The sequence below is a fragment of the Bos mutus genome, chromosome 10 (genome assembly GCF_027580195.1).
Source record: "Bos mutus isolate GX-2022 chromosome 10, NWIPB_WYAK_1.1, whole genome shotgun sequence".
Classification (NCBI taxonomy): Eukaryota; Metazoa; Chordata; class Mammalia; order Artiodactyla; family Bovidae; genus Bos; species Bos mutus.
The window spans coordinates 14,572,384-14,859,463 of record NC_091626.1 but is presented as its reverse complement, the minus strand read 5'-3'; the positions used below and the strand labels follow the sequence as shown (position 1 = coordinate 14,859,463).

The following is a 287,080-nucleotide window of genomic DNA, read 5'->3' as shown; positions in this document are numbered from 1 at the left end:
CAAGGACTCTTGTCCACTAGGCTCCTCAGTCCCTGAAATTCTCCAGGCAAGAATACTGGAGTGGGTTGCCATTCCCTTCTCCAACTATCAGTTCAGTTCAGTCACACAGTCGTTTCTGACCCTGTGGACTGAAGCACACCAGGCTTCCCTGTCCATCACCAACTCTACTCCAATAAAATTTATTTTTTAAAAATTTTCATCTGTTTCTAAGATCTTTGAAGCCATGTAGCTTTCTCTTCCCAGTCTTGGAATCTGAGGCATCTCGGTGTGAGTGATGCTGGGTCAGGGGTCATGAAGGTTCAAGAGGTTAAGATATGGCAGAAGCAGACAGTCCCTGTCACCATGGAGCAAGTCTTGGGTCGCATAAATGAGTCAGGAGCTGGGGAGAGAGCTTGAATCCAAACTTAGTCTTTTTGGATGCTTTCTTGAGTGTGAGCTTGTTTTGCAGATGCTTTCATGAGCCTGAGCTTGTGTTTTGAATGCTTTCTGCTGCCAGCTACATTATAGCCCCTCCTAGTGTGACGAAGTGTTTCTATCAAAGGGCTGCAGAAGAAGGGGTGCTTGTTGCTATTGTGAGCAAACACGGCATAAACAATCAGCTCACATGTGTGTGTGTCCCAGAGCATGTGACCAATGGCCTGGAGGTGGCTCAGGCTATGAGGTGGAGGGAAAGGCATTTTGAGGTCAATGGAAACTTCACTTGAAGGGCACCTCCATAGGTGGGAATAGGGGAGAGAATCATTGTCAAGGCCACATACCCAAGCTGAGGGTCACTAGTGCTGGAGGGACCAGGGAACAGGAGGGTCTTCACACCCCAAAGAGTCCCCGTCTCAGCTTGACTCACATTTGGAGCCTCTCCTGGATCATACATTCCCCTCTAGCTGAAAGGCCAAACTGTTCCAAGGCCAACTGGTGAGTTCAGACAGCTGCCCAGGGATATCTTTGGCCACTCAAGGGTGTGACTTGAAAGTGGTCAGTTAGGGGTGAAGGAAGGACCTCAGCCTGGGGTCAGGACTCTTGGTTCAAATCCCGGCCTCACCATCAGCCACCTGGGTGACCCAAGGCTCCGTCACCCCTCTCTGGTCACCTTGTTTGCTGGACACTGAAGGTGCTCTCTGAGCTCTGAAGGGCCTCACACAGAGGTCTCTCCAGCTCAGCGTCAGGGCTGGCTGCTCTGGCACTGGCAAGGAGCTCGATCGCCTCCTTCTGTCAGGCACTCAGTCCCTGGGCAGGGGCCACAGGAAACCTCCGTGCTCCCCAGTATCCCCCATTGGTCATTTTAGTATTCAGTGTAGGAAGAGAAGACCATTCACCTGGAATCACAGCAGCAAAAAAAGACTTGCAGTTCTACCGTTAGTGCTAAATGCCCCCAGGCAAAGTCACTCCTGCACTGTTACCAGTTAAGTACCCTCTCACTGGAACTGATGATAGACCCTTCCCAAGAGCCAGCTGGCAGGGGACAGATTTGGGTAAAAAGGAGGAAGAGAGTTGAGTATATAGAGGATGGGAACAGATTTGTGTTCCCATGATGTTCCCAGATGAATAATAGCAAACACTTATACATCAAGCGTTATGTGCCAGGCACTGTTCTAAGCAGTTGATATGGATGTGAATTTACTCATTTAATTCTGACAATAGTCCTATAGTGTAGGTGTTATCACCACAGTTCTGCAGATGAAGGGGCAGAGGCACAGAAAGGTCATGCATGCTGGCCTTTGTCCCTTCAGGTCCACCCTTCACCTTGCTCCAACTGCTCTGTGCCCTGAGGGGCTGATCTACAGTCAGCTTCATCTGCTCCCTTGTCCCCTGAGACAGGGAAGTTATTTGCCTGGCTCCCTCCCTACCAGCCTGTTCAGTCCTAGAGGCAGAACGACCCTCTCTGGGGGAGGCCCTGGCATTGCCCCATCTTTGTGAGTTCCCCTTCCCCTGTGAACACGTCCGTAAACATCCTCTTCTTCAAGCTCTGTGAGTGGCTATTTCCTGTGGGACCTCGCTCAAGATCTCTCATCTAGTAAGAGGCAGAGCCAGGTTCAGACCCTGGCCATCCAGCTGCAGGCTACAAGCAACTTCTTATCAAAAAGGCCAGCGGCCCATGGCCCTGCTGCACACTGGGATCTGTAGAATGGAATCTCCCAGGGTCTCACCAGGTGAGCTTCATAGCCGTGAGACTGACCAAGGGTCCAGAACAGTCCTGCCACTTCACTTGAGTGAAATGGCAGCCGCAATCTCCCTGCACTACTTAAATTCTCTCCCACCGCCAGTCGTCCAAGCATGTGTACTGTAATCCTTGAAAGCACAAAACCTGTGCTTTATGGAGAAAGGGAGTATGCAGGTGTAGCCAGATGGTGCAGACCCAGATGCGAGAGGAGGTTACTACTAAACTTGCCTTGAAGTCATGGATAGATCAGGGAGTTCTATAGAACTCCATTCCCATCTGGTCAATCCCCCTGCAATCTGGGTGCCCTTTCCCGAACCAGCCTGAGCAGCTGGATATCCGTCTGATTCTCCAAGCTTGAAACCACCTCAAGAAGCCTCCCTTGTTGCCCAGCCAAGCCCATAGACAGCCTTCTCTCCCTCCTCCCAAACTCATAGGTTGGATAGATTTCCCCAACACTTCCATCCAGTCTTCTGAATGGGAGCCTCTGCCAGGGTTCAGCATGCTCTCTATTGTCTATTGACAGTAATAGTCTAAATAATAATAATCTAAGTGCCAGGGTCATCGCCATGGCCACTCTACTGCTCCTCCCAAAGCACAGCAGCCAGGGTAGAAGCCACCTGGTGGGGCCTTGATGTCATTCAGTCCGGCTGCTCACTTTGAGGAGGGAAAACTGAGACCCAGAGAGGGGCATGATACCCCAGTTCTGGCTTCCAGAGCACTGGTCTTATCCTGGCACCCAGCTGCCTGCAGGGCCATTGGCTCTGGGCAGGATGGGTGAGGTCCCCCATTGGAAAGAGGCAAACGTGAGGTTGCCCGGAGGGCCAGAGCCCTGCAGCCTCACCATCACGACATTCCAAGGCTCCTCCAAAGATGCTTTCTTTGGAGCCTGAAAGCTGGTAATTGGGAGAAGTTGGTGTGACTCATATACCAAACACTGTTTTTGTTTTTCCTCTTTCTTAAAAATCTCAACTATTGGCTGTTTTTATTTCAGGGCCAGATTCGATTTCATCATTTTCTTTCTCCTTTCCTGGGATTCTTTGTCCCGTTGCCGTGGGAACCCCGGGCCCCCTCCCTAGCTGTCATGAAGGTGCCTGCGTGTCGGTCAGGGAGCTCACAGAGGGGCTCACAGGCCACCGCAGCAGCCAGGACTGAGCTTCCACGCTCCAGCCTCATCTGAGGCCAGCCCAGGATGCTTGCCTTGCCTGCCCCATGGCATTCCTGTCCTCAGCTGACCCCTAGGTCCCCCAACACTTGAATCATCCAGGGGCCCAGACCAGCAGCTCCTCACTCAGGCCCTATCTTCCCCAGAAAGCTTCCTCCACAGGGCCTGTCCTGTGACCCTCCCCCCACCTCCCTCCCTCCAGCCTTATCACCTGCATCCATCCTCCACAAAGCTACCAGAGTCATCTTTCATGTTTTAATTTTTATTTTATCAAAGTACTGTACAGAAGTTTCTTTAAACTGTTGCAAAAATTGATGAGAAACTGTGGCCCTCTGCCCCCTACCCTAATTTCCTCTCCCTAGTGGCACCAACTTTCAATTCTTTCAGCTCTTTCTTGGTTGTGACTTTAGATTTTTAAAAAGAAACACACACACACACACACACACACACACACACACATATAATTATATATTAACATGATAGTGAAACTGTTAGTCTCTCAGTCGTGTCTGACCTGCGACCCCATGGACTGTAGCCTGCTCCGCTGTCCATGGAATTCTCCGGGCAAGAATACTAGAGTGGGTTGCCATTCCCTTCTCCAGGGAATCTTCTGGATACAGGGATTGAACCTGGGTCTCCTGCAATGCTGGTGGATTCTTTACCATCTGAGCCACCAGAGAAGTCTGACCCAATGCTGGGGGGGGCATTCAATTCAGGGTGAGTGGGCCCTGTGCCCCTTGAATCATGTCCTGGAGACAACCACCTACTGCAAAAAGCACCAGGTGCCCCTGGCTGGCTGGCACCCATCTCTCTATCCATTCCTCCATTGGCTCACTCATCACACACTTGGGAAGCACCAGAGTGTGCAGGTTCTTGTCGGGTGTTTGGACCAACACCCATGTTGAGGGTCAATAAAGAGACGAGGCACATGCCACAGAAGAGGTGCAGGTCAAGTGTTATGGGAGCTCAAAGGTGGGAGAAATCTCCAGCTGAAAGGTTCAGGAAAAGCTCATTGAAGGCTGGTGGCACTTGGGGAATCAGAAGGAGCCCAGTTGGGGTCCACAATCAGTTGGGGCCAAGGCTCTGGCTGGAAAGACATGAGGAATAGCTCACTTTGGCCAGAGCTTGGTCGGGTGGAGGTGGGCAGAGCAGTAGCAAAATACACACACACCCCTACAGCTGTCCTGGACTCAGGCCCATCTGGACCACACCAGCTCATATGGGCATCTGTGTCACCTTGGGCCCGTTTCCAGCATTTTCCACAATGTGTGCATCATGTCCTATCAACTCTAGGGTGAGCACCCCAAGGGCATCATTGTTTCTTCTTTTGTGGTACAAGTAATTGCATAAAGGGAACAGTAAAGGCGAAATTAAAAGACGCTTACTCCTTGGAAGAAAAGCTATGACCAACTTAGACAGCATATTAAAAAGCAGAGACATTACTTTACCAACAAAGGTCCATCTAGTCAAAGCTATGGTTTTTCCAGTAGTCATGTATGGATGTGAGAGTTGGACTATAAAGAGAGCTGAGCGCCAAAGAACTGATGCTTTGAACTGTGGTGTTGGAGAAGACTCTTGAGAGTCCCTTGGACTGCAAGGAGATCCAACCAGTTCATCCTAAAGGAAATCAGTCCTGAATATTCATTGGAAGGACTGATGCTGAAGCTGAAACTCCAATCCTTTGGCCACCTGATGCAAAGAACTGACTCATTTGAAAAGACCCTGATGCAGGGAAAAATTGAAAGTGGGAGGAGAAGGGGATGACAGAGGATGAGATGGTTGGATGGCATCACCGACTCAATGAACATGAGTTTGAGTGGACTCCGGGAGTTGGTGATGGACAGGGAAGTCTGGCGTGCTGTAGTCCACGGAGTCGAAAAGAATTGGACACAACTGAGCTACTGAACTGAACTGAACTGAACTGAAAGTCTTGCTTGCTTCAACTAATTCATTCAGTGAATACTTATTGAGGCCCTCCACGTCCTGTTCCAGGCTCTGGGATTTAGAAATAAATGAAGAGATGATGTCCTGCCCTCATGATCTGACACTTGAGTGAAAAGCAGCAAGTACAGGCTCTCGCATGGCTGGCTAGAAAGTTGGTCCCCCACTTTCCTGAAGATTGGGAAACACAAAGGCGGGACACCAGGTGGGCCTGGGCTCTCATCTCAGCTTCCTGCTTAGCTGTGAGACTTAGGGAAAGCTAGTCACCTCCCCAAGACTGTATCCTCACTGATAAAGAAGATGCTCACAATTCTACCCAAAGGTGCCACTGTGGAGCTGAAAGGAAACGGTCTAGAAAGTGACCCTGGCCCAGCAGTGGCTGCTGCACGGGTATTCGTTCCTTTCTCTTCCCCAGTTTGAAGTCTCAGTTTTCTCATCCTTGTAATGACCAGTTCAGGCCAAGTGATTGACTTGCCCTCCTCACAGATGTAATGGTTTCTGATCTTTAAAATATTCAAAAATAGGGGCAGTGGGAGGGCTTGTGTGTTGTTCTTTGTGGTAAATCAGCCCCTGTATGAAGTCACTCCGCCTCCCTGGCGTCGGTCAGGTTTTCTCTTTGTCTGCCGAGAGGGCTGGGACCTGCCAATCCCCTCTAAGCCACACTGGCTGCTTCTCCATGTGTAAATGGCTTTACCATCCCTGTGCAGCTTAGCCATCCCTCTGCAGTCCCGTAGGGAGGGAAACAGCCCTTCTTATGCAACCCTGTCTGGAGAGACAGACAGCAAATTTGCACAGCTAAAAATATTTCATTTTCATGTGTGCGGTGGGGGGAGGAGAAGGAGGGGGCTGTGGGAAGGTGGGTCAAATTCCCAAATGCTCTGGATTTTTATCTGTGCTCTGCTGGGAATACAAGAAATAACAGGAGAGTCGCAACTCCGGCCACATGGAATCCATCCCATGGTGCTTTCAGTCCAGGATTATGACTCTTCCCCCTCCTTCCTACATCATGCACCCAGCCTCCAGGTGCTACCCCAGACCTCAGTCATGGACACTGATACTGTCCCGTCCAGATTCTCAAAGCTCTCACCCTCCAGCTTCTTGGAGCTTTTGCTAACAGCTAGCACCTGTGGCCTTCAGCAGGTTACTCTTGGCGCTGGAACACAAGTGTCCAGGGAAAGCTGCACGGGGTAGGAGTTGATCCTTATCCATCTACGGTATAGCCAATGACTGACCAGAGAGGGAGTACCGCGGTGTCAGCCACACTTGAGAGCTCCCCTGGGATCAGGCTGAATGTGGAACTTCCCCTGCAAGCCCCCCTGCCTGGCTTCTTCACCTCAAGCCCCCCTGCCTGGCTTCTTCCCCTGCACATCCTGCTCCACCCCTCTCTTACAAATTTCCACCAGAAGCATACATTTAACCAGTCCGTTGCTCCTGACACCTCAGCTCTGAGTCTGCTTTGGGGACAACCCCTTCCTCTGGGAGCCCATCCTGACTCCAGACCAGCTGTCTTTTCTGCATCTTCTTAATGAATGCTTCTCTGATTGTCAGCAGCAAGCATGTAAGAGCTGTTCCTTTCCACAAGCTCTCTTCCTTTTCTTTAGTCACTAATTCAGATTTGAGGGTGACTCCTGGATGACCTTGGTGTCTATAAGAAGGAAGAGATCTGGATTTTGGTCAGTCTGCCCTATTCCTCATGTGTGTGTGTGTGTGTGTGTGTGTGTGTGTTTTGCTGCCCTGGGTCTGCATTCCTGCATACAGGCTTTCCCTAGTTCCTGGGAGCAGGGGTTACTCTCTAGTTGCAGTGTGAGGGCTTCTCTGCTTGTGGAGCACAGGCTCTACATACGCAGGTGTCAGCAGCTGTGACTCTCAGGCCCTAGAGCACAGGCTCAGTAGTTGTGGTACACAGGCTTAGTTGCCCCCCGACATGTGGAATCTTCCCCAACTAGGGATCGAACCCGTGTCCCCTGCACTGGTAGGCAGATTCTTAGCCACTGGAGCATCAGGGAAGTCCTCACGTTGTTCTTATACATGCTGTATTTTAAGAACCTCTATCTAGAGGATTCTTGGAAAATTTCTTATCTCTATTGCTAGACCACAAGCTCCTTGTAAGATAATAACTATTTTCTTATGTTTTGTGCAAAACGCACTGAGATGCACCAAGCCATTTGATCCTCCCAACCACACCACGTGCTTAAAAAAAGTGGTCATTATCCTCAAGTAAACAAGCAAGATTTAAGAATATTAAGTGGGAAGGTAAAAAAGACTCAAGTGTTGGATTGCTAGTCTAGATGACTGTTAAGGCCCTTCCAGCTATGACCTTTAGGAACAAAGATGTATGTGCATGATCTATTTAAGTATGACAATCCAATGAGACTGTTACTATTTTTATATTTACGTGTAATAGCTAAATAGCATGCTTATATAAATAGATAATAAAACAGGCTCAAAATAGCTAAATGAAATAACAATCATGGTACTTTTTAAAGGGCCAGTGACAGAAATCTCACTCAAATTAGCATAAATAGAAAAGAGTATTTTTTTAAGTAGCTGCCTTAAGGCCTGGCTGGATCTCAGAATGCTAACAATATCATTATTGCTTCTTCCATGTGTTTGAGAAGATTCCAAGCAGTTCCCATATCATTCTTGAGTCACAGTTCCAGAGGAAAAGAGAGGGCCCTTTCTGATAGCTCTTGGGGGGAAAAAAAAGGTGTAAGGAAAATTCTAATTGACCTGGCCTTGATCACAGCCTGACACCAGAACAAATCATTTTGGCTAGGTCGATGAGTCCTTGATGCTCAGACCTCAGCATTGTGCCCACACCTGGCCGGGAAGACCAGGTCAGCCTCATATGAATCAAGGAGAACAGAAGAGAGAATCAGGGCAGACCAAGGGACTGAGCCACAAATGACTTGCCAAAAGTCAAGGGCTTAGTAAGCAGTAGTTAAGATTTGAACCCAGGTCTTTTGTCTCGACATAGAGAGTTGGTTGCTTTATTCCACAGCTGTGATCCACAGTACCTCGGGGTCAGCCTTAGCATCCATGGCAGCTGTTACATTAGGAGAGGGTGCTGTGCTGGGTCTTTGTTGTGGGGTCGGGTCGGGGGGTGTCTCTAGTTATGACACCCATGCTTCTCTAGTGGTGGAGCAGTGCTCTGTTTCGTACAGGCTCAGTAGTTGTGATGCGTGGGCTCGTTGCTCCATGGCATATGGGATCTTGGTTCCCCGACTAGGGATTGAACCCACGTCCCCTGCACTGGAAGGCAATTCTCAACTACTGCACCACCAGGGAAGACCCAGCTCTTTATATCTTTAAATTTAACATAAAGGGCACCTTTAGCTTTTCAAATTACTTTGGCCAACACTCTTTTTCCTCATCCTCAGAAAACTGAGATGTAGATTAACCAATGTAGTGAAATCCATGACTCTTGCCCCCAGTTTCCTCCATGGTAACATCTGGTAAAACTATAGCCCCATATCACAGTGCGGATGTTGATTGACACTGACACAGTCGAGAAGACACAGATCATTTCCAGCCACAGGATCCCACATGATGCCCTTTTGCAGCCTCGTACACTTCTTTCCTGTTCCCATCTCCTTAATTCCTGGCAACCACTGGAGAGCCACATGTTCTCTATTTCTATAATTTTGTCCTTTAAAGACTGCAGTTTAAATGAAATCATACAGGGTGTAACCTTTTGAGATTGGCTTTCTTCACTCGGCATGACTTTCTGGAGATGCGGCACAGACAATGCATCTATCAATAGCTTATTCCTTTTTATTGCCGAATAGCATTCCATGGTATGGATGTCCCACCAGCTTGTTTAACCATTCACTGTTCAAGGACACCCAAATTGGTTCCAGTTTGGGACTATTGCAAATAAGACCATTCTTAACATTCATGTACATGTTTTTATGTGAACATATGACTTCATTTCTTTGGAATAAGTGCCCAGGGGTGCAATTGCTGGATCATATGGTAGTTACATGTTTAGGTTTTTAAGAAACTGTCAAACTGTTTTTCACAGTAGCTGTACCACCTTACCTTCTCCCCAGCAATGTATAAGCGATCTCGCTAGTCTCTACTGTCATTATTTTTATTTAGCCTATCCTCACAGTAGTGCTGTCTCACCGTAGTTTTAATTTGCATGACCTTAGTGGCCAACAATGACGAACGTCTCTTGATGTGCTCATTTGCCATCTGAATGTCCTCTCTGGTGAAATGCCTGTGCCCATCTTCTGCCCTTTTCCTAATTGGATTGTTTGGGGATTTTACTGTTGAGTTTTGAGAATGTTTTAGATATTCTGAATACTAGTTCTTATTAGTTACATGGCTTGCAAGTATTTTTTCCTTAATCTGTAGCTTGTTTTTCACCCACAAGCTGAAACAAAATATTTTTTAGAGAAAAATTTTTTAATTTTGACGAGGTCCAGTTCATAATTTTTTCCTGTTATGGACCATGCTTTCAGTGTCAAGTCTGGGACTCTTTGTTTAGCCCTCGATCACGAAGATTTTTCCCTAAAAGTTTTATAGTTTTATGCTTTATATTAAAGTCTGAATTCACTTTGGATTAATTTTTGCGCAAGGTGTGAGGTTTGGATCAAGCTTTATTTTTCTGCCCGTGGACGTTCAATCACCCCAGCGCCATTTGTGGGAAAGGCTGTCGTTTCCCTATTGAATTGCTTTTGCAGCTTTGTCAAAAAACCAGTTGGGTGTATTTGTGTGGGTTGATTTTGGAGCTCTCTATTCTGTTCTGTCGATCCGTGTGTCTGTCCTGCCACCAATACCATGCAATCTTGATTGCTGTAGCTATTCAGTACGTCTTGAAATTGGGTTGACTGATTTGTCCCAATTTGTTTCTCTTTCTCAAAATTATACTAGCTATTCTAGGTCATCTTTCTACATAAATTCTAGAATAAGCTTACCTATGTCTACACAGTATCTTTCTGGGACTTTGATAGAAATTTCTTTAAAGCTATGTATTGACATCTTTGCTATTTTGAGTCTTCAATCCATGAGCACAAACATAAATACACAAACAGCACAATACCACTTTTTACAAGATTTAAAACAATAACACACTAAAACTAAACACACATATTTGGTTAACACATTTTAAAAGCAAGGGAAGGATGCATACAAGATTCAGGATGGTGGCTGTCTTAGCAGGTGCGACAAGAAGATGGGGTGGGAGAAATATATATGCTGCCAGTGTTTCATGTCTTGGTATTGGGTGGCAGGTTCATGGGTGCTCAGTCGCTTCAGCTGTGGTCAAGTCTTTGCGATGCTATGGACTGTAGCCTGCCAGGTTCCCCTGTCCATAGGATGTTCCAGGCAAGAATACTAGAGCAAGTTGCCATTTCCTACTCCAGGGGATCTTCCCGACCTAGGGATCAAATTCGCATCTCTTATGTCTCCTGCATTGGCAGGTGGATTCTTTACAAGTGCCACCTGGTTCAAGGGTGTTTATTAAAATGCCTACATAGGGGACTTTCCTGGTGGTGCAGTGACTAAGACTTTGTGCTCCCAATGCAGGGGGCCTGGGCTTGATCTTTGGTCAGGAAACTAGATCCCACATGCCACAACTAAGAGTTTGCATGCTGAAACCTGGCACAGCTAAAAAAATAATTTTTTAAAAATGTTTACATAGAAAAATTGATAATGACTACAGCAATGATGAGGATGTGTTGTGAACCATACTGACATATCCATATTGTGTAGATCCTGAAATTTATACAATTTGGAAGAGAGATGCTCTTAGAAAAAAGTATACAAAATATAAAATCAGATATAAAAGTATTTAGAACTAGAAATCACAAATTGCACATTTTAATACATGTGACAACACAAACATCACAGAATCTGAAAGAATACCATGATATTTTCATTAATAATAATTGCACTCTAACATGGCTCAAGGATACTGATACTTCCCCTATATTTTAACATTTCTGACTGCATCCTGTTTGATCACTTCTTTATATAATAAGGATTTTATAAAATCTTTTATTAAAGAGAGAAAAGAAATAGAATTCCATTTTCCCTTTGGTTGGTATGTGTTACCAAAATATATTTTGTGTTGTTGATAATCTGGAAATTTTGCCTTCAGGGCTTGTTACTAGTAATATCACGCATGAAACTTCCCCTGAAATTTCCTGCTTAGCTGGTGCTTTGTGCCCAGAAATCATTCCCCAGGCATCTGGCCCAGCTCAGTCCAGTCATCACCATCACCCCCACCTGCCAGACAGGTACCCACAGAGCAGGGTCACAGTAAAACATGGATCTTGGTGCCATCTCCTTTAACACCTTCCCCATGGTCTTTAAAAGCAGGGCCCGATTGCTTAATAATGTCTCCCAGAGGCAGGTATAGGGAAGCTTTATATAATACACGGGGTCATGTTGACACCACCAGGGCATAATGATAAGACTTCCTGCACTCCCAGCAGGGAACTCCCAGCCTTGGAAGAGCCTGGGCAAGAGAGAGGTCCTGAAGCTTTAGCTTCGTTAGCTCCACTGCCCATCATCTCTAGAACCAAGGCTCTTCAAACATCACTAGTAGTGAGATCCTCCACACTGAACCAGTGTGGTTACTGCACCTCTCTGGAGTTCCCTCTGGAGAGGAAACTATAACTTGGTCACATAACCTAGGGCACAAGAGAGCTGCCAGACTGAAGGCTGTATTGACTGACTGTGTTTAGTCACTTAACAAACAAATAATAAGCATCCACTATATACATCACTTTGCCAACAAAGGTCCATATAATCAAAGCTATGGCTTTCCCAGTAATCATGTATGGATGTGAGAGCTGGACCACATCCATAAAGGAGGCTGAGTGCCAAAGAATTGATGCTTTCGAACTGTGGTGTTGGAGAAGACTCTTGAGAGTCCCTTGGACTGCAAAGAGATCAAACCAGTCAATCCTAAAGGAAATCAACCTTGAATATTCATTGGAAGGACTGATGCTGAAATTCCAACACTTTGGCCACCTGATGTGAATAGTCAACTCATTGGAAAAGACCCTGATGCTGGGAAAGATTGAAGGCGGGAGGAGAAGGGGCGACAGGATGAGGCGGTTGGACGGCATCATTGACTCGATGGACATGAGTTTGCGTGAACTGCAGGAATAATGAAGAACAGGGAAGCCTGGAGTGCTGCAGTCCATGGGGTTGCAAAGAGTTGGACATGACTGAGCTACTGAGCAGCAACAACACTATGCTCCAGGCTCTGTGCTAGGCCCTGGGGTACCACGATGGACCTGCCCTGGCAGACCTTACTTAGAGAGAAGATGGCATCACTCTAAGTCTGGGCACATCTCCCACTCGGAGTTAAGTGTTCCTGACCCTAGGCCTGCTCAGGTGCCCTCTCTTACGCCACCAAAACTTCAGGTGCCCATGCCCAAAACACTGGGCACATGCTTCGTGTTTCTGTGTTCCTGTGCCCAGCATGCTTGCTCAGCATGCCGCAGGAGTTGCTATTGTATAGAGCAGGGTGGCCAGAAAAGCCCCGTGCAGGCGGACCTAGAGGCCACGTTCTGAAGGAGCCTGGGGAAGGTGGTAAAGCTAGACTGTAGCACTGACCTTGGACGCACACCCAGACCCACGTGACTTTGGCCTCTGAGGCTCCACAAGAACCTGGCCTCAACCAAAGCAGATCTCTGTCCTCTCCATTCCATCCCCAGCACGATGCGGAATCACAGTGGGGAAGCAGAGAGAACTGTCCTGAGGAATGATGGGGGGTGAAGGAAGCAGCATCCTCTGGTCTTTGGGCACAGATAACCCTGAACTCAGGCTACTCCCCTCACCACTCAGCAGCCCCGGGGCCTCCCTGCACTCCGGGAGACAGTAAAGGACAGCAAAGCCTTAAGACCTTCTTCTCTGCAAGTAGTGATGGGTGGCAGCCCAGCCGTGTCCCCTGGTAGGGTAGAGGGAAGCTCCACATCCAGAAAGACCCCAGTGGTCTTGGTATGGACTCCCAGCCCTCTGGTTCCCACCCAGCTGCTCTGCTCCACAGGCCTGATCTCACACTAGAGCAAAATTTCCAGAAAGGTCGAGGATGGTCCTTCTCCCCACCAAACATCTAGGACAGGGCCTCAAACATGGAGTGAGACAAATATTTATTGAAGGATGGAAGGAAAGGTTATATGACAGAACTTAATGAACGTGAAACTGTGCTGTCAAAATGACACATCACTAGGCTAGCTGCTTTGGTTAAAATGACTTCCCAGCTATAAAACATTTGACCTCAAAAATGTGTTTTCCACTCTTGAGGAGGACAAACGCCAATTTGGGGCTATCTGAAGCGTTTTCTCCTTTATTGATGCTGTTATTACTCACTCATGGTGAAAAAGCTCGGTTGCAGACGGGAAGCTGAGTGGTGCCCTGAACGAGATGGCCCTAGATCTTCAGCACAGATGTCACAAAGCAGCAAATACTCTTCCCTCCTGTCTCCTCCACACTTCACATGCCCCAGCCAACCCCACCAGCAGCTCTGTAGCCCTAATCCCTGCTCCATACCTAACAAGCTCAGTGTAACAAAAGGAGGGTGACTGTGCGTGCTTGTGTGTGTGAGATGTCTCTTTTCCCTGCCACGTATCCTGAACACATGTTTCAGTTGTGCTCTGGTGAGCCTTGGAGTCAGGCCCTCCACTCTGTCTCATCCCATTTTTCAGGGCAGGAGCCGGTACACCATGTTTAATAGATATGAAACCACAGAAGAATGAGCCAAACCTGTAGATAATCTGCTCGGAGGTTCCCCAGCCTGTCCAAGTTGCCTGGATCCACACTGAAACCTTATCTTCCTGTATACCCGGCTTTATAGCTCATGTTCCTACGTATCATGAGGCTTACATCTCCTCACCCTGACATTCACTTCTTTCTCTGTCTTCCTACGGCTGCTGCTGCTGCTAAGTCACTTCAGTCGCGTCCGACTCTGTGCAACCCCATGGACAGCAGCCCACCAGGCTCCTCTGTCCACAGGATTCTCCAGGCAAGAATACTGGAGTGGGTTGCTCCCCCCCCCGCTGTACCTGCGGCCTATCAGCTGCCAGTCTACTGCACGTGTTTTGGTCCCTGTAGCGTGACAGTGTCCTTGGCACAGTCCCAGTCTCCTCCAAAGCCCCCCACTTCTGCCATCCCTCGTATCCTTGGAAAACCCCTTTATTTCCAAGGACAGCTGGTATCACTCACCAGCTACTGTTGTCTCCTTTCTTCTCTGTCCTTTGGTCTTATTTATTTTCCACTAGAAACTGAGCTCTATGAGGGCAGGATGTGTCTACATTTTCACCAAAGAATCCCCAGGGCCAAGCACAAGGTAGGCACTCAATAAATATTATCAAACACAAAAATGGATAGCTTGGTTGAGCAACTGGCCAGTGGGTTTGGAACTAGCTCAATACATCAGCTTCTGGGGCATTTTTAGAAATGCTAGTAACTCCAGAAATGATGTTACTAAAGCCCAAGAAAGGAACATTCTCTTACATGATAAACAACCTCTGCTCATAAAAGAAAAAGAAAAAAAAAAAAAGGCACTTCTCTTCTCCCCACCACCAACCCCATCACGAATTCCATCCTTTCAAAGATAAATCCACTTGGGGAATAAGTGCAATAGAATGTGAGAGGGGTCTCAGTTTTATTAGGTGCATCTCCGGTGGCCTTAGAACTGTGGTTTACACTTTTAACTGTGCATCGTCAGTCCTGGGGAATTTGTTTAAAACACTATCCCTGGGCCCTATCCCCAGAGGCTTCGTTTTAGTAGGTCTGGGATAAAGCCCAGAATCTGTGTTTTTAATTATCCCTGTAGACAATTTAGAAGCCAGTTGCTCTCATATCTGATTTTGACAGACTGCATCTTAGAGTTATGAAAATTCAGCCAGTATGGTCAGATGTGACCTGACGCAGAGGAGGTTAAGGGGAGCTAATTTATGCCAATATAGTGGCATCAGACACTCTATGAACCACGACTGGAAAAGGATGTATATGAAAACTAAAAGGACAAACGGACAAACACACAGCCAAGGACAAATACAAACGTGTCATGTGAAAAGTTTGACAAGGCTGAAAGGGAATTGATGTATTTGGAGACTTGTCCTGCAAGGGAGAGTATGAACACTGGGGAAGATGGGCCAGGGAGCTGCAGCTACAAGGAGACAGATCTCAGCTCAGCATAAGAACGCTTTATCACAGACTCACCCTGCAGTGGAGTGGGCTTCATGATTTGCTTAAAAATTAGAGACATTTTATTTACCACAATTACCTTTTAGAGAAAGCATGCCATAAGACTAAAAAGAAGAGTAATGACCAGCAGCTGGGCTTAAGAGTAGGGTAAACTTCAAGGGGAAAACCTTCACAACCAAATGTGATCACTGGTGTTAAAGCACTGCTGGGGAAGTCAGACCTGGGAAACTGTGCGCTTTTATTTTCCTTCACGGTAAATGCAAGCTTGGGCTGGAGCTGAACTGCTAGGCATAGTAGTGAAGAGCTGCATGGAGGAACGGTGGAGGAAAAGTAGCTCTGTAGCATGGTGGGTGGAGAACAGGCCTGACGAGAAGGACGTCTGGGAACTCTTATTGTTCTGATGTGAAGTAGAACATCCGAGAAGGCAATGGCACCCCACTCCAGCACTCTTGCCTGGAAAATCCCATGGACAGAGGAGCCCGGTAGGCTGCAGTCCATAGGGTCGCTGAGTCAGACACGACTGAGCGACTTCACTTTCACTTTTCACTTTCATGCGCTGGAGAAGGCAATGGCAACCCACTCCAGTGTTCTTGCCTGGAGAATCTCAGGGACGGGGGAGCCTGGTGGGCTGCCATCTATGGGGTTGCATAGAGTCAGACACGACTGAAGCGACTTAGCAGCAGCAGCAGAACATACAACCCTGCTTTGAGCTCTCCTCAAAATCTTCCCTTAGCTTAATGGTCTTAACTTATATTTTGGGCAGTGAATTTACTTTTGAGGAACATGGTAACTCTTGATTCCTGAACACAATTGATGTGGCACCACATCAAAGTTTGCTCACAAATATGGGTTTTAGTGACGCTGATAGCATAAATGATTAGGCTCCTCCTGTGTGCCCAGCGTGCGTTAACTACATCAAACGCAGTATCGCATTTAATTTTTACCATAATCCCATAAGATAGAAGTCATCATTCTGCTTTTCAAGGAAGGAAACTGATACTCCCAAACTCTAAATGGCTTAATCAGTGATGGAACCTGGGATTCCAACCCAGACCTGTCTGACCTCAAGGCCTATGTTTTTAATTCTGCTTTTCCCTGTAACTGGAATGTTCAGTCTAAGGCTGGTGACCCTCTGTCAGGTACATACCTGACAGATAAAGGAACTTCTGCACCAATAGTAGTTTGGGCCATGAGCTTATGCCTACATAACTGCATACTCTGAGGATGCACATATGTGTCTTTTCATGGTTTTCATGTTTACAAAAGGAATAAATTATCCACAGCCCTCGACTCTGCCATGTCATTTTTCTGAGCCCCTGTGGCCTCCATCAGAATCTCCTGGAACATGGGTGCTTGGCACCAGGGAGATAGAGCATTTGCTTCCCTCCCTCTATAAACATTGACTGGATACTTTCCCTGTGCTGAGCCAGACACTAGGCACTGGGGACACTGGAGTGAGCCAAAGCAGATATGCTCCCTGCACTCATCAAAGAGACAGACATTAACCCAGTAATCACAATGACAAACACACAATTACATCATGATTCTACTGTCGTGGAGGGGGGGTGGTTCTGTGATGCTATGAGGGGATCCCATGAAGGAGGTGGGCTTCCCTCATAGTTTAGCCGGTAAAGAATCTGCCTGCAATGCAGGAGACCTGGGTTCAATTCCTGGGTTGGGAAGATCCCCTGGAGAAGGAAATGGCAACCCACTCCACTATTCTTGGCTGGAGAATCCCATGGACAGAGAAGCCTGGCGGGCTACAGTCTATGGGGTCATGAGGGTAGGACACAACTTAGTGACTAAACCACCATGAAGGAGCAGGGCTTGAGGACACAGGGACTGAGGTCTGAGGATAAACGGGTGTTGTCAGGTCCCATATGAAGAAGAGCACTCTAGGCAGAAGCAACAGCATGTGCAAGGGTCCCGTGGCTAGAGGGAGCGTAGACTTGGGGAACCACAGACAGGCTGATGTGAGATGGGCAGTAATGGAGGTGGAATGAGGCCGGAGAGAAGCTGGAGTGTAAGAGGGCTGACCAGGTCAGGCCTTGGAGATGTGATAGTGACAAATCTCCCCAGTGCAATAAGGAGCCATGGATGGGCTTTAAAGAAGGAGCACAGAGAAGTGTAAGATATTCACATTTCAGAAAGGGGCCCTGGCTTCCTCATAGGAAAGACATGGAGAAGAACCAGAAGCGATGCAGTTAGCCCTTCTGGGAGGTGACTGTACGATCCAGAGCTTTCTCCACCAGAGATGAAGGTGACAGATGCCAAGGTATTTAAGGAATGATTACCAGGCCTTCACTGGCCCAAGTCCCCAGCCTCTTCTGCAGTGGTTTGGGGTCCAGGATGGGATGCTCAGCTTGTTGGCCCACCTGAGAACAAAACGAACTCCTGGAGGTATTAGGAAGTCTCTGCTTTGTCCTCCTAAGAATCAGCTCCTCTTTGGCTAAGCTTAGGCATTTTGCTAAATGGTACGGAAGTTGGGGGTGGTGAAGAAGGAAAGAAAGTTCTCTAATTTCTGGGCCATTTTCCCATTTTTTTTGTGGGAAAATGCCCTACAGTTATCTGCACAGATTGTCAGATTGTCTGGCAGGAACCCCAACTGAGGCCCTTCGGGGATTCAGCCAGTGAGATGGAGCCAGGAAGGTTTGTAACTGATGGAGGAGGCTAGAGGGATGCTGGGGGTGAGGGGCAAAGAGTGAGGGGCATGGATTCCTCCAGGCAAGAGAGCACTGGAGAGCAGGGCAGAGACAGTGAGGAGGCCAGGATGCAGCTGGCCAGTACCCAACACATGCCAAGCAGAAGGCAAACTCCTGTGTGCTACTTCCCGGAGGCGAAGCTGCTTGGCCAAGAAGCCAAGAAATAATAAGATAGGACCGATCGAGTGACTGATTCAGCAGCGGGGTTGCTTTTGGACCAGGCCCAGTCTGGAAATTACAGGCCTGGGTTGCAGCTTCCGGGACAGCTACTGGAATCAGGGGCCTGCTAGTGGCTGCGGTTGACAGCCGCATGAGCCTGCCTCGCCTTCCCAGGCCACGGTCATCGACTGGAGGAGGAGGGTCTCGTTCCTGGTCCAAGCTGGAGAGCTGCTCCCAGGAAGGCCCTGCCAGGGGTGCCCCAGCAGCACAGACGGCAGAGAACACTGCATCCATGGCCCATTGCTAAGGTTATCTGGCCTCACCTGGGTCCACAGGATAAGGTGAATTCCAAGTCTCCTTCACAGTAATCATGAAAATGCAGGTTGTGTAGGTGCCATCATGGTCCAAAGGAGACAGGAAGTGGCTCTCTAATCCTAGCTCGGTCCTTGCTGTGCGGCTTTGGAAAATTCACTCCCCCTTTCTGAACCTGTTTTCCAACCTGAAAACAGAAGCAACAGCATCTGTTTAGGCTCACAAGACTGTTATGATGCCTACAGTTCAACACACGGAAGAAAAACAAGAATGTAATGGCCATGATGACATCCCAACTACCCTTCACTTCGTGAGAAAAGGACCCTTAACCATATGTTACAGAAAGCCGAGGCTCACTGAGATTAAGTATCTGACTAAGATAAAGTAGACAGTGAGCAGCTGAGCCAGCGTTCCAGCCACATCCACCGACCCCAAGACCAAGATCTCCTCCATCTCCCACCCCCGCAGCTGCCTGTGGGTTAGTCTGGAGCCAATTTGCATTTAAAGAGGCTTTTAAAAAAATATTAGTCCTGAAATTCAGAAGCAGAGACAACAGTTGCCTTGTTAATTTTCAGACTTAAAAGTAAGGGAGACTGCTAGCGTCGGCTCATAGCAAGCAACCTCTCGTTGAACTCTAGCTAAATAATATATCTGAAGATCTGTACCCCCAAATCTGTGAAACAAGAGGAGCATGGGTAGCAGTGAGTTTTCTGTTGTTGTTGTTGTTGTTTTAGAGATCATCAAGTAGCAGGAACTTTTGAGAGCAGGTATTTCCCCTACCCCCATCTTACAGATAAGGAAACACGGCTGGGATGAGAAGTTGAGTCTTCTTTATTCTCCAGGGATGCTCTTTCCAGAATGGCAGCTGCCTCACAAATCCACTGCATGTGACTGGGTGGTCTCAGGAAGGGACAGGGGACACTTTCTAGAGCGCTTCAGCAGATCACAGGGGCCCTTGCCTCTGCTAAGGTGCGGAGGGCTCTGTAGATGGAGGTTCAGGGCCCAGGCTCAACTCCTCCAGGTCCCATCAACTATCCTTCAACCCTCAAGACTCCCCAGCTCTGTCTTTGTGCCCTGTCCTGTCCACCAGCTACCAGCTTCATTTGCTGCTCCCTGTGCCCTGCCTCAGTTTCCCCCACTGATGCCATCCTTCCCGTGTATCCAGTTCTTACTGCTTATCTCAGGTTCTCTAGCCCTCTCACTCTTCTCTGAACCAGGATAGTATTAACAATAGTTATAATTATACTAACAATAATACTAATAATATATATTTAACAATTATATAGTAACTAACTATAAGTAACTAACATTGATTGAGGTTTTGTACATGTCAAATGCCCTGCTCTGAGATCATTTCATGTAAACCCTAGGTGCATGATCACTGCCCAGCGGGTACCATTCTTTATCCCCATTTTGAAGGGGAATACAGGGGAACTAGAGAGTTTTAGTAACTAGCCCAAGGTTACACGGCTTGTCAGGGGCAGGGCTGGTGTGCAAGCCCAGGGCTGGTTGTGTGAGCCAGTGGCCTTGTTCTAGCCATTTGGCTACACTGTCTATGGGGGTGGGACCTGCAGCTCCTTCAGTCTCTACTACCCATCCTGGCAGCTTTTCACACCCTTTCCCATTGGTGTCCATGTCCTTGTCTGACTCTCTAGACTGTGACCTCTCAACTGAAGAATATGCAAATACCTGCTCTTTTCAGTCTCCCTGGTTCCTAGAGATTTAGGCAGAATTAACTCTCAGTAAAAACCATCTTCACCTTGCCTTCCAGAGAAGGACTCTGCTTCTGGAAAACTGGCAGACTAAGTCAGCCCTGCCCTTCTACTAGTTGGCTTCTCATTCCCAGAAGACCAAGGTCTCTTTTTTGCAGTAACAGAGCAAGCGGGCTCCTTCCATTCTGTGTTGTAAGTCTCTCTAGTTGGGTTCCTATAGAATTCCCTCCTTTCTTCTCCTACTTGACTCTCAGGAGTGCCCTTCCACTCTCCTATCACCACTTCCAAGGACCTCGCTCCGTCTATCTTTGTAGACTGACAGCTCCTTGCTGCCCTGAAGTCCCAATCCCCTCTTGGCCTGGCAAGTCTGGACAACCTCAGGAATAGGCTCATGCCTGCTATGTAGAAGAAGTGACATCTCCCAGTTCTCTGAGCATTTCCCCTGGATGAGAGGTAATCAGCATCTCACCTTCATACTGCTTTAACGACCACCCAAGGCTGCTCTCTGATAGCCAAGTAAGTGCTGTCTGTGCTGGCATCGAGGACCTGCTCCCCAAGAACTTAGATCCGGGCAATAGTAAGTAAAGCCCCCTTCAGAGACAGACTGCTCTCATGTTAGCAAGTCTGAGCTGCATCCTGATGGAAAGGTCTAAAGAGAGCATGTGTAGGTCACAAAGGGAGGGGCTGGCCAATCACAGAAGAGACTAGTGATGAGCCTGGATCAACTCTGGTGGTGCCGGGAAGTACAGGCAGAGAGAGCCCTGGGCCGTGGACTGGAAACATTTCTAGTCACATAAAAAATTCATTTCTTTTAATCTCTAGTCATTCATTTATTCTAAATGGCAACCACTCCAGTATGCTTGCCTGGAGAATCCCAGGGAGGGGAGCCTGGTGGGCCACCGTCTTGGGGTCGCACAGAGTCGGACACGACTGACATGACTTAGCACATTTGTACCAGACACTCCTCTAGGATCTGGGATTCGTTGGTGAGCAGAACAGATGCGTTTCCATTGTATTTATCTCAATTTTTAACTTTATTCTTGGCTGTGTGGTTATTAGAAAATATGTTCCACCTCCACTGTTAGACTGTAAGTTCTCTTCTGCTCCATGCTCTAGTCTCAGCTTACCGTGGGACCTGCGTCAGAGTAGCACTTGATGAATATTCATTGATAGTATAGGACAGGTCATCCCTGTTGAGATTAGAGAAGTAGGAGATTGCATCAATAGATTGCGAGGATTCCAGCCGCACTGGTAAGACCATCCAGGTATGAGAGAGATGGTCCCCCTGTCCCTGCTGTGAGTATCCTGAGCCACTTACTGGGGAAATAAGGGCCGTCATTTAGCCCCCTTTCAGGAAGGGAATGTGGACACACCAACATGAGTACTAAATTCTACTTGCAAATTAACAATGCGGTATTTAGGTTTATCCATGAGATTCCTGTGCTTTGTTCGTGAGGACCTGCCCCTCCCCCACCCCTCTGGGTGGAGGATGGGGCTGCCAGCTGCCGGTGTGTCTGATGAGCCTGGCTGAGAGTCAGTGTAATGAGCGCCCCCTTGAGGCCTTCTGGGAGATGGCCAACCTGGGATCCCCGGAGACCACACTGCGGGCCCGCCGGGGAGACCTCATCTCCACTTGGGTGTGCACACCAAGGACAGCTCATGACAGCTCCCCAGTTCTGGAGCACCATCACGTCTGTGTCTAAGAGATCCTCTGTCACATCCTCAGAGCTGGAGGCCATCTGGGCAAAGAGGACCCTCAGAGATCATCTAATCCAACTCCCTCACTTTGTTTTTTTATTTATTGTATCATGTATCACATATACAGAACTGCACAAGAGATGTGTGAATAGTTTACAGAATCATAAAAGGGAACAGCATGTACACATCATCCACATTAAGAAATGAAACATTACATTAGAACTGCCCACCCCATTCCATGTAGCAATAACTCCCTTTCCCCTAAAACACAGACTAGAGACAATCATGTCTTGATTTGGGGTTAATCAGCCTTTAATTTTGAAAACAATTTAACTACCTAATATGTATTATTATTATTGAGATATAATTCACACATCATAAATTTTGCCCTTTCAACATTAACAATTCAGTGGGTTTTAGTATATTTACACAGTTGTACAACCATTATCTAATCGCAGAACATTTTTGTCAGCCATAAAGGAAACCCTGTACCCATTAATGATCACTCCCTACACCTCTCTCCCCATAATCCCTGGAACCATTAATCTACTTTCCATCTGTATAGATTTGACTCTTCTGGACATTTTATATAAACAGATGATACGATATGTGATATTTTATGATTGGTTTACTTCACTGAGCGTAATGTATTATTCAAGGCTCAGCCACACTGTAGCACATATCAGTTCTTCATTTCTTTTCAGGGCCCAATAATATTCATTGTGTAGATGTCCCACATTTGGTTTATCTGTCTATCAGGAAGTAACAGGTATCTGTGTTGTTTCCACTCTATAGCTATTATAATAATGTTGCCATGAATATTCATGTGTAAGGTTTTTAATTTACTTTCGAGGTAACATTGGTTTATAGCACTGTATAAGTTTCACAAGGTCAAAATTATATTTCTACTTCTGCATACACTATAGCATGCTCACAAAAATTAATTTCCATCATCACCATACAGTTTTAAAATGTACAAATTTTTGTGTGAACATGTTTTCAATTCTCTTGGGTATATTTTGGGTCATAGGTAACTTTACGTTTAATCATTTGGAAACTGCCAGATACTTTCTCACAATGTCTTCACCATTTTACCACAAACAGTATGTATGCTCTGATTTCTCTACATCCTCTCTGACAGTTGTTACAGTCTGTCCTTCTGATCACAGCCATGCTAGTGGGTATGAAGGAGTATCTCATTGTGCTTTTGATTTACATCTCCCTAATGACTAATGACGCGGAGCATTTTTTCATGTACTTAATGGCCATTTGCATATTTTCTTTGGAAAAATGTCTATTCAAATCCTGCACTTATTTTTTAAGTTGAGCAATACATATTTTTAAAGAATAAATTTCCACATTCAAAAGAATGAATTTGGTCTCCTGCATCACACCATATGCAAAAATTAACTCGAAATGCATCAAAGACCTAAATGTAAGAGCTAAAGCTATAAAACTCTCAGAAGAAAATATGTGTATAGATCTCCATAACCTTGGATTAAAAATGGTTTCTTATATATGACACCAAAAGTACAAATGATGAAAGAAAAACAGATAAACTGAACGTAATCAAAGTTAAACTTTGTGCTTCATAGGATGCCATTGAGAATGCAGAAGAAAATTGTTGCTAATCGTATAGTTGACAAAGAATTCGTATCTAGAATATATAAGAACTATCACAATTCAGTAATTAAAAAACAAATAACCTAATTTTAAATAGGCAAATAAACTAAACCTTCTATTATTGATAGACACTTCTGCTGTTTCAAATTTGGGGCTATTACAAACAGTTCTGATATGAACTTGGAGAAGGAAATGGCAACCCACTCCAGTATTCTTGCCTGGAGAATCCCATGGACGGAGGAGCCTGGTGGGCTACAGTCTGCGGGGTTGCAAAGACTTGGACACAACTGAGCGACTTCACTTTCTTTCTTTCTTTCTGTTATGAACAGTCTTTAAAGTGTTCCCTTGTGCACATATGAAGTGTCTTTATCGGACTTCCCTGCTGGTACAGTGGATAAGAATCCACCTGCCAATGCAGGGGACCTGGGTTCGGTCCCTGGTCCTGGAGGATCCCACATGCTGTGGAGCAACTAAGCCCTTGAGCCACAGCTACTGAGCACGTGTGCTGCAACTCCTGAAGCTGGCGTGCCTAGAGCCTGTGCTCCATTACAAGAGAAGCTACCGCAAAGAGAAGCCCATGCACGACAAAGACGAGTAGCTCCCGACAAAGGCAGCTAGAAAAAGCCTGGACAGCAAGGAAGACCCAGCACAGCCAAAAATAAATGCACTTTAAAAAAAGTGTCTTTATCTAAGAGTGAAATTGGAGTTACGGGATTTGTGTGTGCTCGACTCGACGAGGCAATGCTAAACTGTTTTCCAAATCATTTTGTCAATTCATAGCCACCCTCCAGCAGGGAAAGAGAGTTTCATGGCTCCATAACCTTACCAATACTTGATGTTGTCCCACTTTGACTTTTTGTCCATCTCATGAATATGCAATTGTATCTCATTCTAACTTCCATTTCCCTGATGACTTATGAGATTGAGCCTCTTTTCCTACACTTTACAAGCCATTTATTTTCCTTTGTCTATGAAATCTTTTTTTTTTTTTACAATTTTTTGTTTTCTGGTTACGTTTTTGCCATTTCATCATTTTCTTATTGATTCTAATTACATATTCTGGATGCTATTTAATCCTGTGTTAGTTTTATGTGTTGTAGTTATTCTCCCAGTTTGTGGTCTATGTTTTCACTCTCTTTTGGTGTCTTTTAATAATACCAAAATTGTTAATTTTAATGTAGCTAAGTTTATCAATCTTTGTCTTTATGATCTGTACTTATTTTATCTTATTTAAGAAACTTTTTCCTTACTTTGAGGTCAAAAAGATATTTTCCGATATTATCTTTCTAATCTTTTTATAGTTTACCCTTTTATATTTCAGCCTTTATTCCATCTGGAGTTGATTTTTTTTGTACTGTGTAAGGTAGGAAACTAATTTCATTTTTTTCCATATGGATAACCAATTGTCCTAGTGCTGCGGCTCTGCACGTCTGGTCTGCCATAAATCAAGCTTGTGCATATGTGAGAGCTGGTTTCTGTGCTCTCTGTTCTATTTCATCTCTATGCTAATATCACACTGTCTTTATCATATTGTTATGATAAATCCTGATATCTGGCATGGTGAGTCCACCATCTGGTTTGTTGGGGTTTCTAAAATCAGAGTGTCTTGGTTATTCTTGATTTTTTTTTTTTTTTGCTTTTCCATATTAATTTGAGAATCAGCTTATTAAAATTTTTAAAAATTCTTTCCAAAAATACTCTGGTGGTTTTCATTGGAATTATATTGAATTTACATACCTACTTCAGGAGAACTGACATCATGATGATATTTGTCTTCCTATCCAAGAACATGGTCTATCTTTCCATTTGTTTAAGTCTTCATTAATATTTTTCAGTTAAGTTTTATGATCTATCCATAAAAGGCTAACCCATCTCTCTTAAATTTATTACTAAATTCTTTACATTTTTTGTTGTTTTTGTATTAGGTATTTTTATAACTTTTTTATTGATGTATTGGGCTTCCCTAGTAGCTCAGACAGTAAAGCATCCACTTGCAATGCAGGAGACCCGGATGTGATCCCTGGGTCAGGAAGATCCCCTGGAGATGGAAATGGTAACCCGCTCCAGTGTTCTTGCCTGGAGAAACCCGTGGACAGAGGAGCCTGGTGGGCTACAGTCCATGGGGTCGCCAAGAGTCAGACACGATTGAGCTGCTGACACACACATACATTAGAAAAGTATTAATATATCACAAGTTAATAGCCCACTGGATTGTCACATACTGAACACGCTCATCTAATCAATACCCAGATCGAGAAACAGAACATTAATAACATCCTCAAATCCCCTTGCGCCCTCTGCCAGTCACTGTCCTTAGGGATAAGCAGTGTCCCAACTCTTTCATCTAGACACCAATCTGTGTGACCGGTTTTTGAACTTCTTTTAAATGAAACCACATAGGGTTTACTCTTTGAGGCCTAGCTTCTTCACTCAGCATTATACTTGTGAGATGTATTCACACTGGTAGGTGTGAACTCACTCTCATTGCACTATTGTGAGACCATACCACAATTCATTTATCCGTTCCTCCGTTCATGAGCATACCGTAGTTTCTAGCTTGAGCCTACTGTGAATGGTGTGGTTAAAAACATTCTGGTACACGTCTTTTGGAAATGTATTCTGGAGTGGAATTGCCAAATCACAGAGTAACTGTGTGTTAAACTTTAGGAGATTCTGCCTAACAATTTTTCAATGTGATTATACCAACCTACATTCCCACCAGCAATGTGAGAGGGTTCTGGGTGGTCCCCGCCCTTGCCACTAATTGATATTTTGTCTTTTCTCATTCTAAAATTCTGGTAAGAGTGAATTTGTATCTCATGGTGTGTTTGTTTTGAATGACTTTATTGAGACATAATTTACATACAATAAAGTTCATCTAGAGGCCGCTCTCCCCTTCTGCCTATGGAATGTGTGTCTCTCTAAATAAACTTGCATTCACTCAAAAAACTAAAGGTCCTCTATTTCAAGCGTACAATTCAATGGTTTTAGCTTATTTTTTAGAATTTTGCAACTATCACCATAATCTCATTTCAGAACATTTTCATCATCCCCCAAAGAAATTTTGTGCCCTTTAATAATCACTCTCTAATCTCCCTCCACTTCCTGTCCCTCCTACCTCAATCCTAGGCGGTAACAATCTACTTTTTTCCCTAAAAAAAATCTGCTTATTCTGAACATTCCATGTGAGTGGAATCATAAAGTATGTAGTCGTTTATGATTATCTTATTTTATTTTATTTTGACTGCACCACACACTTTGCAGGCTCTTATTTCCCTAACCAGGGATTGAACCTGGGCTCAGGCAGTCAAAGCACTGAGCCCTAACCATTGAACTGCCAGGGAATTTCCCCTGTGACTAGCTTCTTTCACTTACATTATGTGTTCAGTGTTCATCCATGTCATAGCATATTCCTTTTTGTTGCCAAATAATAGCTCATTGTATGGACACTAAGCTTAACTTATCCATTTATCAACTGAGTAACGTGAGATTTTCCCCTGCTTTTTGGCTGCTATAAATAACTCTGCTATAAACATGCATGTACAAGTTCTGTGTGGATATATGTTTTCATTTCTCTTGGATAGATATCTAGGAGTAAAATAGCTGAATCAATATGGTAACTGCGTGGAGAACTGCCAAGTTTTTGCATGGTTGGTATGTCATTTTCATTTACACTCCCACCAGCACTGCTGGGGAATCCCAATACTTTTTATCGTCTGCTTTTACTTTTATTCTTTGATTTTTAAAATTATTTTGTCTATTATTATTATTGTGATTTCAATGTTCATTTCTCTAATGACTAATGATGTCGAGCATCTTTTCCTGTGCTTTTTGCCCATTTACATATTTTCTTTGGAAAAATGTCTGTTTAAATCATTTGCTCACTTTTAATTGGGCTGCCTTAATTATTATGGAGTTGTCAGTTCTTTATATATTCTAGATACGAGTCCTTTATCACGTCTGTGATTTGCAGAAATTTCCCCCCATTCTGAGAATTACCCTTTACCTTCTTGATGGTGTCCTTTGAAACACAGTTTTTCATCTTGGTAAAGGACAACTTGGTCTCTTTCTATCAATCTGCTGCTGCTAAGTCACTTCAGTCGTGTCCGACTCTGTGCGACTCCATAGACGTCAGCCCACCAGGCTCCCCCTTCCCTGGGATTCTCCAGGCAAGAACACTGGAGTCGGTTGCCATTTCCTTCTCCAATGCATGAAAGTAAAAAAGTGAAAGTGAAGTCGCTCAGTCGTGTCCGACTCTATGCGACCCCATGGACTGCAGCCTACCAGGCTCCTCCATCCATGGGATTTTCCAGGCAAGAGTACTGGAGTGGGGTGCCATTGTCTTCTCTGTTCTATCAATCTAAGAAATCATTTTTTGTCATGAAGATTTACACCTGTATTTTCTTCTAAGAGTTGTATAGTTTTAACTTACACCTAGACCTATGATCTATCTTGAGCTCATTTTTGTGTACATGTGAAGTAGGGGTCCAAATTTATTCTCACTGTGGTTTTAATTTGCATTTCTACAATGACGAATAAAGTTGAGCAGCTTTTCATGGATTTATTAGTGATATAGATATCCTCTTTTGAAATAGTCTGCTCATCAAGTATTTTGCCCATTTATTAACTGGATGTTTATCTTTCTCTAATGATTTTTAGAAGTTTTTTCTACATTCTGGGTATGAGTACTTTGTTGGGTAACTCATTTTGTGCATTTCATTTTCACTCTTCTGATGATATCTTTGGATGAGCAGAAATTTTACTCTTAACAGGGTTTGACTTAACATTTTTTCTTTTGTAGTTAACGCTGTCTGTGTCCTATGTAACAGAACATTGCTTACTCTGAGAAAATGAAAATGTTTTCTAATGTTTTCCTCTTCTTCTCTACTTTTTTGCTTTCACATTTAGATTTATAATCCCTTTGGGTTTTATATTTTTGTGTGTTAGTGGAGCAACTAAAGCCCGCGTGCCACAACCACTGAGCCCGCGCACTCCGGAGCCTGAGCACTACAAATGGAGAGTTTGCACACCACAACAGAAGACCCCACGTGACACAGGAAGACCACACGTGCCCCAGCTAAGACCCAACACGGCCAGATAATAAATAAATTACAGAACAGTATTAAAGAAAAACTAAGCTGGAAGATGGTCACTACTGGATAGCAAGACCTATCAAAAGGCCACAGTGGTATAAAAACAGTGTGGTGATGCTGTCTAACCATCTCATCCTCTGTCATCCCCTTCTCCTCCTGCCTGCAGTCTTTCTCACCACCAGGGTCTTTTCCAGTGACCCAGCTCTTCACATCAGGCAGCCAAAGTCTTGGAGCTTCAGTTTCAGCATCAGTCCTTCCAATGAATATTCAGGGTTAATTTCCTTTAGGATTGACTGGTTTGATATCCTTGCAGTCCCAGGGATTAAAAAAAATTTTTTTTAGAAATGTTTACTAGAAGAAATAGTTTTAAAATCTTTCACTACAAGGTCTATTTGTCTACTTTTTACTGTAGCTATGAATTTTTCCTTTATATGTTTTGAGGATATGTTGTGAGTGAGTGAAAGTTGCTCAGTCATGTCTGACTCTTCAACTCCGTAGAGTCCATGAGGATGTTATAGTATACAAATGAAGAATTTCCTGTTTACTTTGTAGACTTATCTATGTATTATTATATACTTTACCACTTTAACTCTAAAATACTTTTGATCTTAAAGTTCATTTTTGTCTTTTATTAACATAAATTCAGATTTAAGTTGTTAGTATTTGCCAGCATACCTTTTCCATGCTGAGACTTTTGATCTTTGCTTTTTGTTATAAACACACCTGTGGTAAACAGCATGTGATTGCCATTTTCTTTTTTTAACCTAGTCTGACCGTGTTTTTAACTTAAGTTTTTTCTACTTACATTTATTGTGCTTACTGAAATATTTAATTTACTCCTAATATCTTATTGTGTACTGTTTATTTTTCCTGCTTTTTTGTCTCTTTTCCCCACTGCTTTCTTGCCTGCTTTCACATTGATGGAGGGGTACTTTATTAGAAGTTGTATGTTCTTTGTCTATTTGTTTAGTGATTGTGGAAGTTATCTTTATATACATGTTGAACTTTAGCATTTGCTAAAGGTATTTAGCAGAGACATTACTTTGCCAACAAAGGTCCGTCTAGTCAGGGCTATGGTTTTTCCAGTAGTCATGTATGGATGTGAGAATTGGACTGTGAAGAAAGCTGAGTGCCGAAGAATTGATGCTTTTGAACTGTGGTCTTGGAGAAGACTCTTGGCAGTCCCTTGGACTGCAAGGAGATCCAACCAGTGCATTCTGAAGATCAGCCCTGGGATTTCTTTGGAAGGAATGATGCTAAAGCTGAAACTCCAGTACTTTGGCCACCTCATGCGAAGAGTTGACTCATTGGAAAAGACTCTGATGCTGGGAGGGATTGGGGGCAGGAGGAGAAGGGCACAACAGAGGATGAAATGGCTGGATGGCATCACCGACTTGATGGATGTGAGTTCGAGTGAACTCCAGGAGTTGGTGATGGACAGGGAGGCCTGGCATGCTGCAATTCATGGGGTCGCAAAGAGTTGGACATGACTGAGTGACTGAACTGAACTGAACTGAAAGGTATTTTCTGCCTTCCTACCAGGTAATATAAATATCTTAGAATTTTTTAACTCCAATGACCTCTTTCTAGTTCCTTTGCTATTATTGTTCAGTGTTCTATTTTTATCTTGATTCTTCTCCATATTATTGATATTTTGAGCAGATAGTTCTTTTCTCTTTGCCTACATATTTACTCATTTCTTCTCGAATCTTAAACCTTACATCTAAAACTATTTTTTCCCACCTGAAGTACACACTTTATAGTTTCCTTTAGCAAAGATTTTTGTTGGTAAAGTTAGTTTTTGTTTGTTAGCAAATGTCTTACTTTACCACAATTCTTGAAGGATAGTTTCACTTTCACTGTGCATAAAATTCTACTACTGTATAGCACAAGGAGCTCTACTCAGTGCTCTGTGGCAACCTAAATGGGAAGGAAATCCAAAAAAGCAGGGATATATATGTATACGTAGAGCTGATTCACTTTGCTGTACAGCAGACATTGTAAAGCAACTTTTATTTTCTTCTAAATAAAAATCAGAAGAAAAAATAATTCTATATTGGTAGTTATTTTCTCTCAATTTTTTTTTCTGTTAAGACATCAGCTGCCAAACTACCTGTCTTTTCTCTCTGGCTGCTTTTGCAATATTCATTACATGTCTAGGAGTAGGGGAGATATCAAGGGAACATTTCTTGCAAAGATGGGCATCATAATGGACAGAAATGGCAAGGACCTAACAGAAGCAGAAGAGATTAAGAAAGGTGGCAAGAATACACAGAAAAACTATACAAAAAAGTCTTAAGGACCCAGATAATCACAATAGTGTGGTAACTCACCTAGAACCAGACATCCTAGAGTCAAAGTCAAGTGGGCTTTACAAAGCATTTCTATGAACAAAGCTAGTGGAGGTGATTAAATTCCAGCTGAGCTATTTCAAATCCTTAAAGATGATGCTGGTAAAGTGCTACATTCAATATGTCAGCAAATTTGGAAAACTCAGCAGTGGCCACAGGACTGGAAAATTCAGTTTTCATTTCAATCCCAAAGAAGGACAATGCTAAAGAATATTCAAACTACCATACAATTGTGCTCATCTCACATGCTAGCAAGGTTATGCTAAAATTTCTTCAAGCTAGGCTTCAGCAGTTTATGAACTGAGAACTCATCCAGATGTACAAGGTGGATTTGGAAAAAGCAGAGAAACCAGAGATCAAATGCCAACATCTGCTGGATCATAGAAAAAGCAAGGGAATTAAAAAATAAACAACCATCTACTTCTGTATTATTGACTATGCTAAAGCCTTTGACTGTGTGGATCACAAGAAACTGTGGAAAATTCTTTAAGAGATGGCAATACCAGACCACTTTACCTGTCTCCTGAGAAACCTGCATGCAAGACAAGAAGCAACAGTTAGAACCAGAAGAACTGACTGGGAAAGGAGTTCAAAATTGGGAAAGGAGTATAACAAGGCTGTATACTGTCACCCTGCTTACTTAACTTATATGCAGAGAACATCATACAAAATGCTTGGCTGGATGAAACACAAGCAGGAATCAAGATTGCCAGGAGGAAATTTTAACAACCTCATGCAGATGATACCACTCTAAAGGCAGAAATGAAAAGGCACTAAAGAGCCTCTTGATGAAGTTGAAAGAGGAGAGTGAAAAAGCTGACTTGAAACTCAACATTAAAAAAACTAAAAGTATGGGATCCAGTCCCATCACTTCATGGCAAATAGAATGGGAAAAAGTGGAAGCAGCGACAGAGTTTATTTTCTTGGGCTTCAAAATCACTGCAGACAGTGACTGCAGCCACAAAATCAAAAGACACTTGCTTCTTGTAAGAAAAGCTATGATAAACTTAGCGTATTAAAAAGCAGAGACATCACTTTGCCGATGAAGTCCATATGGTCAAAGCTATTGTTTTTCTAGTAGTGATGTACGGATGTGAGAGTTGGACCATAAAAAAGGCTGAGCATTAAAGAATTCATGCTTTTAAATTGTGCTGCTGAAGACTCGAGAGTTCCTTGAACAGCAAGAAGATCAAGCCAGTCAATCAATCCTAAAGGAAATCAACTCTGAATATTCATTGGAAGGACTGATGCTGAGGTTCCAATACTTGGACCACCTGATGTGAAGAGTCAACCCATTGGAAAAGACTCTGATGCTGGGAAAAATGGAAGGCAAAAGGAGATGGGGAAGCAGAAGCTGAGATAGTTAGATAGCATCACCGACTCAATGGACGTGAATTTGAGCAAATTTAGAGAGAGAGTGCAGGACAGAGGAGCCTGGTGTACTGCAGTCCCCGGGGCTGCAAAGAGCCAGACAGGAACTAGTGACTGAACAGCAATGACAACTAGGCATAGAGATGTGTGTATATGTGTGTGTTTATTTTGGAATTCATTAGGTTTTCTGGATATAAAGAATAGAATCTTTCAACAATTCTGTAAAATTGGTATTTATCTCTTCAAAGATTATCTCTTCCCCATTTTCTCTTTTACCTTTGTCTGTAAGTCAATTCAAAATACATTAAAACTTCTCACTCTTTTCCATGTCTCTTGACCCTCTCTCTCTCTCATATCTTTTAGCTCTTTGTGTTGCTCAACTACATTTTTGCTGTTCTCTGAAACTATTTTCAAGTTTACAAATTCTCTCTTCAGGGTCTGATCTGCTCATTAATCAATTCACTTGGGCTTTTAGTTTCAGTTCTTAAAATTTTTTTCAGTTCTCAGTCTCCTTGATTCTGTTTCAGACCTGCTTGTTTCTTGTTCATATGTATAACATTTTAATATTATTTGTTTAATAAAACCGAATATTTATGTTTTTATTTAATAATATTAAATTTATTTATTTAATACTATTTAATAAAACATAATATTTTAAAATTTCTTTAAATGTGTTAAACCTAGTTTTTCTGTCTGCTAACTCCAGAATACAAAGTCTTTATAGGTCTGTCCCTATTGTGGGTTTTTCTTGTTGACCGGCCTTTTGGTACCTTATTTCTTGTGCATTTTATTTTATTTTGTCTTTATTGAGACAGAAGTTGCTCATTTTCCTTGGAAGTTTATTTGTAGGAATTCTTTGAGGGCTGAGTTTAAGTCTAGTTCCTCCAGAGATTATTTATATTTGCTCCTTCCAGTGTAGGACCATTTAAAATTAAATTCTCCATTTGGGGTTTTTGGACCAAACTGAGAATGAACTTGGGTGGCAAAGTCATGTAAGTATGAGCTTATAGTTTTGAATTTCAGAGTTCTTTCCTCTCCATCCACTATCAAGATTCTTTTCAAGGCTAGTTACCATGCTCAACCCTCTGCAGAGTTCATTTCTTATTTGTTTACACTGATGATAAAGTTTTTTAGGGATGTCCTTGCTTTATGCAAGGAGATCTTTCACTGTATTTTCCATCTTGGCTGACCCCTAGGCTTTCTGTTCTATTCCCTGCTTCTGTAGAACGATGAAACAGAAGATCAACATCCCCGTATTTTGACAGAAACCCACAATTCAAAAGAGAACTTTGGCACCAACTTACATCCAAGGATTTTTTATTTTATCTCATTTGGGATTCCTTACTTTTATGACAACATAGTGGTGCGATTAAAAGTATTTTTCTCGTCTTTATACAGCATTATCCATTATTTCACTTGGTAGTGTCATTCATTTCTCTAGTCTGCCATCATGCAGGAAAAAAATCTTATCACTTCACAAGAGAGGGCTCTATGGACTAGAGAGAGGAAGAAGCTTCCAGCCACACAGAGGCCAACATGCTCATGGCTTTAAATGAGCGCCCTGAGAGCACTGCTCATGGAAGGCTCTCTGGGGCCGGGCCTGACCTGGCAGGTTGTTTACCGTGGCCACTGGGGAGAGGGCTCTGATCTACAGTCAAGGAGGGGCAAGTGTCTCCAACACCCTTCTATCCTTTGAAGCCTGCTCTTCCCCTCCCAAACTTGTACCCCACTGTGCACACCATCACCATCTAGGTCTCAGGAGGACAGGCTGGGACACCCCAGGTGGACAAGGCAAGGCCAGTCTAATTAGAGGCAGAACCTGAGCTTCTTTCCAATTATGATCCCCTCCAGAATATGCTCTTTGCCCCTTCTCCTCACGTCCATCAGTACTGCTGCCTTTCAGCTGGCCTCTCCTGGCCCCTGGCCTCCCACTTAGCAGCAACCGCCTAATGTCTAGCCTCTGGCCCGCTGGTAGTCAGCCAAATATCAGCCTGGGTGCCTGGGAAGGAAATCCCAGCCTGGGGGAGTGAAGAGCCAGCCACTGCTGGCTCCTGCCCACTTCATTGCACTCACTTTTGGACCTCTGCCCAAGGAAGAACAATAGAAAGAAGTTGATCTGAATGCTCAGACTCATGACCTTCATTGTCTTGAGAGCTCATAACTTACTTTACTGAGTGTTCACTTTATAGTTGGCCCTGTGCCACACTCTTAACACGAAGTAGCTCATCGAATCCTCAGGCCAACCCTGAAGTTAAGGGAGGTTAACTCACTTACCCAAGGTCATCTATTGGTAAGTGGTACAAGGATTCAACCTGGATCTGATTGCAGAGACCATGATCATAACCCACTTATGGTACTTTATAACATGAAGTGATTATTCAAATAAATCCAATATATTAATTAATTGAATAATTAATAAGTTGTTAAGATAATATATCAATATAACAATAATAATATAATATAATCAATACTGATGTAATACTATTATATTGAGTAATTTAATTATTATTAAATTATTAAGAATAATTTAATTCTTGGAAGGAAGCAGACTCAGAGAGGTAAAGCAATTGGCCCAAGGTCACACAGCTTATCAGTGGCAGTGCCAGGCTTGCCTGGTTTTCCCCTTGATGTCCCAGGAGCAACAGGCAGGTGTGGAAGCCCTCCTGGTACCTTGCAAGGGTCTGGCTTGTGATGAACATTCTTTAGTCTGGACTGTTTGAAATCTTTTTCAGTTACTCCCTTCTAGGAACTTGAGTCCTTTCATTGATATAAAGAATCTATTTCTCCTTCAGAGAAAGGAGACAGCACAGACTGGGGGAGAATCCCACAACCTTGCCCCTATGAAGTCCTGATGCTGGCCAGGCTCTAGACGCACAGGATTAAGGGAGCCCAGCACCTGATCCCTCAACTCATTCCACCTTCCCCTTCCCCTACTGTGTCCACATGTCAGTCCTTTACATCTGTGTCTCTATTTCTGCCCTGCAAGTAAGTTCATCTGTACCGTTTTTCTAGATTCCACATATACATGTTAATGTAGGATATTTGTCTTTCTCTTTCTGACTTCCCTCCGTATGTCAGACCCTGGGTCAATCTACATGTCTACAAATGACCTCAGCTCAGTTCTCTGTGAGGACCTAGATGGGTGGGATGGGGGATAGGGGTGAGAAGGAGGTCCAAGAGGGAGGGGATATATGTATATATATAGCTGATTCACTTTGTTGTACAGTAGAAACTAACATGACATTGTAAAGCAATTATACTCCAATTAAAAATATATATATAAGAGAGCCCAGCACTGGGTGCTCTCCATCACATCTCCTACACAGCCAGTGAGAAGAGGAGCCGAATTTTCTGCCTCCTTCTCTAGATCCTTCCCCAGCTGCCAGCCCAGTTGCCTGCCTGCCGCCTGCCCACATGGCTGTGGTTGGGCCAGCCTAGGAAGTATCAGATGCTGCTAGGTTTCCATCTTCCCATCCAGCCTGGAAAGGCCCCCTCCCAGATTTTTGGGCAACAGCAAATTTGGAGAAAATTGCAAAATTGGCTCTCCTTTCTGAAATCTGTGGAGGACTAAGCACGGAGTAAAAAATAGAGCTGAGCTGCCAGGCCATGGCACAGTCTAATTTAAAGATGAGAGGCCCGTTGTGGGAAAAGTCAAGCTGTCCAAATGAATGAAGCCCGCCAGCCTCCAGAGACAAAGGGGCAAGCAACGGCCTCTTGTTTCCACTGGGTTTTGTTGGTGGTGTTGCTGTTGGGTCCTATTACTTTCCTCCTGGAAGCAATTGTCTGAAGAGCTTGGTCCCTGCCCAGAGGAGTGTGCAGTATAGACCAGAAGGATGAGTGTCATGTTTATAAGGGGTGAGGAAGGGCAAACGGACCAGTTCAGGAAATAGCAGTGGTTTCATGGAGGAGGGACCTCATGAGACATGGTGTTTAAAAATACATCTTCAGGTCGAGCTGGAGAGATCCTCCCAGACCACCTAGCCCAGTGCCCTTATTCTACAAGTAGAGAAACTGAGGCCAGTGAGGAGAGGGACCTGAGACCACATCACCAACGAGTGACGGCTACAGTGTAGGAGCCAGAAAGAGTCTCCTCCTGCTCAGGGAAAGTCTTGGCTTATTCACAGTCTGATACTTGTCAGCCAGGAACTCCAGTGGGAAACTCCTCTCCAGTGTGAACATAGGGATCATCAGCCACAGCTGTCGATGGGGAAGGAACTGGAGATATTTCAGAGGGCTGCTTTGAGCTTATTCCCAGGGTCTTACCTCTAGGGGTCCTTCCCTTGGTTCATCCCGGGCATTGAGCTCTCGTGGTACAGCTTCCATCGCATTGTATTGCACGCCATTCGGGTCTGTCTCCTCCATCAGACTGTCTGCTTCCAAAGGCCATCTTCCTGGTGCTGGCACCAGGTGACAGCGATAAATGTTTATTGCGATGTGATGACAGGTGATAAATGTTTATTGAATGAGTGAACAATAAGTGGATATATACGTGTGTGTTTAAGATGAATAAAGCAAACCAGTACTTTCTTAATTAACAAAATCTCAGGTCAGTCTTGTAGAAAGTCCCCAGAATCTGGAAACTAGATGTTGAAATCTGAGATCACTGCTTACCAGTCATAGGGCCTTATGCAGGTGTCTCAGCCCATGCCAGCACTTGGTGCTGCCCTCACGACGTGCCAGTCCCTATAATGAAATGTTTCACTCACACTGCCTCATTCAAAACTCACAGATAACCAAACCAATAAGTTAAGTGTCATTGTCCCTATTTTATATGTGAAAAAAAAAAAGGTGCAATGAGGTTAAGAAACAGTGACCTAAGCCCTAAAATTAAGATTCAATATTATGTGCTACCTTGATATCTAGTAGAACTAAGAGAGCTCCAGATGTCCGAACAGCAAGCTCTCCTCTCCACTCTGCTCTGGCGGATAATGTTCTATAGCCAAGCAATTCTTCTTATTAGATGTGCAGTTCTGGCTGCTCCCCAAAGAGCAGGTTTCAGTTGCCTGCCAGCCTGCAGAATTATTCGCATAAACCAATCACATCCTCCTATAGGAACCAAGGGAACCGCACTGTCTTGACACTACAAAGCCTGCCTCCCGTAGCCCCCAGCTATTCACCTTGCTCCTAAATAAAACCCCCATGTGGCTCGGGGTGGTGTGTTGTCCTCCCCAGGCTGTCAGTAAAGGTGACTAGTAAGTGACTGTTGATCTCATCTGTCCTGCGTTGGGTATTGTGGGTTTAGTTAACCCCATAACTCTAGGATGATAATCTCTCATTGATGAAAAGGAGGTGATTACAATAGAAACGTGCCCACAATCACACAGCTAGGGAGCCACAAAGCTGGCACTTGAACCCTAGCATCTGATGCCAGAAGCTACAGCCTTTACTTTTATGCCAAATTGCTCACAGTGGGCATTCAGTCATTACGATGCCACTAGTCTATAAGCATCACAGAGTCAGGGGACATGTCTCATTCAGAACAGTATCCTTAGAGTCCAGCATAGCACCAGGAGTATTAAAGGACTCAACAAAGTTTCGTTAAGTAACTGGATGAATGAATTTCACATTTCTGCACTTCATTTTCTTCACCTAAAACATCAGAATAATCACCTCCATTTACCTTGTGGGTTTCCCTGGTGGCTCAGTGGTAAAGAACCTGTGTGCCAATGGAGGAGACATGGATTCCATCCCTGGGTCAGGAAGATTCCCTGGAGAAGGAAATGGCAACCCATTCCAATATATTTGCCTGAGAAATCCCATGGACAGAGGAGCCTGGTGGGCTACAGTCCATGGGGATGGGTCTCAAAAGAGTCAGTCATGGCTTAGTGACTAAACAATAACATTTACCTTGCTAGAGACAGTTTTATCAAAGAGGGTAAAATCATTAGTTTGGGAACCAGACATCCTGGGTTTCAATCCAGGTTCCACCAGCCATATAACCTTGGATACGGTTCTGAACACTCTGTGACTCCATTGTGTCATTATAAGATAGGATCTACCTTCTGGGGCTGTCGTAAAGTCCAGATGAACTCTTACATAATATATGAACACTGAGTAATGTTAGCCATTGCTGTTGGTTTATGGGTTAGAACGCACTTATAAAAGACTCCAGTGGAACTGTGGAGTGAGTGGTTGGCCTTTGGTCATGTCCCCCTGCTACTACCAACCCCTCGTGGTGGACGCTGGCCATCTCTCCAGTGCCCATTCTGTTCCTTCTTTCTTCCTAACAGACCCCAGTTTTGTTGAACATCTCCCATGCATGCCGCAAGGAAGGTGGCCTCATTCCTAGTCAGGAACAAATTGTGACTAGTATGGTCCATTGTGGTAATTTCATTCCCTTTGCCAGTAGTTAGGTATATGAGAGGGCATGTGACCCAGTTTTGCCCAATGAAAGATGAGGAAAGGTGCTCAGGGGGTTCCTGTTTTTCTTCTGGATGATTTCATGGCTGGATGAAACAAGTGGCGCTCCAGCTGCCACCCTGTACCAGCCTGAGGACAACAAGGGAAGAGGTGGCGGAGCAGCTGAGTTGTCAAGACCTCTGTCTGATGTCCCCCCACTGCTAGGCTTAGCATTCTGTGATGGATGGTTCACTCAGTTATTATTTAAGCCCACTTGGGTCTGGTTTCCCGGCACTTGCAGACAAAAGCATCGCTACTGATATCATTCTTCTTCTACTTGGCACCCTCCTGTTCTTCCTATTTCGATCAATTGTTCTCAATTTTCTTCTCAATCTCTCATCACTTCTGAGAGCAACTGTTTTTTCTCTCCCTCTCTCTCCCTCCTCCTTTTCTCTCTTCCTCCCTCTCTTTTTCTAGACCTTTGGCTTTGGGAGAAGAGGGAAGGTGTCTGCTTTACTTACCATTACATCTCCAGGACCTAGATCAGTGTCCAGGAGAGACCACTCAATAGATACTTGTTGAATATATGAATGAACTAATCTCTTAGTCTTCAAGTTGCTATTAGATAACACTGGATAAAATCACTGTTCCACGGGAACTTGCCTTTGAATAGGAAATCATAGGAGGTTCGCCAGAAAGTTCTTGTTTTATGAGATATTATCAAAGGGCATCTTGGGGAAATGACATTGTCATATTTTGGATTGCATTTCCAATTTTGGCGGGTTGAACAACGTAGACAAATTTTCTCTCTGATGAAAATTCAAAAAACTGACAAAATATTTTCCAAAAATCAGATTAAAAGTATGGGAAAGCTATTAGAGTAGCTTAAAAAAAAAAAAAAGACTGGACTGAGGTGTGAAAGGGGAAGGAATCCCAGAAAGGAGAGCTTGGCATTTGGGGCATTTTCAAATCCCGAAGATGCAGCTGAGAGACTAGGAAACATTTTGACAATGTTTGTGGGTGGTGGAAAACGTTGTAGTTTAGGGTCTGCAAAAGTGGGGATCATAGTAAACCTCTTAACACATTTAGACTCTGAAGGAATATATGGGGGAACTGTCAGTAAACCAGCCCTCATATAGGCTGCAACCCAGCTCCTAGACATCAGGGTACTCTAGAAAGGCTCATAACTAAAACACCTCCATTACTAACAGTGTTCATGAGATCTGAATGGCCTTGGGAGCCTAGCAGAAGCATTTAATCCCTTTGGGAAGACAGAATTTAAGTTCTTGATTTATTTTTACAGTTTTCAAGTATAATGACCCATGCCCAATCAAAGACAACCAGTCCCATGAGCAGACAAGACATGTGAGGATCCAGAGAAACAATGTACAGTAGAAACAAACCGTGATGACTCTAGTTGAACAAACTGAGCCTTAATGTTTCTGGTGTTCGAGGAGATAAAAGACAAAGGGATGAACTGAGAAAGTAGCACTGACATATATACACTGCTGTTGCTGCTGCTGCTGCTGCTGCTGCTAAGTCGCTTCAGTCGTGTCCGACTCTGTGCGACCCCATAGACGGCAGCCCACCAGGCTCCCCCGTCCCTGGGATTCTCCAGGCAAGAACACTGGAGTGGGCTGTCATTTCCTTCTCCGATGCATGAAAGTGAAAAGTGAAAGTGAAATCTCTCAGTCGTGTCCGACTCTTCGCGACCCCATGGACTGCAGCCTACCAGGCTCCTCCGTCCATGGGATTTTGCAGGCAAGAGTACTGGAGTGAGGATATATACACTACCATGTGTAAAATAGATAGCTAGTGGGAAGCTACTATATAACACGGAAAGTCCAGTCCAGTGCTCTGTGATGACCTAGAGGAGTGGGTTGAGGGGGTGGGAGCGAAGCTCAAGAGGGAAAGGAGATATATTTACAGCTAATTCGTGTTTTTGTACAGAAGAAACCAACACAACATTGTAAAGTGATTATCCTCCAATTTAAAAAAATAGATTTAAAATTTTAGCAGAGAATTCTAAAGAACCAAATAGAAATTCTCAAAATAAAAAAATGAAATAAGCAAAAGTAAGAACTTAAAGAATAGATGTTGAGTCAGCTAGGGAAGGACAATAAATTGGAAGATAAGGCAAAAAAAAAAAGTCCAGAATGAACCACAGCAAGAAAAAATAACTGAAAAATGCAAAGAGGGGGTAAGAGATATGAATAGTACTTTCTTAGTCAATCAGGCTGCTTTAACAAAAATACCATAGATAGAGTGGCTTAATAAACTTTTATTTCTTGTAGTTCTGGAAGCTGGGAAGTTTGAGATCAAGGTACCAGCAGATTTGGTGTCTGGTGAGGGCCTGCTTCCTGCTTCATAGATGGTACATCCTTACCGTGCCCTTAAATGGCAGGGGTGAGAGAACTCTCTGAAGTCTGTTTTATAAAGGCACTATTCCCATTTATGAGGACTCCACAGTTGACCTTATCACCCCCAAAGGCCGCTCCTCCTAATACCATCACACTGGTGGTTAGGATCGCAAAAAAATTTGAGGGGACACAGTATTCAGTCTGTAAGAGATACAGTGATAAGTTCCAATGCATGTTTATTGGAGTTCCCGTTGTAAAGGAGAGAGAAAATGGGATGCACACAATATTTGAAGAGGTAATGTCTTATGTCCCCTCACACTGATAAATGGCTTAAATTCATAGATGAAAGAAGCCAAATTAATCTCAGGGGGATAAATAAAAATAAATCTATGCTGTGCTTAGTCACTCAGTTGCATCTGACTCTTTGTCACCCCATGAACTGTAACCCACCAGGCTCCTCTGTCCATGGAATTCTCCAGGCAAGAATACTGGAGTGGGTTGCCATGCCCTCCTGCAGGGGATCTTCCCAACCCAAGGACTGAACCCAGATTTCCTGCATTGTAGGCAGATTCTTTACTGTCTGAGCCACCAGGGAAGCCCAAGAACATTGGAATGGGAAGTTTATTCCTTCTCCAGGGGAACTTGCCAACCCAGGAATCTAATCAGGGCCTTCTGCATTACAGATGGGTTCTTTAACAGCTGAGCTACCAGGGAAGCCAATAGTTTTGCTGCATTAGAGCAAAACTTTTCAAAGCCAAACTAAAAAGAAAAAATCTTAAAGGCAGGCCACAGGAAAGTTAGACATTTTAACCTTCAAAAAAGCAATGATTAAACTGACAATTGACCTCTCATCAGAAACAACAAGAATCAGGGACTTCTCTGGCAATCTAGTGGTTAAGACTCCGCCCTTCAACTGAAGGGGCACGGGTTCAATTCCTGGTTGAGGAAATAAGATCCCACAGACAGCGAGGTGGGGCCAAAAAATAAATAAAATGGATTTTTAAAAAGAAACAAGAATCAGAAGAAAATAGCATCATAATTTCAATGTGATGGGATAAAAAATAATGCCCAGAGAAAACATCTTTTAGGAATAAAAATGGAATAATGTTATTTTTGTACAAACAAGAACGGAGAGAATTTGACACCAGAAAGTCCATTCCTAAAGGAAACACTGAATAGTATTTTTCTAGCAGAGGAAAATGATTCCATATGGAAAGACAAAGATGCAGGAAACGCAACAAAAATGGTAAATATGTGGATAAATCTAAATATTGAATGGCTGTAAGAAAATAATAGTCTCATGATGTTTAAAATATAAAGAGAATTAAAATAAACAAAATCAACTGTATATAAATCAGGAGAAGAGCAGCTGTCATGCAAATGCTCTGAGGACTTTGCATTATCTGAGAGGGGATAAAAGCACTTCTTAATGTTTTCATAAATCAAAGATTCATGACTCAGCACAGCCAAATAAGTAAATAAAAATAAATATTTTTTAAAAACTCACAAAAAACTGACTGTTGCAAAGAGGCATATGTAACTACAATATATGTGGGAGACTATTTTTGCTTTTATTTTTATAAAAGCAAATAACACTTACTATGTGCCACGGATTTTTCCAAACACTTTGCATGTGTTAACCCATTTAATCCTCACAGTAGCTACCTGAAGTAGGTGAGAACTCTGAAACATCACGAGTGTAGCTTACCCAAAGTCACCGAATTATTAAAATGTCAGGGCCAATCTGAAGCCCAGCATTCTAGCTCTCCTGGAGTCTTACTGAAATGTAGTGGGAGACAATATTGCTCTTTAGTAACTGATAAAACATGCAGGTGAAACCCAACAAGAGTAGGAGATTTGAGTGGAGTCACATGATTCTCCATAACTGTAGCTCTTCTTAGCCCAAGTTTCATGACATAGTTCTGAAGCTGGTGCTGTCTGCTGATGGCTTGTTGGGAGGTTGAAGTGAGATCACACATGTTTATAAACTGGAAAATGCTATGCAAATATTAGTTGCATTATTTGACTCTTGGTCTGCTATGTTTACTTTTTGGCAATTTTATGAGTTTGTTATATCTACCTTCACTGTAATCTCTTCAAATTCCTATTACCAAAAATGTAAAGTATATACAATTAATAATTTTTTTTAATTGGAAGATAATTGCTTTACAATAGTGTGTTGGTTTCTGCCATACCTCAACATCAGGTGGGATCTCAGCCAGGGTGGAATATACTTAAAACAATCCACTTTGAGACAGAAGCCATTCACAATAGGTGATATCAGTTCATTAAAGTGAAATGTCCGGATTAAGCAAATCTATAGAGACCAAAAGAAAGTAGATTAGTGGTTGCCTAAGGCTGGGGACTTGAGGGAAAATGGGAAGTGAATGCTAACAGGTTGAGGGTTTCTTTTGGGGATGATGGAAATATTCTAAAATTGACTGTGGTGATGGTTGCACAACTCTGCAGATATACTAAAAACTATTGAATTTTGTACTTTAAATGGGTGAATTGTATGGTAGGTGTATCACATCTCAATAAAGCTGTTGTACTTTTAAAAAATAAATGAAGTACATTATACTTTTGCAAAAACAAATTGTTGTTGCTGTATCACTGTTTATACAGTTTGGTATAAAAATGTTTGAGTAAATAGAATTTGAATTAAACTTACTAAAAGGTCATGTGCTGTTGCTTCTTTGGCATTTTTGGCTTTTTTTTTCAGTGCATACATATGTAATTCAGGCTCCAGGATACTACTTCAGGCTTGCTGAAGGATAGTACGACCAGAGAGCTAGTGTGGGACCTTAACAAGTCACTGACCTTCTTTGGACCTCTGTGTCCTCTTTCATCCAATAATCAAGCCATTCTGAATTGCCATACTGCCTTCACAGAGCATCGGGGACAAAGTTGGGAAAGCTCTTTGAGTTATATACAGGGCTAAACAAATGTCAGGCATTGTTAAGAATCTCAAATGGTGCGGATAGCTCAACTAGTCTGTTTTATGCTATCTCATATGTTGTTAATAATAAAAGCTAACATTTATTGAGAGCTGGCCATGTGGCAGGCACAGTGCCAAGCCCTTTATAGGCTGCATTCCATCTGCTCTTCATAACAACCCAAGAGACAGAGTGGTCCAGGGCACTGCAGCCAGATTGCCTGAGGCCATCTCCAAGCTCCACCACTTATCAGCTGAGTATCCTTGAGTACATTTATGACCCTCCGTTGTGCCTCAGTCTCCTCATCCGTAAAATAAGAGTAAAGAGAGCAACAACTTCATCAAGCTGTTGTGATGATTCAGTGAGTTAATAAATGTCAAGTACTTAGAAGCACATTTGGCACTTCATAAGTGGTCTGCAGGAGCTTGTTTTATCATCTGCATTTTATAGGCGGTGAGATGTTTGTATGTAGCAAGTCACCCAGCTGATGAAGGACCAGGCTGGGATTCTAACCCAGATCTCTCTGAGCCCTGAGTTCATGTGTTTAACCATAACACTCCCTGCTCCCTGCAGTCCCATGAACAACTGCAGGGTCAGCAGCCGTTTGCAAAGCCTGTTTTGAAGCTCTGCAAAGACCAAGAAATCTGCAGTCTCCATTTCCCTGGCAATCAGTTCAGTTCAGTTCAGTCGCTCAGTCGTATCCAACTCTTTGTGACCCCATAAACCGCAGCACGCCAGGCCTCCCTGTCCATCACCAACTCCCGGAGTCCACCCAGACCCATGTGCATTGAGTTGGTGATGCCATCCAACCATCTCATCCTCTGTCGTCCCCTTCTCCTCCTGCCCTCAATCTTTCCCAGCATCGGTCTTTTCCAATGAGTCAGCTGTTTGCATCAGGTGGCCAAAGTATTGGAGTTTCAGCTTCAACATCAGTCCTTCCAATGAACACCCAGGACTGATCTCCTTTAGGATGGACTGGTTGGATCTCCTTGCAGTCCAAGGGACTCTCAAGAGTCTTCTCCAACACCACCATTCAAAAGCATCAATTCTTTGGTGCTCAGCTTTCTTTATAGTCCAACTCTCACATCCATACAAGACTACTGGAAAAACCATAGCCTTGACTAGACGGACCTTTTTTGGCAAAGTAATGTCTCTGCTTTTTAATATGCTGTCTCAGTTTAGTTCAGTCGCTCAGTTGTGTCTGACTCTTTGCAGCTCCATGAACTGCAGCATGCTAGGCCTCCCTGTCTATCACCAACTCCCAGAGTCCACCCAAACCCATGTCCACTGAGTTGGTGATGCCATCCAACCATCTCATCCTCTGTCGTCCCCTTCTCCTCCTGCCCTCAATCCCTCCCAGCATCAGGATCTTTTCAAATGAGTCAGGTCTTCACATCTGGTGGCCAAAGTATTGGAGTTTCAGCTTCAACATCAGTCCTTCCAATGAACACCCAGGACTGATCTCCTTTAGGATGGACTGGTTGGATCTCTTTGCAGTCCAAGGGACTCTCAAGAGTATTCTCCAACACCACAGTTCAAAAGCATCAATTCTTCTGTGGTCAGCTTTCTTTATAATCCAACTCTCACATCCATACATGACCACTGGAAAAATCATAGCCTTGACTAGATGGACCTTTGTTGGCAAAGTAATGTCTCTGCTTTTTAATATACTGTCTAGGTTGATCATAACTTTCCTTCCAAGGAGTAAGCATCTTTTAATTTCATGGCTGCAATCACCTTCTGCAGTGATTTTGGAACCCAGAAAAATAAAGTCAGCCACTGTTTCCCCATCTATTTGTCATGAAGTGATGGGACCGGATGCCATGATCTTCGTTTTCTGAATGTTGAACTTTAAGCCAAAGTTTTCACTCTCCTCTTTCACTTTCATCAAGAGGCTCTTTAGTTCTTCTTCACTTTCTGCCATAAGGGTGGTGTCATCTGCATATCTGAGGTTATTGGTATTTCTCCCAGCAATCTTGATTCCAGCTTGTGCTTCGTCCAGCCCAGTGTTTCTCATGATGTACTCTGCATATGAGTTAAAGAAGCAGGGTGACAATATACAGCCTTGACATACTCCTTTTCCTATTTGGAACCAGTCTGTTGTTCCATGTCCAGTTCTAACTGTTGCTTCCTGACCTGCATATAGGTTTCTCAAGAGGCAGGTCAGGTGGTCTGGTATTCCCATCTCTTGAAGAATTTTCCACAGTTTATTGTGATCCACACAGTCAAAGGGTTTGGCATAGTCAATAAAGAATAAATAGATGTTTTTCTGGAACTCTCTTGCTTTTTTGATGATCCAGTGGATATTGGCAATTTGATCTCTGGTTCCTCTGCCTTTTCTAAAACCAGCTTGAACATCTGGAAGTTCACAGTTCATGTATTGCTGAAGCCTGGCTTGGAGAATTTTAAGCATCACTTTACTAGCATGTGAGATGAGTGCAGTTGTGTGGTAGTTTGACCATTCTTTGGCATTGTCTTTCTTTGGGACTTCCCTGGTGGCTCAGACGGTAAAGCGTCTGTCCACAATGTGAGAGACCTGGGTTCGATCCCTGGGTTGGGAAGATTCCCTGGAGAAGGAAATGGCAACCCACTCCAGTACTCTTGCCTTGAAAATCCCATGGACAGAGGAGCTTGGTGCAGGCTACTATCCATGGGGTCGCAAAGAGTCGGGCATGACTGAGCGACTTCACTTTCACTTTTACTTCTTTGGGATTGGAATGAAAACTGACCTTTTCCAGTTTTCCAAGTGACCACTGTGGCCACTGCTGAGTTTTCCAAATTTGCTGGCATATTGAATGCAGCACTTTCATAGCATCATCTTTCAGGATTTGAAATAGCTTAACTGGAATTCCATCACCTCCACTAGCTTTGTTCTTGAGGCTTCCTAAGGCCCACTTGACTTCACATTCCAGGATGTCTGGTGAGTGACCACACCATCATGATTATCTGGGTCGTGAAGATATTTTTTGTATACTTCTGTGTATTCTTGCCACCACTTCTTATTATCTTCTGTTTCTGTTAGGTCCCTATGATTTCTGTCCTTTATTGAACCCATCTTTGCATAAAATCTTCCCTTGGTATCTCTAATTTTCTTGAAGAGATCTCTAGTCTTTCCCATTCTATTGTTTTCCTCTATTTCTTTGCATTGATTGCTGAGGAAGGCTTTCTTATCTCTCCTTGCTATTCTTTGGAACTCTGCATTCAAATGGGTATATCTTTCCTTTTCTCCTTTGCTTTTGCTTCCCTTCTTTCCACAGCTATTTGTAAGGCCTCCTCAGACAGCCATTTTGCTTTTTTGCATTTCTTTTTCCTGGGGATGGTCTTGATTCCTGTCTCCTATACAATGTCACGAACCTCCATCCATAGTTCATCAGGCACTCTGTCTATCAGATCTAATCCCTTAAATCTATTTCTCACTTCCACTGTATAGTCATAAGGGATTTGATTTAGGTCATACCTTAATGGTCTAGCGGTTTTCTCCACTTTCTTCAATTTCAGTCTGAATTTGGCAATAAGGAGTTCATGATCTGAGCCACAGTCAGCTCCCAGTCTTGTTTTTGCTGACTGTATAGAACTTCTCCATCTTTGGCTGCAAAGAATATAATCAATATGATTTCGGTGTTGACCATCTGATGATGTCCATGTGTAGAGTCTTCTCTTCTGCTGTTGGAAGAGGGTGTTTGCTATGACCAGTGTGTTTTCTTGGCAGAACTCTATTAGCCTTTGCCCTGCTTCATTCTGCACTCCAAGGCCAAATTTGCCTGTTACTCCAGGTGTTTCTTGACTTCCTACTTTTGCATTCCAGTCCCCTATAATGAAAAGGACATCTTTTTTGGGTATTAATTCTAGAAGGTCCTGTAGGTCTTCATAGAACGGTTCAACTTCAGCTTCTTCAGCCTTACTGGTTGGGGCATAGGCTTGGATCACCATGACACTGAATGGTTTGCCTTGGAAATGAACAGAAATCATTCTGTCGTTTTTGAGATTGCATCCAAGTACTGCATTTCAGACTCTTTTGTTGACTATGATGGCTACTCCATTTCTTCTAAGGGATTCCTGCCCACAGTAATAGATATAATGGTCATCTGAGTTAAATTCACCCATTTCAGTCCATCTTAGTTCGCTGATTCCTATAATGTTGATGTTCACTCTTGTCATCTCCTGTTTGACCACTTCCAATTTGCCTTGATTCGTGGACCTGACATTCCAGGTTCCTATGCAATATTGCTCTTTGCAGCATCGGACCTTGCTTCTATCACCAGTCCCATCCACAAATGGGTTTTGTTTTTGCTTTGGCTCCATCCCTTCCTTCTTTCAGGAGTTATTTCTCCACTGATATCCAGTAGCATATTGGGCACCTACCGACCTGGGGAGTTCATCTTTCAGTGTCCTATATTTTTGCCTTTTCATACTGTTCATGGGGTTTTCAAGCTGTCTAGGTTTCCTTCCAAGGAGTAAGCATCTTTTAATTTCATGGCTGCAATCACCATCTGCAGTCATTTGGGAGCCCCCAAAAATAAAGTCAGCCACTCTTTCCACTGTTTCCCAATCTATTTGCCATAATCTTCTGTAAAAAGCTTAATTTTTGACCTTCCCTGAGCGGGAAGTTCTCAAGAGGTCTTAAGCCCAGTACTTGAATCCACATTTTTCTCACTAATGCTCAGCAGAGAAAGAAAATGCTCACAGAAGCATTTGTTACCCAAATATCAGTTAAAATATCCACACTCGTCATCCCCAGCCACCACTACTTGGCCTCTGCTCCCAGCTGCTGAATGCTTGGGAGACGTTTACTTGTGGTACATGCCTGAGGATAAGCAGCAGCAACAGCTGGAGCAGTCTGGGGAAAACTTCCTGTAGCAAGGCAAGAGGTCAGTTGTCTTTGCAGAAATAAGCAGAGACAAGCACCTGCTGGTGGCTGCCCCAGCCTGGCTGGCATTGGATCACAGGGACAAGAGCAGCTCCTCAGCCTGTGGCAGAAGAGGAGGTAGACAGAGGTAGCATCCTTTTAAAATTCTAGTCACTGGCTTGAGTGCGACCGGTTGGAGACAGAGACTAGGTAGTGGGTTTTGTCAGTGGTCACATTGTCACGAATGTTTTTTATGGTTTGTCTTGGGTTATGCTCTCCTATCTCTCCTAATCGACTTCCAAGATCTGTTATGCAACTTGTGAGGTTCAGAAATCCCTGCATGCTTCCCAGGCTACGGACGTCAGCCCAGAGGGCTAGAACTGGCTGTCCGCTGAACGGGGAAACAGGATGTGCTCATTTTTATGACCATCTCAGCCTCCTTTCTGAGGGTCTGCTTTCTCCTCCTGAGCCCTCCAGCAGCATGAAAGCTGGTGCTCCTTACCCACATTCCCTACAAAATAGTCCTTTCTCTTTCCTGTCAAAGTTCCTACCCTATTCAGGGACCTTAAGGAAGATAATGATATGGGAAGTTCATATTTTAGGTGAATGGCTATTAGCTAATAGGTTTATTTACTTCCCAAGGGGAATTTTCAACGAGTACACCCTGGAGCCAGAAACTCCAAGGACAGAATTTTCAGCACCCCCACAAGTTCCAGATACTTGTACAGATGTGAAAAGTCTGGAGGCAGTATAACTAGAGTGATTTGGAGGCATTATCTGTATTCCAGCCGTGTTCCCTGTGTTCAAATCCTAAGGCTGCCACGTTCTAGCTGTGACAGTAGGAGCAAATTGCTCCACCTTTCTAACCATCTGCTTTATGTTGGGAGCTGCTGGAAGTAGATTCTGATACAAGGATTAAAGAGCAGGTGTTCAGGGGGTGGGAGAAGGTTGGTGATCCCAGGAAGCGCTGTAAGGGAATGAGGAAGTAAGAGACGAGGGATGGGAAGGATGTCCATACCGGTGCAAGAGTGAGCAAGTGGCCATTGTGGGAAACAGGGGCTCAGTTCCACCGGGCTCCCCTCGGAGGCTGTAGAACATATCTCAGTGTTGTCTTTCAGGCTGAATGTCTTAGTTCATGCCAGCTGCTTTAACAGAAAATGTAATAGATTGGGTGGCTTTTTTTTTTTCCCCAAAAATTTAAAAATTCATTTTATTGAAGTATAGTTGGTTTACAATATTGTGTTAATTTCTGCTGTATGATAGAATGATTCAGATGTGTGTGTGTGTGCACACACTAAGTCGCTTCAGTCATGTCCAACTCTTTGTGACACTATGGACTCTAGCCCAACCGGCTCCTTTGTCCATGGGATTCTGCGGGCAAGAATACTGGAGTGGGTTGCCATGCCTTCCTCCATGGGATCTTCCTGACCCAGGGATCGAACCTATGTCTCTTATGTCTCCTGAATTGGCAGGCGGGTTATCACTGGTGCCACCTGGGAAGACTATATACGTATATTCTTTTTTATCTTCATTTCCATTACGGTTTATCACAAGGTACTGAATATAGTTCCCTGTACTGAGTGGCTTTTAAACAACAGAAATGTATTTCTCACAGTTCTGAAGGCTGGGGAGTCCAAGAACAAGGTGCAGGCTGATCCAAGGTGACAGCCTGCTTTCTGGCCCACCGATGCCAGCTTCAAGTCGTAACCTCCCACGGTGACTAAGGTCAAGGGAGCTCTCTGGGGTCACTTCCATAAGGACACCAATCCCATTCATGAGGGCTCTGCCCTCTTGACCTAATCACTTCCAAAAGGCTCTGTCTCCTAATCCTATTAGCTTGGGGGTTAGGATTCAGCATACGAATTTGAGGGGGGTGCAGACTTCAGTGCATAGCAAGAGGCATGGGAACCCAGGTATTCTCCCTCCAGCAAGCATGAGTCATAGGTTGGGCACGCCTCATGCTAATTCTCCAGCACGCCTAGCCTGCTGCAAGAGCTCTATGGGCCAGAGCGCACCTTTGGGCCCGCAGGTGGAAGCAGTCACAGGGATGGTGTGTGCTAAGCAAACACATTAAAGTACTGACAGCGACGGTAACAGCATCCATTCAGTGGGACTAGAAAACCCCACATGCTGAGGTATTGGATGAGATGATGTTGGCACTCTGCAGTGCCTGGTCCATGGTAGTGATGGCTTCTGGTCCTGTTGTGCGTGTGCTGGGCATGCTGAGTACCAGCCACCAGATGGGAGAGTCCCATTTGTCTGGGAGAGAGGCAGGCAATAAAGTAAGGAGAGCAGGAGGAAGGCTTTGAACGGCAGGCAGGGCACGGATTTGACGCAGTGGGCAGCAGGGCCAGGGTGGTGAGGGGCTCCTTGGTGAGCAGAAGGCCTGTTAACATCAAGGCGGGAAAAAAACAACATCATCATGGAAGCTCAAGGAACGCAAATGACACGACATCTTGGGGGAGAGTAAGGGAGTGTCTGAAGGAGGATCCATGAGGCAGTGGCACCTCCTCCACAGAACCTTCCTGAACTGGTCAAAGGACCACAGGCTAGTCCTCCTGACTAGTTTGGACATAGACCTGCCCTTCCCTTCACCCATCTCACTCAAAAATCTCTGAAGGCTCCTCATGACCTATCAAATGAAAACCAATTAAAAATCCCCCACAATGTGAACCCAAATTATTTTCCACCCTTGTCTCTTAACTACCCACCCACCCCCACCCCCCGGCAAAAACAAAACAAAACGAAACAAAAACCTAGGACTTACCCCCTTGGAATTTGACCAAAGAAAAGAAAGGATGAAAATGTAGAAGCTTTATCTGGGTCTTTTTCTAACCAAAGAGCGTCCTTCAGGGGCTCTGTAGCTAGCATTTAAGACATGGATACAATGACTTTTAACCCTGAAGCTTCACTTGAAAGTGGGAGAAAGAGCCGTAAGAACCAACACTGCCCTGAAAATTTAATGGAAAATGTTGTCTCTCAAATGCATTGGGCAATCTGTACATCCGAGGTTTGCTTAGAGATGCTTCTCTTCCTTAATGTGGATTTGGATTGTGCTGGATGGGAAGAGTGTTATTCATTGCTGGTGTGGATGTGCGTGCATCTACACAGCTGTGTGGGTGTCTGTGTACACGTATGTTTGACACAGTCACATCTGCTGGAAGCCTGAAGAGAGGGTGCATATCTGTACATCATTCCCCCTGCTGAAGGACAGACTTGAAGTTGACCAGACTCAGACCAAAGGAGTGGCTTCCACAGGCTGACTCAGGAGCAGAAGTGAGGCAAACTCCCTCTCCCGAAGTTCACCAGAGGGACCTGACCCTTGAAAGGACAGAAATTCCAAACTGGGGCTTCTTCTGTTCTTACACTTGTGCCAACTGCTCACCATTCCCTGGGCACCTTGAATTCCCACTCTCTTGCACAGACCTGGGTACCACTTCCTATACTTAGAATGAACTTCCTCACTTCCCTTATGAAAAATTCCTACTTCCAAGGCCAGCTCAGACATTACCCCCCTCTCTGACCCGCCTCTGTGCTCCCCTGTCCCTTGGCCACACTTCTGTAATAACACTGATCACACACAGCGCCGTCTACCATCTAGCGCTGAAAACCAATGAAGCCAAGGATTAGAAGCTCAGAACCTGGGATATGGTAAGATCGGGTTCCGATCCTAGGTCTGCTTTTTGTTCTGCCTTTTACAAATTCTGGGACTTCACCTCCCTGAGTCTCAAGTCTATCTCTGTAAAAGGCAGGTAGTATAATTATACCTCTTCGTAGGACTGTCATGAAGATCAAAGGAAGTGAGGTACCCCGTGCAGTGAGTGGTCACTTATTATTGTTGTACATATTTGCCTCTGCTCCTTGATTAGCAGCTTCGTGGAGAGGCAAGAACCACACCTGGTTTCTTATTTCATCTCCAGCGTGGTGCTCAGTAAAATACTTCTTGAAGAGCTCAGTGTCTGATCTCTTGTCCCTGGACCATGTGCTGTGGTGATTCCTCTCTCTGATGTCTGTCTTGGTTTAATGTCATGACTCTGCTTCCCAAGACCATCTTAATCCTTATGACATTCCATCTAGATCCTGATTTTCATGGCTTCTCCCTGACATCTCAGTTCAGCCAGGGCCAAGGTGAAAGTTCTGACTCAGGCTGTGCTGATGAAAGGAAATGATTGAGAAGTTGCGTTTAGCCCACATTAAGTGCTTAGTTGAAGGCAGTTATTCTTCATACTGTTGTTTCTGGGATGGTTGTTTCTGATGTGGCCCTTCCTGTCTGGTCCAATGTCAAGGGTTTAGCTCATCAGAAATAGTCTCTCAACTAGCATACTGTCTGCTACCTCTAGACTTTTAAGATGATTTGTATTTCCCCATGTTGTTGTTGTTCAATCACTAAGTCATGTCCAACTCTTTGAGATCTCATGAGCGGCAGCACACCAGGCCTCCCTGTCCTTCACTATCCCTCAGAGTTTGCTCAGACTCATGTCCATTGAGTCAGTGATGCCATCCAACCATCCCCTTCTCCTCCTGCCCTCAATCTTTACCAGCATTAGGGTCTTTCCCAAAGAGTCAGCTCTTTGCATCAGGTGGCCAAAGTAATGTAGATTTGGCATCAGTCCTTCCAATGAATATTCAGGGTTGAATTTCTTTAGGATTGAGTGGTTTGATCTCTTTGCAGTCCAAGGGATTCTCATGAGTCCACTCCAGCACCACAATCTTCCCACACACTTTGACATACTTTTTCTTCAAAAGGATGTTTCCTTATCCATTCTGCATGTCTGTTTGTGCTGGCGCCATACTTATTCCCTTTGATATCTTTACTGCAAATGCTGTACATACTTGTGGCTTGAGAAATGGAGCTCAGAAAATAACTTTCAGGATTTGGTATAGGGCAGATACAGGGCTTGATCCTAGTAGAAATCCCAGTCACGGTACTGCAGTTGGTGCTCAGGAGCAGCATTTGGGAGAAGGCGGCATCCACCCACTCCAACACTTTGGATCAGACTTTCTACTTCAAGTGGAAAGGGCCTGCAGCAAACATAAGCTATGGTGTAAACACATTTGTTCAAAGCTAACGTCCCTTGCTCTGTTGGCAGGGATGAGACCTGGCGTGACAAACAGAAACCAGGGGAAGACCTCTAAGCCTCTATGTACGTGACAAATGCTGTCACCTCCCCATCATCCACGCTATTGGCCCAGAACATTGACACGTGTCATTCAAACAGCAGATACCAAAAGCAATCTTGCAGCTTTCTTTTCTATATCTTTTTATTCTTTCTTTTTGGCTTTGGAATTTATTATATCATTTTTTGGCAGAAGATGTGTCTTCCCAGTACAGTAAGCTCACTTAAGTTTATCTTTAAAAAAAAAAAAAAGAGTTTGCATTTTCTAAGCACAAGCTGACAGACAAAGCATAGGGAGGAGACCAGATCTGTGTAGGGGACTACTGAGGGCAGAGAGGGGCTGGGGAGCCAGAGCGTGCCTCAGAGTAGACCCCCACACCTCCATGCTGACATGGAAACTGGCTGCTCTGGGGGCACCAGGCAGCAGAGATGGTGGGAAGAAATAACCGGAGAATGGGAGAGAGAGACACCCGAGGGGGATGTGGTGGAGATGGAAGGGCTGGAGAAAAAAAAATGGTAGAAAATGAGGCAGAGGTGCAAGATAGACAGAAACAGGGGGCCAATCTGTCTCGGTTGGCCAGGGATTGCCCTAGTTTTGATTCTGAAAGTCCGGCAACCCCATAAACCCCTCAGTCCCAGACAAACCAGGACAGATGATTACCTTAGATCACAAAGGCGAAAACACGAAGAAAGGGCAAAAAGAGAGAGGCGCCGTCCAAAATGAAAGCAGATCGGGCAGCCCCAAGTCCTTCCCTGGAAGAAGGGTGTGAGTCCGAGCTGAACCAGGCCTTTCATCAGTGTTCAGGAGCTGCTGGGTTTCTTGGGAGGGAAAGCCATCTCCCCACGTTTCCTTCCTGGAGAAGCCAGGGCACCCCCAGAGGAGGGTGCTCAGACTGAGAGTGTGGGAGTCAGAAGACCCGCCCACAGGACTCTCTGGGCTCACATTGCTCATGTGCTCCTGGCCTGAAATATCTGCTTGCCCCATCCAGCATGAAGCCATGATGAGTTCTGAAGAAGCTACCAGAATGTATTCCAATCCCAGTTCTGCCGTGTGGATGCTGTGGGATCCTGGGTGACTCCCTTGCTGCTTGGAGCTTAGATTTCTAAGCAGAGTTAGTAACTACGAATTTTGCCTGTCCAAGTACACTTTGTCATCCCCCCTTTTCTGTTTCCTTTGGGGGACTCCTCTCCTATAATATGTGGTCTTGGTGGGGCTGTCAGTCATAATACTCTTCTTTTCCCAGCTCCTCATGGTTGGGTGTGTGCCCCAGATGGGGCCAATTATAGTACCACAGTCTCCAGACACGGACTGGTTCAAGGATGGGCATGAACTAAAACCCTGAGCTTTTCTGTTGGCTCTAGTAAGGAAGGCTGTCTCCCTTTACAAACTGCAAAGTGTAAGCTTGGGTCTGCTGGCTACATCTTTCCTGTAGGCAGAGAAATCCTGGCAGAGTAAAGCAAAACTAAGAGAAGACAGAGAGGGAAAGACAAGAGTCTCATTTGAGACTTGATCCAGCCATACCTGCAGCAGTCACCTTTGTACTTCCCATTTACATGAGCAGCTTGTGTAGAGATTCTGTTACTTGCACCCGAATCCTCACCAATACAATTTCTTTATCTGTAAAAGTGAATATAATTCTTTGCAGGACCCTTGTGACATACTTTATTATTCTTATTGTTACTGTTATTATTAAATGAGATCGCAAGTGTGAAAGAGATTTCAAAATTAGTAAAATATCATGTACGCCCTAGTGCATTGCTGGTGGGAATGTAAAATAGCACAGCCACTGTGGAAACAGTCTGGCAGTTCCTCAAATGATTAAAAATAGAGTTTCCATATGATCCAGAAATTCTACTCCTAGGTATATATCCAAAAAAAAAAAAGAAAACATATGATCACAGAGAACTACACTCGATATCTTATAATAATCTATAAGGGGAAATAATCTGAAAAAGAATAGATTATATCTATATCAATACAGATGTAGCTGGATCATTTTGTTTTAAACCTGAAACTAACACAACATTGTAAACCAACTATACTTCAATTTTTAAAAAAGAAAATATATGTTGCACAAAAACCTGTACACAAATGTTCATAGCAGCATTGTTCATAATAGTCAAAAAGTGGAAACAACCAAATATCCCTCCGCCTGATAAATGGATAAACAGAATGTGATATAGCCATATAATGGAATGTTATTTGGCAATAAAAAGGAACAAAATGCCGATAATGCTACAGTACAGCTGAACCTTGGGAACATTATGCTAAGTCATAGAAGTCAGACACAGTCGGCCACAAATTGTATAATTCCATTTACATAGTGTCCAGAGTAGACAAATCCACACAGACAGAAAGTAGACAAGGGGTTGACAGGGACTGGGGTGAAGAAATTGAGAGTGGCTATTAATGCTTAGTTTCTTTTTAGGGTGATGAAAATGTCCTGAAATTAGTAGTAATAGCTGCACAACCTTGGGAATATGTTGGGTTGGCCAGAAAGTTTGGTCAGATTTTCCGTAATATGGAAAACTCCGAACTCAATACTAAAAAATGTTGAACTGAATAGCAAGTATTTGTAGTTGTGAATTACATCTCAACAAAAAGTAAATAAACATGCCAATGACATATAAAGGATGATTGGTATTATTTTATTTAATTCAAATCCCAGCTTCCATAAAGCCCTTCATCTGATTCTCTCACCTTCTCCAGACTGAATGTGGATCTTGCATGTGTGTGATTTAAATAATGTTCAGTAATCATTACAAAATAAATGATTTAAACAAATGATTAAGTAAATAATGATTATGTCAATAAATACAAGGTTATGTCTTTTTTGATTTATTATTATAGAAAAGTATCCATAGAAAATTAATTTCTTAAACATTTTTATTTTCTATTGAAGTATAGTTGATAAACAATGTTATATTAATTTCAGGTATACAGCAAAGTGATTCAGTTACACATGTATCTATTCTTTTTCAAGTTCTTTTCCCATTTAGGTTATTACAAAATGTTGAGCAGAGTTTCCTGTGCTGCACAGTAGGTCCTTGTTGGTTACCTATTTTAAATAAAGCAGTGTGTATATGTCAATCCCAAACTCCCAATCTAGCCCTCCTCCCACCCTTCCGCCCACCAGCCCACCCTCAGTAACCACAAATTCATTCTCCAAATCTGTGAATCTGTTTCTGTTTCGTAAATAAGTTCATTTGTATCATTTTTTTTTAAAGATTTCTCATATAAGTGATATTATATATTTGTCGACTAGGTTATGTTTTGTCTTCTCAGCTTCTCTTGTGTGACTTGCAGAGCACGAGGGCAGAGTAGACACTTAAGTCTGTGTTAAATGAGGACACATCCCCCTCCCCCGCCTCCCCGCATCATCCCAGATCAACACAAAGGCACTCAACGTGTATTCAGGACCTCCATGCCCCTGATGAAGACAGTGTGAGTTACTGAATGGCAGAATCATTATCCGAAGACCAGCAGCATCACACCCACTGCAGAGAGTTCCTTCAGCAAATCTGGGAGCAAGGTCCTCAGCCCACTTCCACAGCAGAGTGACTTATGCACTCTGATAAGCACCATGGTGCTTATCAGGACTCCCTGATCACAGGAAAATTTCTTTGCAAATGTTCCAGGCAATCCCCATGCTCTTGGAATTTGAGAACACTAAGGAAAGTGTGAATCTGTGGGAGATGGGGAAGTGGTTTACAGCCTGCCGGATAGCTGTTATCAGAATACTCTAGGTTCAAAGCATCCGGACTTAAACCTGCACTAAACAATAAAGAGGACTCATTGGTCAAACAACTGGAAAGTGCTCAGGGCTGTGGACTGAGAGGGTCCCCTGTGGATTCAGGGGACCAACAAGACCCTCCTGGACTTTGGTTTCTCCATCTTACCATCCAGCCTCATCCCAAGGCCAGATCTCCTTCCCCACCCAGACCCACCTGCATCCCCATCAACTTCCAGACCCTCCGGCTGGGAGGGGGAGGCAGTGGTAGGAGAAAAAATACTTACTTACTTACCTAGTTAATTCTAGAGGCTCTTTTAGAAGAGCAAGTATGCTTATTTCCCAGAAAAGCTTCTTCCTTTGATCATATTGCCCTTTCTTAAACTATGGCCGGAGATGGCAAAACACTGATTCATTTCAGCCTAAACCACATGCCTCCCCCAACACATGTGCAAACACACACACACACACACACACACACGAGAGAGAGAGAGAGAGAGAGAGAGAGAATGAGCTTCTTCCAAAGATTGGCTGAATGGGAGAAGTGAGGATGCCAGAATAAAAACCAGGGTAGCTAGCAAGAAGAGAGGGACATAACGGTGGCGGGCACAATGCCCACTACTATTCTTGTGTGAACCTGGACCTTCTCAAAACCCACTTCGTTCTCCGGAACCTAGCCTAAATGTCACCTCCTCTGGGAAACCTTCCTATCGCTCTCAGTCAGAATCCCCACTCTGTGTACCCACATACCATCCGCCCTCATCCACCCATCCATTTCTCCATCCATCCACCTACTTACTATGTTCCTGGGGTGCTGGGGGCTAAGTGGTCAGTGTGACCTAGAGATTTCCACCCCAAAGGTGTTTTCAGTCTGGGCAAGGAGAGAAGAGTTAATCAAATGATTGCACTAATTAATGTCAAGTTTTTCTACTAAGTACAATGAAAAAAATACTGAGGGGAGAATGAGCATGTATCTGGGGACCTGACCTGCTGAGGATGGGGGCTGGGAGGGGTTGAAGGAAGGTTTTCCTGAGAAAGTGAGGAGGGACTTCTACTCTAGTTTTCACCACACTGGCCATCCTACCCTCTGCCTCAGCGTCTCCCTTTCTAGAGAGGCCAGCTTCCACATCCACGGATTGTGGTCCAGGGCCTGATTTAAAGCTTGTGCAAAAAATGTGCATTGAATTTATCTGTCAGTGAGTGGTTAGAAGCACTGGGAAGGAAGGTAGCTGGGTTCCAAAGAAGATCCTCGCTGTTACGGTAACAGTGGGCAGAGGCTCCTCCTGGATGCTTTGGAATGTCTCAGGCTTGCAGGGAGGACACCGTGGAGGCAGAGGGGGGATCTGCATTTCTTCCAGGGTCAGGAGGAGAACCGTGGCTTTGCATTCCAAGCCCCAGGGTGCAGGAGAGCAGGGGGCTGTCTCAGAATGGACGTTGTAGGGACATCCACTCCTCTGAGCCAGGAGAGACCCAGTCGTGGCCCTAGGTCACCTGAGGTACTCTCTGAGCTTTCTGAAGCTCCTTCCTCTGGGACGTGGGACTGTAAGTCACTTTTCCTGAACAGACTCTGAATTCGGTGGCGGTGCTGTGGGAGGCAGGGCACTGACGAGGTGGTTCCCAGGAGCGGTGGTTCTCTGGAATTGTCTCCAACGGCAGGAGTGGGCTGGGGGCAGAAGGAGAAATCTAGAGACGCGTCGAGGCCGCAGCCGGCCGCCTGCCCAGGTGGCAGAGGGGCCGAGACTGGACCGCGGCCAGAGCCCCGCGGTGTCCCGGCGCCCCTCCCAGCCGCTCCAGCCCTCCCACTTCCTCTGAAGGAGCCGCGGCTGTCAGGGAACCGGGCGCCGCGCGCAGTGCAGGCTCGGGGCGCCGCGCAGAGTAGGCTGCCGCTCTGGCTCGCCGCCCCCCGCCGCCGCTCCGCACCGGGCCCCGCCGCCGCGCCGCGCGGGCCATGGACCTGCCCAGGGGCCTCCTGGTGGCCTGGACCCTCAGCCTGTGGCCAGGTACGTCCCCCTCTTAACCCCCAGCTCTGGCCTCCGGCAGCCCCTCCCTGACCCACCGAGGCCTGGGGTCCGGCGGCCAGGAGCCCCTCGCGGTGCGCACCCAGGGTCCGACCTCCGCGGCTTTTGGGGACGTGGGTCCCCCGGGAAGTGGCTGCAGTCAAGCGGCTCGCCAAGTTCTACACAAGGAGGGAGGCGCGCCGAGGCGGCCTGGACCCGGGACTTTGGTGTGTTTGGGATGAGTTGAAGAGGCTCGAGTTGAAAAGCGCCGAGGGCCGGTGGCCCCTCGGGGCACCCTGCTTTTCTCCAAGTGCTTCCCGCACCGCCACGGGGGGCACTCGGGGTCCCGCGAGCGCCGGGGCTCGCGGAGACAGCATCGCTAAGAGCCGGGAGCTGGGTGCGGCGGTCCGGGGGAAGGAGGGTACTGGGGGAGACCTGGAGCTGAAAGCCGCCCAGAGTCGCTCGGGCCCGGACGGAGCGAAGCCTTGGGGCGGTCGGCGCCCAGGCTGTGGCGAGCCGTCGAGGGCCAAGCCAAAGGCGGCCGGGCGCCGCTCGGCAGGCCAGGGCCCCCCGAAAACGTTACCTGACCCTCCAAGTAGGGACGGGCCATCGCCCGCCAAACCCGTGCTCAGAATTGTGCGCTCATTCAATAAAGCTGGGGACGCCGCGGTCGCCGAGACGTGCGCCGCAGCCTGATGAGCTCCAGGCGTCCGGGCGCGGCAGGGACCCCCGGCCGGTGGGGCGAGCGGCCCGGAGCAAGAGGCCACCCTGGGCTCTCCGCACCGGGGCACCCGGCCGGGGAGTCCCCACACCTGACGTCCTGGTGCGACCCGCCACTCCAGGGCGGCAGACAGAGGCGCTGTTCTACGAATCCGGAAAACTTGCAGGACTTCTCCTTGGAGTGGCCCAGTGCTCTGGCAGGGACCAGCGCCTCGGGGACTGGCCGCTGGGCCTATCCTCCTCTTCTGCGTTGGCTCCAGATCCGGGATGGGCCAGCAGTGGGAGTCAGATGCGATGGCAGGGGGAGAGGCGCCCTCAAAGAGCACAGGTGGAGAGCCCCCCAGCCCAAGGAACTTCACCCCAGTCCTGGGATACCACTGGAAACCCGAACACCCTGTTGCTGTCTGCAGTGGAGCTTCTGTAGTTGAAAGGGCCTCTGCTGGTGGGGTGCAGTTCAGATCCTAGAGTCACAGCTGAAAACATAGATGCTTTAAGCTGGGGAGGGGGGAGAGTTGGGGACAGCAGGGGAAGAGCTGGAACCAGGGGAGCATATATCTAGAAACCAGCTGATGGCAGCAGAGGTGAAGCCCTCTCTAGGTCATTTAGGCAAGAGGGCGAACTCTATGAACTGTCTTCAAGTCACTAGCAGATCCCACCACAGGAAAAGGGAATGCACTCCTGTGTGATCCCAGATATGTGGGCCCATCAGAGCTTGAGTTGAAGTAGATGCTTTACGGGGCTGTTCAGGTGCTGCAGTGGTGAAGAATCCACCTGCAATGCAGGAGATGGAGGAAAGGCGGTTTCAATCCCTGGGTTGGGAAGATCCCCTGGAGTATGAAGTGGTAACCCACTCCTGTATTTTTGCCTGGAGTATCCCATGGACAGAGGAGACTGGCAGGCTACAGTCCATGGGGTTCCAAAGAGTTGGACATGACTGAGCAGTTGAGCCCGAACACAGCTGCATTATAGGCTAGAATCTTAAGGAAACTAGAGGCAAAGGCTTTGAAATCAATCTTGGCTTCCCATCTGGTTCTGCTGCCCACCTTAGGCAGGTTATACAGTCTCTCCAACAGGTTTCCTCCTCTGTGAATGGAGATAGAAAGTCTGAGTGGTTGGCATGATTAAGTGAAAAGTTGTTAATATAGGACTTAGACAACAGTAGGGTTGAATCAATGGTTAATAATGATAATAGTAAAGTAAGGATGAAGGAGGGGGGCAGGTAGGGGGGTAGGGGGAAGGACAGGGACAGGATTTGTGACTCAGAACTCCCTTTATATGGAGAAAATCACTCCTGAGTTATGTCTGGTCAGTCTGGGTTCTTGAAATATGGGATTCATTAAACGCATCAATCAATGTTGGAACGACATCTGCTTGCAAGGAGCTGGGGGTGGGGCCCAAGCATGTACGCCATCTGGGCCCTGCCTGTAGCTGAAAACAAGGTGAGACCAGGGAAAGCTAAATAGATGCACTGGGCAGTGAATGGCACAGAGGAGCTGAGGGCTGCAGTTCAAACAGGGAAGTTGAGTTCTGCTTGAATAAGCAAGGGAGGCTTCCTGGAGGAGGAGATAGCATTTGGACTGGGCCTTGAAGGAATGTGTAGCGTGTGGATAGACCTTCGAGTGGGACTGTTTGTACATTACAGTGTCGTTTCCTGGACCTACGGTAGTTAAAGAAACAAAAGGTGAGTATTTGAAAACCACCAAGATTATTCTGATCCGTGGGGACTCTGAAGATTAGAAGGGTCACAGAGATCACTGGGCCCATCCTCCCAGCTCCAGAACAGGATTGATGTTGATCTCCCATCTGGGCATCACATGGATTCAATGTGAGGGTTACTAGGCAGCTTGCCTACTGGTGATGGCTCAGTGTAGCTGGGCAGGAGACTTGTCAAAGGCCAAGTTGGGGTGGGGGGTAGGGGGATGGAAGTCCTCACTGAAGCCATTATGAATTCAGAGCCTTGATCTTTCCAGAGCTTCTGCTGCAGGCTGGGCAGGGTGGTGACGTGGGCAAAACTATCAAGAAAGCCAGAAAAAAAGTGGACAAGTCCAAAGATGGCTACAGCTGACATTCTGAGAGAGCAGATCCACTGAGCAGAACTTCCCTATCGTGACCCATCTGATGATTATGAAAGAGCATATATGAATGAATCATTTCGCTGTACAAGAAATTAGACACAACATTGTAGATCCACTATACTTTGACAAAATTTTTAAAAATAAAATAAAAATTAATTCCTCCCAGTTTGGAAGCAGAAAAAAAATTAAGACCCTTAGCCATTACTGAGCACTTGTTACCTGACAGATGATACACAGGGAGACCAGACGCAGTGTGGGGCTGAAGGTCCTGGCTTTTCACTGCCTGGGATGGGTCTGACCTCTGATAATTGGGATTCTGTTTCCTTGGCAAGTTACTAACCAGCCCTGTGCCTCAGTTTTCTCATCTGCAAAATGGGGATGATATTATTAATAATAGAACTTAAAATGTATCCGAAGATGTATAATGTATATTAAGTAACTGAAAAGTTCCAGGCACATATTGAGCATCTAGGAGTTTGTTTTTCTTCTTCAGCATCATCCTCATCATTGCTCAAGGTACCAGCCATTGAATAAGGGATCTGAGGATGCAGAGATGCAACTTTCAAACTCAAATCCATAAGGGAAGTCTAGAGGAAGTGCTAGGATAGTGGAAGCTCAGTGGAAACATACATGCCAGGGCCCTAAGTAAACCTGAACTTCCCTAACCCCTTTCCCCAAAGGCCTGGCCCAAAGTCTTGATCATAATGGAAACTTGGGGGAGAGGGGTTGCCATTGAGGCTGTTTTGAAGTCAATGTGATCCTGGCAGGAAGGTTTTGTGTTGTTGGAGAGAAGAACCATCCCACACAGATGGCCCTTGTGGGAGGGGGTTTTATTCAGCAGAAAAATCTTGTATGGAAAATGCACAGTACTGGGCACCACGGGTGTGCAGAGGCTAAAAAGATCCAAGCCTTTGGGAAGAGGGAAAGGAGATAAGGTTTGTCCCTTTGCCTCTCCAATGCCCACCCTACTGGGAGCTTGCCAGCCAAGCCTCTCAGCTACCATCAGCCGAGGAGCTTCAGCAGCCTTCCACAGGCAGACCCTGGGGTCCCTAAGGAGATGAAAGTGGAATACGACCCTCTTTCTTCTTATTCACCCTGTAGTGCTCCCCGCACAGACGGGAAGCCTGTCTCCTCCCATTCTCATTGCTCCTAGCCCACCCACACACGGCAGTGGGCCCCTGAGGAGCTCAGACAGCAACTCACTTTTGTTTTGCCCTCTGTGACCCTCTTCCTCTCCCTCCTGTAGTTATCACTTCCTCCAGCAACAGGGAACTTCCCTTCCATCCTCTCCATTCACTGCTTAGGACAGAACTATGCTCTGGGCTGGGCTGGCCTGGCTCTTGATATAAAGAAGGGACTTTTGAAAACTCCAAAAGCCCTCTTTGCTCTTCTTAATGCCTGACTTTGGAGATCACTGTCTCACTCTAGCTTCCAGACCCTCCATACAGTGTTCTATCACAGCTACAAAGAGAAAGGATCCATCAGAGTCCTCCCCAGGCAGTGACAGCCTTTGGCTGACTCAGGGAGGGTCAGCTATGAAGCAAGCTTGAAACGTACGCCAACCCATCTCCAAAACGGTGTCTCTGCTGCCCTCATAGCTTAATGACGCTGCCCGACCACCACCAAACTGTGGGCTACCATCAGGAATCCACAGCCATTTGAAACTACTTTCCCTGAAATAATTGTGAGCTCCGAAGTCACCCACATGCCCTCAGTGTGAAGTGCTTGCTCTGCAGAGCTGTGGTCTAGGCAGGACTGTCCCCACCCCGCCAGGTGAAAGTCCAAAATGTTACCTGCAAGGGGAGAAGGGGAGGAGACTGCAGCTGGTCACCTTGTAAACCAAAAATAAATAAGCTCCCCGCAAAATTTCATGAAGCGTCTTCATAGTATGTACTTACAGCCTTCACAAGATGAATAAAATCCCACCTGGAGGAAAAAGCCCGTGTGGTCAAACATGCCCCCCTCCCACCCCACCCCCACCTCTGCCCCTCATTTCCTTTGTCACCTGCGCTGAGCAGGAGTGATGATTAGCATATGTGTGACCTGGGAACCCAACTGAGTTCAAATCCTTTCTGCTTGACCCTGGATAAGCCCCTCTGAGACTCAATCCTCATGTGTAAAATGGGTAGAATAACAACTTCACAGGCTGATGTGTCCTTTAGATGATCTACGGTTCATTCTTATCAAGTGTTTGGTACAGCATCTGGCACCCAGTACTGCCTCAGCAAACAGTAGCAGTTCGTGGATCACCCTTCCCATCGTTCACTTGATCGATACCAGGGACTGTGTCAAACACTTTCTCACATCTCAGCTAGACCTCGCTGTGGCCACAGCCACCAGGTTACACACGAGACATTAAATAGCTCATCTGGAGTCAGGCTGATTGAGTGAGAGATGGTGTTTGGTGTTTACCTTTAATCCATGCATAATGTCTCTTCCCTGGTGGCTTAGATGGTAAAGAATCCACCTGCAAGGCAGGAGACCTGGGTTCAGTCCCTGGGTTAGGAAAATCCCCTGGAGAAGGAAATGGCAACCTACTGCCAGTATTCTTGCCTGAAAAATTCCATGGGCTGAGGAACCTGGTGAGCTACAGTCCATGGGGTTGCAAAGAGTCAGACACGACTGAGCTACTAACACTAACTAATGTCTCTTCAGGAAGTAGGCCTGGAGAGCACAGAAAGATGAATAAGATGCTCTTCCTGGAAGATGCTGTCCTCAGGGAAACTGAGGTCTGTATACAGTGGCCACCCTCACAGGGCCACTGGCCCAGGGAGGCCGCTCCTTCCTTCAGACTCAGCTAGACAGTGATTTCTCAGTCAGGACGTTGGTTTGGTGAGGAGTGGTCCTCATGCCGTGTCTTGTAATATGAGAGCTTCTCTCCCTCACTTGCCTTCCTACTCAGGGCCAAGGCGGGCTCTCCCATCTGCCCCCAAGACCCAATACTCTGGGCCACTCTGACTCCCTCTCCAGCCCATCCTCAGGGTCCAGGCTGGGCATTCCTCTCCTCCCTTCCCTGCTTCTGCTTCCCCTAATCAAAACCTGCTCTGAGCTCCCGGCCCAGTGAGTTAATTCATGCTGAACAGCACTAATGAATGGTGACAACTTCATGGATCCTACCCAAAGGGATTTGCATTTTAACTGGTTTGTGTTTGAGCCAAAGGAACAAGGGGCTAATGATGGAATTTCAGGTACCAGGATCTGAAATAGGTGAGACCAAATGGTTGGGGCCAGGGACCTTCCTGGCACAGTCCAACCCCTTAGCTCACTTCTCAATCACTGGTCAGATGCCTCCTACCTAGACCCTTGTGTATGATGGTAGCCCTCATCCTGTAACACAGGAGAAGCCAGTCTGTGGTTTGGTAATGCAGCTCTAAAGCAGGCAGAGGTTTTTCCACGTGGCATGTGGGGCGAGTTAGGCAAGTTGCTATAGCAATGTGCTCTAGGATTCCAAACAGGATGACACAGAGAGAAGGGGCTCCTGCCTCCGCAGCTGGGGTTGACAGCTTTCTTCCCCAAGCCGCATCACCCAGCTGGGTCAGGCTACCAGGAATCCTGACCCTGCAGATTTCCAGAACTCGATTCTTTGTAGACTGGGCCTCAGAAAGGCCATGGAAAAATCATGAAATGAGCAAGTGGATGTAACTCCCAACAGTCTGCAAAGAGCACACCCGTATATTTTTTCTATCAGTCAGAATAGACTAGCTGAGGTCAGAGGTATGTCCATTAGATAGAGAGGGGAGAGAGAGGCTTTTCAAAGTTAAGTGATTTTCTGGGACTTCCCTGGTGGTGCAGTGGCTAAGACTCTGTGCTCCCAAATGCAACCCGGCCTGGGTTTGATCCCTGGTCCAGAAACTAGATCCCACATGTCTCAGCTAAGAGTTCACACAGCACACCTGAGTTCACACACTGCAACTAAAGATCCTTCATGCCGCAACTAAGACCCAGTGCTGATAAATAAATAAATATTTTCTTTAAATTAAGTGATTTCCCCAAGATCACATAGAAACTCCAGGGCAGATCTTCTGGTCAAAGATGAGATTAGGAACCTAATTTGCTACACTCATCAGAGAAACTTAAGGAGAAAGCATTGCTTCAGCCAAAGGAATGAAGTTCTAATAGTAGATTTTCTACATCTGTGGCAGGCAGGTCGGACAAGATCCTTGAAATCATTCTCCGTAGACTGCTGAGGGTGTCTCCAGTCTCCATCATTCTCCCTGTCTTGCCCATCCCCAAGCCCTCAGACTGCTGCTTTCTCCTGCTGCCAGGAAGAATACCACAAAGCCATGTCTATCTCCTCTCCATCCACTGGAACTGCTCTTTTCCTGGCTCCCTTAGTCCCTTATATTCAGTGGTTGCTGGCAATCATTAAGTCCCATAAATAGTATGTAGACAGAGCTCTTCTCTGAGTTTATTCCCACCACTCACCACATACACAGGACCAGCTACATAATCTGTGGGGCCTAGTGCAAAATGAAAATACAGGGCTCCTTGTTTAAAGACTATTAAGAATTTCAAGATGGCCACAGCAGAGCATCAGACCAAGAGGGCCCCTTCTGAGTGTGGGGCCTGAGCCACTTCTCACAGAGTTCTCTCCTCTCAGGCTTGTGATTTGGCAAGGAAGGCACAGGATCCCTCGTGACACATGAAGAAACTGATTGGTTTGTCCATTTGGCCAGTATGTACTGAGCACCCACGAAACCCCAGGCATCTCCAGGTTCTGGAAATTCCAAATCAGATAAGGCCCAGCCTTTGCCTCAGGGAACACAGTGAGGGCAGAAAGGTACAGATCACACACAGGCTGCTGGTGCAAAGTGCTGGTGTCTGTAGATGCAGAGGATCCCTGGAGCAGCTCTGTAAGCACATAGCCAGGACCGTGGGATGATTTTTAAGTCATGGAATTCAGAAGATGCTTCTGTTTCCAGTTACTAACCCAAGACCACTTTGAGAGCCTTTCTGGGGGACCTTCAAGCATCTGATGCTGGGCTCTGGAGTAGCCCCCTTGGTGAACACGTGAAACCAAAACTCGAAATACTGACCTTTCCACGTGCATGCATGCTAAGTCGCTTCAGTCATGTCTGACCCTATGGACTATAGCCTGCCAGGCTCCTCTGTCCATGGAATTCTCCAGGCAAGAATACTGGAGTGGGTTGCCATGCCCTCCTCCAGGGGATCATCCCAGCCCAGGGCTCAAACCCTTGTCTCTTATGTCTCCTGCACTGGGAGGTGGATCCTTTACCACTGGTGCCACCTAGCCTTCCCACCAGCCGAGGGTATGGGTACTGCTGTGGTCCTGCTGGGCTAACACTTGTAAATGAGGAGTTACTTCTTGGGTTTTTTTACCTGCCCACTTCAGACCCCACTCTTGGTCTGCAGACAATCAGCAAATCCAGTGGTCCTCGTTCCTGGGTGAAGAAGGGAATGATGGTGTAAAACAAAACCTTTGCCTGGGCCCCACCAGAACACACGATCACTCTCTATGGTAGAGCCCAGCATTGGCATTTTTTAAAGCTCCACAGGAGTTCTAACAGGCAGCTGAGCCTGAGAACCACCAGTGTCATCTAAACCCAATCCCCAGTCGAGCAGAAGAGAAAACACTGTCCAGGGAAGGGCAATGACTTGCTCAGGGCCACACGATAATCAGTGGTGCAGCCTAGATGTGACCAGATCTCCTGTCCCCCAATTTTCCAGCCCACCTCCCCCGCCTGCAGTTTCAGAGGATTCATGGCCAAGCTGGGCTGGAGACACAAGGTGGAAGCAGAGTGTTGGGGGGCTGAGGCACGAAGTGGAATTTGGGCTGGGGGTGGGTAGTTGGAGGGTTATCCGTTAGCGGCCCTGTCTGTGTCCCGCACAGGGCCATATGCTACCGATCACCGTGTGGTCCCACCTGGACCAAAGAAAAGCCCAGGAGGGGCCGTAGGGTCACCAATTCAGCCAAGGATCCTGGTCAGAACTGTCCCGTGCAGATGGACTGGCACAGTGGGAGGTGTCCAGCAGAGGGTTAGACAAAGCCCATTAGGGTCACCCCGACCCTGCGATTCTGGGCCCCACTGAAGCTGTTCTGAGCGTTCAGGTAAAGGAAGCACCTGACTCAGAATTGGAACTGGCGAAGAGAAGCCCAAGTGGGGTGGGGAAGGGATGCTCTATCAGGAAAAAGTGAGGAGGCTTGCCCAGAGGGCAGGGGAGGAAGCCCCTGGGACCAGCCTGAGGCCCCAGCACAAACTCAGGTGTCATCTTCCCTCCCGCCCCCATCCACCCAGACCTTCCTCAATAGCAGATGAAGTGAAGCGAAAACACAAACCGAGTGTGTAGTCACTTCCTCTGCTTAAGGCCCTCCACGGCTCCCTGTTGCTTTTACGTTGAGTCCAGCCTCTTTAATAGAACTCACCAGACCCTGAGTTGCCTGTACTCGGAACCCCTCACTCACAGCACCATGTGGCACCTCCACTAAACTGAGCTTCTTAGTTTCTCAAACACACCAGCTGTCTCTGTCCTTCACTCATATCGTTCCCTGTATCTGATCTGATCCCCTCTTTCTCTTGTCTCCCACTTAATCTTCAGGTCTTCCTCAGTCAGACCTTGGATCAGTCACTGGTGTGAATCTTGAGATGCTTGTTCTTCCCATGATGTTATACCCCCAGACACCACACAGTATTACAATAGCCTGGACAGTGTCCCCCACTGGACTAGAGCAGGAACCACATCTCTTATCAGTCTCTGTGTCCTCAGCTCTCCCATAATGCCAGACATAGAGGGTGCATGCTCAGCCGCTTCAGTTGTGTCTGACTCTTTGTGACCCTGTGGACTGAAGCCCACCAGTTCCTCTGTCCATGGAATTTCCCAGGCAAGAATACTGGAGTGGGTTGCCATTTCCTTCTCTGGGATCTTCCTGCCCGGGTATCGAACCCGAGTCTTCTGCATCTCCTTTGGCAGGCGAGTTCTTTACCACTGAGCCACCTGAGAAGACCACCAGACATTGTACTGCTCACAGAATGTGTGCTGAATGAAAGAACTGTCTATCCAAGTCAACAAAAAGATATTTAAGGGCAAGATAGACGTCTTACGTTTCTTTGTAGCTGCACCCACAAGAGGTCCTAACACAGTGGCTTGTATTAGGTTCTCTGCCAGGCTCTTTGGAGGATAAAAGATAAGAGATAAGTCCTGTCCTTCAAGCAGTTTATGGCCTAATAGGAGAGAGATCTTTGGAAAAATAACTAAGACAAAGGAGGAAGTAATAAAAGCTGTAAGAGAGCTACAAAGACTCTGGGATTTGAGAATTGAAAAAGACATGATTTGTAAATGTAGGAAGAGCAGAGAATGTATCTGAAAAATGGCCTGATGTTGGTCAGCAGGATGCTGGAGTGTGTGCTGTAGGGAACTGCAAGAATGGAACATGGGCTGAGGCCACTGAGAGAGGACTCAGTGCCAACTAAGATATTTGAATGTAGCATGGGAGCCATTGGAGGTTTTGGGGGAAGGTTAAAGGCATGTTCTGGGCTTTTTAGGGGTTCAGATGGTAAAGAATCTGCCTACAATGCAGGAGACCCAGGTTCAACTTCTGGATTGGGAAGATCCGCAGGGGAAGAAGGGAATGTCTACCCACTTTCAGTATTTTTGCCTGGAGAATTCCATGAACAGAGGAGGCTGGCGGGCTACAGTCCATGGGGTCATAGAGAATCAGACACAGCTGAGTGACTACCACACACACAGAGGCATGTTCTAATCTGTTTTGAGAGGCTCCTTTGTGGGGCGGATATGGGGTGGGGGCGGGGAATTTGATGAGACAGGACAACAACCAGGAGCAAGGAGGTTGCTAAGATGGCTCCAACCCAGGCAGGAGGACGCCAGAGCCTGATGTACGGGTGGTGAGAGGAGAAGGGAGAGGAGCCTGTGGGGGGTGGACTGAGCATCCTTGGTCCCCAGGGAAGGAAGAGGAGAGAATACGGGGCCGGGGCATTTAAGGAACAGGAAGTCGAGTGGATTCTGGATGTGTTGAACCTATGGGGCTTTGGGGCAGGTGGACATGTTGGCTGGGTGCTTGGAAGGGAGTCTGACTCAGCGTGTCTTGACTGGAAGCCTGTCACATATGTGTATGTGTGCCTTGGTGTCACTCGGGCCTGAGAGAGACAGAGAGCACTCCTGGTGTGGGGCCTCCTGTCCCTCCATCCCCTTTCCAGACCCAGAAGCAGTGATTCATGCCCCAAACTTAAAGAGAACCCAGACTCTGATTTTAAAAGCCTTTCAGAGCAGAAGAAACCAACCAGAAGGCCAGGCCAGACCACAAGCCAAACATCAGCTGTGGAATGTGCTTGCTGTTGATGGTGAGGCCAGCCAGGGGCAGACATGCTGGCAGGCTCGGCAAGAGGCCCCTCTGGTCGTCCCGAATGGGTCAGAGTGGTCACCGAGATGGTCCCTGCTCTTTCCTCTCTTTTCCCTGTGGATCTGCCTGCCTTTGAGCGCATCTTCAAACTTGCCCCCTCCCCCACCCCCGCCTGTAAGCTGGGCTGATTCCATCATCCTTGGTGTGAAAGCTCTGGTCTGCCATCCATCTTTCCACTTCTACTCAGCCCGGAGGACTAGGACTGGGGGACAGACAGAGGTCTGGGGGCTGCCGAAGGGGCACCCAGAAAGGCTCCCGTGGCTTGTGGCCGCAGCCAAGCCACTGGTCTCCCTGCCTCCACCCTGTCCCTTCAACTCTTGCTCCCAGTGGCCAGAGGGATGCTGCTGGGATATAGATCAGATCGCATCCTATCTCTTCGCCCCAAACCCTCTGGGGCTTTCCTTCTTCTCTGGGTGAGACACCTGTGAGATCCAGCTCCCCTGCCTTTCTGACCTCATCCTCTACTCCTCCCCCACTTGCTCCTTCTGCTCCACTCATGCAGTTTCTGGAATGTTCTTGAAACATACCTGGCGCCTTGGGCTTCACCATCTGCCTGGGGTGCTCACCACCAAAGAGCCTCTCTCACTTCCTTCAGGTCTTTTCTCTAACACCTCTCATAGAGGCCTTTCCTGCTCCCCTAACTAAAATGTCAGCCTCCCCTATGTGCACCCCCTTACATAAACCCCTGCCCCTGCTTTAGTCCCCCTGGGGTATTCCTCACTCTCGAGCATTAATACCAATTGTTTAAATTCACCTTGTGTATTGTCTGTCTCCTCCAACAGAGTGTAATCAGGAGAGCAAGAATTCTTTTCGTTGTTGTTGTTGGAATATAATTGCTTTGTGTGTGTGCTCATTCTCTCAATCATGTTCGGCTCTTTGTGACTCTATGGACTGTAGTCTGCCAGACTCCTCTGTCCATGGGGTTTCCCAGACAAGAATACTGGAGTGAGTTGCCATTTCCTCCTCCAGGGGATCTTCCCGACCCAGGGATTGAACCCTTGACTCTTAGGTCTTCTGCATTGGCAGGCGGGTTCTTTACCACTGAGCTACTGAGGAAGCTCATGATTGCTTTACACTCTTGCATTAGTTTATGCTGTACAACAAAGTGAATCAGCCATAAGTATGAATATGTCCCCTCCCTCTCGAAACTCCGTCCCCTCTAGGTCATCGCAGAGCTCCAGGCTGGGCTGCCTGTGCTGTGCGGCAGCTCCCCGCAGCTGCCTCTTTTACACGTCACAGTGTGTATACGGAGGTGCTGCTCTCCCGGTTTGTCCCGCCCTCCTTTCCCCCTTCTGTCAGGACAGCAATAGAAATGCAGATGTACAGAGCATGCACTCTTGAATGCTGTTTTACATGTGTACCCCAAGGTTCAGAGAAGTGCCCGGCCAAAGTAGTCTAGTGATAAGTGGTTGTGGAATGAATGAATTAATCAATGAAAACCTTCCCCCAGCCTGCAACAGACTGAAATCCTAGTAGTTACCCTTTCTACAAGTATCACCCAAGCTCCAGGCACCTTTCTTAGGACAACAGTCCCCTAGGTATTCACTCCTGACACTTCCAAGGCCATTTGTTATTAAAGACTTACTTTCCAGACAAGAAGAGGGTGGTGGTGGTTATAAGTGGGCAGGTCTTGCAGGAGGGATTCTTGATGGGAGAAGGGCCTTGAAAGGGGAAAATCATTCACAGCGTGCAGCCCAAGCCAGTCCAGCTGGCCCCATGCTGTTCAATGTTATTTACTGTGACTCAGAGAGGACACAGGGAGACATGGGATGGGACGTGTTTTTACGCAATGAAAACCTAGGTATGTGACAGGATTTCCCAGAGAACACGGGGGTGGAACAGAAGTTTAAAATGCCTCTTTTCCCACAAAAGTGTAGTGATTCAGACATCATCCATGGACCACAGAATGTGGACATGTCCTCTGGTACCACAGAAGGAGCTGGGAGCACCCAGAGAAGATGGCAGGGGCTGAACCGTAGACCCCAGTAGTAGACCAAGCTGTGGTCCAATTCCTGGGAACCAGCAGACCAGAATCTGCCTTGGTGACTGGGGAGATGATGTGAAACCCATTGAACAGGTGGGGAGACTGAGCCTGAGCCCAAGGTTCATATTAGGGGCATGTACCATTGACTTGGGGTTTGAATAATGGCCCTGGTACTTAAGAAGTGTGTGACTTTGGGTAGGTCATAACCTCTCTTTGGAATGTATGTGAAAGTGTTAGTCACTCAGTCATGTCTGACTCTCTGCGACCCCTAGACTGTAGGCCACCAGGCTCCTCTGTCCATGGAATTCTCCAGGCAAGAATACTGGATCGGGTTGCCATTTCCTTCTCCAGGGGATCTCCCGAGCCAGGGCTTGAACCTGGGTCTCCCACATGGCAGACAGATTCTTTACCATCTGAGCCACCAGGGAAGCCCCTTGGAATGTATAATAGAAATGATAATGCCTGCCTTGTAGAATTAATATAAACCATTGGAAATAATACGGATTACCAAATGACATGTCTGGCGAGGATGAGGTGCTCTACTAAATGTGTGCTACTTGCTGGCAGTCACTGACAGCTCGCATGAATCAGGCTTTGTCTGAGCACTCATGTTCTCGATAATCCCATAAGAGGGGTGCTGTTATCCCCCCCACTTCAGAGCTGAGGGAACTGAGGCATGTCATTAAGTAATTTACCCAAGATCACCAGGGTCATAAAGTCACAGCCTGGGATTTGAATCCAGGGAGGTCTGAGTCCAGAAACTGCAATTCCTAGAGGTCATGTGACTTGCCTGAGGTCTTGCAGCTGCCAATAAAGATGAGTTCCAGACTCCAAATCCAGGTTTGATCATCTCCAAAGGCCACCTTCTTTCCTGCTTTTCCTGTACCGCTCACATAACTCTGGCCGTATCTGTGTAACATCTGGAGTATTTTCACTTAATAATTTTCATTCAATTGACTTTAAATCAACTCAGTCTTTTTACATACCCTCATCCTCAGCAATAATTGCTATGAAATCTAAGTTTTGATTTGCTTGTAGTTTTTTAATATCCATTAAACGTGAGTTGTCAAGTTTTCCCAGATGGCTCAGTGGGTAAAGAATCTGCCTGTAATGCAGGAGACACAGGAGACAGACGGGGGTTTGATCCCTGGATTGGGAAGGTCCCCTGGAGAAGGAAATGGCAACCCACTCTAGTATTTCTTGCCTGAAAGATCCATGGACAGAGGAACCTAGTGGGCTACAGTCCATGGGGTGAGAAAGAGTCCGACACGACCAAGTGACCAAGTGCACCAGTGCGTTGTTTAATGCTCACCTTTGTCCCACCTGAAGTCTTTGCACCCACTGTGCCACAGGGGACCCTAGGTCCCCCTGTGCAGCCCTCGGGAAGGACAGCTGTCCCCTCGTCCTTATTCATCCAGAACTGAAGTGGCTGGGTCTTGGTTGCAGCATGCAGGATCTAGTTCCCTGACCAGGGATTGAACCCGGGCCCCCAGCCTTGGGAGTGCAAAGTTTTAACCACTGGACCACCAGGCAAGTCTTTCCTTGGAGGTTTGGTCAATGACCCTGCCAGGGCTAGCAACTCCTTGGCACATGCCAGGAAGGGTCCCAAGAAATTCAGCCTTGGCCATGTTCTCTCATGCTCAGCCCTCCCCAGGGTGAGGCCCAGGAGGGCACTTTCCCCCCACCTAGGAGCCAGGTCCCTCAGTGTTTCTGCAGCGCTGTTAGGCTTGGCAGTGGCTCCCCTGGACTGGTGCCCCCTGCTGATGGAGGCAGGCTGGGGAAGAAGGGTCTGCCCAGGGTGCCCCTCTCTCAAGGGCAGAGGGAGCTTTTATGCAGAACCAGAGGCCAAGAGCCCCAGATCAAAGCTTTGCTGAGCCTGGGGCTGGCCTGGAGTTGGGAAAGGGGTGGGGAAGCAGTAGGGGTGGTGTAGGAACCACTGGGGAGGGCAGTCTGAATAAGTCTGTTGTCTCCATGAAAGAAGAGGAAACCCCAATCCTCTCCATAACAAATGTCCTTAGAGGATGTAGGTTAAAGTGGAAAGGATATTGCTGCTTTCTCTAGGCCCTAACAGATCCAAAAAGGCCTCCTCTTCCAAGAAGCCTTCCCAGACTTCTGCCAAAGTGATTACCATAGTTCTGTGAACTTCTGTGTCACCGCGGCTGCGTCTCCTCACCTGTCATCTTATCAGCTGTACTCCACTGTCCACGAGGCTGCCTGTCCCTTGGGCAGTGGGCACTGTTTACCTCCTCCTCTCTTACTCTCTCCTCCTCTGTGTAGCGTCACACCATCTGCCCTTCCTGTAACTATTAGGGTCTTGACATTTCCCCAGGCAGGTCCCACCAGGCAACACTTCTCTCCTTTAAACCTTGACCCCTCACAGCCTGCTGGACAGTAAGACAACTGGAAACTAAGTCACACAGAGGCATTCACAGCTAACAGAATGTTAGCTCCGCCCTGCCTCGTCCTGATTTTATAGGAAAGGCTGTTTGAAACCAGCCAGGACTTACTCCAAATGGGTCAGTCTGGCCCAACCCTGAGTGTTACAGAAGTGGAAACCAAACCCTGGGACTGGATTGTATCTCTCACTAACTGGACCTTCCAAGCCCAGGGTCATGAAAAATCCCTGGACTGTGGATAACGACTTCTGGGTCAAGTTCAGGCTCCCATTCTAAACTTAAATTAGCAGCATGTCCTCTTAAGACTTCCATTCAATCACTTCTAAAATAAATGTTTGGCCTTCATGTTTATGAAAGCTCTTTGGGGGCTGTGCTTCCACGCTTCTGTGAACATTTCCTGAGCCAGAGTTTTCCCTCTGGTTGTAAAGCTACACGTTGCGTGAGAAAGAAGTTGACAACAGAAATTCTTTTTAATTTAATTTTATTTTAAACGTATTTTTATTGAAGTTGATTTACAATGTTAATTTCTGCTGTATCGCAGAGTGATTCAGCTATACATATACATTCTCTTTCATATTCTTTCCCATGATGGTTTGTAACAGGATATTGAAAATAGTTCCCTGTGCCACACAGTAGGACTTTGCGTATCCATGCTATATATTAGTCTGCGTCTGCTAATCCCAAATTCCCAGTCCACCACTCTCCCGCCCCTCTTCCCCCGACAAGCACAAGTCTGCTCTCTGTCTGTGAGTCTGTTTCTTTCTCATAGATAAGTTCATTTGTGTCGTATTTTCGATTCCACACATGAGAGGTAGCGTATGACCTTTGTCTCTCTGTGTCTTACTGACTTAGAATGGTAAGCTCTAGGCCCATCCGTGTCGCTGCACATGGCACCGTTGCATTCTTTTTCGTGGCTGAGCAGTCTCCCACTGTGTACGTGTGGCACGTCGTCTTTACCCATTCATCTGCTGATGGACATTTAGGTTGCTTCCGCATCTTGGCTATTGTGAAGAGTGCTGCTGTGAACATAGGCTGCGCGCATCTTCTTGAATTAGAGTTTCGTCTAGATATATACCCAGGAGTGGGATTGCTGGGTCATGTGGAAGCTCTGTTTTTTGAGAAAACTCCATACTGTTTTCCATAGTGCCTGCACCAGGTTACACTGGAATTTTATTTGAAAACAACTCCATCTAGAACATAGAGGGACCCACTGCATGACTGGCCCTTCCTCATCCACAGGTTCATGAGGAGTCCTGTGCTTCAGAGGTGTCCTGGGCTTCAGAGTCCTGGGTTTCCAAGAGGGAACTTGGAACCTGAACATCCCAGATAAGTGGCTATCCTTGGCTTGTATTCCTCCAGTGACAGGGGACTCACCACCTCACAAGACAGGCCTTTGTTTTCTAGCAAAGGCAGATGGAGTCATGAGCCCTTCATTCTCCTAAGGTCGCAAAAGTGGCATTAGACATTGAGATAGTTTTGGAATCATAAGTAACTGACATGTACCAAAAACCAAAGGGCTTCTGCATATCACTCGGAACCAAAGCCATTCCATTCCTCAGCGTCCTCTATGCCCACCAAGCCTAGCCAATAGCATCCAGCTTAGCTTGGGTTCTGGTGCGTTTATGTTGAGCTCTATGCAGACAGAGAACTTTTCAAATGGGTGGGGTGTATCCGTTGTAGGGCGGGCCCTGCAGGCTTGAAAGGGACGGGCCCCCACAATTCCTTTTTTTAGTTCGCATTCAAAGACCAGGGGCAGACAGGCCCACAGTTCTCTGGGTCCTCACTGCCCTACTTCCTCTCTTCCAAGGGAAAGCCTTGCCACAAATTGCATATCCTGAGCCTTGTCTTGTTCTTACTTTGTCCAAACACCCTCTGGACTGGCACTGACCTCAGATGCCCAGAGCTCTTGATCTGCACACTCCATAACAAGCAGGAGACAATCTTAGGAGTCGGAAAACCAAAACCAAACTGTCTGAGCTCTTTGAGCTGGTTAGTATGTTAGGAAAGGGAGGAACTCGCTGTCCAATTCGTCTCCCCTTGAAATGACCGGTGGCCAGGATCAAAAGTGGGCGGAGCCGCCACGTCCGGCTCTGCAGGTTGCGTACTGCATAACTCAGTCTGCTATTAGGTTGGCCAAAAAGTTTGTTCAGATTTTTCTTTAGCCTACAGAAAGTCCCCAAAACCAAAAAGCCAACTCCATACAATGTAAACAGCCCCCTCTGCAGTTGTGAAGTGTAGTGCAGTGACCCAGGGAGTGACAGATAAATTAGTAACAGTACATGAACGGGCTTCATTAAAGCTGACACAGGGACTTAGAGATGCAACATCTAGTCCAGCGTGTAGTTACAGATAAAGAAATTGAGGGCCGGGAAGAGGAAGAAATTGGTCCAGAGTCATAAAAACAAGTTAGAAGCTAGAACTAGGGCTTCTGAAGCCAAATTCAATGCTCTGACTTCCCTCCCTTCCCGAGGCTCTGACTGTCAAGTTCGCCTTCTACTCCTTGTTGGCAGGTTAGTGTGTGGGGTTAGTGAGGTTCTCAGAGGCCTGAATATTTCTAGGCTCTCTCTCTCCTTTTGGTCTCATATTGTCTGATAAGTCCACAGGCGCATATTGAGCCTCTGTTGTGTGCTAGACATTGTTCTAGATCCTGAGGAATAAGTGGGGAGAGAGACAGACACAGTCCCTTCAGTGGAGTGCTGGGAAATGTGTAATAACTGACTCTGGCTCTTGGGATGGCGTGGAGAGTCCTTCTTTGTAGCATTTGCCAATGACTGTGGTGTAATCACATCTTTAAATCAACTTTAAGCTACCAACAGTCATCACTGAGAGGGAAGATTGTACACAATTGTCTCTTGTGAGAAGAGTCCAGCACACCACTCGCCCCTCCTCTTGTGGAACTTAAACTTCAGTGGGAGAATAAACAAATAGCTCTCATAGCCAGCTATTACCTTTAACTACAAAAGAAATAAAGAATATGCTTTGAGGGAGAATAATGGATTCTCCATAGCATGGTCAGGGAAGATTTGTCCCAGGCTGTGACATTAAAACTGGAGGTTGAGGGACTTCCTTGGTAGCTCAGTGGTTAAGACTACACACTTCCAATGTAGGGGATACAGGTTCAATCTTCGGTCAGGGAACCAAGATCCCATATACTGCATGGAGCAGCCAAAAAAAAAAAAAAAAAAAAAGAAAATTGGAGATTGAGAAGGAGCTGCCTGAGCAAAGATTTGGGAAAGACCTTGAGATGGAAAGAGCTTGGTTTGAGGAGCAGGGAGGAAGGCAGTGTGTCTAGACGCTGCAAGTAATGAAGTTTATGGCACAGGAGCAGACAGATCCTGCAGGGCCTGGTGGGTCCTGGGAAAGGGTCTGGAATCCACCCTACATGCAATGGGAGGACCCTGGAGGGTTTGAAGCAGGAAAGTGCCAGGATCTGGTTGGCATTTTTAAAAGATCACCCTGGAATCAAGTCACCAGTTAGAAAACTGGTGTTTATTAAGTCCAGGCAGAAAAGGATGAGAATAACTCGGACCGGGTGATGTCAGAGAAAATCGAGAAGAATGGGCTTGAGAGGGCTGGAGCGGGTAGAATCTGCAGGGTTTGCTGATGGGAAGTGGAGGAAAATCCCGAGGAAGGACCTCCAAGTTTCTGACTGGAGCAGCGGGGTGGGTGGTAACGCCAAGTGCATTGATGGGGACACTCAGGGAAAAGCCACTTTGGAAGAGAAAACCTCAGGTACCTCTTCAGTCGTGTGAAGTGAGGGATGCTATAAGACAACCAAGTGAAAATGTTCTAGGGGCAGCTGGATGTTGGTCGTGGGACTCAGAAGGCAGGGCTGGGCTGGGCTGGGGTGTGGTCTGGGGTTCTCAGGAGCCCAGGCCACTTTGGGGTGACTGGAAGAAGGCAGCAGCCCAAGGCACACCACACTCAGCCAGATACTATTGTGGATATTTGGGGTCACATCTGATTCGTTTTCCACACAGCTTGGGGTATGTGTGTGTGTTTTAGTTAATCAAGACTTCATTGTACTTTTTTTTTTTTTGCATACTTCTAACTTTTTATTCAGTTTGCCATATACACACAAGACCTGTATCTATGCAATACTTTGTTTTTCTTTTGTTTTTTTTAATTTTTTGTTTTTTAGTTTTTACAATGTGGTGTTGGTCTCTGCTGTACAACAATGCAAATCAGCCATAATTATACATATATCCCCTCCATCTCGAACCTTCCTCCCATCCCACATCCCACCCCTCTAGGTCATCACAACAGGAATTCATCATGTCCCTGCTGGTGTGTTTTAAAATCCTTCCGGGCAGCTCTTGAAAGCTTAAAGAAAGAGCTCCATTTTGATCAATGTCTCTACCTAGAGAGAAAGATAAATGATGTAAGGCAGAAAACTCCACTGGCTTTCATAAAACTGTGAGTCTTATTCCTGACAAAGGTGATCCGTGTGTTCTCTGAAGGCATGGGATGGCTGTCCAAAGCTGGGAGTGAAAACAATGTTAATTACAGCAAATTTAAGCGTGGTGTTTCTGTTTCCAATTTTTAGGCCTGTTTTCCATGAGCTTGACATCTGCTTAACCAACACATTGGCAGACTCCTGGTTTAAAAAAAAAAAAAAAAAAAAAGGGCAGATTTTTGCTCTCACCAGCACTTGCTCCGATTTTCCATCTCCACCCTCTGGATGCTGATGCGAGGGTTTCTATTCAACCGCATCCACCTGCCCCCAGCAAGCATTTGGTCTCCTCTGCAGACCCTTAGTAACAGAGCTTCCACTGAAAAAGACTGCCCAGCCAATGTCTGTTGGTTTCTGATTTAGAAAATTCTTCCTTCTATAAGGCTGTGAATGCTTTGGAGAGTTGAGGGGATGTTTTGATAAGTCACACATTAGTGAGCATGTGTTTGTATAGCACAAAATATGACACTGGGGGAACAGAACCATTTAAAAAATTTTATTTATTTATTTCATTTTATTTTCTTGGCTATGCTGGGTTTTTGTTGCTGTATACAGGCTTTCTCGAATCTTCCCTGGTGGCTCAGAGGGTAATGCGTCTGCCTGCAATGCAGGAGACCCAGGTTCAATCCCTGGGTCAGGAAGATCCCCTGGAGAAGGAATGGCAACCCACTCCCGTACTCTTGCCTGGAAAATCCCATGGACGGAGGAGCCTGGTAGGCTGCAGTCCATGCGGTTGCAAAGAGTCGGACACAACTGAGTGGCTTCACTTCACTCACAGGCTTTCTCCAGCTGTGGCTAGCAGGGGCTACTTTTCGTTGTGGTGTGCAGGCTTCTCAGTGCAGTGGTTTCTCTTGTTGCAGAGCACAGGCTCTGGGTGCTCGGGCTTCCTAGCTGTGGCACACAGGCTTAGTTGCCCTGTGGTATGTGGGATCTTCCTGGACCAGGGCTCCATCCCGTGTCCCCTGCATTGGCTGGTGAATTCCTAACCAGCGGGCTACCAGGGAAGGCCCAGACCATTTTCTGATGAAAGAAGGGTACTGAAGTAGGGGAGAGAGGTCGGCGGGTCAGGCGCCCAACATATATCATGGGGACCTTCAGAGCCTGGCTGGAGAGCAGAGGCTGAGTGGACAGAGGCGCTGTGGGCAAAGGGAAGGCTGTATTGTGTCCCATCTGCTCACGTCCTTCTTAGATGTGCAGTGCATTCTCAGTTGCTCAGTTGTGTCTGACCCTGTGCGACCCCATGGACTATATAGCCCACCGGGTTCCTCTGTCCATGGAATTCTCCAGGCAAGAATACTGGAGTGGGTAGCCATTTCTGATGAGCTCATCCATAGCCATTCATTCACTTGTTCATTCTTTTTTTTTTTTTTCCCTGTTTTTTTAATTAATTTATTTTTTATTGAAGGATAACTGCTTTACAGGATAATTGTTTTCTGTCAACCCTCAACATGAATCAGCCATAGATATACATATATCCACTCCCTTTTAAACCTTCCTCCCGTCTCCCTCCCCATCCCACCCCTCTAGGTTGATACAGAGCCCCTGTTTGAGTTTCCTGAGCCATACAGCAAATTTCCGTTGGCTATGTATTTTACATATGGTAATGTAAGTTTCCATGTTACTCTTTCCATACATCTCACCGTCTCCTCCCCTCTCCCCATGTCCATTGGTCTATTCTCTATGTCTGTTTCTCCATTGCTGCCCTGTAAATAAATTCTTCGGTACCATTTTTCTAGATTCCATATATATGTGTTAGAATACAATATTTATTTTTCTCTTTCTGACTTACTTTACTCTGTATAATAGGTTCTAGGTTCATCCAGCTCATTAGAACCTTGACTCAAATGCATTCCTTATTATGGCTGAGTAATATTCCTTTGTGTGTATGTACCACAGCTTCTTTATCCATTCATCTGTTGATGGACATCTAGGTTGCTTCCATGTTCTAGCTATTGTAAATAGTGCTGCGATGAACAATGGGATACATGTGTCTTTTTCAGTTTTGGTTTCCTCAGGGTATATGCCTAGGAGTGGGATTGCTTGGTCATATGGTGGTTTTAGTCCTAGTTTTTTGAGGAATCTCCATACCTTCTTCCACAGTGGCTGTATCAATTTACATTCCCACCAACAGTGCAAGCGCATTTCCTTTTCTCCACACCCTCTCCAGCATTTATTGTTTGTAGACTTTTTGATGATGACCATTCTGACTGGTGTGAGGTGATATCTCATTGTAGTTTTGATTTGCATTTCTTTAATAATGAGCAAGGTTGAGCATCTTTTCATGTGTTTGTTAGCCATCTGTATGTCTTCTTTGGAGAAATGTCTGTTTAGGTCTTCCCCCACTTTTTGATTGGGTTGTTTGTTTTTCTGGTATTGAGTTGTATGAGCTGCTTGTATATTTTGGAAATTAATCCTTTGTCAGTTGTTTCATTTGCTATTATTTTCTCCCATTCTGAGGGTTGTCTTTTCACCTTGCCTATAGTTTCCTTTGCTGTGCAAAAGCTTTTAAGTTTAACCAGGTCCCACTTGTTTACTTTTGTTTTTATTCCTGTTACTGTAGGAGGTGGGTCATAGAGGATCTTGCTTTATGTCATTGAGTGTTCTGCCTACATTTTCCTCTAAAAGTTCTATAGTTTCTGGTCTTACATGTAGGTCTTTAATCCATTTTGAGTTTATCTTTGTGTATGGTGTTAAGAAGTGTTCTAATTTCATTCTTTTACATGTAGCTGTCCAGTTTTCCCAGCACCATTTATTGAAAAGACTGCCTTTGCCCCATTGTATATTTTTGCCTCCTTTGTCAAAATAAGGTACCCATAGGCCCATGGGTTTATTTCTGGGCTTTCTATCTTGTTCCATTGGTCTATATTTCTGTTTTTGTGCCAGTACCATACTGTCTTGGTGACTGTAGCTTTGTAGTATAGTCTAAAGTCAGGAAGGTTGATTCCTCCAGCTCCATTCTTCTTTCTCAAGACTGCTTTGGCTATTTGGGGTCTTTTGTATTTCCATATGAACTATGAAATTTTTTGTTCTAGTTCTGTGAAAAATGCCATTGGTAATTTGATAGGGATCACACTGAATCTGTAGATTGCGTTTGGTAGTGTAGTCATTTTCACAATACTGATTCTTTCTACCCAGGAACACAGAATATCTCTCCATCTGTTTATGTCGTCTTTGATTTCTTTCATTAGTGTCTTATAATTTTCTGTGTACAGTTCTTTTGTCTCCTTAGGTAAGTTTACTCCTAGATATTTAATTCTTTTTGTTGCAGTGGTGAAGGGGATTGATTCCTTAATTTCTCTTTCTGATTTTTCATTGTTAGTATTTAGAAATACAAGTGATTTCTGTGTATGGATTTTGTGTCCTCCAACCTTGCTAAATTCACTGGTTAGCTCTAGTAATTTTTTCTGATACTACCTTTAGGGCTTTCTATGTACACTATCATGTCATCTGCAAACAGTGAGAGCTTTACTTCTTCTTTTCCCATCTGGATTCCTTGTATTTCTTTTTCTTCTCTCATTGCTGTAGCTAGGACTTCCAGAACTATGTTGAATAATAGTGGTGAAAGTGGACACCCTTGTCTAGTTCCTGATCTTAGAGGGAATGCTTTCAGTGTTTCACCAATGAGAATAATGTTTGCTGTAGGCTCGTCATGTCACTTGTTCATTCTTCAGTCTGTTCTGTCCGCTTTGTTGTGAGCCTGTTGTGTCCCAGACACTGTGCAGGGCTCAGGGGTGAGGAGGGACAGAACCCTCTCAGTTCATTTAAAGTCACCTCCCTTATGGCACCAAAGGCAAGGTTATCATAGGATCTTCAAAGCTTCAACTCAAATGAAAGTTTTCCAAAGAAAGATATTGCTGGTCCAGCTGGAAGGGTGTCATTTTAGGGTGTGAGCAGAAGGTCTCACCTGACCCCACTAACAAGAGCTCTCCACTGCCCTGCCTGCCCTCTCAGAGACACAGCCAGCCTTGATGAAGTTGCTCAAAAGCAGTAAAGGATGTAGAGCCTTGGAAGCAGACAGGAAGCAGACCTCAGCACCAGCACATGGGCCCGGGGCAAGTCGGTCTCGGACCTTTAGTTTCCTCACCTGTTTAATGAGGATAAAAACCCCTAATCACTTGTTAGAATTAAATGAAATACTGTTCTAAGGCACCTGGCCCATCCTGGCACTTGGTGGGTGCTCTGAGTGTGACAGGAGATCTTCACCAGGAGATTCAGAGAAGGAATGGCACATGAGCCCTGCCCAGGTACTCCAGGCACATGTGGAGGGCTAGATCCCCCTCCACATGTGTCCCTCCAGCAGAAGACCTGGGTCCCCTCCCCAGCAGGTGACCTTCCTGAGCCTCCATTTCCCATTGGTGGAAGGAGCCCCTGATCTACCCTGTGTGTGTGGTGACTTAATATTTGTCGAGCAGCTCCTGTTTGTAACTCTAGGCCCCAGGGGGATGCAGGGACAGCCTATGGCATGGTTCCATCTCTTGGACTCTCTACCACAGTGGGGAAGGCTGGGTTGAGAGGACAGGGAGGGGAGGCGCAGGCTGGGCAGGTGGGAGGTGGGTAGGTGGGCAGGGTGAGTGGGACTTGCACTGGGTCCCTTGATGGGTGCAGGATGGGGCTGAGAGCATGAACAGGTGTGCAGGGGCAGGGAACTGAGGGCAGAGCCTTGGGGGGAGGGCAGCCAGAGTGCCTGCTGTGTAGACAGTGTCAAGGGCCGCCCACAGGGATCTGATGAGGTGTGAATATGTGAGTTCTCTCCCTGTGGCCATCTCTGCACACACGTGAGGGCTTCCTCCAGACTCGGCCCTAATGGGACCCTGAACTCTCCAGCCACAGTGGTCCACCCCCTCATCACACACAGGAGGAAGCTTTCTGACTCTGACATGTACTTTTTCACATGTTTAACATTCAGGAGACATCAAAGTACATATTGATTTGGGTTCTTCCTCCCGGGAAGGTGGACATGTGGCCACAGCCACCCACAGCAAAGCTGCTGGCAAGCTCAGAGCTGCTCACAGCCAGAAACAGCAGTGGGTGTGGATTGGGGATGCACTGGTTCCTGGATGAGATCACTTCCCTGAGATTCCTCTAAGAAACAAGCGCTCTGCTTATTCCACGGGGAGGGATGACGCCTTTCCACAGAAGTCTCTCTCATTCCCTCTTCCTGCCCTCCCCGTCCGCTCTGGGGATAGAGCTGGTCCTTCAGACAGAAGGCACCTCCCTCCTGTAAGCTCATCCCTCTCTCCGGACTCCAATGGGGAGAAACCATTGCCTCCTGTCATTACCACCCCCCAGTCAGCCCTCTCTGACTGATCCTTTGGCTACACGTGTGTGTGCACACAAACACACACCCTAGGTGTTCCTGGGGAGCTGTGTTCTGACCAGCACGGGGCCAGGGTAGCCAAGGATAGGAGACGCCATTCAGAGATAAGGGTCTCGCCTGCTTCTTCAACAGAGGGAAGAAGGAAGGACTGGCTGGTGATGTTAGTGGTTGGAAAAGTATGAAGCAGAATGGACTCCATAGTGTTTCCGTCTGAGATAAAGGCAAGTGTGATAATGACCAATTAGCAGAGAGCCATGAAGCCACATCCAGAAGGCAGTCATTTGTAAAGAAGTCAGATGCTGAAGAGCTGATTAGAGATGCTAGGAACCCGGAGGAGGGGTCTTTGCCAAGAGCAGAGAGGAGGTTATTTGTCACTTGGGGAGACCCAAGTGTGAGCAAGTTTGCTCTAAAGCAGGGGCCTCCAAACGTTTTGGCACCAGGGACTGTTTCGTGGAAGATCATTTTTTCACAGGGGTTGAGGGGGTAGGGAGGATGGTTTTAGGATGATTCAAACATATTATGTTTATTGAGCACTGTATTTCTATTGTTATTACATCAGCCCCACCTCAAATCATCAGGCATTAGATCCCGGAGGTTAGAGACCCCTTCTTTAAAGCACCAGGGGGTGCTCTAAAGCACCAGGGCCTGGTGTTAAAACTGGCTTGGTGTCACCAGACCTGCCCCACCTGATCACGACCTCCAGCCCTAGCAGCAGAGCAGTGCCAGTTCAGGGCTGAGCCACTAGGGGGCACAAGAGGGTGTCACAGCTCACTTTCATAAGTGGTTTGAAGCTGAGGGGCACTTGTACTGGACCCAAGTACTAGCGAGGAGGCAAGGCATGCCTTCCTGTTGACCCCAGTCCTGGCAGGCAACCTGATAGAGACCCACAGGGGTGATGGCCATCTGCTTGCCCCTTGAAGTGCCCCTGTATCATCTGCCTACTCCTCCCCGCCAGAAGGGAGATGACTTTGGAAATGAATCCAGAGGAGAAGGTCACACAGACTCAGAATATCCTGTCTGTAGAGGTTTTTAGACCACCTGGTCCAGCTTCCTCGTTTTCTATAATGGAGATCGGGGCCTGGGGAGAAGTAGCTTGTTCAATGTTCAGCCAGTCAGTGGCAGAACCCAGGAGGGGACCCAGGTCTTCTGGTGCCCAGCCGACTTCCGCTCACCACAGCAGCCCTGATTCTCAGGAGTTGGGTATTATATTCCCATACCCCCTTCTCTGAGTTCTAGAACCAGCTGTCCTAAACTCAGGAGTCCATCCTCTGGCCTTTGATCCTGACAGTGATGCTCCAGCCATGTCTCCCTTCTAAAGGATCATGGCTTCCGTGACTAGATGATCCGAGGGAGAGAAAAGTTTTGGTCCAAGGTCAAGTAACCAGGTAATCGAGGATATAATACATACCACTGGCATCCTCGAAAAAGCAAGAGAGTTCCAGAAAAACATCTATTTCTGCTTTATTGACTATGCCAAACCCTTTGACTGTGTGGATCACAATAAACTGTGGAAAATTCTTCAAGAGATGGGAGTACCAGACCACCTGACCTGCCTCTTGAGAAACCTATGAAGGTCAGGAAGCAACAGTTAGAACTGGACATGGAACAACAGACTGGTTCCAAATAGGAAAAGGAGTACGTCAAGAAGGTATATTGTCACCCTGCTTATTTAACTTATATGCAGAATACATCATGAGAAATGCTGGGCTGGAGGAAGCACAAGCTGGAATCAAGATTGCTAGGAGAAATATCAATAACCTCAGATGTGCAGATGACACCACCCTTATGGCAGAAAGTGAAGAGGAACTAAAAAGCCTCTTGATGAAGGTGAAAGAGGAGAGTGAAAAAGTTGGCTTAAAACTCAACATTCAGAAAATGAAGATCATGGCATCCGGTCCCATCACTTCATGGGAAATAAATGGGGAAACAGTGGAAACAGTGTCAGACTTTGTTTTTTGGGGCTCCAAAATCATTGCAGATGTTGACTGCAGCCATGAAATTAAAGATGCTTACTCCTTGGAAGGAAAGTTATGACCAACCTAGATAGCATATTCAAAAGCAGAGATATTACTTTGCCAACAAAGGTCCATCTAGTCAAAGCTATGGTTTTTCCAGTGGTCATGTATGGATGTGAGAATTGGACTGTGAAGAAAGCTGAGAACCAAAGAATTGATGCTTTTGAACTGTGGTGTTGGAAGACTCTTGAGAGTCCCTTGGACTGCAAGGAGATCCAACCAGTCCATTCTGAAGGAGATCAGCCCTGGGATTTCTTTGGAAGGAATGATGCTAAAGCTGAAACTCCAGTACTTTGGCCACCTCATGCAAAGAGTTGACTCATTGGAAAAGACTCTGATGCTGGGAGGGGTTGGGGGCAAGAGGAGAAGGGGACGACAGAGGATGAAATGGTTGGATGGCATCACTGACTTGATGGATGTGAGTCTGAGTGAACTCCAGGAGTTGGTGATGGACAGGCAGGCCTGGTGTGCTGCGATTCATGGGGTTGCAAAGAGTTGGGCACGACTGAGCAACTGAACTGAACTGAACTGGCATCCTCAAGTTTTGAAATAAGAGGAGTCTGAAGGGAACTATGTTCCCTACCCATTTGCCCTAAATTTCCTCACTGATGGCCTTCCCTGGTGGTCCAATGGCTAAGACTCCATGCTCACAATGTAGGGGGACTGGGTTCAAACCCCGGTCAGGGAACTGGATCCCACATGCTGCAACAAAGACCCAGAATAACCAAAAATAAATATTTTAATAAATAAATAAATTTTCTCACTGAGGTTTTAGAAACACGGTCCAACTCCAGGGCATAGCTGGGCTTTCTTGAAAAGAGGACCACATTGCCTGGACCCATACTAAGGCCTCCGTCCCTTTGATACCTGGGTGTGCCCAGAAACCTCAGCCAGGGAAGTAGGGCCCTGGGGCCAGGTCTCCATGGTTCAAGCAAGGAGAATGAGACGTGGGCCTGGATAATGTAGAGCGTTAGATGACAGTTTTATTCAGTTCTCCCCCTTTGGCTTGGGAATGCAAAATATAATCAGTTTTGCCTGGAGAGTTCCCTTCCTAAGTGTGTTTGGCTTCAGCCAACATTAAGATGAGCTTGCATTCCTCCACATAGCCTGGCCTCCAGTTCTGTTTGCAGAGACTCAAGACAGATGCTTGCGTGTCGACAACTGGAAGCTGGTTGTGTGTTTGCTCTAGAGAATCTCTCTGACGTGTGCCGAGGTTGGGCCTTAGGTAGAAGGTTGTAGGACCCTCTCATTTGACAGAGGGGGACACGGAGGCCCAGAAAGGCATAGTGACTCTCTGTGGCTACTAGGCAAATGTAGCAACCAAGCTGAGATTTGAATGCAGATCACCCTGTGCCCTGGTCCAACCTTTGCAGGGCTTCACTTTGGGCTCTGGTGACATGCAGGCATGGCTATTGGCTCCCCCACGTGGCTGCAGACTCTGAAGACCATAGGTCATGTCTTACTTGACTTGGTGTCCCCGATTCCCAGCATGAAACCTGGAGCTTCGTAGCCCCAAATAGACATTTGTGGAATTGAAAGATTGTAGAGGAGGGTTATATGGAGGGAATGGTGGTGAATAAAGATGGGCATGAAAAAGAAAAGCTCATGACCTTAGGTAGATCCCCACCCCTTTTCTAGCCTGAGTTCTCTCACTGGTATCAGCAAGGGTCTTAAATACAATTAGGTGGTTCTCAAACTATGTTCCAGGATACCCTAGGGTTCAAAGAACTGTCTTAGGACTGTTCCTGCAGGTGGGAGCTACTCCTTGTCCACTGTCCCTAAGTCCAGCCTCAGCTTCCTGTGTCTGCTTCTTATGTATAGATTTTGTTCTCAAAAGGTGGGATTCACTGCCAAAAAAAAAAAAAAAGTTTTGAGACCTCTAGGCTATTTGATCTTTAAGATCCCTGCTTGTTCTTAAGAATAAAATCTTAATAAGTGACCCTTCCCTGATAACACGTTTGTTGCACACCATTTTTGGCCCTGTGGTAAATTGTCTGAGTTGGGGGGTGGGTTTCATGTCCCATGGCCGTGAGACAGAGAGAAAACGAGGTACAGAAGGGCCCTGAGCCCTAGAATTCATGCTAGGGATCTATGTGTCTGCTGTTCCCCTGTTGGCCATTCCTGTGTCCCGATGAAGCAGGACAGCCCAGCTGCAAGGCTTGGCGCGTGACTCAGGAAGGAGACATCATGACCCACTTGCTAGGCCGCCCTGCTTCCTGACCGGCTCAGTCTAGGCCTCCCCGTGAGCTCTTGAGAAGGGAATGACTGAGTTACTACCCCAAACACCATGAGTCCCCAATAGGTAATTCATGTTCTGCCTCCTCCCTGACTGTCCACCATTTAAGAGCCAGACTGAGTCAGTTACCAGTTGCTACAATAATGCTATGTAACAAATAACCCCCCCACCCCACCCCCACCAAATCTGAGTGACACACATCATTATTTAGTTCACTTGTCTGGGTCAGCTGGACGTCCAGCTGACCTAAGCTAAGCTCAACTGGGAGCCCAGCTGGCCTCACAGGGCTTGCTCGTACGTATGAGTGGATAGCTGACTCCAGCCGGGTGTGCTTATGGAGTTCAGCTCCAAGTGTTTCTCCTCCTTTTGCTGGGATATGTGGGCCAGCCTGAGCGAATACTTCTCACATTGATGGCCGAAGTGCAAGTGAGCAAGCAGAAACAGACAAGATGTTGGCGTCCTAAGATTTCGGGTGGAAACTGGCAAGCTTTCATTTCTGCCTCATATGGCTCAGCCCAGAGTTAAGTGGGAGGTGTCACAGGCTTTGTTTATTGTTGTTAGGTGGAGCTGAACCTTCTACTTTAGTTCAACACATTTTACTGAGGATCTCTGTGTCCCAACCCCTGCAGTGGGAATAAAGAAGATGAACAAAACCCCATCCTTATCTTCACATGGCTTGGAGTCTTGGAATGGGGAGAAGCATGGAACTCATGACACTCGGTGTTTACTTTTATTTTTTTATGTACTTATTTATTGGCTTTACTGGGTCTTCATCGCTGTGCGAGGACTCTCTCTAGTCATGGTACACGGGCTTCCCATTGCGGTGGCTTCTGTTGTTGGAGAGCACAGGCGTGTAGGCTCAGTAGTCATGGCACCCAGGCTTTTGTTGCTCTGGAGCAGGTGGGATGCTCCCAAAGCAGGGATTAAACTATGTCCCTTGCATTGGCAGGCGGACTCTTAACCACTGAATTACCAGGGAAGTCCCATTGCTCAGCATTGAGTTTGTTTGTTTTTTTAATATAAATTTATTTATTTTAATTGGAGGCTAATTACTTTACAATATCGTATTGGTTTTGCCATACATCAACATGAATCTGCCACGGGTGTACACATGTTCCGCATCCTGAACCCCTCTCCCACCTCCCTCCCCATACCATCCCTCTGGGTCATCCCAGTGCACCAGCCCTGAGCTTCTTGTATCATGCATCGAACCTGGACTGGTGATTCATTTCACATATGATATTATATGTGTTTCAGTGCCATTCTCCCAAATCATCCCACCCTCTCCCTCTCCCACAGAGTCCGTAAGACTGTTCTATACATCTGTGTCTCTTTTGCTGTCTCGCATACAGGGTTATTGTTACCATCTTTCTAAATTCCATATATATGTGTTCAGTTCAGTTCAGTTCAGTTCAGTCACTCAGTCATGTCGGACTCTTTGCGACCCCATGAATCGCAGCACGCCAGGCCTCCCTGTCCATCACCAACTCCTGGAGTTCACTCAAGCTCACATCCATTGAGTCGGTGATGCCATCCAGCCATCTCATCCTCTGTCGTCCCCTTCTCCTCCTGCCCCCAATCCCTCCCAGCATCAGAGTCTTTTCCAATGAGTCAACTCTTCACATGAGGTGGCCAAAGTATTGGAGTTTCAGCTTTAGCATCATTCCTTCCAAAGAACACCCAGGACTGATCTCCTTCAGGATGGACTGGTTGGATCTCCTTGCAGTCCAAGGGACTCTCAAGAGTCTTCTCCAACACCACAATTCAAAAGCATCAATTCTTCGGCGCTCAGCTTTCTTCACAGTCCAACTCTCACATCCATACATGACCACAGGAAAAACCACAGCCTTGACAAGATGGACCTTTGTTGGCAAAGTAATGTCTCTGCTTTTGAATATGCTACCTAGGTTGGTCATAACTTTCCTTCCAAGGAGTAAGCATCTTTTAATTTCGTGGCTGCAATCACCATCTGCAGTGATTTTGCGTTAGTATACTGTATTGGTGTTTTTCTTTCTGGCTTACTTCACTCTATAATAGGCTCCAGTTTCATCCACCTCATTAGAACTGATTCAAATGTATTCTTTTTAATGGCTGAGTAATACTTCATTGTGTATATGTACCACTGCTTTCTTATCCATTCATCTGCTGATGGACATCTAGGTTGCTTCCATGTCCTGGCTATTATAAACAGTGCTGCGATGAACATTGGGATACACGTGTCTCTTTCAATTCTGGTTTCCTTGGTGTGTATGCCCAGCAGTGGGACTGCTGGGTCGTATGGCAGTTCTATTTCCAGTTTTTTAAGGAATCTCCACACTGTTCTCCATAGTGGCTGTACTAGTTTGCATTCCTACCAACAGTGTAAGAGGGTTCCCTTTTCTCCACACCCTCTCTGGCATTTATTGCTTGTAGACTTTTGGATAACAGCCATTCTGACTGGCGTGAAATGGTACCTCATTGTGGTTTTGATTTGCATTTCTCTGATAATGAGTGATGTTGAGCATCTTTTCATGTTTGTTAGCCATCTGTATGTCTTCTTTGGAGAAATGTCTGTTTAGTTCTTTGGCCCATTTTTTGATTCTGGAATTGAGCTGCAGGAGTTATTTGTATATTTTTGAGATTAATTCTTTGTCAGTTGCTTCATTTGCTATTATTTTCTCCCATTCTGAAGGCTGTCTTTTCACCTTGCTTATAGTTTCCTTTGTAGTGAAGAAGCTTTTAATTTTAATTAGGTCCCATTTGTTTATTTTTGCTTTTATTTCCAATATTCTGGGAGGTGGGTCATAGAGGATCTTGCTGTGATTTATGTCAGAGAGTGTTTTGCCTATGTTCTCCTCTAGGAGTCTTACATTTAGATCTTTAATCCATTTTGAGTTTATTTTTGTGTATGGTGTTAGAAAGTGTTCTAGTTTCATTCTTTTCCAAGTGGTTGACTAGTTTTCCCAGCACCACTTGTTAAAGAAATTATCTTTTCTCCATTGTATATTCTTGCCTCCTTTGTCAAAGATAAGGTGTCCATAAGTGTGTGGGTTTATCTCTGGGCTTTCTATTTTGTTCCATTGATCTATATTTCTATCTTTGTGCCAGTACCATACTGTCTTGATGACTGTGGCTTTGTAGTAGAGCCTGAAGTCAGGCAGGTTGATTCCTCCAGTTCCATTCTTCTTTCTCGAGATTTCAGCATTGAGTTTTAACTTCAGCATTTAACTATTCTCTAAACCCCTCCATGAATGGAGGTGTGGGCAGAAGGAGACTCACAGTCCAGCATCATTCCCCTGATGCCCCAGCAGTTCTCAAGGGCAGGGTCCAGATTTCCATCCACTGGAAGCTTCCAGAGGGAAGGCATAGTTACTAGGTCTCCTGTGACGGCTGCAGGCCCCCAAGGGCAGGATCCCCGGAGTCAGAGGGCTCCCTTACCTGCAGCCGCCTCCTCTCCAGTGGAGGCCTTTCTCCTCCTGGTCAGAAGCCTCTCTGATGAGGGGATCACATTCTCCCCACCCCCCATCTCTTCTCTCATATCTTGCCTGTGCCTTCTACAGAGGCCTAGAGATGGGGAGGTGACTCAGGCCTTGCCAGCAGTGCTCCCAAACCTAGCACTGCCTTCTTAGATTCCTGTCTTTGAAACAATGGCCCCAAAGAAGAAGGAAAAGACAGCTGGGATGATGACGGAGCCAGAACCATCACATTTTTGGTATTTGCTGCAGCAATGCAGAGGATGAAAATCAGTCAGGCATCTAGAGCTCATTCAACTCAGGCTGGAATGTGTGATTGTGTTTTCCATAGCAGAAGGAGGTCCACGTTACCATTTCTTCTTACTTGGCCAGAGTCAGGGTCTTTTCTCCTGCCGTGCTACACCCCCTCCATTCCCTATCTGGGATTTGCTTTTAGACCTGAAGATTCCTGGGCCCCATGTAGAACTGGGAAGGGCGTTCTGATAACATTTCATCCTCCGTCACCCCCATCCCAGCTCCCAGCATCCAAGGCAAACAAAAGCTCTTGCTTACACAGGTGTGTCTGCAACCCAGAGCAGGACCCAGAGAATGAGCAGAGGCTTGGCAGATGGATGGTGCCTGAGAGATGGTCACTCCCGGGTTCCCCAGGATAGCTTCCTCCTGCTGTCAGTTCTGGTGCTTCATCCAGACTTTCAAGGCTCTTGGGACTCTGGCTGCATCCATCTAGTGCACCTGGTCCTGTGTATTCCACCTACTGTGATCAGGGATGCACTGTCAGCTCTCTAGTGGGCAGAATCAGGGTGTGGGACCCAGGATGAGTGAGTTTTTAAGAAGGGGCAGGTGGGAGGAGGACCAACCTGGATGAGACCACCGCAGTGAGGAGCTCAAGTGACCACAGTGGGGAGGAAGGCTTGATGGCAGGTAGGGGGCAGGACTCATGAGGTCTCCAAGGGCATCCTTCCACTTCCTAGCTACCTGCCTTCTTTGTGCATCAGCTTCCTCACCTGTAAAGTGAGAATAATGATATACTTACTTCAAAAGGCTGCTGTGGGGCTTCCCTGGTGGTCCAGTGGGTAAGAATCTGCCTGCCAATGTAGGGGACATTGTTTCGATACCTGGTCCGGGAAGATCCCACATGCTGGTAGGCAACTAAGTCCGTGTGCCACAGCAACTGAAGCCTACGCACTCTAGATCTTGTGCTCCACAACAAAGAGAAGCCCCCGCAATGAGAAGCCATCACCACAACCAGAGAAAGCCCGCATGCAGCCACGAAGACCCAGCACAGCCAAAAATAAATACATAAATGTAAAAGTTGTTGTGAGGATTAAATACATTTAGCATAGTACCTGGTGCCTAGTGAATTCTTTGTGCATGTACACTGGGATTTTTCTTATTATTATCTAAATGGTAAGGAACTGTCTGTACCAGTCAGAGAGCTAGGAAGTAAACTAAGGAGAAAAAGACCAACAGGCCCTGATTCTGGGAACAGGTTCTCAGAAGGTGAGAAATCCATCAGACAAGTCTCTCTGCATATTCCTAGGATAGGGCCAGGGTAAAAAGATAAAAAGTCATTCCTGGATGTTGCCCTGAATAGTGTATAGCTGGAGAAGAGAGCAGGGAAGATGTGGAAACTCCTGTCATTCAAGATAGAAGGCGACAGGCTGTGAGCCACCCAGAGGGATGTTGCTCTGAATGTTGTAGAGAGGGGACATCAGAGCTGAGCCTCGATGCTTGAGAAGAAGGGAAGAAAGGCCTTCAGGCAGGGTGGACAGCGTGGGCAAAGGCACTGGGGCAGCTCAGACAGCAGGGAAACGATTCAGTTCCAAGGTCTGCTGAGTACCTTCCATGGACCAAGCACTGCCACGGGTTAGTTACTGCATTCAGTCTTGTCACCCACACAGTGAGGCTGGCATTATTATTCCCATTTTATAGATGACTAAATGGAGGACCAGAAAGGAGTAGCTCCTGGCCCAGGATCAGCCACTAATGAATGAATGCTGGAGCCAGGCTTCTAACAAGCCCCCCACCCCGAACTCAAGACCAGGCTTTCTCTAGGCCTGGCTTCACCCTCAGAGAGTCTGGCAGGAGGGCAGGAGGAACCAGGCCATTCCTGACACTTTGGGCCAGAAAGGCTGTTCTCTTCTCCTTTGATAGCCCCACATTCACACTATGAACTCCTGCCTCTGGGCCACCTCGCTGATTCCTGCACATCACCTTTCAAGGCCAGGTCATATCTCCAGAGGCTTCCTGACCCCCTGGTCCACAGCTGTCTCTCCCAACCTGTCACTCAGGCGGCCACCTTGTACTTTATCTCTTTGAGGTTTCCTCAGGTGGTTCAGCAGTGTTTAAGGCCAGCCCCCACCTCGGTGCTGGGTCCAGCAATCACTACACAGACCCCATCTTGCCTTCATGGCGCCACTGTCCTGGTGGTGAGATTGGACTAATTAAATGATCGTACCTGCTCTGTATAATTACTAACCAGGTAATTCTAAAGGAGGGGTCACGGGTCACCTGTTAGTGAATTCAAGGGGTGTTGAGATTATTAGACAAGATCTGATGTAATGGTGGAGTGAGGGTGGTCAGAGGAGCTCCCTGGGGAGGTGGAAGAATGGGACATGTGTGCTGAGATCTGAAGGAGAAGAGCAGATCAGATCAGAAGATCAGAACTTCTCTGAGGAGAGTTCATCAGAAAGGCTCCGGCAGAAGAAATAGCATGTGCGAAGGCCCCAAGACAGGAGGAAGCCAAATGGGAGCAGAAAGACAGCCCTAGGGCCTGGGCCACAGGCACCCGGAGGAAGACTTGACAAGAGGCCAGGGAGGCTCAGAGGGCGCTGGGGCCAGGTGGGGACTGTGGATTTTCTCCCAAGACCCTTGGGAAGCTAGTGGCAGCAGTGGGGGGTAGTCCTGGGATAGGGTGGAGTGGCCCAGCATTGCTGCTCAGCCAAGCCTCCCTAAGCTCTAGCGTGCACTCCCCAGGGAGCACAGGAGGTCTGGACATGTGTTGGCCGGCATGCCTCAGCAGCTGGGATGGGGCCACCCCGCCTGGGAACGGGTCAATGGCCTCCGCCTTGGCCTAGATAGTGGGTTTGAGACCCAGTGGTGCTCGCACGCCATGCTGAGGATTCAGTGCCCTCTTGAGACTGGCTAATGCTTCTTCAAAAGAAAGATAAGCTTCTGAGAAAGGGAGCAGCAGCTGATGTAATTTTGGCCACAGTCCGCAGGAGAGCAAGCCCAGGAATTGGGGCATTTTCCCCCCTCTGTCATCAATATCAAGGGCAGTGAAGTGGCCAGCTGCCCAGCCAGGCTCCCGGAGTCTCTGCAGTCGGCCTGCTGATTCCCATCAGAAACAATTTTGTTTTGTTTTGCTGGTGCTTGGGGTTCATAAGTCTCTGAGAAGAGTACATTCCCTGAGAATGAAAGCCATCCACCATCAGGGGAGCAGTCCCGAGATCTTGTCAGGAGACAAGGTCAGGGTGTCAGACTTGACATCACTTTTAGGAAATCCGTACTCTGGTTGGTTCGCTTGGTCAGAAGCAAATGCCAACTTGAGGAAGAAACCTGCACTTTGTAACTTAATGCCCTGGCCTTGAGAGTGTTTGCCCTCTCCCTGTGGCCAGATTTTGCTAATCTTGTCCCAGGGGGTTGGGGGTGTGGGTACTGGGGGAGATAGGACCTGTCCTCAACGGAGCCCCCTCAGAGTGAATGGAGGAGCACAGGGCCGCTGGCTCCTCTCCCATCTGCTGACCCCAACCAAACCCAAAGACATAGGAGGTGGGACCTGAGGGCAAGAAAGGAGACACCTTTCCCTGAAAAGAATGTTCCTGCACCCTCTCCCAGGGGTAACACAGAGCCTAGTGCCCCAAGCAATCTGATCGTGGAAGTGCTCTAACTTCCTCCCAGCCGAGCGATTCGGGGCAAATTAACCTCCCAGAGATATGATAATATCTATTTCACGGGGTTGGTGTGTGATTTAAATAAGTAATATAAAAATACTGGTTAGATACCTAGAATAGTGCCAGGAATATATTAGTGCTCAGTAAATATTTTCCCTCCTGTTCCTCATTGAGGGGAGACAGCATCCCAGACAAATGCAGGTCCTGGTCTCTAAGCGTTCCATCAGTATCTATTGACCACCGACCATGACCTAGATCTTGATTCAAGGCACTAAGTATATGACACTGGGCAGTGTCTCTCGGCACTTAGAGGACATATGAATATTATGAAATATCAGCTGTGTGACAATCAGATAACTCTGTAACATGTTAGGGATAAGTGCTATGAAGACGAAGAAGGGAGATGAGAGTGACAGGGTGTCCTAGTGATGGACAAGATGACATTGAAACAGGGACCCTAATGATGTGGGGGAGTGAGCCCTGCTGGTAACTCAGGGAGGAGCATCCAGGCAGAAGGAAAGGCAGCCAGGGCAAAGACGCTGAGCAGGGACAGGTCTGACACATTCTAGTAACAGGAAAGGGAACAGTGTGGTTTACAGCAGAAGGAAGGGGGGCAAGAGTAAATGAGGGGCTGAGGGAGCCAGCTGGGGTTCCTTTGGGGAATCACAGGGCCTGGCAGGTAAGGAGTTTGGCTTTGACTGTGGGTTGGTGGGAACCCAATGGAGGGTATGCAGCTGGAGTCACGGGATCCAGCAGGTCTTGGAAGGATCCTTCCGGCCATATTCACCCAAGATGCACTGATAGTAGAGAAGACCTTGAAGACACAATGTACACTCTTGACTTCACTGGTCCTCACCTCCCTGCCGAGAGTGGTGGGGTGGGTCTGGATTTCCTGACTGCCAGGCACAGCTGCGTCTTGCTCAGGGTCCCCTCACTCTGCTGGGCTTGGGTACAGGAATGGGAGGACCACGGACCACCAGGGGACATTTCCAGGGGGCCCCGGGGAGCCAGATAAAGTATTTCCCCTGCAGTCAGGGAATGTGTATGGCCTGTGCATGTATGTGTGTGGGCATGTGTGCGTGCACATATGTGCCTCTCTGAATGTGCACACATGCGTGTGCATGTACCTTCTGGGGCAGAGTTGGAGAGTTCCGCAGGTAACACCAGTGTCTCTCTCTGCTCTGTGACGTGCCCACATTGGCCAAGGACCAGTGATCCTTCATCCCCCTGTGCTCACCTGATCGGGCCCTCTTCCCCAGGGCTGCCTGCTGCTGACCAGGCTGATAAGTTCATTCATGGCTGGGCTTTGTAAATAAGGCAATAATGGTCAACACATGAGAGGAATGGCAATGATATTCTGTCTGCTGTGCTCTATTAATTGTTGTTGTTGTTCAGTCACTAAGTCGTGTCCAATTGCCCCAAGGCTTTCCACTAAGCAGAATCAGTTAATTGACCAACCAGGGGCCAAGGTGAAAGGGTTTTACGGGACTTTGCCTGCTGTGCCTTGGCTGCTGCAGCTGAGCAGTGGCCCCGGCTGAAGCCAGGTGGAGCTTTGCAGGTGGATTCAGAAGGAGAGGGTCAGCCAGCAGAACTGGAGCCATGGCCACTAGGACCCCAGGCCTGGCTGGGGCAAAGGGGATGGCAAGAGAGGTGGGAAGTCAGCTCCCTGACTACTTAGCAGTTGGAGGTGAAAGAAGGGAGAAAGAGTAGAGAGGGAGGAGGAGAGGGGAGGGAAAAGACAGGAAAAAAACAAAACAAAACAAAACCACGCAAGAGGAGACCAGCAGAAGTTAGAAGCAGAGTTAGAGAAAGGAGAGATGGAGGAGGACAGGCACTGTCCCTTCCTTGTGAGACCAGGGATTCTTTCGGGGAAGGACAAGGTCTTACCCTTCAGACGTGCCTGGTTTCTAAGAGGAGGCTTTAGACCTGTACCTCCCCTATCAGATTGGCTCCCCCCAGGGCAGGGGCTGGGCCTTTCCCATCAGATTGTTGGCTTCCCAAACAGGGGCTATGTTAACCAACACTGGGAGCTCCCCAAGGATAGGGGAGCTTACTCCATCCACAGCCAAGACCCTCCAAGGTAGGTGATCTGCTGGGGGTTGCCGGTCATGGCCCTGGGACCAGGATATCCGCCTACCTGACCTCTCTCCTCCCCTCTCAGGGTTCACAGCCACCTTCAACATGGACACCAAGAAGCCCCGAGTCATCCCTGGCTCCAGGGCCGCCTTCTTTGGCTACACGGTGCAGCAGCATGACATCAGCGGCAGGAAGTGGTGAGTGAGAGCTGCCACCCCTCCCCCACCCCCCCTTCACAGCCCTGCACCTCCCCCCACCCAGGCCCCCCATGGGCTGACAGCACAGGCCCTCGCATGCAAATGCCCCCCTTCCCAGGGCCTTGACTTCCTATCCTGGCAGGTCAGGAGCTGCCTAGGATCTGCCCTGTCTTTGAAACCATGAGCATCCCCTTCATAGGCCTCCATCTTCTCATCTGAGAAATGGGAATGAACACCCTCTTTCTTCTGGTTATGGGACAGCGCAGGCAGCAGGCACCAAGAACCAGTAATCACCCCCTCTCATCCCCTCTCAGGGCCCCAGGCTCTCATCAGCGGGGGCAGCGCTTTTGGTTGTGGCTATTGGGAGAGCTGTGGAAGGTGGGGTGTCTCTGCAAGGATGGATGTGTGTGCTCAAAGCTGAAACAGAGGCCGCAGTGGGGCAAAGGGAAGCGAGAGAAGGCTAAGTGTGGGGAGAGGACCTCCCTGGGGCGGGGGCAGTCAGGAGGCAGGAAGGGTCAGCCTCCTATGTCTAATATAACTGTTGGATTATATTGTACATGTTATATAATTTACTCATTTCAAGCGTCAGTTCAGTGATTTCTTCTGAAATTTACGAAGTTGTGTAGCCATCACTACAAATCAGTTGTAGGACATTGTCACACACACCCCATTTATTTATTTCAATATCAAACAACAAGGTTCAACAATGTAACAACCACAATTACTTTTGTACCAACCCAGTAGTATCTCATGGTGGGTTTAACTGGCATTTCTCTAATGACTAACAATGTTGAGTAACTTTTTGTGAATTTATTGGCCATTTGGGTATCCTATTTTATGATGTGTCTGATTCAGTCTTTTGCCCATTTTTAAAATTGTGTTGTGTGTGTTTTTCTTAATAATTTATAAAACTTTAAAAATATGTATATTCTATATACAAATTCTTTGTCAGAGAAAAGCATTGCGAAGAACTCCCCCTGTCTGTAGCTTGCATTTTCATTTCCTTAGAGGTGTCTTTTTATGAACAGAAGTTCTTTAATAAAGTCTAATTTATCACTCTTTTTATAGTGTGTCTTGTGTACCCCATTTAAGAAATGTTTGCTTCTCTCAAGATCATGAAGATACTTTCCTCTTTTTCCTTCCAGAAGTTTGATGTTTTTGTTTTCTCATTTAAGTCAGTGGTTCATCTCAAATAAATTTTTGTGTGAGATGCGAGATAAAAGTCAAAGGTGTTTTTTTTTAATTTAAAATATGGATATCCAGTTGATCTAGCACCATTTCTTAAAAGACTATTTTCCCACTGAATTGTAGTGTCGTCTTTGTTGAAAATCAGGTGACCCCTATACGTATGGGTCTATTTCTAGCCTCTATTTTAATCTATAAAATAGAAAGCTGCCTTGGTTACTGTAGCTTCAGAGAAAGTCTTGAAGTTAGGTAATGTGAATTCTTCACATTTGTTCCTCTTTGACAAGATTGTTTTGGTTATACTAGGTCTTCTGTGTTTTCCTATGAATTTTAGAATCAGCTTGTCAATTTCCCCTCATCAAACTTGCTGACATTTTGATTGGGATTATGTTGAATTTGTAGATCAATTTGTGGAGAAATGAAGTCTTACCAATACTGAGTCTTCCAATCTATGAACATGTATATACCTTCACTTACTTAGTTTTTAAAATTTCTCCTCTTAATAGGGCTTTGAAATTTTCAGTGTAAAATTCTTGCATATCTGTTATTACTTTGGTTCCTAGGTACTTGGTGTTTTATGTTAATTAAAAGTGACTGTTCTTTTTTAAAATTGGAATGCTTTTATTTCATTTTCCAATCTTTTGCTAGTACAGTAAAATATAACTGATTTTTGTGTATTTACATTATATCCAGCAATTTTACTAAACTCATTTATTTCTATCGTGTGTAGATTCTTACATATTTTTATGTATACAAGCAGATCATCTGAATTAATTGTAGTTTCATTTCTTCTTTTCTAATCTTCATAGCTTTTATTTCTGTTTCTTGCCTAATTGCAGTAGCTAGGATGTGCAGTTCTAGGTTGAATAGAAGTTGTGATACTGAACGTGCTTTTCTTATTTCCCTTCTTAAAGGGAAGACTATATTTCATAATTAAATAAGATGTTAACTATAGTTTATTCGTTTGTTTGTTGTGATATCATCAGATTAAGGAGGTTTTCTTCTATTCCTAGTTTTCTGAGGTTTATTTGTGTGTGTTATATAAATAGTTATGGAATTTTATCATTTTTTTCCTGCAAAGATTGAGATGTTATGTGGTTCCTCTTTATTCTGTTAATAATGTTAATTATATCTATAGATTGATTTTTTAAATATTAAGCCCAATTTTTATTCCTGGGATAAACTTTACTTGGACACCATGTATTCATGTGTGTGTGTGTGATTCTATTCATTGACATATTCTCAGGAACTTTGTTTCTATGTATATTATATACCTCATATATTCATGAGGTACATTGTGCAGCTAAATGCACCCAATGTATTCTTTTTAAAAAAATTTTTTTATATCCAATGTATTCTTAATTACATGTTTTATTTTGTAATTCCTGAATCCCTGTTTGATTTTTTATAGACTCTAATTCTATTAAAATAGTCTTTCTCCCATTTGTCCATCTTTTACTCTATTTTTTAAAACATATTAATAACAGTTATTTTGAAAACCCTGGCTAATTCCAATATCTGGATCATCTCTGGCTCTGTTTCTAGTGACTATTCTACGTTATGGTTACCAGTCACTTTTTCCTGATTCTTTGCCTGTTTAGTGTATATTTTTTAATTCTGTGCAGAATATTGCGACTAGTACACAGTAGAAGCTATAGATTGTTACCCTCCTTTAGATAATGCTACATTTTGCTCTGATAGGCAATTAGAACACTGTGAAACCACCTAGAATTCACCACAGCTTCGTTTGGGCCTTGGTTAGGGCAGGTATCATCTAGTTTTGCCCTTACTCCTAGGGTGCTTCCCTGATGGTTCAGACGGTAAACAGTCTGACAGCAAAGCAGGAAACCCAGGTTCAGCTTCTGGGTCAGGAAGATCCCCTGGAGAAGGGAATGGCTACCTACTCCAGAATTTTTGCCTGGAGAATTCTATGAACATAGGGGATTGGCAGGCTACAGTCCTTGGGGTCACAAAGAGCTGGACACGACTGAGCAATTAACACTTTCTTTCACTGACTCCTAAGGCGCAGTCTTTACTCCTAAGGCACGAATTTGGGGGGATATCAGCTGAAAGCCCACAGCATTCATTAAAATTTATTTTTGACTAGGCATGAACCCCAACATCTCCCAAGTACTGGGAAGCCTCTAAAATCTCTGCCCCACTTCTCTGATAAATTTTCCAGAATCTCACACCATACATGCACAGCTTAGGGGTCATCCAAGGACCCTGAGGGAAAATGTTAGCAGAGTTTGGGGGCCTTTTTCTTCTGTGATTGTCTCCTTTCTACCTGCTCACACCAAATCCTGGTCATTTTTTCAGTCCCCATTCCAACCCCTGTTTCCTCCACCCAGCGAGTCTGCTGTTCTCTGTCTGGACTCTTGTTCCCTGTGCTGCAGCAGGAAAAGTATCCTCATCGAGAAAGCTGAGTGGATGTGGGTTTAGAGCCTGTGCTTCCCTTTATTCAAGTACTGAGCTCTGTATTGACTGCTGGTTGGTACCTGAATATAATTGTTTCATATATTTTATCTAGCTTTCATAGTTGTTAATGGCTGGAATTCAAAGTCCTCTTTCACATTCTTTAATCAACTTAAATATCACTTTCCCTGAGATACCTTCTCTGACCATCCCTTCCCATCACTAGATTAGTTGTACCCATAGAAATATATATTTTCTTTTTATAACTTTTATCAGATGGATAGTAACTGTCTACTTTATTGTCTTACAGAAATCAGGGGTATGAAGTTCAAAAGAACATACTTTGAAAGATTGAATGAATGGTTTGAACCTCTCTCAGCCAGCCCAGACATAAAAGGCACATCATCTATATTCTTTTTTTGAAGTATAGTTGACTTACAATATACTGTTAATTTCTACTGTACAGGAAAGTACAACATCCATATCCTTTACATGGTATGAAGAGTTAAAGATTAATTGGAACTGGCTTTTCTAAGATGGAATTTGTTTTGATCAATATTTGTTTATTAAGCTTCTGTTAATATGTTTTACTAGACTCTGCAAAATATTGGTATGAGTAAGACTTAGTTTTACTCTTAAATAACTCACAGGCTAGTTGAAGAATTGACACTAAAATCCTTGAAAAAATTAAAAAACAGTGCAAGACAAAATACAGCCTGGTGTTAATTATGTTCATCTTTGTAAGACCACTTTCTCCATGAAGGCTTTCTGGATCCTTCTCCCAGCCTAAAATGGCCTTACCCTGCCCAAGCCCTCTCTCTCTGATGGCCCGAGTCCCTTTCTACCTTGTGTTGGAATCACTTAGGCCCAGGGCTCCCCTCACTTATCGAATACTAGTCTCATCTCCCTGTGGCTGCGAGCAGCTAGCCAGATGTCTTGCTCACAGCAGAAATTCAGCCAGAGTTTGCAAGGAGAAATCTCTGTGGCTGAAGTCTTTGGGAGGGCTTCATAGAAGAGGAACACTGAATGAGGTCTTGGAAGTTGGGCTCAGATGAGCAGAATGGCACAACAGAATTGACACGAGGTCGCTCTTGCTGGTCTGAGTGCAGCCGGAAGCATCCTGGGAGAGAGCTGCACTGCAGCCACTGGCCCTGAGCGTGCTTTCTGCCACAACTGAACTGAGAGATACAGAGAGGCCTTGGAGACCCAGGGAGCTGCACCTCCTGCACACAGGAGCACACAGGGAGCACACAGACCCTTTCAGGAATCCCTGTTCTCACTTGCATGGGCTCCACTGCATATCCTACTCGGGTGCTTCCCCTCTCTTGCTCCCCTGACCCCCATTTTTCTCATCCTATAGGCAGCATTCCAAGAGTTTTATCCAGATGTAAGGTCCTGTGGATGTTAATAATGGGAAAAGAGAGGTCAATGTTGGTGTCGTTTGTGGGACACTGGCTGGCAGATACGCACAGGGACGACTTCAGTGGTGCCTGTTGTTTGATGTTCATGCCAGGAGGCACCTCAAAGGAAGGACAGAAGCAGGGGTCTGAAGACCAAAGATTGCCACTTGGATGGAGACCTTGGGAGAAGCTCTCTCAGCCTCCTCCTCTCAGCAAACACCTCTGTTTGCTCTCACACAAAGTACATATGAAAGAACCTATCTCAGGGTGCTGCTGCTGCTGCTAAGTCACTTCAGTCGTGTCCGACTCTGTGCGACCCCATAGATGACAGCCTATCAGGCTCCCCAGTCCCTGGGATTTCCCCAGGCAAGAACACTGAAGTGGGTTGCCATTGCCTTCTCCCTCAGGGTGCTAGGAAAGATCAAAAAATACCAACCAAAGAATGCATTTTGTGATCAGCAAAGCAGGAAGTGGAGGATGGGGTTGCTTGCACCCAGAAAATAGCCAGATCTAAAATCTGGCCCCTGGTAACTTGGTCAAGAGACTCTCTCTGACCCAGGCGCTTCTGTCTCCTGGGTGTGGACCCAGCTTCTGGCCCTTGAGGTGGAGCTGGCAGACCTCAGTCTGCATCTCCTGAGCCTGCAGTGGGGCCGGAGAATCTGTGTTTTAAAGAACTCCCGGGAGACTGAAGATCACCATCTCCACTGAGCACAGGGAGATGCCACTGGGAAATGACATCACCCTCCAGCCCCTGCCCAGAAATCCAGGCCCTGCACTACCAGCCCCAGAGATGGACTCACTAGTTGCCTCTGACCACAGGTACCACTGAGGTCTGGCCCCATTTATCAGGCTGTGAGCCTCCTTGAAGGTCAAGGGCACCAGACCCTGATGTAAATGTTAAGAAGACAAAGGGACAGACCTAGTGGGCCGCCACTTTACCCTCTTAACCTTCCATTTCCTGCCCCTACATTCCCATCGCAAACCCAGACTCGGCAGAACCAACTGTAAACCAGCGCCTCACACATCTTGAACCATTTTCCACATGCCTCGGTTTTAGCAACAATAACAACACTCACAGGCACACAAAAAGAAAGAGAGAAAACAAATTCCTCTTGGGCTGAGTATTCTCTGCCCCTGCTCTTTAAGCCCTTGTGTATTTTCAGAGAAATTTAATCCACATGACTCTAATATATGTACATTGAAATCATTAAGCCAGTTGGTTTTCAAGACCATTTGATGTCCCAGAAACTCTGGTGTGGGGTTTGCAGAGGGCCTCTCCGAGCCTTTGGTCCACTGGAGTAGGAAGCCTCCTGGTGCTGAGAAGAAACAGAGCCAGGCCCCATGAATTTCCAGTTTGTCACTGAAGCTTTTACCCTGAAGAGCAAAGTCTCAGCTCTCATCGAGGCAGCGCATTTCACCTCCTCCCCTTGAGGGCATTAGGAAGCAGGAACCTGATAGCCTAGTAGGTTCTAAAAGGGGACCCCTTCTGAACTCAGTGGGCTTTAAGAACAAGAGGGCATGTGAGTTCCCTGGGCTACAGGTTCAGGGACATGAGCAGCTTGTAAGAGAAATGGGCTTGTTCCCATTTTACAGATGAGGCAACTGAGACTGCGAGAGAGATAGTACAATAAATGTGTGAGTTATATCTGAAACCTAGATCTCGTCAGGCCCAAAGCAGCACAGAGCAGCAGCAGCCCCAGCCCAGATACTGATGGGGAAGCTACAATCATCCGTAGTGGTGTCCTTTCCAACCAGCTACACTGCTGGCCCCTTAAGAGCCAAGACTGTGATGTCCCAAGACCCAGCACTGGCAGATTCACATAAAAATGCTGAGCCCAGTCAGAAAGAGAGGCTGTATGGTTGCAGAATGCCAATCCTGGATGATAAATCCCAAGAGAGGACACACGCAGAAAGGATCCCAGGAGTCCGTGGGAGGGAGAGTGAATGTCTAATTCAGCAGGACCAGGTGGGGGAGGGGATCGGGAGAGGGTTGTGGAGGAGGGTCCTTCCAGATGGGTAGGATTTCTGTGTATAGAATAGACAGGGATGAGCAGAGTGTAACAGATGGAGGGAACCACTGGAGTAAGAGGGCAGGGGTGAAAAAGAAGAGGTCATGTTTAGAGAAAGGACACTGCCCCTTGCGGCTGGAGGAGGAAGTGTGGACAGCACAGCAGTGGAGCAGAGGCTGGGAGAGCGAGGAGAGTACCACAGGGGTGCTTCGTTTTCTTCCATTTTTAAAAATTGCTTTACAACGTTGGGTTAGCCTCTGCTTTACAGCAACGTGAATCAGCTATACACCTGTGTATATCCCCTCTCTCTTGAGCCTCCCTCCTACCTCCCCCCCATCTCTCCCCTCTAGGTCGTTACAGAGCACAGAGTTGAGCTCCCCGTGCTGTATAGCAGCTTCCCACTAGCTATTTGACACATGGCAGTCAGTATATGTCAAGGCTAATTTCTCAATTTGCCCACCCACCTCTTCCTCCCCTTCTCTTTCTGTGTCTACATGCCAGTTCTCTACGTCTGCATCTCTATTCCTGCCCCGCAGATGGGTTCATCAGTACCATTTTTCTAGGTTCCACACACGTGCATTTTGTTGTTCTTCAGTCATGTTCAACTCTTTGCGACCCCATGAAATGCAGCACGCCAGGCTTCCCTGTCCTTCACTATCTCCTGGAGTTTGCTCAGACTCATGTCCATTGAGTGGGTGATGCCATCCAACCATCTCATCCTCTGTCACCCCCTTCTCCTCAACCCATCAGGCTTTCCCAGTACCAGGGTCCTTTCCAATGAGTCAGCTCTTCGAGTCAGGTGGTCAAAGTATTGGAGCTTTAGCTTCAGCATCAGCCCTTCCGATAAATATTCAGGATTGATTTCCTTTAGGATTGACTGTTAGAGGGGAGACTGAGAAGGAAGCCAGACACACTGAGTCTTGTTGAATGACACTGCAGCCTTGGATATCTCACCGTCACTCAGGTCTCCATCAGACCCTAGTTCTCAGAGGCAGAGGTGGGTTGGGAAGGACAGGGTGACTGGGAGCAGGCCCAGGAGGTGCAGGTGGACACTCAGTGAACATGGGGGTGGGGCTTGACCTTCAGGACTGCTCCCCTGGCTAGAAAAGTCTTAGAAAATATTTAGCCGCAATCCCTCATTGGGCTTCCCTGGTGGCTCAGAAAGTAAAGAATCCGCCTGCAATGCAGGAGTCCTGGGTTCAATCCCTGGGTTGGGAAGATCCCCTGGAGAAGGAAATAGCAACCCACTCCAGTATTCTTGCCTGGAAATTCCCATGGACAGAGGAGCCTGGCAGGCTACAGTCCATGGAGTCGCAAAGAGTCGGACACGACTGAGCGACTGAGCACAGCACAATCCCTTATTTTATAAGCAAGGAAACAGGCCCAGAGCTAGAAACGCCTCCACCAAGGTCACCCTTGGAACTCAGCTCTCCCAACACCCAGTCCACATTGCTTCTACTCCCTGTTGTAGTTCCACCTGGTGTGCAGGTGAAAAGTGCCAAAGTGGCAATGGACCCACCATCTTCATCCCCTGTCTCAAGCTCACGTGCGTGCGTGTTAAGTCACTTCAGTCGTGTCCAACTCTGTGAGACCCCATGGACTGCAGCTCGCCAGGCTCCTCTGTCCATGAGATTCTCCAGGCAAGAATACTGGAGTGGGTTGCCATACCCTCCTCCCAGGGATCTTCCCAACCCTGGGATCGAAATTTCATCTCTTATGCCTCCTGAGTTGGCAGGCAGATTCTTTAACACTAGTGCCTGGAAAGCCCCAGGTAACAGCTACATAAACCAAATTCTAATACGGGTAGGGCATTAATTCTTCTACCAAGCTGTATGTACTGACCTTCCCAGATAACACGTTTGCATTTTCACTAAGATCTTTCATGTCTCAAACCCATGGAATTTGGGCTTGACTGTAAAGGAAATCCATGAGGAATAAATCCACAAAATTGGGCAACGAGGTTTGGTGGAGAATGGATACATGTATATGTATGACTGAATCCCTTTGCTGCTCACTTGCAACTACCACTGCATTGTTAATCGGCTATACCCCAATACAGAATAAAAAGTTTAAAGTTAAAAAAAAGATTGACCGGCAAGCCTAGGCCTGACGGGGATGCCCTTGTATCATTCCCTCCTCTTCAACCCCCAGATTTCCCAACCTCTCATCTGTGGCCCTTTTCCACAGGGTTTATAGCAACATCCCAAAAGGGGCTGAGATCTTCTGCCTCCGCGGGTATGTGAATGCACATTAGAGTGTCCCCTGTTGTTTAGCACTAAGCTGTGTCCATCTCTTTTGAGACTCCATAGACTGTAGCCTGCCAGGCTCCTCTGTCCATGCGATTTCCCAAGTAAGAATACTGGAGTGAGTTGCCATTTCCTTCTCCAAGGGATCTTCCTGACGTAGGGATTGAGCCCGAGTCTCCTGAACCGGCAGGCAGATCCTTTACCACTGAGCCACCCGGGTAGCCCAAGGCGGTGCCTAACTGCAAGAAAAGTCTAGGCTTCAGAACTACACAAACCTGGGCTCATCCACTTTTCAATCTGTGGGAGCTTGAGGATGTTACATCCACCTACTGGACACAGTTTCTTCATCTGTAAAATGGACACGATGCTGCACACCCCTGAGATTTCTTTGAGGAAAACATAGGCGATGGTGTGTGACGTGTCTGCCATGGGCAGATGCTGGATAAGTTAGTTCCCTTTGCTAGCCTATTTCCCAAGAAAGAATATGGTGTCCAGAAGAGATTTCCAGGAAAAGGGCCCCCGAGGCTGCTCTTGGTGCAGAATGATAGATTTTATCCAAGTCGTCCCTCCTCCCTGACAAGGCCAATTGTCAGCCTGGGGCAGCCTCAGCCGTTGTTGCTGTGGAAATCTCACTAAGGAACATCCTAAGCTCTTTTCCTGGCTCAGGCCCCCAGAGCGGGTTCCCAACACCACAGCGCATACATGCCCTCTGCTATTTTCTCTTGGAACAAATAAAACCAGGCACCGTGACTCATGCTGGTTAACAATAAATCACTACAGAAACAAAGCCCAGGATACGATGAAACTACCTAACACACGAGAGAGAGGAGAAAGAGAGAGAGAGAAACTGTAGTCATTAGGGACATGTTGGCCAGGGGCCCAGGGCCAAGCCACCCAGCTGACCCTGGCAGTCGGGTGGCACATGGACAAGCAGCGAGTGAGCCACAGAGGGCTGGACGGTCATACAGACGTTTATCCTCACGGAGCTGTGGGCTCCTTCAAGTGCTCAGAAATACAAAGCAGCATTGAGAGCGGCCAAGGAAAACCTGTCAGCCCCAGAATGCAGCGAGCCTGTAAGATGCAGCCTGCGAGTGGTCCTGCATCTCCAGATTTTTCTCTTCTATGTTAGCTTCCTCTCTAACTCTCTCTTAAAAAAAAAAAAAATTACCAAAACAACACAGGAAAGTTACATACTTGAAGAGTATGTCAGCAAGAGCCTAGGTCACCTCTGACACACTCACAACCTGGTCAGCCAGAGACAGAGCCAAGGCCAGTCTTCAGGGCCATGGAATGACCACAGTGCTGATCCTGGCGAGGCAGGGAGCCAACTTCTACGTGCTCTGGGGGTAAGAGGCACAATCTCAATAGTCTCAAAAGTCTCCTGGTTTCTAACCTCTAAGAAAGAAAATAAATCTAATTTGGGCAGTTCAGGGAAGCCAGAGGGATTTGCCAGCTCAGCATCTTTTCCAGCCTCCACCCCCCCACCCCAGCCCCCACCAGCAGCCTGTGGGCTCCGGCACCTCCCTCCCTTCTCTGACGCCAATGCTGTCCGTTTTGTGATTCTAAAGTCCTTCCTAATACCAGCACAGGAAAGGAAAAGGGTGCCCCTCACTTGAGCTGAAGAAACACTAATGTTGAGATTCACTCCATCTTGAGAATGGCTTTGTATAATTTCATAAGCTTGAATTTTCGTGACTTGTATTCCATCACTCCTTGGCGCTGTATCTGCACTCACCATAGCCGACGCCAGGGGGAGCAAGGCCTCCTCGCCAATCGTCTGTTTCCCTTGGATGTCACCAAGGCCCGCATCTGCTTCCATTTGGCTAAGCTATAAAATGTGAGACACTAAATTCCTTACTGAAAACCACAAAGTGGAATAAACATGACTTAAAGTTATATGCAATTAGAAAAACAAATCAACATGCTCTGTGTGCTTTTCCCTCACTAATCTTAGCTGTGATCCGTCGCTAACCTAACCCTTGTTTTCTCCAGGCGTGGATAGAATACCTTCTTCTAACTTCCCCTGACTGTTTCACGGAGAATCAAGGGGTCTTCAGGATTTCAGCCTCTTGCAGGTGTTTATTCTTTTCTTTCAACAGCTTCCTGTCTACATAGCAGCAACACTCAGACTCACAGCCAATGGCAAAAGCTTCTTATTGATATAAGACCATCTTGACAAGGTTCCTGTCATTCTCTGTGGCATTCATAAATCCACCCCACTTTCTCTCTCGAAGTATTTCTTCCTAGTTTCGCTGTGAGGAATCATCCTGAGCCAATAATGCAGAGAGACAAAGAGAAAGAGAATGTATTGGGTTGGCCAGAAAGTTTTGTTTGGGTTTTTCCCCACTTGGACAAATCCACATCAACTTCTTGACCAATCCAATAGAAAAAGCCAGTTAAGAGAAATGGAAAATGAAATGGAGTATAGGGAAGAAGAGAGAAGATGGGATGGAGAGTGAGGAGCTAAGAGAGTAAGGAGAGAAAAGGGGGCTACAAGCCCCCAGGGGTAGGGTTTGCCTTTTATTTGTCTTTGCATCTCTGGTGCTTGGCACAGGCCAACAGGAGGAGAAGAGAGCGGTTCTAGAACTGGTTCCTAAATCTCAGGGAAGCCCAAAGCTGAATGTTCTTGTTATAAAGAATCTGGGGGAAATGGCCACCTCCATGGGAGAGGTTGGCATTTCCTGTGTTTTTCTTTCCCCTGCAAACCTTGGAGGGGCCCAGCAGAAGTGAAGTCAAGCAGAGGGCAGTGGGTAGTGGGTAGCAGATGGCAGCTTGCCCCTGCCCCCAGCCGCCTTCCCACTCCCCAGAATGGCTTTCCTGGGACAGCAGCCCCCACTCTGAGCTGTCCCCTGCCTCTCCCCAACAGCTGAGCCAAGGATTTTGTAACCCAAGGAGAATGACGTTTCCAAAAATGTCAAGACAGGCTTTGCCTTCCAGTGGCTCAAGTGAGTCCACGGCCTTTGTTCCTTCACGGCTTCTCAAAATAAGAGGAATACTGTCGGAGCAGACATTACTCACAGCGCGGAAGGAGGAGGAAGGAACTCAATCTGAGCTTTAACCAGATGGAAGAAAGCACTTCGAAGGATTTTGCAGAGCCAGTAATTCCCCCAGGCAGCCAGGAGCTCCCTAATGGAGCACAGGCTGGCTTCTGTGTCCTCTGCTGTCCGACACCCCATCCATCCCCCAGAGATGGGGAGAGGACCAGGTGAGAGAGGCCGAGGAGCTGCCCCTTAGCCAGCTGGGTGACCTAGGTGAGTGACCTAGCTTCTCTGGGCTGCAGTTTCCACGGCTTCAACATGGGGCTGCTTCTCTCTTTCACAGGGCTATGGCAAAGATTAACCAAATTAATGTCAGAGGAAGTGCCTAGCACAATTTCCGAGACAACCCTTCCCACAAACATTCGTTCTTGGGTGAATTCATTTATTTACTTGTTCATATAAAGTGCTTTGAAAGTAGATGAACACATGACCCAGTTTTGCCAAGTGTTTCCCACTGGGGCACGCCGTCCCCAGTTCCATTATTTCAAAGCCTGATAATCACCTGATAATATAATCTAGGGATTCCCAAGGCTGGCAGAACAGAACTGCCTGTGAAAGTTTAAAAAAGAATACAGATTCCTCAATCTAACCTAAGACTTAACAAAAGTCAGACTATCTAGAGGTAGGAATCCCCAGGCGAGGCTAATGCCCAAACAGGTTCTAAACCACTGAATCCTTTTTTAAGAGTCTGTGAGTTCTCATGGATTCTGAGGCTAGGTCCTTCCCAGGCTTGTGCGGAGAGTGACCCTCACTGCCTGAACCCAGTAGCGGGAATACAGAGACCAGAAAGCAGGTGGGGGTTACCTGATGCAAGGGATGAGGCAGTGCTCCCAAACATGTGGACATCGATCTGTCTACACTTCATGCCGCTTTAGATAGAGTTCTCTGGGTGAGTGAAGGGAGACGAGAGCAGACTCGGAATGTCAGGGAGGTGTGGGTGAGTGGTGAGAAAGATGAGGGATGAAAGATACGAGCCCGGGTTGAGGATGACTTCACAACCAGCTCTGTGAAGACGGGAACTTGTCTGACCCTCTGGGCCCCTCCCAGGCCCAGCCTTCACCACGGAAAGCACGTTAGATAACGCACCTAAGTGCTTTCATCATCAGGACCCAGCTGTCAGTTCTCTCTGAAGGAAGCCCCTGCCCCTTCTTCACCTGAGTGACTTCTCTCTGCCTGCAAGCCTCCATCCAAGAGTTGCCTGCTCCAGGAAGCCTTCCCAGATAGCCGAGCAAAGGCGCCTGCACTGGGCCTCATCCACCTGCCCCCAACGTGCAGTGCTGTCCTCCACCCCGAGGTTATCAGCTTTGGTCTCTCAGCCCCACCAGGCGAACGGTATGAACTCCACCTCAATCCACAGTGTCTGGCACACAGCCAGTTCTCAACTATTTCTTCAGATTAAACTTGTCCAAGCCTCTCCTTTTACAGATGAGGAAACTGAGGTCCTGAAGGAGCAGGTGGATCACCCCGGGTCACGTAGCCTATCTGGGAATAGATCAGAGCTCTCCCTAGACAGGTCAGCAGGCCCGTGACCAAAAATAGTATCTGTCCTTTCGCCTCTGGGCCCTCTCCTCTTTTCTACCTAGCTGAGTCCACGTGACTAGTGGAAAGAGCTGTGGACACAACCAGAATATTGTGTCCCAGTTGTGTCTGGACATTCTCTGGGCCTTGCTGCTTTCTCCAGTCCGATGGGACCACCTCTGCTTGTCCAGCCGCCTCCCCTAGCCGTGGGCAGGATGAAATGAGCTGTTCAGTCTGTACACTGGTCACATAGAAAGTATCACCGTCCTAATTATGAGCTAAAGGACGCATGCCACCCCCCAATTCCAAGGCCTCGTTCCTTGCTACCGCCAAGTACGACTGAGGAACCATCAGACCAGCGCATACCAAGAAATTAAATGTGCACATCCCACTGAGAAACATCTGCCCTCGCTATCACTGTGTTTATATTTCATTTTCAGAGGAAAGAGTTGTGATAAACCTGGGTGATGGGGGAGATGGAAAAGACTCAGCATGCCTTGGAAAATCAAGCAAGGGTTTATCAGACATTTTGAAAAGAGAAAGGGGGATTTTTACACTGTGGCTGCAGCCTTTCTTGCAGGGGATGGGGGGCAACATCAGACCACAGCCACTTTCCTGGGGAGCTGGGCCAAGGGCATCCCAACACTGTGGTCCATCTGCAGATGGTACCCAGAAGAGCTCAACACAGCTCTGCTCCCAGCTACATCCCAAGAAACAGAATGAAGATTCAGCTTGTCTTTGCAAAATGAGCAGCTGCCTGCGTCTGTCCATCTGTTATTCACTCAACAAGCAGTTACTGAGACTTGACTGTGTTCAAAGTACTTTGAGTAGCACTAAGGGGGACATTTAAAGTTGCCTCTGCTAACTAGGGGCAAATTATCTAAAGGAGAGAAAAAATAGCCAAGAAGGGTACAAAGCATCATGAGAACTGAGAGAGATCTTTCAGCTAAAAGATCAAGGAGGGCTTCCTGGAGGAAGAGGCACTGAAGAGTGGATAAAAGGGAGTCAGTTCAATGGTTTGTGATAAGGGGACTCCACGCACAGAGGCAGGAATGAGAATGCCAAGTGTGGTGATAAAAGGACCAGCAGCCCTGTGAGACTTGGCATCAGGACATGAGGAGGCAAGGGGCATCCAGCTAGACAGCACAAGCTGGCCACTCTCTTCTTCAGAGTCAGTGGGTCAGGCCCTCATTTTCCCTTCAAATGGGTTGAAAGTGTGCTTTGCAGTCACCTTCTCCCCTCCCCTTTGGTCTTCTGTTCAAAGTTCTTCTGCACATTAGGAAAAAATGCTGTTTGGCTGTAAGCTGAGGAGGACCCAAAAATTCCCAGGAACAAAGCAGAGCGTCCAGCTTGCGAGATCAACAGCTGTGAGGATGCCTGTCAGCGGGCTCTGTGCCCAGGATGACAGGGCGGCTCCAGGGCCAGCCTGCACAATGACAGGCAAGAGCTCTGTGCCCACTCCTGGCATTGCTGTACATCAGCACTGGGCACTGAGGGCTTTTTATTCATCAATATTGATAAAGACCGTGTGTGCTGGGAAAAGTTTTTTTTTTTTTAATTTTCATTTATTTATTTATTTTTTACAGGAAACTCATTTAATTAAAAATGTAGCAAAGGTTATTTTAAAAATAATTCTTATGCAATGCTGGGTCTTTTTTACTGCGCTGGGTCTTCGTTGCTGTGCATGGGCTTTTGCTAGTTGCAGTGAGCTGAGGCTACTCTTCGTTGCGGTGCATGGACTTCTCATTGGGGTGGCTTTTCTTGTTGCAGAGCATGGGCTCTGGGGCTCACAGGCTCAGTATTGCTGCACACAGGCTCTAGAGCACAGGCTCAGTATTTGTAGCACACAGGCTTAGTTGCCCCAAGGAATGTGGATCCAACCCATGTCCCCTGCATTGGCAGGCAGATTCTTAACCACTGGTTCACCAGGGAAGTCCCAGGGAAAAATGTTTAAACACCTTAACAGTTTCCAATAGGAAAAGGGATGAAACAATTTAAATATTCATCAATAGGAGAATGGTTAAAAAGAAAAAAACACCAGGCAACCCTCTGGTGATTCCAATGGTAAAGACTCTGCCTGTGATGCAGGAGACCCTGGTTCGATCCTGCATCAGGTAGATCACCTGGAGAAGGGGATGGCAACCCACTCCAGTATTTTTGCCTGGAGAATTCCATGGACATAGGAGCCTAGTGGACTACAGTCCTTGGAATCAAAAAGAGTCAGACATGACTGAATGACTAGCACTACCGCCATTACACTACTAACCAGTATAAAGGATGAGCAGAGTTATTCTATCCATCTTACCAGGGCCACCCGCTACAGTGAGGGTCCTGGGTTGAGAAAACAAATGGGGGCTCCGGCCCAGGGCCCATCATCTTTTCATCCCACCTATAGTTCCCTCTTGGTGTTAAAGGGATCTCACACGTGTGGACACCCCACCTATATATATCTCCAAGCTCTGTCCACACCCCTAGCAAGCAGTGGTGTGGTCCACCATCAGAAAGGCAGATCCAGGGAAGAAACCTGTCCTGAGCTGTTGGAGCTGGCAATTCTGGTGTCCCAGTGACCCAGAGTGGGGGGATGTGGGCTCTGGGTTCCTCTCCTCTTGACCCCTAGGACTCCTCACCCCATAGAAAGGGGCACAGCCAGAGAAGGGTCAGTGCAGGACCCAGGCAGGGGCCCTAGTGACCAGGTCTAAGTGTGGCATTGATATATACTGACATGAAAAGTATAAAATAATTAAGTGAAAACAGCACACTGCAGAACCATGTGTGTAGAGTGATTTCATTTTTTTAATTTCCTACATAAATGCCTGGAAGTTTTTCTGCATCCCTGCTGCTAACAGTAGTTTTATCTCTAGAGGGCTGGGTTGAGAAGGGAAGTGAAAGGTTTTGCACGTTTTACTTTCCACAGTTCTGTGCTGTGAATGTTATATAAGCATGTATTATTTTTATAATCTAAATTCTTAATAGTTTTTGCATCATACTTTTTTTGCATCAATTAAAGCAGATATTTCTATGTGTTTCCTTATGACCAAAAGAAACAAAATTTTTTTAAAAATCCAATCCTGAATCATTCCTGGATGGTCAAGGAGGTTGTTATGGTCGTGATCCCCATAATGTAGTAAAAATTCCTCAGACATATGTTTTTTCACTTGTCCAGAGGGCCTCCTCTCTGCTTCTTCAGCAGGTCTTTCATACAAGGACTTCCCATTCTGCCTGCACATCTGGGAACTTCTAAAATTAGATTTTCAGGCCCCAGCTGACTGAATTAGAGTCTTCTGAACATTGTGCCCAGGAATCTGCATTTGTACCTCCCCAGGTGATTCTGATGACCAGAAAGGCCTGGGTCCCCCAACCCTTGAAACCCTGGGTGATTAGTAACCCAGACAGTGGTTCAGTCCCATTCGGTAGATGAGAACACTGAGGCCCAAGGCAGTTAACAGCCTTGTCTTAGACCAGGATGTACAGTCTGTGGTTCCTCTTTTAGAGCTGGTTCTCCTCTCCCAGCTGAGTTAACAGGTGTTGGAAGCCAAAAGAAGGCCTGCTGTCAGTGGTCCCAGTTGCAAGCTATCAGATTACAATGCTCCCACTAAACCAGGCATTTAGCTAATTTGTTCAACAACTATATTTGAAGGACCTAATCTGTGTCAGGCACTGTCTGGGAGCTGGAGTGTTTAGAGCTGCCAACCTGACCGACAAGGTCCTAGCTCCCTAGCAGTTCAAATCCTACTGAGAGATAAAGATGATTAAAAGACAGCATCTGAGAGTGCAAAGTGCTATGAGAAATATAAGGCCAGGTGGGGAGGTGGGGAGTGACAGGTAATCAGGAAAAGCATCTTTGGGAAAGTGACATTGGAGCTGAATCCTAAGTGATCTGTGCACAGCATTCATAGCAGCCTTGGTAAAAGTGGGGACAGACTGGTGAGCAGCAATGAGAAAATATAGCGCCTCGGAAGACCTGGTGAAGAGGATGGTTTTACTAGAATGGATGTGGGGCTTGAGCCAACAAGGGTTGTGGTTGCCACGCCTCTGTTTCCCCTACATGGTGCTTCTCAAACATGAAGTACCGCATCCCCTGGAGGGCTTGTTAACACACAGATGCCGGAACCCATCTTTGGTTTCTATTCTCCTTCTTGTTGGTCTCAGGTAGGGCCCAAGATGATGCATTTCTAATAAGCTCCTGGGGAGGCAGACGCTGCTGGGATGGGAACCATCTTGAGAACCACTTCTGCGTTGTAACGGCCTGTTGGCTGCCCATCTCCTCCACTAGGCTGGAGGCCTCCTGAAGGCAGAGGCCGCATAGTGTTCGCCGTCCTGCCCGCAGTGCGTGGTGCATTCATAGGAGTTCAATAAGTGCGTAAGATTCGGTGAATGAGTGAGGGTGTGGGTCATCAGCCACATGAAATAGTATCTTTAAGGCCTTAGAACGTACACGCACTATGTAACTGTATTAGTCAGGGCTCCTCAGAGAAACAGAACAGATAGGTGGAGAAAGGGAGAAAGAGACTATAAGGAGTTGGCTCATAAGGTTATGGAGGCTGGCAGTTCCCCAGATCTGCAGTGTGAGTCAGCACTTTGAAGACCCAGGAGAGCTGACAGTGTAGTTCCAGTCTGAAAGCCAACAGGCTGGAGACCTAGGGACAGCCGACATTTGAGTCCAAGGCAAGAAAAAGTCAATGTCTCAGCTCAGAGGCAGTCAGGACGGAGTCTCTTATTCAGGGGAGGGTCAGCCTTTTTGTTCTATTCGGGCCTTCAACTGATTGGACAAGGCCCATCCATATTGGGGAGGACAATCTGCTTTACTCAATCTACAGATTTAAATAGTAACCTCACCAAAAACACCCTCACAGACACACCCAGAATACTGTTTGACCAAATATCTGGGTACCACCTTGGCCCAGTCAGGTTGACACATGAACTGAACCATCACAGTGTACATGGTTGTTTAAAATACACCCAGTGGATCCTCATGTCTGAGGAGGGCTTTATGGAGGAAGGAAGACTAAGAAATGTGCAGGAGACAGAGGGCTTCTCATTCTCCTGGCCTCCAGGAGTCCAGGCCTACCAGGCATCTCAGCCACAGTGAGCAGCAAGCCCCTCCAACCAGCCCAGGGAGCCCTGGAGGTGCCAATTGCCCTCGGCAGGTCCTGGGGGTGGGGAGAGCTCTCCCTTCACACCCCACCCCCAGCCAGGCCAGGGTTTGCTGTGCTTAGCACTTCCCTGGCCCCATCTTGAACACATTAGCCCCCATACTCAGCTGGCTGGAGGAGGTTGCATTTTCCATGGAGAGAGAGGGAGAGAAACAGCCTTGCTAGAGAAATAGTCTCTCTTTGTTCCTTTAAGCTCTCTGCTCCTCAAGTGGGAGCCCCTCCCTGATGCCTCGATCTGATTTCAGTGAAGGAAATGAAGCCAGAGAGAAATGGAACAGAGGGCCTGGAGTGAGTGTGAGTGGAGGAGGGTGCTGGAGAGAGGAACAGGCGAGGAAGAGAAGTCTCCCGGGGGCAGGCCCAGCTGGCTGGGTCGGGGAGGGCAGCCCTCTCCACATGCTAGCTGCTGCCCCGTGCCCAGAGCTGGGGTTTCTGAACTTGCCTGTCCTTCACGATGGTGGACAGAGCACCAGACTTGCAGTCCCAGCTCTGAAACTGACCAGCGTCTCCCCACAGGCCTGTCACATCCACCTTCTGAGCCTCAGATACAGTCTGTCCTTTCAGCTCCAAAACTGTTCTGGTGATCAAAATCAAATACAATTCAATTGCATCAATTATCCTTCAATTAAAAATAAATTTAAAAAATGATTAATTAAAGTAAATGGTTGATGATAATTGGATTTCCTGGGATGTGAGGTCCAGGTCTCACAGTGAGGGGCAAAGAAGCTGACCAGGGAGGGGATGAAGCCCACATCTTGCCCACTCTACAAGCCAGTCCAGGCTGGTCTCTGACTCAGGACCTCCTCCAGGAGCAAGCCCATCCTTTGAAGATGTCCTCTTTCCTTCCCCAACAGCTGGTGGCCTTTTTGTTCCCGTGGCTTCTGCTGGTTCCATCTACTGGGGAGCTAAACTGCTCACAACTCCCTCCCCAGACACAGCCAGTAAAGGCCAAGCTGAGCCTAGACACTCAGCCTCTTCCACCCTCCAAGGCTTCGAATGGGGGGCACTGCCCTGGGAGTCAGGATACCCTGCACCCGTCCTGCTCTGCCACCATCTCCTCTGAGTTGTCAGACACAATACTTCTGATGCCTCACTGGGATATGACAAACCTAGCCCAAGGAACCTCCACATTTCCTCCCAACTCTGATGGTCTTCAAGGCCAGTTACCAGGTAACCAGAAATATCTGGGGTACAGGGCTTCCTGTCCAAGGGGCTGTTGTAACTGAGATATACACAGAACAAAAGGATTTCTGTTTCCACAAGGCTGAACCTGAGGGAAGTTATGCATTCAGTTAAACAACCAGAGAGAAATAATATACATGGTGTCAGCAAGTCTGCCCACCACTCACACATTAAGTACATGCCCCAGATGGATCATGAGCTGGAGGATATGAATCTGCTCCTCTCTCATTGATCCTGGATGCTGTGTTCCTCTTTTAGCATGGTATTATATGGAATTTCTAAGGGTAATTTTAACTATGTGCTTTTGGGTTTTGGGGTTTAAGTTTGTTGTTTTGTGTGTGTGTGTGTGTGTGTTTTTGCCTTACACACTCTATTTAGGATATTTTCAGTTATAAATACCTAAAAACTTAATTTAGACTTATATAGTAAAAAGTAGTTATCGCTCACATATCTGAAAAGTCCAGCAGCAGCATGCTTCAGGTACAGTTTGATCCAGGGGTTCACAGTATGATTGGAATTTCAGCCCTTTCTCTTGATGCTTCTCTCAGTCCTTCCTGTCTCAGTACATCGGCTCATGCCCCTCATCAGTAAGATGGCTGCTAGCAGTTCCAGTTCTGTGTCTGTACACTGCGTCATCCAGAGAATAGGGACGACTTTGGTCCCTGAGGCCCAAGAGGAGGTACTGAGTGAGATTGGGTTGACTTACATCACTGCCCTGACTCAACCACTGCAGTCCAAGGATAACACTGGCCTGGCTGGCAGTATCTGCTCAGTCCCTACAGCTAGAAATGGAGCCAGCTTTCCTGGATCCACAAACAGAAATGAGGACTGTTGGGAAAATGGAAATGGAAAACTAGGGAAGCAAGCAATATTGACTTTAAATGGGACCTGGGTCACATGATTGAACCTCTGTGCACAGAAAACATTTAATTTCTCAGCAGCCTTTTTCCCAGGCACTGAATCCGGAGGCTCCTCTTAGGCATGTTGTTGTTTAGTCTGACACTGTTACAGCTCCATGGACTGTGACCGCCCCCAGGCTCCTCTGTCCTTGGGATTTCCCAGGCAAGAATACTGGGGGAGGTCGCCATTTCCTTCTCCAGGGGATCTTCCCAACCCAAGGATCAAACCCGCATCTTCTGTATTGGCAGGCAAATTGTTTATCTATGAGCCACCAGGGAAGTCCCCTCTTAGGCCTGAGGCAAAACCAAAAACTCCTGAAGTTGCTGCTGCTGTAGACTGTCAGAGAGAAGGTCAGATCAGTCCCTGGGGACCTTTTACCCTGGGCTTCAAGACCACCCTAGCAGGATGGTCTGCTAGGGCAGATGAGGGCATCTCAGCCCTCAAGGAATTGTGATGCTAAAACACTGGCCACAGCGGGCAGCAGGGATTTCATGCTGCTTTATGTGGGAAAGCCTGGGCTAACCAGCAAAGGTCTCCTGGAGCAGATGGTACTTTGTGCTGGGTCTTAAGGGGAGGTCTCCAGGGTGGGGTCTGCACCCCACAGGGGATGCACAGGACAGCATACTGGAGTCTACAAATAAAATGACTATTTTTATTTAGGTTTATCTTTTATCTGAAAAAAATAGGATTACTGATGTTCAGTACACAGATTGACAGCTGTGCACTGGTGTAATCAACATGTGAATTTACACACCCTGGGGATACGTGTTACCTTTTTCCCCTATCAGTTCAGTCAGTTCGGTTGCTCAGTTGTGTTCAACTCTTTGCCACCCCATGGACTGCAGCACACCAGGCCTCCCTGTCCATCACCAACTCCCGGAGTTTACTCAAACTCGTGTCCATTTAAAAGGTCCAGAGATTAAATTGCCTTGAAGGATGGAACCAGGGCTGAGGTCCCCATCAGGCGTTGTTGGAGGGTGTGAGGTAGGGATCCAGGGGCCCCTTCTCCTAGGCTGTGTCCTGCTGGGATCCCAGGGGCCTGGCATGCAGCGAGGCCGCATCTTGCCTTCCTCAGGTGGCCATCTCCATAGTAAGCCCCTCCCTTTGCAAGGCCCTGCTTAGAGAGCAACCACCAGGGACTTTCCTGGTGGCCCTGTAGTTAAGAATCTGCCTGCCAATGTAGGGGACACAGGTTCGATCCTAGTCTAAGAACTAAGGTCCTACATGCCATGGGGCAGCTAAGGCCAGGCACCACAACGACGGAACCTGCACGTTGCAACTCCTGAAGCCCTCGCACTCATGCTGTGCAACAAAAGAAGTCACCGCGAGGGGAAGCGGCGGTGGAGGCAGGGTGGCAGGCAGGACACAGCACCTAGAGGAAAGACCACGTGCAGCACCTCAAGGAAGACCAGTGCAACCAGAAGAGAATAATGAATAAAAAAATAAAAAGAAAGCAACCACCAGGGAGGGGCCCTTCCGGTCTGCTCCCATCGGAGCAGCCCGGCTCCCCGCCTCCATGGGAGGAAGGCTGGGAGCCCACAGCCAGTGAGTCACGCTACGTGGCCCATGGCAAGGGCCTGATGCTTGCCACGACCTTTGGGGTTTGCCATCTGGTGCCCACGCCAGAGGGTATAGGGTGTCCAGCCCCTGGGAAGCACAACAGGCCTTGAGGCTACAGATGGCTATATAAGGCTGAAGCTGCCCGAGTGGCAGGGGTGCCAGACCCCAGGAGCAATTTGGCTGGTCTTGGGGGTGACGCAAACATTTCCTCTGCACTTCGGCAGTTATCCCGCCAGTGAGACTGAATCATATTCTCAAAACCTCAAGCCTGACGGGCACACGTAATGTCGAGACTCAAGAATGGCAAAGAGGGCTGACCCAGCACCGCCCCCTCCTTCATGACAAAGAAATATTTGGGGCAACACAGAGAAAACTGCCCCGGAACTAGTCCCAGCTCTTCCACTAACAGACCATGGGCCCCTCGTCAGCTCACCTCTCTGGGCCTCAGTTTCTGCATCTGTACTATGGGGACAGTAAGCCCTGTCCTGCTGCTTCACGCAGTGCCAAGGACCCTAGAGGAATCATGTTTGGGAGAATGGGGCTGGGAGGTAGGGGGTGGCCCTTGTTCTTTGAAAAGAACACAGTCCATCTTCAGGCAAATTTAGGGTCACGACAGCTTGGTGCATTTACCAAGTTAGTTGCATGTTGGCCATTTCCAGGACAGATGACTTCTAGGAAGGCTCCAGTCTTCGTGTGGAAGTAACTAGTTATACCCACTCCTGGTCATTGATGCCATGTGGCATCTGTGAGTCCCCACGGTGATCCTGGGAGGTAAGCAGTGCTAGAGTTGTTAACACATTTCACAGCCAAGAAAACCAAGGTCAGTGAACTTCTTCCAGGCCGCACAGCAACCCCTAGACTCTCGGCCCAAAGATCTTGCCCTGTAGCGGGGGCCCACCAAGCTGTCCATGAGGCTTCAGCATTTCACTCTGTAAAATGGGGAGAGTTGTGGAGTCCACCTTCTCAGGCAGGACAGGGATCGCTTTTCTAGAAGATGGCCAGGATTTGTTTTTTCTAATCTAGAACCTGCTCTGCTTGATTGTGTTCCTCGAAGGCATGCTTTCCAGAAAAGCATGTTCCCAGAGGGAACATCCCTCTGGGACACTTGGTTACAGACCAGGTTGACCTTGAATATGGGAGCAGCCAGAAAAGCAAGCTTGGAGCCCAAACTTTCAAACTTTGTTTACTGACCTCTCTCTCTCTCTCTTTGGCTAGAAAAACATTCAGCAGCCTTGACCACACAGTCACGTGCAGAATTAAGTGGCCAAGTATCATGTCGTCTACACAAGTAGATTTTACGAGTCCAATTAAGTCCTGCCAATCAAAAATAGTCATGTTTAATAAGTGGATATATTTAGAATCTGTCATTATCTGGTCCTCAGGGGGAAACCTCAGCTCTTATTTCATAGACTTAATTTCAAACAGAGCTCTGTTAACTCCTACTTCGGACCTTAGTTCTCTTCTGATGGCTCAGAGCAGTGGGTGGGAAGCGGGCAGGAGAATAACTGACAATAAGAAGCCATGTAAGCCTTGTGTCGCCTAAACCTCCAGGTCCATCCCTCTCAACAATCTTAAGCCAGAAAATGAGCAGTTGCTTCTTCTTTGGCTCACGTTGCCAGGGGTGGGAAGCTGCTGGGAGAGCAGGGCTCCAGAAAGGTCTCTTCACTCCCAATGTGTCACGTGTCCCTGTGCCCCTCGGGGTCTGGAAGACACCAGGGATGTGTGAGCCATGGCACCTCCTGCCAGGACAGCACAGCTGTGCCTGGGAGCTTCTGGGTCACTGTCAGCACCAGGACCTGAGCCGAGCAGGCAGGTGGTGGCTGAATGAGGGGCTGGCACCCAAAGCCTAAAGGGGTCCAGACATGCCAGAGGCAGGTGGTGCTGAAGGGAAACAGTGCCTGCTTTAAGGATTTTGCTTCCTGTCTGCACTAAGGCTCTGGCTGTCTGCTGCTGGGGATAAGGGATAGAGGGGGCTTTGGGGCACTCTAAGGGGAGGGCTGGGGCCATCCAGACTGCAGTGGGATTCTCCCTGGACTCGAGGGATGATGGCACTGCTGGGGCTTGGCCAGGTCAGGAGGAAGTAGTTGCTCTTTCTCTAGAAATCCATGTGCATGTAAGCAACGTGCATTAATTCCCAGTGGGTGCATCACAAGTCAGCACAAAGTAGATGGCTTCCCAAAACAGAAGTTTACCCTCTCACGGTTCTGGAGGCCAGACCTCCAGAATCAGGGTGTCGGCGGGCTCTGCTCCATCTAAAGGATCCAGAAGAAATCGTCCTTACTTATTCCAGCTTCTGGCGGCCCCAGGCATTCTTTGGCTGGTGGCAGCTTCACTCCTAGCCCTGTCTCCATTTCACATGGCTTCTTCTTCTCCCAGGGTCTCTCCTCTGTGTGTCTCCTGTAAGGACACCTCACTGAATTGAGGGCCCACCTGGGTAATTCAAGATGGCCTCCTCTTGAGATCTTTAACTACAATTGCAAAAACCCTTTTCCCAAATAAGGTCACAAAGACAGAGGCTCAAGGGCCAGTTGGGTGGCCACCCCTGGCCACTCTTTAGCCCATCTGGCTGCCTCTCCCCCCCAACCCCCAAGCAAAGACTTGGAACCTCAGGGGACAGCCATGAACACTGTACAATGTGCCCCAGCCCCTGGGTCCCCAGCTGAAAGACTGTTACATGAGGTGAAGAATGAGGCCCGCCAGAGGTAATGGCAGATGGCCAAGACCCCAAATCATCCTTCCTCTGCCCAAATGATCCTTATTACCACCCTCCAACCATCTGGCAAGCTCATATTCATCCATTAAGATCCAGCTGAAGCACACCTCCTCCAGGATGTCTGCCCTGCCCTCTCCTTGCAGGGACAGCTTCCATCCCATTTGCTGCTGGACCCATGTGGTCTTCATCTCTGTGTCTCCTGGCCAGGCCTGGCCAGGCCACAGCGTCCCTCTCCCAGGGGAACGAAGATCTGAGTCTGAGGAACGTCTGCAGGGGCTACCCCTCCAGGATTCCCTCCACCCTCCCTACCCCAACCTCCCCTCAACACAGCCCTGCAGATTCCACCCTTTGCCAGGAAGGAGAACCTCCCCTCACATCTTCACTTGTCTTCTTTTCCTTCCCAGGTTGGTCGTCGGCGCCCCACTGGAAACCAACGGCCACCAGAAGACAGGAGACGTGTACAAGTGTCCAGTGACCCAAGGGAACTGCACCAAGCTCAACCTGGGTAATGCGGGCTGTCCACAAGGAGGCCAACCGTTGTCCAGAGCGAGGCAGGCCCTGAAGCACGTCCCTGCCCCCAGTCACACTGGTTTCTCGCAGCTGCCCTGGGAGCTGACTCAGCTGATATTGCTGCCCCCATTTTACAGATGAGGAAGCTGAGGCCAGAGAGAGAAAGCAACTTTCTCACAGTCACACAGCTTGTCAGGAGCTGACCAGGATTCACACCCAGGTCTTCAGTGTCCCGGGCCATGGCTCTTTCTGCCTCATCCATGGCCCCTCAACCTCCTATCTTTTTTTTTTTCCTGACTTTGAAATAACAATGGCCAACATGCATATGTCTTCCAAAAAGTTTGTTTGAATTTTTCTGTAACATCTTACGGAAAACCCCAAGCGAACTTTTTGGCCACCCCAATATGTGTTCACCTAATGCCAGGCACTGGTTTAAGCACTTCGGGGTATTTTTGACTCATTAAATCCCCACAACAACAATACGAGATTTAATCATCAACAACAGCTTGTGGAAGTGAGGGGACCTGCCTGGGGTCAGCTAACAAGCAGCAAGTCCAGGACTATGACCCAGGCAGTCTGCAGCCACCCTTTAACCTTTAACTGCGCAGCACTGCTTTTCTGAAATGATGACTCTGTTCCTCCCTGCAGAGCCCTGGGGCCCAGGGCAGAGGCTGTGCACAGCCTCAAGGGCTCCCAGTCTACACATCCACACCCCACGTGTGCACGCAGGTCACTAAGGCACACACGCCTCTTCTCCAAAGCATTTCTGCTTTGTCCTAAAGATCTGACAGTGGCCAGGCCTTGGGCTGAGGTCCCACGTGGGATAAGCCGTGATTCTAGGACTGACCTTCCCCAGGGTAGGGCTCTTTGCCTCCCGCTCTTCCAGGAGGGGAGCCTCCATCCTAGAGGACGAGGCTGGGGCCCTCTGGGGAGGCTGTGGGGGGAGCCAGGCCTGGCGGGGGAGATAGCAGAGCTTCAGGAGATAAGCAAATGGATGAAAAGGCTACATCAAAGAGAAAGCCCCAGAACCCAGATCCCTCGGGCAGCCAGCTGTCCCAGCACACAGCACTCAATGTCATGCTGGCCTCATCTATGACAGCGTGGTAGGTGGGAAGTTCAGACCCCAGCATAGCCGTGGCCCAGGCTTCATGAGGAAACGGTCCAGGGCGGGCAGGAGTCAGGCTGGCAGCTCATGGATCCCGGTCATCACCACCCTGAGAGCCCAGGCTCCCTAAGAGGCCAAGCTGGAGTCTCCTATAGCTGTACAGTTTCCTTGCTGTGTCTAGGGGGAGCCCACATGCTCTTTCTGAGCCGACGTTCACGCATTTGTAACCTAGGATCCACTTCTGGTCTAATATGTCCCCCAGCCTCTCATGAGCACCTAGTGTATGCCAACCATGATGCTAGTTAATGAGGATACAGCAGGAACAAGGGGCCAAGGGCTCTGCTGGAAAGGCATGGTGAGCGAGGAGACAAACTAGAAAGCAGGGCCATCCCAGGTGAGGAGAGATATTGTGTGATGAACCGGGGCTTGTGATAAAGAGAGGCTGGGTGGGGAGGAGATAGGAAGTAGGTTCTCCTTGGCAAGAGCACTGGGGTGGGGTGGTCGAAGAAGCCTTCCCTGAGAAGGTAAATTTTGAGCAGACGTCCGATGATGAGTCAATCCAGCGGGACCAGAGCATTCCAGGCAGAGGAGAGGCAAGTGCAAAGGTCCTGGGGAACAATTGAACTTGCTCTGTTGGAGAATGGAAAGAACTACTGTGTGGCTCAGGCAGAGGGAGCGTTGGGAGGCCTGTGCACAAGCCTGGGGTCTGGGCCACCAAGAAAACCCCCCTGGTCCAGGTGGGAACCAGACACATGAATCCATCATTTAATAGTTTCCTCTACTGCTGTGGTTTCCAACGTGGACCTGATTTCCCTCCAAAGAAGGAGGAGCCTAAACTGGCGAAGGCAGACATGAAGCCATCAGACCCTGGAACTGGGGCGTAACGCGGGAGGCAGAGGGCAGCGAACAGCGTGGAGGCCAAGGGAAAATACTAGTCCGGGAGCACCTCACTTGAGTTTTTTCCCTCCCAGTGAGGAGGCAGGAGGACCATCTGCCGGTTTGTCCTTATCCACACAGTGGAAAATGCAAAGCAAGGAAACCTGAGTTCTGGGTTTTCCTTTGGAAGCTCCAAGCTGCGATCCCCACTGAGCCAGGAATGTTCTTTCCTTTCTCTCCAGGGAAGTGAATGTCAGTCACTCACAACCTCAGTGTTGCAGAGTCTACTTACCTCCGGCACTTTCTTCCCAAAGCCTGGATGAAGTCAGGGTTTTCATGAGGGGCAGTTGCTCAGGGAGGGAATGTCATTCTGGAAGGCAGGCCCTGTCTGAGGAGGAACTTGTGCCCCAGACCCTCACACAGACCCACTGAGAAAGAGGTTAGTCTCCCTTGATCACAGAGAGGGAGTTAGTGACTGCGTCAAATCCATGATTAGCAGAAGCTGGGCTCCAATCCGAGGCTCTTACTCCAACACAAGGGTCTTTCCCACCATGGCATCTGCATCTGGGCCCACAGTTTCGTGAAGGACTTTAGTCATTGAGGCAAGGAAGGGAGAGAGGTGGCGGGGTCAGGACGGGGCACCCCTTAAATAAATGAAGAGCAGAATTCTCTAAGTCCCTGAGGGGAGAAAGTGGCCCAGCTGGGGCTTGGAGCTTCCTCTCCAGACTTCTCACTCCCTACCTCTGCCACCACGGCCCTGCAGGCAGATGGGGAGACTCAGGATGTGTAACATTGGCTATCCTGGATTCAAGTCCCTGCGTTATCGTTTACCGGTGATTGACATTATATTAGTGGAAGTCACCACCCCTTGCGTGGGCTTCTCAGGTGGCTCCGTGGTAAAGAATCCACCTGCCAATCCGGGATACACTCAGGGTTCGATTCCTGAGTTGCGAAGATGCCCTGGAGAAGGGAATGGCTACCCACTCCAGTATTCTCGCCTGAAAAGTTCCGTGGACAGTGGGGCCTGGTGGACTACAGTCCAAGGGGTCACAAAGAGTCAGATGCAACTCAGCGACTAAACAACAACAAAACTCCTCTGCACACCTTGACTTTCCCTCTATGAAATGGAAATGGTGGCCCCTGGAACACCCAGGATCAAGAGGGGGTCCTGGGAGGGTGGGGGCGGGCGGCACTTTGTAAGTGATAAAGCATCAGAGAAGCACCGGGGTTATTAGTATGATTTTCTCTCTAGTTTGTTTGGACAGAAAAAAGAGAAAACAATCCCAGGCACTGGTAGCACAGCCAAGAGGAGCTGGATTTCAAAAGGAACCTTACTACAAACTGCAGGAAACCAAGGGGAAAAACAACAAGCACAGTTGCCCTGTCCCCAGCCCCCCAGAGCCATCAGCCGTCTGAAGTTCTGGCCTCTTCCCGTGCCTGGGCCCAGATCCTGCTGGCCTGTGCCCCAGAGGGTTGGCCGACTCTTCACACTTTCAATCGCCAGCAGAGCTAAATGTTCTTAGAGATCACACCCCTCCCCTCAAGCACAGAAAACATCTAGGCTCTGTTCACAGCACATGAGGACTGCTTGCTGGGGCTTAGCAAAATGCCCAACTCACTTTCCCCTAAACTCTACCCACCTCCCAGGTCCCTCACACACACACACACACACACACACACAGGGAATTCAAACACATCTTTTCCTTCAGTGGCCTGAGATAATGATCTGGTAAAACCTTCCCCAGTGTAATTGACTCAGTAATTTTAATCTGCCACGACCCTCTCCCTCCACCCAGTCAGCTGATAATCCTTCACCTGAATATTCCTCTGGGGACCAGAAGGACATTCTTGGGCAAGACCTTGGACCTCTAGAAGGCTCTTGTTAAGTTGGCTATTTGTTCCCTGTGAGAAAGAATCGGTTATCTTGTGTCAGTTTATCAGCTGAGCAGAGGGCTGGACCCTGAGGTAGCTGGACAGGGGACTGGTCAGTGTTGATGGCAGGTTGGCTTGAAGAAAAATGTGGAAGAGACACTGCATAGAGGAGCCAGAGGAGCCAGCCTCGGTGGGGTGCCCGGGTATGTTTGGGGTGGGACACAGAGAAATGGCTGAAGGAGGGAACGCTCTGGATTAGGAGATGGAAAGCCCTGTCATGTTCTTCCTGTGTGACTCTGAGCAGCTTGCTTGGCCTCTCTGAGCTTCACATTCCTCATTTCACACTGAGTTGAGAGGAAGTAATCAGACGACCTTCGGGCAAGGCCTTGGTAAACCATGAAGGGCTCACTGATCTGCAGATGAACGAGGGGTTCAGAGGGGCAAGCAGAATGGGAGAGGACCCTGCTTGCCTCTGCCTTGGGCCCCTCTGGCGGCCAGCGGCAGCAGCAGACACTGGGCGGACGGCGGGCGGGAGGGACTGCAGGCTGAGCCTTTCCATTCCACCCCAGGAAGGGTCACCCTGTCCAACGTGTCCGAGAGGAAGGACAACATGCGTCTCGGCCTGAGCCTGGCCACCAACCCCAAGGACAACAGCTTCCTGGTAAGAGCCGCCCCCCGGCCCTCTTTCTAATCCCCAGCCCTTCCGGCCCACACAGGCCCTCTGCTCGGGGCCGCAAGGGACATGGGGTGGCTGAACATGCCTGCCCCCCAGACCACCTGTCCCTGCGCACCCCAGGAGCAGCCCCTCCTCCAGCTTCCTGCCTGTGCCATTCTGCCTTCTGCACCCTAAGCTTTTTTGGGGGACAATTCAGACAAGAAAAAGGATTGAGGCCTTTTGTGTACATTCCCTTTGGAGGTTGGGGGGAGGGGAACCATGGAGCAGACAGCCTAAAAAGGAACAGGGATAAAGATTATTAACAGTCCAATAGGGTGTGGGGGCCATCCTGTTCTTTGGGGAGCCCAAGGTCCAAGGCAGAGGCCGAATCTCCACTCCAGAATGGATGAGTTAGGACACACCACACACCCTGAGAGGACTTGGAGTGGAAGTCATAAATGAGTGAACGCAGAGTTTCTACAACAGAGGGAAGGATAAAGAGGGGCAGGCCACCTGAACTGCACGGGGGATCAGACGGGAAGGTTTCCTGGAGAATGTTTCTGTTTTGTTTTTAAAGAAGAAACTAGTCTTAGCAAGGCAGAAAAAGGAAGGAGTACCTGGGCTGAGGAGGTAGAGATATTCATTCATTTAAACTATTTTTTGAGTTCTTACAATGAACTGAGCCTGATGCTGGGCACTGGGGATTCAGCAGTCTGCAGAACTCCCTGCCCTCCTGAAGCTTCCATTCTGTTTGGGGGCGTGATGATAATAAATGAGTAATATGAGCATGCTGTTGGGACAGAAAGTCAGCAGCGCTAGGTGCTGGGAGGTCTCCGCACCCGCCCAGGCACACATATGCAAGCTTTGCACACGGTGGGCGGGTGCGGGTGGCCTGATTGATCGACACTGCCCGCCCCTTGCCCCCATGTTCGAGTAAACCACCATGAATGTGGGTGATGCTGGGACTGATGGCTCCTAGAAACAGCTGCAAGAGAAGATTTCAGAGAAGAATTACCCCGAAAAGCCCATAAAATGCACCACTTATTTTAAGATAGGAAAGCTAGTATCGCTCTCTGCTCTCACCCGTCAGTCCATTTCTGTTGACAAATGAGACACCAGGGCAGTGAGATTACTGGGGTGCTCAGAGATTTGACAGGAGCATAGTGGCTCTACCAGGGAAAGTCCCGAGGTGCCTCGGTATACGGTCAGCCCACAGCCCTCATCATCCCCAACCAAGGCCAACATGACCCCTGGTCCTGTCCACACATACTTGTCAGGGGCTTTGGTCTGACACCCTTCTCCGTCTGAGACTCCTTGTCATACCCTATCAACTTGATTTCACTGACTTCACAAGATGGAATGAAGGTCCAAGAGGGGAGGTGTGACACAACCCCTGGGGCCTCTGTGGGGAGGTTAAGACCCGAGTTTGTAAATACCAACCTTTGTTAACTCATTCACTCATCCATTCATCCATTTACTCATCAGCCCATCCCCCAACCAAATGTCTGTCCCTCTAGTCATCTATCCATCCATCCATTCATTCAGCCACCCATCTGTCTGCACATCCGTCTACCCCCTCATCCTCCCATCTAATCATCCATCCCTTCCAACATCCATCCACCATCCATCCATGCACCCATCCATCCATCCTCCACTCACTTATCCGTCATCTATCCCTCCAGCCATTATCCATTACCTAGTCTCCCATTATTCATTCTCCTCCACTTCCAGAAATAACTTGCAGAAGCTTCAACAAAAGACGCAGATAAAACAAAACCTTTAAAATCTGAGTTAAAAAAGAAAGCTAATTAAATAAAGGGATTGGAAGTGGAACAATTATTCTTCCACACCAAAAGAAATAACAGCATAAAGTTTAGTCTTGAGTTCCCCAGCAGCAGGGCAAAATGAAAACAGAAGCTGAGCTTTCGTTTTCAATGACTCTGAGAGGGACTCATCATTCAGTCGTTAAACGAGGGGCTGACATCGATATTTTGGCAACAAATTTCAGAGAAAAAGCAGAAACACACTTTTTCCTTTCCCTAGCAAGGAGCCATGGGCATGTTGTTGGGACCCTGTCCTGGAAGTTTGCCCAGTAATGACCTTCAGGTGACCTCTTCAGGAAGACTTTTGAAAGGTTCCCTCCCATGGATGACAAGGTTTTCCTGCCTCCTGTGTGGTGGGAGGGGTGGACAAGCAGGGGAAAGAGAGTCACACCCCGGATGATGGGGTGGAGAAGGGGATCCTTGAAAATACAACAACAGCGGACTCCAAGGTTAGTTAGTCTCCCTTCCGCCTGAAACCAAGGAAACTGGTACATGTTACCACAAGAGAAATTTAGGATACCAGCACTCAGATGGAGGATTCTGTCTTGTGTCTTGGAGGGTGGGGCTGGGCCAAAGGCTGTTGGGCTTGGACCCTGCGGCCCCCACTGACTGGGGGTCCGTTCTGTGCTCCACAGGCCTGCAGCCCCCTCTGGTCGCACGAGTGTGGGAGTTCCTACTACACCACAGGGATGTGTTCACGGGTCAACTCCAACTTCAGGTTCTCCAAGACCGTGGCCCCCGCTCTCCAAAGTAAGTGGCTTCCAATCTGTAGACTCGGGCTGAGCAACCGGCAGTCCCTGGGAGGCCCCGGGCTCTGACCTCCCCATCCCGAGGCTACAAAGCAGAACTTGGGCTCTAGCCCCGCCCAGCTCCGGCTCTCTGGGTAACGTCTGGGGTCACAATCCTGGCCCAGCCTCCCCTACAGAGTGATGGTGGGGGGGTTAAGGTTATGAAGACCACCCTGACAACCAGAGAGGCTCTTTGAAAACCCGAGTGAGGAAGAGATGGCCCGGTTGCCATGTACAGCAGGCAGGCTGTGCACAGCACAATCTGGGGACGTGGTTCACTACTGGGGACGTGTACTAACTGCAGTGTGAACGGTGCCCTCTGATGTTACGCAGTGCAGCTGCCCTGTAGGTGCAAGGCCAAGGAGAACAGAAGTGTTCCTGGTAATAGTCCCATCTAATCCGTGTTCCTGGACGTGAGGAAGTGCTGCCCAGCTTTCCCGGGGCCTCATGGAACACAAACCTCCCACTCTCTCCACACCTGCCAGGAAAATCTGGGACGTCAAGTGCAGACCTTGCCTCTGGCTTGGCTCCGAGCCTCACTATTTCCTGTGGGCTAAATACCATTGCCCAACAGCTGCGGCCTGCTTTATTGAGGGTGAGGGGATCAGCTCCTCTGGCTAAAGGCAGCCTCCCTCCGAACAACAGCGCCCAGTCAGAGACAGAAGGTGGTACGTGGAGGAGGGGGGAGGAAGGGTCAGTCCCACTGGGGCTGCGAAGTGGTCCTCTTGCGGGTGATGAGGTGGCTTCAATTCTGTTCTCACACAACATCAGCGGGAGAGCAGAGGCAGCGGCTGGGCTGGGAGGAGGGCTGCAGCAGATCACGTGAGGTGTGCCTCCCAGCCTGGAGCTACTTTTCCCTCTGGGTTCAGCCTCCCAGAACCTCCTCCTCCTCACCCCGCTGACCAGCAGATCAGATCCCAGGACATTACCCCTTGCCCCCGCCACCTCTGCCAACACCACGGAGGATCTAACTCAGCAGGTCTAGGTTGAGGTCCCAGGTACGTGTACACACGTGTGTGCACTTGTGTTCAGAAGCGTGTTCAGCCATGTTTAAAAACCACAGACCTAAAGCAAGGCTCTTCCCGAGGTGTCTTGAAAAAAATTTTGAAATCTTAAGAAAAAAAATCATTACTAATAAATGCATTCTAATAATAAAACTGGCTTTAAAAGAAACCTGGTCCCTACCAGTAGATTAGAAACCCCCCCAATCAAGGCGTTTCTGTCTCGCATCCTTGTGGCTGCCGGCACCACGCAGCACCCCAGCACATGCTGGATCCACAGGGGCCGCGGTGCACTGGAGAAGGACAAAGTTATCGGCACCATCAGCCTGGAGGCGTAGGGCCATCACATGCTACATGTAGCATGCAGACGAGCCGAGAGCCATCCACACAGCTTCTCCTAAAGCAGAGGCAACCCTGAGCATCCGAGCTACCCAGAGCCTCTAAAGTGCTCTCCCAGTCACAGAGCCTGAGACAGGCTCTTGGGCTCAAACCCACCACCTTGCCCTCCTGGAGCACTGCTGTCAACATGCTGAACCTCCACGATGCAGGAGTTACTGGAGTGGCTGACTCACAAAGCCCTCCCGCTGTATTGCTATGAAGTAGATTTATTTGAAAATAGTGTGAAAATCCTCCAGTGAAAATAAGCAGGTGCCCAGTATTTCAATGTGGTATAGTTTAGTATATATCATACCAGATTCATGATCTTATTTCAGGGTAACCCCAGCTGTTTCACAAACAGAAATCAATTCCTTAGATGTTAAAAGACGCTTTTTCCATTTGTTATGGTACCAAGGTTTCATTATTCATTCTGTTGCTATTATTCATTTTAATTTGGTATTCATATTACAAGAATATAGAGAAACTTTCAGACTCAAAGCAGAGATCAAGGCACAAGAACTTGACCTGATGATGTCATTACTACGTTAACAAACTGGTTTGGTTAAAAAAATAACACGAGGATCAGCTAAGATTCTTGAGTTCAGCCCGGGAAGCATCACCTTGTTAATTCCTCATAGCAATCCTCTGCTATCATTATGCCTCTTCTACAGAAGCGAAACCGATGCCAAGTTGTTAAGTACCTTGCCCAAGGTCAAAGCCAGAGGTCAAATAGTCTGATGCCAGGTTCCACATTTCTAGCCATTACACCATGCCTCCCTCCTAAGAAGTGAAGCCCATTCATTCAATCTGAAAGTGATAAATGCCAGCCTGCCCATTACTGTAAAATACACAATAATGAACTACTGATTTGGGCAGTGTCAGCTGCCTCCCAAACAAGGACCAGCCAATGGTGGTCAGTTCCTGATGAGGAGCAGAAGCATTCTGGCTTAACTGATGCTGTGTTTAGACAGCCAGCTCAGAGCCGTGGAACAGCATCAGGAATTCCTGGGCTCCTCTCTCACGTGGCCCAAATAAGTGTTCAGCCTGAAGACGGCTCCCAGACCAGGCTTCCTTGGACAATCATTCAGGGAACCCGAGATTTTCAGACACTGGCTCCTGGGGTAATAATGACCATGTCCTCACTTCCCAGGGTGCCAGACCTACATGGACATCGTCATTGTCCTGGACGGCTCCAACAGTATCTACCCCTGGGTGGAGGTTCAGCACTTCCTCATCAACATCCTAAAGAAGTTTTACATTGGCCCCGGGCAGATCCAGGTGAGCAGGGCTGGGACTCTTTCTTCCTCCAAACAGGGCCCTCCAAACCCATGGTAAATGCTGCCCTGAGGTGTGGGGGAGTGTCTTTGCATGCACTAGAAAGATGTAGGCGAAAGGGCCAGCCACAGGGCCCTGCAGCCCAAGACACCCATCTCCACTGGGCACATCAAGGGACAGTCTGGGACATCATTGGGTGGGTCAACCACTGTCCTCTGGGATGGACACCATCTATTAACAAAAACTTTGATCAGCCAGAGAGTGAGAAGGCAGCAGAATCCTGCTGGGTGAGGCAGGGGGAGAATTAGACACTTTGATCTTGGAGAAGAGACTGGGGAAGTAGTCAAAGCTGCCAGCACATATTTGAAATGCTGCCTAGCCAGTGAGGGGGGAGGTTTACTCAGTATTGTTTTGGCAGGCCAAATGAGGACCGGTGACTAGAAATGACAAGGTGGCAGATTTCAAGTCATCTAAGAAATTTTTTATTTAGTAATTTAATTTATTTGTTTTTGGCTGTGCTGGGTCTTCATTGCCATGCAGGCTTCTCTCTAGTTGCAGCAAGTGGGGGGCTACTCTAGTAGCAGTACACAGGCTCAGTAGTCATGGTTGCTCCGTGGCATGTGGATCTTCCCAGAGCAGGGATCAAATCCATGTCTTCTGCATTGACAGGCAGACTCTCTACAACTGAGCCATTAGGAAAGCCCTAAGAAATTGTTTTGTAACAATCAAAGCTGTTAAAAAGAGAGTGGGCTTTCTCATGAAGTGATGAGTTCCCTACCCCGGGAGATCATCTTGTAGGGTATGCCAGGTGAAAATTCAGCATTCAGAAATGCACCTTTACCAAATAAACTCTGTGGGCCCATCCAACGATAATATTTGTTCATTCTAGTCCTACTACAGGTAGGTTTTGTTTATTCTTTTAAGATTTTGTTTCTTTTAAGGGTATTAATATTTGAGGCTAATTAACATTTCAGACTTCTCTTCCAAAATATAAAGAATGTTAGTTCCAGATTTTGGTGAACAATGCCATAGCCCATCCTCCCATACTGTTTCTAAGATTTTAGATTTCAATTCTATGCTCAACTTTTGTCTTTTTAAGTAAGAAACTTAATCTGCTGGATCTTTTAGATCAGTTTCCTCTTTTGATAGGCACCTCCCGTTTGTCTCACCAAGCCAGCCATTCGTTCCCAGGACTTTGCAGAACCTGCTTCCCTTTGGCTTAATCCCTCTCCCTTCGGAAGGTCCCCAGGCCTCCTCACTCCTGAACAGTCCCAGAGAGATGACTCCAGGAGGCCTCATCACCGAAGGGCCAGCCTTCAGGGTCAAGACATTCTGCTGCCCCTCCTTTTCCTCGCAGGTTGGAGTGGTGCAGTACGGAGAAGATGTGGTACACGAATTTCACCTCAATGACTACAGGTCTGTGAAGGACGTGGTGGAAGCTGCCAGCCACATTGAGCAGAGAGGAGGAACGGAAACCCGGACAGCATTTGGAATTGAATTTGCTCGGTAAAAAAAAAAAAAAAAAAAAATTAATTTTTCTAGATCTTAGATACTGTTCTAGTTATCTATTGCTGCCCCACAAAATTTAGTGTCTGAAGAGACAATAATTAATCCCTCAAAGTACTGGGCATCGGTTGGGCTCAGCTGTCAGTTCTCCTTGGGTTCTCTCAAGTGGTTGAAGTCTGGTGTTAGCTGGGGCTGTTGTCATCTGAAGGTTCAACTGGACTGGTCATCCAGAATGGCACGCTCACGAGGCTGGCAGTGGAGGCTGGCCGTGGGCTGGGAGTTCAGCTGAGGCTGGCAATCTGAGCCCCTGTGCGTGGGCATGTGGCTTGACACTCTCACCTTATGGCAGTCAGCCTTTGAGAGGAAGCTTTCCAAGGGACCCAGGCAGGAACTCCAACACTGCCTGTGACCTAGCTGCAGAAGCCCCAGAATATAACTTCTGCCGTAGTTTTCTTATGGCTATACCACACAGAATATGCGATCTTAGTTCCTTGGCTGGGGATTGAACCCCTGCCTCCTGCAGTGGAAGTATGGAGTCCTAACCACTGGACTACCAGGAGAGTCCCTGCCATAGTCTACAACTGAGCAAGTCCCTAAGGCCAGCTCAGGTTCAAGGAGGAGAGAATTTAATTTCCCTCCTTGATGGAGGAACGGCAAGGTAACATCCCGTCACAGAAGAGCCTTTGGGGGACAGGGGATATTTTTGCAGCCAACTTCAGGAAATATCTTCTACCACTGAGACCCTATCAAAAGTGTGTGGGTCGCATGAGGACAGAATCTTCTTGTGGGGTGTTTTTCATCAGTGGAATGTGAGTAACAGAGTCAAATCTAACATCTGAGATTACAGAGCCATGAGGCTGGTTCTTTAAACGTGACACAAGAACTCACAGTGATAATGAATGTTGTTTATAGCCATCCAGAGAGCTACGTGCTTATTCCAGTGACCCTGGCATTGCTCAGAACACTGTACTCACCCGCACTGGAACCAGTGAATGATTTTAAAGTCAGTTTCCCCAGATCTTTCCAGCTGTAGCCTAAACTCCCAAGATTACTGTGTCCAAGGCATTGAGATTTAAATGTATAAATTTTACACCTATGATATGAGCTCGGCTGTGTTCATTGAGACCACAGTCCTATTACCTTATAATCCCCCCTCAAGCAGGGTTAGTCAATGTGTTTAGCAGAATTCCACAATGTGGGAGCTATTTAGTAGTGACATGATTTCATGTGGTCAAAGAGTAAGTTTTTTCCAACCTCACGACTCTTTATGATTATATGCTCCACCAGCGTATTTCTGTTTGCTGATAAAACTTGCTCACGCTTTTTCCCTAAATGAACATCTCTGTTTGTAAAGATGGCTCTTACTCACCCTCCTGAGAAATGGGCCCTTGTTGCTGTTTTGTCTTCATGGGGGTGAGCCCCTGAGACCCCCGAGTAGGCCCTTGTGAAGTGGCCAGTGGAGAACTGAGGAAGCCCACACCCCCTGAGCTATCAGTGAGAAGCAGACTGACTGCCAGTGGGGTGGAGCCCACTGTTTCCATCTTTGTGCAGCCCATCTCCCCCAGGTTAAGTGTAAGTGTGCGACTCACCTAGTGACTTGAACCATCGTGTCTCACAAGCACCGCTGGGGTCTGCAACCTGCACCTCAAGTGAACTTTCAAATCTGCTCTGCCTGGCCAAGTCTGCGGTCCCAATTACAGCTGGCTCCTTTTAAAGTCAAAGGTTTTCCTTCCTCACTCCGCTATTCATAGCGCATTTTTTTCTGTGCACCTACTAAACTAAGAGACCCAGGCCATGGACTTGAGGGCTTATAAAAATGGTAACTCGTGGGCCCGGGCTTGATAGGGAAGCCCTGACAAGTGTCAGCCTAACTCAGTGAGGGTCAGAGAGGGAAGGCTCCAAGGGAGGGTCTTGGGAGGACTGCCAGGATTGGGGGACATCTGACCTATCCTAGGAAGATGCCAGGATGCCAGCAGGGAGAGGCAGAGAAGACATTCTGCCCCAGTAAGAACAGAGGAGAGGGAAAGCCAAGGAACATTTATGTTCAGAGCTTTGCTCTGAGCAGTTTGTGTTGGGGGGATAGTAAGCCCTGAAGCTGCAAAGAAGGTTTGGAACTAGATTATGAGAGTGGTACTGTTGTAGCCAAAGCAAGTGTGAGTGGCCAGTGAAGGTTCTTAAGGACAAGAATGTCCCCATCAGGCGTGCGCATGAAGGTGACTCTGGCCACGTGTGGCTTTAGGGGAGGGGGCGGGACAGCACTGTGATGCCACCTTTATTCATGCAACACTTTTTATTGAGCATCTACTATATGCCTCATGCAGTTTTAGGTACTCAGGATGAATCAGTGAACAAAATAGATAAATGTCCTGCCTTCATGAAGCTGAGGGTGAGGCGGACAATAAGCAAAAAAAAAAATATAGTATGCTAGAAGACACAAGATATGGTGGACAAATGTTCTTGTTGTGTAGTTGCTAAGTTATGTTCAACCCTTTGCAACCCTATCAACTGTAGACCATCAGGCTCCTCTGTCCATGGGATTATCCCAGCAAGAATACTGGAGTGGGTTGCCATTTTCTTCTCCAGGGTATCTTCCTAACCCAGGGATCGAACCTATGTCTCCTGCATTGGCATGTGAATTCCTTATCACTGAGCCACTGGCAAGCCTGGGGTGGGGATGAGGGGTGGGAAATACAGCCTGGTGAAGGCAGCCAAGCAAGTTGGAGATGGCAGGTATTCAATCAGCATTAACGGGGAAGTCAGGGAAGGCTTCACTGAGAATTAACATTTGAGTGGAGACTTGAAGGAGGTGAGCAAGCTGGCCACCGGGGTGCCGAGTGGAGGAAGTTCCAAGAGGGAGAAGCTCCGATAAAGGCCGTAAGACAAGAATGTGCCTGGTGGTCCCAGGATCAGGGAAGATTCCAGCAGGAGGAGGGGTTAGAAGGGTCACTGAGGGTCTGGCGAGCCACTGTCAGGACCTGGGAGAAATGGGAGCCAGGACAGGATTTGAGCAGAAAGGAGACATGCTACGACCTGCTTTCTCCACCCGGTCACCCTGGCTTCCAGGTTCATGGAACCTATCATGAGCATAAAGCTCTCACTGCTGTCCAGGAAGTTACAGTCTAATTTACAAAGCAACGAACCCAAGTCTTTTACACAGCACAAACTCACAATTTTAAATCCGATGACTCATGCCAGTATTTACGCAATTACAGATTCATACAGATATTCACACCATTCCACTCTATGGAAATATAATCCTGAAATGTCCTTGGCTCTATATGTAATAGAACCTCTTTCCCCTGCCATATTTTTTTCTCCTGAAGTGTTGTTCCTGGACCTGGCCCTCCAAGAAGGTCTGGGAGCATATTGAGTCTGCTCTGAGGGGCTCGCAGACTCCCTCCACTGAGTTGGGCTTAAGCCCAAAATATTCTCTATATTTTGTCCTGTCAAGTGTGCCTCAGTCCACGCCTCATACTAAAATTAGAGGGTTTTTTTTTTTTTTTTTAAGCCAGCATATCCAGAATATCATAGCATTTCTCAGAGAGTGGCAGATGCTCCATTTCTCTTAACTGGTAGCTTGAAAATGCTCTGAACCAATTTATTCTAACTTTTGTGAATTTCTCAGCATCTAAATCATGCATGTCACCTCATCAGCTTGCCATGTAGCAAAAGATACCTCTGGTAACTAACACCTTGGAGCCTGGAGGTGGAGTTTAACCTGGCATCATGGTGCTTAAATCTATGGGTCAGAGCCATGAGGATTTACTGCAGTGCCTAAGGATAACATTTGTTTTTAGTTCCTTATTGGAAAATTCAGAACCTCACGGTCTGAAGGAGAGTTGGCCATACAGGCACCAAAAGCTAGTGATGGTTCAGGAGCCAATTTTTTCTGCTTCATAGATGGGTCGCCAGCTTCGAGAGTCGGTCCACAGCATGCCAGCCCCCAGGCCCCTGGCGGCACTGCCCGGTAGGCAGGCCAAGCACCTGCTGCGGCCACTGAAAACAAAATTAAAAGCAAGAAAGAAGAATATTTGTCATAGAATTTGATATTTAATAGTCCCCAAAATAGAATCAAAGTGGTTCTCCTGGGGAAAATCTTTGTCACGCTTCATCACACACTTTTGCTTGGGTGTTGAATTGCTCTGGCTCACCACCTTTTCAGATCTTAGGGAAGTGGTTCTCAAACTCCCGTGTTCATTAGAACTTTTGGAAAATTCCGGTACCCCGGCTACACTCCAGAGATTCTGATTCCATGAGTCCAGGTGGGGCCTGGCATCATTTTTATTTTAATTCCCCAGGTGATTCTAATGTGCGCTGGGGTTTTTGAACCATGAAATTAGGGCCTCTAAAGGTCTCCACCTGACCCTGAACTCCCCTCCCAGAACCACCCCCTCCCTTCTGCTTGCCCAAAGCAGCATGATCAGGACTTGAGAGGGGTTTTTTAAAGTCACTTTTTAAAGACAAGCAGATTTGAATGTTGCTCAATTTCATAGAAAGAAATGAAATCGTGCCATTATTTGCAGAGACATGGATGGACCTAGAGTCTGTTATACAGAGTGAAGTAAGTCAGAAAGAGAAAAACAAATACATATTAATGCATATATGTATGTGGAATCTAGGAAAAATGGTATAGATTAACTTATTTGCAAAGCAGAAATAGACACACAGACGTAGAGAACAAACGTATGGATAACGGGGGAAGAGGAGGCGGGATGGATTAGGAGATGAGGATTAATATATATACACTATTGATACTATGTCTAAAATAGGTAACTAATGAGAACCTACTGTATGGCACAAGGGATGTTCTGTGGTGACCTAAACGGGAAGGAAACCCAAAAGAGAGGGGATATATGTATACATGTGTGTATATGTACACATACATGTATACGTGTATATATATGTATACCAAGGGACCAAACCCTGATCTCTCACATTGCAGGCAAATTTTTTTTACCAGCTGAGCCACAAGGGAAGCCCACAGAATGTATTCATATAGCTGATTCAATTTGCTGTATAGCAGCAACACAACATTGTAAAGAAACTATACTCCAATAAAATTTAAAAAAAATTTTTAATAAATATAAAGACAAGCAGATTTAAGACCCATCTGAGCAGCCAGTGGACAAGTAGTCTGGGTGTCTCAATCCAGCTTCTTCTTTGATTTGAGGTTCCAACAGCTGTAGAGTTGCCCAGGGAGCTTAGCCCTGGCTCCTGTGGCCGTGCCTCTGCAGGAGTTTGGGGGGTTGCCCCATCCCCACTTCCCTCTGTGACCCTCCCCTGTGCTCGGGTTCCAGCTCAGAGGCTTTCCAGAAGGGCGGAAGGAAAGGGGCCAAGAAGGTGATGATTGTCATCACAGATGGGGAGTCCCACGACAGCCCAGACCTAGAGAAGGTGATCCAGCAAAGCGAGAGGGACAACGTGACCAGATACGCCGTGGCCGTGAGTCCTGTCCCACCCATCCCGCCCCTGCCTACCTTCTAGAGGCTTTGCCATCAACCCCCTGGGGACTCTGTTGGGTGGGGGAGTGAACTACACATCCGGGCCCTCAAATGGGCCTGTCCTTGTTACGTCTTCACAACAGCTGTGGGTTTTTTCTTCCCTCCATTGCCAGGCAGGCTCTGAAACCTCAGAAACTGGAAAACACCTCCAAGCCTCCCACCCCCAGCACCCTACCTTAGAGCAGTTGCTCCAGCCTGCCCTGGGTGTTGGGGGGAAGTCTGTGCCATGTCCTGTCTGTCGCCCCTGCCCCCATTCCCTGGCAGGTCCTGGGCTACTACAACCGCAGGGGGATCAACCCAGAAGCTTTTCTGAACGAAATCAAATACATCGCCAGTGACCCTGATGACAAACACTTCTTCAACGTCACAGATGAGGCAGCCCTGAAGGACATTGTTGACGCCCTGGGGGACAGGATCTTCAGCTTGGAAGGTGAGCACTGCTTCCTGAGTGGCGCTCATGTTCCTGGGCTCCTGGCAGGCAAAGCCCACGTGAGCAAAATCCAGCCCCACAGGGACTTCCCTGATGGTCCAGTGGTTAAAACTTCACCTTCCAATGCAGGGTTCCATCCCTGATCCGGGAGCTAAGTCCTGGCCAAAAAACCAGAATGTAAACAACAGAAGTAACAAATTCAATAAAGACTTTTTAAAATGGTCCACATTAAAAAAAAAAAAATCCAGCCCCACAGGATGAGAGGGTTTAGAAGTCCTCCCTTCCTGATAAACCCCAGTGCTCCCATGCTGGATGTGAGGCTCCGCACTTTCCAAACAGCCTTGAAGTCTGGTTTTGCTGATAAGCTCCTCCTCTTACCATGGAGGTAACTGCAGTTCGGAGGGACTAAATGACTTGCCAGAGCTCCCACCACTTGGGAAGGAATTGGGGTTTGAATGAGGGTTGCCAGATATAGCAAATATAAAATACAACATTTGTGGCAGACATACTAAAAAACCATTCACTGTTTGTCTGAAATTCAAACTTAACTGAGCATCCCGTATTTTATCTGGCAGCCCGAGTTGAGCCCAGCTGAGCCCAACTCCACAGCCTGAAACACTTACTCCCCAAGTCCTGCCGCCTCCCGCCGCACCATTTTGCAAGGTTTCCTCAGACTGTCTCGCTCCTTTTGATTCAAACTCCAGTTTTGATTTGTGCAGGGTTCCTTTGCACCATATATTGCTGTAGGGGGGACCTTGCCATACTGGGTTCTCTTCTACCATACGGGAGGAGCGTCAAAAGAAAGAGAAGGCAGCACAACATCCCAGAGCCCGAGCAGCCTGCTCTGCATGGGAAATGATGAGCTACAGACACGGGAAAAGAGAAAAACTAACCCTCAAAGATGATGATAAAGGAACAGAAAGTAGGGACCTGAGTTTGACCCTTACCCTAGAATTAAGCATAGATCAGTGAATTTATTCTCAAAATGGTTGCTTTGTGTGATGAGAACATTGTCTACACCGACACGTCGGAGCCCCTCTGCAGGGAGGAGCTTTTGACACACATGGGATTCCTTGTGCAAATCCGCAGTGGTGACAACTCTTCCTCCTAAGGGTCGATTTACAATTTGGGAACCACCCAGAGGCATCTGGAACCGAACCTGGCGAATAGTAAGAATGAACAAAGTGGGAAATTCCAGTTCTTGCCAACAATGTAGATGATTTCTTTCCATGCACTTTTTCTGGATCTTTCCCCTATGTTGACACTCTCATAGTGGGCGTGCCCTGTAATATAAGGTGTTCCAATCCCTTTTCAGCAGGGTTGCTAATAATAAACCCACATGGCCACCTGGAAGGGGCCTGCTGTTGGGGTGGATGAGCTGGACTCAGACCTGGGGCCCTGTCTCACCTCACTGAAAGTGCTTCCAGGTCACAGATGCTGGGGACTGAGCTGCAGACATGTCTGGCGCTAAGAAGTCATGCATGCAGCTGACATCTTTCGGTCCCTCTGTTTTAGGCACGAACAAGAACGAAACCTCCTTTGGGCTGGAGATGTCACAGACGGGCTTTTCCTCTCACGTGGTGGAGGTAAGGATGGGTTTAGAGCTGCCCTCCCACCCTCTTACTCCTCTTAGCTCCCTAGGCCATTATCCTGCCATTCCTGGGCTGTCTCTCATGCCCCTTGCTCTCTTTCTTGGGGTCTCTCTGCTTCTCGTCTCTGTGGCTAGAAGAGGGACATCAAGACCATCAATTTACAATTAGCTGTCTCAAGGCCTCTCTGTGCAGGGTGCTGGTGGGGACATGTCCCCCAGGACCAAAGGTCCAGTTCAGTCCACAGAGCCTTGTGCAAAAACTAGGCCAGAGTGGCAAAACCCATTGCCTGGGCTCTAACTGTGCCCCGCATGCCTGAGGCGGCCTGTGTGTGAGGGCCCAGCCCTGTGTCCATGTGGGCAGAAGTCCCAGATGTGCTCCAGCAGGTGGCCCACAGGGGCCTCTCCACATGCGGGCTCGGCGTCATGTTGCAGGGGTCCCAAGCAGACCCATGGTGTCACCAGCGTCGGGCTAGGTCTGGGGCACATGCTTCACCTGGTTCTGATTCTCAGGATGGGGCTGAAACCTCACAGGATTGCCAGAGGGACATATGCATGCGTGCTCAGTCGCCCAGTCGTGTCCTGCCAGGCTCCTCTGTCCGTGGAATTTTCCAGGCAAGGATACTGGAGTGGGTTGCAATTTCCTATGCTAGTGGATCTTCCCGGCCCAGGGACTGAACCCACGTCTCCTGAGTCTCCCACATTGGCAGGCGAATTCTTTGCCACTCAGCCATCTGGGAAGCCTGCCAGCGGGGCAGAGGAGTCCATAGCTGTGAGCATGCTTTACTTCTAAAGCTGTTTGGAGGCAGAGCCCTGCCTGAGAGTACCTGTGGGGAAAGCCTGTGCGGCTGGTATCAGCACACACCCCTGTGAGCACACTCCAGGCTGACAGGTGCCCTGGGTTTGTGCGTGTGCTCTGCCCAGCTGGGCCCATGGGAAGGGGCCACACCTCCCAATCTGCCAGAAAAGGTCCATCCGCCCATCCCACTTCCACATCACTTCCTCTGACCCCATGAATTCTCCCCACTCCTCTGTGAGGTGAACGTGCCAGGGTTCCTTATTCCCAGTTTCCAGGTACAGAAGCCACGTCCCGGGAAGGCCGAATGACCTGCTGCAGTGACACAAGTGAGAGAAACATTAGCCTCATGCTTTCCCCCCACACTGAGCAGCTGTTCCATGAGAGTGGGTGGGATCTGAGGGGGCACTGAGTCAGAGATCCCAGGTCGGAGGGGAGAGGGATGGATGCCCAGCACACAGCGGGCAGATGGACGGAAATGCGGCTCACGCTCAGCGTTTCCTGAGCTGCATCTGGACTATCTCGTGCCCATTGAATACAGCAAGATATAAATATTACTGCTCTATATTGACAGTAGTCATGCAAAATATGTGCCAAGCACTTTAATTTTTTTTTCAGAAAATTTCTGTGCCTCATTCATGCTCAAAAACAGCCCTGCAGAGTCGGCAGATGGTAATAGTTGTCCCATTTTAGGTGGTCACATTAGCAAATCTTTTCAATGCCTTTTCTGTGCTGGGCCCTGTGCTCTATCCCAGGAGGTACAGAGGCAAGAGCCCTGACCTCAGGAAGCTCCCAGTCTGAGGGTAAGGGGCTGCATATCAGGAGGGGCAAGGGCATCATTCATTCACACAGGTCAGGCATCAAGTTCTGTGTTCCAGCTGGACTAGCCCTGGACTCCTGACTCTGGGGTCAGGGCTAGTTAGAAAATGCAACAAAGAAAATCAATTTCATTAAATCCAACAAGCATTTGTCAAATGCAACTAAGATATCAAAGTGAAAGTGAAAGTGAAGTCACTCAGTCACGTCCGACTCTCTGCAACCCCATGGACTGTATGTAGCCTTGTAGCCTATCAGGCTCCTCCTTCCATGGGATTTTCCAGGCAAGAGTGCTAGAATGGATTGCCATTGCCTTCTCCAGGGGATCTTCCCAACCCAGGGATCGAACCCGGGTCTCCCGGATTGCAGGCAGACGCTTTACTGTCTGAGCCACCAGGGAAGCCCCAAGATATCAAAAGGAAGCAGAATTTATTCTTGCCAAATAGGAGTCAGCCTGAAAACAACGCAGAACAGCAGTCCTGAACTTAGAGAATAAGATGACAGAAACTAGAGACTTCTGAGTACAGGTGTATAACTTCAGGAGGCCCGCCCATCCATGGAGCCCCTGTAGAGACTCCCTGCTCAGTGGGGAACCACGTGGACCCATCTAACACTTATCAAGGCAGCATGAGGGACTTCCCTGGTGGTCCAGTGGCTAAGACTCTACACTGCCTCTACAGGGGGCACAAGTTTGATCCCTGATCAGGGAATTAAGATCTGCATGGTTTAGCAAAAACAAAAACAGTCCTTGCCAAGGCTGTGTGTGATCAGGGTTTTACAGAAGGAAAGGCCCAGGCTAAGGGAAAGGAGATTCAGGGGAGGATCAGGGGAGTCTGGGGCTTGGACAGGCCCCTGAGGACAAGGATTTCAGCAGCCATGGGTGGCAGCAGGCAAGAAAAGAGAGGAAGTTATACCCACAGGACTGGAGAAAGGCTGAGCACACACGGGGGCCCAGCCCTGATGGCGTGGACAGCAAGAGAGAGAGAATGTCCCATGTCTCCATCTTCCATTCCAAGGTCAGTTTTTGAGCATCTCCCCTTGGGCCTGGCTGTGAGGCACTGGGATATATAGAGATGAAGATACCATTTCAACTGACAGCAATTCACAGTCTAGTTGGGGAGAAAGACTCCTAAATGATAAGTGCAGTCTCCTGCTTCTCATACTGTGATCTGTGTGTGCCCAGGAATCAGGGAATCTAGAGAGAAGGACAGTTAAGACAAGCTTCAGGGATTCGGGGAAGTTTAGCTGAACCTTGACAATGGCCCAAGCAGCAGAGTATGTCAAACAAAATGAGTTCTTGCAGGATCAATAGAGTTCCCCTGCTGCAAAGGGGAGACCAGCAGCTCAGGACCTCAATTTGTTGTTGAGGTCAAGGTCATCAGCTGCCTCCTGTAGCTTCCTCCACATGCTCAACTCTTGTTCTCGTTCCCTAACTGGAGAAACCCAGGGGGCATCTCCCCACTCTGTAGGTGGAAACCCCAGTTCTTCTGTCACCTGTGTCTTGTTTTCAAATGACAGACATCTGGAAGCTTTCATCTGATGAGACTTAGAAAGAGACAATGATTACATTTGAACTTGAGACTCTTTAAGACTTTCTAAATAATTGTTTAAATAAATAAAGTCCTTCCAAATCCAAAGGATTGGTGAGAGTGATGGTGGCCTGTCTGGCACTTGACTGGCCATTAGGTTGCTATTTTAGGGTACAGAGGCTTTCCAGTGCTAGGCTGGTCATGCCATGATAATTGGCCACAGCCGTCCTGTCCTTGGGAGTCCAACCCCACAGCTCTCAGGATCAGTCAGACCTCTCTGAAGATTGGGGACAAGAAGGTCCAGCCTCTCAACTTTGCCCAGAACAGGTCCTGAGCCCAAGTGAGTACATCTCTTGGGTGAACTTTGGGGCTCCATCTCCTCTGGAAACGCCCCCTAGACAGCCTCAGGCAGCTGCTTCCTGCAAATGTGCTGAGTCTTCAGTTGCCCTGGGCCTGTTGAGCTCTGTCAGAAGACTCCCTAGTCCCAAGGGAAGGACCCATAGAATGTTCACAAAGGGCAGAGGAAAGGTCAGGTCTGATCACCTGGTCTGCTGCCATCTTACCTAGCAAGGAAAGCAGGCTTCAGGTTAGGAAGGGAAAAGCAACAAGAGATAGAAAGGACCAGAGTCCAGATTAGGAGAGGAGACCCCCATATATCCCCAAGCCCCTGGATGAACCGAAGCTCCAGGCCACAGTCATTATTACATTCTGGCATGATGGCCAGAAGTCAGAGCTGCTGGGAAAACCAGGGACCCAGAGCCCCAGGAAGCTCGAGTCCTGATTAGCCAAAGGAGAAAGAATATTCTGGAAATTACCATCAGCAAAATGAGCTATGGATGCCTGGCCAAATTTTAGAGTGGATTTGTAAGCCAATGGTTCCATTAGCATTTGGAAATGAACGTGAAGGTTGCTGAGAGCTGGAGTGGCTTCTATTAGTGCTGGCTGCTTGCTGAGGTGATGAACTCCCTGTCAAGCCGGGTAACCAAGAAAAAGCTGCATGAATCTGCCAGAAAGCTTGCAGAAGAGATCCACAGCTCTCAGCCTATAATCCCCATGGGCCACAAGGGGAAGGCGTGGTAGAAGGAAGAGGACCGTAAATAAATTGATGCCCGTGGTGATGGCTCTCCTGCATTGCACTCCGTAAATCTCCCCAACACCAAAAGTTTACAGAAGGAAGCAGTTTTATTAGGGTGGACCTTATCTACACGAAAGACTTGGCCACTCACCCAAGATAAGAACAGAGTGTTTTTTTTTAAATTACACATGATGGTCTAGGAGGACCAGCCTTAGTTACATTACAAACAGGCTGAGGCAGTGCAATTGGGGTGTGGGGTGGGGGGTTACCCCCCCAGACCAATAGCCCCAGCCACCTCCTGCCTCTTCAGCCTGTGCCCATTTCACCACCCTCCTGGGCTCATGGACAGGATAACTAAGGTTAGAGGTGATTATGTAAGGTTCTCAGCTGTTAAAGCCTTAAAGTTGTCTTCTTTCCTAAGGGTTTTGCATTTGAACTCATTTTGCATGTCTTGTTTAATCAAAAGTAGAAGAAACTCATCCATAATGATGAAATGAGGGGTTGACAGCTAAAGGCTGTCAACTCCTTTTGAGCCCCCTTAGCTCTAGATGGTGGATTCTTCCCCCGCCAGCTCTGGGGCAGGCAGCCAGGGCTGCCCCCTGAGGCCAAGGCCTGCTGCCATGCTGTTCTGGATTTTTTGCAAGTTGACCCCTGGTGGCAGGAAATATTTCTGGTTCTTTGCAGTCCTCAGAAGCCCAGCCCCATGTCCTAAGGCTATGCCCTGGTGCCCGACGCCCCACTCCTGGCCATTGTTCCAGGACCTCTGAGTAGAAATAACCATCTCTCTGATCTGGGATGAATAGTCAAGTAAGAGCATGCCCTTTGACCCCCGGCCCCTCCTCACTGCCCCAGCTCTCTGATCTGGGATGAATAGTCAAGTAAGAGCATGCCCTTTGACCCCCGGCCCCTCCTCACTGTCCCAGCCTACGGCTTTCAGCCCCACGAATGGTGCAGGGCCCCTCTCCACAGAAAGACTGCAGGCCAATTTCTGGGTCCTTCCTGCCCAACTCCATCTCAACCTCCAGGCACTGATCCCTTCCTCAGGCTCCACTAGGTTTGTTGAAAACATCTTCTACCAAGACAATCTGAGCAACTAGTTAAAGCATCATCCACCCTCTTAACTGTGTATTTGCCTTAGAAGGTGCTCTTGGGGACAGAGTCCTGACCTCCCTGTGGCCACTCTGGTAATGGACATGTGGGCGAGGAAGCCACAGGGGAGCCTGAGGGGGAGACCAGCACTCGTGCCCTCTAGGTGGTCTCCCTGTGAACAGACCCACCATGGGTCACCTCCATCCGCCCCCACAGCCCTGCCTCTCCAACACCAAGAACTGGTATTATCTGGTGTCATTCCATTGCTACCAGGCCAGAGGAGAGCTCTGTCTGGCTGTGTAGCCTCAGATAAATCGTTTTACCTCTCTGAACTTCAACCTTTGAGCAGATGTCTGAAAAACATATGTGGAATTGAATCTTGAGGCTTGGAACTAGAAGTGTGCATTTTGAGACTCCCTAATAAGTTAAGGAGGGCTTCTCAGGTGGCTCAGTGTTAAAGAATTCGCCTGCCAAAGCAGGAGACTTAGGTTCGATCCCTGGGTCCGGAAGATCCCCTGGAGAAGGAAATGGCAACCCACTCCAGAGGGAAATTCTATGGACAAAAGATCCTGGTGGGCGATAGTCTATTGGGTCACAAGAGTCTGGCACGACTTAGTGACTAACCAACCAAGAAGTCAAGGAAGGTTTTCTTAAAATCCTTCCCTAACTCTGCCATGTATCCACCCACCCCCTCAGCAGGCCACCCACTCCTGTGGGCCCTCCTGTCCTGGCCTCTATCAGATCACTCCTCACAGACTCATCTGTAGGTCCAACTTGACTGTGAGATCTGAGGACCCCTGCCTCCCTGGAAGTACTTTATGGACGAATTAATGAATGAGAGGAACTAATATGTATGCAGTCCTTATTGGCTGCCAAGCACCCTGATAAGGATTCAAAATGCTAGTTCTCACAACTATTTACAGAACTGCAGAATAGTCTCAGAACTATTTACAACTGAGGACCCTTAGGCTTGGTGAGAGAGAGGAACTTTCCCAAGGTCACACAGCTGGAGGCTTTGGAGATAGAAGTGGAACTCGAATGTCTAACACCAGAGATCACGGTCTAATCCCAGGCCTGGGATTACTCAGCCTACTGACCATCTGGGCTGGGTACTTCTTTGCTGCGAGGCTGTCCTGTGCATCGTAGGTAGTCAGCAGCATCCCAGGTCTCTACTCATCATAGCAACCCCAACACCACCCCGGGCTGTGACTACCAAAGCTGACTTCAGGCATTACTAAACATTGCCTGGGGGCTAAGCCACCCCAAGTGGGGAACCACCATTCCCACGGGAAGACTATGCGGCTTCCCGTGCTGGGCATGTGGCCCGACCCTGGCTGGGGACAGGGACGAGCAGGAACACAGAGTTTGGGGAGATCTGGTCACACACCAGGGAGCACTCAGCTGAGGTGGAAAGGTAATTCTGCTGCAGGACCGGTCAGAGGACAGCTGAGACCTGAGCTGGCGGGATCCGATGGTGAGGGCTCAGGCAAGTACAGGTACAGGTCCTCCTCAAGGAGGGCACACACTTGGCCTTAGATCTTCTGGGGGCCAAGCCCATGTCCTCATTTCTGCACTGAGAGCCAGGAAGGTCAGCTGCCACCCAGGCCCACCCTGGTCATACCTGGTGGAAGCCCCGGAAACCTCGCAGGGAAGGAGGCCATAAGTGAGGGAGCCAGTGCCAGGCCTGGAGCAGGGAACACGGAGCTTCCCGACGCAGCCCTTCTGTTTTCCAGCTGGGCTTGAACGCCTGGCTTCTTCTATCAAATCGTTGGCCCTTTCTTCAGCCCCATGCTTCCAGATTTTTTCCAAACTCAAAAGGTCTGGGTTTTCCTAACTGGGAAAAGATGGTGACCACCTGAGGTTTGCCTTGGTGGCCTGGGCTTGCCCTCTCAGCCAGCCCACAGGGCACCCTGTCCGCAGCAGGGCTCCAGGAGACCCTGCTCGGGAAAGGGCCGCCCACTGGGAGCGCAAGCCTGCCTGCAGCCACTGCCGGGGTGGACTGGCAGAAGGTGAGGGCCCAGAAGCCCTCAGCCCCCCAGTGCTGCCAAATGCAGAAATTCCGATGGAACTGCCAAGCCCCACTGTGGTGAGTCAGCATCAGGTCTCCCCCAGCTGAATCCCCCGCACCCAGTGAAGCCAGGCCTTCTCAGTACATCAGAGGTTTCCAATCATCTGCAAAGCCTAACAGTCATCTTCAAAGGCCTCCCCAGGAAGCAGACTGGCCTGCTGTCATATTGAAAGCAGAATCTAGGGGCTTCTGGGGAAGCCAATGAGCATTTTTTTCCTCTGACCAGCTCCATCCCAGCCCTGCCACTGACTTGCTGTGTGACCTCAGGCAACCCCCTTTCCCTCTCTGAATCTTGGGTGCTCATTAGTCTAGTGCAGATAATGACTGTCCTGCTGGCCTCCCACAAATGGGTGACTGGATGAGAAAGGATCTTGCCAAGAATGGAGCACACCCCAAGAGTGGGGAATGTTGGCAGGAGTCTCTGAGGCCCTGGCCTGGATCCTGGCCCCGACAGATTGTCAGACTCTCTCCCAGGCTGAAGTGCCCGGAGTAGGAGAGAGAAAGCTGATGAGAAAATGGGACATCAAACACAACCAGGCACATCAGACTCACCCAAGAGCGGCTAATTTATAGCCGTAAAAACATCCTCTGAACAGTCAGTTCAACCTTTAAAATATTAGGACTTTAATCCTTATATATGATCAACTTTACTCTTGAAAGTGGAACCTTGGGAATGAGAAAAGGACCCATAGCTTATTACAGTTCCCAATCTTGCCTCCTCCACCACCAGTAATGAAATTAGTGCTGAGGCCTCTGCCTGTATGTTTAGTTATGGCTCTGTTGTCCCCAGGCCAGAGTCACATTTTTCTATTGATCCCCCGTCTTTGGTGGTGGTGGTTTAGTCATTTGGTCATGTCTTTCTCTTTGCAACCCCATGGACTATAGCCCACCAGGCTCCTCTGTCCATGGGATTTTCCAGGCAAGAATACTGGAGTTGGTAGCCATTTCCTTCTCCAGGGGATCTTCCCCACCGAGGGACTGAACCTGGGTCTCCAGCCTTGCAGGCAGATTCTTTACCAACTGAGCCACCAGGAAAGGAGAAATTCAGTACTCTGGGCACCAATGGTGGGGAAACCTCAAATTCCACCCACCAGCTGGGTTGAAGGAGGGCTTAGTGGGAGAGAGATGACTTCACCAGCTTGTGCTTTAACATTCCAAAGCTGGGAGGCAAAACTAGGTTTTGCTCGTGATCACCAAGGTGACCCAGGAAGGTGGCCCCTCCTGCTTCCACCCACCCCCGCCCCAGCCCCTCATTGTCCCTAGTCACTGCTCTCCCTCTTCTGAGTGCTTGGTGTTCATCTTCCTGTGTCCACTAGTTATGTGGATGCTTGGGGGTGGAGATAGAGTTCAGGGGCAGCCCAGAGAGTGGATAGACCCAGTCCAGTCCCCCTCAAATGACCCTGGAAGCTTCCCTCAGGGAGCTAGAGCTCCCCATCTTCCTGCCCAGGCATCGGAGCATCTGCTTACCCTGTAATTAAAGACAACCTCCTGTCCTTGAGGTGCTGGCTGCCACAAATGTGGCCCTGGCTTACCTGGCTAGCCTCATGTTGAACCACCCTGCTCCTCTCACTCGGGGCTCCAGCCCAATTGAACAGCTTTCAGTTCGTTGAAGCCAAAGGCTCTGAACTGTCTCCAGCCTCAGGGCCTTTGCACAAATTATTTCATCTCTCCAGGTGTCTGGGTAAGTAAGCATCACTTGCTCAAAACGCTTTTCCTGAGCCCCATCTCAATCTAAATTCAGTCTCAGGCCAGGATTTATCACATCCCTCATTGTGTGGCAGTTATCACGGTTTGCAAGTATTATGTTTATCTGTGTATGTATTTTAATGCCTGTGAGCTCTGTTGGGGCAGGGATAGTATCCCCAGCGCTAAGCAAGTGTCTGACATAAGACAGACACACAGTGAATTTGTACTGAAGAAATGAAGAAGTAGCGTTTACACGCAGGAAAGCAACTCAGACGCTGCAAAGGAAGGGGGAAAAGCACAGGTTGTGCGAATGCTAAGTCACTTCAGTCGTGTCAGACTCTGTGCGCCGCCGTGGACTGTAGCATGCCAGGCTCCTCTAGCCATGGGATTCTCCAGGCAAGAATACTGGAGTGGACTTTCCATTTCTTCCTCCAGTGGATCTTCTCAACCCAGGGATCAAACCCACGTCTCTTACCATTTCCTGCATTGGCAGGAATATTGGCAGGTGTATCCTTTACCACCAGTGCCACCTGGGAAGCCCCAGAAAAGTATACGTGCAGCACTTGAAGGGGGTTTCCCTGGTGGCTCAGCTGGTAAAGAATCTGCCTGCAGTGTGGGAGATCTAGGTTCGATCCCTGGGTTGGGATGATCCCCTGGAGAAGGGAAAGGCTACCCACTGCAGTGTTCTGGCCTGGAGAATTCCATGGACTATATAGTCCACGGGGTCGCAAAGAGTTGGACACGACTGAGCGACTTTCATCACTTAAAGGAGTGTCAGAAAGAAGGGATGGAATGCAACTTTGGTCCTGGATTTGGAGCCTGTTTCTAGAACATTCCTTGTTTCCTAAGATCCCATCCTTGGGATCAGCTTGACCCACTTTATCCTAAGAATGGAGTGGGGCAAGAAAGCCCTCAGCTCCTGTTAAAGTCAAGAATCCTGGTTGGAAGTTGGGCTATTAACGAACTGGGCAGGAGGTGCCAGATGGGGGCAGGCGGATGCTTCATGGTGTGGATGTAGGGCAGATTCCTGGCCAGGGGCACCCCGGGGGACATGAGCTGATGTGCACCCCCTCCCCGATGTCAGGACGGGATTCTGCTGGGAGCTGTGGGCGCTTATGACTGGAATGGAGCTGTGCTAAAGGAGACCAGCAGCGGGAAGGTCATTCCTCTCCGTGAGTCTTACCTGAAGGAATTCCCTGAGGAGCTCAAGAACCACGGCGCCTACCTGGGTAAGAGGCAGGGCTGAGGGGTGGCTAGTGGGCGGTGGGCCAAAAGAGGACTTGGGGGTCCAGAACATGCTCAAACACAAGACGAGGGGCTTGTCCATGCATCGTCTGTGCTGATTCAAGCAGTCAGGAGTCATTGCCTCTCCAGGCTGGCATCCAGCATGCCCAGCACCATGCCTGGCTCATCACGGGCTCTCCATTAGTAGCTAGAATAAATCAGGGTCCCCAAGCCAGGCTGTGGACCAGGCCATGCAGCAGGAGGTGAGAAAGCGAGTGAAGCTTCATCTGCCATTCCCCGTCTCCCCCACCGCCCCCATCCGTGGAAAAATTGTCTTTCACAAAACTGGTGCCTGGTGCCAAAAAGATTGCAGACTGCCAGAATAAATGACAAGTAGTCTGACCTGAAATTGTTTCCACTGATGCCTCTAGAGTCTCCGGCAGCTGTTGGTATGCTTTCAGAATCGAGTGCAGAAAAAAAAAAAAAAAGAATCGAGTGCAGGAAGTCTGCCTCCCCAAGGAAAAAATGAGAGCTGAGGATGTGTTCAGTTCAGTTCAGTCACTCAGTCATGTCCAAATCTTTGTGTTATGATCAAGGCAGGAGTCATCTCCCATTAAGCACCTTAGTGTGAGTGAAAGTGGCTCAGTCATGTCCAACTCTTTGCGAGGCCAGAATACTGGAGTGGATAGCCTTTCCCTTCTCCAGGGGATCTTCCCAACCCAGGGATCAAACCCAGGTCTCCTGCATTGCAGGCAGATTCGTTACCAGCTGAGCCACAAGGGAAGCTCACCTTAAGCACCTTAAGGTGGTCGTAAAAAGAAAAGTGTGAGTCATTGACCTGGTGGTGACAGGTCCCAGCTGTGAGACCTTAACCATAACCCAGTCACCTCCAGTTTTGTAGTAGCGAGCCTCTGCCATTCATGCAGAAAGGGCTGAACCAGAGGAAAGGAGAAGCGCTCACGTTGTCTGTAAGTCTTCCTGAGTTCCTGAACTGAGTCTACCAGCTGTGACGTTATCACCAATGCAGCCTCAGACCCCACTTCTCCGTGAACTAAGTTGTCAGTGGGCCTCTCTGTGGTGGGAAGGTCGTTCCTCCTCCCAGAAGACCCTTCATGAGGCCCAACCATGGTCCCTCCTTGGGTGGGAGTCCGGAGGGAGCGCCTTTCTGCTCCTCCTCTCTCTGGGGGTTCATCCAGCGAGGGCACTGTGGGGGATCTCTGGAAGATTCCTCCCTCTGTGCCCCAAGGGAGATGGGGAGTTTGGGGAAGGAGACCGGGAGGCCAGGCTCTCCGCCTCCACACTGGGGAAGCTGATGGACTTCCGGCCCCGGGCCTTCAGGGAGGCTCTCTAGCTTTCAGGGTGGCCTTGCCTGCTGGTCAGAGCCACATGGGAACTGCAACCACAGCCAGCAGGGAAGCAGGAAGCTCTCAGCACTGCTTAGAGCTTTGAGAGTCGGCCCTCGCCTGCCCCCAGGACACTCAGCCCCCAGGACCCTCCCGTTACCACTGTCCCTCCTTCCGGGAACCCCAAACGCCTGGGGTCAATGAGAATACTCTCAGTAATGCCGCTGAGGGCTCAGCTTAGAAGAAACCCTTGCTCCACCGCACAACGCTAAGCCTGCTCTACCCTTGTGTTTTTGTGATTGCTCTGAATTCACAGCCATTAGCCACCCTCCATGCGATATCCTGCTTTCACCTATCCCACATCCCAGAACACCTTTCCAAGTGTCAAAGATGTTGTATCTAGAACCAGTTTCCCACCCTACTGCACCCACACTCCCGGCCACTGTGAGTTGGCTTCTGTGCATCCCGCAGCCACTCTGAAAGCAACTAGTGGAACCCGAGACACAGTTACCCACATATACACAGGCGTGCACACAGGCATGCACACACAGCAGAAGGAGCCGCTCATTCCCCAGAAAGCACCCAGGAATTGCCAGCAAGGCCTGGCACCCATCTAAAAACAGGGATCCACCCTCCAAATCAACTGGCAGGAAGTAGGACTCTCGGCTTTGCACACCTGCAAGGGTCCCACTTTCAGGAGGGTTGTCTGAGGACGCTGCACCCAGAGCTGGGTGCTCGACTGGAAATTCACAGGGACCGGGCACTGATCCCGAGAACATGGATTGGAGGCCTTTCCTAAAGAGCCCCTGGGTTTCCGTCTTGTTCTCTTCTGAGTGGCATACGTGTGTGGATGCAGAGAAGCCTGGGCACTCCCCGCTTTGGGGCTGCAGGAATCTCTGAGACCCCCTACCTGCATGCCCTGAGCAGAGCAGTTCCTTGCCTCTGCACAGCCAACCCTTCAGTTTTTGGTGGACCACTTAGCAGGGCATTCTGGTAATGAAGAGGACATTGCCTGGTCCCCAGAGAGACTACTGGTGGGGATCAGAAACAAAGCCAGCCCAATATAAAAAGAAGCATGGCTAGGGTTTGTTCTCTCGCCTCCCTGCTCCCCCACGTGCTCACCTGTGGGGAGAGTGAAGCAGGCGATGTGCATGTTCCAGGTCAGCGATGCCTTTTAGTGACCCCACCTGGCTTCTTTCGATGCCCTCCAGCAGAGGGTGGGCGCAGTGAGTTCCCTGCACCGTCCACCAGCCCCTTCCAAGCCCTGCCTCTTCCAGGCCTCCTCCTCAGCTGAGCCTGGGAACCACCGTCTAGAACTACCATCTGCTCAGCCTGCTCTGAATACTCTCCTTTCAGCAGCCCACCCATGCTGCCAGGCCCTGGCGAGGTCTGCCAGGCCGCGGGGTCAGAGACCAGCCTGTTTCCTCCCACGGCAGGGTACACAGTCACATCGGTCGTGTCCTCCAGGCAGGGGCGGGTGTACGTGGCCGGAGCCCCCCGGTTCAACCACACAGGCAAAGTCATCCTGTTCACCATGCACAGCAACCGGAGTCTCACCATCCACCAGGCCCTGCGGGGCGAGCAGGTAACGCAGAGGGGGCTGGGGGTGGGGCCGACAGGCGGGACAGCAGGGGTGGCGAGGCTGGGAGGGACTGCAACTCAGCTCGTCCCTCACAGGACTGCCCCCAGATCCAGAAACATCCTTCCTGGCTAGGGGGGTATGCCTTCTTTATACCCACCTTAGAGCTGATGCTCCCTCCCCAGACAGCCAGATCTCAGACCCTGCTGCTGCAACGAGAACCTGGGAGAACCCATGGAGCCCTTGTCTCTGGTGCACTAGCCAGACCTCTGCCCCCCACCACCAGCATCTCTCTGGTCGTGTCTAGAGTTCAGGGCTCTAGCAGAGGCAACCTCCAGGCTATGACTTCCCAGCTTGGGCTGACAAGGCCCCTAGGCATCTGAAGGGGCACTCATGTTCCTCATGCCACCTTGGTGCTACCAGAAGTGGGAGGAGTCATGCCTCTGCCCACAACAAGGCCCCAGGGGTGCACCAAGATGCCAACTTCTTTCCTTCCCTGGAACGGGCATGATGCAGAACGGTACAACTGCCAATATCACAGCACCCCCCAAGACGTGGTGGGCAGTCTCATGTTAGAAGGTCTGAATGCACGGGGGAAAGCTATGATTAAAGTCAGGGATAGTGAAAAGATCAGGAAACAGGGTTCTGATACAGGTTTTCAATAGCCCAGGAAAACTGTGGTCCTGAGAAGCAACACAGCTTTTCCAAGGTTATTGGGGAGATGCACTGGGTAAAGCTCAGAATCCTGGACTCTTGGTGGGGCTGCCTACTTTGTGCTACCTCCTGACCCCAACGACCCCCACACAAGGCCTTCGCCCCTCCTGCCTGGCAGCATCCAGTGTCCATGGCACCCTGCGCTGAGCTGAGCCCTGTCCAGCTCCTTCCTGTTATTCTTGGCTTGCCCCTGGTGCTCCAGAGCCTGGGAACAGCCCTGCTTCCTGCCTCTTCTACTGCCCTTGGCCATGAGGACACGCTCTCGGCCAGGTCTAACCTCAGTCCCTCTAGCTGCAGGGAGCCATCCTTTCACCATCCCTCTTCCCATCCCAAGGGCACCGGGGACCCGGGCGCTGCTCTGGTCCCAGCCTCCACACTGCCTGCCCATACCCCACCCAGGGCCGGCCCTCAGGAATCCAAGGTTAGACCTTGAGAGCCGGAGGGAATTCGCCGAAGAATATATGACATTTTTACTGCCTGGATCTGCCTCCAACATCCAAACAAGAAACCGCAGCACTGAAAGCAGCTAAGTTAAGTGGATTCCAAATCACCGTGACCCATATAGCTGAGGCCACATGTTTAGACAGTCTCTCTCCGCCTCCCTCTTTGCTCTCTGTCTGCCTCGTAATCATTCTGTGTAGGCACATCTCTCCCCTCCCCATACCGTGTTTATAATTTCCTTTTTCCCCTTTTCTGTATTTTTTTTTTCATTCTCCTCAGTTAAAAGTTTTTAATGCTTGAGGATAAATTTCTTCCGAAAACACCCCAAGCCGGGAAGGGAGAATCATGGGCTTGGGTGTCAGATGGATCAGAGTTCCAACCCAATTTGGCTGTAACCGGCCTTCTGACCTTGGGTTAGTGACTCAAATTCTCTGAGCTTCAGTTCCTTCCCTGTGAAGTAAGGACAATGATTTCTCCCAAGACAGCGTGAGGCTGTAAAGTGCCTCACGCAGGGCCTGTCCTTGGGAAGGGCTCCTTTTCTTTCCTGACCAACCCCTTGCTCCTATAAACATTTATAGAGTACCTCCTGTGTGCCAGGCACAGTGCCCAGGCCTGGACGGAATGAGACAGGAGCAGCACCCAGTGTTGGGGGGCGTCTGTGGAGGGAACCAGTGCTAGGGGGGAGGAGGACGGGGCTGGGGGAGAGCATGAAGAAAGGGACCCCACGGCAGGGGATGGAGTCGGGAAGGCCAGGGATGTCTTTGAACAGGAAGTGACCTGTAGGATGATAGACATGACCTGGAGAGAGGGGAGGAGAAAAGGGTAGAGGCTAAAGAGAAGTATGTGCAGGGGAAGCTGGGAAGCCTGCCAGAGCAGGGGGCTTTTGGAGAAGAGAAATCACTTCAGTGATTTCTGAAAAAAATCTGACAGTGAGAGAAAAAATTTCTGACAGTGAGAGAAATCACTGTCAGGGGGAATGTGGGAGCCAGAGGGTGGGAGCCAGAGGCTGGGGAGGCGGGGAGGCCAGTCCAGGAGGGTCACACTGCAGGTTGGACATTCCCTCCCAAAGCAAGGAAGGGGCATGGTCAGCTTCTGGAAGCCACTCGAGCTCCCCACAGGGGTGGGCTGGAGCGCCAGTCTGGAGATGGGCGGGGAGGGGGTCCTTCCTTTGGAAGGTGCCTCTCCTGAGGAAGAAGCATCAGAAGAGGAGGGAAGTAGATGGATTTGGGACATGTTTGGCATCCACCAAGTGGACTTGTGGGGAGACTGCAGGTGGGAGAGATGGGAGTGGAGCCAGGAGGACCCTTAGGTTTCTAGCTGAGTTGGAGGCATTGCACCCAAGGCGAGAGAGGAACACAGTAAGTGCTCAAATACTGAGAAGAAATCACAAGTCACCACCCAAGGTGCTAAGCCCAGTTATTTGGAAAATAAAATATTGAAAATGAGTTAAATGTCCAACAGAGGACTGATTAAACACGTTTGGCACATGCATAATTTGGAATGTTATACCATATAGTCAAACCTATGGCTTTTCCAGTAGTCATGTATGGATGTGACAGTTGGAGCATAAAGAAGACTGAGTGCCAAAGAATTGATGCTTTCGAACTATGGTGCCAGAGAAGACTCTTGAGTCCCTTGGACGGCAAGGAGATCAAACCTGAATATTCATTGGAAGGACTGATGCTGAAGCTCCAATACTTTGGCTACCTGATGCAAAGAGCTGACTCATTGAAAAAGATTCTGATGCTGGGAAAGATTGAGGGCAAGAGGAGAAAGGTGTGACAGAGGAAGAGGTGGTTGGATGGCATCCCTGACTCAGTGGACATGAGTTTGAGCAAACTCCAGGAGACAGTGAAGGATGGGGAAGCCTGGTGTGCTGCAGTCCATGGGGGTCACAAAGAGTCAGACAGGACTTAAAAACTGAACAACAAAAGTTAAATAATGGAAAGTCAAGTGGTGGTGGAATGGTTAAGGAGCAAAGGGTTGGCGGGGGTGGGGGCCCTCATTCTTTCAGCAGAGAGTCTGAGTCAAAGGCTGCCCACTGGTAAGGGGAGGCCTCTCAGCAACCCAGCCCCATGCCCCTCCCCCATCCCTGTGCCGCAGATAGGCTCTTACTACGGGAGCGAGATCACCTCGGTGGACGTGGACGAAGATGGTGTGACTGATGTCCTGCTGGTGGGCGCGCCCATGTACTTCAGCGAGGGCGGAGAGCGGGGCAGGGTGTACGTCTATAACCTGAGACAGGTACGGAGCGCGGATGCTGGCCAGCTTTCCAGGGGCACCTGACGCATGCCTTGATCAGGTGTCCATGAGGGAAGCTGGGAAGCGGAGGCCAGCGCATGCCTGCAGACTGGAGAGGAGAGGAACCGCCTCTGCCCTTGGGTTTATGTAGCGGGAAAGAAACAGAGAAACACAGAGGGGGATGGTGCAGGCCAGAGTGGGTCATGACCCTGAGAGCCCTTGCCAAGCCCCCTGAGCCTTTTCCTGCCCCTGATTTTGCAGGACCGGTTTGTTTACAATGGAACGTTGAAGGATTCCCACGGTTACCAGAACGCCCGATTCGGCTCCTCCATCGCCTCCGTTAGGGACCTCAATCAAGATTCCTACAACGATGTGGTGGTGGGGGCCCCTCTGGAAGACAACCACGGGGGCGTTCTCTACATCTACCACGGCTTCCAAGGCAGCATCCTGAAGACGCCGAAGCAGGTGCCGCCCCCCACCCTAACCCCCAGAATGAATGGAGCTAGAACTTGGAGTCCTAGTATCTCATTCCCTGTCCTCACCCAGGAAAGGATTGCCATCTGTCCTAGCTCTACCTGCCTCAAGTTGAAATTAGTCTCAAGACCTTCCCGTCACTCCTGTGGATACCCTCTCCCTGCTTAACTTCATCTCCCAACAACAGCAATAACAAAACCCCCCAAGGACCTGAATCCCGCTGGCCCTCACATGCTTTCATGCAACTGACTACATGTGGAGAAGACCTGGGGCTTCCCTAATGGCTCAGTGGTAGAGAATCTGCCTCCCAACACAGGAGACGCTGGTTCGTTCCCTGGTCCAGGAAGATCCCCTGGAGAAGGAAATGGCAACCCACTCCAGTATTCTTGCCTGGGAAGTCCCATGGACAGAGGAGCCTGGAGTGCTAAAGTCCGTGGGGTTGCAAACAGTCGGACACAGCTGAACAAATGAATGGAGAAGGCCTATTTGGGCTCCTCTTCTCTGGAAATGCCTCAGGATAGAAACAGTGCTATACCCAAAAGTGAGCCATCCCAAGCGCCTTCCCCTCAGGGTCATCACTTTTGCCTGTTTTATTAGTAAGCTAGCCTAATATACCACACTTAGAGATAGTGATGGGTTACCTGCCATGTAATGTGTGTTTACATCCCGTGGGGAATTCTTTTCTTAAATAATTGATGTACAATATTATATGTTGCAGATGTACATCAGAGTGGTTCACAATTTTTAAAGGTTATATTCCATGTATAGTTATTATAAAATATTGGCTATATCCCCTGTGTTGTATAATATATCTTCATAGCTTATTTACTTTATACATAATAGTTTGTATCTTTTATCTCCTACCCCATCTTTCCTCCTTTTCCCTCTTCAGTGGAGAACCCTTTTATGACACGTTATTTAATCCAAAAGAATGACTTAATGGTAGAAATTTCAGGTTCCAAAACAGACCAGGAGAGGAGATAGCTTTGGGCTGAGGAAGTTTCCTGATAATTTCAGACAGACTGTCTCCAGGGCTCCCAGTTGTGTTTTCTCCTTAGGGTGCCCACACCCAGCTCTTTCCTTCTGCTTCCTGCAGAGAATCCCCGCCTCAGAGCTGGCTCCTGGCCTCCAGTATTTTGGCTGCAGCATTCACGGGCAGCTGGACCTCGATGAAGACGGGCTCGTGGACTTGGCAGTGGGCGCGCTTGGCAATGCCGTGATTTTGTGGTTGGTTCCCCCATTTTTCACAATTCTTGGGCTCTCTTGAGGGTCCTGATGGATACAGGCTTTAAAAGACACACTTTAGACTCTTTGTCTCTTGTTTTTAATCATTGTCGGCCAAATTCACCCTGTTCTTATCCCGTTGTGACTATGAATTTCCTTTTTATGGATTCACTGTAAGTTATTTTGAAGTCCAAATCCCTCTTCTCAGTGGGGTTCAGAGATTTTAGAGCTATTTAGTGGCTAAAGGGAGAAGGCGATGGCACCTCACTCCAGTACTCTTGCCTGGAAAATCCCATGGATGGAGGAGCCTGGTAGGCTGCAGTCCATGGGGTAGCTAAGAGTCAGACACAACCGAGCAACTTCACTTTCACTTTTCACTTTCATGCATTGGAGAAGGAAATGGCAACCCACTCCAGTGTTCTTGCCTGGAGAATCCCAGGGACGGGGGAGCCTGGTGGGCTGCCGTCTATGGGGTCGCACAGAGTCGGACACAACTGAAGCGACTTAGCAGCAGCAGCAGCAGTGGCCAAAAACCCCCTTAGACTTTTTCCTACAAGTTCTGATTACTGGGGCATTTCTCCCACTTGGCTTCTCTTAAAGGGACAGGCTGAGGATATTCTCCTCAGCTTGGAGGATTTCCTTCTCCCCTAGTGTGAAAGATTTCTTTCCTCCAAATCCCTTCTGACTCCTGGTTTCCTTTCTCAGGATCTCATTTCTGTACCAGTCCATGGATATTTGCCATGCATTTGTACTTGGGGTCTGTGTTAAGCAATGGTCTGCAACTTTTAAAAAAAAAAGGTTTTCTAAAAGTCCATCTATTCTACTGAGTGATGTGTCAGCTACTTTTTTAGCCAAAAAGAAACTTTAATTTGAGCTAATTTTATATATGTTGATACTTTTATTATAAATACAATAACTTAAAGAAAATTTGTGAAATAAATCACTCATAGTTTCATCACCTTAACATTACCACTATTAATATTTTGGCATTTCCCTACCATTCTTTTACCATCTGCATATAATTTTATACAAGTGCAATCACATTTTCATACAACTTAAGAAAGATGTTAAACAGAGATAACTGATGACTTCACGGGGAGAATCTTTAGGTTCTTGGTCCTCAAGAATATTACATTCCACTCAGGAAATGTCTTAGTCCAGGTTCCCTGGAAAACAGAGCCTGAGGCGAAAGCTTGTGCGTCTGCGCTGCTGTGGGAGGGACTTCAGTCTCAGAAGCAGAAGTGAGGGTCCAGGGGAACTGAAGCAGGAGAGGAGGAGAGGGATTCGAGAGGAAAGTACCTAATGAGCTGCAGACTCACACTCTGGGCAGCTCCCTGCTCCAGCATCTCCAGAGAGGCAGAAAGAATACAGCCTCTGCTTTCTGCAACAGCCCCTTAGGGGAGCAACGGGGAGCAGTGTATCTGCGAGTTCCTAGTGTCCCCCCAGTGCCAGGGCCCAAGTGTCAGCTGCCCCACACCTCTGGGCAGCACCGAGGAAGCGGGGTCTCTGCAGGTCCCGCCCGGAAGTTGCACTGGCACCACAGCCTATCAGGTGGGGATCTTAGGTCTTTGGTAGAGACAGCAGCTTGGGCTAAATGTATTCACTGCTTTGGTTCTAGCCAGGAAGCAAGACAGGTGAACAAGGCCCAGGTTAGGGGGTAGATGTTGTCTCCCAAGTCTGTGGGGCAATACATAAACTACGTTCTTTACAGGAAACAAGATAAACATACAACCAGAAGAATCGGTCCCACAGAGTGGATTCAGTCAAGCCCTAGCTTGTGATGTCTAAACCTGAGTGCTACCTGAGTGCTGCTGAAACTGTGGGCTGAAGCCCTCTAGGGAAAATTTAGAGTCAAACTCCCTGGATCTCAAACATGACTGCCATTAGCATCACCTGGGAGCTTTTAAACCTCTCATTACCCAGGCTTTACCCTGACCACTTAAAGTAAAATTTCTAGGTCAAGAACTCAGGCATTTAAAGAATCTCCAGGTGTTCGCTTCCAGTAGGCACCTAAGTCTGAGAACCACTGATAAAAGCCATTATATTTACACAGCATTTTGCAATGTCAAAGGGCATTCTCACTTACGTACTTTGATTCGCACAATTCCCTGTCAGAGAGATCACGTGGTCTGTCCAGTAGGAGCCAAGACTCAAACTTACCCTTCTCACTCCACAGCACAGAGGCGGCGCCATCCCCCTTTCACTAAGAAGAGCAGGGTATTAGCACAGATAATCATGCTACAACTCTGAAGCATGTAAAACTCACTACACTTGTTTCTTTTTATATAAATGCATGGTTTGGAGAGGCAATAGTTTCCTTCCCTAACTCTATTTGACTTAGTCAATACGAGAGTAAATTCGTATTTCCTTGACTGCCTGGATGGGGCAGTGTTGGGATGGGTGGATGAGTGGGGAGTCTTAGAACTGTGAGTCATTTTCTCCTTTGGCTGCACACTGGAATCACCCGGGGTGCTTTAACACGCACGTTCTCCAAAGTGTGGTCCAGGTACCAAAGGCACTAACATCACCTGAGAGCTTGCTAGAATACCAGGCCTGCTTTTTAACAAGATCCCTAGGAAATGTGCAAATATACTGAAGTCTGAGAAGCATTGCTTTACAACATGTTGATGCTGATTCTGGTTTGATTTGACAAGGAGAGCAATTTGGGGATCAGGATTTTTTAATTTTTATTTTATAGTATAGTTGATTTACAATGTTGTGTTTCAGGTGTACAGCAAAGTGATTCAGTTATACATATGTCCATTTTTTTCAGAGATTTTTCCCATAGAGGTTATTACAGAATATTGAGTAGAGTTTCCTGTGCTATACAGTAGGGCCTTGTTGATTATTTTATATATAGTACTGCTGCTGCTGCTAAGTCGCTTCAGTCATGTCCGACTCTGTGCGACCCCACAGACAGCAGCCCACTAGGCTCCTCTGTCCCTGGGATTCTCCAGGCAAGAACACTGGAGTGGGTTGCCATTTCCTTCTCCAATGCATGAAAGTGAAAAGTGAAAGTGAAGTTACTCAGTCATGCCCAACTCTTAGCGACCCCATGGACTGCAGCCTACCAGGCTCCTGCATGTATGGGATTTTCCAAGCAAGAGTACTGGAGTGGGTTGCCATTGCCTTCTCCAATATATATAGTACTATATATATGTTAATCCCAAATATTTCCAGTTTATCTCTCCTCTCCATTTTTAACGTTTGGTAACTGTAAGTTTGTTTTTAAAGTCTGTGACTCTGTTTCTGTTCTGTAAATATGTTCATTTGTATCTTTTTTTAGATTCCACATATGAGTGATATCTTATGATATTTGTTTTTCTCTGACTTCACTTAATATGGTAATTTCTAGGTCCATCCATATTGCTGTAAATATCATTATTTCATTATTTTTTATGGATGAGTACTATTCCATTTTATATTCCATATGTATATGTATGTATGTACACCACATATTCCTTATCCGTTCCTCTGCTGATGGACACTTAGATTGTCTCCTTGTCTTGGCTGTTGTAAACAGTGCTGCAGGGAACACTGGGGTGCGTGTATCTTTTTGAATTATGGTTTTCTTTGGATATATGCCCAGGAGTGGGACTGCTGGATCATGTAGTAGTTCTATTTTTAGTTTTTTAAGGAACCTTCATACTGGTGTACCAATTTATATTACCACCAACAGTGAAGGAGGGTTCCATTTTCTCCCCACCCTCTCTGGCATTTACTGTCTGCAGATTTTTTTGATGATGCCATCCTGACCAGTGTGAGGTGAGCCCTCCTGGTAGTTTTGGTTTGCATTTCTCTGGTAATTAGGGATGTTAGACATCTCTTATTGTGCTTTTTGGCCATCTGTATGTCTTCCTTGAAGAAATGTCTATTTAGATCTTCTGTTCATTTCTTGATTGTGTTGTTTTCTTTTTTGATATTGAGCCGCATGAGCTATTTGTATATTTTGGAGATTAATCCTTTGTCAGTCACTTCATTTGCAAATATTTTCTCCCATTCTGTGGGTTGTCTTTTTGTGTTGTTTATGATTTCCTTTGCTAGGCAAAAGCTTTTAAGTTTAATTAGTCTCATTTGTTTGTTTTTGTGTTTATTTTCATTACTCTAGGAAGTGTATCCAAAAAGATATTACCGCAATTCATGTCAAAGAGTGTCTTGGCTATGTTGTCCTCCAACATAGGAAAACATCTTGAAATGTTTTCACAGGAAAACACAAATCTTAAATTTGCGTCTTTAATCCATTTTGAGTTTATTTTTCTATATGGTGTTAGAGAATATTCTAGTTTCATTTTGTTTGCATGTAGCTGTCCAGTTTTCCTGGCACCATTTATTGAAGAGACTGTCTTTTCTCCACTGTATATTCTTGCCTCTTTTGTAATAGATTAATTGACCATAGGGATTCCGTGGTAGCTCAGCTGGTAAAGAATTGACCATAGGTGTGTGGATTTATTTTTGGGCTTTTTTTTTCGTGTTCCATTGATCTATATTTCTGTTTTTGTGCTAGTACCATGCTGTTTTGATTACTGTAGCTTTGTATTGTAGTCTGAAGTGAGGGAGCCTGATTCCTCCAGCTGTTTTTCTTTCTCAGAATTGCTTTGGCTATTTGGAGTCTTTTGTATTTCCATACAAATGTTAAAATGTTTTTTTCTAGTTCAAACATCAGGAGTTTTTAAAGCTCTCCAGGTTACTGTAGTGGACATGCAGGGTTGATGTGATGAGGCAAAAGGATGTCAGTATGGTCTGTAGCAAGCATACCGCTAGGAAAATGACAAAGGGTTGCCTTGAGGGGCTATGAGATTACTTAGCCTGCCCTTCACTACTTGTGCACATTTTTGCCCAATCCTGTGACACCAGAGCCCCTCTCTGCAGGCCCCACCACCTCCTCACCCTCCAGTGGTGGTTTTAGAGACCCCATTCCATCTGGCTCTCCACCTTCCCCCAGGTCCCAGCAGGGCAGCCTTGCACCCTGCCCACCCCTGCTTCTCTCCCTCCTCCTGCAGGTCCCGCCCTGTGGTTCAGATCAATGCCAGCCTCCACTTTGAGCCATCCAAGATCAACATCTTTCACAGGGATTGCAAACGCAGCGGCAGAGATGCCACCTGCCTGGCTGCCTTCCTCTGCTTCACGCCCGTCTTCCTGGCACCCCATTACCAAACTGCAATAGTCGGTAAATCCGGCCCCTCCCCACTCCCCCAGCTCTAGTCTCTCCCCGGAGGACTTTGTGTTTCCTCTGTTTCTAAATCTGGGCTTTTGCTGAAATGGGTTTTGAGTGCCAGGGTCACACCTAGAGCCACGTTTGATGACTTCTAGATGTCCATTCAGTGCTCTCATTCCAAAGGGCAGAGAGGGGGTCTCATGCCAGGGAGACGATGGCAGTGAGCAGCAGTGACCAATGTGGGAGAGGCTGGGGAAGGTGGAAACAGTCAGAGATAGGGTTTGAATCAGAACAGGGGACGAGAAGCAGTCTAATAGCTTAGGGTGTAGAAGCTGTGAAGTCAGATTCCGAGAAAGAGTCAGACCCATGAGGGATCTGAAACAGGGTACCAGGTGGATAAAGACCCAAGTAGCAGTGGTTTCTGCTCAAAGTGAGCTTGAGTCCACAGCAGGACAGTTTCCTTCTGAGGGTCCTTCACTCTCTTCCAAGGCTGGGATCAGACACTGGCTTGTGACAGCCCTGGGCCCAGTCATCCCCAGAAAGTGGCAGCTGCAGGTTCCAGGACCAGACTAGGCCAGTGCAAGAAACTGGGACCACAGAGAGCTGCTCAGCCAAGGAGCAGGACCAATCAGATGACTTAAAAAGGGGTGTTCCAGAAGGAAGATGAGAACAAAGGCAAGCCTGGGTGGTGGTGTCCTTCTTTCAGCTTCTATGAAAGGAGAATAATACCAAGGACTTGGCACACCCAGAGTGCTGCTGTGGTACCAGAGAAGGGGCTGGGCTTTTCTTACATTTAGCAAAAGATCAACCCAGTTGAAAGGGAGGGGAATGCAGTCTTTAACCTCAGAACAGTCTTAGGTTTGAGAAGCTGGTGGGCAGGGCCTGGCCAGTCCTCCCTAGTGTGATGGGAACTGCCACCTGCAGACACTCAGATCCAGGCCCAACAGGATCCCAGAGCAGAGGGTGAGACCTGGGAAGGTGACAGGAGAGGGCAGAGCTGTGTTGACTCCAGAAGGGGCTCAAGTGGGGGCATCACCATGACACCCATACTGTCTCCTCGCCTCTTCCACTGCGTTCACTCTCCCCTCCATCTCCTCCTCTTTCTTTATCCCTTCACTGCCAATTCCATCTCCCTTTCTCCTTCTTCTGCCTCCCTCTTCTTTTTAGTTCCTTCCTTTGGCTTTTCTCACTGTACTGCTTGCTCTCCATGTGGGAGTTTCCTGCCTACATTGAGCCTTATGAGGGGAGAGGAGTAGCTCTTCCTTGGCCAGCCTGGAGGGCTTCCTGGAGGAGGCCGACTTTCCGAAGGCTATTTGTAAAGGGAAGTAAACAGTCTTTGGTGGAGATGTGGCTCCACCTCCATGGTCTTCCCCTCTCCTTCCTCCAGGCATCAGGTATAATGCCACCATGGATGAGAGGCGGTACACACCGCGGGCCCACCTGGACGAGGGTGGCGACCGGTACACCAACAGGGCCGCCCTGCTCTCCTCCGGCCAGGAGCACTGTGAGCGGATCAGCTTCCACGTGCTGGTGAGCCGGATGCCCTGCAGCCCCAGAAGCAGAGCCCAGGCTCCTCCAGGAAGAGAACAGAGCTGGAGGAGGTGCTGCCATGGAGAGGCAGAGAGCTCAGCTGCTGCCAGGCTGGTGCTGAGCCCCCAGCAGACCTCAGGAGGCCAGCAGGGAGCAGTGTCCTGGACCTTGGGCACCCACACTCATACCCCAGAGCAGAGGCTGCTGGGTCGCACTGCTTCTCCACCTCACTGGACCCTCCTCTGATATCCCCTTTGCCATCTCCCACATGCCCACCATTGCTTAAGCAGGGGGTGAAATCTAAGGAGGGAGGTGGGCTCAGTGATATCTTGCAGACAGAATGGGGGTCAGGGGCCATGGCTCAGAAGGAAGGGATAAGCAAAGCATCAGCTAAAAAGGAAGACCAAGGAAGGTGGACCAGTGGCATGAAGAGGCTGGGGGGAGGAACAGACGCCAGCCTGGCAGAGAGGGGAGCCACTGGGGGCCAATTCCTCCACCCAGAAACTCCAGACACCCAGGCACAGCTCCAGCCTTGGAGACACAGACAGGAAACACTGAGAGCCCACCTGGCCTCAGTATCCAACGGGCAAAGATCAGAAAAATAAGGAGTCCTAGTGTATGTTAATGTGTCGCCCCTATGACGTGTCTGTGTTCTCAAAGTGGGGGCCCCAAGACCAGCAGCATCGTCATCTGGGAACTTATTAGATATGCCTTAACACAAGGAAGCCACTCATGTCAAGATTTGCATTCCATGAGAGAGATTCAGGGATTCTTCATTCAGCTCTAAGCATCCCCTGAATGCCCCTATTCCTGTGTCTTCTTTCGTTGATTTGACACATTTATTAAGCCTTGTCACAGTGCTAGGACAGTGCTAAAAGGCTTCTGAGGGGCTAGGACTAACACAGAATCACATAGTTATGATGCAGTGCAAGAGTGTCAGTAACAGTCTGAACAGAGTGTGGGCACGTGTTGCTGGCTGGCTTCCTAGAGGCTGGGGGTTGAAAATACAGGTTCCCAGGCTTGAAGGATGATCTGGAGTTGGTGGAACGTGCAGGAGGTGGGGCTGGCATACACGGACCCAAGGGCCCTTTCCAGGAGCACACACGCCAGCTGCAGACCCATCTGGGAACCTCTGTCCACCCACAGATGCTAAGGCTCCACGGACTCATGCTCAGAGCTGACAAGTTGCTGCCCTCCCAGCTTAGGGAGATGACAGTTCTCTCTCAGCGGCCCTGGCCCAGACATGAATGTTCCCTCTGCCTTCACCCCATCCTCATCTCCTCCCACACAGGACACCGCTGACTACGTGAAGCCAGTGACCTTCTCAATCGAGTATTCCCTGGAGGACCCCGACTACGGCCCCATGCTGGATGACGGCTGGCCCACGACCCTCAGGGTCTCGGTATGTCCTGGCACCCGGGGAAGCAGCTCTGGCACATACCCCACCCCAGCCCTCACCTCCTCCCAGAAGCCCAGGCTTTGTGAGGGCACAAATGAGTTCTTCCCCCTATTGCACCTTCCCATCTCCTGCCCCACAGACCCCCAGCATGTCCTTCCCTCCTTCCTCGTGACCTGTGCTGAGCGGTTTCTTAAGGGTAAGACCAGCCTTCAAGGTTTCCTGTGTCCCCAGCTGAGTGAGCTTGGCATGGATCCTGAGAGTCACAGGATCAGAGGGACTTTAGTTCTTAATCACCACCTCCCTCATTTACAGATAAGGACACTGGAGGCCAGACAGAGTGATTCAACCACAGAGCCTGGTCTGCACTGGTTGAATGATCGACTTATTGACAGTCCTCCCAGCTCCAAGTATTCCAAAAATAAGTTGTTTTAGCCTCATCAATGGCTCTGCACACCCCTCAATCCACACTTCTCAATCCCTGGCTCTAGGAGTATTGGAATTGTCTGGTACCTAATATTCAGATGCTCCCTATGTCTGCAACTCCATATAAATCCCACACAAAGAAAACGTCAGACAGTTATCAGTTCTATCTAATCTGTTCTAGGAGAGCAGGCAAAATAAACCCTGAGGATCTAGGAAACAACTGTCAAATATTCCACAGTGGTCTAAGACCATGACCCGTGAGTTCCAGCCTCTATACTGTCTCTGAGAATTATATAGAACCCAGCCAGCAAACAACAGTCTCAGAATTACTCACATGCTTGCTTGTGTTTCTCTGACGTAAAAGCACTGTGTAGTCAACAGCAAGGTTTCTGAAGATCTCTGTTCTCATTCTCCCCCATCAGCCTCCCCCAGCTCCCTCCTCTTCCCAGAGCTGCCACATCTCACCACCTACCACCCACCTCACACCTTCCCTCTTCTCCTGATTCTGAGTCACAAATGTGTAAGTGAGAGTGTCTGAAAATGCAGTTCAGGAGAGGGGGGTGATACTGGCCTGGCAAGGCTGGAATCCTCCTTAGTGAGCAGGGGAAAGCTGGATACACTGAATCTTAGTATTTTCCCCATCACAGTCATTACAAAGCCACTACAGCTCATGAGTGGATACGAGTCACTCATTCTATAAGCTTGCTGAAGCCCGTGGCAGATGAATGGGAAAGGTATTCTCTGATGATGATACGGATGCAAGGTGGTGATCAAGGTCATAGGCCAAGTCAGAATAGGAATCAGCTCATAGGTAGTGTCATCATGCAATGAGATGATGGGGGGAGGGATTCCTGGAGGAGGTGGCCTTCCCATGGTCCTTTAATAGACATGAGATGGGGACAACAGGCTTTTATTCCAGGAAAGCTGACAGCATAGCCAAGGTGTGGATGTGGAAACAAGCAGGATGAAGGGATGTGTAAAGAAAAGATGAGAAATAGAGCTGAAACCGTCAGTCTGGGCATATTACCAAGGGCTTTGGATAGCAGCTAGATGTTTCAAAATCTTGTCAATATAGATTTCTAGCCTCCAGCAAATTAGAAGCATTCTTCCCATCTCTCTGCTATAAGTTCTTATTTAGTTTCTCCTCAACGCCCAGCACTGTTCTAGTACCATAAAATCTTGCCTCTGGGGAGAATGAGCCATTCCATACAATTGAGTATAACAGATGCTTATCGTGTTAAATTATCCCTTTTAATCAAGTGGATAGAAATTTTTCTGAGGGTTATTCTATAGTTTTCACACTTAAACAGTATGCTGGGCAGGGGTGGGGCGTATTTCATTGGAGACTTGAAATCACCAAGGTGAACTCGGAAGCTAGAATACAGTGAAGCTCCCAAGGGCTTCCAAAGTGTCTGGAGTTATGTCCTGTCATTTAAAGCCTTGCTTTGCCCTCCTTTGTATAGCTCTGCTTTGTATTCCTTGCTAGCTGCTTCAAGCTACAAATCCACCATGGATGGGGAAGCTAAGGAGCAGACTTAATAGAAACGTGTCTAAAGCAAGAAAACTTGGATCTGAGAAAGGGCTTCCCTGGTGGCTCAGACAGTAAAGAGTCTCCCTGCAATGCAGGAGACCTGGGTTCCATCCTGGATGGGGAAGATCCCCTAGAGAAGGGAATGGCAACTCACTCCGTTATTCTTGCCTTGAGAATCCCATGGACAGAGGAGCCTGGTGGGCTACAGTCCATGGGATCACAAACAGTCAGACATGACTGAGCGATTAACACTTTCAGGGAGCTCCCCTCTTCTCACTTCCAGAGAAGTCAGTGACCGTAAGATACACCTGGCCTCTGATACCAGCTTCCCCTCCCTTGATCTAGGCTGTGCTCCTGTTTCACCACTCAGCTCCAGACTTGAACACCCACCCACCCACTGAGCACTTCTCCCCGGATGGGTCACAGGCACTTTAAACTCAGTGTGCCCCAAACTGATCCCCTGCATATAACCCCTCCATTTATAAATAAATGGTGTAGGCATCCTTTCAGACACTTGAAACTTGGCCAACATCCGGGACCCTTTTCTCCCTTAGTCCTGATGAACTCCAGGTCCTGCCGCTCTGCCTCTGAGGTCCCTAACCTGTTTCCCACTCTGCACATCCACAACCACACCAACACCATCGTCATCTCTTATGTGAACATTGCAGCAGCCTCCTCAGTAGGGTCTTCAACATGCATGTCTAGGAGGACAGTCCCAGCCTAAAGCGGTCAGTGACTCCTATCAGTTGCAAGATACCACCGCCATGACGCTGTAGAACATGACTCCAGCCATCTCTCCATCTCCTGCACCCCTTACTACAGCAACACGAAATAACCATTATTCCCCAAACTTACCATGCTGCCTCATGCCTCAGGCCCTTTGCACAGACTCGTCCTTCTTCCCAGACTACCCTCTCCCTGATCCACCCAGTTAACTCAGTCCTCCTTTGGAACTCTGACCAACTGTCACTTCTGTGAAATCATCTCAACCATCATGGGCCAAGATTACCTTCTCCTCCCTCTGCCTCTTCTATTTCTCATACAAATTTTGCGTATTTCACACTGTAATTATTTGTTCACACACCCATCTTCCCCATGAGTTGAGAGCAGAGGCTGTATATTCCTCATCCTTTACCCCCAGTACCAGAGAGCTTCCTCCCCACAGTAAACACTCAATCAGTGTTGACTGGTGCCAGGTAAGTGGGTGTTCTGTGCTGGTACCTTGCTTAGAGGATTGAAAGGGACCCAGGATGAGTTGAGTTTTGAGCCATGTTCTAAAGAAAGGACTATCTATGCAAAGCCATGATCAAAAGCAGCATGGTATCTGTGAAAAGGGCAGAAAAAAAACAAAGCCCATGTCTAGTGCCACAGAGAGAGGAGCTGGTGTGCTGTGAGGGTAAGGGATGAGCCACAGGGAAGACCGGGACTGGAGGCTGTGGGTGCCCTTTCCAGCCGCCATACCTGCCTCTCCCTGGCCCAGGTGCCCTTCTGGAACGGCTGCAATGAGGATGAGCACTGCGTCCCTGACCTCCTGCTAGATGCCCGCAGTGACCTGCCCACAGCCATGTGAGTTGGTTTCTCCCCTCTCCACCCTGACTCCTTTCGCTCCCCTGCCAGTGGATCTGGGCTTCCAAGGCTCTGGATGACAATCTTGCATGCCCTTCTCCTAGGCAGCAAGGACCAAACACCGAACTTGGAGCATGGGCCTAGCTTAGGCTCTGCCTCTAACTCCTGTGTGACCTCAGGGAAATGCCTAGCCCTCTCTGGGCCTAAGTGACTGCCTCTCTAAAATGGATAGTTAGTCTAATCCAACCTTCTCAAGCTTTGTTTAGAAAAAGAATCCTTTCTATACTATAAAGCTAAGAAAAGGTGGAGACTGAGGACCTAGCGTTCTCAGTACTCATTGTGCAACTCCCAGACTAGATGACTTGTGAGGTCCTTGGACTGACCACTTGGGCTCAATGCTAAGGAGTTAGCGGGAGATGAGCAGGGTGATCACGATCCCCTGGAAGAAATAAACTAGCAGACAAGGAAAAATAATGATCCTATTTCAAATTTATGTAATGTGTTTTCAAAAAATTTATGCTTAACTTTTATTCAACTAGAGATGATTAGATAATAAACATATACCGTAAATGGAAATAGTATAACGTGATTGCTGCTGCTGCTAAGTCGCTTCAGTCATGTCCGACTCTGTGCAGCCTCATAGACAGCAGCGCAACTAGCTGCCCCGTCCCTGGGATTCTCCAGGCAAGAACACTGGAGTGGGTTGCCATTTCCTTCTCCAATGCGTGAAAGTGAAAAGTGAAAGTGAAGTTGCTCAGTCCTGTCCGACTCTTAGCGACCCCATGGACTGCAGCCTACCAGGCTCCTCCGTCCATGGGATTTTCCAGGCAAGAGTACTGAAGTGGGCTACCATTGCCTTCTCTGATAACATGATTTTATATGTATATATATAAATAAATAAACAATAAGTATCTACTGTATACCACAGGAAACTGTATTCTGTATCTTGTAATAAGGACTTGCCTGGCAGTCCAGTGGTTAAGACTCTGAGCTCCCAATGCAGGGGGTACCGGTATGATCCCTGGTCAGGGAACTAACATCCCACATGCTGCTTGGCACAGCCAAAAAAAAAGTGTGTGTGTGTGTGTGTGTGTGTGTGTGTGTGTGTATAAAGCTTATAAAGGAAAAGAATCTGAAAGAGAATAAATATATATAGATATATTAATATATATAACTGAATCATTTGACCATACACCTAAAACTAATACAACATTGTACATCAGCCATACTTCAGTTAAAAATACAAATAATAAACAAATAAATAATAGAAAAAGTACAACCAAACCTTGTGAAAAGGAGTAGAAGCAAAGATTCTAACCAGCTGGGCTAATAATCAGGATTGTCTCTGAATTGAGCTCTGAGCTGCCTGGCAGCCAAAGCCCAAAGGGAAGCGTGCTGACGGCGGGTTGATGCATGCACAGTGAGGCCTACCCGTGCCTTCCCCATCCCATGTGCCTGATCCCTGCCCGTCCCTTTGCCTCAGGGAGTACTGCCAGCGGGTGCTGAGGAAGCCTGTGCAGGACTGCTCTGCCTACACGCTGTCCTTTGACGCAGCGGTCTTCGTCATAGAGAGCATGCGGCGGCGGGTGGCAGTGGAGGCCCTGCTGGAGAACAAGGGTGAGAACGCCTACAGCACCGTCCTAAACATCTCCCAGTCCGCAAACCTGCAGTTTGCCAGCTTGATCCAGAAGGTAAGATCTTGGTGGCCTGCCTGAGGGGAAGCGCACAGGCAGGAGAGGAGGGCTCCAAGTAGGGGCCTACCTGCCCTTCAGAATCACCTGGCAGCTTAGAGATCCCTGTGTCCGTACTTGTGCCCGACGTTCTCACTGATGTGGTCTGGGCGGGGCCTGGGTCAGCCTGCTATTAAAGCTTCCGGGTGATGTCAGCGTGTAGCCAGGGCTGAGACCCACGGGGAAGGGCAGTCTGAGCCTTTCAGAACCAAGGAGAGGAATCTCCTTCAGCCTGCACCCTTGGCCCTTGTTAGGGACACACACACATTCACACACATATGTGTGCACAACAGCATGCACACACCCTCTGCCTACAGTTCCCCCTCCAGACTTTCTCAGAAAAGTCCTTCTAACAAGAATCAGAACTGACTTCTCCCCCACTTTAAAGCTTCCCATGGTTCCCAGCCGCTTTCACAACAAATCCCAAACTCCTGTTCCGGCATTCAAGCCCCTTCCTCCTTCCCCATCCACCCCTGCCACTTCCGCCCTCGCCTATGGCCCCACTGGCCCCCACTGTTGCCCAGTACACCTGCCCTTTCACACCAAGGCCCCCTCCCTCCTTTCCCAACAAGCTCCTGCTCCCTCTTGGTAACCCCTTACAAGGCCTGCTTACATTTCACCCTCTCAACAACCCCAGGAGGTGATGGTGGTGGTCGTGTCCCCCTGTACACAGGAGGAGATGGAGGCTCAGAGAGGGTTTAAGTGGACTGAACAGGGTTGGGCAGCCAGCAAGTGGAGGAGCAGGATTCCCACCCAGCAGCTGGCCCCTGCCCGCAATTCACGAGAGAGCATGGTCCCTGTGCCACACTCCCTGGGGTGGCTTCGTGAAGCCCCAGAAGGTCACACAGGGCCCCCCAGCCTGCACAGCTCCCTGGCACAGCCTTGTGCATACTCCATGGGCATCATCAGTGTCTGAGCGCTGCCCTGCTATAACCCTGAACTCCCAGAGGGCAAGTGCCCTTTCTCAATCACATCTGTCCCCAGGGCTGGGCATGCAGAAGGCCCTCAAGACAAGTCTGTTGAACAAGCCTAGGAGATTATTGTCACGTGTGGGTGCTCGGGGGTCCCAGGCTCCATCAGACACAGTCTCTGTCCTCACAGATCTCACAGTGTCCACATGGGGCCTGGGGGTTGCAGAATAGAACAGCCAGCCCTGTGTTCTCACCTCGACCACCCCTTCCATTGGCCTGGAGAGAGACAGGACGACCCCTCCCCAGCCATACACACACACACACACACACACACACACACACACGAGCACGCACTCTTCCTATAGAGCAGGAAGAGAAGCCCAGTGGAGTGAGGCCCACTAGAAAAGCGGGGGGCTTCCTGCCCTTGATGGGTCCCCAGTGTCCTCAAATAGACCCCAGGTCAGTGCATAGAATGCAAGGAGAAGTTGTTAATGCAAAATCACTTCCTCTGCCAGGCCCAGGTCCTGCCCCGAAGCCCAGAGTAAAAGCACCCGGCTCACCTGATAGTCTTTAGGCCTGTTCTTCCAGAGATTGTTTATCTCTATCTGGACTTAGGTTATTTAGGGGAAATAGAGCCCCAAACCTGCATCCATCTTTTCCTGCTGCCATAGCCCAGACTGTCCAAGACCAATCCCATGCCTGTTCATAACCCTCATGGGAAGGAATCATGGTGCTTTGTTTCTTCGACACAAAGGGACTTTGGAAATGTGTCCTGTCAAGGGCCATGTCCACAGGCACACATACACGCATACACACGTGTACACATACACATGGCATATAGTATGTGAGTAGGGCTGGCCTATAGTCTCGCTCCTTCACCAGCACCACCATCCATCCCCAGCCCAGGAGGTGCTCACAGCAGAAACAGCCCCTCCTTCCTCTCCCCAACCCCTACCACCCAACAAGGAGACCTCAAGTGGAAGAAACCACTTTCTGGTGGACTGAGCTGGTTACCTCCCATCTCTGGGCCTCACGGACCCCACCTGTAAGCTGGATGATAAGTCCTGCCTCCAGGCTTGATCCAAAGGGCGTGACACAGCACGTCCATGAGTCCTGCCCATTTTCTTCACAACCGGGCACTGCTGGAGCCAGGCCTACTGCCCTGCACCGGCTCCTGCCATGCTCTCTGCACCCAGAACCATGCCACGCCCGCGCCTCCAGGGGCTCTGTGCCTGCAGCCTCTGCTGCCTGTGCTGCAGCCTCAGCCTGGGCAGGTGGGGGCTGGGGGCAGGGGTGGCCCCCAGACCTGGGTCTGAGACCCCACCTAACTACTGCCCATGACGCCCCCACCTTCCCCCAGGATGACTCAGATGGCAGCATCGAGTGTGTGAACGAGGAGAGGAGGCTCCACAAGAAAGTCTGCAACGTCAGCTATCCTTTCTTCCGGGCCAAGGCCAAGGTGGCGGCTGGAGCGTGGTGTGCGGGGGGCCTGGGGCGGGTCAGGCTGGGGCGGTGTGCCCAGGACCGATCAGGGAGGCACGGGGGGGAGCAAGAGAAGTAAAAGCGAACAGAGGGGCAGACTGGGGAGGGACGGAGAGGCCTGAGGGTGGCTTTTAAATTAAGGTTGTTTTATTCTCCCAAGAACCAACATTTGAATGACCTAATCAGCCAGCTACCCCCAGGGCTGACAGCACACCCCCTGAGAGCGTGGGCCCTCACCTCAGGGAATCCTGCCACTTCCGCCCCCCACTCCCCCACCTCCTCTTGGCCAGTTAGCCCTCTGTACTGTACCCTAGCATGTTTTTACTTTTTAAAAAAAATTTTTGGCCTCACCATGAGGCATGTGGGATCTTAGTTCCCTGACCGGGGATTGAACCCATGGCCCCTGCATTGGAAGCATGGAGCCTCAACTGCTGAACCACCAGAGACATCCCCCTAACATGTTTTTAAAATGTCCAGCCTCTGTCTCCCCAGCTCTGCCTGGGGAGAGATGGGGAGGAAAATGAATGTTTTTTGAGCAGGTACCATGTGCTTAAAAGTACATGTGAAAAGAGTGTAGAGTTGGGAGAAGCAACTTCCTGGGAAAGGGAGGTAGACTTCAGATTGTGGGAGCATTTTCCCATCCCCTGGGCAGCAGGCAGCCACTGAGGGTTCCAGAGTAAGGGAACAGCTAACTGAGGCCAAGCTGCTTGTAAAGTGAGAATCAGACAGAGGGGAGCCTGAGGCAAGGCTAGCTGGAGAGCCGAGTGTGTTCCCAGCAGCAGAGTCTGCAAAGCTGGGGGATGGGGCGGGGGATTAGGGCTCCTTATAAAAGAACTTGTCAAGATTGCAGTGTTTGAGGTGAGACACTGACACACTCAGGAGCTCTTGGGTGAAGACCCAGGAGGGGCAGCACCCAGCCCAAGCTTCCCCACCCCACCCGTGGCCACTTGGGGAGAAAGATCCCCGCCACCAAGGTCTCCTTGAGAAAACCAATGAGGGTCAGACCTAGGAAGAGCACCAGCGTTCTGTGCAAAGCCCCAGTATAACCACCAGGCAGGACAGAAGGTAACGAGAGGGTCACAGGGCACCATCAGGGGCCCCAGGCCCTACTCCTGGGGGAAGGCCGAAGGCAGCACGGGGACCAGGGCCATCGGAGCGGCGGGAGGGCCTCTGAACAAGGAGACAGATGTGCGACTAGCCTGCTGAGTAGCCTGGGACAGCCTCCACGCTTCCCCACCTGTTCACACGCAAGAACAGGGAGTGCACGTGGGCAGTCTCACCACTCCCTTCTGGCCGCACCTCCCATGGTGCATGGTGAAGGCCGGCTCCCCTTCCTGCCATCAACTCACCCCCAGAAATTCCTGCAGGAAGAGTCTGAAGTTGGATTCGCGGCCAATGGCACCCCACTCCAGTACTTTTGTCTAGAGAATCCCATGGATGGAGGAGCCTGGTAGGCTGCAGTCCATGGGATCGCTAGAGTCGGACACGACGAGCGACTTCACTTTCAGTTTTCACTTTCATGCATTGGGGAAGGAAATGACAACCCACTCCAGTGTTCTTGCCTGGAGAATCCCAGGGACGGGAAGCCTGGTGGGCTGCCGTTTATGGGGTCGCACAGAGCTTTTTCTGTGCTGCAGCAGCAGCAGTGGCCGGTAGTTAAAAACAAAAAGGGAGGTGGTAAAGGGCTGGCTCCACAGCCAAGAAGCCCCATCTCAGGAGCTGTTGACCTTGGCTGCGTCCCCTCCACAGCCCCCAAGCGCAGCTCACATTACTCCAGCACTTGGTCCTCCCTCCCCCAGTCCATTCCCTGCCAGCAGGGTCCACTGAGAGGGCAGGAGCTGGGAGGGGGGGCCAGGGCTGCTGCGGGCAAGCAGTTGCCAGCCATCCCAGCTCCAGCAACTCTTTCTTTGCAGGTGGCTTTCCGTCTGGATTTCGAGTTCAGCAAATCCATCTTCCTGCACCACCTGGAGATCCAGCTCACAGCGGGCAGGTCAGGGCTGGCCCACTCCTTTTCCCTCCCCACTTGCAACTCCCAGGCCCTCTTCTGCTACTAGGAACCGCCCTCCCTACATCCCTCACTGCCCCAGCCTGGGAGGGCCCCAGGTTAGTCCCCAGGTGCTGGCGAGCTGCACTGCCACTGTTCTTCAGCTTGGATAGAAATAATAATACCCTTACCTTTATATAGCAGTTACTTAAAAGCTTACAGTTGTGAAGCACTGGGCACATATTATCTCAGTCAGTCTTTACAGCAGCCTCTTAAGACAAGCAAAGCAGGACTTATTCCCATCCCACCTCCCAGGTAAGAAAAAGCTCAGAGAGGTTGAGTGAATTTCCCATCAACACACAGCATGTAAATAGCACAACTCGAAGCTAAACACTAGATTTCCCACTCCTCCCATCCAAGCACTAACCAGGCTCAACCCTGCTTAGCTTCTGAGAAGGGGCGAGATGGGATGCATGCAGGGTGGTATGGCCATAGACAGATTTCTTCCTCCCTATCCAGTGCTAGATGAGATGGGGTGCATGCAGGGTGGTGTGGTTACCCTGCACAGATTTCCTCCTCCTTATCCAGTGCTCTTTCTGCGCTGGCCCCTTCTCTCCCCTTGGAAAGTTCCAGTTTTTAAAGACCTTCTCTTAACTCTCTGTGGATCTGTCTGTCTGTCTCGCAGGTTTCCCTGAGGCAGTTCACTTTAGGTTGACACCATGAATCACCCATGTCAGTAATAAACACACAAAGGCAGGAAGGGATTCTAGCTTTATAAGGCTTTATAAACCCTCCTGAGAACTTCTCCACACTGGAAATAAATCTGGCAGCACCAACCTTTGAGCGCGCACACCAGTCAGCAGTCACGAAGTGCTGGTGATCCACACACCAGTGCAGTTAGCCAGTCTGTGCACTTGGGTGGAATGCTCACCTGCCATGAGGTGAAGATGTGTTGATATCTTGAGGCCTCCCTCTAAGAAAAGAGCCCCTTCTCACAGGTAATGAACACCCTTGCCTGCAGAGTTCTTGGCAGCGTGGCTGCTGGCGGGCGCTTGTGAGTTGGGCGTGTGTGTGTGTCAGACTCCCTTTTCTAACTAAGCACCTCTCTGGGTTAACGCTTCCAAAGGAAATCCAGCTTCATGCACCTAATGAGCAGAAATTGTATCTCTTTATGTCTAAAATGATCTGCCCTGGTGGTGTGGTTCGTGGTGCTCAGAAGTAAAGGGAAGCGTATTTGACAAAACTCTAATGCCTCCCTGGTATTTTAAAGGCAGCACACAGCCCCTCAGCCACCCCATGGGAGCTGCCCGACCTGTACCTCAGAAAGGTCAATTCAAGAGTCAGTAAACGCTCTCAGTTCAGTTCAGTTACTCTGTCGTGTCCAACTCTTTGCAACCCCATGAACCACAGCACACCAGGCCTCCCTGTCCATCACCAACTCCCAGAGTCCACCCAAACCCATGTCCATTGAGTCGGTGATGCCATCCAACCATCTCATCCTCTGTCGTCCCCTTCTCTTCCTGCCCTCAATATTTCCCAGCATCAGGGTCTTTTCCAATGAGTCAGCTCTTCGCATCAGGTGGCCAAAGGATTGGAGTTTCAGTTTCAGTTTCAGCATCAGTCCTTCCAATGAACACCCAAGACTGATCTCCTTTAGGATGGACTGGTTGGATCTCCTTGCAGTCCAAGGGACTCTCAAGAGTCTTGAATCAATTCCTCATGCACCTCTCCTCCCCTGGGCAGAGCCTTGCCCTACAAGCATAATCCCCACCCCCGGGGCCCCCAGAGCAGGACTTGCCTGGCTAACAGATGAGAGGGGGCACAGGCTGCTGTGAGCAAGCTGGCACGGTCCTCCCAGCCTCCAGCCCAGATGTGCTGTGCCCAGAGAGAGGGCAGGGAAAGCTGAGGTCCAGGTCCCCCACCTCCCCGGCCTTTCCCCTCCTGGGAGACACCTCCAATGGCTGCCAGGCACCGCACCCCCAGCTGGCCTCTCTGGAGCCACAGCCCTAGACTAGCCGGGAGGCTCCTTCTCAGCCCGGCTTGGATCCCTCCAGCCGCCCTGAGCCAGTCGGGGTGTGGGGCTGAGTGGAGGGAGGGCTGCCCCTTCGTGACCGCAGGCGCGGCCGGCTCTCCTTGCAGTGACAGCGATGAGGAGGAGAGCACCAAGGAAGACAACACGGCCCTTCTGCGCTTCCACCTCAAGTACGAGGCCGACGTCCTCTTCACCAGGTGGGCCGGGGCCCCGGGGCCCTGTGCTGAGGTACTTGGAGATGCAGCCAAGTGTATCCCTAAGAGTGCAGTGCCCCGTCCATGAAAGGGAGGCAGTGTCCACTAGAGGAGGAGGAGGCACAGACCTGGTCACCAGGGAGCTCCCTGCAGGGGGCACCCCAAAGGCTGGGGGCACAGGCAGTATCCCCAGGAGAGGTTGCAAGTAGGGCCCTGCTCTGCAGAGAAGTCAAAACAATATCAGAACTTGCTAAAAAGTCCATCTGCATTTCATTACCACCTCACACTGGCAATTCTAAACAGTATCAGTGAGAAAATGCTCCTGCCCCCAGGGCAGACTGCTCCCACCACCCCCCTCCCTCAGTCTGCTCCTGGCCCCCAGTCTGCCCCCTCTACCTCCCAGAGCTCCCAGGTAGGTGGAGAAGTCAGGAAGTAACAGCAAACAGAAAGCTCTGGCCCTCCTTCAGCCAACACTAGAGGTGCACAGTGGGCAAGTTGGTGATCGAAAGAGGCCATGCGCCTGGGCAGGAGGCAAGGACTGGGATGGTAGAGAACTGGCCTCTGATTCATGCCCATCCCACACCCCAGCAGACATTGCTAATTGATCTCAGTGCTTATTCCTGCTGGGAAGAAGCCTTCCCAACACAGCCCTCCCAATGGACACAAGAGGAAACCTGTTTGCTGTGATCCAGGGAGATGGGAACATGCCCACACCTTCTTTCGTTCGTTTATCCATCCAGCCAACGCCGACTGAGCTCACAGCGTCCCTGTCCTCTGTCCCTGTAGGAGCAGCAGCCTGAGCCACTACGAGGTCAAGTCCAACAGCTCCCTGGAGAGATACCATGGCATTGGGCCTCCCTTCCACTGCATTTTCAAGGTTAGGCTGGAGGGCAGCCAGGCAGACAGTGAAAGACAGGAGCTGAGAACCCCCATTTGGGAGGGAAGGAATCTGAAAGCGTTGCCAGTGCCCAGATTCCAGCCTCAACCCTGCCACCCCTTCACTGTGTGACTTTAGGCAAGTCCCTCCCCTCTCTGAGCCTTTCAGTCCTCATCTGGAAAAGTATGAGGCTGGACCAGGAGGGTGTGTCAGTGAAGAATAGGTGTATCTGCTTATGACTTTTTAAATGTGAAAAAACAGTGATATATATAATGCTCTGGGGTTTATTCTCTCCCATAAAAAAGAAGTCCAGAGTTGACAACTTTACAAAGTCCCCTGGGACTGGGTCTCCTTGTGTCCGCTCCACCATCCTCAACATGTGATTATCAACCTCTCAAGTTCACCTCATAGTCCAAGGTGGCTGCAACTCCAGTCATCACATCCTCATTCCAGGAAGAAGGAAAAGGAGAAGAGTGTGCAAGACACCTCCCTGAGTAACCTCTTTGGCACTGCCTCACACGTCCAATTACCTCTCATTGTCCAGAACAGTGTGATTCAGCTATACGGGAGGCTAGGAAATGTGCCTTTTTGCCTTGGTTTCTGTCACTAAGGAAGAAGGAAGAAGGAAAATTAGGAGGCATTTAAGAGTCTCTGCCCCATAATCTCCCCAGCCCTGAATTGTTGGGCAAGAGTCGGGAGCAGGCAGACAGCTAGAAACACACAGATGCCTCGATGGCTCATCCAAGAGAGGTTTAATAATCTGCCCAAGGCCACACAGCTCAACTGTGGCAGCAGCCATGGGTTATGTGTTCAGCCTTTCTGATTCCAAAACCCTGTTTGTAATCACTGCGGCTCTGACATTGAATAGATGATGAGATGGTTGGATGGTATCACCGACTCAATGGACATGCTGCTGCTGCTGCTTAAGTCGCTTCAGTCCTCTCCGACTCTGTGCAACCCCATAGATGGCAGCCCACCAGGTTCTGCCGTCCCTGGGATTCTCCAGACAAGAACACTGGAGTGGGGTGCCATTGCCTTCTCCGTCAACGGACATGAGTTTGAGTAAACTCCGGGAATTGGTGATGGACAGGGAGGCCTGGCGTGCTACAGTCCATGGGGTAGCAAAAAGTCAGACACGACAAGTGACTGAACTGAACTGAACTGACGCTGAATGCATCGCAGCTAGAATGTGCACCAATGCACACTATTTACATCCTGCATCAGAATGTAATCATTACATCCGTTAATGATTCTCTCTCATAGTAAAGGAGTTGCTGTCACCATCTCCACCCAGACCTCTGTTCAGGGCGACACCCAAACGAGGGTGAAAAGGGGAAGTAACCCTTGCTCTCAGCCTCATGGCCCCCAGTGGCGGTCCTCAGCCTCCAGGAGCCCATCCCTTTCAGCTTCCATGCGGTTTCCTTCCTGCAGCCCCCAGCCAAGGTCTGGAAGAGCTTTAGAGCATCCACAGTGAAAGGGCCAGGGAGCTTGAAGGAACTTGTTTCTCAGGCCTGGCTGGGGTTGGGGGGCTCACCCCCGTGGATCTTGTCCCCCACCACCCAACCACTGCTGGATGTACTGACACCTCCCCTTCTCGGGCCACAGATCCAAAACTTGGGCTTGTTTCCCATCCATGGGGTGACAATGAAGATCACCATTCCCATCGCCACCAGGGGCGGCAACCGGCTACTGCTGCTGAGGGACTTCCTCACTGACCAGGTACCCACACCCCGGGGGGCCGGTGTGGGTAGGGGACAAGCAGACCACTAGGTGTGCTCCTTCCCTGGCCCAGGGCCGGCTGGGCCTTCCCTGGGCAGAAGGGAGAGAGGACTGTTCAGGCTGCCGAGTCTGCCAGGGCTGGTGTGAGGCTGGCTGCCTGTTTCCTCGTGCAGGTGAACACGTCCTGTAACATCTGGGGGAACAGCACCGAGTACCGGCGTGCCCCGACGGAGGAGGACTTGAGTCGCACCCCACAGCTGGTGAGCGTCCCCATGCCAGGAGCCCGGGACGAGGAGAGGGGCTGCCTGAGCTCCTCGACCAGTAGTTTGTCCACAGGAGCTTATCGAAGCCTCTCTATGTCCCAGCCTCAAACCAAGAGGAAACAGAAAAGATACTTCGTATCCTTAGTGGGCTCACATCTCAGGGGAGACACCGGGTTGAGTGTAAAGAAGCCAGGGGTGGAGGCTGGGAGTACCTGTTGAGTGAGGGGCAGAGAAGCAGACAACCTTGAATAAGAGGAGCAGGGGGCCTTCCCTGGTGGTGCAGTGGCTAAGACTCTGCATTCCGAATACAGGGGGCCCAGATTCGACCCCTGGTCAGGGAACTAGTTCGCACATGCCACAGCTGAAAAGCTCCTCCATGCTGCAACATTCCGTGTGCCGTAACTAAGGCTCAGTTTAACCAAATTAAAAAAAAAAAAGGAACAGAGATCATGGACTTGCCCTGTGCCTAAAAGGGTTAGTAGGATACGGACAAACAGAGGAAGGAGGAAGGAGCCGAGACGGAACAGCGTAACAGAGGCCAGACCCCATGGGGCTTGTACTGGAAGCACTGATCGTATCAGCCGGGGCCTCCCTGTCCCCAGAGATAGAAGGCTGTGCTTAGTAGCTCAGTCGTGTCCGACTTTGTGACCCCATGAACTGTAGCCTGCCAGGCTCCTCTGTCCACAGAATTTTCCTGACAAGGATACTAGAGGGGGTTGTCATTTCCTCCTGCAAGGGATCTTCCTGACCCAGGGATCAAACACTCGAGTCTTGACCCTTGTGCGTTGGCAGGCAGGTTCTTTACCTTTAGTGCCATCTGGGAAGCCTGAAACGGAAGCCAATGTCAACGCCCAGGGTCCTCCCAGGACACCTGCTAGGGTCCAGGTTTCTGTTCCCGGGGCTACCTCTGCCCCACGCACCAATTTCTGAGCATGCTTTCATGACTCCTTACCCAAATAAAAATCTTCTCTGTTTTCATTTGATTTCCCCAAACAAAGCGTCTTTGGAGTGTAGTGCACGGTACTGAAGACAGACGTGGGTGGGGTGAGGTGGCTGCAAGAGAGCCACACAAATGAGTTTAACCTAATAAATCCTAATTATTTGATGATTTGTTTGGGTTTTCTATTAGGATAGTGTCATCTGCAAGTAATAATAGTTTTAGTTTTACCATTCAATCCTTTTAAATTGTTTTTCTTATTCCTCTGTCTAGGAGCTCCAGGGCAATGCTAAACAGAAATGATGACCATCTTGTCTTAATTCTGCATTTAAAGGAATTATTTTTAGTTTTTCATTGTGAAATGTAATACTTGATGTAGTTTTTTTTTTTTTTTTAAATAAGCACCCTTATTCAGATTCAGGAAGTTCCCTGGTAGTTTTTTTTTTTTTTTTTTTTTTTATCACAAACAGAAGTTGGATTTCATAAAATGCTTAAAGTTAAAGCGTAAGTGCTTAAAGTTACTGCATCTGTTAAAGTAATGTATCACTTTCCCTTTAATGTGTTTGTAGGGGGATGACATTTATAGGCTCTCTAATGCTGACCTAAAGTTCTGTTCCTGGAATACATCCAATAATGCACAACTTCAAATGGAGCATCCGATATATTAATACTGTCCTTACCTTGTCCTCCAGCCAGCCTCGGCAGCCCCAGCCCCTGTGGCCTCCACCCCTCACCTCCTTCCTTGTCCCCTGTCCTCTGTCACCCTTCCCCAGGAGCAAAACCCCACTTGGTCAAGCTGAGCAGCTGAGCCATCTCTCTGGTGGCCAAGCCCCTGCTCACCCAGAGACCCTCCTCTTTCAGAATCACAGCAACTCTGATGTAGTCTCCATCAACTGCAACGTGAGGCTGGCCCCCAACCAGGAAATCAATTTCCATCTGCTGGGGAACCTGTGGTTGAGGTCCTTAAAAGCAGTAAGTAGAGCTCCAGGGCCAGGCTGGAGGAGACGGGTGCTAGGGAGTCTCTCCAAGGGAGGGGCCAGCTCCTGACAAGGCCTCTGATTACACAGCTCAAGTACAAGCTGATGAGAATCACGGTCCACGCCGCCTTGCAGAGGCAGTTCCACAGCCCATTCATCTTCCGCGAGGAGGATCCCAGCCGCCAGGTGAGCACTTGGAACCCTACAGACCTGGGCTCGTGCCAGGCCAGCTTGGGGAAGGGTCATCCCTTCGCTTAAAGTTTCCCTACTCCCCCTGCAGGAGAGAGACGGACAGGCCTGCCGCAGTTGGTGCAACATCAGAGGAGAGGGGAAATAGAGACAAACAGGCCGTTGGGACAAAAGTAGGAAGAGGGGACCAGAAATAGGCATTCATCACCCTGTACCTGGGGGGTGGGGGGCACCAAGCTCTATACCTCCACAGCTCCCCGGAGGCAGAGGAAGGAGGGACACCTGCGTGTTTTACACTGGAGGAAGCACAAGCGCGGTCCAGGCTGCCTGCCTCCTGCCTCAGGGCGGCAAGGCTGGGTCTTGGCAAACTGGCAGCCTAGAATGGCCAGCGAGTCCTCCCCTCCTCATCCATCCTCAGCTCAGATCTAATTAATGAAGGCGGTTGCAAACTGAAATTGTGAAGACCAAGGAATGGGAAGAGTCTCTGTATTGGGACTCTTTTTTAATTGAGAAAAGCCAGATTGTTATAGATCAGACTGGCTTGAATCAGGGTCCAGGAAAGGAGCGAAGATCCAGGCGGTGCTCCTGGGAAAATGAGAAATTGGGTCTTGAAATGAAGGTGGGTGTGTTCTTGCCTGGAGAATCCCAGGGATGGGGGAGCCTGGTGGGCTGCCGTCTATGGGGTCACACAGAGTCGGACACAACTGAAGTGACTTAGCAGTAGCAGCAGCAGCTCTAGGAGCTGGGCATCTCAGGCATGGGACTCTGCTGCCCTCCACTGGCCACGTCCCTGAACTGTGGTCTGGGCTCTGGGTGAGCCTTCTATCCCAGGTGTCCAGTGAATCCCCAGTCCCATCCCAGGAGATGCTGGAGAGCAAAATACGCTGGGTCAGGAAGCCAGACCTTAACAAGTCACCAACGTCGATCCCAAACAGTGTAGAGGTGTGCCAGGCCGAGAGGGAGCCCAGGCAGAAGCCCAGGAGCAGCAGTCAGGCAAACACCCCGGGAGCAGTTTTACTTGTTCCTTCTGCAGCGTTTTGTCGGGTTTTCCTGCTGTTTCTCAGCCTCCACCACAGATAAATGAGGCCAACAAAGTGTGGGTGCAGTCTGAGGGTGAGCCCAGGTCAGAGCAGGGCATGTCCAGGAGGGCTTTCTGGAGATAGTCCACTTGATCTGAATCTCAGGAGACATGCGGGAATTTCCCAGGCAATCAAGTGAGAAGTGTGGTGCGGACACCACACACGTAACGACCTCACTCTCCACACCAGTTCATTTGTCATTTACTAGTTTATGACTTCTCCTTCCACTCCCACCCCTCACCCTACGAAACCCCTCTTATACTCTGGATGCCTCGCTTCTCTTAGAAACCCAGTCACCCCCCACTTAAGCCCCTGGTGACTTGGCTCTGAGCAAGGTGCCAGCCTTCAAGAGTGGAAAAAGCTAGATGGGACCTGCTGTGGGTGGAGCCCTGACCATATGCCATGTTCCCTGATCACCCCTCATGGCTCTGAGGGACGTCCTCATGGCCACTTTCCAGATATGGAAATGGAGGCTGTGTAAGGTAGGGCAGAAGGGGAGTCAGGGGCCAAGCCGGGCTCTGCTGCCATGCTGTCGAGGGGTGCATTCATTCAGGCTTTCAGCGAGGTAACTGAGCTCCTGCTCTGGGCAGGCCCTGTTCCACACACTGAGGATAGAGCAGCAAGCAAAACAGACAAGCCCCTGCTCTCCCTGGAGCTGACCCTCTGGACTGGGGTGGGGGAAGAGGCAGTGAACATAAGTTCGATGTCAGTGGTGATAAGCTCTGCCCAGAAAAACGCAGACGCGTAACGGTGGAGAGGAGGTGGTGCTGTTTTATACAGTAAGCCCGGGGGAGCCACTGCATAAAGGGACAGAGACCGGGAGCAGCACAATGGTGTCTCATGGTGGAGCTCTGCCAGCAGAAGGAATGGAGGTGAGAGTCCCAGCAGCAGGCGCAGTGCCTGGCGTGCTGGCGGCCAGGTGGCAGAGTCGAGAGCAAGGGACGGAGCAGGAGATGAGGCTGCAGAGATTCAAAGGGCCAGAGGGCGCAGGGCCTTGCAGGCCAGGACGAGGATTCTAATTTTCTCTCTGAGTGAGATGGGAAGCCTGGGGAACCCAGCAGAAAAGAGAATACACCCCCTGCCTCTGGCTTCCAGAAACAGGCTGAGGAATGAGATCAGGAGTTTGTGTGAGGACCACGTGGACCGACGGATATGAGTCAGGAGCACAGTGGAAGGTCTTCCCTGCTGGCCCAGTAGTTAAGAACCCAAGCTCCTAATGCAGGGGACCCAGGTTTGATCCCTGATCAGGGAACTAAGATCCCATAGGCTGTGTGGTGGTGATGGTTTAGTCACTAAGTCATGTCCAACTCTTGCAATCCCTGGACTATAGCCTGTGTGGCATGGCCTAAAAACAAACACAAACAAAAATAGTTTAAAAAAAAAAAGAGTGCAGTGGAGAGTCCAGGTAGAAGGTAGAAACATGAATGCATCAGCTGGCGTGAAGATGGTTACGGCCTTCCCCAGAACTGTGTTAGGGCTTTCATGGCCCTGGGCACTTTTGCTTTCAGGGCTTTTCTCCAAAAACAGGGGGAAAAAAATGATTATTTTATGACTCGGTCTGTATAAAGACAAATAAAATCCAGGCAAGATTATAATCATCTTTTGATTCTAACTTTAAAGGAAATTAGAACATTTTTGTGGGCCCCTAAAAGCACTGTGAGTTAGTCACTCAGTCGTGTCCAACTCTTTGTGACCCCATGGACTGTAGCTCGCCAGGCTCCTCGGTCCATGGAATTCTCCAGGCAAGAATTCTGGAGTGGTTGCCATCCCCTTCTCCAGGGGATCTTCCTGACCCAGGGACTGAACTTTGGTCTCTTGCACCGCAGGCAGATTCTTTACTGTCTGAGGCTTCAGAAGCACTGTGGGCCCTCACCACTGTGCCCACTGCACCTACTTCATAAGGCAGCTCTGAGGGAGGGTCCCGGAGTGACTGGAGATAAAGAAGAGGTCCACGGAGAGGGAGATGGGATGAATCGGGAGATTGGAATTGACATATATATACGCTGATACTATGTATAAAATAGATAACTGACGAGAATCTGTGGTATAGCCCAAGAAGTTCTACTCAATGCTCTGTGCTGAAGGAAATCCAAAACAGAGGGGATATATGTACACCTAGAGCTGACTCACTCTGCTGTAGATCCGAAACTAACACAAGACTGTAAAGCAACTACACTCCAATAAAAATTAATTTTAAAAAGATGTCCAAGGGCAGAGCCATGGGACACACCAGCATTTAGGAAGCAGCAGCAAACAAAGCAAGAAACAGTAGCCCATGTAGAAGGAGGAGGATCCAGGCAGAGAGAAGTGGCCCAAAAGCAAAAGCAGAATGTGTCTCGGAGAGAAGGTGGGATCGCCTGGTCACTTAAGTCAGGGGTCCACCGTGCTGGGGCGGGGGGCTCTGAGGCCGCTCAGCAGGCTGTGTGCCGCCCACCCCTGCAGTGTCTTCCTGGGGAAGGGGACGCAGCTCTCCCACCAGCTGCCAGATGTCTCCTGCCCTCCTGCCCTGCCCCAGGCTGCCGCCCGCCTGGGGCCCCAGGACAGTAGTCTGTTGACACGGCCCCACCCCTCCCCTTGCAGATCACGTTTGAGATCTCCAAGCAAGAAGACTCGCAGGTCCCCATCTGGATCATCGTGGGCAGCACCCTGGGGGGCCTCCTGCTGCTGGCCCTGCTGGTCCTGGCGCTCTGGAAGGTGAGAGCCCTGCGGAAGGGTGGGGCAGCACCCTGGCTGTCCCGGCCTGGGGCCCCAGCCTCTGAGCTGTGTGGCCAGTGCCCACATGCTCCTCGACATGGGAGCTGGGGCCCGCCCAGCCTCCTCCCCAGAACTCTGCGGGCTCCTCACCACAGCAGGCAGATGGGCCACCAGAGGGCACTCAACCTGTGGCTCCAGCCCTTTTGTGGGTCCCCTTCTGGGTCCCTGATGAAAGCTAGCCTTCCTCTGATCAGAAAAAAAGCAAGCACACACAACCACAGAATTTCTCCAATTTAATGTCAGGCTGTTAAGAAATCCCTTAGAAGCCTTTCTTTGTCCCGAGTCTCGAGTTAAGAAGCCCCGGTCTCAACCTCCTCCTATTCGAGATAAGGTGAGAGGGGGCCCAGAGAGCGGTAGTGACTCGGGCAGCGTCAAACAGCAATGCTTGCCTCTGGACATAGGCTCCATCCGCTTGGTTCCAGCCTCCGTGTCACCAATGAAGAGGCCCCTTGGCCAGCCTGGCAGTTGGTGGGGGGTACTCAGTGTGAGCAGCGGAGGCATTCAGGGAACGCTTCTGAGGAAAGCAGCCTCAGGAGGGTAAGTGGAGGGAGGGGAGACAGGCCTTGCCCACCTGCCCACCCCTGACATTTCTTCGTCTCCCCACAGCTCGGCTTCTTTAAAAGTGCCAAGCGCAGGAGGGAGCCTGGCCTGGACCCCACACCCAAAGTGCTGGAGTGAGGCTCCTGAGGAGGCTGTGAGTGGATGGGGGCCAGCATGCGGGCCCAGGCAGTGTGCAGGCCCGGAGCCCACCGAGCTGGGGCGGAGAGGACACCGGCTCACTTTGCACTTGACCTCATCTCCTGAAAGACTGAGTCTGCTCCCTCTGAAAGGAACTCGAGTCAGTTTTCAGAGGGACTGTCCTACTGGGAGCCGCAGCACCTCCAACACAGGTCCCTAGGGACTTAGAGGGACCCCCCCCCCAAGGTACACCCCAAAGTCACCCCCAGGCTGTGCAGAGGCATTGCCACCCCCACCACTAAGGTGCTAGGAAGTCATCATCACCCCATCCTCAGAAGAAACCCGGAGAGGAGACTACAAATGCCAACGCACTCTGCCTTCTCCGGACCTGTAGTTGCAGGGGATCCCAGTGGGACAGCAGATCTGCATCCTGCGCTGTCCCCCCATCCCTGCACTGCCCACAGCTCCCGAGTCACCTCACCCCTTCCTAGCCGGAGATAGGTCCCTGGAGTGCCCCCTGAGTGAGGGCCCCAGTGGTGACAGCTGCTGGCCAGGATGAAGACAGACTCTGGAGGCAGAGACTGTGATGGACAGGCAGCTGGGACCTAGGAGAACCAAGAGGAGGGTGCGGGTGGGCTCTTCCCCAGCCCCCACCTGCGTTCACCTGACTGACACCCACACCCCGCCCCCCACGGTGCTCGCAGCAGCCCCGGGCCTGCAACTGCCGCCCCTCCCGCTGCTTTTGTTGTTCCTGGGTGCTTGGCGGAAGCCTGTGGATGATGCAGTCCCCAGGGCTCCACGTTCTCACTTCACCTTCCCCACAGCCTGTCCTGATGCAATGGCTGCAGGCTGGGGGCAGGGGTGGGGGGCCCTCCCTGCATCACCCCCTCCCTATACACATACACACACATACACAGCCTCCCACCCCTCCTTGTCTCTCACACACACACACTCTCTCTGCATCATGCCCTACCTACACACACACACACACACACACACACACACCCTCCCTGCATCACCCCCTTCCTCTACACACACACACACACCCTCCCGGCATCACCCTGTCCCTACACACACACACACACATACCCCGCCACCAACCCCACCTCCAATTCCTCCCTTCTGCTCACCCATCACCCATGCCCGGGAGAAGCGCTGGACCAGTGCTGAGGGGTTCTCCACGTAACGTACTGGATAAAGCCAGTGCGGGGACCTCTGGAGCCTGTGCAACCTTGGTGGCAAATATCTGATCGGCCAGCCCCTGGGACAAGTGGACCCACCAGTGATGGGGCCCCGAGGACAAGAGGCACGCCTGGTGCCCAGCCGAATAATTTATGCCTTGACCTGGTTTTGAGGTAGGAATGAAAGGGGATCCATCAAAGGCATCTGTCCCCTGACACACAGTACGACCTTTACTGTCGTAAATATTTTTAAGAAAATTTTAAAAATACAGTGTTTAAAAACAACCAAGAGGCTGCCATCCTTTTGTGGGCAGAACATGTCCTAGCGAGCTGCGCTCTGACAACGAGAGGCGGATGAGGGGCTCCTGTCAGGAAGGGGCATGTCCACCCCTCGCTCCCTACAGCATCCCCTGCCAGGGCCACCTGTCTGGGGTGGGCAGCTCAGTGATGGGGTCCTCCCTCCCTCCCACGCCCACTGTTCCTTCTTTAGCCAGTGTAGATGGTTGAAAGCACATATCCCTATAGCTTCTACCCCTTCGTTCCCTCTCTTTTCTCCCAGATTTCTCTAGGCTGACATCTCAGGGCCGATTTTCAGACCCTGACTTCCAGTTTCCTCACCTTGCTATTCTCATGCCGCTGGAATCCCAAGAAACCAGGAGAACCTCAGAAATTATTTGGTCCCTTTCCCCCATAGAGGAGGACACTCAGAACCAGAGAAATTAAGAGCGAGCCCCTGGTTCCACAGCAAATTCCAGACGAATTTCAGGACTGGTGTCCCTCAGGCCACACTGTCACTCTCACCCAGCCGTAGACGGGTTTGATCTGAAGAGGTAGAAGGAATTGATATGCAGTCACTTCTGATTTGTCATGGGAATATTTTTTCCTCAAATGGTGAAACCAAAATCAGAAGGTAGCATTTAAAAATCATACTTCATTTGAGTCATCACCCTCATAAGTGGAGTATGACCCCACACCCAAAAGTGCATTGTTTGGTAGCAAGTCTTCTGTAGAACACCATCGACTGAGAATGCTTTCATATGAAACCTTTTGGAAACTGGCATTCACATTTTAAAAATCTGCCTTGTGCTGTCACACCACAGGCCACACAATCTATCAATAGATCAGATGCAGCCCAGAAGTCACTGAAATGCAACCCCTGGACTCAGAGGCCATGTTTATCTCTGGGATGTCACAGTCCCTCCATGCCCCCCGCTACCTGAGGCAAAGAACAGCTAAAGGGTCAAAAGGTAGAAAAAGTGGGAGGCTTGTCTGAATCTTCAGGGCCTTCAGCCCTCACACTGTGCTGCTCTCGTCTTCTCTATCTTAGCAGTTCTCTCTTTCTGAAATCATTTGCTGTGGGGTGTAAGTATCTTAAGGCACGACTGCCCTTAAGAGTGCTGGTGGGACAAGCAGGGAAGATATACTTAACAGGGACAAAGCCTCATGCTAGAGCAGTGCTTCTCAAGCCCCACTGCACAGTAGAATCACCTGAGAGCTTTACATGCTGCCTGTGCAAAGGGCCCACCCATGGGGGTCAGATTTAGTCAGCTGGGAGAGGGGCCAGGGCATCGTTTGTCTGAGTTCCCCTAGCGACTCCAATGTGCCCGTGAATATATAGGCTAGAAAACATGAAATAAGGGGTTAACGGGCACACGTGACCTTCCATGCTGCATACAGGGAACTGTGCCATCATGGTAATGCTGTTCAACTTTACTTGGCTCCAGCCTGCAGTTTGAAAGACTTTCTCATTCCAGCAAGTCTCCAGAGTGTAATTTCCTACAGGAGATCACCAGGGGTCCTCAGAGACCCAAAGGGCCTCTTAGAGGAGTTGGGGGCACATTTGCCAATGTCTGGGGGTGGGGAGATGAATAGCAGTCTCTGAAGCATTTTTGGCATGGTGGCAAGCAGTCCAAAATGCAACTGCAAATCAACATGAAAATTCATATTATGGTTCATTTGGGGAGTTATTAGCAATGCTCTATCTGGTAGTCGAGAGTAATTATTTATGGTGAAACTAAGGCTTGAACTCAAGAGTGTGAACATGATGCATAACCAGCTTTAAAAGGGTTCAGTCTTTTAAAAGCATTATCGGCCCATCTGGCTTCGTGGTACTAAAGCCATTCTATAGCACGCAAGTGCGCAGGCGGAAAACACACCTGGGGCGAGGTCTGACTCTGCACACCCAATTACCAACTGCAGGTGGTTTTAGAATTCGCTCTTCACATTGTCAGGGCTTCTTCAATTCTAGACTCACCTCTAGTAGAAGGAAAGGACCTCCAACCAAGTTATGAACTTGAGATGTGCACGATGTCCTGGGGGGCCTCCCTGTTGGTTCTGACATGGTCAGACCCCATACAGGAGGGCAAGAAAATCCAGGAACTCAGGAGCAGCCCTTGGGTAGCTCTGAGAGCGGCCTCAGGCCCTCATGCCTTGACTGGTGTTCTGCGGGGACGTGGACCTCAAGTATGCTGTCCCTCAGTTTTGGCCAGCCAAGAGAGGAGAAATCCAGGTAAGAATGTGGCTTCTTTCTGGCATCAGATGGTATGGGCATGCAAGCTCGGAGGGCAAGATATGCCTCTTAAAGGTATCAATCCAGAGCTGAGCTTCTCCAAGTGGTGTCCCAGAGCCACCTACATCAGAACTACAGCCAACTACCCCAGATCTCAAGATCCAATTCTTGTAAGGTCATTTTAAGCACATTAAACTTATAGAACCATAAGATACTGGTCTTCTCCAGACTTTAATGTCAGTTTCTGGCATCAGGGCCTTTTTTACCTGCCCTTGAGCCTATCAAAGTGGCAGTAGTCATTGGTAAAAACCCTCAAGGAGCATCCTTCCAGTTAACCAGTGGAGTTTCTGGATTTTCCTTTTGTTAAGGAAGTTGGTATTTCTTAACAAGATGGGTATCAGGGTGAAGGGGGCAAGGTGCTAGCATAAACACAAAAGACAGGGAGAATTAACTTTTCTGGGAAATATGGGGGCACTTCCAGGAGACCTAAGGTCTTCAGGTCTTCAAAACACCAGCTGCTCTCTCCACCAACATTCAAGAGCTCTTAGCATCCGTATTCTCCCAAAATAAGACATTAGACTTTTGGCTTTAAACCCCAAGATGCCAGGCAGCCTGTAATTGACGCAGCTGGCTTAATCATGCTTCTTTTCTGGCAGAATGACTCGCTGCAACCACGCCTCACCCCAAACATGAAGTGGCCGGTTTCTCCACCACACGCGCCTTGGGTGGTTGACTTACTGCAGCCATTAGCAGTGAGTGGCCCTGTCTTCACCACACTGGCCTTTGTTTCATCTTCAACTAGTGTCACATTGCCCTTTATTCTGCACTACTTCTTACCATTAAAAAAAAACAAACCCAAGTTATCCTTATATTACTATTATTAACTAGATCCCTCTCAAAGGACAGTCAAGCTCAATTGACCACATTAAATCTGCAGAGTGCTTTTGTGTCACTGTCTCTTCCACTAGCTTTGACATCGCGCTAAAGTAGGGCAGCATGTTCCACACAGAAGCTGAAACCGGAACAGAGGAGCTTCGCCGGAGTAGGGAGGGTGAGAAGCCTGGCACTTGGCCTCTGAAACTGTTCAAGAAGATACAGGCTAAAATGTACCTAGCAAACACACGAGGCTCAAAGCAGGGTATGAGCAGAAAAATGTTTTTAAAGAAGCCAGGGGCACCATTGCTTAAGGACTCATCCTTTCTCGTCAGCTGTGCATGTTCTTCGTCCCTATCTCCCCGGCACTATACTAAAAATGATGATGGTAAAGTTTTCTGAAACATTTTCAGAAGGTGGCCCAAGCCAAAGTAACATCGTAAACTTTTAAAATTAAAATTTGTTGCCAGATAAAAATAAATTAAAATTTGAGGAAAAATAGAAAATCGGATTCAAATAGGGGCATCTAGCTGGACAAAAAGATGATCATGGGCAGAGACCATAGTCCTTATTGTCCATAAGGTCCACATGGCCCATTTAAGGACCATAGTCCTTGTACGTGGTATAGAACATCCCTATATGTCCTATGCCTATAACACCCCTAACACAGTGCTGACACACGTAGATGCTGGATAAGCCCCAATTCCTGAGTTTTTTCCGTTGGTTAGGGCCAGAGCAAACCCCAGTCCTGCTCTCCGGATGAACTGAGCACACCAGATTTACCAAGCACAGGCAAATTAGAACAAATAATTTTGTCTAAGCTTGCCAAAAAGCCAAGATTTTGTGAGCCACCTGAAGTTTTTATCTCATACTGAAGTTTTATAGATCAAGTACCTGACGAAATATATTCCTGCCAGCATTTTCTTTTATCCGGGCATCTGTTACTTTAATACAGCAGACATTACTTGAAACACAGAGGAAAAAAAAAAGAGAGATGCTTTAGAATTTGTCTGATTTCTGCAGTCCAGTCGATACTGCTGCCCAGCAAAGATCCGGCAGAAATTCTAAGGTGAGCTTCTCTGGCACTGGTGTGTCGGTCTTGCAGTGAAAGAGCACCGGTCAGTGGGTCAAGAAGCCCCAAGCCTGCCCCAGGCTCTGACACTTGGGCCTTGCGAGACCTCGGATGAACAACTCACTTCTTTGTGAGCCTGTCTTCAACTGTAAAGTGAGAGAGTTGCCCTAAATGATTTTTCAGACCGCTATAAAGGGACTCCCTAAATCAAAATGTGAAAGCAAACAGTTGCAGAAAATGTGCTCTCATGTCACCCTTTAATATTCTTCTGGTAATCCCAACGACTGTATTAGGTAAAACAAAGAAATATGAGGTATGAATACTGGAAATGAGAAGGCAAAATTATCATTACTTGTAAATTATGATTAGTATACCCAGGACATCCAAATGAAGCAAAATCCATTAAAATGCCTATATCGAAACATTAACATTTGGAAGTTTATAAATGGAAGAAAGGCTCCTATCTACATTATAAACAAAAAAACTAATAATAATATATTTTCAAGACCTTCTAAAAATAAACTTCTAAAAAAATTTCTGGCTTGGGGACTTCCCATCTTGCAGTGCAAGGGACATGGGTTCAGTCTCTGGTGGGTGATCTAGGATCCCATATGCCACAGAGCAACTAGGCTGGTGTGTGAAAACTAGCATTTGAGTGCCCTGACTTCTGAAGCCCACACGCTCTGGAGCACACACACAACTAGAGAATCCTTGTGCCACAGTGAAAAATCCCGCATGCCACAACAAAGATCGCTCATGGTGCAACTGAGAGCTGACACAGCCAAATTAATTTAAACAATCTTTTCTGGTTAGAGAAAAAAAAAGACAAATGAAGAAACATTAGCCTCACGAAGGTTAGTCCTTAACATTGACCAGGCACCTTGGTTTTAGGCACTACGTTAAGAATATTAATTCTCCCATTTGCTCACTACAACTTAGATATTATTGTCCCAATGTAGAGAAGCTGAGGCCAACATCGAAAGGCAACTTGCCCGAGGTCACAGAGCCCAGTCAATACTCCTCAGGGTCCCACCACACTGCCAGGTCAACAGAGTAGAACAGAGAAGCCAGAAACAGATCCAATTACTTTACGGGATTTGAACTTATGATTCAAATCAGTGGAAAATAAAAGAGTTCTTGGCTAGCTGGATACTTAATCAAAATAAATTCCAGGTAGATAAAAAGATTTAAACCGAAGAACAAGAGGAGAGGAGGAAGAGGAAGAGGGGGAAAAAAAGAGGACCGAAGAGAGACGTGGGAGGGAAAAGCCATAAAAGCACTAGAAGAGAACACGGGTAAAAAAAGGTGCATGAACTTGAAGTGGAGACAACTTTACAAGCAAGATACAAAATTCAGTAGATATAAAAACTACTGTACTTAAACTACAAACTGTGACATATGAGAGAAAATTTCCTTACATTACCAAGGAATTTCTAACACATAGCAAGAAAAAGACCACAGTGCCCAAAAGCAAACAAATTTAAAAGGTCAGTAAATATATGTCAACCTCAGTCATAATAAAGGAACTCAAATCAAAACCATAAAGGAACTCAAATCAAAACCATGAAATAATGTTTCCCATCATCTTAGCAAAAGCTGAATGATGAGATAACATCTGATGTCAATAAGGATGTCAGGAGATGGAAGGCAACTGGTTCGCCTCTGTCAGGATTTTTAACACTCAGTTACTAAACCAGAAGTTCCAGGGCTAGAAATGAGTTTGTTCTATGAAAAACACAGTACACAAGGATGTTCCCTGACTGAAATAGTATTTAGAATATCGATGAGCTGAAAACCTAAAAATCCAACGGGAAGGCCTGGTTAAATAAAGTTTAAGTTCATCCATAGAATTAAATGCTGTAAATTTGTTATTTAGAAAAAAAATCTATACATACTAAAATGAAAACATGTCTAAGATATACTCAGTGAAAATGACAAGATGCAGAATAGTGTAGCAAAGTTAAAAGTCCATTTGCATTTTTAAAAGCAGGAGAAAAAATACATATATACACACAGAAGAATTCTGAGAAGCTACTCAAAAAAGTAATGAGTATCCTCTGTAGAGTCCAAATGGGAGGCAGAGAGAGATGAAATTTTTTTTTACTATTTGAATTTTTCTTATCTGAACTTTCCCCCACGTACACGTATAACTTTCACAACTTTTAAAAAATGAATTTGACAAAATATCATCTCAACACTGAACAATAAAGACACACACTTCAAGGCAGTTTTTTTCAAACATTTACTGAACACAAACACCATTTTTTCCTTTTACACAGCAATATTGTTAGTTTCAAATTAGCTGGGCTATTAGGACTATCGATTACTACGAAATTAAAAATGATTCTACATGTCAAACTCAAATAGAAAATGTCATGCAATATATAAATCACTAACAGACCTCTGGTGCAGTCAGCAAGTTTACTATGTTTATTAAAGTCACGTAAATGGTTGGACAAAAGTGCACAATAGGATGACATCACTGGTTTGTTATAAATCACAGTGAATTACTAGAATACAACAATGGGATTCTTCTATGTGGAGGACTGCAGGATGAGGTGAGTGTTATAAAAGATAGGCTCTTTCACCGTGTTAAGCCAGTCAGATTTTACTCTTCAGCTATGTACGTCTGAAAAGACTGGTTAGCAAAGCTAATATTTTCTCCCTCATCTTTTCTTCTCTACCAATTAACGAAGCAACAACAAAAAAGGCCATGCACAAATTTTACAACACCTGATAAAAAACAGATACAAAACCTTGTTCATTTCATCACTTGGCAAAGCTTGTATCTTCACTCCTTCATTTTTTTGATTAGGCCACTCAACACATGACTTACCCCTAAATGAAAAGCTGTTAATTTAGCGAGTCTCACCCCTGCACACACATCAAGATACACTCCCCATAACCATTAAGTCAGTGTTCCTTCCCTACACAGTAACACAAATGAACACACCACAAACCTAGGACTAGAGACATTTACTTTACAGTTTTAAAAATTAATATATCTATCGCCACTATCCATGTAGTATTTATTTCAGATCCCACATTTGGAGAAGATACTGTACTACCCAGCCCATCTGAAGATTTGGGCAAATCTGCCAGGAATGTACGAGAAAGCCCGGCAATGTGCCATACACACTAGGAGCTCTCTACCTTCCAGAGAGGGTATCCAGAGCAGGGCTGTGCATTTTCAGAGCAGGAGTAAACACACAGCTTAAAATCTTATGGACTAATAACTTTTCATAGAGCAAAAGGCAGTTTTGTTTTAACCCATTTTAATGTTACAGTATAGTCAGTGAGGAAAACGGAACAGTCATCTGTACATTGACACATCTGGCTAGCCTGAAAGGAATACTCAAGGTTTTTACAGAAAATCTACCATAAAAGCAAGTCCTTTATACTTTTATCCATCTCCTCTCTAGTTCAATCACTGGCTGCTTCTAAAGCCAGCAAAGCAATCCAAGGTGCAGTAACTCACTCCTCACCCTGCCCCTTGCCCCAAGAAAGAACTGTTTCTGCTCGAATAATCCAAAGCAACCTTATTCCTAAAGTAGCTGCCTCAGCTGAGGTGGTGACTAGTGACAGGGTATTGTTCCCTTGGGATCTAATTTTCAAAAACACTTGCCAGATGCAGAGTTGATACTTCTGCAGCTGCTGGCCCCAAATCACATTTTACTTCAAACAGTGCTAGCAGACCTAAGTTTCTCATAATTACCAAGTTACTAATCAACTATCAGAGTAATGAAATAAAACCCTTCCCAGAAACAAACAAGACCAAAGCTTGCTTTTTCATTGGCCTGTTGGCTGGTTGAAGTTTACACAGCAAAAAACCTTAAGATAGTTGGACTGTGGCCTACGAGAAAGCAATCCAGGGTAGACTGAAAACAATGTTGTTTCAGAGTTCTTAGGTCAAAAATTTCCCTTTTATCAGTCTAAGGATGGATTTCTTGCCCATTCCTTGAACTATACCGTTACCTAAACTCAAGAGATCAATTTTACCAACTCTTAAGTGCAAAACCCACCCAGGTTTCACATGGTTTGCCCAGGCATTCATCCACCTGGGTCTCTAATTCAAATTTATACGACAATTATTAAGCAAGAAGTTTTGATTGAATTTGTAATGTTATCAAGGAAGATTTATAGTCTAAAACACAATTCTACCAATAATAAACACAAAAGGACAAAAGTGGCTAAAAAAAAGCAATAGCCCAGAGTTCTCAGAGAAGCTGAGATACAGAACTATCACCTTACATATTTATTTCCCTTTAAAAAAAAAGAAACTTAAGTGTGGGAAGGGTTTCGCTAAACACATTTTAAAATAATTCTATCAAAAACAAATAAAAAAAAAAAAAAACAGGCATGTAGATCACTTGTTTCAAGAATGGTTTTATACAGGTGTTTCACAATACATATTTGGATTTGTTTTACAAGACAGAATTAGATCCTTAGCAATATAGTGAACAATGTACTGCTATAGTATAGTTAAAAAAAAAAATCTCAGTTACCATTAGCAAAATTCATAATCTATCCCACTGTCTTCAAATTCAACTTTGTCAGCATTTCAATCAGCAGTTTTACTCTTTCCAGCATTTGGTCCTCCCTTCTCAAAAACACTGAGTACCATTAAATTTCGTTGCCTGAATATGTACAGATAATCATTATTCTCATTTAATAAGTACGTAATACCTAAAATAGTTCTCATCCTGGGTAGCCAAAGGGATGAAATGTTTTATAAAACATGCAACATTATCTGATATTTTAAGTTCTGATGTTTAAAAATCATATGCATTAATAACGGAACCAAGTAAATACCAAGTGTCACAGCTGTTCCTCAGACTGTCAAATAAGCAGGCCTTGAAGTCTGAAAAATACAGTGTCTGATCGGAGCTGCGAAAAAGGTGTGATTCACCCACCTGGAGGATGAGCATTTTCTCTTTCAGGCCACGAGAGTTGCCAAGAGCAAGGTACACTAGTTCCTTGATTCACACCAGGAAGATCAAGGCCAGTAATTTTCAAATTAGGGATCAAATACCTCCCTTTAGACCATCCTAAAAACCTTTCTTGTAAAAATCCCAGGTTAGGAAAACAGAAGTAGATTACTATGGCAGAATTCACCATCAAAACATTCCTAATTGAAGCAAGAAGACACGCAAAGTATAACTACAGCAACAGTAAAAGGATCCTGCATTCTTGGGGGAATAGGTTTTTAAAGTCCCCCATCCATTCCCTCCCATCCTTCAGAGTATCTCATTTCATGGGGTATCTCTATTTTATTTAAGGCCCTAGGTGCTGATTTTGGCTTGGTCACTCTCTTTTATACTGATCCAGCTGCAACCTTTTTCTTAGACTTCACAAAGCAATATCTATACATAAAATGTTAACTGAAATCTTGTTGTTTTTTACGTTTATATCTGATGTTGCTACACCATTATAATGCTTTTCATTAAAGAAAAAAAGCTGCAGGTCTTCACTTACAGTACCATGCACTATGAGTAGCTAAGGCATTCATTTGGCACTAGAGAAAAAAATACAGATATAGCTAATTTTACTTATCATTTTTAACATTGAAAGAAATAGGTATGTACCCTTGAATTTCTGTGATGCTTAAAGATAATCACAGAATATTCTTTTAGTCTGACAGTCAAAATGTTGCCATTAAAACAAAACCAAAACCATAAAGACCTCTGTACAGCCTGTCGGAATAAGTGACATTTTCTGGCTCCAAAATTTGCTGCCCTCAGACAGAAATAACTTTCAAAATGGCAATGAGAATTATTTTCATCATCAAAAACACTGAATCTATACCACTCTAGTGATTTTTCTACTTCTTATCACAGACTAAATGAAGAAAGTGAAAAAAATATCCCAGTTCCTTTTCACCTGTCATAAAAACCTTAGGGAGGCACAAATAATGCCCTCTGGAAAAGTAGTTTTCAATTTGAAAAGATACCACACAAGAAGAGAGGAAGAAGGGGACAAAAACAGAATGTATAACTGTAATGTGACAACTTGCTTCATAGGAGAAAACACAGCAATCATAATAATTTTTACATGTCTGTGAGCTGAGTCAAATGTTGACTGCTGGAATTTAGATTAACCACATCAAAATGTCTATGCATTTTAGAAGCCAAGCCCAAAGGCAAATAGTCCATCAATATTCTCTGAAAAGTTGCTTAAGATTACTATTTTGTATGTATCACCGAGCATAATTCAACAATTTCAATGGATTTAACTTTATGCATTTTTAACTATTATTAAGTTAGCACATTTTTCAGATTAATCTGCAGCTATACTTTTTAAAAATCCTCCCGATGTCATAATATGTTGTATCATTTCACATAAACAACGGAAGAGCGGAAACCACCTATCACAGTTTGGCATGTGCAGAACATGTGGATACTGCATTACTTTTAATGCTTCTTTTAGTTGTTTGCCTTCATGAAATCCTCAAAACCGCTGCAAAGGGTAACACGCTGACACAGGCTTAACAGAAATGCTTTTCTAGGCAATTTTGGTAAAACATTTATCAATTTTAAATCATAAATGTCCCTTGTTACATAAACATTTTATATTCCTTAAAAAAAAGAAAAAAAAAATAGCCAAGTGACCAATATCCAAACACCTTAAGATTATAGTCAAACCTAAACGATGTGGCTTTGTTTAAAGTGTATTTGAAATCAATAACCATATGAGGCAAGAAGACCAAATACAAAACCAAGGGAGGACAAGTAGGGAGGGAGGGTAGTGGGAAGAAAAGTACAGTTTATGAACACATAATTCTATTGGCTGTGATTAAAGTCCTTTACTTTTTAGCACCACATTAAACGATTTTACATATCCAGTCACTTAATGAAATCCAACAAACTCTTCAAGAGTTCTGGGGATCTGGTCTTGGTAGTTAATGTCATTAGCCCGAACTGCCCGGGCAGCCAGGCACTTGAGACTCATCTTCATTTGAGTTTTAAGTAGTATTTCTGACACCCCAGTTGTACTTTTGTCTAGCGGAGTTTTATTCTGTTTATTCGTCATGTCAGTGTGAGCGCCAGCTTCAACTAGACTAATGATGATAGAGTGCAAGGTCAAAAAGTCACTGATGGGCCTGTTGTACTGAACGATAATGTGAAGGGCGCTGTTCCCTTCATTGTCCACTGCATTCACCTCAGCACCACAGTCCAGCAGGAGCTTTGTGACAAGCGCGTTCGGAAAGCTGCACACGTCATTGGTGTGGAAATCATCAACTGGGGTATTCGAGTTGACGGCTAGATGCAGCAGGGTGAAGCCTTCACGAGTTCTGGGATCCAGGTGAATCAGGTTGTAGATCTGCTTGTTAATTTTGCACTGATCTTCTTCACTGCACTGTGTTTTGGTGGAGATGCACACTAAATACAGAAAGGTATAGAGGTTACATTCATAATTGTCCATAGCACTGTGGACATCAGCATCTGCTATATTTTTTACTCTGTTCATACTCTGTTCTATTTCCAAAACACTGCATCTCAAAACACATTCTATGTCTGGGGCCTTCACAGTTTCATTTAAATGTATCATCTGTGAAAAAACTTGGGCAAATCGAAGAAGATCCTTATGGGTATTTCTGTTACCTTTCTGTCTGAGGTGCAGGGCATGAAGCCACAACTTGATACACTGTTCGAATTCCATGTTATCTGCATAAACAGCCCCCCTGTAAATGATGGGATGGGAAACATCAATGTTGTCGGCACCTAAAATCCGTTCCCGAACAATGAGGCCTTCCATATGAAGAGCATCTCTGTCTTGCCGAATGGATTCCAGTTCCTGAGGATTTCTACATTCAGTTCTATTCCCATAAGCATGGATTGGTGGGAGAACCTCTTTCTCAAGAATGTTATCACCATCTTGAAACCTCTCCAACATAGCTAAATATAAATAGTGATATGTCTTCATGATGTCGTAGTTCTCACGATCATTTGCAAAGGAGGCACCCAAGAGCTCCAAAGCTTCAATCCGACTTCTCCGGTCACAATCAGCATGAGAGAGCAACAGTTCGACAACATCAGCTTTACAGCTTTCAGCAGCCACTTTTAATGGCGTCATCCCGTGGCCGTTCACTACTATAGCAGCACGCCATTTTATCAGCTCCTTCACGATGTCTATGTGTCCAGCTTCAGCTGCAAAATGCAATGCTGTGGCTCCACAATGTGCTTTAGCATTCGGATCAGCACGCTGTTCTAAAAGATACCTGACCACGTCGGTGTGTCCCTTGTAGGCCGCAATCATTAGGCAAGTGTTGTCATACTTGTTGGCAATGCTGATGTTGGCATTATTTTCGACCAAGTATTTCACAATGTCCAATCTGCCATCAAAGCATGCTGCCCGCAGCGGGGTTGAGTTAGTTACTGTGGTATGGTTCACGTTGGCTCCATGACTGACTAGAAGCTTAACAACTTCAAAGTGTCCCGCTCCTGCTGCACACCAAAGAGCAGTGGCACCATCAATGACATACCTATTCATGAAAAGACAAACAGTTAGAAAATGGGGTCACCTGCCCTAATACAAACTTACAGGATGTAATCATTTACACTGACCCCAAACCTCAGTCTACAGAGCATTAGGTAAACATTAGTTTTGGTGAAAATAAAATCAGGTAATTTAAGTAAAGCACTCGGCATAGTACTTGTATCTAGTATGAGCTCAATAAATGTGAGCGATTATTAGTATTTCCACAGTATAAAGACTTAAAGAAAAAATAAAAAGAGTCACCGACTTTCTACTAGCAGAAGTACATAAATTTCAGAAAACAGGGAAAATGTACAGAGTTTTGTAATTTCTTTACCACCAAGCTGATTCCCTGGCTCTTAGACAAGCACAGAACGTTCCTCCCTCCCAGCACCCTCAGGTACCACAGTTTCTCTTGGTACTTCAGTAGGAAAGCCACCACAATCTGTGTGTTAATGCTGTTAGACACTGCGTTAAGAAGAAAAGTATTTGAGCAGATAATTTTACCTAGGATTATCTAAACTAGTAACTATGTACATACTCTACTAAAGCAATGAGAATGAAATAATTACTGCTAATTACAACATGAATGATACAACACAGGTCAAATTATATATTCTATGAAGTAAAAAAAGTACAATCCACTTGGTATAAAAAATATCATAGTTCAACTAACAATCAATACTGTCTATCACTTCTGCTGAAAATAAAAGCCACACTTTTAAACATCCAAGCATCCAATAATCCAAGCAATTACTTCTTCAGTTTAAATAATGAAGCAAAATTTCTATAAGTAAAAGCATTCTCAGTAACAGCTACCTATACGGTTATCTATGGGGAAGAGTGTAGGATTGATTCGGAAGGGGCTTAAAGCTACTAGCAATGTCCTGTATTTTGAACTGGGTAGTGGCTACATGGGTGGATATTTAGGGGAAAAAATTCATCAAATTGCATAAGAAAGATCTGTACATTTTACTGTATGGAAAACAGTCCTCAAAATAAATTTGAATACTTCTGAAGTTTCTTTTTAAAATTTCATTTTTTAAATGTCATTTAATTGTTAATTAATTTGGTAAACTAAAGAATGAATCAAGAGGGGGTTCCCTGGTCATCTAGTGGTCAAGAACCCACCTTGTAATGCAGGGGACACTGGTTAGATCCCACAAGGGACCCAGGAAGATTCCACAAGCTGCAGAGCAACAAAGCCCGTGCACCACAACTACTGAGCCTATGCTCTAGAGCCCAAGAGTCGCGACTACCGAGCCCCCGGACCACAGCGGCCAAAGCCCGGGAAGCCTACCTAGAGCCCACAATCCCCAACAAGAGAAGCCACCGCAATGAGAGGCCCGCCCACCACAACTAGAGAAAGCCCACGTACAGCCACGAAGACCCATCAGAGCTAAAGAATAAAAATAAACAAACAAAAAGAATGAATCAAGAAAATAAGACACACATCAGTTGAAATGTTTCGGTGGTTGCCAACTGTAGCTTTTGCAGACAATTTAGTTTAATTAAAATTCACTTATTACATCTTTACTGTCATGATTATAATCACAAAATTCAAAAGTTTTTTTTTTTTTAAAGTTTTCTTTCAGTCAAAAAAAATACAATTTACAAAAGCCCCAGAAAATACCAATGTCTAATAGTATATCTGATAAAAAATGTACAAGACCTCTACTCTATACTGAAAACTATAAAACATTCCTGAGATAAATCAAAGACCTAAAGAAACGGAGAAATAGTTCATGTTTATTGTTTTGGAGATTCAAGAATGTTAAGATGTCAATTCTCCACCAAAATAATCTACAGATTCAATGCAATCCAAATCACAATCCCAGTAGGCACGTGTGTGTGCATGCATCCACGTGTGTGTGGAAACTGAAAGCCAACTCTAAAATGTATAGAGAAATACAAAGGAAGGACCCAGAACAACCAAGATAATCTTGAAAGAAAAATAAAGTTGGAGGACAAAATACAGTAAGATGGTGTGTCACTGGCACAAGGATAGATAAATACTAATCAAAAGAAAACAACCAAAAACCCCACCCTAGGAATAGATTCACATATACAGGAATACAGATTAATGACAAAAGGTCCACTGAAATTCAGGTACAAAGTATGGTCTTTTTAATAAATAGTGAAGAAGCAGCCACTAGACATCTGTTTGGAAAATAATTAACCTTGACCCTACTCACAAAAATTTCAAAGTGGCAAAGACCTATAATATGCAAAACAAAACAATAAAAGCTTCTTAAAAAAAAAAAAGACTATCTTTATGACCTTGGGGTTGATGATTTCTTAAACATAATGCAAAAAAAAAACCATAAAAGAAAAAAAAACTGATTAGACTTCAAAAAATTAAAAAAATTTTTTCAAGAAAGTGACCAGCAATCCACTCACTGGAGATACCTACAATCGATTATCTGACAAATCACTAAAAAAGCAAACAACTCCATTTGTTAAAAAAATGTGAAAAGACTGAACAAGTATACTTCAAAAGTATATATTCAAACAACCAATAAACATATGAAAAGATAATTACTCAGCAAGGAAATGCAAATTAAAACCAGGAATTACCAATACACACTCACCAGAACTGATGAAATTAATAATACTGACATGACAATACTAAGTATTGACCAGGATGTGAAGTAACTGAAACCCCTCCTGTTGATGGAAATCTTTAGTGGGAATATAATCTGGTTCAACCACTTTGGTGGTTGACTGCTTGATAAAGTATTAAACATACATCAACCCTACGAGCCAACAGTCCCACCCCTTGGTATATACTTAAGAGAAATGAACGCAAATTCCACCAGAAGGCATATACAAACATGTTCATACTAAAGTAATTTATAATAGTCAAATACTAAAAACAACCAAATATCTGTCAACAGGATAAATAAACTGCCATACATTCATATCATGTAACATTATAAGACATTTTAAAAATACTTATACATGCAACTCAGTGGATGACTCTCATAGATACCGTGTTAAACAAAAAGAAGCCAGACAGAAAAAAAACAGAGTACACTGTATGATTCCATTTATAGGAAGTTCAAGTATAGGCAGAACTCATCTACAGAGACAGAAGTCAGAATAATCATTGCTTCTGGGAGGGGAAGGGAGAGGAAGTGACTGAGAAAGGGCACAAGGGAAACTTTTAAAGTGACATCAATGTTCTGCCTCTTGATCTAGAAAGTGATTACATGGATGTAAGCAAATTAAAATTTTATAACATTTATACACTTAAGATTTATGCACCTTACTTGATATTATACCTTAACTAAAAATAGATATAATTTAAAAACAAAAGAGGCACAAGTCAATTTAAAGAAAAAATTTAAACACAGAGAGTTAGTAATTTCAATGTGTCAAGCACTGTAGTAAGCAATAGAGCACATTTAATTCTCATAATAACCTTCTCCCAATAATCCTATAAGGTAGATAACCATTATTAAGCCCATTTTAAAGACATATAACTAAAAGGCTTATATGAGATTAAAAATACAAAAATCTTTGGAAACTATATAATGCATCAAATGTAAGGAAACATAGTACACAACATTGTTCAAACATGTTTCCATTTAAAAGGCTTTTTTTCCCCAATCTCCTTATTAATGTAATCTACCCAAAAAATTGATACATAGTTAAAATAGTTATATTTACATAGTTACAAAAGTTTCCTTGCACTCCTTAAATATAAAAAATTGTTACATGCCAGGAATATGAACCTAAACTAAATAAAACTCAAGAACTGTTGTACTAAAATAAGCCTTCACATATATTATCTTTAACTTTTGCAATAACCATATAAGATAAATAGGACCTCCATTTTAAAATGAAAAAAAAAAAAAAGACAAAAAGTGATTAAAATTTTTTTTCTGGCCTCAAATTCCCCACTACTAATGACATAAGGGAGAAGGAAATGGCAAACCACTCCAGTACTCTTGCCTGGAAAATTCCATGGATGGAGGAACCTGGTAGGCTACCATCCATGAGGTCGCAAACAGTTGGACACAACTGAGCGACTCCACTCTCTTTCTATAGTTCCTTTCGGAGAAGGAAATGCCAACCCACTCCAGTGTTCTTGCCTGGAGAATCCCATGAATGGAGGGGCCTGGTGGGCTACAGTCTATAGGATTGCGAAGCGTCGGAAACGACTAAGCAACTAACACACACACACACACACAATGACATAAGATTAAAAGTTAGATTACAAGAATATACTTCACTTGGGCTTCCCAGGTGGTTCAGTGGTAAAGAATCTGCCTGCAATGCAGGATACGCAGTTTCCATCCTTGGGTCAGGAAGATCCCCTGGAGAAGGAAATGGCAACCCACTCCGGTATTCTTGCTTGGGAAATCCCATGAACAGAGGAGCCTGGTGGGCTACAGCCCATGGAGTCGCAAAAGAGTTGGACATGACTTAGCAACTAAACAACAACGTCACTTGGTTTTTATAATCATTTAATACTTTTTCCAATGTAATCTAATAATTTCCATTTTCCCTATGGTAATATGACAGAAGCCTAGAAAAAGTTTCAATTATCTATTTTTATTGAGGCAATAAAATTTTTGAAATACTTAATGACAAAAATATTCACTGCAGAATGTCCTTCAGGAACATTACCCTTAGTAATTTTTAAATTTCTACATCTTAATCAGCATTAAACAGATTAAAAGGACTAATAATCCTAACACTTATATGACACTTTTTGTCCATAAAATACAGCTAAAGTTATAGCTGCATACTGCCTCAAAACAAAATACCAAAAATATTTACTTTCTATAAATATTTCTAGAAAGTAAAAAAAAATATAATCAAATAAATGCAATATTTACTTAATGAGTATGGGAGAAGCACTATAAAACACTGATCTTTCTGGTCTAAAATTGCAAATTTTAGGGGGTCCCTCATAGCTCAGTCGGTAAAGAATCTGCCTGCAACGCAGGAGGCCCAGGTTCAATTCCTGGGTGGAGATGATCCCCTGGAGAAGGAAATGGCAACCCACTCCAGTATTCTTGTCTGGAGAATCCCATGGACAGAGGAGCCTGGCAGGCTATGGTCTATGGGGTCACAATAGTCAGACACGACTGAGTGACTAAGCACACACACACACATGTATTTCATCTGAAAAATCAAGAAACTTTAATCTGGCATTCACCTTTTAAAATAAAATGTATAAAAATAACATTTCTGATCACAAACCTAAACTCATCTATTGTCTGGTTCAAGCATTTGAAATGAAAATAAAAATTCATTCAGTGTAAATGATCAACACTTTATTTTAACCAAAGTCCTAAAATCATTTATTAGATAATATGTACTTCCTTGAAATATACACTGGAAATGACTTTCTAAATGAAGTTAAGTGACACTGTGCCCCTACAGGCCTTTCCTCTACCTGAACATTTAAGGATTTGTACTAGCACTGACTTTAAAAGAGCACTCAACAAAATTCCCAGAGGTCCTGTTCTCCTTCCTATCCATGTCAGCAGACTTCTTCTAGGACAAGAGTTTCCCATAAACTCTGGCACTGCGCAGTCAGGCCCTCAGAACGCAAACCAGCACAATATTCCAAGATCACGTGACGCCTCTCCTTTGTTCTGGTCCATTTCTGTAACACTCTTAACAGCTTCCCATTCTACAACTAAAAGTTCTTCTTTTCATTCCTATTCATGTAACTTTTCTTCTTACCCCCTCATCTATGTCAACTTTAATCTTAACAGAGTAAGCCATAAGTAAAATAATCTCAAATGTTACCTAGGTGGGTGGCTCCTTCCCACTTGAGGCTCTATTATGAATTCACTTTAGTCTTCCAAGGTTTTATAGATGTTTTTGGACAGAATATAGACTTTTTAAAAGAAGTTATTGTAATATCTGTGTATGTCTCTCTCACACACACACAAAGGATTGTATCAAACCCATTATCACAGATAATTATTATCAATTATCTGTTGATAATTATCTGATAATTTATCTGATAATTATCAATTATCAGATAAATATTGTATCAAACCCATTATCACAGATGCTGTTGCTTAAGATGAAGCTAAGAAGTGAGTTTTTTTTTTAATATTAGGCAAACAATGGGATAGGTGATGAACAGTCTGGCAAAAAATTGTGAAGATGATACATAAATTACTAAAAATTAGGAAACACTAACAAGCTGGAATCAAGATTGCCGGGAGAAATGTCAATAACCTCAGATATGCAGATGACACCATTCTTATGGCAGAAAGTGAAGAGGAACTAAAAAGCCTCTTGATGAAAGTGAAAGAGGAGAGTGAAAAAGTTGGCTTAAAGCTCAACTTTCAGAAAATGAAGATCATGGCATCTGGTCCCATCACTTCATGGGAAATAGATGGGGAAACAGTGGAAACAGAGTCAGACTTTATTTTGGGGGGCTCCAAAATCACTGCAGATAGTGACTGCAGCCATGAAATTAAAAGACACTTACTCCTTGGAAGAAAAGTTATGACCAACCTAGACAGCATATTCAAAACCAGAAACATTACTTTGCCAACAAAGGTCCGTCTGGTCAAGGCTATGGTTTTTCCTGTGGTCATGTATGGATGTGAGAGTTGGACTGTGAAGAAGGCTGAGCGCAGAAGAATTGATGCTTTTGAACTGTGGTGTTGGAGAAGACTCTTGAGAGTCCCTTGGACTGCAAGGAGATCCAACCAGTCCATTCTGAAGATCAGCCCTGGGATTTCTTTGGAAGGAATGATGCTAACTCCTCATGCAAAGAGTTGACTCACTGGAAAAGACTCTGATGCTGGGAGGGATTGGGGGCAGGAGGAGAAGGGGACAACAGAGGATGAGATGGCTGGATGGCATCACTGACTCGATGGACGTGAGTCTGAGTGAACTCTGGGAGTTGGTGATGGACAGGGAGGCCTGGCGTGCTGCGATTCATGGGGTCACAAAAAGTCAGACACAACTGAGCGATTGAACTGAACTGAACTGAAGCTATTTCAGCCCACAGAGAACCTGTCTGTCCCTATCTGGCCATGGGTCTCAATTGAAGGGTTGGCTAAGTACCTCTTAAAAACCAGTCCCTGAGGGGTGAGTGAGCTTCATATTAACACCTCATTCAGACTAACATTTTCACAATGTCTGGAATGAGCGTAAAGTGAAATCATGACATTTGCAAATAACACTTTCTTCCTCTACTTCTGAAATGCCTAAATGACTAGAACAAACTGCAAAATAATCCCAGAATGGTGTGAGTGGGCAGAAAGGTGGCCACTAATTTCAGTTCTTCTCTTTTGTTAATTAATTTGTAAGCTCCTCAAAAGCAGAAACTTTGTATTTTTTTCTGTATCTTCCACAGTATGTGTGGGGCACAGTGCCAGGCCCATCACAGTCATTTGGCAAGTTTTAAAAAAACTAAACTACTTTGACAGAGCAGCTAATGAATCCATAATTGTAATAACACATAAACAAAAAAAGACAGACTGAAGAAGGCTCAGACAAAATGTCCAATGATAGGAATGTTTGCAATTCCAGTCTCACCAGTCTCTTGATATTTTACATGACAATCACCAAAACCTGGCCTCCACCTCACTCCAGTCTCCCACAATCTTTCTTAATTTCCCAGGCCTGAACCGCTCCCTGCAGCAGCACTGAAACACGTGTGACTGCAAGCACACCATGTTGCTGCTCCTCTTCTTCACCTTCTACTTTCTATCCTTTAAGACTGAGCTCAAACATCACCTCAGCTGTGAAAACTTCCCTGCTTCTCCCAGGCAAAGCTGAGCACTTCCTCTTCCTGCATTCCCTCAGTAGTCCAAAAGATTCCTGTAACCCTAAATGGCATGGCATCTATTACTCATTTTCACCAATCTTTCCCCTCCCCACTGCATCTTAATCCCTCCCACCCAGAGCCACCTCACTGTTTTCCTGGGAATCGTATGTTACTCATCTCTGCATACCCAATCCCTACTATATAGAGCCTGGTACACAGTAGGTGTTCAAAATATGCTTGCTTACTAAACTTAATTTCACTGGTCAGTGCAAAATACGGGGCAAGATAAGCCACTATGAAGGCTCAATGCTACATTCCTTATCATTTCAGGTTCTGTTAATTGCCACCTCAAAATACCTCTGTGACTTAAGAAAGATAAGCAAAGCTTTTTCAAATGCTTTAGAAAAAAACTATTTTTTCTTGCCACTATTCTCTCCTCATCAAAATAGGCCTCAGCAATCTCCTTAGCAGCAGTGGATCCAGCAGCTGTTTACTGCAGAGATTCATAGCTCAGTGGATGCTTGTGCTTATACAACTGGAATGGTGCTCGAAGTTCAGAGGTCATTCTACTTTGCTCCTCCTCTGTGTATAAGAAAGGCTGTGGGAATGCAGAGAGTTACAAAAAGGACACAGAAGCCAGTAAAGAAAAACAAACAAGAATCAGGTTGCCAACGTCCAGAGAGGTGGTACTAGAGATTAACCACCACTCACAGGATATCATTTCAGTAAAATGTAATACTCTGGAATATTTTCCTCTCATCTGAAACAGAAGAAAAAGCTCTTCTTATTTCAACTTAAAAAAAAAATCAATCAAAATTCAACAATGCCCTAGTCAACTCAAAGAAGAATTGTTTTTTTCAATCAGGTTTTATCCAAGCCGTATTCAATTATCAAAACTAAAGATACGTATCTTTACGCTTGGATCACATCTACCTCAAAAGAAGAAAACGCTAGAAGAGCTTACCTACTGACACAAGTCAACAAAAACAAATGCAATCAATGAAGTAAAATCTCCATGAAATTGTAATCTGTGAAACAGGTTATAACCATCCACACAGAAAAGATGTCAAACCTGACAATTCTGCATTCAACAATATGACACCTCAAAATATGTACAATTCAACCTAAATGGCAAATTTTAACTATGACAATATGCATTTTTGCACTCCCCACGTGGAATAACAGTAAATTATCAAGCTTCCCCAGAAGATGATGGGATAACAGTAATTTTAAAATGGCATCATGTTCTACACCAGGTCCTATGCTATTTTCGCAGCCAACATCTCTCTTCCCAGCAATGTGTAAGTCAGAATCATGGCTGGGGATGTCTGGCTGCGTGACAATCCCCCAAGAGGCTGAAGCTGCTGCTGGTTCTAGGGGCTTATTTTGACATTAAGGTCCCATAACCAACTAAGGGCTTTATCAGACACTCGAAGAGCTAAAAATTGGACGGTCAAATAATTCATCAATCAGAGGTTTCCAATGTCAGTTGCTGACCTTGTTAATTTCTGATCTCGGTTACAACCCCAGGCCTGACAGAGGGAAAACCTGAAACGCCGCTAGGTCCTCCATACTGCTTGTTCATACACCATCTAGCAGAGCACTGGTTTTTGCCTGCGTGCTCAGTCGTGTCCAACTATTTGCGACCCCATTCACTGGAGCCCGCCAGGCTCCTCTGTCCATGGGATTTCCCAAGCAAGAATACTGGAGAATACCTATTAGATATTAAGACAGAGGGTGTGGCTATTTACCTATAGAGGGAATAAGGGGTAGCGGCGATAAGGATGGGCAGCAAAACATGGAATGGAGTATCCGCCCTAGAAGATGAAGTGGTTATTAATGCGGCAGGGCAGGAGATGCAAAAATGGGAGAAGTGATACCTCCATGAAGTTAAAGAGTGGGACGGGAAGATCCATGAGGTGGTAGGTTCGCACGCGTTAGAGAGGAGGCAGGAGCTGGGGTGTACCTACCCGTCGAAGCGGACGGTGCCAGTTTGCTGAGTCTGCACCCGGTAATGTTCTAACAGCAAGCGCACCACCTTAGCGTGCCCATTGCGAGCTGCGATGATGAGGGGCGTGGACCGCTGCCCTCCCTGCTGGCTGACATAGCCAAGCAAATAGCGGATGTCGCTTTCAGACCGGTTGAGAAGCAAGGCGGCCAGAGTCAGAACCTTGCCCTCGCTGGCCGCCTTGTAAACATAGCCAGCCAGGCCCTCCATGGCCGCCGCCAACTCCAACACCCGTTTGGTCGCCACTGCTGCTGCTGCCTTGCGCCCCCGGAGGCCGCGCTCGCCAGCGCTTGAAAACTGGGCCCTCACAGCCCATTCAACAGGGCGCCGCCGCCGCCGCCGCCGCGCCCAGGCAGCAGCGCGGCCCGGGGAGGGCTGAGACGCAGAGGTGGCCGAATGCCGCACGGGGCAGGTCTGCGATCCAGCCCGGGCAGGGAGGAGGGCGGTCAGGGCCGCCCCCAAGGCCCCAGGCGCCGGCCCTGGGCCGAGGGGATCTCCATGGCGGCCGCTGCCCCGGGCCTCAGGCCGGACCCCTCCTTCCTGCGGGCTGCGACAGGCGCGTGCCCGAGCTACGGGTCGCCGGTGAAATCCCAAGAGAGCCGCGCGCGCCCCGGATCGCGAAGGACCGCCGCGTTTCACCCGACCCGGCCCGTCAGGCCTAAGGCCTGAAACTGCCTAGTCCTCCGCCTCCGCTCTCCGCCCTCCCCAGGAAACCCGCAGGCCCTAGCCCACTGGAGCTCAGAAACGCCAGATGCAGTCGAAGGTTTCAGAGGTCCACGCCTGCGAAGGCCATCGGAGCGAGAGGGAACGCTGCGGCGCCAGCAGCCCCTGGGCTCGGGACAGGGAGGAAGGCGGGCCTCTGCAGACTGGGCCGAGAGGGGGAGGGTGCGACCAGGGGACGGTTAAGTCGGGTGTCTCTTCCAAAGCCTACCGGCTGGCAAACAAGGCCCAGTGAAGAAAGGTTCTGCTACGCGAAGGCGGCCCGTACCCAGTTCGGCCCTAAAGTCCTCATTGCCCTTGCTGCTCGGAGCTTCCAACTCGTCCCCATTAGGCCCTACGGGTCCCTAGCCAGGGAGTGGTACAGAGTGAGACCACTGAACCGTTACTACTGGGGGGTGAGGGGGTGCGACTCGGGGGCCCTTCCCTTTGGCCATAGACCTTTTGGGACCCTTCACTCGATTGGGGCCCGGGGAGGCGGGTACGCGGACCTGGCAGGGTCCACTTTGAGACCAGGGCGGTGTCTCTGAGCCCTAGAAATAAGGGAGGACTTTGGGCGTGGGCACGAGGCTTTGAGAAGGGACTGGAAGTCCGGCCTGTCCTCCCTGGAGAGGAGGATGAAGTGTGTGAGAAGGGAACAAAAAAAGGGCTCACCCTAGGACGGAGGGCAAGGCCTGTGTTCGCACAGACCAGGACTCTAATCCTGAGCCTGATGAAGCCTTCAGTTTTCTCCCATATCTCACAAGATTGTTAGGATTTGAAAAGATCATTCATCCAACGAATTTTAGAGGTCTGCTGTGTGCCAGGCTCTGCTTGGCTCTAGGGATTCAGTGATAGACCAGATGAACACAGTGCTCTTCAGGGACTGTGTTGTTGTGGAGAAAACAGACAACAAAGTAAACAAGTAATAGACAAGACTGGTTGAGTTTATATCACTATGATTTTGCTGTGAAGCAAGTGAAATAGAGTGATGGTGGGGTGGTGCTAATTTAGTGTGTGTGGTCAGATAAGACCTCCATGACAGGTAAGGAGAACAGGGGGTATTTTAGGCAGAGGGAAAGCTAGTACAAAAGCCAGGAGAGGGAGCAGTCTTGGGGAGTTCAGAAGCAAAGGTAAGAGTGGCTTCAGCAGAGTAGGCCATAAGAGAGCGATAGGAGATGAAAGCTGGGTACAGATCTAGCCCAATTACCCATGGTAAGTTTAAATTCTTCTCAAATCTGATGGGGGCATTTGATTAGTTTTAAACAAATGTAACAAGATATGGTTTATATTCTTTAAAAGATCAGTTTCTAGTAGGCAAGAGGCAAGGCAGGAAGGCCACTTAAGAGGAAAGGTTTGGGACTAGGATGGTAGGAGTGGAGGTGATGAAGCTGGTGGGGCAGTCACAAAAAGTCCAAGTTCAATATGGAGGTCACTCCCTCCATGCACACACAAAGGATCGTATCTACACCACCAACCCTAAAACACAAAGGACAATATCTAACATAGAGGAAGAGAAAATACATTTATTTCATCCCAAGGGACCAGGCTGGGCTCAGTTCACGTAAATTATTGCATGTGAACCCCACTATTCCAATCCTGGTTTGAAGGCCTCATCTTTGGGGATTTGGGCCACTGCTCAAATTTTCTCTTCCACTCTACAGCACAGCTTTACCTATTTTCAGATCTCTATACTTTTTTTCCCCATATTAGACAAAAACAACATTGGAAATCAGAGCTGAAGATAGGGTTCTACTAGTAAAGTCTCTGAAGTAGCTGGTGGAAAAGAAGAGGAAGCTGGTTGTTCTCATTCCAGGGCTTCAAGATTGGAAAAAAATTCCAGTTCTTGCCAGGCTGACCCAGGCTTTTTGGCCTCTGGGCCAAATGTGGGGTGTGGGACCTGGGGGCTCCCTTCCAACTGATTTCATTCCCAGGCTCTGTACAGAAATACCAGGCTCCTCCTATTCACGCCCTCTCTCTGTGTTTCCCTCTCTTCTTCCCTCTCTGTGTAGCCCTTTTCCCTGCATCATTCTTTTTAAACTCAACTTTTTGAAGGTGATTTAGAGGCAAGGCCCTTCTTCCCTTTGGTTTCATTTTCTGAAAGAGACATGATTCATCCAACTGTTTATTCATTGCTGAATCAGAAACCTTCTTCCTCCTCTTGCCTTTTTGAGATGAAGTAGGGTTCTTCCTGGTGCTAACACCTCACTTCGGTGGTATCACTGGATGAGTGTTAGGAGGGGCGACTAAACCAAGAGTCATGAGAAGGGCTCAGAACTTGCACTTCGGGGCCTCCACCCCCAGATGGGAATATTCTTCTGCTCCAGCAGCCCAAGGTCAGGAGCCTTCTTTGTTTATCACCATTGCCTAGTATCAAGTTCTGGGCTCCCTGGGTTGCCCAATAGCCATTAACTGACTGGAGACTATTTGGTTGCCTATATTTACCTGGGCTTGGAGGATGATGTTTCTGTGGTCAGGCTGTGCAAATTGGAGAGAAGATGTATAAACACAACAAGGCTGCTTTTCCAAAGGCCAGTGCCCAGAAATAGCTCCTTGTTTTTCTGACCTATTCCCTTCCACTTTGACAGAAAACCACTGAGCAAATGATCAGTAATAAAATATAACTGAAAATAGTTGTATCCAGATGGAGATTGATTTGCTGATGACAGCAAATTGCAGCCTTCTACCTGGACAAAAGACAGGACCAACCTCCAGCGCTTTGCTTTCTGGGGATTGGAGGTGACCTATGAGCAGAATTAGCTGTACTTTCCATAGGAACATTCATTTTTCCAAGCCAGGTTGGCCCAGCCTACAGCTCCAAGTCAGTGGTGTTTCTCAGATTTTGTTTAAAGCACATTGAAAATGTCATTTTTCAAGCACCAGTAAAGATACTTGTTTTAGTCCTGTAAGTCTCCCACATGCTCTAATGGAAGAGGGTGACTTTGGGTATTGAATGGATCTGGGTTGGACTCCCTTCTCTGTACATAGGCCATGGCCTTGGGCAAGTTTATTCACTGTACAATGGAGGTAATACTTTCTTTGTAGGGCTAGTGTGATGCTGATAAGCAAGCTCCTTCACCCATCCTCATCCTGTGAAGTAGCGCCCGTCAGTACACATGTTTCTCTTCTCCCTAGCTCCCACCCTGGTCATACTTCTATTGTGCCATTAACTTGTTCAAGAAAGGACTTCTGGGACTTCCCTGGAAGTCTAGTGGTTTAGACTCTGCACTCCCATGACAGCAGGGGGCACAGGTTCCATTCCTGGGCAGGGAGCTAAGATCCTGCATGCTGTGTGGCACGGCCAAAAAAAAGAAAAAGAAAGGAATTTCCAGCCCATCTGCATTTTTCCTACAGGCATGTGTCTGTGTCTGGACACATGGAGAGCCCATATGCAAGGGACTAGGAAGAGTAATTGACAAGAGGTTGGAAAGTCCAACAGAACCACCAAAGAAAGATGTCAGAAATCAATGACAAGCAAGAAACCACTGATGACCAGTCTCTATTAGCCCATTTTCAGAGGAAAATGTTGACCCACTGGCCTTTGTCTCCTCGTCCTCTCTCTCCCAGCCTTCCCCGAAAAGCAGATACAAAAATTGTCAAAGACCTAATGTGGAGGAGAGAGGGCAGCTGATCTGTGTCATTTCCCAACCCAGTTCACCCCTGCTGGTGTAAGTTTACCAGGAGAGTAGACTGAAATAGGGGCTTCCCTGGTGGCTCAGACGATAAAGAATCTGCCTGCAATGTGAGAGACCCAGGTTCAACCCCCGGGTAAGGAAGATTCCCTGGAAAAGGCAATGGCAACCCACTCTAGTATTCTGCCTAGAAAATTCCACTGGCAGAGTGAGCTTGGCAGGCTATAGTCCGTGGGGTCGCAAAGAGTAAGACAGGACTAAGAGACTTTACACTACACTGCAGACTGAAATAGACACAAGTCTTTCTTCTAACCTCATTCCTCCCTGAATAGTGGTACCTCCCAGTCAGGTACCCTGGGAGTATAATAACAGAAATAACAATGGTGAGCTCATGCTGCGTGTTTACTGTGTGCTAGGTATCAGAATAAATGCCGTGAGCAGATTAGCATGTTAAAGTTGTGCAAGCCTCTGAGGGCCAGGCCACTGTTACCATCCTCATTCTTCAGGTGAAGAAACTAAGATCGCGGTATTGCGTAACTTGCTCACGGCCTCATAACTAGAGTGTGGCAGAATGTCAGGATTTGGATGTCAGCTGTTTGATCCCCACCCCCTGACCCTGCTACCAGCCTTCTGTTCCCTCTTTATCCCCACTCTGAGTGGCTCTCATCCAGCCTGTTCTCTGCAACTAGGATCTCAGCTAGAGGTCCCCAAGGCTTTCTATGGTCCTGATCACTTTGCCTGAGCCTAGATGCCAATGAGTTAATCTGATCATCCATTCGTTGCTAATGGGGGAATGCTAGCAGAAACTCTTCCCCACCTGGCCACCCCCCACACACCTTGGACATTCCTCACTCCTGCCAAGAACACAGGTCCATTTCCAAAGCAAGTGCTGTCTCATCCTAGAGATCATCTTTGTTTGCCCTGAGCTTTGTACCACTTTATACCTTTCCTGGGACCCTTATCTCTTTCTAATGATAACTCATGTCTGTCTAGCACTTAATGGTCTACAACACGTTCCAATTTGCCTAACCCAGCCCCCACTTCCTAGGTTTCTTAACCATTTTCTATAACCCAGGTGACAAGAGAGCATGCAGTTTAACATCCAAGGTCCACCGCTTGCTAGACAAGTTACTTATTGACTTCTTCACTCCATTTTCTTATTGTGAAATGGGAGAATAATAGTGCTTGTTTCTCGTTGTTGTGAGGGTTGAATGAAATAAACACACAGAGACACGTAGAAAAACACACACACCGACACACACACACACACAGCAAGTAACTCATTAAGTGTCGGCTATTGTTATCACTATCTCGTTGCATCCCCAAACCCTATGGGAAAAAAAATCAAAGCAAATCAGTTCTTGTCACCAGTTTAACTCAGCTCTCTAAGCTCTCTGCTAGCTCTGTCAAGCTCTGATTCTACGGTTATTTATGGACACAACTTAGTTCTATGACGTAGCTACCCCGAAGGCCAAGCCCTTATCAGAGGGCCTTGTATATAGTAGGCTGTCCTGCCAGGTTGGGGGTTAGCATGTAACAATAGTCCCTACCTCATCCAGGCTGTGGGAGGAACTAATGAGAAATTTCTGTAATATACTCTTTAGTACAGTGCCTGGCCCTAAGTAAGCTCCTAATAAACCAGAGTCATTATTGTTCCATCTTACAGTGAGGCTCCCAAATATGTTCCTTAAAAACATAGACTCTGCAACCATACTGTCTGGGTTCAACTTAGTGCTAATTCTATTAGCCTCGAAGTTAATTAACCACCTGGCCTCAGTTTCCTCATCTGTAAGATGGACATGATAACAGCATGTACCTAAATGAGGTTGTTCCATAGATCAAATGAGTTAATACAATAAACACACTTAGATGTGTGCCTGTCACATGTTGGTATATGTAAGAGCTTTTTGTCACCACTTATAGATGGGGAGACCCAGGCTCAGAGACATCAAGCAGTAATGGAGCTGGGATCCAAATCTAACTGAGGCTGCCTCACTCTTACTATCAGGATATGTTGCTGCCCCAGATGATCCATGTATATTTTACCAGGAGCCTTCTCCTGTGGTGGAGATGTCAAGAGTGGAGGAGAATAAGCTGGCACCAGAGATCTCTGGGGTAAGGGAGACCACAGGATGCCCTCAAGTCAAGCCATAGAGGCGGCTTTTTCCTCATGTGTGTCTGGCCATATGATTTTAGCATTCTATCAAGTCTCAGAATCAGAAGGCCTAAAAATGGCACCACCCATGCAGACCTCTAACCTGGAATCTGCAGCGAAACTCTCCTTATTGCACATTGATGTCACACTCAAAGATGGGCCCCTGATTTTTAACATAAAGAGGCCCTGGCCTTGAGGCATTTTCCATTTCTGAGGCATGATTCAGCCTAGGAGACAAGACCAGACAGACTTGTTCCAGAGGAAGGAGGCCTGGGTGGCGGATGGAGAGGGAGAAGAAAAACAAACAGGGCTTAGAGCTCAGCAAGTCTCACAGCTGCTGGGCTGCAGGGGGAGGGAGAAGACGCGAACAGAGGGAGCCTGCCTGCACAGAACGGGGCGCCCACTGACCAATTTATCTTCCCTGAAGTCAAATGTATTGATTTAAATAGGAATCCAGCCCATGCTTCTAAAGCCCCAGAAAAACACTAGTAACATTTCACAACTGTGAAGCACAATATGATTGCCAAAGCATTCCACATAAGTAAGCTCAATTTTCGCTGCTTTTTAAAATAATTTGCGTCTCTTATTACAAAGCATCCAGTGCTTATTGAGGAATACTAGGAAATGTTTTTAAATGTAAATCTTAAAATGTCAAGTATGTATATATTACACCACTAGTAACATTTTCAGTAAATTTCTAACTATTTTTTTCCGAGCCTGTGTACAGACAGAGGTCATTTAAACAAAATTGAGAAGTACTACAGAGTTATTGTTTTTTTTTATTTATTCAATCATGCCATGTGGCATGTGGGATCTTACCAGACCCCACAGACCAGAGATCAAACCCATGCCCCTTGCACTGGAAACAGAGTCTTAACCCCTGGACTGTCAGGGAAATCCCCAGAAAGTTTTAGATCTTTTCTTTTTCATGTAACATAAAATCACGGGGATTTTCTAATGGTGCCAAACGTTTAGCTGTAACAATTCATAATGACTGCATTTATCAGTATAGATGTGCCACATTTGCTATAGCCACACCCTAATTGTTGGACATTCCAGATATTTACAAACTCTTTAAATAACACTGCTGTGAACATCTTTTTACTTACATTTTTGTCTATATATCTGATTATGTCCTAATAGTAAATTTCTAGTAATGAAATTACTAACTCCAAGGATTTTAATATTTTTGAGTACATATAGCCAAATTACTCTCGAGAAAAATGTATTCAGTTTACCCTCTGACCAGCACCATGTGACAATTACCTCTCACTCTCTGAGTGAGCCAGTGAGTTAGGGAACAAGCATCTCATGTTACAAATGTGGAAGACTGGGATTCATACAACTGAAAGTCAAACTCTAGTGCCCTGGATTTGGTGCCAGGGATCCTCCCACTCTGCCTTCTAGACAAGATGAGCTCCAAAAAGATTTTCCTGAGTAATGGAGTTGTAGAAAAATTTATTTTTATATCCTCACTTATTGGTAAAAATATTTTTTTAAATCTTCAGTTTCTTGACCTTATTTTTACCATGGGCCCCTTTGGCAGCCTAGTTAAGCCTGCCAACCCCTGGGACTTCCCTGGCCATTCAGTGCTTAGGACTCTGCACTTCTAATGCAGGGGGCATGGGTTTGATCCCTGGTCAAGGAACCAAGATTTCACATGCCGCAGGGCACGGCCAAAGAGAAACAAAGGAAAAAGCCTACCAGCCCCTTCTCAGAGTAATGTATTTATATGCATTTAACCCAATTATAGGGATTCCCTGGTGGCTCAGAGGATAATGCAGGAGACCTGCAATGCAGGAGACCCAGGTTCGATCCCTGGGTTGGGAAGATCCTCTGGAGAAGGAAAGGGCAACCCACTCCAGTATTCTTGACTGGAGAATTCCCCAGATAGAGGAACCTGGTGCGCTAAAGTCCATGGGGTTGCAAAGAGTTGGACATGACTGAGCGACTTCACACACACACATACACACACACACACACCCACAACCCAATTATATTAAATATAAAAGTAAAATGATGATGGAGTAATGCTCCTTTATGACAAAGAGCATTAATGACAGGATCTAGAACTACATGGAAGGAGAGCTAGTCATCAGGGGTCCTGAGGGTTCCTGTACATTCTAGCTGAGTTTGCTCTTGTGATGTCAGCAGTTTCAGTAGCCAGACACTTAAGGAACAGAGTAGCTTATTTGCGGCTTTCTCAAGAACTGCTGGGCCTTGGTTCTAAATTCTTCTTATGTAACATAATCTACTACATGTGCTCCAGTCATCTGGCCCTCTGCTTTGCCTCATGGGAATTAGAGCTGAGGGAAACTGCACAGACATGCTGACACCCTCCCTACCCCTTTAAATATGAATAATGAAGTCTTACATCTGGGATCTAGAAGTTTTATGTCTTTGGTCCTTATCCAGGAAACTGTAGCAAGCTGACTTAGCTTGCAGGGAAGGTAAAGTCTGAATGCCTTCACAATTCTGACCCTACCATTCATTTCAAAGCAGAGTTGAGTGTAAATGATATTTTGAGATGTATGCAACAGCTATAATGCAGACCAAGAATACATGTAGTTTTTACTGGTACAAAAGTCACTGTAGTTTACTGTATACATTCAGCTAAAGGTTTCTGAAAATGTCAGGTTTTTTCTCTTCCTCATTCAAGTTCATAGATTTTTTAGGAGAACTCTTGGCTGCTGCCAACACCTCAAAAGAAGACCAGAAAATCCTGTTGATCAAGCAAAGCAAGTCTAAGTTAATTTGATATTTACTGCAATAAGGGAGAATAACACCTTGAAAGAGACTTGGTGTAGTTACTAAAAGGATTTCAAGAAAGGGTGTTTACAGGATTTGGAGGCCTGGGCTCGAGTGGTTTAAGGTGGTTTTTCAAAGCAATAAACTGATGGGGATTGGGCACAGTTTATGACATTTAAGATAGCTTGGGATTCGTAGACATAGAGAAGCAGAGGTCTTGAAGCAAGTCTCCTTAAATAAACTTGGCCATATATGTGAGCTCTTGGCCTGTGTGAGCAGTCTGTGGTCCTGACAGTCATCTGTCCTGTCCGAGATGAGGAAACCATTTGCCCAGATAATTTATTTCTTGAAGCAAACAATTAATCTACTTATCCTCCTAGATAAGAATTTCCCTGGGATTTCCCTGGTGGTCCAGTGGACTTCCCTGGTGGCTCAGATGGTGAAGCGTCTGCCTACAATGCGGGAGACCCGGGTTCGGTCCCTGGGTGGGGAAGATCGTCTGGAGAAGGAAATGGCAACACACTCCAGTACTCTTGCCTGGAAAATCCCATGGATGGAGGAGCCTGGTAGGCTACAGTCTATGGGATCGAAAAGAGTCGGACACAACTGAGCGACTTCACTTCACTTCCAGTGGTTAAGCCTCAGTCCTTCCACAGCAGGAGGCACAGGATCAATCCCTGGTCAGGTAAACTAAGATTCTGCATGCAGTGCAGCACAGCAAAAAAAAAAAAAAACAAAACCCACAAGAATTTCCTGATTTTTGAATTCAGTGATTTTGTAAATCCTTCATGCTATCTTAGAACTGGAAGAAATATTCCAGTTGGAATTAGAATTGGAAGAAGATCATCTAATGGAGAAATCTTGGGCTTTGGAATCAGAAAAGCTTGGCTTTTAATCCCTGATCGATCAATCACTCCCGGCATTGGCATTCTTTCCATCATTTCCTTCATTAAAGAAATATGTATTAACCTCCTATGATGGGTTCTGATAAATTATCTAAGTTCTTGGAACCTCAGTTTCCTCATCAGTAAAATAAAGATTAAAGTAAAAAAATAAAAATAAAAAAGAATTTCCTAGAGCAGTTGAGCCATGTTGACATGGGTAGTCTCAGTTCTTGATAAATCGTGTCCAACTCTTTGCGACCCCATGGATCATACAGTCCATGGAATTCTCCAGGCCAGAATACTGGAGTGGGTAGCCTTTCCCTTCTCCAGGGGATCTTCCCAACCCAGGGATGGAACCCAGGTCTCCCGCATTGCAGGGGGATTCTTTATTAGCTGAGCCACAAGGGAAGCCCTACTTGATAAGACCAGCTTCTTAACTGAAATCCCCTTTCTCATGGAAGTAGAGGCCTATTTTTGCCTGTTTTTGCTGTCTGTCCTTTCCATACTGTGAGTTCACTGTGGATAGGGGCTAAGGTTTAAACTCCTAGATGTAGGATTCATTTGTTTTCTATATGTTTACCAAAAAAAAAGAAAACCCACTCAAATACCTTTTTTAATACATGGGGGGATTTACTTAGTGAGGAGTCCTTGTGCTGTACACTTTTCCATATATGTAAGAATTGAATAATTAAGAAGGTTTTTTTTTTTTGTAATACCCTTCTGTTGACCCTTATAGCTGTTGACTTTTTACATCAAAATTCAAAAAAAGAGCTATATGTACTCATTGTTTCTGATTCAGTTCAGTTCAGTCGATCAGTTGTGTCCGACACTTTGCAACCCCATTGACTTTTTTTTTAATGAACTTTTTTATTTGGAAAATTTCAAACATAAAAGAGAGAATTGTAGAGTATGAATCATTCAGCGATCATAAGCTCATAATCAATCATGGTTCATCCATACCCCATCCCACACACATTCCCATTGTATTATCTTGAACCAAATCTCAGACATTGTTATAATTTCATCAACAATTATTTTAGTATATGGCTTTAAAATATAAGACTTCTTTTACCTAACCATAATACCATAAATCTTAAAAAATTGTCCCATATTATCTAATATCTAAAATATCTAAAATACCATATTCTAAAATAACATCATAGCATAATATCTTAAAATCAACAATTATTTCCTTAACATCATTAAATATCCAATCAGGGTTCACATTCCCAACTGCCTCGTAAATGATAGCACTTTTTTTCGTTTGAAACAGTATCTGAATAGGACCCATATGTTGCATTTTGTTGCTATCTACCTTAAATTTAATTTAGAGATTTCCTATCCCTCCCCTCCTTTTTTCCTTTTTCTTTGTTTAATTTATTCATTGAAGAAATTATCACTGTTTCTGTAGAGTTTCCTACAGTCTGAATTTTGCCGGTTGCATCTCCTTGATATGTTAACACAGTCTTCCTATCCCTGTATTTTCTGTAACTTGTTGGCAGTTAGATATGATGACTTGATCAGATTCAGCTTTGAATGTTTAGGCAAGAACAGTTGAGAGGCAGCATGGTGGTCTCCTGTTATAAAGCATAGATGGATGTCTAATCATCTCTTTCTCATTTATCTCCATCTCTGCCAACAATTGATGATTGTTGCCTACTTTTATCATTTCCTTAGTGCTTGCATGAGAATATTTTTTATAAAAAGACACTTCCTCTTGTTAACTAGTTAGCTATCCTGGCATACAGTTTACATAGACAAGGCAGGCCATTCTTCATTCTTTCTTTTTGTTTTTGTTTGTTGGTTTCAAAATAATGAATTGTTTCCCTAGCATCCTCCAAAAGTAAACATTTTGGGTTTCAGGGGAAGTTTATTGTATTACTACAAACTCATGGGTTTAAACATATTTCACATGTTTCTGTTCATTCTTATTAATGGAAATATTTTCAATCTATCACATTGTGAAAGATCAAAAATTCTGAAAACATACAGAGTTGGTGAGGCTGTGAAAAATGGTTCAACATCTGTGGACAGCAATTTGACAATATTTAACAAATCATAAAAGGCATATTTCCTTTGACACAATGATTTTACTTTCAGGAATTTATCCTACAAATGCACTCACAAGTATGCAAAGTGATGTATGTACCGAGTCTAAATAAACAAAAGCAGTTTTGTTTATTTTAGCAAAAACAAAGGTAAAGCGATACTTATGCAGAAAAATTAATAGCAACATTATTTACAACAGCGAAAAGTGGAAGCAACCCAAATGCTATTGCTGGATGAGTGGATAAATAAAATTTGGTATACACATACAGTGGAATATTATTTAGTCTTAACAAGGAAGCAAATTTCTGACACACACTGCAATATGGATGTGTTGGTTGCACGGCAATGTACATTCTTGAAGCTACTGAGCTGATTAAAATGATTAAGATGGTAAATTCTGTGTTGAGTATTTTGCCACAATTGAAGTTTTTAATTTAAAAATATAAAGTAAATTAAAATTTAAAATTATAAACATGGGTTTTACCTTTCACCTTTCTACTTTTAAATGCCAGTTTAAAAGTAGATGTAAATGCCATTCTATATTTAAAATGCCAGTTTTAAATACAAATATCATAGTATTCACACACGGAATTACACAATACAGAAATCACACAATTTGTGAGTTATGATTTGCTCCGGGGGTGTCTTGAACTGTCCAGAAGAGGCAAAAGCTAGAGAGACAGAGGAAGATTATAAAGAGGAAAGGAGCCCTCCCAATCCACCCCCAAGCTCAGAGCCGGAGTACGCGGCGCTCCAGGGGCCAGCGGACACTCTCTCCAGGACGGCCCCGCAGGGCGCATCCCTCCCGCAGGCAGGCAGCGAAGAAGGCCGGCGCCGGGCTGCTGGGTCCGGCTCCTGCCAGCTGCTGACCGCGACGCCGCGCCCTCGCCGGGCGAAGCCTAGCGATTTCAGGTCAGGTGTCTCTCCTTCCCCAGGGCCCGCCGCCCACACCGGGGCAGAAAAGCGACTCCCAACGGTATGGAGACCTTCGCATCGGTCCAGCTCTCGCCCCTGGACCCGGGTGAGTGGGTGACCCTGAGCAGCCAGGCAGGGGAAGGGATGGCCACAGTTAGAGCCCTGCCCCTTCTCACTGCGCGCCCAGAACCCAGCCGGGGTCGGAAGGGGGCAGCAGGGCCACAGACAAGGAGGCCGCGGAAGGCAGGATGGCGCAGGAACCAGGGCTTCTAGCCCCTGGCGCATGCTCCATTGTTCTAGGAGACTTCCTTCTGAAATGTAAAATTCTAAGATACAGTCAGAGGAGGGCATGGCAACCCAGTCCAGTGTTCTTGTCTAGAGGATCCCAAAGACCGAGAGCTGGCAGGCTACAGGGTCACAAAGGGTCAGAAACGACTGAAGTGACAGCAGTAAGGTACAATTAAGGTTATCAAGGCAGTGACAGCAGAGCATTAAGTGAAATGCAAGGCACTTCCCAACATGGGACGCCCCTATTCGAGTGCACTGGCCACACACCCATGAAGCCGGCCCTGGTACGTAGGGAGCACAAGTATTGTAACATTTGGAGCAGTGCTGTCCAATAGAAATAAAACGTGAGCCGCACATGCGAGCCGCATTATGTAATTTTAAATGTTCTAGTGTCCAATAAAAAAGGTAAAAAGAAACAGATGAGAGTAATTTTAATAATATATTTTATTTTCCCTAACATATCCAAAATAATACTGAGCAGGGCTCTGTGTGTCTCCTGGGCACAGCACTTTGTGTCCCCCATTTCTTTGATTTTAGGAAATAGCCTTCATTCAGCCTCCATGACCTCCCCTGAGTTCCAGTCAGATTCAAGCAGCTGTTATTTAGGGAAGAGAAGGGATGCAAGACGAGGAGAAACAGTCAAGAGCACCCTTTGGACAAGGGATACAATGTATCCCATCAAGGAATACATACAAACAATTGATATAAAACTTCTCACTGTCTTCCCCAAGTGAGGACACATGGTTTGAGGGCTTTAGCCCACTGTGTCCCTCTTTGCCTGGCAAAGCAATAGAGTTCTCCTTTTCTGCTTCACCCGAAACTGTCTGCAAGATTTGATTTGGCACAGGGTACAGAGAAGCTGAGCTTTTGGCATCAAAAAGTTTTATCATCTCAACAAGTAATCATTATTAAAATTACTGAGTTTTTTTTTCATATTAAGTCCTCAAAATTCAGTATATATTTTATACTTAGGGCACATCTTTTAAAAGACCTCAATTGCCACATGTGGCTGGTGGCTGATAGAGTGCAAGGGGCAGGTCTAGAGCATGAAAAAGGAAGTGGGTGGCTGAAGACTTTGTGTAGTTGCCTCTGGGTGGCATAACACTGGCTGCTAAAACAAATACCTACCAACTTTTGTCAATCACTTCCTGTGACTGGTGGAATTTGACAGCAGAATTCCTGTGAGTGATTTTGATGAGTGTCATGAATATTGAGTCTCTATTTTAACACTGTTACTGATTTTAAAATATTCCTGTATATAACAGTGTCACCCAGACGTTCATTAAAACAGTGGTTCTAATGCTGCTACAAAACAACTCCTATTCAATAAATATTAGAAGGGGAAGTTAGATGTGTCAATTACCAGCTTGTCGTTTTTCTTTTGCGACCCCATGGACTGTAGCCCACCAGGCTCCTCTGTCCATGGGATTGCCCAGGCAAGAATAGTGGAGTGTTGCCATTTTCTTCTCCAGATTCTTCCTAACCCAGGGATTGAATTGCATCTCCTATATTAGCAAGCAGATTCCTTACCACTCAGCCACCAGGGAAGCCCCATTGCCAAGAGGGAAGCCAAATAACCAACCTTACGCTCTATTTGTTAATTCAGAAATGAACACCTTGAGAAATATTGGAAAGTTCTGAGAAATAAAAATTAACATTTAAGAAGGTACACTTTTAAGTTTGCAAAAATGGCTACACAGGCAAAAAGGAAGGAAAAACAAAACCTGGCCACATAGGTGCAAGCAAGCTCCAGGTCAAAGTAATGTGCACCTGAGCTGCTCTGGTTGTGCATGTGAACACTCAGAACAAAAAACCTTGTTTGACATTTTGCATGTGTTTCTATAGAGGAAATTGCATGCTGCGAAAACTGTGTCATTAAGTAGGGTTTTATTTTCACTAACCTTTTGCATTCAGGTAAAGAATTTCCCTGCAATGCAGGAGACCCAGGTTTGATCTCTGGGTCGGGAAGACCCCCTGGAGAAGGGAATGGCTAACCACTCCAGTATTCTTGCCTGGAGAATTCCCCAGACAAGAGGAACCTGGTGGGCTACAGTCCATGGGGTTGCAAAGAGTCAGGACACCACTGACAAACACTTTCACTTTCCCATTCAGAAGTTACAAAAGTTTACTGGCAGACTAGCCTGCCACATAGTGGTAAGAATAGGAAACTACAGGCCATGTTACAAATATTTAATACAAAGTATTTGGCCACCTCATGCGAAGAGTTGACTCATTAGAAAAGATTCTGATGCTGGAAGGGATTGGGGGCAGGAGGAGAAGGGGACGACAGAGGATGAGATGGCTGGATGGCATCACTGACTCGATGGACGTGAGTCTGAGTGAACTCCGGGAGTTGGTGATGGACAGGGAGGCCTGGCGTGCTGCGATTCATGGGGTCGCAAAGAGTCGGACACGACTGAGCGACTGATCTGATCTGATCTGATTTGCTATAATGATATATGGAAATAATAAGTGCAACAGAAAATAAACACGTGGAAACGCACCATCCAACTTAAGAACTAGAACATTACCTATCACGCATCCATCCATCTGTATGCCTTTTTCCTATCTTATCCTGCCTCACCAGAGATAATACTGGCTTGAATTTTATGTTGACCATTTTCTTGGTTTCTTAAAAAGGTTTTATCATTTCTGTATGCATCCCTAAATGGAATATTGTCTAATTTGCTCATTTGAGCTTTATAAAAGTGGCATCATGATTTTATGTAGTTTTCTGCAACTTGCCTTTTCCATACATTTACTTGACCATATTATGTGTATAGCTGGAGTTGATTCGCTGTGGGAAGAGACAGCTATTTATTTATCCATTTACCCATTCTCCTGTCAATGGACATTTCATAGCCTCCAATGTTTTGCCATCTTGACAATACAGCAGTGAATATTTTTATGCATATTTAAGAATTTCTTTGTAATATGTCTAGTTCAATTTTACAAAATACATATAACCAAAGTGTCTTTCAGAGTTGTACCAATTTACACTCCATTTGTTGTATATAAAAGGTTCCACTGATTTTCATCTTCACCAGTACTTGGTGTTACTAATTTCTTAATTATTGCCAATGGAGTTATCAGCTGTGCTGGATCTTTGTTGCTGTGCAGGCTTTCCTTTAGTTGCAACGAGTGAGGGCTACTCTCTAGTCACGGTTGGGCTTCTCTTGTTGTAGGGCACAGGATCTAGGACGCATGGCTTCGGTAGTTGTAGTTCCCGGGTTCTAGAGAACAGGCTCAGTCGTGTGGCCCACAGGCTTAGCTGCTGTGTGGCCTGTGGGATCGTCCCAGATCAGGGATCAAACACACGTCTTCTGCATTGGCAGGCGGACTCTTCACCCCTGAGCCATCAGGGAAGCCTGGAAAATCAGTTCTTATCATGGCGTTGACTTGTATTTTCATGGCTGTCAGTGAGGTCAAGCATATTTTAATTTAAGTGGGAGACTTATGTTTCCTTTTTCATAAAGTGCGTATTCACATCTTGCCCATTTTTAACTGGTTTGTCTTTTTCTTATTTTAAGCTTAAGATCTTAATCTGGAAAAATGTGTGTGTGTGTGTGTATCAGTTTCTATATTTAGCAACTTTGGTGAATTGTATTTAACAAGTTTGGTTTGGTAAACTCTCTGATCAGTTGTAGTAATTTATCCACAGATTCTTTGAGGGTTTTCTACATATACAATTATGTTAGCTGCAAATAATGACAGTGTTGTTTCCTTCTTTCTCCTGTCTGTCTTGCCCTTGCCTTGTGGATCAGAAGAGGCGATAGCAGACACTTCTGTTTCATTCTCCTCTTAAAGGAATGATGCTTTCAATGATTCACCATTATAAATGATGACTATTGTCTTCTTTTTTTTTTTTTTTTTTTTGCTTTTTGGCCATACTATGTGGTATGTGGGATCTTAGTTCCCTGACCAGCAATCAAACCTGTGTCCCCTGCAGTGGTAGCTCAGAGTCCTAACCACTGGACTGTCAGGGAAGTCCCTCCTGTAGGCTTTTTTTTAAAAGATTACATTTTAATGTTAGGAAATTTTGTTTTATTTCTGCTTTTCTAAGAGTTTTTTTTTTTTTTTTAACAAGAATGGACGTTAACTTTTACTGACTGCCTTTACTACATCTATTTAGATAATCATACAACTTCTCCTTTAACCAATTAATGTGATGAATTAAAGTTATAGGCTTTAATGTTAAATGATCCAAATATTCTTGGGATAAATCCAGCTTAGTTATGATGAATTGCCCTTAACATAAGCTGTTGGACTTGATTTGCTAGTAGTTTGTTTATAATATTTCCATCTATGTTCGTGAGGGATTCTGGTCTGAATTTTCTTTTTCATACAGTTCTTGATTGATTTTATCTCAGGGTTATATTAACCTCATATGAGTTGAGGTTAACTCAACTATTAACCTCATATGAGGTTAATAAAAGCATATGAGTGCTTTTATTTGATATTCTTTGTGTGAAATTAGAATCATTTGTTCTGTGAAAATCTGCTAGGAATTGCCCGAAAAATGGCAAGGCTTGTTTTTTTGTTTGTTTATTATTTTTTTTAAGACATTGAAACTGATTTAATTTCCTTAATACTGTTGGAAACTCGAGCTTTCTGGTAACAGCTTTGATAAGTTGTATTTTTCTAGAAATGTTTCCCTTTTTAATAAGTTTTTAATTCACTGATGTAATGTGCTTTATAGTATGCTCACTTATCTGTTTAATCTCTTCTGTATTTGCAGCTTTCTTCAGTTCTCTGTTCCTATTACTACTTGTTTATGCATGCTACTTACAACCCTCTTTTGAAATGAATCTTACCAGAAGTTTGCCTATTTTATCTGGCCATGGCTTGTTGATCATCTCTATTGTCTATTTGTTTCATTTCATAAATTTTTGCTCTTATCTTTATATCTACTCTTAAACTTTCTTTGTGTTTATTCTATTGGGTTTTTTTTTTTTTCTCTTAGAGTGAAAGCTAGCTCATTAATTTTCAGCCTTTTTTAAAGTAAATATCTAAAGCAATAAATTTCCCTGTAATTACCATTTTTGCTACACCCACCAGTTTTGATATTTACAATTTTCATCATGTATCATATAGTTATTTCTATACAACTTTTAATTTCTATTGTATCTTACTTGACTCATAAATTATATAGAAATGTACTTTCTAATTTTTAAAACTTAGAGGACGCTGTCATTTATCTTTCTGTTAAAGACTTTTAATTTAATTGCATAAGCTCTATCCATGATCATAGGTCATAAAATGTGATTGATGTGAATCAAATTCTTTGAAATTTGTTGAGACTGGCTTTATGGCCTATATAGTCAATTTTTGGAAATGTTCCATGTGCACTGGAAAAGAATGTCTATTCGTTGATTGTTGGATGTAGAGTGATTTATAAATATCCACTAAATCAAGCTGGTTGAATGTGTTATTCCAATCTTTTTTGACCCATTAATAATTGAGAGCTCTGTATTGAAATCTCCCACTATGTTAGTGGATTAGTCAATTTCTATCCATAGTTCTGTACATTTTAGTAGGCACCCACAACTTTAGAACCATTATATTTTCCTGATGGATTAAACCTTTTATCATTAAACTGATAAATACATTTTTGCTTTATAGTCTATTTTATCTAATATCAATATAACCACACCAGCTTTCTTTTAATTAGCTTTTGCTTTTGTTCATCATTTTCCGTTCATCCTTTCTCTGTCTTTTAATTTTAGGTGTGTCTAGATTTTTAAAAAATCTAGATCTGAGCTCTTTTAATTGTTTGTCCCTTTTATACTTGTGGTTACTCTTTTTTTTTTTTTTTTTTAATTGGCTGCGCTGGCTCTTCGTTGCTGTGCGAGGGCTTTCTCTAGTTGTGGAGAGCAGGGGCTATTCTCTAGTTGCAGTGGGTGGGCTCCTCTGTGGCTTCTTTTGTTGCGGAGCACAGGCAGGCTCTAGAGCACGTGGGCTTCAGTAGTTTTGGCTTAAGGGCTCCAGAGCAGGGGCGGGGTGGGGGGGGCAGTAGTTGTGGTGCGCAGGCTTAGTTGCTCTGGGGGCATGTGGAATCTTCTCTGAGCGGGGATGGAACACTGTGTCCCCTGCGTTAGCAGGCAGATTCCCAACCGCTGGACCACCAGGGGAGGGCCATACTTTGTCATTACAGAAAATATTTCTACCATCTTAACATTTATTTTTCATTTGTTCTCCTTTTCTAAATTTCTCCATTTTTCCCTCCCTAAACTGACTTTGTTTTCTTACTGTTTTCTCCTCTACTGGTGTGGCGGTTATACTATCTCTGTTTTTAGTAATTACTCTTGAAATTTTACCAGGTACGTTTAACAAAGCCTAAAGTGATCAATACCTGAACCTTTCCAAGAAGAACTCCCAGCACTCTTCCTCCTCTTACCAGCCTTCCTCTCCTTCCCCACCTATAAATTATTATTGGCCAGTATCTGTGCCTGTCCTTTTCAACCCCACACATTACGTGTCATCACCATCTTTCATTAGCAGTGTTTTGCAGTTATTTTAACTGCTATTTCACTGTTTATTTAAATAAATAGTTTATTTTACTGTTTTCTGGGTTAGCAGTTATTTTCTCTGTGTACTTAGAAGTTATCTTTCTGCCTTTTAGATTCGCTGTTACTGTTACTGTCTGATTTGTTGTTTCTTTGTAGGCAGTTTTTCTTTTCCCTCTAGCTGCTTTTAACATTGTTGCCTCTAATGCTCTGTGGTTTCTCTACAATGTGTCCATGTGTGTGTCTTTTTTTAACCTGCTGGATGCATGTTCTTTTTCTCCTGTCCATGTGTTGGTGTCTTTTATCAGATCTGGAAATTCTTAGCCATTAGCTTTTCAAACATTGCTTCTTTATTCTCTCTATTCTCTCCTTCTGGGATTCTGGTTGGATATATTTTAGACCTTCTCATTCCATCTGTTCTTCCCTTAACCTCTCACTGATATTTCTCATCTCCTTGACTCTCTGCACTGCTGCTGCTGCTGCTAAGTCGCTTCAGTCGTGTCCGACTCTGTGCGACCCCATTGACGGCAGCCCACCAGGCTTCCCCATCCCTGGGATTCTCTAGGCAAGAACACTGCACTGCATTCTGGTAATTTTCTCAGATCTATCTTCCAGTTCATTAATTCATTGTCCAGCTATGTATAATCTGTTATTTAGTCTGTCTATTGAGTTTTTAATCTCAACAACTAATTTGTTAAGTTCTATTTGCTCTCTTTTCAGATGCGTCTTGTCATTTTCAATAGTCTCTTTGCCTTGCTCATTTAAAAAAATAACAGCTCTACTGAGATATAATTTGCAAATAGTAAGATTCACCCTTTGAAAGTGTACAATTCACATTCACAGAAGTTGTGAAATAATTACCATGAATTCTTGAAAAATTCTATCACCTGAAAAGAAACTCTATACTCATTAGCAGTAACTGCCAGTTTCCTTCTACCCTCGTCTCCCAAAAATCACTAATCTATTTTCTTTCTCTTTGGATTTGCCTATTGGAGACAATTCATATGAATGGAATCATACTATATATATATATATATACATATATATAAAAAACCTTCTATAACTGTTTTTTTCATCTAGCAAAATGTTTCAAATTTTCATCCATATTTTAGCAAATATCATTACTTTGTTCTTTCTTGTGGCTGAATGATATTCCATTATATGGGTCTACCATATTGTGTTTATTCATTTACCAGTTGATGGACATTTGGATTGTTACTACTTTGGGAGTATTATGAATGATGCTGCCATGAACATTTATGTACCTGTTTTTGTGTGAATATATATTTTCTTTTCTCTTGGTTATATACCTGTATATCTAAGTTATGTAGCAGCTCTATTTAACAGTGTGAGAAGTGCCAGAAGGTTTTCCCATGAGGAAAGCAATGGGTTGTCTATTTTTGGCTGTGCTGGGTCTTTGCTGCTCACGTGGGCTCTCTCTCGTCGCGGTGAGCAGGGGCTGCTCTCACCTGAGGTGCGCCAGCTTCTCACTGTTGTGGAGCACGGGCTCTAGAGCTCACAGGCTTCAGCAGTTGGTGGTACGTGGGCTTGGTTGCCCTGCAGCATGTGGAATCTTCCTGAACCAGGGATCAAACCCATGTCCCCTACATTGGCAGGTGGATTCTTAACCACCGGACCACCAAGAAGTCCCCATCTTTTATTTCTTTAAACATTTCCCTTCTAGTTATTTATATCTTCTGTCTGAAAATTGCAATATCTAAAAACCATAGAGATCTATTGATAAATGTGTTCTATTTTGTCTTCTATTCATGGTAGCATATTTCCTTCTATATTTGATGATATATTTCTGTGAAAATATAAAGTAGGGTTTTTCTTCTGTTCACTAGTATAGCCCCATCATCTGGAACAATGACTGATACATAACAGGTGCTCAACAAATCTGTTACATGAACAGATGAGTCTTAAGGACCTAAGCAGGAAAGTAAACCCCAGAGAAGAATGCATTTGCTTCTGCTCAGTGCCAAGATGCCTACAGACCCAGGGCTATGGTTAGCCTCTATTAGTCAGGCTCTTCTTGGGAAAACAGAAGCCAAATACTCTATGAATTCCAAGTGTATCCACCTTTGTCCAATCAGAAAATGGAAACCACACAGTGATTTAAACAGAGTATGTTTAATATCAAGAATTACTAAGCTAAGATAAAAGAGTAACTATAAGATATAAAAATAACTATAATGCAGAGACTCCCCTGGTGGTCTAGTGGCTAGGACTCCGCACTCCCAATGCACAGAGCCCAGGTTCCATCCCTGGTCAGGGAACTAAATCCCATAAACCGCAACTAAGAGTTGGCATGTCACAACTAAAGATCCTGTTGCTGGCCAAAATCTTGGCCTTTTCTGGCCACCAAAGTTGAACAAAAAAATACGGAGAGTTTGGAGGAAATAGAAAGGTGGCTTTAGTCCTCAGCAGGTGGAGAGGGGAACAGCGTAGGCTCAGGCCTCAAGAACTGACCCCTCCATGAGGAGTCTAGGGGCTTACATAAGGCAAGGGCTGGCTGTCAGGAATCAGTGACAAGGAACAAAGATGATAGCCTCTTGATTTCTTCCTCTTGCATTATTTCAAAGACAGTCACAGGCTGGTGTCAGTAACACAGTAATTGAGTCTGGCAGTTCCGTGTCTCTGTGGCCTTCTTTCTGATGTGTAACTACAAGGGGAAGGGTGTTGTAAGGGTAAATACCAGATAGGGAATGTATTTAGCATAGAGTCAAAGGAAAAATTCTTAAAGAGTTGGGAATACCAGAACACCTTACCTGCCTCCTGAGAAACCTGTGTGCAGGTCAAGAAGCAATGGTTAGAATCGACCATGGAACAACAGACTGGTTCAAAATTGGAAAAGGAGTATGTCAAGGCTGTATTGTCACCCTGCTTATTTAACTTATGTGAAGAGTACATCATGCAAACTGTTGGGCTGGATAAAGCACAAGCTGGAACCAAGATTGCTGGGAAAAATATCAGCAACCTCAGATATGCAGATGGTACCACCCTTATGGCAGAAAGCAAAGAGGAACTAAAGAGCCTCTTGATGAATGTGAGAGTGAAAAAGCTTGTTAAAACTCAACATTCAAAAAACTAAGATCATGGTATCTGGTTCCATCACTTGTGGCAGATAGATGGGAAAACAGTGACAGATTTTATTTTCTTGGGCTCTAAAACCACTGTCGACGGTGACTGCAGTCATGAAATTAAAAGATGCTTACTTGTTGGAAGAAAAGCTATGACAAACACAGACACTATATTAAAAAGCAGAGACATTGCTTTTCTGACAAAGGTCCATATAGTCAACGCTATGGTTTTTCCAGTAGTCATGTATGGATGTGAGAGTTGGACTGTAAAGAAGTCTGAGTGTCAAAGAACTGATGCTTTCAAACTGTAGTGTTGGAGAAGACTCTTGAGATATCAAACCAGTCAATCCTAAAGGAAATCAACCCTGAATCTTGATTGGAAGGACTGATGCTAAAGCTGAAGCTCCAATATTCTGACTATCTGATGTGAAGAACTGACTCATTTGAAAAGACCCTGATGCTGGGAAAGATTGAAGGCAGGAGGAAAAGAGGACGACAGAGGACGAGATGGTTGGATGGCATCACTCACTCAATGGACATGAGTTTGAACAAACTCCAGGAGATGGTGAAGGACAGAGAAGCCTGACGTGCTGCAATCCATGGGGTCTCAAAGTCAGACATGACTGAGCGACTGAACAGCAACAGAGGAAAAATGTGAATTGTAGCTCCTGCAGAGTTAGAGGGCAGAAAAGCAAACTTAGTTACAGACATTCAGAGTTAGGAGCAGTTAAGTGAAAAAAAAACTGGGAATGTTCAGGCCTGCTCGCTGTTCTCTTTATCTTCTTTGCTCTCAGGAAAGGGAAAGAGAAAAACTCATTCCTCTGTTTTCCTTTTTGCTGCAACAATCCCACATGCCATTAACGAAAATAAAATATCCTGCGTGCCATAACTAAGACCTGGCACAGCCAAATAAATATATAAAATATTAAAAATATATAAGCAAAATAAAATAGGACCATTATTTAAAAAAAAAAAAAAGAATATAGTGCTGAGAGAAAGTACCTAAGGAAGGACAAACTATGAAGGGGAGCTACCTTCCCAAAGCTGGGGTTCAGACCGCACTGGAGAAGATGTGGTTGCAGACCACTGTATGGCAGAGAAGTCTGAAAGGTAGCCTGGGCCAGAGCCTGTCCTCAATGTCTGGAAAGCCAAGAAGCAACCCAGTGAAGCACAGGTGAGCAGTGCCCAGGGCGCAGGTGGTCAGGCATGCAGGTGTGCAGAGGGAATTTAGCTCCACTGTAGGAGGGAGGCCTGCAATCCACTGTCTGAGCGCAGTGGGAGGTGATCACCAGACCAAGCAGGAGCTGGGAGGTCACTGAGAGACTGTGTGTTCTGGGTGTGTGTGTGGGCAGCGCACCACCCGAATCGCTCCCATCCATACTACCCTCCAACGTACAGCACCAGTACCAGCAGGGGAACCTTTTCCTCCTCCAGTGTCTTTCCAGTGCCATCTACTGAAAACCTTAACATCAGGCTCGTCCATGATCACAGAACAGGTATTGAAAAGTGAATTTGGAACAAGAGAGAATAAAGTGATAGTTGGCATGCCAAGCATCTCAGTTTTGGATACAGGAAATCAGAGGTTTATATAAGCCTTGGAAGCCTTGGAAATCAGAGGTTTATATAACCCTTGGAAGCCTTGGGGAAGCAAAGGTAAGGGAACCTTCAACTGCAACTTCAGTCTGTAGCACCCACGACTGTGGCTTGCCTGAAGGCCACTCTAATCTCAAGAACCTCTGGGAAAGAACCACCCTAATCTCAAGAGCCTCTGGGAAGCGACCCCCACCCCCACCCCCACCCCCTCAGGCTGCAGCATGTTGCAGGTGAGCCTCAAGAAGCACATCCTGAAGCTACCATGAACTCTTGTCCGCTTACGAGTCTGCAAATCCCTTGGAGAACTGTGCCCTCTCCCTCGCACATGACTTCAGAATCTCTACCAACGGCCTCTTCCGCGCAGCCTCTATTGGATCCCTACAGGGCAGAGGATTCTGGGAAGCAGAGGGTTCTGGGAAATGTAGTTTCCGCTTCTCCTCAGTGAGGCAGAGGAAATCTCCGAGGTGGAAAGTGGAAGTGAAGTCGCTCAGTCGTGTCCGACTCCTTTCGACCCCATGGGCCTACCACGCTCCTCCGTCCATGGGATTTTCCAGGCAAGCGTACTGAAGTGGGTTGCCATTTCCTTCGCCAGAGGATCTTCCCGACCCAGGGATCGAACGCGGGTCTCCCGCATTGTAGGCAGACGATTTACCGGGTGTCTGAGCCACCCGGGAAATCCATAGAGGTGGAGGCAGTAACAAAAGACGATCCCTTGAACTGAGCTAAGGTGGAATCCTGAGGCAGATCCCTTATGTTGCCACTGGCCCAAGGGCAAGCTTCCCAGAAGCAGCTAAAATGGGCATTTGCCCTTAGGGCTGCCCAATCTTTGCTTTCTAATCAGTGCTCCTTCCTCCAGTCTCAGGTCCATGATTTTTGTTTGTTTAATTTTAGTGGTGAGGAAACGATGATTTCCTTCACTATGTGCATACCCAGCAATGCATTAAAAAAATTTTTTTCCCCACGATCCAGTTGTTTTATAGGGAGGGCGCCCTTCTAGGAATCAAGCCCATCACACCACCAAGAGGATCCAGGCTACTTTTTATTTTTAAATATTTATTTATTTGACTGCCTCAGGTTTTTGTTGCAGCAAGCAGGATCTTTCATTGTGGCACGTGGCCTCTCTACTTGTGGCATGTGGGTGTTAAGTCATTTTGGTCATGTTCGATTCTTTGCAACCCCATGGACTGTAGCCTGCCAAGCTCCTCTGTTCATGGGATTTTCCTGGCAAGAATACAGGAGTGGGTTGCCATGCCCTTCTCCAGAGGATCTTCCCGACCCAGGGGTCGAACCCACATCCCCTGTATTGGAAAGTGGTTTCTTAACCACTGAACCACCAGGGAAGTTCCCAGGCTGCTTTTTAAAAGAATGATTCCAACTCAGCAAGGTCCTAAAGTCAGTGGAATAATTTTAATGCCACTGCTTAGAATAGAAAAAACACTAAGAAATAAGTGATTCAAATTTGTGGCTCTATCACAGAGGCTTGTGAGGATCTGATGAAAGCTAGAGGCTCTGCAATGTATATGTATCCTCAAAACATGTTGCATAAATTTCAGGTGGTGCAAAGTCCCCTGATGCCCATCTGTGGACCCTGTCCATGGAGAGTAAGAACTTGACAAAAGAGAAATAAGATCCATACAAAATGTTAGTCCAGCTTTTATAAAGAGGGCAAAGCAGTTGGCATTTTTCTCCCAGTGCTGTTCTAAACATTAATAAAAGCATTTCTAACTATATGTTCACTGCTCACCATTTCTAGCATATTAGTTTTAAATCATATTAAAGACATAAAGTTTTTCTTGTTACACAAGAAAATTTGCAGTGGAAGAGGGCTCCTTGTGTAATTAAGGTCTACAATGGCTCTGTGCCTGTTTCATAAGGACTGAACAGGGTTTTACTAACAAGTTATTATAAAGATTTGTTTGTAATAACCTTACTTATTTTCATTTTACATTTTCATCATTTAATTTATGTCAGAGCCTTAATCAGGAACAAATCCCAACTCAAACTACGTTTTATGGGGAAAAGATACTTTTATGCAGTGGTCAATTTTTTTTAGGAATGCCCTGGGGAAAAAATTGGATTGTCTTGTTTCGTGCATTTTAGCCTCGTCTCCCCACCCCGACCCCAAACCCAACTACCTTACGGGTTACCCAGGGAAGGGATGGCAAAGCAGGAAGACCTGGAATTCATCCTGGCTTCTGCTGGGTAACCTCGCATCACATCTTCAAGTTTCTGTTGGATCATCTGTCAAAAAGTAATGGCAGTACCCAGAGTGGGTGGGCAAGAACTGTAAGGTTGCGAGAAATATCGGTTCCATGTGCACTATTCCGATACAGTTCAGCAAATGCTTATTGACTGATTGGGTAACTGAGAATTGGCTCTGGTTAGACATCCAGCTAGGAAAAGGGATCCCGCTTTGTCTGCTGGGTCTATTCAGCCTTATGACTTGCCCATTGTTTGATGGAGGATACTGTAGCCAAACTAATGAATAGTTAATTTAAAGTCAGGCAGCTAGGGCTTTTTGCTTTGGGTGGAAACTTAATTCCCAGACAATATATACATTATGTATAGACGGCCTGTACCTACCTCAGCATGTGGCACTCAGGCCAGAGCCCCGCACAGGAAGATGATGGAAAGGCAGGGGAAGATGAGACATAGGCTGGGGGTGAATGGCCCAGTTTAGAACTTCGCTCTCACATCGCAGGGGTGAGCAAACTCCAGGCCACGGGAGCGAAACGTACAACTTGATTTGTCATCAGGATGATACTGTCATGGTTGCCTCTGCTGTTGTCCAGAAGGTAGTCTTTTTTGAGTCCTACTGCTAGGCACAGTGGGTTTCCCAGGTGGCCAGGTGGCGTAGTGGTGAAGAATCTGCCTGTCAGTGTGGGGGCACAAGAGACATGGGTTTGATCTCTGGGTCGGGAAGATCCCCTGGAGTAGCAAATGGCAATCCTTTCTAGTATTCTTGCCTGGAGAATTCCATGGACAGAGCCTGCAGGGTTACAGTCCATGGATTCAAAAAGAGTAGAACATGACTTAGCGACTGAGGATGCATACATGCTAAACTAAGCATCTGAAGTTTTTTAAGATTAAAGATCATTTGAAATGGTATTTCTGTTTCCAGTTTGCAGTTTTTCTTTTTAAGATTTTTGTTTTTAATGTGGAATATTTTCAAAGTCTTTATTGAATTTGCTACAGTATTGCTTCTGTTTTATGTCTCGGTTTCCTAGCTGCGAGGCATGTGGGATCCTAGCTCCCTGACCAGGGATGGAACCCACACCCCCTGCACTGGAAGGCTAAGCCAATGCTGGACTGCCAGGGAAGACTCTGCTGTTTCTTATAAAGCTAAAGGGACAATTACCATTGGAGCCAGAAATCCCATTCCTAGGTGTTTACCTAAGAGAAATAAGATATCGGTCCACACAAAGACTTGTATGTGAATGTTCTTAGCAGCTTTATCACAGTAGCCCCAAAGTGGAAACAACTCAAATGCCCCTCAAATGGATTAACAAACCATGGTACATCCAGACAATAGCATTCTACTTTGTAATAAAAAGAACTGAACTCTTGAAATGTACCAAAATACTGAATCTCAAAAGCATCATACTAAGTGGAAAAATCCGGATAGAAAAAGCTAGTTGGTTCCATCTGTATGAAATTTAAGAAAATACAAAACTGTGGTGACATAAAGACAATCACTGCTTGTCAGGGTTGGTGATGGTAGAAGAGAGGCACCAGGGCCTAGCCCATACCAGTTGTACAATAGATGCTGTCAGCAGTTGATAAGAGTGAAAGAAAGGACCTGAGTTCCTTTCTGGCATTGAACCCATGGACTCCCAAAGCAGGAAGCACCACATGAATTCTGGTTTTAGAAGCTCACGTCAGCCTTTTCCACCATAGGCTCAGGAGCATGTCCTTAGAAATTCTTTTGAAGGAAGACCTTTGAGCCCACTGACCTGTTTTATAAAATAAGTCTAAGATGAAACTTAAGTAAACTTTACTAATGTTCACATAAGAGCCAGGATGTGGACAGTGGCAGGCCCTGGTACCCTCTCAGTGGGGAGTACCCACTCTGAACTTCGCCCAGCTTTCAGTGGCAGATGCGGGGTCGGGGGGTGTGCGGCAGTGGGGAGGCTGAGAATAATTCAGCTCTGGGCTCCAACGGGGAGGCAGACTTCCAGACAAGGTTTGAGTTTACAACAAATGTAGAGAAGAACGCTCCCTTTCATTAAGGCGTGGAGGAGCACAGACTCTCTTATTTTAGGGCTTTTGTTGAAGCCCAAGGTAATGAACCACCCGCTTCTTCCCTGGCCTGCCTGGCCAGAGAGGGAGCAGCTGTGATTCTAGAGCATCTGCCCTCACTGATGGCCCAGGGGAGGCACCTGCCTCAAGCTGGTCCAACCAGAACCTGCACGAGAGCTCAGCATTGGGCCCAGAAGAGTCCAGGCTGACTCTCCTTGCCTCCTGGATGGAAGCGAGGTGAACTTGGAAGTTGCTGGCTGAGGCCATTTGATGCTGATGCTCCCTAGGACACAGGGAGAGCCAGTTTCAGAGAGAGAGAAAGGGATGGAACAGAAGCAGAGTTGGAGGGAGGTGGCTTCCGGGATTCTCTGAGTCCAGGTCCTGGTCTCGTCTGTTCCCCAAGGCCCAGATGCACCCTGGTACCTAGATTCCTTAAGATGCCCATGCCCCTATAATATAGAATCGCTTTTCGCCTTTGACCTGGCCCCAGGTGTTTCTAGCGGTCACAGCCACACGAATCTTAATGAGATGGCCCTAGCATCTGTCACATGCGCGCAGTCTCGTCCCCATGGACTGTAGCCCACCCAGCTCTTCAGTCAGTGGGATTCTCCAGGCAAAAATACTGGAATGGGTAGCCATTTCCACCCCAGGGGATCTTCCCAACCCAGGAATTGAACCTGCGGATTCTTTACCACCGAACCGCCTGGGAAGCCCATAGAATTAGTCATACAGAGTGAAGTCAGTCAGAAAGAGAAAAACAGATATTGTATTATTAACACATATATGTGGAATCTAGAAAAATGGTACAGGTGAAACTATTTGCAGGGATAGAGATGCAGACGTAGGGAGGACATGTGGACACAGTGAGGGAAGGAGAGAGTGGGACGAAGTGGGAGATTAGGATGGACATATATACATTCCCACGTGTAAAATAGGTAACTCATGGGAATCTGCTATAAAGCACAGGAAGCCCAGCTCAGTGACTTGTGATGATCTAGAGGGGTCCGAAGAGGGGGTGGGAGAGAGGTCAAAGAGGCGAGGGGTATATATGTACATATAGCTGATTCACTTCACTGTACAGCAGAAACTAACACAAAATTATAAAGCAATTATATTAAAAAATTTTTAATGAAAATAATTGGAGGTAACAACCTCCTTCTGTCTCTTCCCCCAGTGTGGTCACCCTTCAAGCTTCCTTGAGGATGACTTCTGCCTGGGGGAGTGTGTCCAACAGGTGACACCAGCTGGTAGAGAAAGCCAGTCTCCATCTCCTGAGGTCCCTGTTCCCCAGGGGTCTGTCCTTGTGCCGTAACCCCTGTTTCCCACAGCAGATGTCCCTGCATCAGGCCTTTCCCGACTGCCTTTCCCCCAGCATCACTGCGCCTTCCCTGCCCCATTTCCTCTCTGTCTGCCCTCCTGTGTTCCAGCTTCTGAGTTTGGAACTCCATGTCTTGTGCCTCCCAGATGGTGGCTACAGTCTAACAGGGGACTTCAAAGCCTTCCTGAGAGATGATGAATATTAGCTGAACCTGTTGTAATCATTTCATAATATGCTTAAATCAAGCCATCATGCTGTGTGCCTGAACGTGCACAGTGATGTATGTCAGTTATTTCTCAATAAAACCGAGTGGGGGAAGCCTTCGGGGGAGGCAGAGTAGTGTAGGAAGATGTTTTGGGAAAAGAAATATTTTCAGAAGTCCTTATGTAATCTTGATAGAAAGATGAGGATCCGTTTCACTAGATTTGGAGTGAGAAGCCTAGAGTCTAGTCCCGTCTTTGCTTCTAACTCTCTGTGCAACTTCAGGCTTCGTGTCCTCAGTAGCAGGATGGCAGAAATGAATGAGATCAAAGGCTTTGGGGAGCCTTGTGAGGGAGCCTCGATCATTGCCTTGGAGCTGGCAGGGGGAAAAAAACAGATGACACCTGGGGCCCTGTTTCTCTTCACTGAGAGTGGCCTCCCTTCTGTTTTATACACTGAACATCCTTCTCAAGTGTTATCTTATCTCCGGTTTCCAAACAAGCAGATCTTGAGGCAGAAGTGTATGTGCCAACACTTTATGGGGGAATGCGATGCCAAAGAAGCAGACCTGAGGGAAAAGCCGGGTGAGAAAGAGACGTGGGAGAGGGCGAAGGGCTTGGCTGGCCCCCACACATCTCCCCTGATGCTCAATCTTGTGGGACCTTCTTCAAAGAAACTGTGTGAGGCTTAGGATAGTCCACTCAGAAAGAGGAAGAGAAAGAAATTCACCAGCCAACCCTGCCCCTTACTGGGCAAAGGTTCACCCCATGGAGTGTCTGACACTCCTGTACCCTGAGGCCAGAAGTTTGGGGGTGCGGTGGGGGTTGCCATTGGCTTGTGCTAGAGTGAAACAAATGGCAAGACCGGGAAGACAGGTGTGGCTGAGAGGGTCTTAGGTGAGGCATTAACAAGGAGCTCATGGGACTTCCCTAGTGGACTGGTGATTAAGACTTTGTGCTCTCAGGGCAGGGGGCACAGGTCCTATCACTGGTTGGGGGAACTGAGATCCCATATGCTGCACAGCACAGCCCCAAGATAAAAATAAATAAAAATTAGAAGGAGCTCATACAGCTCTTGTTGGAAAAGAGTGAAAACATCTGCTAAAATAAAAGTTGAAACCACAGGACCATTCCAAAGGACCTCCCCAGCTGCAAAATTCCTTAATGCTGTTCACTGAAATTGCAGCTGAGACCATTTGCCCCTCGGTGGGCAGGAACCATAGCTCCAGAGAGTTGCAAGCAAGATCCTTGGAAATGTGTGCCCCTCAGTGCCCAAGAACTGGAGCCATATTTGCTCTATCCCCCGCCCCAGCCCTGCTCCCCTAGTTTCCATGCAATTTGAGAGCTAACGCAGATGGTGTTTTCAAAGAGTCCTGATGGGACAGGAAAGGGGGAGGGGGCTGATAATCCCACCAGACTAGGGAGTGTTCATTATGTTCATTCAGAAAGTCCTGGCCTCTCTGCCAGCTTGGACTCCCCTCCACTTAGGGGCAGCTGTTGGCCCCAGCCAGGAGGCAGATTTGTTGGTATTTAAGGGATTGGAGGATTAAGTGATCCAGAGAGGCCCCCACTGCACAACCTCATCCTCTGATGACTGGCCGCCCACCTCTGGGTATTATTAAATGATAATTACATCACAGGGCACTGTATGTCCCTTCCTTCGGAGCCCAGCAGGCTCACAAAGGCAGCAGAGAATAAGATTGGGGTCAGAGTGGGAAGCCTCAATCCTTCTTCTCTCGTGTAGGCATAGAACAATCTGTAGATGGAAGATCAAACTCAAAATTAAATCTGGGATCCAGTCTGAGTGTTGTTCTTGGCTGACCTCAGCTATACTGGCTTTCCCTGGTGCAAAGCAAGGACATCCTCTGCTTGTTGATGACATGGTGAGGAGGAAATGAGAGAAAGGGAGCTATAAAGCAAGTGTGCCCTTTAGTGAGGCTGGGGTGGGTGTTGGGGTGTGGCCTACGGGCTGCTGGAGCCCAGGATGGAGTTGAAGTTGATGGGAAGTGGCCCAGATGCACGTGCCAGCCATTGCCAAGATGGGATATTTGGGCTCTGATCAAAAGGATAAGGAATAAACCCAACAAAAGTCTCTCAAGAGAAGAGACAGAAAAGAAAATAGGACAGAAGAAGATCCATCATGGAGGCACACCTCAGGTCCAAAGACAGACTGTTGTACATAACAGACCCACCAGTGCCAGGCTCTATGTCAAGGCTTCATGTGCATTATTTCATTGAATCATCCATGCCGTGGATGCAACAGGCTCGTTACAGATGAGCAAACTGAGACTGAGAGAAGTTGAGCAGTGTACCCAAGGGTCATAGCTAGTTAGCGACGATACCAGGATTGAAATCCAGGCAGTCTGCCTTGTAAATTATTCTCCGACTTTTTTTTTAATTGAAGTATATGATGATATACAATGTTGTGTTAGTTTCTGATGTACAGCAAAGTGATTCAGTTACGTATATGTGTGTGTGTGTGTGTGTGTGTGTGTGTGTGTGTATCTGCAAGCGTGTTCAGTCGTGTCCACCTCTTTGCCACCATGTTAAACTGTAGGCCTGCCAGGCTCCTTTGTCCATGGAATTTTCCAGGCAAGAATACTGGAGTGGGTTGCTATCTCCTTTTCCAGAGGATCTTCCCAACCCAGGGATTGAACCCGTGTCTCTTGTGCCTCATGCATTGCAGGTGGACTCTTTATTGCTAAGCCACTGGGAATTTCTCATGTGTGTGCGTGTGTATACATATACATATATTCTTTTTCATATTCTTTTCCATTATGATTTATTACAAGATGGTTATTCTTTTATATTCTGTATTCTTTTCTATTTTCTACTATGGTTAATATGTTCCCTGTGCTGTACAGTAGGCCCTTGTCTCTTCTCAGGCTTTGCCCTCTGCTCTCTTTTCTCACAGGGAAACTGTCTCCCCAAGCAGCCTCTAAGGCTCTGTCATCTGTATTCCTGTGACTCACAAGTCTGTCTGCCCAGCTCCCAGGTCTGACCTAAGTTTCAGATCCATGGGTCCATCAGCCTTCCTAACCCACCTCAAGTTTAACGTGTCCAAGGATCAATTCTCATTTAGCCTAAACCTGCTCTAACCCCCTTCCCAAGGGGCACCTCCACCATCCACCCCGCTGCAGAACCTGGCCACTGCCTGAGCTCTTCTCCCCTCAGCCCTGACATCCAGGTCACAGCCGTGGTCCCTCCCACACAACTCTGTGTGTGTGTCTGCACCCGGTATTAGTTGCAGGATCTTCAGTCTTCACTGTAGCATGCTGGGTCTTGAGTTGCAGCATGGGGATCTAGTTCCCTGACCAGGGCTTGAACCCCAGCCCCCTGCATTGAGGGCACAGAGTCTTAGCTGCTGGACAAGCAGGGAAGTTCCCTCCCACACAATTCTTGACATTATCAATTTTCTCCTTCCACTATGTAACCAGTCCAGGATCCTCACTAGAACAACTGTGCCCCACATGCTCCGCCTCCTGGTCTCTAGTCCTGCCTCCCTGCATCCATCTGCCCTGCATGCTGGGAGGTCTAAAACACAAATATGATGGTGCTCCCCTGCCTCATAGCTTTGAACTGCTGCCCCTTGTTCCCAGGATAAAGGCTCTCCTTAATTCTGTTGCCTTTCCCAGGTCAGCTCCTCTTGCTCTTCCTCCCTGCCTTCTGCTGTTTTCACTAAACTACTTTCTGTTAGTCCAAACATTAGGGTCTCTCTGAATGCCAGGCCTCCTGGTGGGCTCTTCCCTCTGCCTGGAACACGCTTCCCTTATGTGTTTGGTAGACTTCTGCTCGGACTTCATTGTTCGTTCAGAAGTTCCAAGTCACAACTAGGATGTCCACCTGAAACCAGGTCCCTCTAAACCGAGTTCGTGATTAATATCTCTGTCCAAAATTAATTCCATTTCTCATCATCTCTGATCTCTGTCCTGTGCTAACTGAACACTAGTAAGCCAAAGTCAGATGATTGAAATTGCTGTTGATAACATTGTTAATGTACTAAAGTTGCTATTAGAGATATCATCATTAACATACAAACTCATGTTGTTTCTCCAGGGCAAGTTGAACTAACAGACGTCCCCCCACCCCCCCCACCAACTATGGGACCATCTGGTTGAAGAATCATAATCGGAGATACTTTGGCTCCTGAAACAACAATTAACGAATGTCGCAAGACAATGATTAATCCCAGCCTCTTCATTCTTCCTCTTTAAAAACCCTAACTCAGAGACTAAGGTGAAGAAGATCTGAGGCTTGTCTCCCACTCCCTTGCTTAGAACCTGCAATAAACTGCAATAAACTTAGAACCTGCTTAGAACCTGCTGTATTTTCCTTCACCAAGTGAACAACAAAAAAAATTCTTGCCCACCATCAAGCCATCAGCCACTGCAGCTGCCCTCCATGTGCACCCTGAGGGGCATTCAGGATGGAGAGAAACAAGATACTGGCCCTAGATAATTAAGATGCATATCAAAGGTCAGTGAGCCCAGACTCTTGCCTCTTCCCACACACTAAAATCATTAACTTGAGATATTTGTTTTTTGTGACTAGCAGTTATCTTCTGATGTTTGACTACATTTTTTTTGCAGCAAAAACTCCTATGTATCCTGGCTCCTAATGGCAGAAAGTGAAGAGAAACTAAAGAGCCTCTTGATGAGGGTGAAAGAGGAGAGTGAAAAAGCTGGCTTTAAAACTCAACATTTAGAAAACTAAGATCATGGCATCTGGTCCCATCATTTCATGACAAACAGATGGGGAAAGAATGGAAACCGTGGCAGATTTTATTTTCTTGGGCTCCCAAATCACTGCAGCAGTGATGCTTGCCCCTTGGGAAAAGCTATGACAAATCTAGACAGCATTCTAAAAAGCAGAGACATAACTTGGCTGACAAAACTCTGTATAGTCAAAACTATGGTTTTTCTAGAAGTCATGTATGGATGTGAGAGTTGTGATGTAGGCGATAGATAGGCTTCAGGTTAGATATTTACAGCTGGCCTCCTGTTTGCATTTCATGGGGCACCAAGAAGTAGGCTTCAGGCTGGGTACTTAGAACTGTTAGCATTTTCTGAGACTAGAGATGGGTGGGCTCCAGTTAAGACATTTTCAATCAGACTTCTGATTGCCCTCTGAAACGCAGGTAACAGCATAAACAGGGTAAATAAGCCAGTGTTTCTCTCTTGTAAGCACCTGAAGGTAATAGTCATGGCAAGGACAAAGAGGAGCAAAAAACCCTGTTTCAGTAAAGGATTAAGGGATCTCCCTGCCCCCTCTTTTGGGACAAGGGAGACACTACAGATGTGCAGAAAGGTTCTTTGTGGGCCAAAAGGCAGAGGATGACACCAGGCCATAATGAGTCTTGCTCCTCTCAGAAGCCATCACTTCAAGATCCATCTTGGCTGAGGGGTGCCTGTGCGCCCAGGGGAGGGTCCCAAGTAGGTCAGGTGAGGAAAAAGAAACCACATAATTGGCCTGAATGGAAACAAAGACCCAGAACTGAGCTATATAACCTCTTTACTGCATTCCTCCTCACTAGGGAGGACACCCACAGCCTTTCTCTCTGGGTGTGCGTCTCTGCCTGTCTTCAAACTAAACAAACCATTTCTCTGTGTGCTCTCCCACTTGCTGTTATGCTATATCTCTAATAATAAACTTTGTATCTGCATTTACAGTTCTTGCCTCTGTGATAAATGCATTTTTTCACTGGGGGCAAAGATCCAGGGAAAAGTAGCTTCTAGGCTCTAGCCCTTGCTGGTCTGGTGGCTAGGATTCCTGGTTCTCATCCAGGCCATTCATGTTCAATTCCTGGGCGGGGAATTAAGATCTCACTTCACACCACACTCACTGCTGTCTCGCCAAGATCAGCTGGACCCTAAAGAAGGCTGAGCGCTGAAAAATTGATGCTTTTGAATTGTGATGCTACAGAAGACTGTTGAGACTCCCTTGGACAGCAAGAAGACCAAACCAGTCAGTCCTAAAGGAAATCAACCCTAAATATTTATTGTAAGGACTGGTGCTGAAGCTGAAGCTCCAATACTTTGGCCACCTGAAGAGCTGACTCATTGGAAAAGACCCTGATGCTGGGAATGATTGAAGGCAAAAGGAGAAGGGGGCAGCAGAGGATAAGATGGCTAGATAGCATTACCAACTCACTGGACATGAATTTGAGCAAACTTATGGATTGCTGCAGTCCATGGGGTTGCAAAGAGTTGGACACGACTTACCAACTGAACAGAACATCCTGGCTTCACCCTTATCTCTTTGAAACAATGCCTCAGAGCTATCTGAGAGGTTGTGTACTGGTCTACAGCTCTCAGGAATGTCCCAAATAAAACATAATTCTCAACTTTTAGGTTGTGCTTTTTTTCAGCAACCACAAGTCCTCAGTAAATTGGCTGTGCTCCACCTCAGCAAATGGAGTTCAGTTCCCTAAGCTGTCCTCCAGAAGCCTTGTCTGACACCACCCCCTCCAAGTCTCCAACCTCACAGTATTCAGTATCTTCCCCACCTCCACCCCCCCACTTACCAGTCCCCCTATTACTGAAAGGTATGTGTGTGGGGTCTGGCTTCTCACCAGTCAGAAGCCAATAAACAGGCCAGGTTGGTGAAAAGGAAAGTTTCTTTATTTCAGATGCCGGCAACTGGGGCGGGGAGGGGAAAGGACATTCATCCAAAGGCCGACTCCCCCCAGCCCCCACCATAAGCAGGAGGTGAGAGCTTTTATAGACAGAGTGAGGAGGGACCCTACACTTTTGCCGACAAAGGTCCATCTAGTCAAAGTTATGACTTTTCCAGTGGTCATGTATGGATGTGAGAGTTGGATCATAATGAAAGCTAAGCACTGAAGAATTGATGCTTTTGAACTGTGGTGTTGGAGAAGACTCTTTAGAGTCCCTTGGACTGCAAGGAGATCCAACCAGTCCATTCTAAAAGGAGATCAGTGCTGAATATTCATTGGAAGGACTGATGCTGAAGCTGAAGCTCCATTACTTTAGCCACCTGATGCAAAGAACTGACTCATTGAAAAAGACCCTGATGCTGGGAAAGACCGAAGGTAGGAGAAGGGGACGACAGAGGATGAGACGGACATGAGTTTGAGCAAGCTCCAGGAGTTGGTGATGGACAGGGAAGCCTGGCCTGCTGCAGTTCATGGGGTCACAAAGAGTCGTACATGACTGAGTGACTGAACTGACTGACTGAGGAGCAGGGGCCTACATGCAGAAACAGCAGTCATCTATGACAGTCATCTTCAAATTGGTCATCAGTGGTCTGACCAGTGTCATCTTGATTGTTTTAGGTACAATTAATCTTCAGTTCCAGGGTCCATTTGTTACCATTTCTTTGTGGTCAATTCTCGGAATTGTGGGAGCTCATGTCCTGGGTTCAGTCTGGTCATCATGTAGTTAACTTCTCTACCTGGTGTTTTAGTATCTATAAGACAGCTCACAGACTATGGCTCCAAATATTATCTATAGCCCTGTAGAAGAAATGAAAGGTCCTTGATGAGTATGCTTAATGAGTACATTATCTGGTCTCTTTTGACTGTTTTCCTTTGTTGCAGCATTTCTCACTTCTGTGATTAATTTTAGACTACAGTTTTCCACAGGTCAAAGGCAGGCAGAAGATGTGTGGGGGGCGGGGAAGGACCATAAGAGTCCTGCTCCCTTTCATCCCCTGTTAAGCCTTCCTGCGGTATTGGTCATCCAGTCTTGAAGATGAGGAACTGCTCAGGAGTTAGTACATGTTTGAATGGAAGAGAAGGGAAGTAACTTTTATGAAGCCACAGAGTCCAAGAGAGTGACAAAGCCAGATTGGGAATCTGCATCCACCCCAACTTGAAAAGAATTCGCTCTTTCATGCGTCCTACCCTTATCCCACTGATTTTTAATTCCCAGCGTCAAAGGCCACAGAGCTAACATTTTAAGGAGTGCTAGCTACTCCAGTGTTCTTGCCTGGAGAATCCCAGGGACGGGGGAGCCTGGTGGGCTGCCGTCTATGGGGTCGCACAGAGTCGGACACGACTGAAGCGACTTAGCAGCAGCAGCAGCTTCCATCAGAGGAAGGTGGCTAGCATAGCCGGAAGGGACATGAGCCCCTCCCCCAAAGCCTTCAGGTCCGCAAGGACAAGGGAAATCCAGTCTCGACTCCTTCCCAAGGGAGTATTTAGGTCGAACTGGCCTTTCCCCACGTCCCTAGCCCACCCTTGACTAATATACAGGTTTCGGGTAGCCTAGGCAGATTCCTGCCCCCGGCCACACTCGGGATCCCAGCAGATCCCTGCCCGAGTAGGCCCCGCGCCGTGCGCCCCTCCCTCCGCCCCTACTCCCCGCCGGGCCCCGGCCGTGGGCCCCTCCTTCCCCGCCCGGAGCTCGCCCCGCCTCCCTTGCTCCTCGGCGCGTCTCCTGGTCCCGGCCCCCGCCGGCTCCACCCTCGGGGCCGGCGCTCTCCCTCTTGCACGCCCCAGCCCGCCCGCGCGCTGGATGTTCGCTTTCGCAGCCTTCGGCCAGCGGAACCTGTTTGCAGTTACCGGCAGCGGGGCGAAGGGCCTGGCCGGAAGGTTAGCCATGGAGGCGGCGGCACGGAGGCGGCACCCGGGAGCGGCGGGCGGCCCCGGCGCGCAGCCGGGCGCCTCCTTCCTGCAGGCCAGGTGGGCGCGCGCCAGCGGGCGGAGCGGAACCGCGGCCCCGCCACGTGATCGGGCGGGCGGGCGGGCGGGGAGTCCGGGCCGCGGACCCCGAGTGGGTCTTCCCCGCGCTACGCCTGCAGCTGTTCCCTCGCCCACTCGCCTAGCCACGCCTCCGCGGCTTCCTAGGGGAGCCCCGGGACCCAGGGAGTCTCAGCCACGGCGATCAGCGGCCCCCATGGCCCGGCTGGCTCCGGGACGATGGCTCATCTGGGATCCAAGAAACTCGGAATGGGGGCGGTGGCGGCGAGCCCAGAGGACGCTGCTACACACTAGGGCCCCCAAAGCGCCTGCAAGTCCCGGGCACCAACCCAAGTTCTCGGAGTCCTTCTAACCAGGACTAGAATTTGGATTCTGGTGTTAACGGGAGGCTCACTCCTTGCTCCGAGGAACCCAGGATGTTGGGAATGCTAATGGAAGAGAGAGCGAAGTGTGGAAACTCCCCTCCAGAGAAAGAACGAGGAAGGGCTTTACCGACACGGTTGCTGTTCCCTTCTCCCAGCAAGGGGAAGTTACTGGTTTATGTATTGAAAGTTGAGGCCAGGCGCTTGGGGCGGAGGAAAAGGTACAGAAGCCACCTTTTAATCTTCCACTTCACTATGTTCATCCCGTTTTACAGGCCACAGACATTTATTGCATAGAGCAGGCATTCATTAAGCATCTCTGGTGTGCCCCAGCGCTGTGCGAGGGGTGGGTAAAGTGAAGCCCGGAGGGCCACACAGTCCAGTAGGACCTAGGAGGAACAGACGCCTGGAGTTGAGAGATCGACTTGGAGGGCTTCCTGGAGGAAGTGGCGCTTAAGCTGCATGTCAAAGTACGCAGTAGGTGACAGGGGAATGATGGCTATTTCAGCTCCGGGAACGCTTGGGAAAGGCAAGCAGTGCAGTTGTGCTGGCACTTGCTGTGTGTACAGTGGCAAGAGGAATATAGACTGTAAAGGGCCTTTAATGGCAGCAGAACTGGGACCAGAGTGAGAGCATAGGGTGCCAAATTCAAGGAGAAGCTCACTCTTGGGACACTAGTGCTCAAAAATCCTCTATGGCCCACCTGTGCCTCCTTAAGTGTTGAGTCCTACGTGTCTCACTGACGCTGGTTCCTGTCCTAAATGGCAGGTTAAGGGTGCAGCTTTTGTTCTGTAGGGCACAGGGGAGCCATGGAAGACTTTCGAGCACGAGTGTGCTCGGAGTCAGTATTAGGAAGTTTGTGGTATGACTTGGGATAAGGGTGGAAATCTGAGACTCGGCTGGGAGTAGCTCTTCCTCCTGCTGCTGAAGCACATCTGTGTTCTGGATCCCCTACAAGCTGGGAGTCTTCGCCTTGAACTGTGGCAGTCCAGTTAGAACCGTCTGTTAACATCGGATATGGTCGACACTTTACTTGCGCAGCGTTTCCACATGCAGTGTCTCCGTCAGGCTTTTCATATTTTGTTATGTGGAAACCGAGACCTAGAGAGGTTACGTCATTTGCTGGCAAGAACCAGGGCTTAAACCTAGGGCTTCTGGTTTCTGTTCTTATTGCTCCACTGGCAGCTCAGGGGTGATGTCCCTCTCTACTCCTGCATGGGCTCCCCACCAACCAGGATGCTCCTGGGGATTGCATACGGGGCTGGCTCTCTTCCAGGCTGTCTCTGCCCACCTCCCCACTTATTGCCCCCCTGTTCTCAGTCTCATTGCTGCACAACAGTAGGCAGAATCACCCTGTCCAACTCCTAGGATGCTTGGATTTCCTCTGCTCCATCCGTGCTTTGCTTACACACCTCTAGTGACAAAGTGCTCACTCCCTATTCCAGTTTTCATGTGCTCTGGTAACAATTTCTTGTATTATAAGCAAAGTAGTACGTGCCCATGATTAAATAAAATTGCACAGACAGGCTTAGAGTAAAAAGCAGTGGTTCTTTTTCCACCTCTCCCTAGTACCAGAGACAACCATCTTAGCTTCTTTTAGCTGTTTCTATCAGAATTAAATTCATATTTCTAAATAATAGTAACAAATACTACATACATACCACTTTCTGTGGACTAGGCCCTACTCTTAAGTTTTTGCATTGAAAAAGGTTTTTGCATAATTTAATTCGACAACTTTTTTTTTTCCCAACCACAACTCTTGAAGTAGGATATACTATTATCCCCCATTTTACAGATGAGAACACTGAGGCCCAGGAGGTAACTTGCTCATGATTTGGTTAGTGATAGAGCTGGGATATGAACCCAGGCAGGCTCCAGAGTCCACATACAAAAGCTACGCTCAACTGCTATTTCTTGGTTTATCAATTTTTAGCCTCTGAAGCTAATGTTGACCTACTAATTATCCTGTTATGATTTGGTTTACTCATACCTCTTCCATCTTCACAAGATAGTTCTTTTTATGACCATTTTTAGTTTTGCTCTTTGTTACCTCTGTAGCCTTAGGAAATATGTAATACCATTATTTCTGTTTTGGTCAACTATAAAGCAGTATCTTTTAAATAAAGTTTATTTATTCATTGAAGCATAGTTAATTTAAAATAAGGGCAGTATCTCTTGATTCCTCCTTGAAAGGATGCTGTTAGTCTCCTGCCCTCCTGCTTTAGCCCTTTTAGCTTTCTTTACTCTTTCTCTAGCTCCTGTCGTCTATAGTTTTACTTCCAAGTTGTCAAGGTTGATAGAATTTACCTGCTGTTTTTTAACCATAATTTCCTTCCATGTTTTGTTTGTGAATTGATTCTAAACATTGAAAATCAGTATACAATGTTTTTATTTGTTAAGCCATGTAAATATTGTTCCCTACAGAGTCCAGTAAGTTTAAAAATTACATTTGCTTTCTTATACTGCTTTTGTTTTTCCTGGAGTTTCAAATTGCCTTTCCTTTTTGCCTCTTTTTTTTTTTTTTTTTTTGCTTTTGTTTTCTCATTTTTTGTTTAAAATTCTCACCATGTCAGGTATTTCACCATTGTGCATATAGAACCCAAATCCGTCCCTCTATAGTCCCCATTCATAGGTCCCTGCTTGACTCCACGGTAGCTGGGACACCTTCCTTTTCTGCCAGGCAGTCCTGCAGATACTAGTGACTGCTTTGAATATTTCATTTGTATGTTATGCGCTGTATGGTATGTGCTTTCCAACTGTCGTGGTATCCGTTTTCCCAGATGGTAGGCTTGTAAAGCTGTGGAGGAGAGAAAAGGCCCTCCGTGTCTTGGGTTACCTGCCCCCGTGCTTCCGTCATTCTCAGCAGGAGTTTCTGATGACTGGGGCCTAGAGCTGGCAGTCTGGGGGCTCCGTGTCTGAGGAGTCAGGTACTTGGGTTAGCATGAGGATGCTCATCCCCAGGACAGGGCTGGGGGAGAGGATGCCTTCCCTCTCCGTGATCTGCCTCCTGTGCTCAGAGTCCCAGCAGAAGAAAACAGGTGCTCACCAGTCTTGATTCCCAAGTTGGGTGTGAGCCTTGCACCTGCCCTTTTTCTTTCTGCTCAGCCAGGCTGGACTCCTGGCAGGGATCCCTGTTGACTGAGGTGCCTCCTGAGGTGATGGAGGAAAGAGTCATTGAGTCCTGAGTACGTGCTTGGTATCCACAGCTTCCAGAGACTCACACTAAGTGCTTCCCAGGCTTGCAAAACACCTTTTATTTTCTCTACCGAACATCCTGCTCTGAAGGTTTCCAGAACAGACACTGAGGACCTTTTTTTTAATGTTTATCTCTTTATTTATTTGGCTGCACCAGGTCTTCATTGAGGCACACTGATCTTCATCATGGCCTGTGGGCTCTTTAGTTGTGGCATGTGGGATCTCGTTCTCTGACCAGGGATCGAACCTGGGCCCCTGGCATTGGGAGCGCAGAGGCTTAGCCACTGGACCACCAGGGAAGTCCCAACAGTGAAGACTATTTCCTTCTTCCTCTTCTAAGCTCTTCAGGCCTGGAGGTTGTCCCTGCCTGCTTTTCGAGGCCTTGCCTTGATGGTCATGATGGGGAAGGGCATAGTGGGACTTCTGTACCAGTCACTCATTTCGTACTCATCCAGACTGTCCTCACGGTTAGTCGTCTCTGAGTTTCTGCCCGGTCTGAAGGCCCAGCAGCCCCTCCTTCTCTTCCTTCCACTGGAAAGCCAGGCATCGCAGCTCCCTGCAGCGCCTGTCTCACTCCCACCTCCAGGCCTCTGATGCTGTGCTCTTTCTGCTTTTCTGCCAACAGGAATCCACCCATCCATGTTTCCAGGCTCCATTCCTTCCTGCAGGCTTTGCATGCTGCTCCAGGCCACACCGGTCCTTCTGTATCTTGATCTCCTGATATATTCTATAGCTGATAGTAATCAGCAGCAGAATAGCAAGCAACTTAGAGCACAGGTCTCGAATCCATATAGACCCTGGTTTGAATTCTGTGCACGTCAGGACTCCTGGGTTGCGGAGTGACAGAAAGCCAATGTGAACTGCAACACCCTTAGCAAAAGCGAATGTCTTGGCTCTTGTGGCCAAACTGTTGCCTTGGGGATGCCCGGAACTGGGAATGTGAACCTTCTCGGCCTTTTTCTCCTCTTTTCTCCTGCTCTTCTCTGCAGGGCTGCTTCATTCTTATCTGACTGTCCCTTGAGGCTGGTACCTTGGCCACAGGCAGCCCCGGGCCCTCGGGCTCTCATCTTTAGCACCACAGCACAGAAAGGAGAGTTCTGTTTTCAACTGTAGTTAGAAAAGTCCCACTGGGCTGACCTGGGTTTTTGGCCTTCCCTCTGTCTCAGGGAACATCATCTTTCACCAGAAGGAGAGGGGAATGGGAAATAGTCTGACAGAAAGAATAGTTGATGCAGCTTCTTATTAGGGCAGGTATCGGACACGACTGAGCGACTGAACTGAACTGAACCAAACCTTGGTTAAGCCTCAGTTTCCTCGTTTGTAAAATGGGAGGGTAACAGTCTCCTGGTATTGCTGTGGGGCTTCGGTGAGATGGTGCTGGGGACACTCCTGGCATGGCACACAGTAAGTGGGCACTGAGCAGAGGGGGTGGACAGGAAGACTTGGCTGACCTGGAAAACCCACTCCACCCATCCATTCCGCCACCAGAGGATAATGAGATCCCCAACAGCTTGCCTTCCTGGCTCTGAGTTGCTCTAGCAACCCAGTGCGGACCATTCTTGGAATTGGCTGAAAAGGATCCCTGAAAATTACCGAAGCAATGGCAGAGCTGACAGAGGGAAACCTTCATGGCGCCTCTAAGCTAATGTTTGATTAGCCTCTGAAATGGACGGGCAGGTGCCTGCTAAGTCACTTCAGTCGTGTCTGACTCTCTGCAACCTCATGGACTGTATAGTCCACCAGGCTCTTCTGTCCATGGGATTCTCCAGAATACTGGAGTGGGCTGCCATTTCCTTCTCCAGGGGATCTTCCTGACCCAGGGATTGAACCAGGTCTCCTGAGTGTCCTGCATTTGCAGGGGTTCCTTTACCACTAGTGCTACCTGGGAAGCCCTTGGTAGTTCTATAATTGACTGGTAACTGGGATTGTTTTATATCAGCCAGTAGTCACTGAGCATAAATCAGGTACTGAGCTGAAAACTCTGGAGAATACAGGCACTTGTCACACAGCTTCTGGTCTGGGCACTAACGAGGCAATATAACTCACACCTGAGTCATCTTAGGAGGAGGGGACTGCTTGTCAGTGGAGGTATGCGAGTAGTGGCAGGGATCTGTAAAGAGGATTTGTACTCTGATGGGGAGATTGGTGAGTTGCAGGAATCTTAAAATCACCCTTCTTCTTGAGGGTCTCAGTAAGAGCAAAACTCATCTCTGTGATGTCATGGCCTGGGTGGGCGTTAGAGGTGAAGTACTCTCTGTAGTGGGTTTTGGGGAAAGCTTCATCAGGGAGGCCTTCTTGGAGAAGGTGGCATGTTTCCTGCCCTTGAACTTCAGCTCACCTGTGAAGAGCAGGTGGCTGACTGCTTTGCAGAAGGGATGGGCATCCAAAGATGGTGCTCTGCTTCTTGCCACGTCCCCCACATCACCTTATTCCTGCTGGCTTCCTCCTTATTCCTGCTGGGTTCCTCCTTAGGTTTTACTGTGCATTGGTGACAGGAAGGACACCAGCAGCCCCATTCCTACTTCCTCGTGGTTCAGAAACCAAGGGAAAGGGAGGCCCCCTGTTCATCTCAGTCTACCAGCTGTAGATCACATCTCACTAAGGGGCTCCTATTGGTCCATCTCAGGTCACACGCCCATCCTGTGAACAAATCACTGTGAATACAATGTTTAGTCACTAAGTGGCAACTCTTTTATCACCCCATGGCCTGTGGTCTACCAGTCTCCTCTGTGGGATTTCCCAGGCAAGAACACTGGAGTGGGTTGCCATGTCCTTCTGCAGGGGATCTTCCTCCCCAAGGGATCAAAGTCACATCTCGTCTCCTGTATTGGCAGGCAGATTCTTTACCACCGAGCCACCAGGGAGACCTGTGACTCTAAGACTAGAGGTTAACAACAGAAGCTCTGAAATGTAATCATTTGAGGCAGCCCACTCCCGTATTCTTGCCTGGAGAATCCCCACGGACAGAGCAGCCTGACGGGCTACAGTCCATGGGGTCACACAGAGTCAGACACAACTGAGTGACTAAGCACAGCACAACAGCACTTAACGTCTTGGGCTCAGTTTTTCCACTTGTAAAATGAGGTTAATAGTGTAACCTCAGAGGGTTTCTGTGAGCATTAAGAGAGTTAAATGAGATGGTACATGTAAACAGCCGGAGGAGTGCCTGGAATGTAGAAAGTGTTCAGTAAAGCCTGCTGCTAAGTCATTTCAGTTGTGTCTGACCCTGTGCGACCCCATAGATGGCAGCCCACCAGGCCTCGCTGTCCCTGGGATTCTCCAGGCAAGAACACTGGAGTGGGTTGCCATTTCCTCCTCCAGTGCATGAAAGTGAAAAGTGAAAGGGAAGTCGCTCAGTTGTGTCCGACTCTTAGTGACCCCATGGACTGCAGCCTACCAGGCTCCTCCGTCCATGGGATTTTCCAGGCAAGAGTACGAGCCATCATCATCCATCACCATGTTTCATGCCTTTCAGCCACATTTGCAACCTCTGCCCCATCCGATCTCCCCGTCAGTCTATAGGTGAGAGAGCCCAACGTGATTGTATCTGTTGAGTATTTTCCTTCTTGAATCCTAGAGAAGCAACTGTCAGGGCAGACGGAGTCCATCTCTGGATCCCTTCCCCCAGGCCCCAGAACTTCGAGCAAAACCTTTTCCTAGAACTTAATCATGTGTGTTTCCTCCTACCCACAAATTCCTGTGGCTTGTCCTGGTGGGGAGTCTTCCCATGGAGTAGAGAAGGGCTGACTGCTTTCGTTTACTTCTTTCCCAGGCACAGCTCCGTCAAGGCTGACGAGGCTGCTGGCACGGCCCCCTTCCACCTTGACCTCTGGTTCTACTTCACGCTGCAGAACTGGGTTCTGGACTTTGGCCGCCCCATAGCCATGGTGAGCGTGAAGCTGTGGATGGAACCCCCGACCGGCAGTGTGGAGACAGTGTGATCTGAATGATCAGAGTGACCTCAGACAAGTCCTTGCCCCGACTGGTACACCGTGAGAATGCGGTCCCTTAGTTCTATGGCTGTAACCAGTGTGCCCGCTGCCAGGGAGTAGGGGATCTGAACAGTCATACTGTGCCCCCCACCACTTGCCCCAATATCTCACATTCAGGTTTAACCAAAGCACCAATTCAGACAGTGGAGTATGGGAAAGGATCCCACCAGCCTTCCCCACGGCCTTGGGATAGAATTGTGTTCTCTGGAGGTGAAGAGTATGGGCTGACTGTGCATGTCATATATGACTTGAGCTGCCTGGGCAGTGAACAGGAATCGTGGGTACTATAGAGCATCCTGGAATGTTTAAGGAGAAAACAGATGCCTGGGTGGCATGCATATGAACTGCCTGCCAGTCAGTAACGGCCCTAATGATCTTATATACATGGGATCCAAGACTTCAAGGGGATGAAGGAAAGCTTCTGGCAGTGGTTTCAGGGAGGAGGTATGGTGGATGTTGAGTCTCCTTTCTGCAGGCTTTTGGTAAGGTTTACATGTTTTTTAAATGTAGGTGAAAGAAAAGGGACTGACCCAGGAGTCAGGGCTCCCAGTCAGGGTTGTAGGTGATTTGGGGCAAGTCAGTGTCGTTGGGCTTTGGTTCTCTCATCTGTAAGAAGACTGGTTGGACCAGGTGACCTGAGCCCCCTTGCAGCACGAAGGTTCCACTTTCCAGGGGACAAAGGGGCTGCCCATCAAACTGGTGTTCCAGGGAGAGGGGAGATGAGGCCAGGGTGGCTCGTGGCTCTCCTCACTCACTAGGACTCAGCCTCATCTGGCCTAATAGGGCTCCCCGGTGGGGCAAATCACCTCCCGCCATCCTGCTCAGAGTCGCTGTGGCTACTGTAACCCTAAGTGGGCTCAGTAGGAGCATACATCTGAAAAGGTCCAGTGTATACATGAGCTTTGCAGATGTATACATGATAGTCTCAAATTTTTAGTAACTACAAAATAAAACCTTTTACAAGTTATAAAAGTAGTATGTCATGGTTATATAACAAGTGAGTTCATACCCAGTAATACAAAGAAGTATGAGACTCTCCCTTTGCGGTCCCACTTCTGACTGTTTGGGGCAGAGCCTTTTACTCCTTTCTCTGCTCATGCAACACATGTGTGCATCTTTTTTTTTTCCCCTTTAACCAAAATGAGATTTTACTTTATACCTTAGTCTGCAATTTGCTTGTTTTACTTTAGACTGTTTTATGGATGTCTCTCCATGTCAGCACATATGAGGTGTCATTTCTGTTTGTGGTTGCTTAACCTTCTGTGATACAGATGTGCTGTAGTGTATTCAAGTAGTCCTGTTTGGTTGAATAGTTGGCCTATTTCTGATTCTTTGCTATCACCGAGTGTTTCAGCCAGCTGTATATCTTGCTGTAGATAAAGCTATAGAGATGCCCACACAGCAAGAAAGAGATTGAGATTCCTGTCTCCTGGGAGATTTATTTCTGCAGGTTGGTTTTATCCAGCACAACATTTTTTAATTAAAAGAGATAAGCATTTCAATTTTTGATTGAAATTTATGACCGTTACAGGTGTTCTCCATCAGTAGATTCTAGAAGTACAGTTTGGCAGGGCAGGGATTGGAAGTGTTGTGATCTTGTATAGGTGTTGTCACACTAACCCTGACAAGGCTGGGACTCACTGGGGTAGACCAGTAGGAAGAACAAGGGAATTCCAGACAGAGGAATGGCCCTGGCCTGTCTCAGAGAAGGTAGGAAAGGAAGAACTGAAGCTGCTTTTAGAACTCACTTATTTTCTCCTTTGTTTCAGAAGGTATAGTTCCGACCTGATTTGGAAGTGGTCCATCTGCTCAGTGGACAGAGTGTTTTTCACACCTGGGTGGGTGGTCAGGATTTCTTGTCATCATTCTAATGAGCCAGATCACTAGGGTCCACGTAGACCATCTGGGCCACATTTCGTGTTACAGATGGAGAGACTGAGGCAGGAAGAAGGGAAGAACTTGCCCTGGGGTTACGCAGAAAGTTTTTGGCATGCTTGAGTCCCAAAGGATCTTCTAACTCCCAGGCTGGTGGGTACCCGGGACCTTTATTTGGTATCCACAGGAGAGTGACACAGGATCAGACTCTGGGTTCGCACCTGCTTTGTGACTGGAGACACGTCTACCTTCTCTGGGACTCAGTTTGTCTGGAAACACCTTCACCCCAGTGCTGCCAGGAGGACTCCAGGAGATCACAGACAGAGCGCAGCGTGTGCAGAGGCAGTTCTGAGGCCGTGTGGGTCAGGCCTTGTAAACTGCATTCTCCACTTGCTCCCCAGCTGGTGTTCCCTCTCGAGTGGTTTCCGCTCAACAAGCCCAGCGTGGGGGACTACTTCCACATGGCCTACAACATCATCACGCCCTTCCTCCTGCTCCAGGTACTATCCCAGGCTCCCTCCTCTCCCTCCCTGCCCTTGTTCCTTTCTCTGCCCTGCCGCCCAGCCCTGGGAGTGGCCTGAATCAGGCTGTCCCCTGCCTGACTCCGGGGCCAGGCTATGACAGAGGGCCCCAGGGGAGGCAGGGCTGCCTCTGCCTGGGAGGGACGGAGCAGGCTTCCCCAGGGAGGGGCGTGTGATTTGGGCCTCCACCTGGTGTGCCTGGGGGTGAACTGGGAGAGACCTTCAGGCGGGAGTATCTGAAGACAAGGCTGGGCTTGAGGAGCCATGTTTGGGGAGGCTGAGGTGGAAGGAGTGGCTGGGTTGCTCAGGGAGAGGTCAGGGACCAGTTGGGCAGGCAGGTGGGGGCTGGAGGCAGGAAGGGCAGCAATGGAGGGTGAACTCTCTCCTCCGGACCGAGAGCCCTGACTTTGAGACACCACTGGGAACACAGAGATGTCTCCTAGAGAGCTCTCTGCTCTGCTGGCTTTGCATTTTGCCAAGTAAAGTCTCTTAAAACTACTGCCATTTCCTATCCCCGTCCTTTTGTTTTTAGAGAGACATTTCCGAACTTCCCTGGTGGCTCAGACGGTAAAGTGTCTGCCTACAATGCGGGAGACCTGGGTTTAATCCCTGGGTTGGGAAGATCTCCTGGAGAAGGAAATGGCAACCCACTCCAGTACTCTTGTTGAAAATCCCATGGATGGAAGAGCCTGGTAGGCTACAGTCCATGGGGTTGTAAAGAGTCAGACACGGCTGAGTGACTTCGTTTTCTTTCTTTCAAAGTGGGGAAGGTGTAATCTCTGAATTTGAAGGGGTCTTTAATTAAATAACTTAGTTTCAGAAACACCTGCCACACATGTTTGTTTGCGTGGCTCAGTTGCTCAGAAATGGGAGCAGCCCAGCCTCAACAGTCCAGCCCAGTTACCCGGAAGCAGAACTAGGGGTGGTGGGAGGTCAGGGCCTGGCTTGCCTCTGTGGAAGGCCTGGCTGTCATCTCCAGCACTGTATATGGGTGTGTTTGACCTTGGGCAATGAGCTGGCCCCGGGAGTGTGTTTCCTCTTGGGCCGAAGGGGATGCTCTTCCTCAGCACCTACTGGGTTCACAGGGATCATGTGAGATGATGGAGGCTGGACTGACTCCCCTAAAGGGAACCCAGTGTGAGAGGGGCTTTCTGGCTGGTGGCATCCATCCCACTCTGGGTGTGAGGGGGGCAAGCAGAGGGTGTCTCCTGTGGTGATGGCGTCGGGGTCATGCTGTGGGGCCTCCCTCTGACCTCAGCTCATCGAGCGGTGCCCCCGCACCTTGCCACGCTCCCTGATCTACGTTAGCATCATCACCTTCATCATGGGGGCCAGCATCCACCTGGTGGGTGACTCAGTGAACCACCGCCTGATCTTCAGTGGCTACCAGAACCATCTGTCGGTCCGTGAGAACCCCATCATCAAGAATCTCAAACCAGAGACGCTGGTGAGCCCCCACCGCCACTGTACGGTCTGTCCTAGAGGCCAAAGACATTGCCGACCTGTCACAGGTGCCCCAGATAAAGCAGGTCGCCTCCCTACCCACCCCCCAACCCAAGCTAGGATGCCCCCACCCAGATCCCCTCCTCCCCATAGGGAGGGACTGGGGGCAGTTGAGGGAGGCATGGGCAGTCGGGGAGGGTAGCCTGGGGGCTGCGTGGGCCCGACACCCTTCCTGAAGCCCCACCCTCTCTGCCCCACGCCTGGCCTCTGCTGCCCCCCAGATCGACTCCTTTGAGCTGCTCTACTACTACGATGAGTACCTGGGCCACTCCATGTGGTGAGTGATGGGGCCCTGGCCATGGTGACGCTGAACAAGGGGCCCCGGGGTCTCGACGTGTCCAGCCCAGCCGCTGGAATGGGGTGCTCTTCCCCAGCAGGGGCGCTGTGGCTCCCGCCTCGCCGCCTTCCTTGCCCACCGGCCTGCAGTGTCCGTGGCGGCCACTAGAGGGCAGCGAGCGCCTGTCCTCCCTGGGCCGAGGCTGCAGCGCTGGTAAACAACTCCCCCCACCCTGGGGATGAGGATGGGGACCCAGAGGCAGGGAGGGAGCCGAGGAGGACCGGCTGAACCAGGCTGGGGGCGAGGTGGGAGTAGGGGTGCTCTTAGTGCCGCCTCCTCCTCGGAACTCCCCTGGGAGCTCCTTCCTCCCACCCCTTCACCCCACAGTGGAGGAAACCTCAAGTGTGGGCTCAGCCACAGGAGGTGCGGCCCGAGCTGGGGCAGTCGTCTGTTCCAGACCCCACTTTATCCCAGGATGAGCTGGGGCCGGTGGGAGGGGCTTTGCCCATGGGCTGACAGCTAGTGCCAGAGCCAACCCTGGACGTGGGTGGCCCCACTCGTGTCACACGGGCCCTACATTGTATTTCCGGGTTCTCTTTTGGGGTCTAGAAAGTCAGGGTGTCCTTGCACAGACAGGCCTCTTGCCAGTTCTCCCTGGCCTGTGCCAGGAGACCCTTACCATGAAAGGTTGGGGAAGGGAGGAGGAAAGATGAACAGGGGCCTGGAGAAATGAAAGAGCAGGACTCCGAGGGTGTGGGGGCCGCGTGAGGGGAAGGTGGGGAAGTAGATGAGGGGGTGGGAACAGAAAGGGGGTGTTGTGCGAGCTGGCACAGGCGTGTGGGGAGCAGCGTGTGTGTGTGGAGAGGAGAGAGGGTGGTACTTGGGTGAGCTGTGCGTGGAAGGGGGTGAGGCTGGGGGCTGAGTGTGAGTGAAGGAGCTTCACAGAGCTCCTGGAAGGCCCCCAGCAGGTACTGTTCCACCTCCCACCCCTTTTTTTCCCCCAGACTGGGACCTCGGGCCTCTCCGTCCTCAACCCTGCTAGGTGTACCCTTTCCCAGGGCAGTGAGGGGCTGGGGGCTGCTGGTCTTGGGGTGAGTGCGTGGGGCAGAGAGAGTGAGAGAGACATGCGCACACATGGGGAGTGAGTGAGGTGAATGGGACAGTGTGGGAGGAGGCCGCCCCCACCCCCGCCCATGGCTCGGATCTGCATGTGCTCAGGGAGCAGGCCTCATCTTCCTTCCTAGACCCCCTGCCCAGGAGAGGCTGGGAGTGCCCTCACCCAAACAGGTGAGACCGCACAGGTGGCGCAGGCAGCCAGTCCTAGGACGGTGGGGCGGGCGGGCCGGGCGGCCGAGCAGCTGAGCACCGGCTTCCCTGTTGCAGGTACATCCCCTTCTTCCTCATCCTCTTCATGTACTTCAGCGGCTGCTTTACTCCCACCAAAGCTGAGAGCTCAATGCCAGGGGCAGCCCTGCTCCTGGTGGTGCCCAGTGGCCTGTACTACTGGTGAGTGGACGGCAGACCTGGGGTGGCAGGGAGGGGGCCCCTTAGTGATCCAGTCAGTGAAAATGTGCTTCCGACCACAGAGCTGCTGTGTGAGCCCTGTGAGGCTCCCTGTTGGGGTCCCTGCTCCTCCTCTTCAGTGAGGACTGGGACAGTGCCTTTAAGGCGGGCCTGAGCATGGCTTCTCTACACTCAGAGTGTAACCTCAGGGCCTGTAGAATCCATGTCGAGGCATAATTTCTGTGTGTGCTTAGTCGCTCAGTCGTTCCAACTCTTTGTGAGCCATGGACTGCAGCCCACCAGGCTCCTCTTTCCATAGGATTCTCCCAGGCAGGAATACTGGGGTGGGTTGCCATTTCCTTCTCCAGGGGATTTTCCCAACCCAGGGATCGAACCAGCATCTCCTGTGTCTTCTGCGTTGCAGGCGGATTCTTTACCTGCTGAGCCATCGGGGAAGCCCTGGGGAGGGCTGTAGAGCAGAAGCCTGTAGAGCCTGGTAGGGTGGGAGGGGCGGGGGGGCTGAATTTCCCCCTCTGTGAAATGAGGATGATACCAGGCTGTCTCCCTTTTGGGACATGGTGAGAACCCAGAGAGAAGCATCATGGAGATGACAAGGATACTTACAGGGGAATTCCATGGCCTCAGGGCTTCCCACCTGGTTTCCTCTTCCCATTCCAGAGGACCAGGCCTCAGCCAGGCTCTTCCCTCTCCTCTATCACTTCTGCTCTGGAGACAGGCTCCCCGGGGATTGTGGGTGTCTGAGAAAGGGTGGGTGTCCTAGCCCTTCTCTGGGGGGAAGCCTCCCCCACCTCCAGGGGCTGCCCCTGGCGAGCAGTGGGGGTCCATGAGGGTGAAACCATATGCCCACCCAGGACAGGATTAGAAGGAATGGGTGATGACCACAGCTGGAGGGAAAAGGGTGAGAAGTGAGAAGCTCGGCCCGTTCTTACCCATGGTGTGTCAGTTCAGTGACAGCTACAGGGGGCCATTCATTGAACAATGTGCCTTTCTAAGTACACAGTTCTCATCAGTAACCTCGAGAGCTAGGGCCATTTATGCCCCCTTTATGAGTAAGAAAAAGGCTCCAAGATGTCATGTAAATTCCCCAAGGTGACCCAGCCACTCAGTTGCAGAGCTATGCAGTTGCTTGAGTGGGATGGGTCAGCACAGAGGCAGGGGAGTGGATGAGATAACCTCTGAGAAGCCCTCCAGCAAGCGTTACTGCCTTCCTGGCCATGTGCTAGGTACTGCCATGAGAGCTGGAGGGAACGCTGGGGAATGAGACTGTGTCCCAGCCTTCAAGGAGACAGTCATGACAACCCCATAAACTGAAACTGCGTCCGCAAACTCAGATGCCTTTAGGAACTAAGCTGGTGATAGAAATTCATCAAGTGGGCATCAAGTGAGGCAGTAGGGAGTGGTGGGGGCTGTGGCAAGCTGCGGGACCATGCTGTCTCTGAGCAGCTGCTTTCTCCTCGTCAGTTATAGTCATGTGGGAATACAAACCTAAAGTTAGCAGGGAAATCAGAACTCCACGTGGGCAGGTAATCTGTTATTTAAATATTGGCAACAAACTCGACCTTTTGAAAAATAGTAATTCTAGAAGCCAAATCTGAATGCTGTGTACTGGCCGTGGCTCACAGTGGAGCCCCTCACTCGACACGCTGTTCTGACCGGCTGGGAGGGCAGCCTGGTGCTTGGGTAGAGGGCACGCTGGGCAGGAGGGGCTGTCGTGGCGCCCCCAACCCCTCACTGCCTGCCTGCCTCCTCAGGTACCTGGTCACCGAGGGCCAGATCTTCATCCTCTTCATCTTCACCTCCTTTGCCATGCTGGCCCTCGTCCTGCACCAGAAGCGGAAGCGCCTCTTCCTCGACAGCAACGGCCTCTTCCTCTTCTACTCCTTCGCCCTCACCCTCCTGCTCGTGGCGCTCTGGGTCGCCTGGCTGTGGAATGACCCCGTCCTCAGGAAGAAGTACCCGGGCGTCATCTATGTCCCCGAGCCCTGGGCCTTCTACACCCTCCACGTCAGCAGCCAACACTGAGTCTTGGGCACAGGCCCCTGGTGCTCTGTGGGTGGGAGATGGATGGTTGAGAGTGAGTGTTGGGAGTGTGTGCGTGTGTGCACCCACAGGAGATGGACGGCCGAAGGTGAGTGTGCAGAGCGTGTGCATGTGCGTGCACCCACTGGAGATGGACGGCCGAAGGTGTCTGAGTGTGCGGAGCGTGTGCGTGTGTGCACCCACTGGGGATGGACGGCCGAAGGTGAGTGTGTGGAGCGTGTGCGTGTGTGCACCCACTGGGGATGGACGGCCGAAGGTGTCTGAGTGTGCGGAGTGTGTGTGTGTGCACCCACATGTGTGTAGCCCACAGCTAAGAGCGTGGGTGAGAGTATGCCTGGTGCCTGTGGATAGGGGTGTGTGTGTGTGTGTGTGTGTGTGTGTGTCGTGCACGTGCGCACGCCCGGAGAGCATCACTGTGAGACTGAATTGTTTTGGTTAAGTTTCCATTCAGTTTAGCTCTTTTTCATGATGGGATATAGTCTGAGGCAGTGTGTCCGGACCAGGAGCTGGGCCCGGCCTCCCATGCACGCTGGAGTCGGGCCTTCTCACTCACTGCTCAGGGCTGTCTCTTCCTCCTGGGTGTCTCCTGGTAGTCGTAGGGGAGAGGCCTGGGTGGGGCAGAGGTCAGGAGGGAGCTTAGCCTGTCACCTACCACCTGGCTCACTCCTCAGACCACCTGACCCTGAGGCCAGGTCGCAGGGGTTCCGTGAACTTGTGTGTGCTCATTTGCCGTGCACCCCCTTCCCTGGGCCGCATTTGCAGCAGACGGGCTGACGGGTCCCAAGTTGGCTGAGGGCTGGTTGCCATCTCCTCTCGGGCAGACTTGGGAGGGGTGAATGGTTCCTCCTTGTCCCTGCCTTCTTCAACCCTGGGAGGGGTACTTGCACCCCAGATCCTCACCCCACTGCAGGCTGCTGGGGTGGGAGCCAGAGCCGGCCCTCCCCCAACTGCCGGCCTGATCTTAGGGTCTGGCAGTGGTCCTTCCCAGCCACCTTCTCTCCCGGGAACTCGGTCTCTGTCCCGCCTTCGGGATCGTGGCACCCACTTCGTTCACCTGACCAAGGTTTCCGAGCAGCCGCTGAAAGCATAGTTCTCAGGTACTTGCACTCACTAGAGGCAGACATCGTGGGGCTGTCAGTGTGTCTCAGCCTGAATCCACGCCTGCCACGAGTGGCCCTGCTCCCAGGAAAGGGGCCCTTATTCTGGCAAGATGCCCCCCACCCCAGCACCGGGGCCAGGCATGCAGCCTCGCTTCCCAGCATTGCTGGCCTGCACTCGTGCGAGGGGCTCAGGGGGGCCTGCCTCGCCTTCTCTGCCCTCCCCTCCTCTCCTGTGCTCTCAGGGACTCTGCCTCAAATCCTCCTCTCATGTAGGGGTCCCCCCAGCCCCAGTGAGTCCCTGTCTGCTGGCAGCATCGGGGGTGAGCAGTGTGAATAAAGGCAGTGTGGAGCCAAGCCCCACTGGCTGCTGCTGCTTCCTTGGGGTGTGAATTTGGGAGGCAGGAGGAGGAGGGTCCTTGGAGCAGGGAAGGGAGTGGCCGGTCTGGGGCCTGGCAGGAGCCCTGGGCTGACCCCAAGGGCCTCCTCGGCCCTGTCTGGCTGAAAGCAGGTGCTGCCATTGCCCCCTGGCTGTCTGTGCCACTCCGGATCCTGAGTTTGGGGGTCACCAGCAAGAAGGGCTTCCTCTAGGTCCCAGCTCTCTTTGGAGGAGGCTGGGGGTCGCCGGGTTGGGGCCAGCAGAGGGTGTCTGCAGATGGAGCCCCCAAGCTGTGTTGCTAGCGCCTTCTAGAAACTGAAGCAGAGAGGGTGTCCTTTGGGGGGAGGTGGGGGGCAGGTTTGTGGGGGGCTGGCACTTAGCCTTGGGCAAGTCACATGACCCCTGGAGGCCTCAGCCCTTGATCTTTGAGGGTCTCTGCCTCACCACCCAGACACCAGAGGCTTTATGGTCTCCCGTTCCTAGAACCCACAAGACATCTGGACTGGACAGGAGACGCACAATCGTAGGCTGTATTGTGATGAGAAAAACAGCTTTTAAGGAAAGCAGCTTTGTTCTTCAGAGTTGCTGCTGAGGCATTTTACAGTGTGGTAACCCTCCTCACACCCAGAGGGTAGACGTGAAGACTGGAGTTTAGGATACCTGCCGCAAGTTCCTGCTTTGCTTTTCCCAGCCACCTTTTACACCCATGAGAAGTTAGTGACATCTGCCCCCACCGCCTTGGGAGTAACAGATGCCTGCTGTCCTGCTCAATAGCTCCTGCTCAGGACCTGGGATGAGGATGGCCCTTCTGGCTCGTTGGGCCCCCTGGCTTCCGGGATCTGAAATAATGAATTTTGTGATTTCACATTCTTGGTGGGGATGTATTGAAACTTGTTTAGTTGCTAAGTCGTGTCCTACTCTGCGGGCCCATGGACTGTAGCCTGTCAGGCTCTTCTGTCCCTGGGATTTTCCGGGCAAGAATACTAGAGTGGGTAGCCATTTCCTTCTCCAAGGGACCCTCCAGGTGATCTTCCTTACCCAGGGATTGAACCCGCATCTCTTGCATCTCCTGCATTGGCAGGCATTGGCAGGGAAGCCCAACTGCCTTCAATCAAAAGGACCCCATGGGTTTCACTTCCCCAGAGTGGGAGCTGGATGCTGAGGGTGCTGCCAGCCACCCCCGTGTGGGTGGCTTGTGTCTGCCCCCCATCACTCAGCAGGTCACACTCTACACAATCTTAATTTAGTAAGCCAGCTCCAGCCTTGGCCTCTCAAAGCACAAGGGCCCCCACCTCCCCAGTCACCTCAATTCTTCCCTACATTGATTCTGTGTTTCCTCCAAAGCCTGTCCCAGGCCATTCTCCATACAAGGACTTAATGGATATCACCTCAGTGGGCCCACATCTGATTGTGGGGTCTGAGGCTTACACAGTTTTGAGTGTGCTTGATAAGAAAACTTTTTTAAAAAGTGAATAAAATTGGATATGAAAGAATATTTAGAATGGAAAAGATATCACATCAAATTATTGGAGCCTTGGAGATTCATATCCCTCTTGACTGAGATCTCTTGGGGAAGTTTCCTGAAAATGTTTCCCAAGAAATACAGGAGAGGCTTGGCCTTGAGAGGCTGGGCACACTGATAGGTGGGTCTGGGGTGATCACGCTGGTGGACAGCAGTGACTGGCCTGTATCCCACAGCATCTGGATAAATCTGGTAGAAACCACAAGAGGGCGTGCTGGTGGCCGCACGCCCCCTATGGGGAAAGGGCTGCAATAGCGACCAAGGAAACCAGTTTATGGGCCATGAGAATCAGGAGCTGGCCTATAAAAGATGACAGAGACACTGGCATTTCCACCTGCCCTACAACCCTCCTCCCCTGCTGCCAGGCTAAGCGGAAGGATAGATACTTAGCCAGCAAGTGAGACAGGAAATCCACTCTCTGACATGTGAACTAGGAGGCTAACTTGAGCCTTCTACATTATAACTGAACGTGCCAGGATCAGTCGACCCAGAGACTACGCCATGGTGACCCCAAAGCAACTAGTCAGCACCATCCAAGTCCAACTGCTTTTGTCCTGACCACAGGATCTACTCCCAGGGGAACACAGTATACCATGGCCTGGGACTGGCAGGTAAGTTTCTGGTGGTGTGGGTTTGCCGCTTCGTGGGGAATAGGATTAGAAAGGGTCTTACAGACTTCACCTGTCCTCCACTCAGCCCCACCTGAGACCACTACTGAGGTCACTAATCCAGGCCTCCACTGGAGGAAGTCACCATTCTAATTGACCCCTAGGGTCTGTTGGAACCCCCGCTCCAGGTTTCGGCGCCAGCTGTGGGGACTGCAGGCTGGGACGCGACCGCAGGCTGGGGTGGCATGAGCGTGGAATGCTGTCGCTGCTTGTGCGTTGCTTCGTGGCCGTGGTCTCCTCTGTACTGTGCCTGGTAAGCATCTTACATTTCTTCCCCAGCCTGAGCAGAGGGAATCTGGGGACCAGGTGACAGTGGTGGCCTCACCATTTTATTTACTTGTTTAAGGCTGCGCTGTCTTCGTTGTTGGCGTGGGTTTTCTCTAGTTGTGGAGAGTGGGGGCGACTCTAGCTGCAGAGCACAGGCTTCCCACTGCAGTGGCTTCTTTTGTGGAGCTCAGGCTCTAGGCGCACGGGCTGCAGCAGTTGCAGCACAGGGGCTAGTTAGTTGTGACTCTCAGGCTCTGGAATGTGCAGGCTTCGGTAGTTATGGTGCAGGGCTTAGTTGCTCCAAGACATGTGGGCTCTTCTTAGACCAGGGACCAAACTCGTGTCCCCTGCATTGGCTGGTGGACTTCCCACCATTGAGCCACCAGGGAAGTCCTGGCGTCACCATCGGCAAGTCTGACTGCAGGGTCTCCCTCTGGACTTCCATGAAAACTTCACCCAAAGTTGGCCCACCTCTTGGGGAATGACTATCGTTAGCATTCTTTGTGTCTTACTCTTGATTGTGTGTGCACTCAGTCGTGTCCGACTCTGCGACCCCCTGGACTGTGGCCTGCCAGGCTCCTCTGTCCACGGGATTTCCCAGGCAAGAATACTGGAGTGGGTAGCCACTTCTACTCCAGGGGATCTTCCTGACCCAGGGATCGAACTGGTGTCTCTTGTGTCTTCTGTGTTGGCAGGCTGATTCTTTACCACTGCACCACCTGGGAATTCTTGGTATTCTAGCTACTGTTATCATGGGGTTGCAAAAGAATTGAAAACAACTTAGAGACTAAACAGCAAAAACAACAATCTGTAGTTATATTTGTGGTATCTGGTTGCAATGCACCTCTGCATACCTGACCCCAGGGATATCTCAGAAGAGGGGCAGGGCCAGGATTATAAGAGTCATGCAAGATGTGTGGGTGTATGGCCAGGCCACTCAAGATGGCTGTTCACTTGCTGTCTGTGCATCTCCTGCTCCACCAGTCCCTACTTCACACACAGGACTGTTCAATCCTGTTAATCATAGGCCTTTATCTGTGACTGTCCACATGCCTGCCCCTGCCCCCAGCTGGTTTCCCTGGTAACTGATGAGCCCATCTAAAGTCAATGCTCTCTATAACTGGTAGCCGCCTCCTCCTCCAGAGTAGCAGACGGTGCTGCCATGTCCTGCCTGCCGTCTGCCGTCCACAGTGGGGTGTTGCTCCAGGATGTGGCTTCAGCTATGTAAGATTCCCCCATCTGATAAGTTGTTGTCTCTGTCTCTGGGCTCTTTGGTCTTGAGGCTGGGCTACTACGAGGCTCGCAGGACCTCGGCATACAGCCCAACGGTCACGTTTCCCCCAGGATCCCCTTTCCAGACACAGGGTGATTCCAAGTGAGCCCAGGCCTGGCTCTTCAGGCTTCGCCTCAAGCGTCAGCTCTGTGCCTCAGGCCCTGCCAAGGCCCCACCTGACGTCCCCTCTCCTCTTCTTACTGTAAGGCTCATAGAAGCTCCCCACCTCTTCTGCTCCCACCAGCCTTTCCTCTCCTCAGCCCCAACTGGGAGGAGTCAGAAACCTCCAGCTAAAACTTTCTGGGTCTAGAAATGGGTGTGAAGTCGAGGAAAAGAGAACCTTTCTCAAGGAAATGGTCAGGGGACAAAGAAAGCCCCCCCCTGCCCCCCCCAATCCATGTAACTTCTGCAAATTACCAATGGTCCCTCTACACACATGCAGCCCTTTCCAGGCCCCCAGACCAGGAGCCCTGGTACAGTGCACAACCTGTGTGGCCGTACCTGCCGGTCCTGACAGACTGGGTGGGCCCTGGAGTCGGAGCCCCATAGGCAGGGCAGCCACCAGCCGTGGACACGGGATACAACAGGGATCTGGGAGAAGGAGGGGGAGAACCCAGCTGTGCCCAGTGCTGCAGCTCCATCCCCGTTCACTTCCTCAGTGGGTGGGGGCAGGGGTGGGCTGTGGACAAACCACTGAGAAACGGGGAAAGTCAGCTTCTGCTGGAAGGGGTGGGAACTGCAGTGGGGAGTGGAGGGGAAGGAAGAAAATGGGGAGCCTTCCTGACCAGGAAAGTCACTTAAGAGGTCTCCCTCCGAGTCCCCTGAGTTGCCTGTGGTGGGGCCAGAGACCCCAGCACAGGCACCTACCACACCCCCAGAAGGACGGGAGGGAACTAACTCATGCTGAAAACAGACCATCTGGCCATTGACTCTCAACATAAGGCCAGGATGCTGAGGCACAGAGCTGAGGAATGGGCACCAAAGTCTTCCTCAGAGGGGCCTTTCTCTCCTGTGTGTGGCATCCAGGGCTCTGGTGGAGGAGGTGGCTGTCACTGGGCTGTGGTGTCACGTGGGGGTTTCCTTCCCATATTAAAAAACATTACTTTGTCAACAAAGGTCCGTCTAGTTAAGGCTATGGTTTTTCCAGTAGTCATGTATGGATGTGAGAGTTGGACTATAAAGAACAAAGAATTGATGCTTTTGAACTGTGTTGGAGAAGACTCTTGAGAGTCCCTTGGACTGAAAGGAGATCCAAGCAGTCCATCCTAAAGGAGATCAGTCCTGGGTGTTCATTGGAAGGATTGATGTTGAAGCTGAAGCTCCAATATTTTGGCCACCTGATGCGAAGAGCCGACTCATTTGAAAAGACCCTGATGCTGGGAAAGATTGAGGGCAAGAGGAGAAGGGGATGACAGAGGATGAGATGGTTGGATGGCATCACTGACTCAATGGACATGGGTTTGGGTGAACTCTGGGAGTTGGTGATGGACAGGGAGGCTGGCGTGCTGTGATTCATGGGGTCGCAAAGAGTCGGACACGACTGAGCAACTGAACTGAACTAATGAGGTGGTGTGTGATGTGCCTAAAGGGGGTGTGCAAAGTGCCCGACACCTAGGAGGAAACTCTATTTAGCCCCTACTGCAATCCTCAGAGAGAAATACCCCTGAAGGCAGGCCTGGGGGGACCCAGTGATTCCCTCTCTGGGTGACCCCTTCCTAGTGTCCACAGAGGGCTCCCAGGAAGGAACAGCGGCCTTTGTCCTCTGGCTACAGAACGTCAGCTTCCTGGTGCAGGACTGAGTGCCGGGGAAGCCCTCGGGCAGCTCCCACCTCTCAAAACCCAGCCTGCCACCACCCCACAGCCAGGCAACCACAGAGCACAGGAAGCTGGAATCTGACCCCTGGCGGCGGGCCTGGTCTCCATGGCAGCCGTGGATTTATTACCGGGGCCTCCACCCCGCCGGGCGGACTTTCGACTTGAAGCCGGGAAGAAGGGGAACAGGAAGGCAGTCCTGGGAGCAGCGAGCCCACGGGTGGCAGCTGGAGGCCCCGCGATGGTGAGTGAGGATCTGTGTGGCCTGGCCAGGCTGCCCTGGGCTGGGGAGGCAGGGGGCTTTCATGGAGTCCCTTCCTGACTGTTCTCCTCTCTCTGCTGCAGGCCAAGTTTCTTTCCCAGGACCAAATTAATGGTAGGTTTGGTTTGTTCTTTCATTAGCAACTCACAGCAAAATATGGGTCTCATTAGGCAATTTGTTCTGGTCATGTTTTGTTGGTGGGAGAGCTGGGCCCACCCACGAGCCGGGGGCCGACTGCTACCAGGAAAGGCCTGGTGGAGGGGCGGGGGATAATGCTTGGAGGTAAGAACTGTCCATAGTACACTGGTCAGTGTGATTTGCTAGAGGGCCTGACAGGAGAGGGAGCACTTCGGTTCTCCTCCAGAACTTGATAGTTGGGGGCAGAGGGGGAGAGGGGCTGGTCGGAGAGACACCAGCTGGTTGTGGCCGAGGGCCCCAGCTGAAAAGGGGGCTTTGTAACTGGCTGAGAGAGAGCGGGGCCCAGGGCTGTGCTCTTGGAAAGGGTGCTTTGTTTAGGCTGCGGGCCTCAGTCTCCCCAACTGTAAAGGGTGAAGGCCAGTGGGGGTGGCCTCAGAGGTCCCTCTGCCCTGACCGCAAGCCTAGCGTTAGCATCTGGAGCACTTTATTCCCTGAATCCCCCCACCTGCTGCCCCAGGCAGCTTCCGTTTCCCACAGTGCCTGGTTCTGTTTGCATGAGGCCAAGCCGATGGAGTTGGGTTACACAGAAGCCAGAGGCCAGACCCGGTTGGGGAGGCTCAGCTGAGCTCAAGCAGGGAGATGAACTGAGGGTTGGTTACCTGGGCAGGACGTGCAGAGTTCCCAGGTACCAGCAGTGTCTATAAGGGAGAGAGGGTAGGTGGGTTGCAGGCACCTCCCCGTAGGCCCCTTGATATTCTTACCCCTCAAGGAGGGCCAGAGCAGGGACTCTTAAAACCCAAGGCCCAGGGTAGGGGCCTCTCCTACCCAGTCCTAAGACAAGACTCGATGAGTCTCGGGGCTGGAATCCAGCTGTCAGCGTCCCCCCACCAAGCCTGGTGCTGGGGCTTACTGACCCTTCCTCTGGGGCCTCTGAATCTCCTAGAAAGGAAGAAGGTAAGTTTCCCTTTGTATCCTAAAGTCTGACACAAAGAAAGGGACCACAAATGTTCAGGAAAGAAGGACTGATTGAATGGGAAGACCAGGGGCCTTGGAGGGAGTGGACCTGGGCTCTAGTCACCTCTGAGCCTCAGTGGTCTCATCTGTGAAGTGGGAATGACGACACTGCCTCATCAGGCTGCTGTGAGCAAGAGAGAGAGCAGATGGCAGTCACGCACCTGGCTCTGAGCCTGGATGTCACCCAGATGCAAGCCAGGGCCAGCTTGCTCTTGCTAGCATGAGCTATGTGGTACACTTTTAGGAACTTTGTGAACCATTATTAAATAAAGGAAGATGGAAGAATGTCCCAGTCCCTTTGTCTATACAAAAGTTTTTAAAAGATAGCTCTGTTGCAATTAGTAGTGCTGAAGATTTGAAAGACTTCAGTTTAATGGATGTAATTTGCACAAAGGTGAGGAATAGTTTAATAGTAGATCACTCATCAGATGTAATGACAGTGTAGTCATTGGGAAAATAGTTGCCTTCATTGGCCTGCAGCTTACCTCACTTATGATTAAATCAAAACTGCAGGTTGGCAATGGATACAAGAGCTGGCAGAAACTCACTTGTGATAATCAATTGGCTAGATGGGATTTATAATCAAAGTATTTTTATTACTTGTAAGTTGGATGCTATACATCCTTAAGTCTATACCATGTACAGATGTCATCAGAGTCGGTTCCATTCCCAGCACAGCTGGTGTTATCATGGGTCTGGGGAGGATTCTTTCTTGCCTTGGGGCGTTTGCATTTTCAAAGGGAAAACTTAAAGGGGATTTTAATCCAGTTTGTTTAACCCAATTTGTTCTTTCATTCAACAATTATGAGTCCTTTTTTTGTGCCAGCCCCATTCTAGGGATTAAAAACACAGCAGTGCACATTGGAGCCCCAAGTCCTTGTGCTCACAGGGTTTACCTTTGGGGGGAGGTGGGGACAACAAAGGAAAGGAGTGAAGTAAATATGATGTTGGATGGCAGGCGGGTCTGTCAGGAGGAGGGCCTGGCAGGGAGAGCAAGGAGGTGTAGAGGTCATGGAGGCGGGGCAGGAGTAGAAAGAGAAGAGCCCGGCTGTTTCAGGGCTGGCCTCCAAGTCCAGAGGACCCCCCAGATCTTTAAAGCAGGAAGACAGACACATTTTAGGTAACTGGGGAGGAGATGGGCCCCCAGTTGACTCTAGCCCTGCTGATACCAGGGGCCACGGGCCCCCAAGAGCAGAGTATGGGGGAGGCAGTTTGCCCCCTGTGGAGTCTGGTCCATTCCCGGTCCCAAGAGTGTGGTGTCCTCACCCGGCTACTGTTGGAAGGTAGTCAACTGTCAGGATGGGGTCTCAGGAGGGTAGTGGGCCCACCCCTTGGGCAGAGGCAAACTCAGATAGAAGGTAAGCTTGGGTGGCCAAGACAGGTCCCCTGGAGCGGGACGGCGGGGGCTGAGTTCAAGCCCTGCATGCAGGGCAGCCCTCTGTCCCTGTTCCCACTGGCACTGAGCCCTCAGAGGAATCAGGTTTCACAGGAACCAGTGAAGCCCTGCTTCCCTGGGCCACTCTGGTTCCTGCCACCAGGTCCTATTGGTGGTCTGCCCCTCCAAAGCCCAGGCTCTGGAAAGTTCTGAAAGGGCGGGAGGTTCCCTTCAACCTCTCCACAGGCATAAAAGCAGATAATTGTCTCTAAACCCCACCGCCTGGCCTGCCTTTGATTAGCAACGCCCCTGAAATCCTAGGCTGCTGGGAGTGGCCCGAATGCGGCAGCGCGAAGGGGCCCTTGGCCTGGGCGGCCTTCGGCCACCTCTCCCGCCCTCTGGTGGCTTCTGCTTGGAAGTGGCGCTCCAGGGTGGCCTCCTGGGCAGGGCAGGCTGCCCACTGCCCCCGCTGCCGGGAGCCCCTGGCTGCTCCAGCCTTCCTCGCTCTGTCTGCACCATGGGAACAACTGGGGTCCCTCCCGACAGGGCCACAGTGAGGATGGCACGAGGGCCTGGGGGAAAGCGCTAATAGTGGGGGCTGCTTTTGTTATCTGCTCAGAAGCTGCTGGTCCAGGCCTCTGAGGAACCAGCTGGCCGTGGGAAGTGGGAGAAAGCAGGGTGCTAGGGAACAGTGTGGGGCCCCGCATGCTCCCAGTGGGCTCAAGCTAGAGCTCTACCCCATAGGTCCCGGGGGCTGCATGAGGGGCGTTTTGGCCAGTTCCACCCCCACCCTGTGGTCAGGGCCTCTGTGAGGACCCCTTATCTTCCCAAGCTCCTGGCTGGCCTCTCTGTGCCTCCAGGGCTGGGGGGTCAGGGGAGATGCTGGTGGGGGCTGGTTCCACTGGGCTGGGGAGCTGTGGATCTGTAGGCCACTTCACCTCCAGAGGGGAGAGAGGGTTCGAGGAGAGCAGTAAGGATGATCTCCGCAGAGCTGGGAGGACGTCCGGGCAGCGCCTGTTGAAGTCTTGAGTGGGGCCCAGGCCTGTGTGAGAGTATGGCTTGAGAGTTCAGCAGCCCGGAGACCAGCGGCTGCAGCAGCGGACTCAGAAGCTCCCAGTTGTGATATCTGTCACCATGTATGATGGCCTCTCTGCCAGGCCTTCCCAGAGGGGGTTTCTGGTCTTCCAGCAAGCCCCAAGGCATTATTATCCTGTTTCCCACCTAAGTTGGCATTTGCTGAGATCCCCTGGGAATCTGGTGCCCTGCCCTGGGCTCCTGGTCTCTCTGGGCTGGCCCTGCAGAGAGAGAGAGAGCAAGTTTTCCTGTGTGTGCTAAGCTGCCTCAGTCACATCCAACTCTGCCACCCCATGGACTGTGGCCCACCAGGCTCCTCTGTCCATGGGACTCTCCAGCAAGGATACTGGAGTGGGTGGCCATGCCCTTCTCCAGGGGATCCTCCCGACCCAGGGATCGAATGCACGTCTCCTGTCTGCTGCACTGGCAGGCAGGTTCTTACCACTGTGGTTTTAGTCAGTTAAGGACAGGAGCAGGGAGGGAGGGAGGGAGGGAGGGAGGAGGCAGAAGCAGGCGGGAAAGGGGATGGGGTTGACAGATGAAATGCAGTTAAACGTACATTTCAGATAAACAACAAATACCTTTGTAAGCATGTTGTTGTTAAGTCCTGTCCGACTCTGCAACCTCATGGACTGAGGTTTATCTGAAACTCAGTTTACCTTGACAGCCCTGGATTGTTTTTTTTTTTTTTTTTTTGCTGGGTCTCACCACTCTAGGAGGGCAGGAGGAGTGGGAAGTAGGCAAAAGGAAGGGGAGGGGCAGAAACGGGGGAGAGGACTGCAAAGTCGGGGGAGGGTGAAAGAGTGACCCTGATTCTCCCTTCTGGGCTGTGGCAGAGTACAAAGAATGCTTCTCCCTGTACGACAAGCAGCAGCGGGGGAAGATTAAAGCCACGGACCTTCTGACGGTGATGCGGTGCCTGGGGGCCAGCCCAACGCCTGGGGAGGCTCAGCGGCACCTACAGACTCACAGGATAGGTGAGTGTGCCCAGCTAGGCCGGCTGCCACCGGAGGAGGAGTCTGGGTGAGTGGGTGGGCCCTGAGCCCTATAGCTGTTGTCCCAGGGACTCAGCAGGCAGGCCGGCTGGGTGTGACCAGCTCAGAGGTTTGAGAGGTCCGTGTCAGCCAGAGCTCTCCGGCTGGGTGTGGAGGCACCTGGCCAGGTGTGCTCGTAGCAATGGGTGATGCCCCATCCCAGAGGACCAGGGGATCCAGACATTTCACCGCAGTTGGTGCAAATCTGCAGTCCAGATGACCCCAAGGTTGTTTCGATGGACGTGTCCCTTGACTTAGATGTGTCGTGTGCTTAGCTCAGCAACACCATGAAGGAGGCACTATCCTAATCCAAGTTTTACAGATCAAGATTCAGAGCCCAGCTGGGAACTTCTGAGTCCTTAAGCCAATGGTGGAACCAGATTGGAACCAGATTCTCATTTCTAAGACTGATCTCCCTAAAATTGTTCAAAATGGGAAGAAAACGTAGAGGAAAACCCACCCAAAATGTTACCAAGTTATTCTCTGCTGATGTGATTATGGGTGATTTTTCATTCCTCTTGCTTCCTCTGTTTTTGATGAAGGAAACATATACTACTTTTACAACCAAAAACAAGTTGCTTTTTGTTGGTGGTGGCAACTTTTTTTAAGAAAAAAGATGGAGGAATGTCACATGCCAGGATGGCTGTTTGCATCGGTAGCTGGACACTCAGGAAGGAAAGAGGAAGGGATGGCCTGCAAGGAACACTTGATCAACAGCACAACTGGACCTCCATTTCCCCATCTCTCAGTCGGGTTCCCACCCTCTGCTGGGGTTATCCCGAGGCCCCATCAAAGGGCGACTGCAGCGGCACTGGGAGCTTGTCCTGAGGCCTGGCTGGGGGTGGCCTCTGAAGGCCCCAAGCCTGGTGACAGGGGGCTCCGCCACCGAGAACCCCTGCTTCCGTCTTCAAAGTGTGCTGGTTTCCTTTGGTTTCTGTCTCCTTCAGACAGGAAGCCGTGGGCAGGGGCGCTTCTGATTTCCTGTTGTTGGAGCCCAGCCTGGGCTGAGGGCCCTAGGCATGCCTGGAGGAGGGGTGTGGGTTGGGGTGGAGGCTGCAGTGAAGGGAAGGGCAAGTGAGCAAGGCTTAAGCCCCATCATCCGTCTTTGTAGATGTGTTGCAGTGACTGTCAAAGGGGGAGGACAGACATGGATAGACATGTTGGTGCACTTCCTCCAGTTCAGAGCAGGAGAGAAGCATCCAGAAGGGGTAGAGGAAGCGGTGCTTCATTCTGGTCTTGTCACTGCTCCGAGTTGACTGTGCTCTGAGGTTCTGTCTCTTTAGTGGGCAAAATGAGATATCCAGGCACTGAGCGTTGTTGGGAAGATTAAATGAGGCATATCCATGGTGGGAACTCAGCAAGACAGGCTGCAGCCTCTTCCCCGTGAACACAGCCACCACCACTGTGCTTCCTGAATTGGGTGGCTCTTGAGCTGGCCTTGAAGGCTTGGGCAGGAGGCCAGCTGACATCCCAAGAGAAGCCTTTTCCTCCTTGCTCACTTTGCTGTTTGGGGGTTTCCTAGACAGAAATGGAGAGCTGGATTTCTCTACTTTCCTGACCATCATGCATATGCAAATAAAACAAGAGGACCCAAAGAAGGAAATTCTTTTGGCCATGTTGATGGCGGACAAGGAGAAGAAAGGCTACATCATGGCGTCTGAACTGCGCTCAAAACTCATGCAACTGGGGGAGAAGCTCACCCACAAAGAAGGTAGTGGCCTGGGTCCCTACTTCCCAACAGTGGGAGGCGACTAAGAGTTGGGGGGACACCAAAGTCCAAATCATGCCACCTGGGTTACGTAGGCATCGCGTTGGATGGCACTGGGACGTTGGGACTAGATGCTGAGCTTGGTGAACTCTGGACTGGAACCTGGAAGACTAGAGAACTGAGTGGCAGAAGTTAGCCAGGGTGAAGGGACAGGAGGGAGACCCAGTTAGGATCTACTTGGGCATTACTGTTACCTGACTTTCACTGTGGGCCTTCACTGAGTGACTATGACACCTCTAGGCTCACTAGTATCCCCCCATACCAATTAAAGAAACAGGTGCAGTGCGTGGCCTGTGACGAGCAGAGCTAGGAGCTAGACACAGGGCTAGCAGACACTGGGACCCCCACCCCCCGACCTTGCTCAGGCTCTTTCCTCTGACCACAGCTGTCTTCTGAAGTTGCTGCTGCTGCCAAGTTTCTAAATTGAGATGTTACTTTGCTCCCTTTTCTCATGAGTCAGCCAGCTCTGAGCTCTTCCAGAAGCAATGTCCTGTCTACCTTCCCTGTCTTCCTGCCTCAGAGCCAGATGAGGGCCTTGGGCCTTCTGGGAAAGGCTGATGTTCATGGTGAGGGTGACCCCAATGCTGAGCCCTTTGCAGATGTCCTCCCAGCCGGCCTGACAGGCCCTGGGTCCAGCCACAGCAGCCACGCCAGGTTGCCACCAGAGTCCACAGCCCCCAACCCCAGAAGCTGCAATTTCTAGGTAGGCCGCCGGGCTCACCTGTGACTGGGGCCGGAGGACACAGTGGGTGAAGGAAAAAGGCCCCGGTAACGACGGGCCTTTAGCCTTTGGTGAAATTACAACAGACTTGAATCCTGGCTCCCCTTGTTCTGGGGGAACTCAGGTGAGTTCTTAACCTCTCTCACCCTCCTCAGTTTCCTTGTTGGGAAATGAGGTTACGATAGGCAATCCCTTAGGACCCTGCAAGAGCTAACCTTCTATAAAGCAGTCTGCTAAGATTTTATCTGCAGTCACAAAGGCACAGTGCAAAGGAAGTAAAAATAGCACTAGAGAAGGCAGATGGAGCTTCCCCCGCTCCTCCAGGCTGGCAGCTATCACGGTCCCATCTTTCACCGTGGTTGTTTTAACGTGAACAGGGAATCACAGGCTACGCTCCCCTCCTGGGCTCCGAGGACACTACTCAGCCTTTTACGGATCAGGTGGAGTGTTAGCAGAGAGGCCAGCAGGGGCCTTCATTTTTGTGGTTAATGATCTAAAACAATACCATGGTCCCCAAACCTAAACATCTCTCTCATTTGTTTAACCAGTAAAGAAACATTTCAAAGAAACTGGCAGTGTCTGCCAGAGACTGATGTCCTTTTCCTCTGGCTCTGGGTGACAGGAAAGGCGATACTGGGAGGAAGACTCCTTTACCTTCAGTGACAGAAAGAAAAGTTGGTTTACTGCAGAAGCATCCTTGGAGCAGCTGGGACGGCTGTGAGGGCGGCCTCCTTTGCGAACTGGTTCTCTGTGGGTTTTCAGGGAAGTGCTATTCTAACCAGAAGGCACCATCAGATTCCAGCTGCCCCTCTTCTGGACAGCTGGAGGCTGCAGACTGATACTGGACTTGTCCATTGGGACAGTTTTAACCAAGTGGTTGATGGGTAGAAGCTTCTCCATGAAATAAGATAAATTACAGTCTCAATGTTCTAAAAGTACTCAGAAGTATTATCAGCTCAAACACAGCGTATAGAAATTACAATTTTGAGGAGGATGCTTAAGCAGGAAGTCGCAGGATACTTTTTCACTGTCCAGAGTCATGTGGGGGCTGCCTGCAGCTGGCAAAGTTGACACAGAGCAGTGAGAGAGTTTTGTAAGAGAATGAGGAGGGCCCTGAGAAGCCACTATTGAAAAGTGTCAACTGAACTGGCTCTTCTTGTCAACTCCTGGGACAAGCTTGTATTTTATCCCAGGAATCCAGAACCAGTAAATGTATGTTTCTTTCTTTTTCTGAGCACCATTAGAGAACAATGGCAGTTTTTGTAGGCTTTGAGCTTAGACACAGTTGAATTTATTTTCTCTTGTACTATCCCACCTCCAAAACACTTTCAGAAAGAGGTGATATGGCAGATACCATTTGTCACCAAGCCCCCTCTTGGGGTGGGGGGATGTCATTTTGGAAGGCAGGCCATAGACTGGCCTAGGGGGCCCAGGATGGAGCTGCAGGGGTGTCTGTTATGGAGGGTGTCTCAGAGGGTGGGTGGTAGAAGGTAAAATCCATGCCAACGCTTTCTGGAAGTAATGGCACAGGAGCCAGATATTTTCTGAAGGAAAAAAAAGGTACAAGGTGGTTCCATTGACTGAATCCTTACCAGTACACCCCCTGTCCCGGCCCCTGCAGAAAGCCTGATGAATTCAGAACTGACTCCATGGTCTCCCAGGGGGAGGGAGTGGGTTGTCCTTTTCTGTTCACTGGGTTACTTCCTCACCTACGGAAGCAGTCAGCTGGAGGTTCAGGGAAGACCTCTGGGGAGGCTCAACCCCCAACTGGGCGCCTTATCATATGACACTGAAGCCAAACTGAAAAACTACTGTGATTTATTGCAGTGGAGGATCTCTTCAGGGAAGCAGGTATTGAACCGAATGGCAAAGTGAAGTATGACGAGTTCATCCAGAAGCTCACCATTCCTGTGCGGGACTACTGAACGAGAAGGCAAGAGAGCCACCCCTGGGCCTGAATACTCAGACTGATGGGTTTTTGAAAAGAAAAATGTTCCTTTCACTTGCGGGAGATGGCAAACACAGCAAGATGACAAACCTAACTCCAGCAAGAGGACAACAAGGAAACAAAATGATTCCGGCTACGGTATTAGCATGTCTTTAATAAAATTTTTTACTGTTTTAACAACTACCATTAGTCTAGCCCTTTACAGCCTGTGGTTTAGAGACGGGCCAGGAGTCTAGTCCTGATACTGCTATTTCCCAGCGAGGTGATTTTGGGCAAATCATTTCACCCCTCAAAGCCTTAGGATCCTCACTAAAGTGGATTCTTGCTTCTTACCTCACAGAGCCTGCTGAGAATGGGCTTTGCTTTTGCCAACTATAGGACACCAGGTGATCCTGGGTTGCCATGACTGTGCTTCTCCTAAAAGGGGCAATTTACAGGAAGACTGATATTCTGTATCTGGGTGCTGGAACATTTTCCACATTTCCAAGATAAAGCTAGCTAGGAAACAGCAACAAGCAGAGAGCTCAAACTATGGCAACATTTCTTGCAGCACCATGGGGTCATGTATAAATTCTCATCCCCAGTGCATACTAATGTAGTCCTGGATATTCATTCATAAGCAGAGTATACAGCAGGTTAGAACGAGGCAGCATCAGCTAAACGTTGGGAAGGAGGATCTGACTACACCCCAAAGGAAACCGGCGTGACGAGCTGCACTGACTGCAGCCTTGCAGAGCTTGAGAAGACTCATTATGATGCTTCTGTCAGGATTCTGAGTCCTTCCCTGTTCCATTATCAGAGGGGTTCATGGGACTAGGATGGGTTTGCTTAAGTGGGTCAAACTGATGATGGCTTCAAGCTGTTTCCTCAGGACTGGTGGCAAGTAGTAAGGGGAGGGAACAGACCACAGCCGTGACACAGCACGAGCCCTGCACAACTGTTCCACGGGTCCTGGTCCTGCCGGGAGCTTTTCTAGCACAAGTGGCTTTTTAAGTTAGTTATGAGTCAGCATAGCCCTAAAAAGGGCTGGAGTCACACATCAGCATGTTGAGGGGGGAGCCAGGCAGAACTCAAAGTACAGAGATTTTCATCCTTATATGTATCAAAATTGGGCTCTCTGGACTGTGGCTTTTTCTAATGGTGCCTTAGTGGCTAAAGCAAAAGAAAACCAAATTAAGAGGGAGGTGTGTCTTTGGGGAGGTTTACACAGGACACAAGTTTGAGGGCGAGGCACAAGGGAAACTTCAGGGGACAAAGCAGTCACAGTCAGTGTGACTGTCTGAGTAAGGATGCGA

At 47.8% G+C, this 287,080-nt stretch overlaps 4 protein-coding genes and 1 long non-coding RNA gene across 6 annotated transcripts; 4 read left to right on the top strand and 1 right to left on the bottom strand.

The window, feature by feature from the left end:
• The first annotated feature begins 59,590 nt into the window (after positions 1-59,590).
• Positions 59,591-192,768, top strand: ITGA11 (integrin subunit alpha 11). Its single transcript, XM_070377343.1, has 30 exons — positions 59,591-59,781; positions 98,858-98,969; positions 124,690-124,790; positions 129,218-129,309; positions 131,762-131,876; positions 134,444-134,571; positions 135,926-136,074; positions 141,372-141,516; positions 141,840-142,005; positions 143,521-143,591; positions 153,737-153,881; positions 156,656-156,804; positions 160,057-160,197; positions 160,456-160,659; positions 161,765-161,895; positions 166,893-167,059; positions 168,435-168,577; positions 169,869-169,979; positions 173,411-173,496; positions 174,980-175,187; positions 177,498-177,596; positions 179,533-179,609; positions 181,743-181,832; positions 182,616-182,706; positions 184,312-184,425; positions 184,599-184,685; positions 186,487-186,597; positions 186,693-186,788; positions 190,451-190,564; positions 191,231-192,768. Exons 1-30 carry the CDS (start codon positions 59,730-59,732, stop codon positions 191,300-191,302), a joined length of 3,567 nt encoding a protein of 1,188 aa, XP_070233444.1. The 5' UTR covers positions 59,591-59,729; the 3' UTR covers positions 191,303-192,768.
• Positions 192,769-199,344: 6,576 nt separating this feature from the next.
• FEM1B (fem-1 homolog B) lies at positions 199,345-216,062 on the bottom strand. The gene is made up of 2 exons (XM_005893301.3): positions 215,139-216,062; positions 199,345-205,419 (listed from the first exon to the last, which is right to left on the bottom strand). Exons 1-2 carry the CDS (start codon positions 215,384-215,386, stop codon positions 203,784-203,786), a joined length of 1,884 nt encoding a protein of 627 aa, XP_005893363.1. The 5' UTR covers positions 215,387-216,062; the 3' UTR covers positions 199,345-203,783.
• Positions 216,063-228,044: 11,982 nt separating this feature from the next.
• Positions 228,045-251,150, top strand: LOC138989483 (uncharacterized). The gene is made up of 3 exons (XR_011465784.1): positions 228,045-228,361; positions 249,539-249,958; positions 250,072-251,150. It is a non-coding gene; the product is annotated as an uncharacterized lncRNA (long non-coding RNA).
• A 2,727-nt stretch (positions 251,151-253,877) lies between these two features.
• On the top strand, positions 253,878-272,402 carry CLN6 (CLN6 transmembrane ER protein). Of its 2 annotated transcripts, none has more exons than XM_005893300.2 (7): positions 253,878-254,126; positions 261,474-261,588; positions 263,970-264,068; positions 265,348-265,536; positions 265,814-265,869; positions 267,253-267,375; positions 269,145-272,402. In XM_005893300.2, exons 1-7 carry the CDS (start codon positions 253,960-253,962, stop codon positions 269,413-269,415), a joined length of 1,020 nt encoding a protein of 339 aa, XP_005893362.2. In that variant the 5' UTR covers positions 253,878-253,959; the 3' UTR covers positions 269,416-272,402. The 2 variants fall into 2 exon arrangements, with proteins under 2 accessions (XP_005893362.2, XP_070233443.1); XM_070377342.1 differs by lacking the exon at positions 253,878-254,126 and adding an exon at positions 254,230-254,727.
• A 2,984-nt stretch (positions 272,403-275,386) lies between these two features.
• On the top strand, positions 275,387-285,803 carry CALML4 (calmodulin like 4). Its single transcript, XM_005893298.3, has 5 exons — positions 275,387-276,695; positions 276,797-276,827; positions 281,151-281,291; positions 282,871-283,059; positions 285,665-285,803. The coding sequence occupies exons 1-5, from the start codon at positions 276,561-276,563 to the stop codon at positions 285,760-285,762; spliced, it is 594 nt and encodes a 197-aa protein (XP_005893360.1). The 5' UTR covers positions 275,387-276,560; the 3' UTR covers positions 285,763-285,803.
• The last annotated feature ends 1,277 nt before the right edge of the window (positions 285,804-287,080 follow it).

Bases quoted from the DNA above. Each gene is read 5' to 3' on its own strand.
- CALML4 (XM_005893298.3), top strand. From the start codon at position 276,561: ATGGCAGCCGTGGATTTATTACCGGGGCCTCCACCCCGCCGGGCGGAC. The intron at 276,696-276,796 runs GTGAGTGAGGAT...TCTCTGCTGCAG, and splicing joins CAGCTGGAGGCCCCGCGATG to GCCAAGTTTCTTTCCCAGGA. The intron at 281,292-282,870 runs GTGAGTGTGCCC...GGGGTTTCCTAG, and splicing joins CCTACAGACTCACAGGATAG to ACAGAAATGGAGAGCTGGAT.
- FEM1B (XM_005893301.3), bottom strand. From the start codon at position 215,386: ATGGAGGGCCTGGCTGGCTATGTTTACAAGGCGGCCAGCGAGGGCAAG. The intron at 205,420-215,138 runs GTAGGTACACCC...TTTCATGAATAG, and splicing joins GGCACCGTCCGCTTCGACGG to GTATGTCATTGATGGTGCCA.
- CLN6 (XM_005893300.2), top strand. From the start codon at position 253,960: ATGTTCGCTTTCGCAGCCTTCGGCCAGCGGAACCTGTTTGCAGTTACC. The intron at 264,069-265,347 runs GTACTATCCCAG...CTCTGACCTCAG, and splicing joins CGCCCTTCCTCCTGCTCCAG to CTCATCGAGCGGTGCCCCCG. The intron at 265,537-265,813 runs GTGAGCCCCCAC...GCTGCCCCCCAG, and splicing joins ATCTCAAACCAGAGACGCTG to ATCGACTCCTTTGAGCTGCT.
- ITGA11 (XM_070377343.1), top strand. From the start codon at position 59,730: ATGGACCTGCCCAGGGGCCTCCTGGTGGCCTGGACCCTCAGCCTGTGG. The intron at 142,006-143,520 runs GTGAGCACTGCT...CCTCTGTTTTAG, and splicing joins CAGGATCTTCAGCTTGGAAG to GCACGAACAAGAACGAAACC. The intron at 160,660-161,764 runs GTGCCGCCCCCC...TGCTTCCTGCAG, and splicing joins TCCTGAAGACGCCGAAGCAG to AGAATCCCCGCCTCAGAGCT.